Source organism: Prinia subflava, chromosome 2 (genome assembly GCF_021018805.1).
Source record: "Prinia subflava isolate CZ2003 ecotype Zambia chromosome 2, Cam_Psub_1.2, whole genome shotgun sequence".
Lineage (NCBI taxonomy): Eukaryota > Metazoa > Chordata > Aves > Passeriformes > Cisticolidae > Prinia > Prinia subflava.
In genome coordinates this window covers 74,046,367-74,294,806 of record NC_086248.1, presented here as the reverse complement: position 1 = coordinate 74,294,806, position 248,440 = coordinate 74,046,367, and the positions used below count along the sequence as shown (strand labels likewise).

The window sequence follows — 248,440 nt, the reverse complement described above, 5'->3', positions numbered from 1 at the left end:
ATTGCACTCATGGGGCAGAGAGCCAAGGACACAAAATGCTGATGATTATTGTACCAGGGTCTGGTAGTCCCATTTGCTTTCCAGCAAGCTTTAATAGTAATCACATGGTGATGCAACCTTCCCATGCTGTTCTGAGCTGTGCTAACTGCTGTACATGTGCACAAAATATTGGTTCCTGCCTCAGACCAATACACAAATCCCAGCACATACTGAAACACCATAACATATAAAGGAATATAATGACCAAACAGAAAAGGGAAAAATGTGGAAAACAGGGTTAAAACGTGAGGTTTGTGGATAACATAGCAAACAGTGGTCACACCACAGCAAGTGCATTATCCATATGCTAGTACTTGACAAGCTTCACAACTGTAGTGAATTAGAAAGGTCTGAAGGAAATACCTTTGTCATTTTGACTGGGTGTCTTCTCACAATAAAGGAGTGTCATGGGATAAAGGTGAGGGAAAAAAAAAAAAAAAAGGCAATTAAAAAAAAAGCACAGCCTGGTATTAAAGGTTGATCTCACAGAGAAGAGTTGAGGCTCCATTATTTCAAAGTGTAATTATCAAGTATTCCTGCACTGGCAGATGCGGTATTGGGCACAGACACCACAGAGAGCTGTCTAGAAGGTGAGACAGAAAAGAATTTCAACTGGATAAGTTTAGCCATCTGAAAAGGACACTCTTTAAAATGCAGCTCAGGTAGCTCTATTTCTGCAATGTAAATCTACTTCCTAATATGCCCCCCATGGCTATTTCCTTCTTTACCCAGCTGGGCAGGACTGAGCTGTGACACCTGTAAATTGAAACCCAGGTCCTTCATTGAGTTAGAGACATTTGGTTTAACACAGATGGAGAGACTCATCTTCATGTTAATGAGATGACCAATACAGTTGTACCATACCTGACAGAAAAACAGCATAATTGGCTAAAGCAATGCACGGCTTGGAGGTGAAGCCTACGCCAAAATCAACAGACTAAAGCTTTGAGGAATATGTGGGATAGCAGAATTACCCTCAATGGAAGATTCATCTTCTCTGTAGCCTTCTAAAATTATAGTTTAATCCTGTCACAAGATAGATGTTAATTGCTGTCTGCATTACCTATAGAGGAGCCTATACTTACCCTCTTGTTGTAACTTCTAGATAATTTAGGTTAGCTTATATAAATCCCACTCCAGGTTTCTACACAGGACTTCCCTTGTGCTTTCTTTTACTTTTTATTTGTACATACAAACTCCACTTCTATTCAGTATTTGTTCAGGATGAAGACCTCAAAAATGCGGAAGCATTACTACGGAAAACTTGTAGAGAAGACTGAACTTTTTTTTCCCCTTTCATTTAACAGGTTTATATTAATGTTTTCACTTACAAGCTTCCCAAAGTATTTGTTTTAAGGCTGAAACTTCCCAAATGCAGAACTTGCGCGTATTATATGAGTGAAAAGAATGGCAATTGCTGGACCAAAGACATGAATATCCATTACATTTTCAGCTCACTGGATAGTTCTACATGAAAATCCTTTTGGTGCTTCTGGGCTTGTTCTAAAAAGGTGAAATAAAAACAAAAAAGCCAAGAGCATGCTGACCCAGTTTGCTCCCAAATCAAACTTTTCTAACAAGAACTGTTCAGATGTGGCCAAATGACTTCTGCTAATAAGTGAAACATACATAGGAGTTACAGTTGTCGTGTGAGTGTGAAGGAAGATTAAAATTAATGCTCTTTTAATTTTCTATACAATGCATGCTTTGAAAGGTGTTATTTTTTCAGTCAAGTAATTACAGGGTGGAGAGAATGTGAGGCCAATGGCAGGAGGTTAATTACGTGACCAAACACCCACTACATCTTTCTCAAGGAGTCCTGAAATGATTACACATTGTTGTAACTAAAAGCTTAGTCTGGACTGCTGGTTGGAGGACTACCCTCAGCTTAAAAGAAATGCCTAACTGCTACCTAAGAATCTTTTTACTATTTTAAAACATAATGCTGTATACCACAGAGAGATTAGCTAAATTTCTGGAGACAGAAGATGTCAGTTTATTTACACGGTCCACTTGAGAATTTTACATAGACTCTACTTCTTATGGCCTGCCAGTTTCTCATCTTCTTTCACAACACAGCAGTTGGCAAGAAAATACTTTAAAGTAGAGATCTGTAATTAAAACCAAAAACTATCAGAAAGCTTTTTTCATACCCGCAGAGCAGTTCTGAACTTCGTTTTAGCTGATTTCATTTTAGATTATATTGGATAAGGCCAGGAGATATCACCTTATAATCAATCTAATGTGTATACCAGTCATTAAATTTCTCCTCTATACTTCTGCTTTGAAAAAAGCACTCCCTGGATGAAAAAAGTTCTCAAGAAAAACATTCAGTATTTATCTGTAAATGAATCCAGCAGATACTGCAGTGTTAGTATAACACTGAGTGCTGACCTCTTACTGGGACTGGACTCTCTTCCCATGTGCTTCTGAGTTCCAGGAGCTGTTCACCTGAGGACAAACACACATCCTGCTGAAGTCAACCTGAATGCCCACGTGCAACAAGACAGACTCTCATCCACTTTGCTGAACATGGATCACAGCACAGTTTAGTAAAGACAGGACAAAGGCTGTTAGTGCTCTGAACTTACAAACAGAAGCATGACTGAGCACCCCATCCAGCAGAGAATTCTGCCTTGAAGCCGGATGCACAAGAAGAGTTTCCAGGCACTTTCTCTACTGCTGTATCATCACCTGGGCCATTTCAGCATCCAGATCCTCGCCTTCATGCCCAGCTATCTGTAAGTTAAGTGGTTAGCAAAGTCTGGCTCTGAAATGGATGGCTCATAGACAACTCCTGGGCATGGACTAGGAAAGAGCATGTGCCAGTGACCACTCCAGCAGGCAATGTGCATGCAGACACTAGGTTTTAGAGCTGAAACAATTTTAAACCATGGAGGTGGTCAGGCTAGGTCAGTTGGCTGTAGGGCTAGAAAAAGGTCATTACATTGCCTATTTTATTAGTACAAATATAGCTCTAGAGGTTTTGATCCAGGAAGTGTTTACTAATAAATTACTTTGAAAATATAAATAATAAAAATGAAGCATCTTCCTTAAGGGAAGTTTCTTGATGGTTTCTGTAATTCATCCAGACACAAACCAAAATGTAAGATACGTTTATTAAGATAGCTGCCATTTTATATAGTTCTATTCTTCCCCCTCCCTAAAAATAGAGCGAGGATAATTGAACTGAAAAACCTAAAGATTTCCAAAACCCAATTACATAACTTGCCACACTTCATCTGTTTTCCCCTCTTACTTGTATTTCAAAGAGGTCAAGGTTATTAAATATAGGCTTCTGCCTTAATACAATAAGAAAAGCAGGAACTAAACACATAGTAAAGGTTTTTCATGTAATGTGAATTTGCTCACGTAGCCTGTATATACTACGTTTACCAATTTGGGTACAGAATTGATACTTTGATGTACACAGTGTGTGCAATGCCTGTAGGTGAGATAATGGTGCATTAACCTTCTATTCTCTCCCTATTTTATGTGTGCTTAATCCTTATTCTGGATAATATATTTTCCTCACTGGGTGTGTCATCTACGTAGAGACTGCAGTTTGCTGACCCAGGTTTGTTAATGTTGCTCCAACATAAGGTTTTGCACTGCATTATTCAAAGTTACAGCTCTGGTACCTGTGCTCTCAAAACACATGCACACTTGGAAAGCCATGAGAAGGGTTACTTTAATAATTTCGGCCTTACATATGAATTTATAGCTTTCAGTAGTTTGCTGACTTACACAGCATGGCACTATAAATCAGATGTATGCTGCCTCAGAAAATTAATGCTGCATTCTGGCAACCATATGGGCAGCTGGCGAGCAGCCAGGAGCCCAGCAGAGCATGACCCTACCTTCATGCAAACCTTCCCCATGCAAGAGAACTGTTTGCATGGACTGCACTAACCAGGGAGCAGAAATAAAGGGATCCTGTACGTGGTTGTTGCTCATAACCACCAGGTCCCACAGGGACCGACGTGTGCCAGTGTGATTAATGAGAGGAGCTGCACAGACAGCACACAGACCCTTGTGGCAGGTAATCACATGGGCACTTGTGACTGTGATGTCCAGGGAATGAAGAGGATTGTAAAGGCTTCCTTGTATATCTGTGTTTCTTCTTTATGGTTTTCTCTTCTAGTTGGTGCTTTCACCTGTAACAAAATTTAGCTTGCAGGCTTTACAGGGAAGGGCATTTATCTTATTTGTTCTGTAAAATGCATATTATATATATTGAGTGCTGAACAAACAATCAGAATAATGGCTTACAGTAGCTTAGATATCTTTAGCACCTTGAAAAAGAACACTGTTCAGCAAGAAAAGAAATTAAAAAAAAATTACCATCACTTGCAAGGGAAGCAGTTTTTGTTTCTCAGTCTTTTGTTTCACTTACCCTATTATTTCTTATCTAGCGTGTGATCTTCTAAAGACTTAAATGCCAGCTTCAGTGGCAATATCTGTAGGAATGATAGCCTGAATTCAAAACTCCTCCAATAGGATTGTGTTCTTACTGTGGAAATGATAAAAATCTCACAAAGAATAGAGAGGTAAATTTAATTTAATGGTTTCAAGTAACTTTATGCATTACCTATGCATGGAAGATGCCTTGATGATAGTCAAACACACAATCCTGTTTATAATGCATTTTATACATATAATGCTTTCCATTCACAAATATCTCTCTAATTTTTTACAGCTGTTCACAGGAATCATGTCACTCTCCAGGCTTTACAGCAGCTGTTCTCCTTCTCATTGCAATGGCCCTATGAAAAGAAATAGGGATTGCAAGTGAAACAGCACACATTTTCCCCTGTAAACCAGCTGGTACACTGTAATTTCATGCTTTAGTTCCCTGCACACTTGCTTTTCCAAGGAAATCAGTGCTTATGTTTTATCTTCCACAGTACAGTCTCTGTATGCTGGTCCTGCTGGTTCACTCAGACATCTCAATTTTTGTCGACACTGTATTTTTCTTAAATCCCGATTCTGTACTAAAGATGCTGTTATTTGACCGTAGATGGCAACAACTTGTTCAACAGATTGGTTTCTTTCAGTGCTGCTTCAGCACTGACCAGCTCATGGCAGAATTAATCAGCAGCATAGTTGCTATTGGTATCTGACCATCAGTAGCATTTCCATTGCTCCTGCTACACAGAAATATATTGCAGTCACTTGGGATTTCTGAGAAGTGACATCTAAACACTATTAGCTTGCTCCAATTCTGCTCCGTTTGGGAGATTTGTTTGTATCCAGGCTGGAGTCTAGCCATGATTTAGAAATGCTGACTAGACACAGTTAAAATAGAAATAAATAAATTCTCAGCTGATTATATACACCGTGTTTCATTCCTAGTGCTCCCTGGCATTTGAAAACCCATGCCAACAAAGCTAAATCAACTATTTTCAGTAGCCAGTTTTCCCAGAGCAACCACCTATTTTTCACAGGAAAACCAATTCTATCTATGTAGCTTGTAACAGCAAAACGTTGATCTGTGCACACTCTGTACCTAAGTCTTCTTTCTAATGCTGAAGCAATACAGCCACTGTTTCTCACCCTGTGGATTGAACCAACCCATTTCACCAATACACAGACAGAACCAAGCATGCAAACCAGCACAACATTCTGCAAATGTCATCTGTGACAGAGCACACAGATATCTGCCTTGGTTAATGAGCTATCACATCACAGATTTTACATGGTTTCTGGCAGGCATTGCAAAACATCCAGTGTTATCTGATAGCACTAGATTTGGAAAAAGATCAGCCAATATCCCTCCTCCTTTTATGTAAGAAGAGTTATGTTTGATTTTTCCTTTTCTCTCCACTTTACATCTAAAAGGAATACAGTATAGCTTTAGTATGATGGCACTACAAGAACTTGAGGTTTTGTGTGTCCCCCCCTCACCCTGCTAAGTTCTCCAAGGGCTCTCAGACAGGCTTTCAACCTGTGACCCAAGGAACAGAATCCCTTCTGTCCTTGGAACTGAAAAGCCTGAATATGGCACAGTTACATATGTAGGGCAAAAGTATAACTGACCTTCACCTGTAAAACCAGAACTTCTGGTAGTTATACAGGTGCTGTACTACTGGATAAAAACAATAATTTAATTGCTTAATGTAGACAAGGCCTCTGAGGAATCTCCTTTAAATAACCCAGCCAAATCAAAACTTCATCAGCAAAACTCACTCCTTTAACTCCCTCAGCAAAGAGGAACTTCAAATACTTTGCCAGGTGTGCTAAAAGGAAACGGTATTTCCCCCTTTTTAACCACCCGAAGAAACCAAAATAGATACACACTGGGACAACCGAGTTCAAACAGAATTGTTCAAGTACTAAGTTTCAGAGGATGCCCAGTGCACAACAAATATGACCGCTGAACTATCAGGACGCATTACTTCTGAGGGTTAAGAAACAAAGCCAAACCCCCAGAGCTGGACTGAATGCCAACGTCCACACAATGGGCGATCCCTCTTAGGGCTAGCTGACACGTTTGGTGAGAAACCACAGAAAAATGACATGTCTAAAATCCATTAAAACGTATCTGATGCTTTAACTTCTTATCAGGTCCATCTCTGGTTGTGGAGATTTCTGTCAATACAGCCTTTTTAGACAATTCCTTTCACGCGTCGCTCCCGAAGCGCTCCATGACCATTATCACACGCAGCAGGGACCCGAGCAGCAGCGGCGCGTCGCTCCCCCGGCTGTGCCAGGAGGCGCCGCGGCACCGCGGCCACCCTGGGGCCTCAGGGCGAGGGGGCGGCCTTGACCTGGAGCCGCCCCCCGGGCCGTGCGCGCTGACCTCCGCCCGCGGGCAGGGAGGGCCGGACAGCGGCGACATTCCCGCCTTAGCGCGGGGAAAGCCGCGCCGGGATCCGCCCGCAGGCTCTTTGTTCCCGCGGCCGCGGCGGCTCTTTGTTGGTGCCACAGCCCGGCCGCGGGCCCCGCGCTAAGGCGGCACCCGAGGCTCCGCCGCTCCTCCCGCGGGGCCTCCAGCCGGCATCGCGCTCCCCGCCGGGCCGCGCTGCCCCCGCCGCCGCGCGTCCCCGGCCGCCGCGCGGGGACTCCCACCGCACCTGGCCGCGCCTCGCCCCGCCCCGGCCACCGCCGGGCCCCGGCCGCCTCCCCACGCCGGAGGGAGCGGCGGAGCGGCGGGGAAGGCGGGACGCGGAGCGCACTCTCGGGAGGCGCGCGCCGGCGGAGGCGACGGCCGCCGGGAGCGCGCGCAGGCGCGCACACGCCCGGGAAGGGGAGGAGGAGGGCGGGCGGCCGGGCGGGGGCGCGCACGGCCGGTGTGTGAGGGAGAGAGCGAGGGGAGGGCGATCCCGGGGCGGAGAAAGGCGGCGGCAGCGGCGGCTTCGCTCGGCTCGGGGCAGGCGAGCGGCCACAGGCGCTGTCGTGCCGGGAGGTACGGCGGCCGCTGCCGACTCGGGGCATCCTTCCTCTTCCTCCCCGCCCCCTGCCCGCCCTTCCCCCTTCTCTTTCTCTCCTTCCCCACTGTCCGCCGGGGCCGATCGCTGTCGGCGGCACGATCCCGGGGCGTTTCCGCGGCGCCCGAGCGGGCAGCGGCCGCGGGGAGAGCCGGTCCCTCCCCTCCCCGGCCGGGACTGAGGGACCCCCCGCTCCGTCCGGGGCTTGGCTGAGAGGGCCTGGCCCCGGCCCCGGTTCGGCTCCCCGGCGGCGGCGGCGGGCTCGGCGAGGATGTCGGGCGGCGGCGGCGGCAGCCGGGAGGAGGAGCGGCGCAAACTCGCCGACATCATCAACCACTGGAACGCGAACCGGCTGGACCTGTTCGAGATCAGCGACCCCACAGAGGTGAGCGACCCCGGCGAGGGCCTCCCGCCCGGCCGGCCCGGTGAGACGCCGCGCCCGGGCCAGGCCGCGCCCCGCGGCAGCCGGGCCCCTGCCCGCCCCCCGCCCCGGCCGGGGGCTCGGGCACGGCTCCCTGCGCCCGCCGCGGCTCCGTTTCTCGGGGGGGAGCGAGGGTCAGGCCCCTCGCCGTGACCGGGTGAAGGCAGGTTGCAGCGGCCGGGGAGAGGAAGGGAGTGAAGGGCCGGAGCCCTCCCCTCCTCCTCCTCTTCCCTCCCGCAGGCACATGCCGGCCTGACCCTGCGGGACAGGCGGCGCCGAGGCAGGGGAGAAACCCGCTGGGAGATGGAGGTGGCGAAAGGGGGCGGGCAAGGGCGAGAATACTGGAGCTGCCCCCGTCCCGAGCCCGACACTGGGTACCGCGGTGGGCTTTTTTTGTCTGTCTGTGACTTTAACAGTACCGACAGGCGGCTGGTGGGGAAGGATTGACAGTCCCGGTACTGGGCGCTGTTTTTGTTGCTAGCTTGTTTGTTTCTTTAAAGACTCGTCTTTGTGCAGAAGGCGTTTCTTACAAAGCAACCTGCCGCTTATATTCCGGCGGCTCTCCGGGCTGCTGGTGCAATCCCCGGAGTGGCTTTCCCAGGGCGTGACGGACGGAGCGCCTCGGCTCTCCGAGCCTGCAGGCTGCCAGCCCGCCGCCTAAAGTAAATACCAGGAGCAGGTTCGTAGACCCGAGTTCACATGTTGTACTGGAAAAACACAGCGGGTAATTTCTGCCTAATGAAGTGGGTGTTTCTGATGGCCGAGAGAGGCTAGGTTTTGTCCTTTCTTTAAAAAAAATTAAAATGTAGTAGCCAAACCACACCCTCCCGCTGCCCCTTGTCATGTTCCCTTTGGCTGGTTCGTGCTGCGCGTCTGGTTTGAAAGCGGCGAGGGGGGGCAGGGGGAGGGCAGGTTCCAGCCCTGTTTGTGTGTGACAGCGGGCTCCCTGCTTAGAGGGTGGAGGCTGATCATGTGCGTGTTCCCGGGGAAAAGGAGGAAATTCACACTTGCTCTTGGCCTGGCCCTGGTTGTTTATTAACAGAAGCCTCTGAGAATCACGTTGGCTTGGTCTTGGAGCTGGCTCTTGTTTCTGCACCCAGGTGCTGACTGCTAGCAGAGCCACGAAAAAGTGTTGAAAGCAATTCTTAGATTAGGAACTATGACACCTTCGGGTATTTTCAGTTCTGCTCATTGCAGACAGTTTCTTGAACACTAAGATGATGGGTTTCTGTGATTATTCCCTACATCTTGCAAGATTTATCGTAATTAGAGTTCCTTGATTGCATTGCTTAGGTTTTAATAGTATCGTTGTTGGTTGACAGTCGCTATCTCAAAAAAGTGGGCTGAAGCCAGTGTCAAGAAGCCTTCATGATAGTGTTTAAGAACATAGCACAGTCTTTTTGGAATTGCAAGCTGAGTGCTAACTGCCTGTGGCTGAATGTGTTTGTCCACTCCCAGTACGATGTAACGCCAGCCTGTCTTCTTCATGGCAGAGTGTGCTCCTGTAGTTTTGTTAGTAAGTAGTTTAACAAATCATACTTTCTTTAGGTCAGCCATGCGTATTTATTATCACAGTTAACTAGAGTTTGCACAAAAGTCACCAGCTTCATTATAGTTATTATTGAAAGAAAAAATAATTTTCCTTGCATTCACTCTGCACTTCTGCATTTAAGCCTCTGAACCTGCATAGGAGAACACTCACCACTGTCAGTGATGACATTTCAGTTGAACTATGAATGTAAAAAATGAAGTGCAGGCATAATATCCTTGAATGTGTGAGCTCTGTAGCTTACAAGTTCTAAAAGCATTTGATAAGACTGCAGGTGCGTTTACACCAAACTGGCAGCAGGTAACAATTCTATAGATAAAGTATATTTTCCTTCCAGATAATTACACTTTCCAATGTTCTCATTTATTTTCACTCTTACCTTGAGCTGACACAAATTTGGCAACATTTTCAATCAAGATGATGGTGTGATTCCCATTTGCACTGTTTATCAGCTTAAATGAAAGCCCTTTTACTAGGCTGCTTGGGAACTGACAATCCTCTGTTGTTTCCCTGTTTTTCCAGGCTGAGCTTGATCATAAGGCACATCTTGCTTTTTGCAGAGACTGCAGCAAGTGTGGCATCTGGGAAGATGCAGTAACCTGGCTGTGACTTTTGGCTGTGTGTGCCTGAGCTGGGTCAAACTGAATCATTTTAAACTGTCCAGACACAGTTGTTGGCCTGCTGGGTTAGCTTTGTATCCCAGACTGGATGCTGTCATCCAGGAGGTGCTGGTTGGATGTATCTGAAGAGTTGATGCCTTGTAGTGATTCTTCAGGCATTTCCTCAGTGAAAATAACCTGGTTTAAGTGACTTGTCTTGTAACTTTCCTAAGAGAGTAGGATTTTCCAGAGGGAAATGTAATGTAAATTGATTGGATTGGAGTTCTATCTGACATAGATTGTACAGTGACAGTGAAAGGAACTCATATGTGACTGACTGATGTACCTTGGTATTAGTTTGAAAGGTCTAATTCTTTGGTGAGATACAGTTGTTCCAACTCCATTAGGTCCTCTTCACTCTACTGCAGTGTGTAAAATGGGACTTGTTTTGAGGATTGGGCAGTGTTTTAAAAGTAGTTCAAATGTGTGGGTTTTTTACAGAGAAGTGGTTCATGAAATTAATCTGGTTGAATTCCTGTTAATATTTTATTGAGTAGACTACTTCTAAGAGATTAGAGATCTACTTGTTTACTTGCCTCTTGTCAGACTTCAGGAACAAATGGTTAAGGTGTGTAAGACGTTGAAAAGCAAAAACCTTGAATAGGGCATGTTGAGTTCTGTTACTAACTTTTTCTTAACTTCTCTTTGATTCTAATAGTTAAATAAGTCATTCAGAGCTGCTTTACCCCAGCAAAACAGAAATGAAAACTTTCTGTTGCATGCTCAAAGCTGAGTGTTCCTCTCTCTGTATGTGTTAGGAAAGCTGAAGACTTCTTGGGAGTGAGGCTTTCATATCTTCACTTGCTTTCACTGAAGTAATTTGTGGATTCATACACAGAGCAAAGTGGTAATTTTAAGTTTATTAGGTGTTTATATATTTGAACCATTTTTGCTGTTCCGAGAGATCTGTTAATTTGCATTATTTTACTCTGAAATTTTAAAATTCTTTTTATTCAGAAAGTAGCTTAGAGAAGCTCTGTGGCTTGAGAAGCTTATAAATGAACAAAACCAAAACTCTGCATTTACTAGCAGAAGTTTATATGTAATGTTGCAGGAGTGCTACTAGCTACAGACCTTTGATATTGGTCATCATTTAAACGTGATTAAGCTTACTGTGTCTACTTCAGCTTATGAGGCAGCTACTCACTTCAGCAAGTCTGAAATTAATACTGGACTTTTTGGGAGAAGGTAGGGCGAATCATGTTTTTGTTTGTAGATAAATTAACGGATTCAAAAGGGAGCAGAATGTTAACCCTTTTCTTCAATTGTTTTCCCTTGTCCCAAGTGTTACCAAGTTTTGTGGATGCTTTTTCCTTTTTTATTTTTTTTTGTTTGATCAGGCATAGAAACATAGTAAAGAGACTTAGAAAAGACTTAGACCTTTTGCAGTAGGAGATAAAATGATGGTTTGATCTTGATTTAAGTCTTGGGTGCTTACAGCACCCAAAGTTTTCAAAAAGGAGTAAGTTTGCATGAATGATTTTGTAATAAGTGGATAGAATTGTTTGGAAGCTTGTAGTTAGGGCATGATTTACATTTATACAGTTAGCTTTTTTAACCACCTCCTGTAATAAAAGTGCTAACTGGAGTTGATTGTTACGTGGATGTTTTGGGTGAGAGGAAGGCATGGAGGGGCACTATAGACCATGCATTTATCACTGTTTGAATACATCTAATAAGATGCTGTGTCTGAACTAGGTGTTACAATTATTGTTGATTATAAAACAAGGCTTCATCTATAATGTATGCTTTCATAGCTGTATATGAGAGGAAGAGAAGTGTTGTGTTTTTTCTAAACATGGTTTGTGGGCTGGAATGTGAATTGCATTTAATTCTTTTGAGACAGACACATTTTTAGAAGTGGGATTTTTTATAGCAGTTGCCCAAGGGCTGAGGGATTGTTGTCAGAAACATTGATCTGTTGTAGTTTTGTTTTCTGATGGAGAATGTTGTTCTAGACTAATATACCTCTGTGTTAGCAAAAGTAGAAAGGTCTAATCAAAAAGCTTTGAGAAATAACATGCTTTGCATTAAAGAATAACTCCTGAGAGTTTGACTTCTAAATGGCCATAATTTAAAAAAAAAAGAAGGAATTTTAAAAGTGTTCATGGCTATTTGATTATTTTTTGTCTGAAAAAACTTCTGTAGTCTTAGCAGTGAGGTATTAGAAATGACCCTTCAGAGTGTGGGTGGGGCTTTTTTTCCCATGTTGCTTTGTTTTGGTTTTTTGAATTATTGACTTCCCATATGTTGCGTTATATATGTTTGGTGTATTCAGTATGTTTTATATTTTTTTCTTTGGCTTTAAATACAAGTAAGCAATCCATTAACAGAAAATGCTGCACAGTACACTGTGTGGCAGGATATTTTAGGGCTGATGGAATTTTTGTCTTCACTTTTTGGGTTCAGACCTGGTTCATTAAGTGTCACAGGGAAGACTGGTATATGAAATAAGCTTAAAGCCTTTTAATGGTAGTTATGCAAGCTTGTTATTTAAACCTAGTTAAAGCAATAAGAAATAGGAATTTTTAGGTTTTAACCCCGCTGCTGTTTATCTGCATGGTTGCTCACTCACCCATTAGAAGATCTCACCTTTTAAAAATCTAGCTCTGAGGCTTTTTTAAGACCTGTTTTTAAAATTGGTAACCTATTGTGTTATGGATGATACTAGTGGTGGAAATGCAAGTCTGGAGCTAAGGAAACACCATCTAAATGGTAGAAATGCTTGTGCCATCTCCACTAGTTGGTTTCTACCACTTTCAGTAGTTTTAGCAAGTGCACTTCTTCTCAAGAAGCTGGCAGTATATCTGAAAATACTGTCCTTTTAAGTTTACCAAACCTATGGTATGGAAAGTAAACTCTCTTTGCAACAAATGTTTAAACTAATATTTAGTCAGTCTGGAAAGGTGATTGGAATCCTGAGGGCTGATACCTGTGCTTTTTAGTGAACAGGATATTTTTTTAATAATTGCTACCACTAAGCAGGCTCAGTTCAAGAGAAGATAAAAACACTGAGGCATTAGTTAGAGGTTTGGGATTACTGTTTGCACTTTACTGAGTCTGTTGAGCTCTAGGTCTGCATTAAAATGGTTGAAGAAAAGAAGCCAGGGATGCAGGCCTGCTCATGTGCATCAAAAGGAGTATTTGGAGACCAGTTTTCCTTTAGCTGAGTCAAAGTGAATAGTCATTATAAATGAAGTCTTAGTGCTCCCTAGAGAATCTCAATTATAAGTTTGAATTAAAATATTGACCACAGTCTACAGAAAACATAATGTAATGCAATAATTCTAGGATGAAGTTTTAGGCTTTGCTTTTAATATTCCTTATGTAAATTGTTTCTTGAGGTAATGGCTAATTAGGTCCATACAATTCAGACATACTGGCTTTAAGAATTCCCTCCTGATGTGTGAATCTGTTCCCTGCCTAAAATGCCATTGACAAGCATTACTTTTCAGCTGAAAACCCCCCTAGTCCTCTAGACTAAGAGATTTGCTTTGTTTGTGCAAGTGTGTTTTTTCTGTCAAAACCATTTCTCTTTCAGAGAGATTAAACCAAGATGAATGGAGCACACTTTTATGATTTTTGAGGGAAACCTAGCTTTATAATTAATGAAATTCTGATCTTATGTCTAGATTCTTTTGTCATCTAAAGGGGGCAACAAAAACTAAAACTTAGCTGGAAAGTGATAAAAGTTGAAATGGACTGGTGTTTGTGGTAAGGCTGTAGATGATAAGAAACCACTCTTGAGTTTATCTGTGGGTCAGTATCTGTTGGAGTAGTTGCTTTGTTATAGATAAAGGGAAATAAATAGTATCTGTGCAAAATTTAGAACATGCGTAAAGGAAATAACTCCTTGTTTTGACCAGTGGTTCTGGTGAAGGTGGAGTTGAGAATGACAGTGTGCATTAGTAAACTAAATGTGATAAACTTAAGAGAAGTCTAATTTAGCAGATATTACAGATATGTAATGGAGTGTTTCTCTGTCTTTCAAAGTGAACTTCATGCTAATGGAAGCCTCTTCTGAAGTGTATTTGAGTCAAGCACTATTTAGGTAATTTTTGATTTTTTCAAGATTTTTGCCTAGGAAGAATATATACATGTAGAATAGAAATTGAGTGATGCTCATTTCATCTTGTGAAAAGGCTGAAGCCTGTTAATTTCTGCTGTTAAGGTTGTTAGGTAGATAAACCAAAGAGGTAATTGATAGTTGTTCTGGATGCATTCATGACTTGGCTCTGAATTGTTGTTGAACTTCTTGCAGAGATTCTCACTTCCCCTCAGGTCTTTAATTGCAAGTAAAAAATACTGCTTTTCTGTAACTATCACTGTCTGGAATCTTTATAATCTAAGATGAAAACTTGAGTCAACAGAGATAAAACTCTGTAGTAGTTCAGACCTAGCAGTCAAATTATCTTCCTGGACTGTATTGTGCCTCATGAGCTTTTGTATAATGAAGATGCATAACGTTGCAATATAACTTTTTTCAGCGTTGGGATAAGTTTTCCTCGTGTTTGGTTGCCTTCAGTTATTGAATTGCAATTCTGCCTTTTGCTGCTGTCTAGTTTGGTTCTCTAGTAAGACTAAAAACATCTGCTTTGACAGAAGTCCAGTGTTCATTACTTCTTTTTCTTATTTTTCAGCAACCACCTTTTTTTCTCGTACCTCCTTATACTGTGTGACTAAAGTTTTCTCACGTTAGGTGCATGTAACTTGCTATAACCATTTTGTATAATGCTTCAGGATAATGGTCATCTCCTTCTGTTATGGGCATAGCCCTCAAGGTTATCAGCTGGTTGTTAGAGATTTAATTACATTTTCTATATCTGCCTTCTTCCATTGTGTGCTCACCTGTAAGTTAGATAGCTCCTCTTCAGATCATCTTCCAGCACAGATAGTCTGACTAGGGAGACATTCCTCTGATTCTTGTTCATTCTTGTCTCCTATGAAGATGCCTTCTGTCTAGATACTTCATTTCTCTATGCACTGTGCTCTTTATTGCCCTGGTCTGTCTTGCAGAATTTTGTTTTAGATTACTCATTACTTTGGGAAATTTCTTTAAAGTTTGAATCCTGGAAGAACTGGAAAATGTCTTGTATTAGGGTTGTTATCTAGAAGACCAGTATAGGGTGTTAGTTTTAAGTGCAAATTTGCACTTAAATGTAAATTTCACTTGGTTACATGTATTTGCAATTCGTCTTTGAATTTCATCATATTAATCGAAGAGTCTGTTAGAGTTTGATTGTACTGATGAAATTGTGTGTGCTCCTGTAAGTTTATTCATGTCACCTCTTTCAGTGAAGAGCAGAAATTACACATCATCAGCTTTGAAAGTTTTAAGCTTTTATTAAGTGGTGCTTGGTATATCTTAAGAATAATTATGAATGGATTTCTAATTTTACTTGCACATTCCAAGAGTATAAAATAGATTTAACTTTAAAAAATAGGAGTTACTATAGTGATTCTTTTCAAGGACATCAGGAAACCGGCTGGTTTGTTACGGAACTGGAAACTGAGTATGTGTTTGGCTGTGACTCCTAATGCCAGGTCAACTCTTGGGTAAATATTTTGGAATGGGTTTTATGCACTACAGTACTAGTTGCTATAGAGTGATGGCAGACTGAAACAATGGCTGCAGGGTGGGGTTTTTTATTTGGTCAGTGTTTTTCTTACTACTTTGATAATTTATGCTCTTGTAACTGGAACTCAGGAATATGAAAGAAAGCTCTCACAGAAACTCACTACCTAGTAAGAGATGGTAGTTCTTGGTGACCTGGTTTAAGGCTTCCCCTTGGTGAATTGTGTCCCAGGGCATGGCTCCATATCTGGCTCTACTGTGTAGTAAGAGTCCCTTTTACAGTGTGAAAAAGAGTGAGTTGTCTGGCAACAGTATTTATTTGGCCAACAAGGTATGTTGCTCAGAGCAGTATCTGTGAACTAAGATTTCAGTGCATAGGCTTTTCAGGGACTCCATGATGGGTTTAGTTGGGCTTTCTCTTTGTTAAATGACTTTTCAGTCCACACTCCTCTATTTTCTTAGAGGCAAGATAGACAATTTGATGTCAGTGGCATGGTTTTACATATATTTACATTTTGCTTCCACATATATTGTATTGCTTACAAAACCCAGTGGAAGATCAGAATCTCACTTCTTAATGAAAATGAGGGGCTGTTGGATAGCCTGTGGTTGGGCAAGAGTTCAAAGGACAAAGAAACCCTTCCCAGTGTCTAGAACAAGAAGAGGTCTCGTTCCCTCTGCCCTCCACAAGGTGCTCTACTTGGAGCAGTACATCAGCTTGAAATTGAAAAGGGCTCTCTAAACATTTTGTTATCATTCTCAATTTTAGTAAAACAGTTATGTCATGTTCTTAATTTAAAAAACATCAGGACAGTGCTGTCTGCGATACAGTGTCCTGGATGGAAAAATGTCCATGTGGAAGCAAACAAAACTGAACCAGGTTGTGTTTCAGAAAGGTTCTCATTGCTGAAATGGTTTTCATAATATCACTTCTTTTACTTTGAGAAATCTGGTTTGCATTCACTTTTTATGTACAGTTTGATAATTTCTGCATTCGGGTCATATCCAAGCATTGCATCCTTCTTGTAGAATGCTGCACGTTTTATTGGGAAACATGATAAGTTGTTTCCACTTGAAGGATAGCCTTGCTGAACAGGACTGCTACTTGCTTTCAATGGAGACACAGTGAAAGTTTTAGGACTTCTTTAGCACTCACTGTACGTGTTCTGGCTGTTGAAAGATTGGGATGGTTTCTTTTCATATCTGGAAAAGGAAAATAATCTGTAAATTGTGATGGAACGACAATGTTTACTAATGAAAACATTACTCAATCCTGCTAATTGATTTTGATGGATTTGCCTGTTCAGTCTAGTGTTTGCTGTATAGTGAAGAAGGTCAGAACTGGAATTACTTAAGATTGCTGCATTTTGTGATCTAATTCTTCAGCTTTTGAAGCCTTTTAAAAAAGTAAAAGGCCAAACAGCTGTTTCCTTCTTTAAGAATCAGTAAAATGCTTTAACAAGGCCTTCTTTGTTTTGTGTGAGATGCATTGTAATACTTTTGATAAAGTCTCCAGCAATACTGAAACTGTATCTAGTATTTCATGAGAATTATTCTTGTTGCCGTAGCACAGCAAGGACTATTTCAATAAATTCACTTGTTATGCCTATAGCAAACTGTTTTCATACAGATGAGGAATGATATATAGACGGAAAAAAAAAGAACTATGAAATAATTTTATGCACTGGCTGCTGGTATATTCACCAAAGTCATCTATCAGCATCCAAAGACCAAACCAGCCCAAAGTGGTGACGTTATTGCAGTTCTGGGAAGTTTTCAAAATGTGAGCTGAGTTTGCAGTTTGTCTCAGTTGTTCTAGCCATTTAGTAGGAAAAAAATAAAAGTGAATGGAGAGAGGCTTTGGCTCTCTCCTGGAAACTTTGACAGGATTTACAGTAAAACTCTAGTTTTCTATTACCTTCTGATTTCTGCCTGTCTGTAGTTTTTGACTAAAGGTCACCTGTAAAGGGAGGATTTTTGGTGAAATTAGAGTGTTTGAATTTTACAGTGTTCAAAATTCTGGTAGAATTTTCTGAAGCAGTAATCAACAGTATCTCCTAACATTCTGATACTGGCTCAGTATCTTGAGTATGAGAAGTTCTGAAGGAGTTATTAGTTCCTATTGTTGCAAGTAAATTGTTTGTGGTCTACTACAAGCTCCGGAATACTTTTGTTTCATCATTTACTTCTCACCTGTATTAAGTTTAAGCTTGAACTGGAAAGATTGGTGCATCAAATTTTTGAGAGATTAGATGAATTTGAAAACTTTGCCTTCTCAAAGTAGAAGAGTATCATACCAATATGATTTTAAGTGACAAGTGTCAAGTGGCAGCACAAGAATTGGTAGCATTGTACCAATGTGAGACAGTCATGTACTGAAGCTCAAGCGTGCAATGTTCTGATACTGTTGGTTTGTAAAAACCTTTTGAAACTCAGCACTTAGTTAAATGCCTGTCTTATCTTCAGTGTTCCACATTTGTCTCCAAGTCTTTGAACATTCTTGTGTGTTTGGATGCTCATAAATATCCATGTATATAATTATAAATGCACTGATCTGGCTCTCTCAGTAAAACTACCCGTGTTGAGACCGTGTCTCCCTTATTTCCTCCCACACGCACTCTGCACTGAGAATCTTACATCCACAACCTTAAACCAAACACTCCAATCTTCTACTTTCAGGGAAAAATGCCAATTAGAGCAGTCTTCAAATGTGTTCATCCTGCTACACTGGCTTCAGAGAGCAGCCTTACGATGATCTGAAGCTTCCCGAGAGGTTACAGATCAGCCATTAAATCCTCTACTCCTGCCATTTGGACTTTGTAGTTTGGAGTGGCCTTGCAGTTGGACCTGTTTATAACCAGCTAGTCTGTGTGCTGCTGGTGGCTGTGACACCTGGGTTTGCTTCTAAGGGAGTGCTTTTTTTGCTTGCATACTGTTACAATCACAGATATTTTTCCCTTGTTTTGTTGAGGATTCCTTTTAATAGGCATTTGGCTTGTGTCGTCTCTTCTGGGTGTCTGCTAGGTGGAGACAGACTGAGTTTCCTGGATTAACACTGTACTGAATTCCTTATCTGCTGAGAAGGAAATCTTGCGCCAAGGGGAAAAATTCCTTCCTAACCACCTCAGAGGTAATAAGGATGGTACTCAGTGCATGTAGAGCTCAATTTATCCAAATCCTGAGGATAAAACAGGGTGTTTCTTTCTGTTGCAAAAGGGTCAGGACAATTTTCTCTGATCCTTGACAGACATGTCCTTTTCCAAGTGTCAGCTATTTCCTTCTGTGGCAATATCATGATGTTATCAATAGTAGTAGAAACCTGCAAGCAGAGTGAGATACCAACATATTTCTGATACCTTTATATCCTTAATTTATGAAGTGAAATGTTGAATAGCAGTGTTCTTTGTCATGGCTGATGGATGTGTGAGTAATCTGAAGCTATTTCCACCTCAGCAACTGTAAGAGAGGATGAACTCTTTCACAGGTACACACACACACTGTTCTGCAGCCACTTCTTCACCCACCTCTCAGCACTTCTGAGGCACAGAAAGGAAGTGGGCAGTGTTGACCCTCCTCCTGCCATTTCTGCAGTCTGATTGCTGTCATGGGGTTCTGTCTTCTGCCACGCAGAACTGCCCATCTTTGACTCTCTTCCAGCTCTGTGGTGGTGATGATACTTTTACAGCAACCACAAGTACATGGTAGCAGTTAAATTTGTGTGCTGCTTTTTACTGTGGCTTTCAGGAGCTTTGGTCAGCCCTTTCTCGGCCTTATTCTCCACCCCCAATGTCTGTCTGACCTAAACATCATTAAACGCTGACAACATTTTAAAACCAGTGCTTAGTTTATTTCAAATATTGCTTTATATGTTTACATACATGCAAGTAGGTAAAATGGAAAAAAACTTCAACAAGTTTAGGTTTTGCTAAAGCTTACTGCATTTGTTTTAGGGAAAAGCTGGTTACTTGCTCTGTACAAGTGTGTGTTTTTTCTTTTAATTACTGAGCTTTCCTATTTGTACATGCCAGTACAAAATAATGTGGCAGTTTGACTTTTCCTAACATTGACTATCTATCTAAACCAGTTTTGTAGGTAGAATGTTTATGATACATTTTGTTCATGTAATGATCAATTTTGAGTCTAATTCTTGAAAGTGGCCAATGGTCATTCAAGTATGTTTGGGAACTGAGTTACTTTACTTGATTTGATTTTTTTTCCCCTTAGAGTGCTCTCCAAGTTGTTGCTATTAGCAAAATTGAGAGTTGGGACTAGATGATCTTTAAGGTCTCTTGCAACTCAAGCCATTCTGTGATTTAAGATGATATTTATTTAGATCATGCTTAGCTTGTACTTGTGAGTAGCTGTAGCATCTTCTTAAACTGTCTTGGTTTGTATAGAAGACATCTAACATTCTCATTTTGTTATAATGTTTCCAGGACAGTGGGGTAGGAAAAGTGATGCAGATACATGAAGTAATGAGTTGAAAACTGTTGTAAATGTAGTTACTACAAAGCCAGAAAGAGAAGCCAGAGTTTTATAAATGTATGCAATTCTCTAGGTTATCCTAATTTGAGATTTCACCTCATAAACATAGAGGGAAGGGAGTTAATCACACTTAGGAGTGACATCTACCAGCACCATCACACAATCTCTGGTTGAAATCTTGGGTGAGTTGTTTGGGATAGCAAAGAATGCCCCTTTTCACTCCCGGGAAGCTGCATACAGTAGGAAGAGTGTTATGTATCATCATAATAAACTTGAATAATTTTCATGTTTGAGATTTTGTTTGTTTCAGAAATACTTCTGCATCAAATGTACATGAGACTGCCTCATTTCAGTAAATAGGTAATTTAAGTTCCTAATTCGATGAATCAACCTGGACTTGGAATGGACCTTAAGGATCACCTGGTTACAACCCTGCCTCCATGGGCAGGGATACCTCCAACTAGACCAGATTGCTCAAGGGCTTATCCAGTCTTGCCTTGAATACTGACAGGGTCAGGGCAGCCACAGCCTCCCTTGGAAACTGTTCCAGTGTCCAACCACCTTCACAATAAAGAACTTCTTCCTAATATCTCATCTTTCCCCTCTTTCAGTTTGTACCTATTACTCCTTATTCCATCACTTGAGTTCCTGGCAGACTCCTTTTCCAGCTTCCTTGTAGGCCCCCTTCAGGTATTGGAAGGCTGCTTGAGATTTCCACATAACCTTCTCTTCCAGGCTGAAGAATCTAGGCTGAATAGCCCTACCTTTTTCCCCAATAATTTCCTTTTTCCACATGTGTAACTTTCTGGTATTCTAACATCTTGTAAGCTGTTAATTAAGGCAAGCATTTATGTTTTATTAAGATTTTCGAAGTGAATATTGAATAAAAAGAAATTTAAAATCCCCAAATGCTTTGCAATAATAATTTAAAAATTGAAATATTTTTGAATGTGTTACTCTAACTACCTAATCATAAGTAAAGTTTGTGTCTCACTGTGGAGAGTAATAAAAAAAGCACAGAACAAATGAAATGGTGTTAACTAGGAGTATATAAAATGTGCAGATGTTTATGTTTGAGGTTTGAGTTTTTGTTTCATTTGTTTTTATTTCCATACAAATAAATATATTTGTTGGAATAAGTTTGGAAAGTTTACTGTCCTCAGTAGTTGAGAAACATACATGGTATGTAGTCAGTGTACATACTACACTGGGAGACGTTATTGGTGTTAATTAAAAGGAAAAGAAGCTAGAGGCTCCTTAGATTTTACAATTCCGTTCCACTTCTGCATGCTGCTATCTTTGCTTCCTGACAGAATTTTTGGTTCGGGTCATCTTCTCATATTCTTGTGTCATACTTCCTCACTAATGAGAGGACAAGACCTCTTTGGTGTAACTTTTCAGCTGTGTGAATTCTGATTTGCTACAGAGATTGTTTGGCTAATACCAGCAGTTAGTTAAAGCCTAAATTGTTTCACTGTGAGTCAGAGTATACTTGAAATCTTGCACAGTAGTATCATTTATGCCTTCATTATGTTTTAATATCTGAGTAAGCCAAACCAAGTTACTGAATGCTTTTGTAATCTGAGCCTGTTTAAACGCGCAATAGTCCTGTTCACGGTTAATCATCTGCGTTAATGTTTGTATTGTACCGTGTCCTTGCTCTGTGTGCCACACAAATGACAGTCCCTTGATAAGGATGAAATTAAGGGTATTTGATAGAATTGTGGTTTAGAGCAAGAAAATGCCTGAAAGTAAGCAACCATTTAATTTTCCGATAGTTTCTTGCAATGGAGATGACAAATGAAAGGTGGGAATTTAGGTGAAGTTAACTAAACATACAGAGTATGTTTGTTTTGTTTGCAGCCAGTGGCTGCAGAACTAACTACCAGGCAGAAGTGCAGGACTTGTTGAAAGTAAGAGTTCATGCAGAGTACACCGGCAAACACATTCTTCTGGCAACTCCTGATTAACAGAGCTGTAGAGACCAGTTTTGTTAACCAGTGCTACATGATAAAACCAGTAATTTGTTCTCTTCCAGAAGAAATCTGTAAAATAGAGCTGGTAGCACTTTTAAAACACAGCTCTTTGGTAACCAAATGTACAGTTTGAAGGTGAAGTGAGCATTTTTATCAGTAGACTCCTCTGAGCAAAGTTACTTTCCTGATTCGGAAAATACTTCTCACTTTCTTATTCTATTTATATAAAAAAGTATATGGTAATATTCTATACAAATGAAAAAGGTATATTTTCATACGTCTGAGGCATATTACAAAAAACTTCAGTTGCAAGTATAAAATTTGCTTCAATATATTGAAAGAATTAGATTATATTTTTGAAATGAAAATAATTTCAAGCATTTTTTCATGAAGCTGAAGTGAATTCCAGAGGATTGGAATTTAAATAGTGAACAAATTTTATTTAAACAGACAAACAAAAAAAGGATTGCATTGCTTTAATAAAAATGCATCTGATCTGGGCTTTTTTACTGTCAAAATCTGCTCCTTGAGATGACTTTCTTCTTGGAATGAACATGAAAATTTTCAGTGCTTATTTTTATAAACCTTACTGATGATGAAGAGGGGTAGCATGTGGGACAGGGAGTAATGGCACATGTAAGTTCAGTAGTTCTTGATCATAGCTTAAAAATGAAAGGATACTGGAACCACCATTTCTGACTTTGATGTTGCAAATGAATCCACTTAAGTTTATTAGTATGGATCGATCCAAAGAGAACAGCTTACAAAATGCACACCTTTATCCTTAGAGAGAAAATTATGCTTTCTCTTTGTCATTCAGAAGAATATCTGAAAATTTTGGCTTTGGGAAAAGATGTTGTATTTACTGGCCTTGAACTGCTCCAAGGATGGGGCATCCGTTACCTTGCTGGTCAACCTCACAGTAAAGAATTTCTTCATAATAATTAAAATAGATCTACTCTCTTTCAGTTTAAACCCTTCTCCTTAGTCCTGTCCAATACATGCCCTTGTAAAAAGTCCCTCTTCACATTTCTTGTAGCCCCCTTTAGGTACTGTAAGGCTGCTATAAAAATGCTTCCCTAAGGTCTTCAGTTCTCCAGGCCTAACAATCCCAAATGTCTCAGCTGTTGTCAATGGAAAGGTGCTCCAGCCCTCTGATAATTGCTCTCTTGATCTCTCTTTTATCTTGGTCTACCCTGCTTTCCTTTCGTTCCTGCTTTCTGAATTTGTTTTCTTCTGATGTTCTGTTGCTTTCGGGTGTTCTCAAAATCAAGCTGTTTGCTGTGGTTAGCTTGTGATTATTGTTATTAATAATATTTCTACCCACTCCTGCCTTCCTGCGCCCCACATACCCTGTAGCAACCATATGATAGCAACAGATCCTTACTGATGGTAGTGAATCACTTCCCTTGTTCCACTCAGATGCTGTCTGGAGCTTCAGGACTGAACTGCTTTCAAAAGTAACATGTAGAACCTGTGGAAATCTCATTGGTTTGAGGATGTAGGGAGAGTGGGGAATATTGAATTTCTTTTTTTCAAAGCCACTTCTGAGTTTTTGCCTTAAATTTCTGTTTCTCTTGAGTTTTCTGATCTTTCATTGTTTTTGGTTATATAATCTTTCTTGAAGAATGACCTTCTATGTTAAAAGAACTATTATTTCAGGCATACAGTTCATTTTATATGTATTAAAAGTGAAATCATTATGCAGTTCACTAACTACAAAAGTGTTCTGCTAAAGAAAACTTCTTAGATGCCAGTGAATAGTCAAGTAGTGGAACGGGTTGCACAGGGAGGTTGTGCAGATTTGTCCATGGAGATTTCTAAAAGCAGGCTGGATAAAGCTGCAAAAGAGCCTGGTAAGACCTCAGAGATGACCTTTCTTTCACCGGGAGGTTGGATTGGAAAATCCTGAAGTTCCTTTCTCCCTGAATTATCCTGTAATCTTAGATGGTTCCATGGTGTATATACCCATTCCAGTTTATTTCCAATTATGATGGATGGCATTGCATTATTAATGACTCTTCTTAGGTGTAGTAGAACCACTTTATAGGCTTTACTGTCTCTAATGTCTACCAGTTGGGCTTGTAGCTGAAGAGAAATACACAAGTGTTATGCTGCCACTTAAACGATATTATTTAGCTTTTTTCATCCCTTCATTTGTCATGGCCCTTCTTAAGACACACATGTTGGGACGTCTCGTCATTGGGAGCTCTCCTGTTGGTTGGAGGTCATCTTGTCTCAATTAAAGATATCTGCTTGCCTGGCTGCTGTAACCATTAGTGTTTTCTGTAGCTGAACAGTCTTGGAAAGTTAGCCTGTCCTCCACAGATGTTTAAGTATGGTCCTAGCTTTGATACTTTGATTTGGAATAGATCTCAGGATATTTTTAGTCCAGCCTCCAGCTTAAAGCAAGATCAGTCCTGATGCCCCTGAGGGCTTTTGTCATAAGGTGTTCAAAACCCTGTAAGGACCAGTAACTCTGGGCACCTTCCTTCACTGGCTCGACTGTCCTAATGGTGAAAAAGGTTTTCTGTATAGTCAATTCAAAGGCCGCTTTTGTTGCAACTTATGTCCAGTGTTTCTTGTCCTCCCCACCATGCCCTGTTGATCACTGCTGCATTGTTGTCTTAGTCTCTTTGCAGATCCTGTGAGCTGCTTTTAGGTCTCCCCAAAGCCAGCTCTTCTCCAGGAGCAAGAAACACCCAGTTCCAGTCTTGCCTCCTGAGATGGTTTTTTAGCCTCCTGATCATTCTGTAGCTCTCTGCTGAACTTCAGCTTATGTCTGTCTTCCCAGTACTGACAGCCCAGTACAGAGTGATGGACCCAGTACAATTGTTTTACTTGACCTAAAGCTTGTATTCCTCCTATTAATGCAACTAAGCATGATGACTTTGCTGCCAGGGCATGCAGAAATCAGAAATATCTTCAGCTTGCTGTCCACCAAGATCTTCAGGTTTTCTTTAGCAGTTTCTTCCCAGGCAGTCATTTCTTAAGCCTGTGTTGTTGCAAGATGTTTTACCTTTCAGTGCTGGGACTTTCCTTTGGCCCTTGTTGAATTCTGTTGAACTGAAAAGCTGCTCAAAACCTCAAGGAAAAAGCAAAGCAAAAAAATGCTACCTAAACCCTCACCTTGAATTTCCGTTGCCAAAACATTTAGGCTTGAGAGCTTTGAATATTGAAATGCTCAGATTCTTCTTGACGTTGAGCACAGCCTTCTTCTACCCATCCTACACAATCTTGGACTGAAAATATCTTAATATTTCAGAATCACTTTATGTATCCTTTGACTTAAGCAAACTATGTTCTGTCAATGTATCCTGTGTGATAGATTGCCCAGGGGAGATAGGGCAAGGTCCTAGTGCTGCAGGACAGGAAATGTTTGTAAGTTGTGTAAATTGCACACAGGTTTGCTCCCCTTTTCTGTTCCTGTGCTTCTTCCTTCTCCAGATCACATGCCTGTATTAGTTAATGGAATAGATAGTTGGATCCTTTTTGTTGATACGTGTTTATTGAGAATAAAGATTTGCTTTCATTCCTGATTATGGTAGGTGTATAAAACTATATTTGTACAGTCTGGTGTGTTGACTAGTTCAATTATTCATACTCAAACTCATGTTCTTTGTTTTGAATTCTGCTGTCTCACAGTATCTCATATTGTGTATGAGTCTGTGTGTGATGATGAAAAATAGGCTATGCTTATAGTGTACCCTTTTTGGTAGAAGAAATGCTGAAGTGCTAGTTTGAAAGTAGACTGTAATCTCCTCTGGCCCCAGATGTTTGTAACTACTTTTTACTTCAATGGAGCATTTTTATTGTTAAAATTTAAGTTGCTATTTTGAAACTTGGATAGCATTAATCTGTTAATCCTGCAAATGTTCTCAGGTCAGTATTAATATAATTGGACTTCTAAACTGAAATAAACTAAGCAAGAAAAATCTCAGAAATTCAGCATTAAATTGTGTATGTTGATATTAAGTTTAAAGAAGCTTTAAGTCACCTTTTCTGCATGTTATGTCTGAATCTATTCTGATGCAAATTTGCTAGCCATTCTTAAGTAGTTGAACTACTACTTTAGCTGTTAATCTCTAAGTCCAGATGCTTGTTCTAGGATTTCCTTCCAAAAAAAACCATGGTTAAAAAGGTTCATTGTGCAACCTGGGAAGCCATTAGATCAGGACTGGTTTGCCCCAGAAGTTCAGAGATCAGAATTGTAGTTCCTCAAGAAAAATATCCTTCTGATAGTCTTCATAAGTGGAATCATTCCTAAGTGTTCAGCTGAAGACAGTCATAGCAGTGAGGGGGGGTGGGACTGCCTTGGTTATGGCAACACGAAGTCTTACTGCTGGGTGAACAAACTCTGGGAAGGAGCCAGTGAGTTGTATTCTGTAAGATCTGTAATCATCTGCTCTCTCAGTTTTAGGAATGAAGCTGCTGCCTAGACTAAGCAATGTAGAAATACAGAAATGGCATTGTTTATTTTTAAGTTCATTATCCCAGACTAGGGTGGATAGGAAGGGTGAGGAAGAAAGTAGTAATGTGAAGGATGCCTATGTGATGATTAAGTATTGAGCTTTTCAGTAGTCTTTCTGTTGTTCCTATCTCCTCCCAGCTCTACACACCCAGTCCTGTAACTGATGATCTGACTGACCTGCCCTCTGAAACTTCCTCACTCTTCTGTAAGCAGGGGTGGCAACCCTTTGTGAAACAAAGAGCAAGGCACACAAAATGAGGGGGCAGTATTAGCTTGTTTGCTAGATTTGTTCTGATGCTAAAATGAGAAGTGAGCAAGTGATTCTGGACTACTTCATATTTGGAGCACTGAATCAATCCCATACTTGCCTTTCAACCCCTTATCATGTCTAAAAGTGAAGCCAGATTTGTGCATTACCTTATATTGCAACAAAATGATAATTTAAGATGTCCTATGTAATTTTAAAGAAGGAATGATATATTAGTGTTTATGACTGGGAAAAGAGCTGTCTTACTACTGTTTGAGAATCGTAATTTTTCATAAAACATGAGTACTCTTGCACAGAACACTTACTCTAATGAGAGACTCAACTCCACAATATTTGAGAGGTTATGATCAACAATTATAGTAAGTCAAACTTCCTTTTTTGAATTGGGGTGTGTATATCTCGACTGTTGTTTGCAAAACTAATGGTAGTTTCTGACTGAATTCTTTCTGCCAAAAAGTCGCTGGAACTGGTCTTTATGCTACTACCACATGATACTTTTCTCTAGATTATTTCTGTTATTATGAAGAGAACTGCAAAGGAAGTGAGGAGCTTCCTATGCAATCAACTGGCCAACTGCTGTTTCCTCTATCAGGAATAGTGTTGGCAATTACTCACAGTCCCTACGTTTGCATTGTTGTCCTGAGCATGGAATAAGAGACTGTGAAGCAGTAAGAGAAAATACAATAGCCCTGGGTGAAATACTGCAGTTACAGAAGGAAAGTAGCTTTTTACTCCCATGGTTAAGCTTTTGAGTGCTTCTCTGTTTTAATGACTGGTGGCACAATGAAATGTTACCTTTAGCAGATCTAACTGAGCTTTTTAAACATGTGTAGCCCATCTTGTCTCTGGACTGACTTTGTTAATTGACTGCTTTTTCAATCTCATTGTGTTTTTATAATTTTGTTTACTCTCCTCCCTTGGCTTGTTTTGTTGGAATGGTGCTACTGTGGTCTCAGCAGGACTTAGGAGACTCTCGGGGCTGTAAAACACTGTCAGTGTTTGTGTGTGGACAGCATCTCAGACATCTGATGCAGCAGTGTTTTGTGGAAGATCTCTTGGCTGCTGAGTAATTCCTGTACCATTTGTACTGCTTGAGCTGAACCCTTGTCTTTTTATGCTCAGGACATCTAAAAAAATTTGGAGGCTAGAGTTAGAAGCTGGTGATTGGACTCTGCACTCGGTGGCTCCTGATGTTTTGGAGAAAACACTATTTACAATAGAAAATAACATCACCTTGGTATTTGATACATTTAGTCACTTCTAGTTGAAGCAGTAGAAAACCGCATTTATTTGTGTGTAGTGCTACTCATAGGTTTGAGTTGCTATGTCCTTCAGTGCTAAAACAAAAACATGACTTAAGTTCTCCTCAGTTAAATGATTTAATAATTGAATATTAGTCTGATCTTATTTTAATAGCCTTTTTTAGGTCTATCATACTGAGATTCAAATACTGTATTACTTTGATAACGTTTTGTTTGTTCATCCTTAGGCAGGTGAAATAGATGTTTAGACAGGGATGATGAAATTCCCACATTCCCACAGATAACCAGTTTATTTCCACTGTGGAAGCCAGCCTCTATCATAGAGGAGATTGGTTGGATTTCTGGATCTGCAGAAGCATTCCTTACCTTTGTAAACAACTGCTGTTGGTTTTATTTTGGGTGTCAATGGCTACCCAAGGGAAAAGTATGTGGATGAGCTTTCATATTCATAGCTTAAGGTGGTAAAATGGCTTTCTAGCTGTGGGAGAGTGCTCCCTTCAGCCCTTCTTCAGTTGAACAGGCTTTTTGGGGTTTTTTTTAATCCCTCCTTTATGCTGGCATTTGGGTTTGTGTGACTCCATGGTGAAGTTGTTAGGGAAGCTGGGAGACTAGGATTAGTTTTTGTTGGTCTTTTCTCTCTGAACTGGCTCATTAGAGTTCACCTAATGCTTGTGTTGAAGCAATTGAAATGGCACACAGCTGGAGTGGGGGTAGATAGGGAAAGCCCCTTCCAATGGAACTGTTAGTTGCCATTGGATTAGCTTAATGCCATATTTTCTCTTGCTGCCACAAACAGGACTTCTGGAGTAATTTTTCTGCTGAGATAGCCATCCAGCAATCAACAATTAGGGACTTCTTCTGGGAATTTATTTCTAGGTCTAAGTGACTGGTACATTCCGTGTTTAATAATAATAATAATAATAATAAAGTATTCAGGTATAGAGATTTTCTTGTTAGATAAACCTGTTCAGAGATAAACCTGTTTAGAGAGCAGGACCTTTCAGCCAATGAATTTGCTTCCAGTCTGGCAAAACAGACACTATTGTAGATTGGGAGCAAGTGTGGAAGCCCATTGGAGAAAAGGAAGTTGGTAATTGGAATGTAAAATGCTTCTTCAGTGAGAAGGGCGCCAGCTCAAGTACAAAACATTAAAGTATATTGTTATGTTGATAGCTACATAGTATCGTCTGTTTCAAATCTAGAAGTAAACAGAGCAGTGAGGGAATAAAATCAGAAGCAAAGTAATGTTTTGGTTGTGCAGGTGCCTTAGGAAGAAACCTTTTTATATGCTTGGGACTCTTTGAGCTAGCTTTTGCGTGAGAATGGAGGATTTTGTAGTATGAGAACAGTCAAAAGAGAACATCATAGCACAGGGAGTGCAAAACCACTGTCAGTATGAGGATACTGTCTATGGTGGTACTGCAGAGAAACCCCTTTTTTAGCTGTCAGCAGTTGTTTTTAAATGCAACTAACTGAGGCTGAATGTCATTCAGCAAGCACAGTACTTGATGAAATTGTTGCCAAAGATTATACAACAGGATTAAATAGGATTTGCAGAGAGAAGGCTATCAACAGATGAATTTTACCAAACTATTATAATTACTGTATAGATTTTTCAGAAGCTATGTGTGGCCTTGGTAGTCCAACTTTAAGATAACAAACATAAAGATAACTAATGGCATTAATAAACTGCTTTGTAAGTTTCAAGAAATTACCTGATTCCTTTAAATATAAAAATAAGTCATTCAAAATGAGACTTCTTGGAGGAGTTTTTGAGTGACTGAATTTAAAAAGCCCAACCAAACAAAAACACAACTCTTTTTGGGACATGCTCCTGTTTGGAAGTTGTAATGTCAACCGCATATTGCTTTTTAAGTGTTCAAGTTAATACTTTCTGATGTCAAAAACTGTGTGGCAGTTTCATGTGTTAATTTGACTACATGTTTGGTTGTATCCATAGTGAATGAATATCGTACTGTCTGAATGTGTGGTAAAAGTAAAACCAGAAGGATGTCTCTTAGCTTGGGTATGTGTATGTTTACACAAAGCTGCATACAAAAGCAGCGTGGTTGTGTGTCTTTGGCTGTGACAGAGATGGTCTCAATAAATTTCATTCATCAGTGCAGATTTTCAGTTTGGGTTTTTTTCCAGAACCGTTTTTGTAGGTGTTGATTATTTCATAGCGTGAAGTATGGCTGATTTTCCCTTAAAAAGGAAATGGGAAAGTAAGTATTCAGGTAGGGAAGAAAAACAGTGGTAGTTCAAAAAGAGGTCCTTTGCCCCATTTCTATAGAATTTGTTACATTAAAATTGCATTTAGTGGTGCATTTTGACCTTACATTATTACTTCAAACTTCTGCTTCACTAACCTAACTTATTTGGGAAATAACTTTTTGAGATCTAGTCAAAGGTTGTATTTAAATCAGAATATTGAGTTTTGAGGTTTGAGGGTTTTGTTGTTATTAGGGGGGTTGTTTGTGGTTTTTTGTTTTGTTTTGTTTTTTAGGGTTTTACTTTTTTTCATGTAGATTCCGGGCTTCAGTTTGTCTACTTCAGGAGAGTCAGGTGCTTGTTTTTCTATTAGGCTTGTTAGCATTCCTACTTCAAACTCCTGACTAATTAGCCTGGTTGCCAAAGCTCCTGCCTGCAGAGTATCAGATGGCACCAGCGTTTTTCTTCTTCAGTCAGTGGAGCTGGATGTCTTAACCCTGTATGGTGCTGATTCCAGCTCATCCCACAGGACTGAGGAACAGGGTAACACAATCTAGTTTATCATTACAGAGTAGAAGTTGGCTCAAACTTTACTGCTTGTGTCAGCGTAAATACATGGCATGACCCTTGTTGCATTATGTAAAAATGACTCTGTTTTTATGGTTTCCTTTGATACCCTCATCATACTAAAGCCTGATATTAAAATAATAAAAATGCAATGCTAATGATAAGAAATTAATCCAGACAGTTGTTTGTTTAAAGGCTTGTTGGTGTCACTTTTTTTTTTTTTGTCCTGTAGTGAGAGTTCATTTATTTCCAATCCAGAAGTTACACTGAAAGCAAATAAATGTGAATGTTTTGTCAAGTGAATGTCAGGTGGTTGAAGTGGGTGTGGTTTCTGAGCTGCTCTATGTATTTGCTGGTTTCAGCTTATCAATGGGTACCAGCTTGTCAAATTTGGGTTTTAATTGTCTGTTGGTTCTTTTGATTGCATCTTCAGCCTAAGGCAGGAGTGTAAAGTTGCCACTGTAAGTGATCAGAAAGAGACAAGATACCTGATCTAGTTTTTACTAAGTAGTGTATGTACTTCTGGACACTAGGGAATCCATGTGGGAGGGAGATGTTAAGACTAATTTTATTTGTGCCATCTATAATAAAACTGTGCTCAGCTTTGGGAAGACAACCACAAGAAACCAGGCTTCATGAATTTGATTGCTGGTGGAAATGCTTTTTTCAGTAATGCAGCTTTCTGCTGTAAGTAGATTGACATTTCTGTTAGAGATACTGAGTTTTCACTCAAAAAGAAGTATCTTTTCAGCTTTTAGTAGTTTCACAGATGAATTTGCAAACTACTTGTCATGTTTTATGGATTTGGGACTGTTTCTAAAGACATTCCTCTATCAGAATTTTGTTATAGAGGAAAAACTAAACTTTTTAAATTATAGAGAAATTATCATGTAACTCAGGAATCTAACAATTTGTATGCCAGTTATAGAAATAGCCTTAAGATTACAGTATTTTAAATTTTAGTCTGTGACTGTAGAAAATTAATTTATCTAAATGCCATGTGTTTGTGGGTAAGTCTTTAAAATACTTGACGGATTTGCCATTCCTGTGACAAACTGCAGTGTCCACTTAGCTCATCAGGACTGCCAGTCTCTGCTAGGTTCTGCATTTCTGCTGCCTTCTTTGGTCTGGTGCTTATCTGACCTGTGTCAAGACTTCACAGCCGAGCCAGCAGAGCCTGAGACAAAAAACAGTGAGTGCCTGCTGGCTTATCCTGCTGGACCCAGCTATGTGCTGGTGCAGAAGTGGGGATGAAGTGTCCAGCTTGGCAGAGGTTGCTGTTTGTTTCATGGTTCCTTCAAGTTCAGGCAAGGTGCCAGCAGGACATTTTCCCCTTGCTGCCAGCAGCGACAATTTCCTCCGCACTGAATGAAGGGAAATATCTTCCGAGTTAACCTGATTGATGTTGCTGTACAGCTGCAGGATGCTGGTGCCTGGCATGAGAGAGGAGGTGGGAATGAGCGTCAGTATGAGGAAGTAAGTGCTTTCTGCAGCACTAGAGTTTCTGTTGCTGACTGTGTGTCTGCACTTTTAATGTTAAAGTGAGTAAGGGCAGTCTTTTTTGTGGCCTGATTGATGCCTGAAGATGCTTTAAATACAGGCACTGCAGCTCTGCAAGTAGTAATGACAGTGAAAAATCAGACTTTTAGTGCCTGAACTTTCATTCTCCCCCTTCAATTTTCCTGTTGTATTTTGGTTTGAGGTGGATGTAATAACCTGTTTCTTTTCCTCTAAATGGACTGTTCAAAAGGACCAGTCTTTAACACAATAAATAGTATGGAGAACTCTGATTTATTTCAGTGGGTTTTTAAGATGCATCTGAAAGATGTTATAGGGGATTGTCTGTGCTTTTAACTCTTCTTCTCTAAGTTTTCTGGTGTTGCTCCCTAGCAATTGTTTTAGTTGCACAACAGTGACAGGTTGTAGATAAATAGTAGAAAGTTAAGCAATATTTTGTTGAAGCCCATTGCTATTTGTTATTTTTCCTCTTTTAAATATGCCATGATTAATACAGAGGAGGCTTTGTTTGGTTTTGACTCACTTTTTACCCAGTTTCAGGTATGACTGAACTCTGCCTGTACCTCTGTCCTGTTGGAGACCTTCAGGGTATTTTGATACACCAGATGTATATCAGTCACTTTTCCGTTTTGTTGCTGTCATATCACCACCTTCAAACTATTTTCCTAATTATAATAATAACAACTTTCTGCACAAGCTTTTGTCGGTATATTTTTTTTCAGAGTATGTGTTGACAGTTGCTGCAAGGTCCTCAGTATAAGGGTATTGGGAGAGTCTCTATGATACCAGCATCAATAGTTTATAAAGGGTGGTATGTTTTAACTTGGGGATATGATGTAATTTTCTGTAGCTTTATTTTTAAATTAATCAGTCTGATGAATGATTAAATAGTTACCAAACTGTTGGTAGTGCTTATTGTTGAAAAGATTTTTGTTTGATTTCTTCAGTTAACTGCAGGTTTCATTGTGTACAATGAACAGAGCTGCGTGTTCTGTGGTTGATTGTGTAAATGCTGTCCACTGCAGCTTAACAAAGCACACCCTGCAGGGGGCAGGCAGCAGCTGTATTGCAAAGTACTCTGCTGATTTTGCTGGTCACATGCGGTAGGTTTGAAAATCAAGAGTTGAAAAGTAAGGACTGTCATGCTTTTGAGGAGTGCCCTTGGCAGTTTTTAAAAAAATTTTTAATGGTAGCTGCTTTTCGACTCATAAATCTTATGTGAAGACACTTCATGTTTCTTTTGTAATAACACCTTTTGTAAAAGGTTATGAAAACTTTGATGTATTCAGAATGAAGTGTGTTTGATGGCTGCACACAGAACGTGGTGGCTCTGGTAAAGGACTACTCTGAAAACAACTAGTTTTGTTGTGAAGTCAATAGGAAATACCCTGCTTCATCTACCTGGTGATGGGTCTCTTTTGAAACTTAATTTTTTGATCGTGAGGTGTAAGTTAGCAGGAAAATACTGAAGATTACAGTAATGTTTGTTTCATCCCAACAGTTTCTGTGCTATTTAGTCTTACTTGAGTCCCCCTTAGTTGGGGACAGATAGGCAACAGGAAGCAGCGACAATGCATATAAAGTATACAGTAAAAAAATTACATTGTGATAATTCAAGGCTCACATGGGCATTCAAGATGCATTTATGAAAGTTAATCCTATTTTGGATTGTCGATGAGATAGTTACAGGCTTGAATTTTGGCCTCAGTTTGAGATTTTGTGTACCATTTGTCATATACTGCAGTGGGTTTTGCATTGACTTTATTGCACTACATTTATATTGTGAAAATGTTTTTAGTACCTCTTGTCTTTTGGTCTTGAGGTTTTGTTTCATACTGTAGTGGGGCTGGTTTCTAAGATGTAATTTTTCTCAGGAAAACAAAGAGGAGGTTTCTCTTAGTTATGATCTTTGTTGTGGGTTTTTGGTAATTCTCTCTGACAGAAGGGTCAGCTGTTGGTCCTGCTTCTGTGAACATCACAGTGTCTGAACTGTTGCGGCAGAATGAGTCATTCTGAAGTGGAAAGTCTTTGTTGATCCAGGTGTCAGAGGTTTGGAAGAGGAAGTAAAGCTGAAAATTATTTTTTGTAGGAGCTGTTTTTTTATCTGTATTGTTCTTTCTTTCTTCTGTTAGATTAAAAGGTAGTCTTTTATCACGAAGCTGCACTTCTTAAAGTTAACTCAAAAACTGTAACTTAACAAGAACTCGGCATTTCTTTGCTACATGGAAAACAGTTCATAGCAGTTACCAGGATTTTTTAAAAACTTCTTTGGAATTCCTTTTTAATAGTATTGTCTGTCCTCAAGTTTCAAGTTGTCATCATGGGAATTGAGTGCTAGAACTGGGAATGAGTGCTAGAAACTCACCCTCATGTAATTTCACAGTTTTTATTCTCTTACTGGTTTTTAAAATATTGTAGGAATTTTTTAAAATATTCTTGTACTCATTAAAATTCCACAGATTTGTTGCATACATATGGCTTTTGGAGAGGCAAAGGAAGCAATTCCATTTTACTGTGTAGACTGACAACAGGTCAGATAGAAAGGCGTGATATGAGTGTTTCAGAATATCCTGCAGTGATAATACTGTCGCTGTGCTGACCTGTTATATCAATATTGTGACCTGAATTCATTGGAAAGCAACTTGTATGTGCTTTAATTCTAATTCTTGCACTGTGGATTGGTTTTATTGTTATTTATATTAGCAAAACTCCTGAGCAACAAGCACATGTACCTGAATAGTAATTGCAGCTTAGTTCTGTGTAGATTTTGCCTGCAGAATTTGAATGGGGCACGATGAAAGATGTGATGTTCTTAGTGCTGGATTTTGGTATTTTCTAGATGCAGTCATGCAGAATGTACTTGCAAGGCAAACAGCGTTATCAATGCAGCTGAAAGAGATCAAAGCCTCTTGGAGGGGGTGCAGATGAGGATTTCTGAAGGGAAACTTGTATATGCTCTGCTGCTCCAGAGATTGAATAGTTTACAGCATGGGTAGTGTGTAATATTTTTAAATACTGAACTATGTAGTGCTTTGTGATGGATACAGATGGGATAGGAGTTTAAAAGCCTATGGGTGTTCTTTGCTGGCTTGTGGGAATAATTGTCTTAATCTTATTAATTGCTGTCCCCTATATATTGTGATAAATACTCTCTCATTATCTCTGACACTTTAAAGGAGGGGTTTCCTTTCTCATATGTGAACATGGCTGTAGATTATGGCTCCTGGATGTTACTGCTTTGTTTGCAGAAGCTTCTTGGATTCTTCAGGAAGTCCAGGTTTCCCTGCTGCAAATCTCATTGTGTCACATTGCAGGCTTTTTTCAAGCTTCATGTACAGTGCAGTCTTTTTATCTCTTTGTACTTGTTTTTCATATTCCTTTTTGATTATTATATTCTTGTGTAAAAAAAATGGAATGATTGGCAGAAAGAGAGGTTTGGAGATGATTTTTTTCTTGTTTCATTGTTTTGGATTGCTGAAGTATTGAACACCTTTGCCTTCCATAATTATTGACGCTTGTCATTTGTGTATATAACCACTCTTCATAATTGGCGAAGGGAGCTTGAGTTGCTCTTCTCTCCTTCTTTTACTTACTTTGCATTTCTCTGTAGCATAACTTCAAATTAGTGATCTCAGTTATTACTGATTGTTGCTTTAAGGCAGAAATCCACCTTTGACAGTAACTAGGAGCTAGATTTAAAGATCAAACTGTTTTGATAAACAGGAGTCACTTTTGTGAAACCTCATGGAAAACATTGATGATAATTGACATGGTAACTTGTACCTCAGTTTTAAAGTGTGACTTGGGTGCTCTGTGTGACTGACTTCATTATATACTAGTTTGTTTGCTTTCTGCTTTTGTAGTGCTCTTTTTCATTTACTGATGGTCTGAGGTCCTCGAGGAGAATGTCAGGAGAGTGTGATAGCACTGAGAATGCAGATGTTTTCTAAAAATGTTTGACCTAAGCTTTTCACAAAATTTTGTAGGATTTTGAAGTAATTTCACTTTGTGAAAGTATTGTTTCAGGTGTTTCATTCTGGTGTTTCATTCTGATGTTTCTTTTGTGTGTTTTTATTTTCGTTTTCTGAAGACACACTTTTGGAACATTCAACTCATTGGTTTTGAAGCAGTTCCTGCCTGTCATTGACTTTATGCAAAAAGTTATAACTAGGTATTTGAAATACTTCTATAAACTTTTTCCTTTTTGCCTAATGAAGAGGTGATGCAGCTTACTTTTGTTTGTAAAACCAAGAAACAATGGTTAATTGACAATTATTATGTAAGTTGAAACCTTTTGAGTAGGACATGCTTTTGGAAACTACCATAACTTAATTTGATAGTGATAAAAAGGAATAATTATGCTTTGTATTTGAGGAAAGCGGTCTTTATTATTTGAAAGTCCTAAAAAGCTGACTTTCACTGTAAGCTCTTTAAATTATATTTTGCAGTCCTGATGATCAGAATTAAAATTTTGTGAAAATTGACTGTACTTGTGTGGCTGAAGAGTGGTCTGTATCCTTGTGTTCCTACATGAGCCATGAACTTGCACAGCAATATCAATATCAAATAAAATATCAAGAGTTATCAGATGCTACAGCTAAAATTGCTTATGATGCATATAAATTCCTAAGAGGAATTTATGAGTGTTCGTACGCTTAAGTAATTAGTCACTCTTGAAATCCAGAAAACATTTTGATTTCTTTTTGTTAACTGATAAATGACAGTTCTTTAGAGGAGGATGGTTTCAGGAGATTTTTAAGTGTTTTGGGGAGGTTCCTTTGCTTACAAGAACATATCCAGGAATAATAGATACTTCTGTACCTACCTGGTTTAGGACAAGTGATTTTTGTTCTTCAGCCTCTTTTCTTGAAACAAGTTCATATTATAAGCTGCAGTGTTCGTGCCTAGCAGTCTTGACAAAGAAAGTAAGAAGTGAATGAGTTTGAGGATGAAACACAAAACTCTGAAAAATAAACACTTCAATGCAGAATTAGAGTGGAGAGTGGAAATTGAGGTGCAGTGCCTACCTTCTTGTCTGAGTGTGAGTGGTGGCTTCTGTCTCTGTGTAGTTGGGATTTATCTGCTAAGCATGTGGCTGGAAAGTTAAATATGGCTTGAACTGGAGCTGTACACACACACAAACAAACATGCATGTTATATATAAAAAAATGAAGACTAGAAGGCTTTTTTTTTTGTTTTTGTAGTCTCCTATTTCCTGATTTTTTTGAAATGTGAAACCAATTACTTCCATGTCATTAAATACTTTTATTTAAATCTGTAATAGTCTAGCAATGCCCCAAGGTACAGTTTGGAACATAATGGAAATGAAACATTGAAAGGAGTTTTATATGGGGAAGTGATAGAAGATTGTGATGCTGTTTTGCAGTATTTTTTTTTAACAGAATACTTTGGCAAAAGTGTGGGAGAAGGGACTGGGGCATGGTTTGCAGGGCCACAATTTGAGATGCTGCTGTAGAAGAGGTTGGGGGAAATGTACAGTCAGTGGTCAGTGCCTTCAGTTGTTTTTATATCCAGATTGTCAAATGGCAATATTAGAAAAACACATTACTTCTTTTGGAAAATGAAAACAAAACTTGCTTATACAGACTTTGCATCTTGAGACTTCGCAATGTACTTTTGCCTGGTCTGCTTTGTTAGTGCCTGGAAGTAGAAATAAATTGTAACTTACATTGTTATTATTTCTGATATTACTAATACTAACAACAACAACAAACATGGTAGTTTAGAAAGCCTCTTGGATTGTTTTACATCTTCTCTCAATGGACCTGTGTTTCATTCCCTTGCTCTTCAACCTCTGCTGTGTTGTTAAAAAATCTGCAGATTAAGAGCATGGCTAATTGCCAGTAGAACGTGTCCCCAGAAAAATAATCTCCTCTCCCCTCCCCTCTCCAAAAAAAAAAAATTGGAAAAAGCTACTGGAATCTTATCTCTGTGTAGGAACTCACACAATACATAATACATGGAAAAGATTAGCAATGTGCTCATTTTTCTCTTTTAAAATTCTTGCTTCAGCAGTACCTTGAGATGGTGGTGGGGAAAACCTTGTATAAAGGGAAATAAATGTTCTAAATGGGACACTGTACTTCATGATACTTCTGCAGAAGGCTCATGTGTTGTCTTTTGACATGATCAAACAAGTGGATTGAAACTTTAGGGTGACTATAAAAATACTGTGGTTGTTTAGTGAAGCATCATGATTAAGGAGTATTAGCAGAAGAGGCAACCATTTAAACCAAATCCGCACAGAAGTGTGTGTGGAACGTGGCTCAGATTATTATTTGTGAGAATGCTCTCCTTTCTAGAGATCATGACACACTTTGATTCCTTTTTCCTGCAAAAAGTATAGATCTTTCCAACGCACTTGGAAATGCAGCATACCCCCCTAGGAAAGCTTGGTAAAGCTAAAAGGGGCAAGTGAGCAGCCAAGTACCTCTGCCTGCTGAGAGTTAGAGATGCTGTGCGGGAGGTACAGACCAAAAGCGTGCCAGCCATCAAGGGAAGTGTGAAAGGAGGCTGGCATGACTGAACATCGGGCAAAGATAGTTACTGGAAAGCTGAAGTAGTATCCAAATGCAGAAAATTGTGGGGATATAAAATCTGATAAGTAGAATATAAATGCATGAATTAAAAAAAAAAAAACAAAGAGGAATGCTTTCAAATCAGCATTTGTTAAGAGTGAAAAAGGAAAGAAAGCAAGTTACTAGAACCAGGGAAGGTTCATCCAATAACCGTAGGAAGCAAGAGCTGAGGTGATTTTACTTAGTGGTCTGTAATGGCTCTGTTAGGCGGACACCTTCAGGCCGTTGGGTGCAAATGCAGCGTGAGGCCACTATTACAAAGGGCTCTCACTGGTGATGTAATCTCTGAGAAAAGAAATTGCATTAACCTACAGAACTCATCACACGTGGTGTCTGTTATGATAGACTGTGGAAAGGTCAACAGGATTTAGAGCAGAAGTTGTGCTTCACACCTTTTGGAGCTTACTGAAGGAGTTAGCAAGAACACGTGTAAGGAAGCTCCAATTCGCTATGGTAGGTAGGATTTCCAGAAGTCATTTGGTAGCTTCCTGCATGAGAGGGTTAAGGCCTTGTATGGATAATTAGTTAATAATTTGGTATATATAACTAAAGACAAGAAATGAAGTAGTCAGGATGCTTTTCAGAGGTGAGTAGTAGCTATTACAAACATGTCCACAGCTGAAGAATTCTGCTCACAGTTGTATAACTGCAGTTAAGTTCAGAGGGTATGCAGAGGTGGGAGTTAGCTGGAGCGAGGAATGTGGAAACTGTAACTCCTTGCAGGAAGGAACACTGGTTAGGAAGTACAATAGATGGTTCTGTGGGAACAACAGTGCAGGCTCAGAAAGATTAATTCTGTAAATTGTTAGGATAACAACAGAGAACAAAACACAATTGGCCGTTGTTGAGGGCCATGGTGCATTTCATTAGACTGCTGTATTGGTGTCGGCTTGGGAGTATCCTGGGAAGAACAGTGCTTACTTCTGCATGTATCTAGGTGACATAGATGTTTGTCTAAGTGTAGGTTATTTGACTTCTTAATTCCTTTAAAAACAGTCTTCTTTTTTCCTTTCTTTTTGCAAAGGTCTTCTGAATGATAGAGTAGCTTCACTAAATATCTTGATTCTTTGCTGTTCAAAGAAGCATAGTGATGTGTGTCCTGTGATCAGATGTAGTACTGGAAAGGACTCTACTTAGCATAAAATCTATCACTGTGCTCAACACCTAAGGATTTGCCTATTTCAAAGCCTCTGGAGAGTGAAGACAGGAGCAGTGTTTATTAAACTGTAGCCTAAACTTGGCAAAGTCAACTGGCGAGTTGAATATCTTTGATTCCCCTTGAATGCAGGGCCCCATGATTGCTGGGATTTATGCAAGGGGCAAAAGTTGGCCAGGTGGAGACCACTGGAATTAAAATTTGAATTTGGAGTTGTTGTTCAGTCCAGTAGTGGAGTAACATAAGCAGGCAATATCCTCCTGAAAGTTTGGTGTGCTGCAGTAGAGCACAGGCTCCATGGCTAAGGAAAACACATGAGGATGTGATTTTACAATAGTTTGAACAAATTGCCTTTGCAGTTGTAGTGTAGCCACCTGGTTGACAGCTGCAGTCCCTTTCTTCACCTTGTGTTAGTGCTGGAGCTTTTTTTCCTTCACAGAGTGTTTAGGGAGCTTTACTAAAGAATAACCTTTCTTAAAATAAAAAATACAAATACGTCAAATGGTTTAACTTCTTTAAAAGCCAAGGATGAACAGATGCCAGTGGTGTGCAGAAGGAGGAGGAGAACAGAGGAGTGCATGAAGGGGTGGAAAGAGGAGAGAAAAGATGGTCCTGTGACTTCTGTGACAGCAAGGTGTTCTCTTCAAGACATGCTGCTGTTCCTTGAGCTTACACTTTTACAGACTTGGGCTGCAGGGGACTGTTCTCAGTGTTCAAGATGTGTCTCCAGGTTTTAGACAAGAGGTTTTATTAATTCACCTGACAATAGTTGTAAATTTGAATACTTAAAGATTCAAGTTCAGTATTTTCAGTAATAGATAATCCTTAATTTCTTTTTGCTGGATAGCCTCTTTTTTTCAAGTTTATGATGTCCTGGGTTTTAATTCTATTGTTATGAAAATTTTGAAAACCAGTGTAATATTTGAAGGTCTGATATTTTTGTAATAAATTCGTAACAAATAATAAAAGAACTCTGAACCTTATAACTGTTAGCCAGCACTCAGATTTATGTTTTTATTTCTTTACAGGATCTCGAGTTTCATGGAGTAATGAGATTTTACTTTCAAGACAAAGCAGCTGGAAATTTTGCAACAAAATGTATCCGTGTCTCTAGTACTGCCACAACTCAAGATGTGATAGAAACTCTTGCAGAGAAGTTTCGACCGGACATGCGAATGTTGTCATCTCCTAAATACTCACTTTATGAAGTGCATGTCAGTGGAGGTTTGTATTTATTCATTAAGTCCTTCCTGCATCCACACCACCATCATATCTACTCCCAGCCAAAATATCTTCAAGTTTGCCCCCAGTTTCTGAACCTCATGAGACTTGGGATTTTATTCCCAAATATGTTGCTTCTGATTGTTTTTGGGGAGTGATTTCAAAACTTAATATGCATACCAGGCCTGCAGCTTATCTAAGATTTGATTATGATCTGTTAAATGCTGTAATCGACATCCTGTTAGTTTGTTGACATTTGTGAGAGAGTTGCTATTTTTAGGATTAGTGGGTAAAGACTAAATTTATAACGGGAGACTAGGATTATTAAATTAGAGCAGTTAAGAGTACATCTTCCGTTCTTTGAAATGGTAGCCTCATAAGTCATGTTCTTTTACAGCTAAATTGGGGGAAGTTCAGCTTAATATTGTTTGAAGCCACTCTGTTTCTTAAACAGATCCTCTAATGTTACCTGTGAAGAACTTGGATATCCAAATAGCGTTTGGTACTGCTAAAATTTACCTGTTTCAGATTAGAAGATGGTAGTGTGTGTGGTGGTAGATCTGCCTGTAGGAGAAACTATCTTTCAGTTGTGCTTTTTATTTTTGTACTTCAGAAGTTTGCACAAGTGCTTGAATGATGTTAAATTGTGCACGTGAAAGACTGAAAATAGTTTAGTTTTTTCTGCTTTAGATTTCTTTAAAAATCTGTTAACACTGTGCCTGTAGTCAAACTGAAATTGTTTTGTTTGTGGAGCAAGTTCCTGATTTTTAAAAGCTGATTGAGGCATACAAGGTGAATAGGAGTGTTTCTTACTAGATAAAAATAACCACAAAGACATCGTTGTTCTCCTAGGCATATGTATTGTCTCCTTTTCAAAGGGAAAATCAAATGGCAAAACTTGCTTAAGTTTTTTAACAACTCTGTCAGTTCTTTTTCCATATACTTAAAATAGATGTAATACAGTAAATGAAATGTTGTCTCGGATCTGCATAAGGTTGTGGGTTTTGATTTGTTTTATTGTTTAAATTTTGTAATCTTGTTTATTTTTGTGCAGTCTTTTTAGAATAGTATTTCTCAGGCTGCAACCAGACTGTAGTCTACTTTAAAGTAAGTTTAAAATAAGAAAAATTGGAAGGCCCAGGGTGTTACAAAGTTCTAAACATTTCAACTCTAGATCTAACTTCTCCTCCAGAGTGATAATGTTGTGTTCCAAGACTTAGTTCTGACAAAGGAGTTATGCAAGACCACCTCATGAGAGACCTTTAGCTTACGTAGATAGATGGAGTACACTTGGGCTCGTTGCTGGAAAGGGAACATGTAATTATTCTACACTCCCAAGCTTTCTTTCTGGCCCCATACATAACAGGAAAATATCAACTGATGTGTTTTCTTAAGCAAACCTTTTGTTTTTTTAAAAGCTTAAATAATTTCTAAATATCTGTGCTCTTGAGATACCAAGTAAGTGTTACTGCTTTTCATTTTTTTGAAGAAGAAAGAAGATTAGATGTGGATGAGAAACCTCTTGTTGTACAGTTAAACTGGAACAAAGATGATCGCGAGGGAAGGTTTGTCCTCAAGAATGAAAATGATACCGTTCCTCCAAAGGTGCGTCTTTATGCAACATGCTAGTGGTAACAGCAATTTGGAGATCTGTGGGGTTTGCTGACATAGGAAGACGTAATTTCTACTTTTTTAATTCCTGGAAACAACTGCTGCTCATGACTGTCAATATCTGGAGCAAGTATTTTTAAATACTTCATGTGCATCTTTGCAACACAGCATTTTTGCTATCTATGGCTGGTGATGTCATGATCCATGTAGCTGTCTAGTACTGGAGCATGTAATGCCTAGAGAACTTTAAGTTTGCTTTGTTCTTTTATGATGACTTGAAAATTTCCTTAAATAGTATATATGGTGCAAATACCAGGAGGTAATCTGGCCTTTTGCCAAGTTTTTAAAAGGGAATGCTGGGGGGAGTTAAAGAGCAAAAAATTATTACCTCCTTGGGTAACATTCTGTTTCTTGAAAAAAATGATGGAAGACTCTTTCCTTTTGTGCAGGGCTTTGTGGTTTGGTTTGGTTTTGTTTTTCTGGTTGTTGATTATTTTTTTCTTTTACAAATGCAAAATGAATGAGCCGCCAACATCAGCTGTACAAAACTCTGCTTTAATATTAGCCATTTAAACATTAAATTAGATTAGACTTTGACTCCTGAAGTTGTGTAATTATATATATTATATGTAGCTTGGTTGCCTATAGCTATGGAAAATATGCTATTCAATGTGGGCTATCTTAAGGCAAGTTTTTGATCTTGTGCTGAGCACTAAATTTCCTTTGCTTTTGGAATTAGAGCTTGTTAATTTTAGAAGTGCTTTTGGTATAGGTATGTGAGCTTGTACCTGGCTTCTGACTACAGGATACATCCATGTTACAGGGTGGAAGGGAAAGTTAATGATGTCTTGCACTGCATGTACCAACCCTGCTATTCCTATTAACTGAATTAAGTGATTTGCAATCTTCCTTCTCTGTGTTCTTCACTTCCTGATAGAAGTGAGAAAATATGCATCTTCTTTCTCTCATGCTCTGTAATCTTCTCTACAGAAGGCAAATGAGCCTAGGATTATAGGTATCTTGTGTATGCAAGGAGCAGGAATTGAAGAAGAGAACACTGGAATGACAACTTGGGAAAATACACCATTGGGGGAAAGTCCTCTGTAATGTTTTTCCTTCTGCAGTTTATTCTTATCTGGTGCTCTAACACAGTTGCCTTGAAAGCAGATATGGCACACTGTTGTTACAGAATATTTTTATTCAGAAGCAAAAATTTGTTATGCAACCTTCAGTTAATCTATTGAGGCCAAGTAGATAGCAGGCATTACTCAAGTAAAATTCTGCAGTTTCTTCATTTTGTTGAGTAGAATCAGTTCATACCTTCTTTGGAACATGACATGTTTGCTTCTCTGAGCACTTCCCTGTGTTTCCCTCGAGAGCATTAGTTCCATTGCTGTGTAATGGAGTGTTGGTTTTGGGTCAGTGATACTGTGTCTTATACAGATTTATCTGCAAAGTTAAAACCAATGCTAACTTTTCTTTGGACTGAAATTGATGGAAGCTTTAAGTTTTAAAGTTTTAAACTTATTTATTTCAGAAAGCTCAGAGTAATGGGCCTGAAAAACAAGAAAAAGAGGGAGTAATTCAGAATTTCAAGAGAACTCTCTCAAAAAAAGAGAAAAAAGAGAAAAAGAGGCGTGAAAAAGAGGCATTGCGACAAGCGTCAGATAGAGATGATAGACTTCTTCATGGGGATGATATGTAAGTGGTTTAAACTTATTTTTAAAAACTTAATTGGTAGTTGTTTCTAGCAATCTAAGTTATTGTTGTTTGCATTTGCAAAAGACAAAGCAAGACTTGCAAGCATATGCTAACTCAGCTTTCCCACACTTTTTAGTATCGGAAATCATAATAAAGTTAGGGGTATAGTATAGTTTCTTTAATGCCTTTCCCCCGCCCCCATGTTAAAGAGGTAGAAGACTTATTTTTTTTTTTAAACTAGCAACTAGCAATGCTTAAATTAGTTTTTTATATCAGGTGAGCATGGGTATATGAACAGCATTAAACTTAGCGAAAGTGAAGTTCGTGTAGAAACAACCTTACAATAACTTAAATGAACTCGTCTGTCTATGAATCCTACTGCTTCTTTATCTATGTGAAGTAATAAGGATATATGTATTTCAAGCTCTTAATGACTTTTTTTTTCATTTAAACTGACCTGGCAGTGAGAATTTTCGCCTTGCAGCTGAGGTTTACAAAGATATGCCTGAGACTAGCTTCACTCGCACAATATCCAACCCTGAGGTGGTTATGAAACGGCGGCGACAGCAAAAACTGGAGAAGAGAATGCAGGAATTCCGCAGTTCTGATGGCAGACCAGACTCAGGTACGTAAAGTTCTTCTGGTTAAGTTATAAATAGTAAACTTCTTGGTGGGAGACCATTCTTAAGGCCAGCAACTCCTGTAAATTTGACTTTTGCTTTCTCCAACATTTCTTGCACATGGCTAGTCTATCTGTGGTGTAACTAAACAAAGGATTTGTAAAGGTGGGGTTCCACAGGATGGTGTTCCATGATGGGTGCGGGTCAGAGCTTTCTCTGGTGGGCAGGCTGATGAGTGTATGCTCATTGAGCTTGCTAACAGTGCTAAACTGGGGAAAAAAAAAGGATGGACTTAGATTGGCAAACTGAGGGGGCTGGCTGAAATAACTGACATTCATTGTACTAAGAACAAGCTAAATGACCTGAAAGAGAAAATTCAATCAGTAGCATAAAAAAAGCATGTAAAGGACTGATTGCTCTGCATGAAGGATTCTGGTAGTTCTTGTGAATAACACTGATCAACTATGTCTCATTGATGGGGTGGGGATATAACAATGATTGTATAAACACCATTAGAAAAGAACAAGTGAAGAAGTGTTAGAACTGATAAAATCTCAAATGATGTAGTCTGTTCATGGAAGAGTAGTGAAGAAAAAGTTAGAGGTGTAGAAAACATTGTTTTCAGGGAAATCTTAAATGGGCTTGTTAAAGAGAGGGGAGGTCAGCACAAACTTCCTGTCAAAATGGGAAAGGTCTGTTCTTCAACCAGTCATTGTCACTATTTCGTTTTAATTTCCTGTAATACTGAGCATGGTGAAACACTGGGAGAAGGACTTTGAGATAAGTTACAGAAATATCACTGGAGATTTTTAACGATGGCAGAGATAAATCTATTTTGGGGATGTTATGTATGGAATTTTTCTTGTATTGGTAGAGCAGTGATATTATTTCTGAAGAGCTTTGTTCTTATTATAAATAATAAGAAATATATGAATGACTGTAGAAATATAATAAGTTACTCTAGATCTGTCTTTTTATTCTCTGGTTGCATTGTTAATTCCATTTTGCTTCCAAGGTGGGACGCTGAGAATTTATGCAGACAGTTTAAAACCAAATATACCATACAAGACAATCCTGCTATCTACTACAGATACTGCAGACTTTGCAGTTGTTGAAGCACTGGAAAAATATGGCCTGGAAAAAGAAAATCCCAAGGATTATTGTATTGCTCGTGTAAGTCACTGAAACACAGTCTCCTCATGTTTCATGTTTGGTTGGGTTTTTTTTCCTTGCAGTAGCTTCCAAGCTAAATAGAATGACTTGGTTAGTTCTGTGACTAACATTCCCCCACCTCCATCTTCAAATCTAACAGCCTCAGGAATTGTGAAGTGACATGTCAGGCTTTTTGTTTTTAGAACTTTAGTCTTCCAGTCGTACTAAATTACTGCTTATGTAGAGAAATGTTGATACTGAAAATGGCATATTTCTTCATTTGGCACTGTGGTTTTATACCATTAAGTGTGCTGGTGATTCACAGATGTATAAACCAATAGTTCATCCTGTGGGTACCTAAATTTGTGCACAAAACTATTTCCCTGAACTAAGAGTGTCCACTCTGAAGTGGAAGTGCTGAGGTGAGCTCTATTGTAAAAGCTGTTTGTTTTGTGCTCTTTCCTTAGACCTTGCAGTGGTTGCTGGCCCTCATTACAAATCAGAAAATATTTAAGTGATATTCTTTTTTTCAAATTTAATTATTTTAGGAGTTCTAGAGGAATTGCTTATTGTTTCTTAGAGGTGTAGCTTTAATCAAGTCCCATGGGTGGTACTGGTGAAAGATTACAAACTTCTGACCATGTTGTCTTCTTGGGAAGAACAGTGAGGCTTGAAAATATTGATTCTTGTTTGAGTCCAGTGTGTGATTCCATTTTGGCTATGACTTGTCTAATAAACTCGCTTTTTTTTTCTCCTTAAAATGCTGAAAAAGTGGGGAAAGTGTTTGTTTCTCACGATACTGTGTTGGTTTGAGAGAATCATGGGCTACAGCAGAGACACTGACACTGAATTTGAAAATAGTTTTAATTCATTCTGCTTAGTTCAGGCTTATTATGAGGTATTCAAAAATCTTTGAGTATTAGGGAATTTATTGGACTAATTGCACCTTTACCCAGGAAACGGTTGCAAGTTACTCTTTCATAGTGGTGGTGTTCCCCATTACCTCCTATTTTCTGATCTTGTATGGGGACATTTAATGTAGAAAATAGTCTGGAGAACGTTGTGTCGATCTTGGGAAAGGTTAATGAAGTTATTGCTGCAAAAGAAATTGTTTTATATTAGGTTTTTGGGAGGTACTTTTGGAAAATATTTTGTCTTTTCTGAGTAACACATCTTCATACAGTAAGTGTCTGAACTGATAAAAGTTGTGTACATTTGACATACATGAGTGCTCTTCACTGACTAACAGCAGATCTGTTTTTATAACTCGTAAGCGTAGCAGACCTTATTTGCTCACAGTAAGTTGTAGTTGGCTAAAATCTGCTTGGCTGTCCTCTGCTGATACAGTGCTTGGCTTTTAATATGTTAATTCTTCTTTTATTAATAAAGTTTAGTATTTTTAATCTAGGTTTTAGAATCTACTTTTTTCCAGTTGTTTTATGAAGTTGCTTTCCTTGCTTGAAACATTAAAATACACAAGAATTAGCCTGATGTGTCTTTAATCACTGTTGTCTTTTTTGGAAACTCACAAATGCACCGCTAAATTTGTCCAATGGCACTCCTTTATGCTGAAGTCTCACAGGTGTCCTCTGTCCCTGGTTTGGCTTTTGCCCCTGTTCTTCTGGCACTTTGTAGTACTCTGTGTGAGACAGGTCCTGCACATGTTCCTTTTCTTTGTATTTTGTTAAGTTCAGCTACTATTAGTGGAACATACAACTTCAGTTTCTTACTGGTTGGCATTTTGAAACATTTTGTTCTCTTTGAGGTGCAATGTCTTCTTAGAAGATTTAAGCAGTAGACATTTACTTAACTATTAAGATGAATTTTAAGTTACAGGACAAGACCATTATAAGGCTGTGTAAGTACCTGTAATAAAGATCACTCCTGAAGTTTCAGTTGAAAGATAAACATTGTAAGACATTTCGTAACACTTTCGACAACTTTTATTGTACGTGGCATTTTCCTATTGGTTGTTTGCTTTTGCACATTGGTTTGCAGTGTATCAGGCTGTACCTTTATGCCTGGTTCTGAAAAGCTTTTCTGTGTGAGCAAGTAGACACCAGTTTGTTCCAGTGTGTGTGTTTTGTTTGTTTCAGTTGCTTGGTTTGAGTTTCCCTGAGTAATACGGGGTTCACTGCACATCTCTGAAGATGTCAAATTAATTAGACAGTTTTCCAAGCTACCTGTGCATATTCACTCAGAGCATTAGGCTTCAGGCATGCAGCAAAGCAGTTAACTCTTGAAAGTAGAATTTTGATTAGACTTTTGTTTTTAGCATGCACTTACATTTTTTCTTGGGGGTAAGGCATAAATAACTTTTTGTCATGTCAAGCAAATATATGCATGTCATGGTGAGTAGTTTTATTGGGTTTTTTAAAGTTGTAGTTGTTACAAACATAGGACATTAGGAATTTTAGCAAGATCTGTTGTGGGAGGGATTGTGGGGGTTTTTGTGATGTTGTTTCTATTGTTTTCTTAGGGTTTTTTGGTTTGGGTTTTTTTGTTTATTTGGGGTTTTTTGTTTGGTTTTGTTTGTTTGTTTTAGTAGCGGCATGTGCAGAGCCTGTGTTCCCAGCTTGTAAGGAAAATTGTAGATTAATAGGTTACAATAAGCAGATATACTCAAATATGCAGTAGATATAAGGGTTTTTATTTAAAAAAAAACATAAAAATGACAGAAGATCTTATTGAAGACCTGTTGTAGCATGGGGTGTTCTCATGTGAGACTTTTATTAAGAGGTGTCTGATCTCTATTACTTATAACAGGAGGCTTAGTACTCAAATACTTACCTTCTCTTACTTGTTTATTTCAACAAATGCTTTAAAAGTCAATTCAAAGTTGCTATTGTCTTCATTTAAATTTCTTAGCTTGTATTTTCTGGATGTTTCACTGCATTTTAAATTAATAAATACAGAATGGAACGACTATGATAATTTATATATGCATGTGAATACACTCATGATGAAGCAGAGTGCATTTTTCCTTATTCTTAGTTTTGTGTTTGTTTCCATTTATAGACTTCATCCAAAGCTTGTGACATTAGGCTGGTTTGACCCGTCTCTATTTCCTGTGCTGTTGCAGAAATCAGGGAAATGTCTGTGCTTGATCTCAGCAGTTTGTATCAGTGAAAATTCACAAAAGCGTATTTATGTGCCTCTGTTTTGAAAAACTCAAGCAAATCTCTTTGCATAATCCAAACCCCAGTCATTATATAGACTTATTTCCATGCTTTTCCATTATTCTGAAATGTAGGAATTTCAGTTTTGTGGGTGGCACTGAGGCAACATTCGCCTAAACCAGAGGTATTTTCTAAAATGGCATCATAATGATTAGAAGCCTCCTGGCCCACAGGAGCTCAGATAGCTGGTGTTCTATGTCTTTCTGCAGGTTAGGTCACAGACTTTTTTAAAGTTAGGGTTGTCTGCATTATCAGTTCACGCTTCCTGAGCGAGGAGGGGAATGGCAGCTGGCTGGGAGGATGAGGGGAGCAGTGCTTTTGTGCCCCTGTTCTCTAGCTTGTCTAGTTCACCACTGCTGCCCTTAAACTCAACACCAAGCATGGATGCTTATCCAAGTTCCATGGTAGAAGTAGTATCTGATTCAACTAGCACCTGTGCATTTGTAACACATCTGTTCCTCTGGCTTCCCTGCATTTGGTTTTTCTTTGATTTCCTCCTCAGTCCAGTCTCGGTCAGGTCCTGGTATTGTGTGTATTTCGTGCTTTGTAACTAGCTACCTTCTGTCTCAAGGGCTTTGGAATTTTAAGATTGTTGCTTGTTGAGCATAGCTTGAAAGACAGTGTTACCCTAATTATCCTGTATGTGTAATTGATTTTAAAATCTGAGATGTGTAGTAGTTTGGCAAGGTAAGATTTGAGTGTAGATGTGTTTCTGTTTTCCTCTGGTTTATACATTTTAATGTTTTCCTTTTATAATATCTTGTCTATTTGAAAATCTAATTAAAGATAATTTAATTAGCTCTGTGTTTAGCCAAGTTTTGCATAGAAAATGGTTTAGGGGTTACATACTTTTGATCTTAAATGTAGTTGTTTCCTGCTTGGAAGAAGATGAAAGGACATTTGAGATGGATCTGTGAGAACTTGGTTAACACAGAAATGGGTGTGGAAAAGAAGGAACAAATGAGAATGAGGGCTGCAATGTAGTAGGGTGCTGTAGCCAATGGCTGCATCCCTTCAGAAGGTCTTACCTTGGTCACAGTTCAGAGGTGGGAATAATTTGGAGTAGTTTGTTTAAAATAGAACTGTCTGTGAATTTAAATAACATTGTTAGGATTAAAAATGTGGGAGTACAATATATTCTATTTTTTGATTCAGCTTTGAAAGATCTGTCTTCAATAACTGTAATACTGCCTGTCATTGTTCTTGTTCTTGATCACTGTGGGGAGCAGTAATGCATGAAATTACAGGCTGTATCTCCTCTAAGAGCAGATTTCAGCAATCAAGGTCTCCCTCTTCCTCTGCCTTGTAAGGATATAACTGTAAAAGGTAGGAACAGTCTGTAGTTCTGTTCCAAGAGTATACTTGGTTTTGTCTCTTCCTTAGAGCTAGCCAGCATGAAGCAGTTGTGTGAAATGCTCCAGTTGTGCCTAGTTCCTTGTGTAGACCAAGTAAATTTGGGGTAAGACTAGGATACAGCAGGTGTGACATAGTCTTTGTCAGCTTGTGTCTTTTTTAAAGATACATATATGTTAGGTTAGCAGAATGGCATTAGCAAAATGAAAGGCTGATTCCAGTGTGTGAAGTAATAATGGAAAGTTCAGTTCTGTTTCTGGACTATGATCTCCACAGATTGTTTTTTGCTTTGTCTTAGCTGATGAGAAATTGGAATAATTTTTTTTCACTGAAAGAAGATCTTGCCTACTTTAAGTGTAACTTGCGCTTTTCTTTGCTTTTTAGACTTATTTTTAGACTTATTTGGTGTTTTGGGAAGTGTGATTTAATGGTAGCAAGAGGTGAGAGAGGAGTGTTAGAAAATCTTGGAAAACAAAATACATTGCAAGTTACTGAATTCTTTGCCCTCACCTCTTCTTACAACATATGCAGAAAAAGTTATGAGAATATACTCCTGAATGTTCCGATGGTTCACTAACAGCTCTAAAAACTGATAATTCTTTTTTAGGTCATGCTGCCTCCTGGTGCTCAGCACTCTGATGATAAAGGTGCTAAAGAAACTATTCTTGATGATGATGAGTGTCCACTGCAGATATTCAGAGAGTGGCCTAGTGATAAAGGTATGTCCAAAAACCTTTAAGATATTTTTGTGCCTTGGGTTGTAAGCCATGTTGTGGAACCCCTAGACAAAGGAGGTAAAGGAAGAAATTCTAACATATATTTTAGTGTGTTTTGGTTTTGGGCAGTTAAAATACTAGGGAGTATTACAATTATTTGCTGTTTCATTATGCACTCTTTGTAGTATTACCTCATTAGGTAGTAGAAAGGCTTTGCATTTTATCCTAAAGTTTCTAATTTTTCACTATAGTGGAGTATGCTTTTAATCTGTGTGTAGTTATTTTTAAGTTAAAGCTATTCTGAAAAAGTGACAGGAACTTAGTTAGCTGAAAGTAATCCTATGGGACACTTGCAGATTAATAGATGTTGATTGTGTGCTTATTCACTGGTAGTGTGACTCAAAGGATGTATAATGCTGTGTTTTAGGAATATTGGTCTTCCAGTTGAAAAGGCGGCCTCCTGATTATGTCCCAAAGAAAACCAGGAAGATAACTGATGGAAAGCCATTAAAGGGGAAGGAAAGAGTTGACGGGTCTAGCTATGGCTCTTGCCTTCCTCCTGAGAAACTACCATACCTGGTAGAATTAAGCCCAGGTAAGAATCCTGGTTATCTAATAAACTAAATTACGTTATTATATATTTGGAGCTTTCAAAAATAAACATTCTTTGTAGGCACAAGGAACTCAGTGTAGTGGGAAGTCTGTGCCACATGAGTTGTTCTTCTGATGTCAGATTCTGAATTGGAGGTAACAATTTTAAAGGTAGAGGTGCATATTGCTGTAATATCAAAATCTTAGCAGCAAATGTTTGGAGTGAAAAAAAGGAGAAATTTTTTAGGAGAAATTATTTACTAAGCTTAAATCTGATTTGCTTTACATTCACTAGTACGCTGTAGCATACCTGGTATTTCACAGTGCCATACCACGTATTTTAACAGGAGAAGAACATGAATTTTTAGATCAAACTTACATGTTAAACATTTTTCAGCCTATATGGAACTTTCAACTCACTAGCAAGGCTGAGTCTTGGCATAATTGGAACTCGCTGGGCTTCATGGTAATTTGCAATTAATTTTATGATCTAGGAACAGTCAGGAGGGATTGATTGTGTATAGCAAAACTACTGATAAAACGTACACAACTTGTGCTCTTAATTTCTGTCATCCTCATGTATAGATTTGGATATGGACTTCCTTTTTTGGTGATTGAGGTGTACAGCTCTTTTTCCTATTGAGTGTAATTTGAGTATGCTCAGGTATTCAGTTAAATTTTACCATTTGAAGTCTGGTTGTGTACCTTTTGGGAAGCAAGGTTGGAAATTGGTGATGAAACCTTTGCTGGATCAGAACTGAAAAAAAAAAAAAAAGGTTAAATTTATAGTCAAATAGCTTGGGAGGATTTTTTGGTTTTAAATCCAGATGAAATTATCAGTACACAGAATATATGAAACATACTGTCATGTTCTATGGGTTGAGATTTGTTTTCCCTATAAATATTTTGGGTTCTTTTAATAGTACTGTTCACTTCTTGTTCTCTTACTCTTTGTGGGGTTTGGTGCTTTGTTATTAAAATGTTGTGCTCGGGCAGTGGTGAGAGACATCCATTAACAGAGAGAGTAAACCCAGGCTGAAGTGCCGCAGGTGTTGGTGCTGTGTGCTGAGCTTCCCACATTGCTTGTGGGACTGACCTGTGGGACTGACTGTTGTTCCTGTTTTTCTTCTAACAGCTTGTTGTCACTTCTCTAAACAGTAAGGATTGTTTCATTCAGTAGCTTTGCAGTACTGATGTCTTTGTATGCTACACAGTTTCTAAAATTTAAAGAGTTTAATGAACTTCATCCTTATAAATTGAATAGGTGTTGTCTGGCTACGGTTTCACCCTTTCCTGTCTTTTCTTTTCTTGCCCTCCTCCGCATGTTCTGCATGGTATCTGTCCTGCTGGTGCTGCCTTCACCTGGGTCCTCTGCATGTGTTTCTAACCCCAGGGAGAAGGAATCACTTTGCCTACTACAACTATCACGCTTACGAAGGTAACACTGTATTTGATACTGTTCTCTCATTAGTCACTAAAAACTTCTCCAGCTGTAAATCTTGTGTTTCTTTATGACAAATGGAAAGGCTGTCTTATTTATCTTTAGTGTTTTTTACCAAGAGACTGCTTCTGTGCAGAAGTTACCTGTTTTGTCAGCTGCCACTTAATTATTTGATCTGTGAACAAACATCAAGTAGATCATGAACATGCTGTTGTGCAGAGTTCAACCTTCCAGCTACTGTTAACAGCTAAGTTTTAGAGTGTAGTTTACGAGCAATGTTGTAGTAGAACTAAAAGTTCTTTGATCCATCTGCTTGTAGAATTCATAGTTAAAAGAGTTATTAGGTAAATGGCATGGGACTTAACTGTCCTTTTCAGTATTTGACTGTGAAATCTGTGATGATTTTTATGTGAAATAGTGTTTGGACCACTGGGAAAATGACCTCACTTTCTACTCAGTGGTGTTCCATGGTATTCTTTGGTATTTTTGCTGCCTGGTTTGTCTAACATTAGTGGTGTATGTCAAAGATTTAGCACTTTAGACCGTAGATACTTGTTCAGGTTTTTTTTTGTAGTGTTTGAAATTGATAGCCTAATGTACAAATCGTTATAGGTCTTTAATTATCCTTAGAGTTTAGAGTAATGTGCAGATATGTTTGACCAAATAGAGTTTGTTTGACAAATTGTGTTTGGTCAATTATTGTTTGACCATATAGAGAATACAAAGCCATTTTCTTTTCATTGTGAAATGTCTACCAAAGTATTTTTTTCTTTTATTACTTTTTTTTCCTATTTCCTCACTTTATTTTCTAGACTGCAGTAGAAGAACTAAGTGTGGTAGTCAGTGCTCCTCACCCTTTCCTTTATGGTTGTGAAGTGCAATACTGGGTTTTAAAGAACTGTATTCAAACTTGTATCCAGTGCTCAATTGAATTGAATTCAGACTTCTATTTGTTACCACTGTTATTCTAGAGAGGAGGATGCTTTCACAGAGCAGGCCAAACTAAAACACTTGACCATTATCTAGGAAGATTGAAATTTGGTTGTATGTCACTGGAAAAGAAAAAACAAACCAGACAATTTTTAAAATCTTTATCTCAGTGTGTGAAAGAGGTCCTCATACTCTAGAATCAGACTGTGTTTTTGGAAAAAAATCCACTTTGGGATATTTGTATTTATTACAGAAATAGCTCCAATAGAAATGTCCTCCTGTCAAAACAGAGGCTGTTTGTATTTTTCCAAAAGAACGCAGTAGACTCATGCCCTGTGCAATTGCACAAATTCAGTAAGTTTGCTAGTGAGGTATGTCCAGCTGCTAATGCTGCTGTTTGTACGACTGTTTCATTGACTGAAGATTAGATTCTGTATGGTAGAGGATGCTCTTCAGAAGCTTGTGGCTGTCCATGTGGCAGTCAGCAATTGCCTCTGTATCTCAGTCATGTGAATGAACCAGCAAACTGAGATGAATCTGTAGTAATAGAAATAGACAGGATAGACTAAAGTCAGCAGCACTTTGAATAGCTGATTCAGTCTATATTATTTGGGAATATGGCTTTTGGTAAATTCAGGGATATTAATAACTTCAGTTTTACAATCATAATGTTTAAAGGCTGAGAAAAAGGGCAAACGTCCATTTTTCAGATATGAGCCTCAGATCCTACAAGCCTGGAATTAAAATTACAAAGCATAAATAAAAAGGTAAACCCATAAGGCTTTTTACCTCGCTTCATCACAAAAAAGAGCAACCTTGAGCTGTAGAACAGATAGCAGTGGGCGATGGGGAGGACATGGAGGTGTAACAGCTTGGAAAGAAGAATTGCAGAACATTGGAGAGGTAGAAAGCCTTGGCCAGGGTGTTTTCCTGGCCAGCCTTCTTTCTGAGAACAGAACTGCAGTATGGCACGTGCAACACTTTTGCACATGAGTTTGAAGGAGCTTTGTTCTCTGTTACAATTGAAAGAAGTTTACTTTTGGCTCCTTCTGCTGGAAGTGCACATCTTGTCTGAAATTTAATAGTAGAATTATCTCCTGAATTCGACATGGTATTTCAGATCTGCCCAACCATCTCCTGAGCTTATTAGTGTTTAAACCCTTAGTAATTAGGAACTTGTACAGGAAATATGTTTTTCAGGTGTAGACTTAACTAGTTTTAACTCAATAGGAAAAGTCCATTGTGTGACCATTTCTGTTCAGCTTTGGGTTTACTTTTTTCCTGTGAGCTGATCTTCATCATTTGGTTTGGTCTGGTACTGAGTCAGTACTATTTCCCAGCATTATTCCGAGTACTGGACTAGTGAAATCAATTGAAGTTATAATTTTCAAAGTGGTGTAGGATTCACCTTTTAGTGATGAAGTAACACTATTATGATATATTTAAAATACATATCCATGAAGGGTGGCCTGTCTTGTTGTTTTTCTGTTGTTTGAAAATACATGTTTGCATTACAAACCAGTGACTTGATGTCCTTACAGTGGCTATTCACTTCTATTCACTACAGATTTCTTTAATAACAGTACTATTTGAAATACTGTTATTATTATTTGAAGTACAGAGTCACTGAATAGTCACTCTGAAGTGCATAAACCAAGTAATGAAATCTATTTGTAGTGCATCCTTGGCTATGATCAGCCTTTGTGGCCTGGGGAGTAGGGAGTAGGGCCTTTGCCATAGGTATAGCAGAATAGGTATCCTGGTGCAGTGAGTTGGAAGGGATACATTCCAAATACCATTTAGGTGAGGTTCCAGCTGTTGAAAACCAGGAAATACACTTTACACTGTAGTGTAATACAGTTGTCCTCCCCTCCTGTGTCCCTCTCCTAGAACAAAAAGGCCTTTCATCATTCTTAGGATTTGTAGTAATTATCTTCCAGATTAAGCTACTTTTTACTGTAGAAATTGGATTTTATTACTGATGGAGTATAAAAAATAACCCAAATAACTTTGAATAACTCCTTAAAATTTTCTCCTCTTTATGGAAGAAAAAATTGCATTTGTATCTAGTGCTGTGGTTTTAATACAAGGTGTTTTCAAGGAAAACAATAGACACTGCAGAGAAACAAAGGTCTTAACTTGCATCAGCAGAAACTTTATGATACTAATACACACTTCTTGAGTAATTGTTGCTTGAAAGTGCACACACAGCTGACAGTTTTAGCAAACTAGGATGTGGGTAGGAGGAGGAAATACTTGACATTTGGATTAATAAATAAATAAATGAACTACTTGAGTTTTGATGTGTAAGTTGTGTGGAGACATAATAAAAATTAATGGAATTCGTTCTAAGCAGCCAGATGTATTCAGTAATCTATTATGTATCTGCATTTAGTGATACTGCAGATGCAACCGTATAATTTCTGATTAGCATTGTTAAGCATTTAAAATTGCACACAATTCAAATTGCTGAAGATATTGTACTAGCATTATCTTTTCTGGGTTACCGTGACATTAAATGTGTGCCTCTCTAGACTCAAATACAGAGATTTCATAAAAGGTTTATCCCTCTGCCTGAAAGATGTTGAGAGGGATGAGTGGTCTTAGGATTAATGCTTCCTTTGTGGTGGATGACGTACTAATGTTATGATAGGGTTTCCTTGTTCAATAACTGCGTATTACTGTAGTATCAGCACTTAACTTTAGTATTTACAGTACCAGTCTATGGACTAACTGTGCCTGGTGTCTTTATGTCCCAACATCATCCCAACAGCCCCAGGAGAAGCTTATTAATAACTACCATTTTATGGTTAAGTGATTTGCATTCTGATTCTAATAAACAAATTCTGGGAGTTTAAAACTAGATTTATGGAACTTCTGTTTATATTGACTTTCACTTAAAAATTTGAAGATAACTGGTAGCCTAATTGCAGCCAGTATCAGTGTGTGTGCCATAGCTTTAATAATATTCTCTGATGCATTTTTGGAGATGACTTGAAATCATTGTTCATTTCCACAGGTAAGACATTCTTTGTCTTGCAACCTCTCTTTTTACAGCCTCGCTTTGGAGAAGAGATGAGAAAGAAGTTAGAAATGACAGTATTACTTCAGTTTCCTCTCATATTTAAAGTTATAGGATTTTCTGGGAAGTGGGGAGGATTTATATGTGTGCGAAAACCCATTTGTGTTAGCCTGTGAAGGCACCAGCTAAATTACACACAGTTTGTATGTCCAGTGGATCTTGTGAAATCTTATTCTATTTGGACAGTATGTATTTCTGAGGGAAGTAGGAAGTTGGACTTTATTTTTACTTAATTTTCTATGAGATGGAAATATTGGTTAATGGAATTACAAAGATAAGGCCAGAAGTGCTAAAGTCCTGTATATTAAGACTAAAGCTGTCATAGGGGTAAGCATTTTGTAGGTTTGTCTTTTCAGTATCTGATGAATTAGAAACAGTTTTGTATGTGGATCACTTGCCAGCAGATATTGCTGATAATGTGTACTTCAGTAAGATCAGTACACACTACTAATGTGGGGACCTGCAGGTATTTTATTTTATCTTCTAAACCCATACTGCTATACATATAGAAAATCTTAGGGATTTGTAAAAACTTGTTGCATTGCTTAAAACTACTCAGGGAATAGAAAAGATTTTTCACGGTATGTTCAGAATGGCTGTTCTTGATTACTTTATTCTTTGCATTTGTAGTAAATAGCTGCTCCAAGTAGGCTTTCTCTGCTTTCGGGGTTCTTACATTATTAGGAACAACCAAGTTCCCAACAATCTTGAAAGAATGTCACTGAGGTTTTCTTTTTATTTGAACATTGCTATTCTGAACTAATTTGCAGTAAATGTAGAAATACTGTGTGAATATTTGAACTTTATGAACTTACAAATTAATATTTGTTGCTTGCTGTACAGATGGTTCTGACTCCAGAGACAAGCCAAAGCTCTATCGTCTACAATTAAGTGTCACTGAAGTTGGAACCGAAAAATTTGATGACAATTCCATTCAGGTATGGAAAAAAGCAGACTCATATTACAGCACTGATCTGATCTCTGGTGTGTTATGTGTCATTGTGGAATCTAATAAAATATGGTGTAAATACCCTTCAAAGCTTGAAGGGTAAAATACTGCTGAAATTTTGTATTAATGGTCATTACTATCTGTTTTAATTTACTTCCACTCTTGATTTAAGAGAAGGGTTTTAAGTCAAGTTTTTATTATTTAAGGGGTTTATTATTTAAAAATGTTTGGTTTTTTTTTTCTCGTAACTGGATCAATAATGAATATCATTGTTATTGTAACTGCTTAATGGCTTTCAGGTCCTAGTCTTAATCCCGTTGAGGTAGAATTTTTTAAGAGTAAAAAACAAGCATATTTGTATGAAGTTCATGCTAGGGAATCTCTTATAGTACCCTGGGTCCATGTCAGTGCATTTAATCGATTTATAATTAATTACATTGTGAGAATTGTTATAAAACAGCAAGTGGAAGAAAACAGTATATGACCAAAACAGCGTAAAATATTTCATTAAGGGATGTCTGCTGCACATATTAGTTAAATGTGTGTTTTGTTGTTCTTGTTGCATTGAAAAATGATGTGAAACACATTGATTTTGGTACCACTCATCTCTGTAAATTCATAATCAAAGTTAAATAGGAGAAGCTACATCTTAGTCTTTGTTTTTTATTTCTGCTGCACTAAAATTTAATTAATTCTGTGTTAATTAATTTTGTTCCCAGTTATTTGGTCCAGGAATTCAGCCTCATCACTGTGACCTCACTAATATGGATGGAGTTGTTACAGTAACCCCGAGAAGCATTGATGCTGAAACCTATGTGGAAGGTCAGCGTATTTCAGAAACCACCATGCTGCAAAGTGGAATGAAGGTTCAGTTTGGGTCTTCTCATGTATTTAAGTTTGTGGATCCTACTCAGGACCATATTATTTCCAAAAGATCTACTGATGCAAGTCTTATGGTCAAAGGTCCAAGACACAAAACTGGGTGAGTAAAATTTATTTTCATCCTACTGAGGTTACAAGGGAAACCTAGGGAAAAAATACAGAATGAGAGCATTATAAATGGCCAAGCAGTAGTGTGTATGAACTCATTTAAAGTGTTAAGTATATGATTTTAATAGTTGAGCTCCACCTTGTGATTTTATGTAGGATTAGCAAGTGTCTTTTTCATTATGAAGTATTCAAACAAGTTTTCCGCATGCTCACTTCTGTGTGAAAAACACTATAGTACTTTATTTTCATGTATTTCACAGTTCATCCAAGCTCCAGGAAAAGTCAAGAAGTTGCTGAATGTTTTCAGACAGTCTGGTTTTTGGTTTTTTTCTCAGATAATAACTTTCAAAATTTCACTAGAAGGATTTGGAAGTGAAGTAATCATGAACTGAGACTGTTAAGACAGGGAACTATATGTCTCAGTATAACATCCACATTTTATAGTGTGATTATTTACCCACTGGTTTCTGTGTTGCAAGGACTGACAGTCCAGAAGTCTACCCTGTTGCTTCTCATTCATATTTTTGATAGGTGTATAATAAAAATACTGATCATAGATATTGTGACTCATAGGGCTTCAGGTGTTCAGTTCAATAGCTATAGAAATATTCAGAAGAAATAATCTTAAAATCAATTTGTATAGCAGGGGGAAAAACCAACATCCTATTTTCCATCTTCTCTGGGTCCAAACGAGGCTATAGTGTACATATTATTGTATAATATCATTTAGAAAAGTAACAAGTTGGCTTGGAGATGACTGAGAGAAAGATACCTAGGAAAAAAAGCTTATCTGCTGAGTTAGTATAGATGTATGCTTTGACCATTTTTATTTTTTCTTTACTGTGTATTCTTATGGAGGGACACTGCTTTTTGTAGGCTCTGTCTGCAGGAATATCTCTAGCCATGTGGCTGTCATGTAATATTCTTGCTTAAATCTTGAGTTCATCGTGCATTTAGCCTGCAGATCAATAAATAAGTGCTCCTGCAGATTTACAGTCAACTGGAAAGCACTGTATTACTGCAGAGCTTTATATGGACAATAAAATCCATGGCAAAGGGCCGCTTGAACAATCAAACATTTTCTTAAATCTATAGAATAAGGAGATAATAATATGCATTACTATGATTTATGAATTATTTACATTATCTTGTACATTTAATACTAAAGAGCTGAATAAAAAATTTTAACTAGGCTACTGCGGTGAATGCAATGCAGTGAACATGTTTTATGTGTATTATGTTTATGTGTATTTATACTTTCTCACTTGACTGGAAAGAAATTAAGAATCTGTTTTTGCAAATGAAATTATTTGTATAAATATTTTTAAGTTTTATTAATATGAACAACTAATACAGTATTAAAAATTAATATTAACTGGACTCATGGTATAACCCTTGAATTTTAATTTACTAATTTTAGTTGTTGTGTTCCTTGTTTGTTTAATCTTTAACAATATTTCTAAAACATACTGGAAATGTTATCTTGATTATAGAGCTGTCCAGGAAACCACATTTGATCTGGAGGGAGATATTCACAGTGGAACAGCATTACCAGCAAGCAAGGTATTGTACTATGACTAAGTAACCAATAAATAAGAGCATTTGTCAGTTAAATCAAAACTACAACATCAGTAGTATTTGGGGTAGTGTGGTGAATTTGTCAGTCTCCCCAGCTGTTTTTCCTTGCAGATAGGCTCAGATATTATACACATTATTATTTTAGATTTGAGCTTTGGGGGTTTTTTTTGGTGGTTATTTTTTTGTTGTTATTTTTGGTTTCTTTTCCCCCAAAACCCTTTTGTTTAAATTTGTATTGGCATTGGACATGCATCTCATATCAAGAATCGTAACATATTTAGTAACAGAAACTCTGCAAACCTGAAGTCATTTCTCCCCAAATTGACTTTCAGAAGGCAGATTAAATGCAGGTACAGATTCTTGCTAGAACTGCTGCATTGTTACCTCATGTGTGTAGCATATGGCTGTTGTCATTTGCGATGGGGTAAATAAATGTTTTATATAAAATGTGAAAGGGTGTTCAATTTTAATTTAACTAGGCTTTTAAAATTTAATGGATGTGACTTTAGACTTCAGTAGAGCTCCTGTACACACATTGACTAAACAAACTGTCTCTGCAGTCATAATTATAAACATTTTATGAGGTGATTATCTTTCTTGATTTCTTTCTGCACTTTCTGTTAATAGATTTTGTGTCAGAATTGCATTTTCCAAGAGCAAACAAGTAGAGTAAATGACACAGTGGTTAATGCCTTACTTGCTATGATTATATGCTCAGATGAAATGAGACAATGAATCACTTCAACAGTATGAAATGGAATAATCTCAGAACTGCATTCCCTTCTATGTTTTATTTCTACTGTTACAAAACTGAAATACTTGTAAATATTTAGTAATACTAATGCAACAATGTAGGTATTAATAACTCTGATAGCTTTTGAATGTATTTTTAGTCTTATTTGTTTTCTTGCCACAGTCTTTTGATTCAGTTTCTCTACTTTATAGAGTCGGATAGTGCTTTCTTTTATCTTATGTGTGTTCTTTACCTACTTCTGATAGGAATTTTAGTGATTTTTTAGAAGGAAGAACAGAAACTTTGTAAACTAATAGAATGTCTTAGAATAGAATTTCTCATAATAAGAGTTTCTGGCTTTATTATATAGCATACTTAATATCCTATTCACAGTCATTAGAAAAAGAATTCTAGTGGACCTAGGAATTAAAGTGAAAGTTTAATTTCTTTTTTAGTTATACTGTTTGAGATTCTGTACAACATCTTGTTAAAGCACTGATGAATCACTCATTTTCTAACATTTGCTCTCTTCTAAGTTTGCTTTTCTGTTTGGAAAAGGGGTAACAGTAAGTTTAATGAAAGTTCTCTGAGATGTGGTGGTGAAAAGTGATTTAGTTCAAAATCTTGCTTTGAGATGCACTTGTTGGCAGGCTGTCCTATGTTGAAGCAAAGTATTTAGTCCTAGAAATTTGTTATGAAATGTTGAAACACTTTCTATTTTACTGGTGTCTTGTTTTGTATTCTTTATGCTGAAAAAAATTACTATTTATGTTGCTGCTTAAAGCAGCATATTTGTCCCATTCCTGATAGAGTTTGATTGAATTAGAAATCATAAATTAAAGCCTCCTATTAAGGAGCATGAGACACCAAAGAAAACAAATTAAACAGTACATAAAAAAATAACACACTTTGAATTGCCCTTTCTTGTCTTGGAAATTTTGTACTGCCTGCTAGATCAGACTTTCCTTAAGGTCAGGATAAATTATGTTATAGGTCAGTAGTGCAAACACTTGAAAGTATTGTAGAAGCAGAGTAGGGGAGCATAACCAGTTTTAAATTTGTAAATCCATTTAAGTTTGTCATTACCTAAAGTTTTGATTCCTGACTCTTTCTTACTTTGTATCGATAGCTATGCAGCTTTTGATTCAAGATGTTTGAAAGCTGCATTATAAATTCTAGCAGTGCATTAACAAAGAGCTGCTCCTGGCTGGCTGTTGTCTGTTGAATTGGAAGCAGGCTCTTCTGTGCTTCACTGTGGTGAAAACGCCTGCTGAGCTGTCGCTCTCTGTGCCATGCTCCCTTCTTCTGTTTCCCCATCTCTTTTTGAGCCTCAGCTTCATTTCAGTGGTGCTAGGCACAGAAACTGGCCCGTGCAGTGCTCGCATGCTCAGCACCTGTCTCGCTGTTTTGAATTAGAGCACCAGCAGGCTGGACGGGGACAGGACCTCATCCGCATCCAGCACAGCCGAGCGAGGAATGGTGAAGCCGATGATCCGAATAGACCAGCAGGATTACCGCAGACAGGACAGCAGGTAGGAAAAGTGGGGTCCATTACTTCTCAGAATCGAAAAAATGGATTTGTTTTTCCAGTAGGTCAAGTGCTGCATTAAACTATTTTAAATCATCTGGTTTTCCATAAGGAGAATGAGATTTCATTTGAAATCTCTCTCCAAATAAACCCCAGGATTACCAAGCAAAGCAAAAAACTTCACATTACTTAAAAAAACCAAAAAAACTAATTCTTTTCTTCAGTATTCTGTTACTTGTGGTTCTCTTTTTGTAAAGTCAGGCTGATAATCATGTCACATCATTGTTGATTTGTGGTTAGGCATGTCATATGAAATGAAAAGTACAATTACTTAAAATTTCCTTTTGTCACAAGATGATGTGATTTACTCTGGAGAGTGAAATAACCAGGTCATTGCTATGTTTATTGGGCTATTGTCAGCAGGTGTGGAGTCTGTCCTTGAAAATACTTAAAACCTGACTGGACAGGGTAGTGAGCAACTTGCTCTTGTTGACCCTGTTTTGAGCAGGGACGTTGGATCAGATGATCTCTAAAGTCTCCTATTACACCTCAGCAAATCAGTGAGAATGTGAAAATTTTTTTTTTCTAATCCTTCAAAAATACAAGATTGTATTGCTGTCTACATAAATCGGCTTTTAAATTTAGATGAACAGCTGTGATAAATGGATGAAAGTTAAGGTAAACTGCTCCAGGGTTCAAACATGCAGTGACCCAAGTTGTAGAGCTTGCAGTATGAAGCCTTTTGTACCTTTAAATTGATATATTATTCACTAGACAGGAAATTCACTAGAATTCCAAGATGTGAGTGGTAGGAAAAAAAATACAACCAAAAAAGGGCAGAAAATTGTGCTTCCAATTGAACTTGAATGTTCAAGTGTTCTGTAGCAGGGGTATCTTACAAATAGTACCAGAGAAGTTAGACTAGAATACAACTCAGTTCTGCTCTGCACTCTCTTGTTAGAGTGCCTGGTCATCTGCAGATTCTTTTTTAGAATTTTATTATGGTTGTGAAGATTAAACTCCTTCTTGAATTACTAGTATTTTAATTGTCATGTTCCTCATGAAAGGTGTACAGAGCTTCTAAACTTTTTATAGCCTGTCAGAAGTTCTTGAGGCTTCTGCTGTTCATATTTCTTGATCTGTGTCTCTGCATGTGTATGAAGTTTATTAAATTTCTGTGAAGAGGATTATCTTGTGCTGTAGTTCTGTATTTCAGAAACACAGAGCCATCTGTGAGCTGTATCTTGGCTTCATTTTGTTGTTTTTTTTTTAACTGCCTAAATTCCTTCTAAAGAGAGTATTCGTTGCTAGTTTTTACAAAAGTTTTTTCACCATGGTTCCTATGTGCAGAAAATATTTTTAGAGGCATTTAGATTACGCTTAAATTTGTGATAACTACGACCTCAGAGATATTCATCACCAGCCCTGACATAGATATCTAATTTCTGTATGTATCTTACATGGCTATAGTATGTGTTCTGTATTACTTATCTAAATACAACACTTCTGTCATGTGCTCTTTCTCAGATACGTTCACTGATTACTGCATCAGTTCCTAGACAACTAATTTACAGAAAAAATTAACAATTTTTAAAGAATACTTTGTATTAATTTGCCTCTTCCAGCCAATTTCCAGAAGTCTGTAAGCAATCTTGCATTAATATCAGGTCTCATCATTCATGACGCATTGTCTCTCATTGGCTGGGAATCCAGTTCCTCTGTTTGTGCTGAAACTGATCAATATAATTTTATTCTAAGGAAAATAAAATAAATCATCAGCTGAAATCTGTTACTAGTTTACTAGCCAGTTTGTTAAAATATTTCTATTTCTTATTTCCATTCCTATAATGAAAGATTAAAATTTTCTCTAGAGTTGTCACTATTGTTCTGTTTTATAATGCTGTGTATAAGTAATATTTCCATGGAAGTAATTAAGTTCTCAGTGAAGATGATGCTCTTTTGACAGTGTGGAAGTAGTGACAAATTAGTTCATTTAAAACATATAGCAATAAAAAGACACAAAATGCTACAGTTTACACACTAGCTGGGTGCTTTTTGTAAAGACAGCATGCTGTCATGTTTGAAATGTAACTGAAATGGCAGAAATTCATGCACATACTGCTATGCTGTGCCTGCTATTCCTTAACTTTCAGCTCCCCAGAAGTTGGCGTTGCTTAGCACTTCTTGTAATAGGGCATTTTTCTAGGTGGCATAACATGAGTTCTCTGCTGGTGTAAGGTTTTGCAAGTTTGTAAAAAAGCAAGCAATCAAACCAGCCCCCACAGAAGATACCCCAGATTTTTGGATTCAATATGCTAAAATTTAGTTTTAGATTTTTTTTTAAATCAGCCATCAAAATTATATTGTGGATTTTTACTACAGGAGATAACTGAATAAGGGCTTTCAGTGTCATATCTCTGCCTTGTGGCATAACTTCAATAATCTTTAGGAGAATTAGGTTAATATAATTATATTACATTCCTTTCTTCATCAAAATTGTTGGGGAAAGTAGAAAGCTGCTGGTTGGGTTACATGTGGTTAAAATGATTATTGCATGCAGAAGATGTTAAGCTGTTACTTATTTCATAAAAAAAGGTGCCCAAGTGCAGAGAACAGCTCAGGTAATGCCTTTGCTTAAGGCAGTAATGATATGTTGGAAATTAGGAGAAGGTTTTTGACCCAGAGGGTGTTTGGGCACTGGAACAGCTTCCCAAGGAAGTGGTCACAGCACCACTTCAAGTTCAAGAAGCAATTGGACAATGCTCTCACGTGCATGCTCTGACTCTTGGGCTGTCATATGCAGGGCCAGAAGTTGGAGTCAATTATTCTGATGGGTCCCTTCCTACTCAGGTTATTCTGTGATTGTGTGAAATACGTGTTTAACCTTTTGCAGGTGCCAGCCAAGTCAAATCTCTGTTCAGTTTTTGCTCTCTGATTTCGCGGATGGGTTCTGGTAAGAAACCCAGCTCTGCAGTCAGTTTCAGTGAGGACAATTCTGATTGCTGTTTCTTAATGTCATGTAGCAATAGCTAGGTGGGGGTAGGGACTGGGTTTGACCTCCTTTCCCTCTTTATCAGAAAAAATGACAAATAACTTGACTAAGTCTTCATAAATTTTGAGGGCATGAAAGGCATCAAGGTATGTTTGTTGTAACCAAGCTGATGTTTCAGGCAAAGCTTCATTAAATTTCTTTCATGTGTCCATGAATAATTCGTTATTTGAATCCTGTCTATGGCAGATGGCAAACTGATCCTATCAGCCTGCTGTGCAGCACACAAGAGGGCGTTCTTTAGTATCACAGACCCAAGTCTGTATTTTTATCTGTTGTGTTGCTGGCAAGTACAGCTTGAATGATTCTGAAGGAAAGGTAAAAATAGGTCGTTCTGTGGAAGGTTGTTGTGTCAATATTTGGAACCAGTGTATTTGGAGAAATATGTAATTATACAGTAATTAATATCATCCATGTGGATCATTTGTTTCAATTTTTCTCATCTTTCTTTAGATCTCAGGATACCCATGGACCAGAACTGATACTGCCTGCCAGTATTGAATTCAGGGAAAGCTGTGAGTAAATTGTGAAATTACAATGCTAACCTGTTAATGCAGTCTTGTATACTTCAGTTTGAAAACTTGAGGGTAATTTAAGTAAAGATTGAAAGAAACTATGGCTATACAGATGCTAGACAGTCTAGTAGTATAACTTGTGTTGGCAGGGTGAACAGATACTTTAGATATTGAGGCCTGTTCATGCATGTCTTAATTCTGATTGCATTTCAACTCCTTATCTTCAGATATTCAGATTAAACATGAAAAAAAAATTAATCCCATCTCCTCAACAATACCTTGGATTCATTGTCTTCTATATAGTTCTCTATGCCTTGTGTAGTAGTTTGCATCTTGGTCAAAATCCATTTTCTATAAAATCTGATTAGGTTGACATTGTCATTTAAAGTTTAATTTTTTTCCCCAGGTTTTTAAGGGCTCAGACTTGGTAGGAAAATAACATACTAGAAATTGTCCATACTTCAGATATTTGAAACTAAATAGATTGGTGAGCAAGCAAAGACTGATTTTTATTAGTAAGAGAGCTTTGTTGGAGTAAAATGTGCAAGAGGAAATCTTGCATTTTCCTGTTCCCTTGAATTTGAAGATGCAAATTTTCAGTCGATAGGAAATAGTACAGAAATGTTTCCCCATGATCAGATTTTCTGGTTTTATATAGAAGTGCTTTGTTAGTGTGTCTAACTAACTGTAGTATATAATAGACAACTTGGAGTTCAAATTCCTGTAAGTTGCATCTCATTCCTCTCTTTCTCCCAAAGAAAATCCTTTATGCCTCAAGGTACAAAATTGGTTTTTTTAATTTTCTCTCTGTCTTTGGATTTATGACACACTGTTTCTTTTCCTCTTTGTCTACAGCTGAAGATGCCTTCTTATCTGCCATTATAAATTACACAAATAGCTCGACAGTTCATTTTAAGCTGTCACCAACATACGTTTTGTATATGACATGTCGGTATGTATTGTCCAGCCAATACAGACCCGACATCACTCCTGCTGAGCGCACTCACAAAGTCATTGCAATAGTCAACAAGATGGTGAACATGATGGAAGGAGTGATACAGGTGAGTTACTCTGCCAAAATATCAAGGGAATTGCCTACATTTTGTTGATAATCTAGCAAACCTCTTAGCCGTTTTCTTAGTCTAACCCTTAACAATAGTAGATTAAACAGTAATACCTGCATTGACTGCCCTTATGAAGGGCAATCACTGCTTTTATGTCAGTGGTAAGAAACTCTCTCCTGAGCAATGTGGGAAGTTAGGGAGTGGCTGTTGCTCTGAAGATTGTGTTCTCTGACAAGAGATGACTCTTTTCTAGAAGGTAAGATCTTTGCAAACATTTCTGTCTGTGAACCCTTCTAAAACAAGTTGGATGAGTTTATTAAACAATACTGTAAAGGTAGCATTTGTTTGCACTGATTGATACTTGAACATATTAAAAAGAATCACGACTTTCAAATTTTGACCCTGTTACTTTTGCAAGTTTAGTAACCATGAAAATGATTCGACATCGTGAACATAAAACTGGACATAAAACTTGGTCATCTTGAACCAAGCTGACACAAATGCTTTGTAGAGAGAAGTACAAGTTCTCAAATGTTCCAGGATTTTATATGTAGTCTAACACTCTTGCTACTATATGTGCAAGACTTCTTGCACATCACAGAGGGGATTCTGTTTTGTGTAGAAATGCAGGATAAGATCCACTGGGTTGTCTGTGATATTAGACGATACCTTGTATTCTGTACCTTGCATTGATGGAACAGACTGGTCATTTTCTCAAAAAGGAATGCTATTTCATGTATCCTCAGTAATTAATTAATTAAACTTCTTTGTATTTAGGTTTTTCTCAGAAGAAAAATTGAAATCTGTTTCTATATTTATTAAAACAGGTGTGTTTGTTGCAAATAGTGCTGCCAGAGTAGCAGCAAAGACCCTGCTGCACTAAGTGCTGAACAGGCATAACAAATGTGTCAGTCCTGCTGCAGAGAATTTACAATGCAAGTGTTACACAGCAGCTTGATTAAGGGAGAGTAAGAAAGTAAAGAACAGGAGTGTCATGAAACTCACAGCAAACCAAAATTGTTTTAGCTTCTGTTCTGGTATTGAAAAGATTTAGTGAAGTTTTCCACAGAGGAATGTTAGCTCTAGACACCTGTGTAATGTACAACAGGCTGCCACTTTTCACAAGAGAGATGGGGAGGAAATGCTGGTTGAGGACACTTTGCAATAAGAAAAGATGATTTGCCTTCTGTGTACATTCCAAAGTTGATCAGACTGAGCAGCAATTTGCTTCTGAAGTGAAGAGTTAGTATGTTGCTTTGAATCTTGATGTCACAGTCAGTGGATATTTGATAAAATTGAAATGGTATGAACAATTAATATTCAGGCTCTTTTATTAAAAAAAAAGAAATTAAATCTGACTGTGGAAGAGATGAGACTGTGGCTATAGGGGAGAACATGAACTGGCAAGAGCCTGCACATAAGCAATTCAGTGGCTAGAATGGAAAGTAAACAAAGGGTAGGCTTCACATATAAACTAGAAGTTACAGGTCTGAATCAAAGAAAGCCACTCAGTTTGTATAACTAATGTATACTAGTTACAATGAACCTAAAAAGACTTGTAGTGACAGACATGGGCACAGTGGGAAAGCAGAGATAAAGTTTTCTGTTCTTGCTGTTGAATGGCTATGAGGTGGCTGCTAGAAGATACTAGTGGAGTCGACTTGAACATCAGTTTGATTTGAAAACAAAGCAAGAAAATAAATTATCCTGTGCAAATGTTCATTTACCGCACCGAGAAGGGCTTCCAAAGTCACATGCAGTCTGTGGTTGTAAGCAAATATATTTTCTATAAACCTGCTAATAGTGTTACAAAACTGTTAAACCCAACTGTTTGTCTGGACTGTCCTTTGTGGAAAGGGCTTTTCTACAGCTTTGTAATGTCAGCTGCAATCTAATGTGCAAACTAAATTTTAAGGAACATAGCAACAAGGAAGCACTACTTGTGGTTTGTGAAAGATGTTGCCTAGCTGCAAGAAATAAACTGAAAGGAGTCAGAGGTTGCATAAAAATTGGGAGGAGGTTCATTCAAATGTCATGATGGAGTCAGAGGAAAGAGGAGGAAAATACACCAGGGAGAAAAGGGTAAAACTTTAGTGAATATCAAGGTTAATAGGCTAAAGGCAAAGAAATACACTGATTCAAATGACCAGTGAAGTGTCTTTAGCTTGGACCTTAGTGGAGTAGAAACAGTATAAGCTAAGCTAAGTTAAATTACTTCATCTAAGGTGTAACATAAGTGGTTATATTTATGGCTGTCACAGTCAAATTACCATATAGTAAGTTATATCACAATAACCTTTTTGTATGTCTCAAGTGTAAAGCATTCCTGCAGTGAAGGGATCTGATGGTGTGATAGAGAAAACAGATGAGAAGCAAGGGAAGAGAGGCACCCAAAACAGAAGTAGTGAGAAGATGCACAAACTCCTGTGCTGTATTGTGGGAGTAAATTAATGGCTGAGATCCTAATTTTGCCTACCCAGATCAGGAAGCTGTCAAGTGTCTTTGTGAAGTTACACAAGAAGTATTTGCTAACAAATTAAATCTATGACTTGATATGTAATATTTGTATCCAAATATTATAGATGAATTTGTATGAGAAATGTATAAAATAGGAGAGATCTATGAGAAGGCTCAGTGCTTTCAATAAAAAAGCAGGATTAGAAATTTAGTTCATATTAAAAATCCTTTTTTTTTTATCCTGTTTTATTTTTTCCCAAATCATTCTGTGGCATTTTTCATCCTTTTTAAATTTTAACATTTGTTTGTAGAAGGAGCATTTCTTTTTGTTCTGTGCCAACACATCTTCAGTCAGTTAAGAGTGCTTTGGTTGGAAAGGGGGAGGAAACAAAAAAGCACCAATTTGACGTTTTGAGCTCTAACTAAAATTAAAATAATAGCACCTCAAATATTTGCAGGTAAGCTTGCATCTAAGTGTTGCAGGTAGGGGACAGTGATCTGAACAGGAAGCAAAAAATAATTAAGAGCTCAGTTTTAAATAATCAGACACACATCTGGTGGTTTCTTTTATTTCTTTTAACTCAATGTAGCTTTATATTTACCAACATTTAAGAAACTTAGTGTGGTATTTAATTTGATACTTCTGTTGTTTCAAACAATCTTTTTGTTCTTAAATTGAAAAGTCATGTAGTAAACCTGTCCTAGGTGTTCTGTGTATTTTGTTTGCTTGTGAATGTTGTTGTTTGATTGTTGTTTGTTTTGGTTTGGTTTTTTTTTCCTTTTTGGATGAGGGGTTTCTGTTCCCTCTTTGTGTGTATTTGTTTATTGCCTCTATTGCAGCAGTGTGGGCAAATGGCTCCCAGGATTTTTTGTCTGGATGGCTAGTTACCCCATTGCCTGCAAAAATTTCTGAAAGGTTTCTCTGCCGCACTGAGCATGGAATAACCAGTCTGGGATGGCAGCTAGTTTAAGGCATTAATTCCTTGAATTAATGATGACATGTGGGCACTTCAGTTCCTAGCTGTTGTGCTACTGGTCCTGTTAAAAGAATTAATATTTTAGAAGGAGCTCAGTTACATCATAGCTACTGATTAATGCATCTGTGTATAACTGTGAACATGTGTTGTACCTTCATATTTAGTGTTTGATTTCTAAAGCTTTCATGATTGTTCACAAGTTTCTTTCTTCTATTCTGTTTGATTTCCTTCGTCCGTTTTTCTCCAGGAGGTAGACCAGGTTGATCAGGTAGGATATATTTGCTGGGAACTGATCCTAGCTATGTTGGCTTAGCTCAGTTTCTCATGCTGCTTCCATATCAAAATACAATACTCAAACAACTGGACTTGAACAGTTCATAACACTCATTCAGCAACTGGAACATGCAGTACTAAAATCCTTTTTTGACTTTGCAACTTTTACGGCATTCCATAATTTCTGCTTAACGCACTTCAATGTGGATATGAAATGACCAAAGTTCTTTTTCTTCCCTTTATTTTCTTTTTTTGTTGTCTGTGGTTCCTATTCTTTGGATTTCATCTGAGGTTGCCTGGCCTGGCATTTGTGGTCGGGAGATGGTGAGATAGATCAGTACTTGATACTGAATCACGTGGTATCCAAGCCAGTGAGCGCAGTATCAGCGTGGCAGTGGGCCATAGTGAATATGCGCTTACGAGTGCACAGATTACCAGATACTGCATCTGCTAAGCTCCTAGCACTGTGTAATTAGATGCTTACACTGTGGCTTTCATTCATATGGCTATTGGCAATTTGGTAGCATTTCATGTGTTCAGCGAACATGTTAAAATTGAACTTAGTAGTTACAGCAATTGCGGTATTACGTACAAACATTTTGCAAATATCTGGTATCTGAGAGATGTTTGGTGAAATGGGAAGAGGTACTGGTCTATCTTTTGGAGCCTTTTTAAGCTGCCATGCTTTATCAGGAAATTATTTCCCTGTATTATTTCTTGCTTCTTTCCACTTACAGAAACAAAAGAATATTGCTGGGGCCCTTGCCTTTTGGATGGCAAATGCATCTGAACTACTCAATTTCATAAAGCAAGACAGAGATCTTAGCCGAATTACTGTGGATGCACAAGATGTTTTGGCACACTTGGTTCAAATGGCATTCAAGTAAGTCTATCAAACCTCTGTTTCAATTACCATTTTCTCTGCTTCTGTGATTTATGGAAAAACATCACATTTCTGCCCAATTGTAGATATTGCAGTAATGTCCTCTGTGTTGTGTTAAATATCTGAGAGGAAAACTTAAAAGAACAGCCTAGACTTCCTTCTTGAGACAGAAGCCCTGTTTTGTGAGCATGGATAACTGAGCTGTGCACGAGTTTCATCTGTTAGATGATCTTGTGATAATTGAGTCTGTCAATGAAAATTTTAGGGGAAATTCAGTTTATGTTGATTGCTTTCTCTTAATTTAATGTGAAATTGTGAGGAAAGGTTAGTTTTGCTGTTAGCATGTAAATTCCTGGCCTTCAAAGTAATGAATCTTGTGTTCTTTAAGGGCTTTTAAATATAACCTACTTTCATAATTCTCATAAATAGCAATTTATTTTGCGTGGTTTTTTGCACAGATTTTTCTTAAAAAAGGAAGGACAGTTTTTGGCTTGGAGTAAAAATCAAGCTATACTGACAAGTATACTGACAAGTACTTGTCAGCTCAGGCTATTACAATACTGATTAAAGGAAAAATTGAATGAAACATCCAAATGGGAAGGGAAACCCTAAGAGTAAAATGTCCTTGAATAAAGATAACAATATTGACTGAGCACAGCATTAATCAAAAAGAAAGGCTTAATTTTTGTTCATATTCAGATTTTTTTTCTTCTCCCTGAGCCACTACCGAACCAAGTATTTCTCAGCAAATTTGCAAATCAGAAACTACTATTTACAGAAGTCCCAGTGTACCTGGGGTGACTTAGACCCAGCCTACTCCCACGTGTAGGATGACTATTTTAAATACAGTATTTTCATTTTTCTGTAATATGAAATACTGTATTGTGGGCTCTTTTTTTACTGTGACGGGACTGAGAGCCTAACCATGGTTGAGTGGTTTAGCTTTGAGGGGCTGTATTTCTCAGAAGAGCAATATGTGTAGTTTGTGAAACCTTGTCATTGCTTTCTGAACTTTCAAAAGGTTTCAGGGGAGCACCAGACCCCTTTGTGTGGATTCCTGCAAATTCTTTTATTTTTTCCTTTTTCTGTTGGTAAATTTTTGGCAAGTAGGGTATAGCAAGTTGTTATTTTGACAAAGTCTTTCAATTTTTATAGCATCTCTAAATCACTAGTTGTTAATGAAGCTGTGCCTTTTGCCACAGCTCAGTGTCTTGAATTGGTGTCTTAAAATAACTTCCTGCTACTTTAATTGGCCAGGGTGGTCATCAAAGACAGAATATTGCTGTGGCTAGGAGGGAATGATGCTGTATTTCTCTCTCTGCATTATGAGCAGTCTGGATGCAAAATTACTCCAGAATTTTAGCTGTGTGGATTTTCCCTAAGTATAGTGTAACATGGCAGATTCCAAGTGCATTTATTAAACTTCTGGAGACTCTTGGAATATAGACATAGGAGGCAAATAGAAAAGCAAAACTGAAGCATGAACAGAAAGAAGTCTGCTGTGAAAATGTCACTTGATGGTAACGAGCATACTCCAGGATTGGTTGAAATTGCCATGGATTTAATTTCTAGCAATCATGGGTATTTCATGGAGAATGTTTCCAGCGAAATGGAGTTTTACAAAGCCATGAAATATTTTCTTGTATACATGTGTTTACAATCTGATTCCTTTTTAGTTTCAGTTCTTAATAGATAATATATAAATGAATTAGCAAAAACAGAGTTAAAGAGAATATTTAATTATTTGAAGAGAAAAGATACTAAAACAGATTTTCATGTCAGGGTAGTTAAAGGTAATAGAAGTAAAAGAATCAAAAAATTTCTCACACAAAGCCCTAGAGCCATTTCAGGATTTGGTGTGTTGGGTCACAACATGAATTCATTTTTTTTTAAGCACTTCTCTTGATAGAATCTAAAACAAAGAAAAATCTACTTCTGTTTGGAAAAAAATATTTTTGCAAACTTATGAACCCAAGATTGGCCTGACAGCACCTCTTTGTGCAGCACATGACTATCTTACCAGTGTGGTAGCAATATTACATGTAAATGTTTGTGCATGTTCCCAGACAACCTAATTCTTTGTTCAACATTTCCAGGAAACTTATGGGAAAATTGGTCTCTCAGGCCTTTTAAAAGGTATAATTTGGTTTCCTGTAATCGTATTCATAACACAGAAATTTCAGGAATCTTGTAATTTGATAGAACTCTTTTCTTTAGAACCATTTGTAATGAACACATAGAGGATTTAAAATTCTTTTTTTCCCCATTCCCTTCCAGGTACTTGGTTCATTGTCTGCAGTCAGAACTTAATAACTACATGCCAGCATTCCTTGATGATCCAGAAGAAAATAATCCTCAGAGGCCTAAAATAGGTTAGACTACTTGATCTTTGTGTCTTCTAAACCATACATTAATTGCTAAGAAAAAATTTATTTATTACTAGTGGTACTATATTTACAAGTTACCTTAACCCCTGAGAATTATTTGGATGAACTGTGTATGGATGATTCAGCTCTCTGCTGAATTTGGTACCTTAAGTCTGTATCCTCCATGTGCTGGGGATTCTGAAAGTGGATGCTGTGTTCCAGATGCAGTCTTGCAATGCTGAATGCATAGGAAGGATTGCTTCCATCTCTCCCTCCTGCTAGCTGCACTGCTGCTAACTAAACAGTTTGCAACTGGATACCTTTCAAGCAGTGACACACTGTTCAATCACTTTAACTTGATGTTTACTAGGATCTCTCCATAATTTTCAACAGGGTTGCTTTCTGTCCAGGTGGCACCTGTACAGTGCTGTTGCACAGACTTACTCTGTCCCACATGCACGACTTGGCAGTTGCCTTTGACCTTCATGAAGTCCCTGTCAGCCCATTTCTCCAGCCTACTGAAGCCCTTCTGAAAAATACTGCTGCTCTTTAGTGTCTCACTATTTGGCCCTCTCTTGGTATCATCTGTGAACTTGCTGAGAATGTGCTCCATCATATTGCTCAGATCATTCATCAAAGTCATTAATTAAACAGTATCAGTCTCACCTCAAAACACGAGGGAAGCCACTAATCCATAGATGCCAGCTGGATATTGTATCTGCAAACCCACCAAGTCCTGTGGTCCAAAAGATTCTCTCTGTGTGTTGCTATCAGTTTATCCAGTCCTCACCTTGGCAGTTTCACTGTAGAGATGCTGTGGGAGAACCTGATCCAGAACCTCCCAGCTACTAAGGTCAGGCTGACTGGCAGTGTAGATTCCTGCCAGGGTTCCCTGCTGTGATATTTGAAACATGGTGCTTGCTTCACAGCAATAAACCTTTCTGGGCTGTTCCTGTCCACCAGAGCACTCTGGTCAGTGTTTGCTGTCACCCTGTCTGTATCACCGTGTCTGCAATCTGTGACTGTGCTCAGACTTCTAATGCCTCAACAATTGAAGGAAAAGTGATCTGCAGAGCAGTTAAATAGAGCATTCTGTTGAACTACAGAAAATTTCATAGATACTTTCTGGTACTTTTGGTATTAAGCATCCTTGCTTTTTTCTCCTGCACTGAGCCTTTAAGGAAGACTGAAGATGCACTGCTATATTTGTAGTGCCCTGCCCTAGAAGTACTGTGAGAGCACTTCTGGGGACACAAACCCAGAAAATGTAGCAAACTGACACTGGAATAAAAACAGATGCTGTTCTTACTTCATATATTTTTGAGCTGCCTTATGGATTTCTTATTACCTACAGGTATTTTTTTCAGACACAATCCTGAGTTTCAATTCTAAAAAAACTAATGGTCTCTTCAAAAGAGATTTCTGATTAAAAGTATTGCTTTAAAGCAGACCTGGAGAAATATTGCTTCCACTAGGAAGCGTATGTGGGTGTTTGCTCTTGGTAACGCTAATAGAGGTCCCTGTTGCTCATTAGGTAATACTGCAATGGAGTAATTGGAAAATGGGATTTTGAATAATGTTTTAAAAATCTGATGTATAAACAGAAGGTGCATTGTATAGTTTAAGTGCGTCATACAATGCAAATAACTTCTGCTGAAATTTCTGAGTACAATTTGATACTCAGAAGAAGCTATGGAATAAGTGCATTTGAAACAGTAACAGGTTGCCACTTGTTATAAAAATTAATAGAAAAATCAGCTTACTAAAGCGAGGATGTGATTTAAATGTCAGGTTTAGCCAGTTATTTACTTGTATGATAAATATTTTCCCCAACAATTTAATTTCATTTCGCAGGATACATTCCACCTAGCATTTTAATGTTGCTGTATCTTTAAAATCATGGAGCAGGAATTGTATATCTGAATACATTCTGTGTAACTTAAATACATGTATGTTCCACCTAGCATTCACCAGCCTGACTTTAGTGTCTCTCTGTTACTGCCTAAACCAGGTGTACTCTGCAGTCTGTGAACATGAGTGACTTTCTGTTTTATCTCTGCAGATGATGTGCTGCATACCTTGACTGGAGCCATGTCCCTGTTGCGACGATGTAGAGTGAATGCTGCTCTGACCATACAGCTCTTCTCCCAGCTATTTCATTTTATCAACATGTGGCTTTTTAACAGATTAGTTACAGCCCCAGATTCAGGGTTATGTTCACATTACTGGGGAGCTATCGTTCGCCAACAGCTCGGCCACATTGAAGCCTGGGCGGAAAAACAAGGTTTAGAATTGGCTGCTGATTGCCACCTGAGCAGAATAGTACAGGTGAGTGTATTTGTGATTACACTTCTCACATCTTCATACATTCAAAGAGAGTATTTGCCTATGCTCTGTTCATAGAAAATAGCATGTGGACAGGTATAGCTTGTGTGAATCAATCCTGGAACATTGAGGTAGCGTTGAGTTAAAGACACAAAACATGTTTTCAATAACGTTAATGTTTAAGTTAAAAGTGAAATTAATAGTGAGCGTGGCTGTTACATTTCCATTTATAAGAGTGAGTTGTAACTATATGGAACAGAGGAAGAGTAGCTGAAAAATTGATATGCTTCATTTATGACAGATTTAGTATTAGTTCATCTTTTGGTACAGGAGATGTGTTTAGTGTTTGGAGGGCTGTTTATGTTGCTTCTGTTACAAATCTGTCTTCTTGCTTTCTCTTTTCCTATCTTTTATCTAAAGAACATTTAGACACAAGGCTTAAGGTTTTATTCTGGTTTGAATTTACCATCTGGGACTTTTTTCTCCCCTCCAGGCAACCACATTGCTTACCATGGACAAATACTCACATGCAGATGTTCCAAATATTAACAGTACTTGCTTTAAGCTGAATTCTCTGCAGCTACAAGCTCTGTTGCAGAATTATCACTGTGCTCCAGATGAACCACTCATCCCAACAGTAAGTGTCTTCTATCATTCATTGTGCAGTTTTAACATACCTGAGATGAAAAAACCATGGGCTGTGAATAGCTGTCTTATCTGTGGTGAATGTACTTGACTGACTCAAGCAGGGTGTTAACAAGAATCTCATATGCTGAGTTGGAAAGGAAGGTACCGTTCCATTTTGCACATCTTCAGAGAGGTGTCACTGCATCTTACACCATTTGTCATGAAATACAGAAAGGTGCTAGGAGAACAGAGCACCCCTAAAATTTGGTTCTTTGTGTAACCAGAAGGAACAAAGTTTGATAATTTGTAGAAATCAAAGGAAAGCATCAGAAAGACTACGCTCTTTGACGTGTAAAATGTAAATATCCGGGGATCTTGAATCCCTTCATACAAGCAGTGGTCAGATTGTCCTTTGATTAACATATTAATACCTGGAATTTGTATGTATTTATATGTATAATGTTGCTTTTGGGACTGTGTTTTTATCTTGATATTTAAGACAGTTGACTATTTTAAGTTTTATCCATGGCAAAATTCAAAAGACAACTGTGTTCCTTGCAGAATTGTAAAAAACACTCTTAAGGTAAACTTTGATAGTTAATGATCTCAAAAAAACAGCAGAGGAATGCATTGTCTACACAGTCCACCTTTTATTAACTTTGGATACATTTGTTTATTACGTCAGAAGCGCTAATACAACAGTCAAAAGATGTTGGGGGAATAGCAGGAAGGACTTGTAGCTTGGAGATGTTTTTATGTATTGGCTACCAAACTACAAAGTCTTTTGCTGAGGAACATAACCTATATTACCTGTCTACACATAGGTAGTATTATATAATAATAACAATAATAATCCATAGTTGCTTGGTTTATTATTATTAATAATATTATATTCAAAACATGCACTGCAAGTTTGGAAAATACTGAAGTAAAAATAAGAGCTTCACATTTGCTAATACAATTATCTATGGGATTTCATAAAACAAAGCAATTTAGTACTGACTGTGCATAGCAGAGCCAAAGAAGTTTTATATCTGGTAATTTATTTTTCAAATTTATTTTTCTTGCAATCTTAGCATCTTCTTAATGTAAGTTTTTTTAATGCAATGAAGTTATCCCTTTTTAGTAACAATGTCTTTCTGCCTTCTGTGCAGGAATTGATAGAGAATGTAGTAACTGTTGCAGAAAATACGGCTGATGAACTTGCTCGCAGCGATGGCCGAGAAGTCCAGCTGGAAGAGGATCCTGACTTACAGCTACCCTTTCTTTTACCAGAAGATGGCTATTCCTGTGATGTTGTCAGGAATGTTCCAACTGGTTTACAAGAATTTTTAGATCCACTCTGTCAAAGAGGTTAGTTCTTTAGTTGTTTTACAATGGTCTGTGTAGCAAACACAGAATGCAGAATATATTTTAGTTAAATGTAGCCACTTTTTCTTTGTGTATGATTCAGTCTTTTTATACTGTATTCTTCAAGTGCTTGCAAGCCAATAAATAATTGCTTTTGCAAGCCAATAAAATTAAGGCTTTTTTAATCTTACCCTTCCTCCCTGCCCCTTTCTTTCAGTTTCAAGTAAGCAGTGCTGAGTTAACTAGTGACTGCTGATTGTTTTGCCTTTGCTCCAAAACTTTTGATTTTTCAAATTAATGTGAATTGAATAGTTCATATAATTTTTTTTATTCATCAGCTGCTTCCATGTAACATTAAAAACCCCATGAGCTTAAAACAGTTCTTTCACTGTTGATCAGTGTAAGAACTTATGGTTTCAGCATTTGTAGTCCAACAGAATTTCAGATGACAAGTAGATGATAGATCTTGTGGTTGCATGAAATTGACTTAAACTTGCAAAAGTAAAGCAGGGGGTCTGTCTGAGCATTTGCAGTAAATGAACACATTATCATCTTTATTTGGTGCTACTCAATTTTATTGGAATGTCTTAATTTTCTGCTTAAAAGCAGTTGTTTAAAAAACTTGTATAGTAATGTCAAGGTAAATAGGAGGCTGTAGCAAAGGAGGCAATTGAAAAAGCAGACTCACTGTATGCTACAGTGAACCTTTGCAATTGTTGCTTCCAGCTTAGTTTATAGAAAAGCTATATTCTTGCATTTAAAAGAAAAGTGGGAAACAGACTGTTTTGAAAGTCTAGTGAGTAACAGAGGATGTAGTTTTGATACTAAAGGAGTCTAGTAGAATGAATTCTTTAATTAGTAAGTATAATTCTGTTGCCATACAAATGGCTGTATATTCATTATAAGTAAGGCTTTTTTAATGCATATGTTCAAAATTTTACTCCCTTAAATTATGCTGAGGGACTTTTTGGAGTGAAACAGTGTAAACTGAATTGCTGAAAAACAGTCTTTATGAGGAGGAGAATGTCATATATTTGGATGGAGTGACTAATAATTTCTGTGATGTGTGTTCTCATTGTCCCTAATTTAGGAGCAGATGTTGGATATTTCTGAATTGCTGTGGCTTCTTTTTCAAATAACAAAAAGTAAATCAAACTAAATACCTGTTAATTGCAGTGCTGCATTTAAACCCATAATGAATGCACACAAAGCTTCTCCTCTGCTAAATCTATACTGAGACTGGTTAGCTAGACCCTCGGCAAAGTAGATTTCTGTAGCACTATTTTAATCAGAGTTCTGGTAGTTTGAATTCAAAGAGATGATTGGTGTTTCACGTCTCTTCTAAATCTGGTTGGTAAAAGTAATATTTTGCCGCCCCGGACTTTCCTGTGAGCTTATAGTGTTTTTAAATAAGTATGTGTCTCAGAAGCAACAGCTATAGAAGTATAGGATTTTGTAGGTAATAGCATAAAATTACAGCAAAGCCTATAATGGCATCTGAGATACAAGGTTTCACACATAAATGAATATAAAAAGATGAATACTATTTTATTTTAATTAACCCCTTGAGAAAATACTATGACTATATTGATGTTACTTTTTTTTTTAGGTTTTTGCAGACTAACACCTCATCCACGGTCACCAGGCACATGGACAATATACTTTGAAGGGGCAGATTATGAAAGTCACCTGTCCCATGAGAATGCTGAGCTGGTAAGTATTGATTCAGTGAATTATTATCAACTGCAGTCTTGGCAAGGCATTCAGCTCTATGTGATCAGTTTTAGTCCTTATTAGGAAGTGTAGGCTTCATTGTTAAACATGTAATTCATCAGTGAGTTGGTGCATTTAAGGAACTGTTTGGAGATGTTTTAAGCCACTGTTTTTCTAGGCTGCAGCATGATTATAATTTTCACATAAGCAAACTTCAGCATATTCCCCCAATCTGAGAATAAACAGTGAAGAAACTTCTTCTAAACACAGGCAAAAATATATATGGACATAAATCTGTAAATACCCTAAGAATGGAACTGCAGTCTGCTTTTATTTATACATCGGCAGTCACCATCCAAATTATTTTTCTGCTTGTCTGTTTGAATATCAAAGTTACAGAACAGCTTGGTTTTGGAAAGATGGTGGCTTTACGTGAAATAATTTTTAGAGCAACTAAACAAAAATAGTGTCATATTTTAAATTAGTATTTTCAGCTTAAAAACTGCTTGCATTTCTAATACTAAATCAGAAAGTACTAATATTTTTTTTAATTACGCTCCTTGGCTTATATTTTTACTTGTCATGAGTCTTGGGGAGCTTGCAGTTACATTTCAGTGTGCATACAAGCTAATGTGCTCCAATTGACATCCTTCAGCTAATGAAGAGCATGATAACTTTCTGAGTTGAGGAACTGGCAACGTTGAAAGACATTAAAAAAAACCTTACTGAATATGTTTGGGGACTCTGGCTGTATTCAAGAGTATTTGGAAGTGAAATTTTTTTGGAACTTTATTTCAAAGCTTTAACTCTGCCTTTGAAATTAATTGGCTTCTTAATAATTCTGCAAAGATAATATCATCTTCTAGAAGCAGCACTAAAAATTGAGCTCTCTGTGTAGATCACCCTCACCTTTGTAATAGGAGCCTGTAGAGTCTCAACTTCAGTTTTTGTTGAAAGTTACTACAATTTCATAGACCTGTTACATTTTGATTTGTGGTTCATTAGTAATCTCTTCACTGAATTAAAGGAGAAACAATGAGTTTCAAAGTTTCAGCAGTGTAGTATAACACAGCTGTAGGACTTAATATAAATCCATATTAATTAAATGTTAGATATTCCACCTGTAGAATAGATACCAGATATATTATTTAGGATGTGAGACCTGCTGCTCTAACAAAGTAGTTTTGTTTGTAATGAAGTATTTTGCTTAGTTACTTTCCTAGCCTGGCAGTGAATATGAACTTCTGAATTTTTTCTTCTTTCCTCTTTGCTGTTTGATAGGCTCAGCCTTTGAGAAAAGAACCTGAAATTATCACTGTAACACTAAAAAAACAAAATGGAATGGGACTGAGCATTGTTGCTGCCAAGGTATGGAAGTCAGTTTGTTTAAGGCTTACTGAAAAAAAGCTTCTGTTTTTATCAGCCTTCTGTGGAAAATGATAATGGAAAAAGTCTATTTCCCTTGAGTTGGTTGTGCACATTCTGTTGATCAAGCTGTTGTTCTCATTGAAGAATGTTTCTGTAAAATACACAGATGTGGACAATGCAAATGCATAATATGCATGTAGTTATTATGACATTTCAATTCAAACCTCTGCTACAGATCTATTAAGTTTTTTCAGAGCCAAAAATTAGCAGTGTTATTAAACAGAATTAATAAACGGGTGTATTTGGCACTTCTGCTGAAAGTAAAGAAGACAAAGAATCTGTGTGTGGGTTAATTGATGAATAAACAAAACAAATGTATATGTTAAAGTTTGAATACTTTCTGCCATGAAGACACCACCTTGTCTTTTGCACAGTGTAGAGGTGCAAGAATGGCTTCAGTTTTGTTTCTTTACAGTAAAGACTTACAGCGTAATACCCAAAATTGAGTGTACGCTGTAGCTAGTAGCACTACGTAGTAATGTATAGAATGCACATACAGCTCCAGCCACCAGATGGAAGACTCCACTAGTTGGTTGGTTTTGCTTTATTAACTGAATCAAGTAGCAGACATAATCCTTTGAGTTTAAAACTTGTGTAGAAATTATGCAACAGTGATACTCAAAAGTCTGTGTTGTGATTGTGTGGTGTACTATGGATGGAACAAGTCTTTCCCAACGTCCCTTCACTGTGTAGTACGTGAAACTTCAGAATACTGTGATACTCCTTGGCACTCAGTGCATGAGCTGAAAACATGATTAAGTTACCTCACATAGTTAATTGCTTCTAAACAGCACTGTTTGGGTTTTTTTGGGTTTTTTTTACAATCTTCCCTCATTTCTTAGTCTGTTCTTGAAATGGTAATCTTGCGTGGTATCAGCTTTTAAGATTTCTGACCTCTATAAAGGAATACCTGATGTCAGGTGTATAGTGCTAAACAATCAGCAATTACTGAGGAAACAGTTCAGTATCTGAAAAATGTAACTCAATATTCTGCTCTGATTTTAGTGGAGTGGATTAATAATTTGAGAAGCAAATAATTGATTTTGATACTGGATTAAATATGTATCAGATTTGTGATTGCCATCTGCATTTCTGTTGAATGTTTCAAAATATGCCATGGAAGTAATTTTTTTTTCACTTTACTCTGTGCAATCTAATTTTTCATCTATAGTGAAGCAGCATATTACAGGGGGAAAAGTTTCCTTTTTCTTTGGAGCTGGCTGGCTTCTAGATGTTGATTTAACAACTGACATTTAGCTTCCATTAGCAGTATGTAACAGTGCTACTGGTCAGTGCATAAACTTGATATGAAAGGTTTTTACAAGTTATTTAATACATTCCATGATCAGTCATGGAAGGAACAGTTTTCATCTGCACAGTTGCAGAAACACTGGTTCAGACAGTCATATTTCAACTTACTGCTGTGTGCTGCCCTAATATCGGAATCCTGATATAAAAACAGTTGTGGTTTAAATCTTGGTCTGAAATAATCAAGAAACAGATTGTTTTAGTTTTGGTTTATGTGCAATAGAAACTTCTACTTAATTTGAAGTCATCAGAATGTTCATTGGATAGAAATTATAGTATTCATTGTTTGAAACAAGTTGCTGTAGTAGTTAAGTAGGATTATTTTCAAGAGGTTCAAAATTGCTTACTGTGAGTAATTATCAGCATGGTTTTCCTGTAGCAGGCTTCATTAAAAAAGAGAGTAAAGAAGAATACAAAGAATACAAAAGTGTTAATTTTCTCAATCTGGTGAGAGCAGAACAGCTTAGAGAATTGAGTGAGTGTGACTGAAAAGGTAGTAAGGGTTGGTGTATTTTTATTTTGTATTCTTTATATTGTTGATATTTACTAGCATTTTTTTCTACAGTGTCTCAAGTAGTATATCTTCTAGCAGCATAAAAGTTAAAATTCCTATTTTTAACTTTGAAAATGCAGGAAGAAATCCAATAGACTATTTTTTTACAATTTTCTAAACATGAACTAGATGGAATACCTGAAATGAGAGGGAGAGGCAAGTATGAGAATAGATTCAGATTTTTCTAAACTCTCTGATAGTAAAAGGGTGGCTGTTAAGTGCTCAGAAATTTGAAGAAATGAAAGCTCATACTTTCAGAAATTCCCAGTTGCTGCTGTCCTCTACAGCAGCCCAGTTTGATGGCTGACTCCGTTGTGTTTATTGAACTGTTGGTTTCTACAGTGCTTTGAAAGGGCTGTAGCAGTAGAAGATGCAGCTGGTCAACAGGCCCTGCTCTAACCAGTGAAGGACAACTCTGAATCTGTTTAGCTTTTGTTAGGAAAACAGTTCTTTTCCTGTGAGGTCACAAAATACTTGTTTTCAGTAACGTGTTGAGAGGATACTTTTGCATGTCAGGGCTGATCTGCCTTTCTTGTTACGAGGCTTCTCAAACTTGTCACAGGCTTTGGATGAAGTTTGTTGATGTGCAGCTTGATGATATTGTAGAAGTGGACAAAATGGGCAGATTCTCAGGAGATCATAAAGAAAAACAATACCAATGGACTGCTTTTCTTCCTTCTACCCATTGCAAAAAAATGTGTGCTTTCCTTGTAAATCTGTGCTCATCTCTGAGGAAACATCTAATAAACTTGTAATCTAATAATTCTTTGAATTTTTATTAGTTTTGTGGCTTTATTAGCTTAAAGTCTGTGCCAGTTTAGGGTTTCTAATGATGAAATCAGAAATCATACCTTATATAATACCTTTACACCAAATGCTCCTTATTATCAAGTGATTGTTACACATTCTTTTCTGCAATCAAAAACAGGGATTGAAGCAAAGGTTGTACAAGCAGAGAAGAGATGCAACTTGCATTGAAATGCTGTGGACTTGATTATTCTTATGATAGAAGTATCACCTTAGGATACTAGGTGATTGCAAACATCTGTACATTAATGTAATTAAAACCAAAACAAAACCTGAAGAAGTGAGTCAAGGAGTGCATTAAGGTATTAGGTCCCTGAGGAATCTGTATTGGATCCTCTTCCCACCTAGAGATAGGTAAAATGTTCAAGTGCATTACTTCTTTCACTTTCTAATCACAGCTACTCATATTTTATTTAATTAGAAGTTTTAAAGGCCTGCCAGGAGTGCCAGAGAGAGCAGAAATTCAGTGCATCACCTAAGTCACCTCACTTGGGTGTCCAGTGAGGCAGGACAGCCCCTCTGAGCAAACATGTACTAAGTGCATATGCTATATGCAAACATAGCAGAGAAAACAAGTTTACTTATGAAGCAGCTGTTAGCTTCCAGAGCAGTGTAAACAGTGTTGTGCTTGTTTGGGTTTTGTTTTGTTTTTTTATAAAATGGGAAAATACCTAACAGCAATTCTTAAACTGAATGCTTTAAACCAATTTTTATTTTTAGTTAAAATTAAACTGTATAGCTTCATATGTGATCCAGAAGAATAACTTCTTGTTCTGCCCTTTGGTAGATATTGCATGTTTTCTTACAGTAATACTCGGCAGCTTTATTAGCAATAGCTTTTGTAATAGGTGTATGGAAATTTAGTTGGTAGGAGTGGTCGGGCATAGGGAACGGGGAACAGCGTTGCTTTTTGAGGTTGTGTGCAGATTTTGGTTGCTCTAACCCTGAAAGATGTTTTGATGTTAAAAGCTGCCAGACTCCCAACCACATTGTGGTTAAGTTTTTATGAAATCCAGATGATTTGGAAGCTGCGTGTGCATGCGGTTTACTTTAAAAATATATCACTTTTTTGGGGGCTTTCGCATGTGACTTTTTAGCCATCTGTGGGCCAGCACATTACTTCCTGTTTAATTTGGAGGTTTTTTGTCTTTAGTACAAAAGGGCTCCCTTTCTGTTTTTTCTAGCAGTTTTCAGAGTTTAATAAAGCCTCTAAAGTAAATGGAAGTCAGAACAGCATAACTGATTACGTAAGAGTCTGAATATTGTATTGGTTATAGCTGGTGTTGATAAATGCTACACTGTGTCATAGCATCGAGCTCCCAGTTATCTTGATGGGTATCTTGGAAAATCCAGCAGACTAGAGCTGGTGGTTGCTGTTGAGGGCTGGAAGAGAAGTGGAGAATTGTTTTTTTTCTTTCAAGGATCTGTAGTCCCGGAGATCAAAATGTGGTTTTCTGTTGTTGGAAGAACAGAATCCATGGTAAGTCCGTTCAGGTTTCTGTTGGGACTGTTTTTCTCTGAAGTTTTACTATCCCTGTACTTTTTCCTGCTCTCTTGCCTGTTTAAACCTGCCAGTAGTTATTTGTTCGTGTAGCAACTATGTAATACAGCATGCAGTTAAATATAGTCAGATGTTAGTGGCTAACTTTCTAAAATCTAGAAAGAAAAAACTAATTTTTTTAGCTTGTTCTTCATATGTACTTCTGAAATTTGTGGAAGTGACTATTAATATTTAAAGTTTCAGGTGTGATAACTACTGTTTTACTGTGCCAGAGCATGAATAGCATGACCTGTGATCTGTTTACTTGTCATATTAGTTGGCTTTAATCCAGGTTCCTCTAAAAGTCTGTTTTCCTCTTATAAAATCTCAGTAGAATAATGGAAATTGATGTCCCAAACAGTGTAAGATTTTTAATACTCTAGAGCCTTCTGAAAAGACCAGAACATGCAAATTTGTTGCAGTTAGGGTGTCTTATGATTCAACTCGTTCACAGAGGAGAGGCATTTAAATTCTGTTTAAGTTACTACTGCACGAAAGAAAGGGTTCCCATGTTCTGCAGGAACAATAGATCAAGTTTTGTTGTTAAATCTTTGCATGCTGGTTATACTCATTAGTGTATTGTGATTTGGTTCTGAAAAGTATGGCACACTTCAACTTCTTGTGCAGTCACCTATTAGTAGTATAAACAGTAAAAGTTACTTTAAAATATGTATAAGGACCTTAAAATACATATGTTTATGGCCCCACTGGCACATAAAACAGTGTATTTTCTGGCATTTTTAACAGGTAGTCAGACTAAGTAGTGCTTACTGAAATAGTATGAGAGGTGATAAGGTGTTTCTTTTTTTAATAGAAGCATTTTAAACATGAGTATGACAGTTCAGCAGTAAAATACTCTAGGGAACAGGCTTACTGTTCTGAAAATAAATAAAATAAAATAAATAACATCTTTCCCATAAATAATTCGCATTATTTGGCAACCTTGTTTGTTCTTAAGGATAAGTTAAATGATTCTAAGTTTCATTCATTTCTAAACCATTTTTTGTCATTTTATATTTAGCAGTCGGTTCGAGATGTTAAATTTAAGGAGGGTTTGAGACTACAGCAATGTCAATTTTCATGTAAAATTTTTCTGAAGGTTTTTTTCTGCAAATATCTTGTAGGAGATCATGTAGAAGGAGCAGGTTTAAACATTCATTTAATTATTTTTCCCAAAATCTAAAATTATGCTTTTAGTTAATTATACTGACAGCAGTATACAAATGTGGATCTCTGTAACCTGTGTTTGCAAGTATAGACAGTTGACAGGATTTTTTTTTCTTTGTTAGCTTTTTACATGTGTTCTAGTCTTAAGATTTCAGATACCTCAGTATTTGAAGTCTTCTGTTGACTGTGTTTTCTAAATATTTAAGGAAATTTTCTGGCAGCATGAAATTTTCTGGCAGCATTCATGCTTTCCTCCCAGCATGAATTAATTGAAATGTTTCAGTAATAAGATTTAAAAATGTTTTGTGGAGGAGTTTTTTGTTGATTTCAGGGTTTTTTGGTTTTGTTTTTTTTTAGTGTTCGATACTAATTCACCTCAATGGTCTAAACTGCTGGTGTTGCCTTAAACAGGCTTCTTAGGGAAAATACAGGATGTAATTCTCATTTCCAGAACAGATTTCTCAGTCTCACATAAATAAAATAGTATATAGGTTACCAGTTTAGTCTTCATCATGAGCAGATAAGTAGCTGTGTGTTAGCAATTTGCCTGGTTTTTGTTGATTCCTAACTTCCAGCAGAGTTTTTGCTTAAATTTTGGTGCCCTGTAGATGTATAAAATTTTGTTAATACTTTTATGTGCTGTGTAAAATGTGAAGGTTACACCATCACAGTGTGATTATTCTTCTCAGTAGCTGTGAGATCTCAGCTCTGCTCAAGAGGAGTGGGTTTTGTCTTAACTATTCGCACGTATTTAGATTGATACTGCAAATAGGTGACCCAGACATGATCACCTTAGGCCTTCTGAAAGAAACTGAGTTTTAAAATTCATGTACCATTTCCTCATTGCACTAATACCCTGTATATGCAGGCACCTCTTAGCATGCTTGCTAAAATTGTGGTGCACATACTCTGTAGATAGAATACCTGTACCAGACTTCGTTAAATTCTGGCATTCTAGTAAGTTGGAAAATTCTGTTTAGATACATGTTAAGACAGCAAAATTATTACTATTATTATTGTTGTTGTTGTTATTATTATTATTATTATTATACTTCTATTAATGACAAAGCTTTTTGGAACTTAATAAATTCTGTGTTGACTTTTTACCATATGAGTAACAGTTCGAATAGAAATTTAGGTACTCAATAGTATGTTTTAGTGTACACACTGATCCTGCATTACGTTGTATCCATCTGAAATTGCAGAGCCTGCAGTATGTGGAAGTTAATGCTTCGGATTTTGGGGTTGTAATTTATCCTTAGCTGTAGAAGCAAGTGCCGTTTTTTGAAAAAGTGCAGAGATACAGGGTGGGGTTTTTTTCCAAAATAAATTGTCCAGCATGGCTTGCCTGTGAAGCTCAATGCAGCCATAATTAAGCTGAAACATAAGATCAGAATTAACTTACCAAGGAAGAGCATCACAGAACCTGCAGTAGAACTTGTAGGTTTGTACGTAACTCTGAGTAACCCTTGGTGTGTCAGTGCTCATGGAGTATTTGTAGCAAATGCACGTTAAAAGTTAACCCCTGTCTGGTGAAATAGACCTCAAACAATGTATTTTCCTTGAGCTCAGTGAGTAAGACACTTTTCATCTATTTTTCACCTACATTATTTTTACTTTTAACCCAATAACTGATCACCCAAGGTCCACAATGCAGACCTTTTCAGCCAATTAGAAAAAAACACCCAAAACCAAGAAGGTGAGGAAGAAGGACTTAGCCAATGCCTTAAATCCTCCATCTTGCCCCAGATATATTGCTGTATACTAAAACCTTAAATCCTAAGTTTTTCACCCTGTGAGATCACACATTTCTATTCAAACTACACATTCACAATCCCAGTGCTATCACTCAACTTTGGAAGCCCGTTCCAGGGCCTCAGGTCAAATGTAGTGCTCTCTTGGGGGTCAGTGCCTTTCGGCAGAGAAAGCCTAAAATTCTCAGCAGCCAGAGTTCCAACAGCAGAGTATGTGAAAGGGGAAAGCAGAAGTATGTTGTATATAGAGCATGGGTCAGTTTTAAAATTCTTTTTAAGTTAGGGTACAACATGACTCAGTGCAGCTGTAGCCACAGCTAAAAGATCAGTTTTTGATACAGTAGGCTGGTTCACCTCATTTATATTTGAAAAGTATTATCTCTAATGATGACGGATTTCCAAAGTGTCTGCATTGGACTTGAGGCAACATAAGCCTTGGCTTTCTCTGACAAGAGTGGGCTTTTTCTATTTTCAGGTCCAGAAATTTTGCCCTTGCTAGAGGCAGGACCAGTAGCTACAGAGTTGGCCTTTCTCCTGCCTCTGGGCCCACAGCAAATAGTTCAGTGAGTCTTAGACTTAGTAGGTTTGGTACCTAAAGTAGATAAAATTTATACTTATCCATACACAACCTAAAGAACGCATGCAGCTTTATGGATGTGTGTTTTGGATGGTCAAAAACCTTTGCTTTTGCCTCCTAGAGAGTGAATTTGTAAACTTGCTGCATAGTTTAGTAAACTATTATTTTTAAAAATGCTTACAAGATTGGGTTATTTAATTGCTTCTAGACTAATTACTTGCCAGGGCAGTCAGACTGAGACTTGATTCTGTTCCATAAACTTGATTTTGAGGGTGTTAATTACAACTTGCAGAGATCTTGTGTGTAAGCTTAGGAATCTGGAATCAGGAATTAGCCTTGATAAAAATCAGTCAAATCTACTCTGGGTGTAGGCAGATAAAAGATTTCAGGCTGGTATCAGGCTTGATAAGCTACATTTCTATGCTATTTTCTTTACACGTTTTATTTGCAGTTGATTCATTCTGTATTAAACTGTTTAATTTTTATAAAATACCACGGAAGCTTAACTGACTTGGGAAAACTGTCAGCTGTAAAGCATTATGAGACAGCCAAGATACCTTTATTAAGGTGTATTTGTGTATGTGTGCACACATATATGTAATACCTACATTATTAAAATAAAATCTTATTTAATAGTTGCATAAATATGAAAAATCCAAGAAAATCTTGAAAATTACTTATTTTAAAAGATCTGTGATTATGTGAACTACTGGAGTGTCTTGACATGTAGTCTTGGTATTTGAAGCTACTTAAATTGGAGTATTACTTGAAAAGGCTGGTGACTGTATGACACTTTTGTAGATTCAAAGTATAATTGGAGAGTGAGGATACTTTCAATTCAGAACTACTTTTTTGTTTTACTGTTTATGTGAAATGTGAAACCATTTGCACATATATATACTTAAGACACAAATGTACATTTCTATATTGAAAGATCATTAGGAAGACACTCTGACATTCCATGGAAATGAAAGCTGGCTTTTAATACATCTAACATTTAAAAAAAAATGTTATTGAAGGGTATGTTTTTAGTCAGGCGTGATTTTGGCAGTCTTCATTGGAAGCCGTTCATTGCTCCAGTTTTATAGGAGTGATAAACAAAGTAGATAAAGCTCAACGGGTGTGGGCAAAAGAGGCTTCGGAGCAAGTAATGACAAGACCTTCTTGTTAATTGTCTGGAGCAGCACCGGTTTGGTTAGCTGCAGATCTGCTCTGCAGATGCATAGTTGTTCCTTAATTACATCATACAATTCCACTGTTATTTTTAACAACTGGAAAAGTGTTTTATAATAGTTTTTGTAGTTCTAGTTCTCATTATAGCTATTGAAATCCAGGTCATTTCACAGGTCTCCTAAAACTGCAGGAATATTTCTAACCTCACAGAAAGTACAGCTGCTTTGGGATCCGCCTGTGCTGGGTGGGGCACGATGCGTGGGGATGGGAGTAGTTTCAATTGTTAGGAGATCAACACCTGGTCAACCAACCAACAGATGGACCTTCACTCCCTCTCGTTCTTTAGACTGGAATACTGGTGGAGCTGTGTGGTGTCTCAGCACCTCCAAGCCATCATTCTGAAGGTGGCAGGTTCCCATGAGCATGTCACAGGATGGGTGGCTCACCTGGGAATGAAGCTGCACGGTTACTCTCACAAGAAGGAGCTGGCTGTTGTTTTCACCATGCCTTTACGGCTGCTTGTCCTGGCAAATACCAAATGGGAAGGAGGAGCAAGCAGAATTTCTTCTGCCTGCTTTTAGTGCTTCTGTGGTGACTCACCAGCTGTGGTGCTGCCTTTAAGAAGTCTGTCAGATATTCCTGTTATTCAAACTGTGACTTTTCTATACAGTTGCACTATGTGGTGTGTTCTGATTTTATGGCCGGTGAAATGTATGTGAGCCAGAGTTTCCTGTATCTGTTACTGACAAGGAAGTTTTATAAAACTCATCTGGTGACACAGCAACAGTAGCAATAAAATCTGTTCTCTTTAACTACTCTCATTAAATCTGTCATGTTTATTAATTTGTTACTGTGGTACTTTTGTACATACTCAGTTTTACATCCTCCTGATGTAGGACTAGCAGTTTCTTTTTGTAGATCACTGTAGTTTATCTTGTTCTTTTCTTCATTGGTCTGAATACCCTATAGAAGTAACTGTCATGGCGTGTTTTGGCTGGGTGTTTTTTAATGCTGCCTCTTTTATTTCTACAGTTTTCATAGTGGTATTTTTAAGCAAATGCAATATTTTGGGCAATGTTAATGCTTTTAGAGCAAGGAGGAGCTTGCAAAATAATGCTAATTATGCAAACAGTTATGGGCTACTGTACTGATATGTTGTAAGTGGATGTGATGGAAAAGGACTTATTAGACTATCTCAAAAACTGAGGTTAGACTACGTTATCCAGCTTGGTCCTTTGGCTTCTTCAATGTGAGAGGATTTTTGTAGTTAAGGAGCAAATTGTACCAGGCTTGAAAGGGGCAAATACCCTTTTGGACAACAGGTATGAAATCTTTGTGTAGTGTTGTCTCAGCTGAGCTTTTTTTTTTTTTATGCATTCAATCAACTTGGCTCTGTTGTATCAAATTAGTTTTCCTTCCATTTGTAGGAATTTTTTTTTTGAGATTGAAGTTTGTATGACTTGAAGAATGAAAATCCTATGAACAAACATAATATTGGAAGGAGGTTGTGTATTTTCTTCACCTCTCAGGTTCTGTTTTAGTGAGGTACTGGGTGGTTAGTTGTTTGTTCCCCTGCCCTGTGTCAGTGCCATCTTAAATACAATGTATCAGCATTCTAGAGGCTGAAGTTGTGCCAACCAGAGGTGCCAAAATTTGCTCTTTAGCTGCTGTGAATTGCAATCATTGCGTGAGTTCTCAGAACTCTTCCAATCTTTCAGGCCCCACAGAAAAGCAATTCAGTTAATTTATTTGTTTGTTTATTCAATAAATTCTTTACTGAATTCCTTTATGAAAGGTGATATGTCCTGGGATCTACTTCAGGTTTCTCAGTTGTGCTACTGTTATCTAGAAGACAATTATAAGTGAAAGTTTACAGAGTCTTTGTTACGTCGTAATTTTCCAAATATGAGTACTTAACAAGCACTTTTCCTGAATTAGTTGAGAAGAATATATGTATGTCCATGTATAAGAGCACATTTGTCAGTATATACCAATGTTATTTATAAGTGTTAAAAAAAAAGTTATCTTTCAGATGAGATTTTAATGTTGGCTTTAATTGTTGGATTTTACTGGATTTTTAGCTCCAGTCTGTCTGAATTCATTAATCTCCAAGAGAAATAGTAATTCTTTAAAAAAAAGGAATGGAAGCTCTTGGTGCAATTCCAGCTGGTTAGCTGTTCTCTACTCCACAGTCTTTGGTTGTATTTTCAGGTGAAGTTAGGTGTGTGTGGGCTCAGCAACTCATGGCCTATGAACAGTACTGATGGGAAACTCAACAATCATCATCATCATCATCCCCTAAATGCCTGATAAACCCTCTTGGTGTTTTATTTCCTTGCTTTTTATTTTCCTTTGTTTGTTGGTTTTTTTGGGCTTTTGGGTTTTTTTTGGTTTTTTTTAATAGCCTTAGGTTGTAATTTTAGACTCCATCTTGTAAGATTTTTCTAAACGTGTTTTTGTTCTGCGATAAGAACTATTTCAAACTAGCCTGCCTCATAACAAATAAAGCTACTCCTCTTTTCTAAAAGCTTCCCTGTCTTCCTTCAGTCCCACTTTAAATATTGTCAAACCCTGTATGGGACCACACAGGTGAAATAAAGGTAGATCTAAGAAAAATAGAACTCCTGGTGAGTTTTAATCTCTGGATTTGTTGGTAGTGTTTTGTAACTCAGTTTTTCATTTATCCTCTTGACTTGTAGCTCCTTTTATTCTAGCTCTCAGTAAGGGAGGACTCCTTGTTTATTTAGTTTTTACAGGTTGTTGGGTCATTTAAACATTTTCCCATACATCCTTTTCTTCATTTAGATTTAGCATAAAGACCCAAGTTACCACTTTTGTATGCAGAAGTGTCCTGTGTTTATTTTTACCTCCCTAGGACTAGAAAATATTTTAAAATTCCAGTTATTTAGATTCCAGTTAAATGGAAAAGTTGTCCTTTGTCATAGAATTCCAACCTGTAAAACACAGTAAATTAAGGATTAATTATTCTCATACTCTAAACTCCGAGTGCACGACAAACTTGCAAATGCAGTGTGTTAACATCTTTCAACTTGTGCTGCTTTAAAACATTTAATTACTTCTTAAGATAAGTGTGAGATGATTAAAAAAAATTTATACAGGTATTGCATCTCATGCAAATGTGTGGCTTCATCTTGGTTACTGGATCTAATAGCTTGCCTCAGTTTCCCCCTTGTGTTGGCTTTGTGCCATCTTAAAGATGAATAAGCCCAATCATGGAGAAGATTATTTTCAAGAATCTTCTCATGTTTTGCCTCAGAGACCTAATAAAGCTTTCTGCAATAAAACAGGGGAGGAACATGACATTTTTATCCCATTGTGCAATTACGTGAGTAAAAGTGCATTGTGATTTTTAGCCGGATGCATTTTCACCAGTTCTACGTGAGTCATTCATCTCCATGGCTAAAGTTAGGATTTTTTTTTTTTTTTTTTTTGCATTTAGAGGGGGAATGGGTGTGACCTGGCAAAATTGGGAAGTGTCTTTTCAGTGTGTTTGTCATGCAGGCATTCAAAAGATTAAAATGAAGACATTTTCCACTGTGTAGTTTACTTCTCTGTGTGGGAACCTGCATGTACGTGGGTGTTTGTTTTGTAATTGTTTTGGGGCTCAGCTCCCACTAGAATACAGTTGTTTTGCAAACACTGCATAGAGCTGCTTGAAAAGTCAATAGGTGAGCTATAGTAGGATTCAGGAATTTCAGATGGTTTAAGTTGTTAGGTTGAAAATAACATTCACCAAATAATGCAATCAAACCTCCCTTAATGATCTAGGCCCCTCCTAGCAACCTCCTTTCCTGCACTGTTTGAACAGTCATGACATGCTATAAACAATTTAGGGAAGCTGATTAGGTTGAAAACAAAGCTTGTATTTGGGAGGAGGGGAGCTGGAGACGGGGATCAGCTGAGCCTCCAGCCAGGTCTGTCATGGGACCTGCCACAACACAGTAGTGCCTGCACAGCTCCAAGTGTGAGACAACATGGGAGCAGACCGGTGGGTTTCTTCCTGACACTCTGTGTAAGTGCACTACTACTGTCACTGTAATTAATTTATTAATATAGGATTTTAAAAATCCTGAAATGTGTGAATAATGCTTCACTGCTGGCCTCCAAACTAGTTCTGCTTTGTGCACTTTATTTGTGCATAATGGTTTTTGTGTACTGATTATTTAACTGAATTGTAAAAGTACAGAATGGAGATGTTTCTCATATTGAAGCTTAGGTCTGAGGTACTTCAGGTATCGGCATTTTTAAATACCTTGTTGCCTTCTTCAGTCCCCAGTTCACTATTTGTTGAATTCTGTTCAGCTAATACCTTCCTTATAGAACTTTTTTCCCCTAGGGTTCTGTTTTGGCTATGCATTGTAAAAGTAGATATCATTTACAGGTCTTCAGAGTAGTGTTATAGTCAGTTCAGGAATATTGTCACCCAGGTGAACTGAAGTAGCAGTAGTAGTTTAGTGGGGTTTTTTCCTTAAATTATTACTTAAAAGGGGAGGATTTTCCAAATTTTTCCTCCGAAATGTATCTTTTACTTTCTGCAAAGATTGCGGAAAAAAGTTGCATCGAGTGTGGAAGAAAATGGGTAGATTGATAGCCCTAGAGAGAATGGTACAGTGGATGAGGCTTTTTAAAATACAGAATATCTTAGATTTTTTTTTAAAAATACTTTAAAAGGTTTTTGAGATTTTGTATTTGGTTATGTATATTTGAGGAAATATGCTGTAGGTTTCAGTATGTTGATCTCAGGGAAGGGGAATAAGCCATCCCTTTTGCTTACTGCATTCTTGTTTTCCACAGTCATCTGACTCCTTTACAGTTGTGTTCTTCTGTTTGGACTAAAAGCCATATGGATACACATGCTTCTGATATTAAGGATTGGAGAAAATTAAGTGAAGTGAAAAGAAGATTTATCATATTTTTGTTACTGATACACACATGCTATTGCTCTGTTTTATTTGTGGGAGAATAGTTTTAATTATGTTGACCTTCACATTCCTGTGAAAGAAAAACAGTTTAGTAAGTAGTTCACAAAGAAATCTGTTTTATTTTAAAGTCAGTAAATAAAAACAGGAAAACCCATGTGTCATGTATAAGAATTTTATTCACTTTGGAACTGAGTATGGGTGGTTACATATTAAGAACCTTTTTGTGTTCTAATAATTGTATATTTCCTTCTAATGCAGGCTGTTGGAAGGTAGAACCACAGCAAAATCAAGTCTGTTTCAACAGACAGAAATTAGGAATTTGGATTCAAGTTACTGTGAAACTTAGGGTAAAAGTTGAAGGGAAGGTGATGTGTTGATTTTAAGGGTATTCAGTGAGAAGTCTTCCCAAGCTTGTGAAAGCACATGTATATCATTAGAAATATGTTAAATGACATGTGAATTAGAGGAGAAGCTCACTGGTCTTAATAAGACATGAATAGATGTGGTAACTGATAAAGATTTTTTTAATGTAATCTGAATAGAGGTTTATTTTTAAATAATTTTTATGCTTTCAAAATGCATTAGTTTTGTATTTAAGTGAGATGGCTTAGAGCTAAGACATCTGCTCATAACTTCGTTTCAAAGAGCAGGAAAGAAATTGACAAAATGTAATCATAAAAAACATTGGGAGAAAAGCAATGAGGAGAAAAATGTCAGCTCCTTTGAATCATAATGAAGAATTACTGTCAGGGTTAGAGTATAGGGGCAGTTAGAGCAAAAATCCATCTGATACAGAATCTTCCAGCTGTGGTGCCTTTAGCCAAAGAAAGTAACAAAAACAAGTGTAAGATTGCTCTCTCCTGTGAGAAAAGACTGGGAGAATTGGGATTGTTCAGCCAGAAGAGAAAGCCCCAGAGTAACCCAGTTGTGGCCTTCCAGCACTTCAAGTGGCCAAGCCAGACAACTGCGGAGGGACTTGTTAGAAGGGCAAGACAAGGGGGAATGGCTTTAAACTGAAAAAGAATAAGTTTAGATTAGTCAAAAGAATGGTCTAATGACCATCATTAGATGGTCAGAAAAAATTCTTTACTGTGAAGGTGGTGAGGGATTGGAACCTGTCACTCAGCTAAGTGGTGAATGCCCCATCCCTGGAAGTGTTCAAGGCCAGGCTGAACAGGGCTCTGAGCAACCCGATCTAATGGAAGGTGTCTCTGTCTGTGCAAAGGGAATTGGAGCCAGATGGTCTTTAAGGTTCTTTTCAACCCAAACTATTCTATGGTTCATCCTGGTTTCTAGCTTTCTGTAATTTCAGAGTGCATTGTATCTGTTTGGGGAGGTTATGTTGTTTGTTTAGAGAAAAACCTCAAAGAACCCTACCGAGAATCTCGGATTCTGTTTACACTTTGGCATCTTTCAGCAATCTTGTTCCTGGCTGTTTCCCAATTTAATTATGAAATCCTATGGAAAATGTTTTGCAGGGCGGAGGTTTGTTGCCTTTTGTTTGTGTTTTACTATTTAAAACATGCTAGATGTGGTAGGAGAAATAAGAATATGTTTTCTACTGGCTGATTAGAGAGATAATAAATAATTCTATCAACACAACTCATAATCCCATTAGCCTTCTCAGTTCCTTGATTGTTGCTGAGCTGAGGAGCCAATGTCTGCTTAGTTGGTTCTCTCAAGAAAGGCATTCCATGTTTCTGGTGATTCTTGTTATCCCCTGAACCTTATGGTTCTGTTAGTGTCATTTTGTAAGGGAATAATCAGAATTCTAAACAACTTTTTTAAACGTGACCCTCTTAGATTTTTAGTGACCATGTTGGTTTCTGCTTTGTTCTTATCTGTTCTTCTGGCTTCCAGATTTCTGAGCTGATACAAGATGGCTCTAAAAACGGTGACTAAACTTTAGGAGTTAAATTCAGTTTAGAAACTACTCTTATGGGTACTTGAACAATTAATAATGTTTATTTCATCTTTATCTGCAATATACCAGATATCATGGGCTTATACAGAAGGTTACAACTTCATTTAATGTGCAATAAGAGTCATAATCAAGCATGAGAAAGGTGATGTATATGGGTGAATATAGGGTACCAAAGTTACACGATTAATGTGTGTGCTGTTTCAAGTGGCAGTACTCTTCCAAAGGTTTGCTTGTTTTTACCTAATCTTTGAATAAGACAGATCTTTGTCTGAATTTCTGGACCTAAGGGAGAGATTCCTGCTAGCATCTTTTGAAGTTAGGACTGAATAAAAATGTTGTCAGTTCCAGGTGGCTTCAAAGGAATCTGGTTATCCTTGGTCAGTGTGGCCACCAAGAAAAGCTGTTTGTTTCCTGCAGAGACAGATATGATGCATGAGGTTATAACTGCAAGGGTGGGTGGGTGAGTTGCTGTTGATTCTTTTGCCCTTTCGAATTCAAGGAGCTTGCCTTCAGTATACTCAGTGGTTGGAGGCAGAGGAAGGGACATAAAAACACTATCATTTAATTTTCAGTTCCCAGCAAGGGAAAGTGGTAACTGGTTCTGCCAACAGTGCCCTGACGGGAACCAGCACCTTAGAAGGTTGAAACATTACTTCATGTTTGAACCAGTGAAGTACATCTTCACCCCATTACTGCTCCGGTGTTCAGCATCGTGTGATCCATCTCCAACTCTTGGTTTTGACTTACTTGACAAATCTTCTATTTGGTACATTCAGTTACATTATTGTTTGCCTTCTTTTGGAACGTGTATGAGCATGGTGAACAACACATTCATTTAGGGCTCCTCTGCAAACTTCCATTCCTTGTGAAATTTTTGATCCATTATTGAACCCAATATGAATACAAAAGGACAAGTTCTTTCTTACTGCATGTCACCTTGAAGTCTTGAAGAACTCCTGCTGAAAGATCTTGTGATGTCCGTCTTGGAAGTCTAGGTATTCAGCTAGATCATCCTTCCTCATGTACATCTTGGTTGCTTGGGGGAAAGAGAGAGATTTGTGAAGCATGATTTCATTTTCTATTACATTTATCTAGCTATCATCTAACTTGTGTTTCTCATAAATTTAGCCATTTTTTCTGGTATAAAGTTAAAATTATTCTGCAGTTACAGCAGTGTTTCTTTAGAGCTCTTTAAAATACCAAAAAGGAACTAAATTCTTCTAATTGTCTTTGTATTCTTTCTAGACAAAGAAAGTATCCATATTTCAGTTATTCTTGCACTTTTTTCCTTTTTATCCATAAGTATAGATTACGCAATTATTATGAAAAATTTGGACACAATGTTAATCTGGAATCATAAGACGATGGAATTCTTTTTCTGCGGCTTTTGTGTAAACATTTGGGATTAACCAAAGACTTAATGAAAATAGGTCTTTCACTTCTGTAGAAAACCATGTCTGTGTAACACTAGCTTTGAATAATCTTCACCTTGATTCTTATTTTACTTCATTATAACAGTGGGAGCAATGCATGCTTTTGCTGCCAAAAGAAAAGAGTTGACAAGGAAGAGGGGGAAAAAAAGGAGGAAGCTATGTGTTCAATATCAGAGCAACCTGGGAGGTTATATTAGAAAAATGATGTTACAATTAAGTCTGTGCTCTGTTGAAAACATACTTAGCACTCTAAGTGACTTGCAGAGTAAAATGGCACCGTTTGCTGTAGTAGATAAATGACAAGTAATAGTCTTACATTATGAGAGATAATTTAAAGGTATGTGATACTAACATTTGGGCTGATTTGTGTGATGTCTTGTACATTGGAGCATGTGGATGACACAACAGCATGGCTTGAATAGATGCTTTCATTCTTGTATCTTGGTATGTGTTGGTATCTGTCTTGCAATAAGTTCATTGTTAACAGTCCTTTTAAAATGTAGCAGAACACTTTCGAGAAAGATGTTTTATGAACAAAATTGCATGGTTTTGCAGTAGACTTAAATATTGGCTCTGTCAATTCTAAAATACTATGTCTGCTTTACTTGTTTATGTAAAGCTAGAGGCACTCTTCATTCCTTTACACTGGCTCCTTTACAGTCCTAATGAATGTAAAAAACATTTCTATTCCTTTTTCATGTAATCTGCAATTTACCTTGTTTCACTGGGGTACAGTGCTCTGTTCAAAAACATAATACAAAGAGGTATAAACAACAACATGTGTGTAAAAGTGCAAAGAAGTATTTCTTATTAGAAGGGGACTAGAGCAAACTTCTAAAGTTTAAGTTTTAATGTATTTTTTCTGATTCAAACTTGCATTAAGACCAAATATTCTTTGCTTCTAACAAAGCTTGCAGTTTTAATAGGCTTAATATTAAATTTTTCATATGACTTTAATTGTATGTAACTCTTCTCTGTATAATTGTTTTTTCTCCTGTTTGGAAATTTATAAAAGTAATGAGAAAATAGAGGTTTACTTAGCCATGTAAAATTTTGATTAAAGTTTGTGGTGCTTAAGAGATCAAATATAAATTAACTAAATTAATGCCTCTTTCTCTATAGGGTGCTGGTCAAGACAAACTTGGAATATATGTCAAGTCTGTTGTGAAAGGAGGTGCTGCAGATGTGGTTAGTAATATTCTTAATCATCAATTTCAAAAGTAGAAAGTCTTTGGAAATGCTTTAAAATCCTTTGCTTACTAGTTTGTATGAATGATTGATTGTTTTAATGGAGCTCACGTTAGCACTGGTGTATGAATTTCTTCTCTTGCATACGTATTCAGGATGGTCGTCTGGCCGCAGGGGATCAGTTGCTAAGTGTGGATGGTCGAAGTTTGGTGGGCCTGTCCCAGGAGAGGTACGGAATGCTTTCCTTGGTTGTTTTTATGTGAAGAAAGTCTCAGCTTAATAACGTACCAAAATGAGCAGAAGCTCATTTTCTTCACACTTTAGGCCTCATCTTGACGTTTGACAACTCCTTGTGGATAACCTTAGCAACAAGTTCAACTGTTTGTGTACTATTTTTCCCTTCTTTTCATACGGGATGGCTTATCTATATAGAAGAGATTGTATTATAAATTTGGATTTTCGTTTTGAACAATCTTTATTTAACTCTAATTTTAAATACTTTGGCTTCCGACCTTTAAAGCAGAAACTGGAAATAAGTAGTACTTGCCAGTAGGTATTGTCTGTGTGCATAAGCCTGTCTTCTTGTCATTATCCTGTAATTTTTTTCAAAGTGATTTTAAGTATTAATCTGAGAAAGAGCGCTTTGTCAAGCAAAAGATTACTGATAATAAGGGTAACTAAGTAATACAGAGTCTAATTTAATTTTGGTTTATTTGCTCTGCCTTTTTTTGCAGGGCAGCAGAACTTATGACTCGGACAGGTTCTGTAGTAACATTAGAAGTAGCAAAACAAGGAGCAATTTACCATGGTCTGGCAACCCTGCTTAATCAGCCATCTCCAATGATGCAAAGAGGTAAGGATACTTACATTGATGTAAATAACAGCTTTGTAAGTATGCTTTCTGCATTTATAAGAATGCAGAAAATATAATAATTTACAGTCTCTTACAAAGCATTACTATAGTATTAAATCAGAAAAGAAACATAATTGCACAAAAAAATTCTTATCAGAAATTCATCTAGTTTTAAATACTGCTTGAAATTTTCCTAGTCTAGTAATTAATAAATCCTTTGTACATGTACCTTTCAAAATTTAATTATGCATTTAAATACAATTCTGATTTGAATTAATTTTTATTTTAACAAATGGAATATAATGAATATAAAGGGCATTAAACCTAATGGCATTTTTTGTCCCTTTCATAAGAGCTACCTCCTCTCAGAATATGCCTTCCTTGTAACCAGAGAATGCAGTGTAATTAGTAGGAGAGAAATAAATGTAAATAGAAGCCCTTGAATGTATTTTGCCATTGAATTTTAATTTTTCTTTTTAACTAGAAATGTTGAAACATATCTCCATAAGTTTCAGTGTCTGATCATAAGAAGTTCTTGGATGCTTCTTCAATGTTTAATTTTATCATCCTACTTCAGGGTACTAACAAAAGACATATTGATGTCCAATATAAAATAATATTGTAAAAGAAATAATTTTGTCAATGAAGACATTTTCTACATACGGGGTAGTACCACAGTATAGGAAAGAATGGGTTAAAAGAACAAATCCTTATTATCACAGTTCACAACACCATCCCAGATGCCATATGCCTCAGTCATCCAGAGACCTTACAGTATAACATTCAGTTATTTCCAGTTGTTGTGGTACCTTGTCAGAAGTTCTTTTGTAGAATACAGATTGAAGGAATTCTCTGTATTTGATACAAGATTAGGATTGCATATTTGAAGAAATAAAGATTTTTAAATCTAGCATCTGCTTTACTGGGAGCTTAGTTTTTAGATATAGGCTCAAGGTAGCTCTGGTTTGAAAAAAAATAGGCTAGGCAGTAGTAAAGTGAAAAGGAGAACCTACATATCCAACTGTTACAGTTTCTGACCGCCGTGGCTCAGGTAAACCCCGACCAAAGAGTGAAGGTTTTGAGCTGTATAACAACTCCACGCAAAATGGATCACCTGAGAGTCCTCAGCTGCCGTGGACAGAGTACAGTGAACCAAAGAAGCTGCCAGGGGATGACAGATTGATGAAGAACAGAGCTGATCATCGTTCCAGTCCCAACGTAGCAAGTAAGAAAATTTACCCTTCTTTTGGGGATAGAAGCCTCCTCCATTTGTTTTAGAGGCTCTTGTATTCAAAAGGGGGTGATTGTTTTTACAAATGGATTAAGTTTAAAATACCAGTGTAGTGGTAACATTTGGAGTAAGCCTCTTGCTTAGAACTGCTTAAAGACAAAATCACAGTTATTTTGTGAATACTGTTACTTTATTAAGTCTTTATTAAGTTCTGTAAATTATTATTAACAGTCATGTAAATGCTTCCTTTAACTTTCCAACAGATCAGCCTCCAAGCCCTGGGGGAAAGAATGCTTATGCATCTGGAACTACCACCAAAATAACCTCAGTCTCTACTGGAAATCTTTGTACAGAGGTCAGAAGTGGCAAGCAAAATGCTGGCTATTAAACTTTCTTTATCTGTCAGTAGTGTCAGTGTGTTTGAGTCAAACCAGTGTCTTAGTGAACTATTTGACCAAGTGCCCGCACTTGCGACTGGGTGGGGTTTTGCTTCTTACAGCTAATGAAAGGTTGAGAGAGTTTGCAATGATTTCATTAAATTTTGTTCATGAAGTTGTCCTTGTGATTTCTTAGGTTTGTACAATATTGCATACTTGCTTTGAGACCATAAAAACATGAGTCATAGCCACAGTTATATTTGATACTAGGCAGCCTATTTATCTCCTGTCCCAGATGAGTAATGCTCTGAGGAGCCAAAAGAAAATATTTGGAAAATGCATGTTTAGAACAATCTTTCATACAGATCTATGTGATTAGAGAATTCTACCTTACTTTTTTTCCTCCCTTTTTCAGGAACAGATTCTGCCACCACGACCTGAAGCTTATCCCATCCCAACACAGACCTATACTAGAGAATATTTCACATTCCCAGCTTCAAAGTCCCAGGATCGAATGGGTCCAGCTCAGAGTCAGTGGCCAAATTATGAAGAAAAGCCACAGCTCCAGGCAGAAAGTAATCATTCTATCAATTCTACCATGCAGGTGAGAAGTAATTTTTTTCAGTATAAGGAAACAAACCAGAAAGAAACTGCTTGCTTTCCATTCCTGGACTGCTAGAGACTTTTTTCAAAGTAATCAGCTCTCTAATACCATAAGACAGGAACAACTATACTTTTGCCAAAATGGGCTTGGGTTCAGGAACCCTTGGGTTCAGGGTTTTGGGGTTTTTTTTTTCCCTTCTCATTTTGCCTTTTTTCCTCCCTTCCATTCACAGAATTTGTTACCATGTTCTCCAGACCTGTTATCTGGGGTATTTTAATGCCATTAGAGGTAATAGGGTGTAAGTGGTAGTAGGGTTCATCTTCTAAAATGTTTGTGGATTTCTGAAAAGCAAACTAAATCTTCATTCTTCCAAGAAGGTTGATGTGGAAAAATGTTTGCCTGAAGGGTGTGTTATTTGAGTGATAAAGTATTAAAATTGAAATAAAACCGTACTTTGAGACCTATTCAAGGTGTTCACTGAAACACATTCCCTGCTCCTAGTTCAAAAAAAACCTATATAATTTCAAATTGTATCTATTATCAAAGTGTAGATGCATCTTGACATGGGATGAATTTACACTCATACTTGTAGAAATTCAAACACAGTGTTGTTCTCGTGTTAGTGAGAACTTCACTGAAATCCATACAGGAAATTAAACCTAGATCTACTGAATCTAGTTACTGGATAATCTTCTTTCTCTAATCTACCAGACTTAAAAATATAGAGAGTTTTTTTTTTTCTCTTTCCTATTTCTTATTGAATAGTAAAAGCAGAGCCTGACACCAGGCTTATCTTTTACTTTTGAAAAAGGATTGTGTAAATTATCTTGAGATTCTAAGTAAGCAAAGAAAAAATTGTTTATTGGTTATGCACACATGTATGGGCAAGTGAGTTCAGTAAAAAGTCACTTTTTTTAGTGTTTTTTTAGTGTTACAGAGATTAAATTCTCCTTATTTGGTCTGTTAAAAAATAGATGTTTTGCACAAAGTAGGATGGTAATTTTGAAAGGGAATGCTGCAAGTTGAATGACTGTGGCAAATAGATATGGAAAGATTTTACTGAATTTCCATGTTTAACTCTTCCACATTTTATGATTTTATCTCACTTAATCTTAGCTGCATAGTTAACATCTACGTGCTCTGTGTCAGTGATGGGAGAAGGGGAGGCGGGTGTCTCCAGAAAATGGTTCCTACCCATTTCTCTTAACTGAATTCTGTGATAATTGCTGCCTGGACATGCATCTCTCCCCTGCTTAAAACAAGCTTGGGTAGCTTAGATAAAGTGGTTGAAACTGGTGAAGATGAAGCCCATCTATTAAAGTTGTTGACAGAAGACACTGAATTTGAGCTATAGCCTTAAGGCTGAAGGCAGGGCAGAAAAGGATTTTGCTAAAGCAAAATAGAAGCTTTAATTCCTTACAAGCACCGAAAGTATTCATAGATTTTTCCCTGCCAGACAATAGTTCTTTTAAGTTGAAAATTAGAAGAAAACAGAAGAAAAATTCTTATAAAAATAAAAAAATCGACTTTAATCTTTGCAGAGAGAACTAGGCTTGTAAAAAAGGCTGCTAAATGCTTGTTTTCTGTTCTGAAGGCATTAGCAAACTTTGGCTAGGTGCATCTTTACAGCAAATCTAACACAAATAACTGTGTGTTCAGCTCTGCTGGACTAATAGAGCATAAAAAATACACTTGTTCCTCTCAAAGAAGGCATTCTTTAGAGGTCATGGTTAAGGTCATGGATGGAGGAAAATAAAAGGAGTTTGCTTTGTTAGTCTTCTCTCAGTTGCTGATAATTGGTGCATTATGTGTTCAGTGCTTAGCAGTTCCTAACATCTGAAGTATGAATATTTGCTTCAAGGAAATCATTAACAGATTTAATAATCCTGGTTTATAGCCCAGTATTCCTTTTCAGGTGGTTGTTCAGTGCAATGGGACCCAGAGGTTCTATAGAAAAAGACTTGGTGTTTGATGCACTAAAGTGACAAAAATCTCAGACCATTCTACTCATGTTCCAGGAGCAGGTAGAATTAAGCTGCCTGCCTGGATTCTGTACCCTGAATTGTGTTAGTAATGGGAGCTTCCTGCAGGGCATCTCGCCTGATCATGGAGGAGGGTGGGCAGAGACGCGCTCCTCTCTCTCTCCGCAGCCTTTCTGTTTGCCTTCCCAATAGGAAAGATGTTCAGTGAAGCCCACTGAAGCCTGAATGGCAGAGCTGGTATGACTGAGCCACTGCTCAGAGCTACCAGGACTCTCATACTCACATGTGGGGGAGGGGGCATCACGGATAGTCCTGAGAAACTGTGCGAGCTGGGAAGGTTTTCAGCTTAAACTCCATTTTGCATTCATCCTTCCTCACAGTCCAATTACCAGGCAGTTCCCAGGAGCTTGCTAAGTCTTCCATTGCTTGAATGAGTTAAGAAGACTGAGAGGAATATTTTATTCTGCTTTTGAGAAACCTTCCGGACATGGAAATGCTGAAATTCGTTAAAAGTAATTACCTTCAGTAATCAGAATGTGTTTTGTAAGCCATTTTAAAATATGTTTTAATGTGGATGAACTGTGATACATGTGCCTTGTTTAATGTTTTTCAGCGTGTGGCTCGTTCCCAGGAGGAGCTCAGAGACAAAGTTTTCCAGCCAGAGAGGAATCGTTTGGAAGTTGTTATACGGAAGGATGTGGAGTACATTGATCGGAAGTCAGACAGCGATCAGTGGATGAATTCATCTGTGGATTCTAGCACATCTAGCCAGGAACACCTGAACCATTCCTCCAAACCAGTGTCGCCTGGTTCTTGTTTAGCTAAAAGTGGACCTGGCCGTTGGAAAACTCCAGCCGCTAGCCAGACGACTCCAGTGGCCATTTCCCAGCCCATCAGAACAGATCTTCCCCCTCCACCACCACCTCCTCCAGTGCATTATGCTGCCGAATTTGATGAACTACAAATGGATTTGCCTCTGCCTCCCCCTCCTCCTCCAAATCAGATAGGAGCACAAGCATCCTCCCAGGTAGCTGCTGCTGAGCGTAAAAAAAGAGAAGAGCACCAGAGGTGGTATGAAAAGGAAAAGGCACGTTTGGAAGAAGAACGAGAAAGGAAACGTCGTGAGCAGGAGAGAAAACTGGGCCAAATGCGTTCTCAGCCACTGATTCCTGCTCAGCCTGGGGTTCCTCCCGTCTCCCTTCAACAAGTGAAAGCAGAAAAACCCTCGACTTTGCAGAGGTCTCAAGAAACAGTTATTCGAGAGCTGCAGCCCCAACAGCAGCCGCGGACTATTGAGCGGAGAGATCTGCAGTACATTACTATCAGCAAGGAAGAGCTGTCCTCTGGTGATAGCCTCTCTCCAGACCCGTGGAAACGGGATGCGAAGGAGAAACTGGAGAAGCAGCAACAGATGCACATTGTGGACATGCTGAGTAAAGAGATTCAGGAACTTCAGAACAAGCCTGATCGTACAGCAGAAGAAAACGATCGCCTCCGCAAACTCATGCTTGAGTGGCAGTTCCAGAAGCGACTGCAAGAGTCAAAGCAAAAGGATGAAGATGATGATGAAGAGGAGGATGATGAAGTGGATACTATGCTTATCATGCAACGACTGGAGGCAGAAAGAAGAGCAAGGGTAAAAGGGGATAATCCTTTCTAGAAAAAAATACTGTCAATTTCTGGCTTGGTGGGTTTACATGCTTTGAGTATTTTGATGTTCTTTGAGGGTAAAGGGGGATGACACTTTCTTAAATGGCTTGAATTTTAAAATCAGTAACTTAAGAGTGGTTTCATCAGTTAAGTAATGTGTTGCAAAAGTATCAAAGCTACCTTTTATAGAATTCAATTTAGCAATTGAATTTACTTTTCTGATTTTGGGGAGAGAAAAGTTCCCTTTGGGTAAAGGGGTTTTGCCATGTACCTAGAGTATGGTTAGAAGGTATAATATGGCAGAAATTTGCTTGCAGAAAGGTAAGCAAAAAAGTTTGAAATTATTAAAGTTTGCAGGAGAATCAGGAATCAAAATAGTGTGATTTCTCCCTCTCCTCCCCAGTGTATTTACCTCTAAAAGTTTTTATTTATAGTCTTGGGACATGAACACAAACACTGAATGCATGCTGTGTCCAGGGAATAGTGAGCTGAACAGACATTCCGTCTTGCTGGTCTGATCCAGCTCCTACCTCTCCCTTTACCACCCCTCAGTGCTGACCTCAGCAGTGGAGGGAGCACTGCTTGAGCCGTGTGGTTTGGGGTGGTGTAATGGCTAATACACCCTGTCTAGAGCTCCAACTCCTGCAGGCCTGGATTCTTCATGGTGTCCAGTTTAATTGGCCTCTGGGATTTGCTTACCTTAACTTCAGTTCTGTGAAAGCTCATAGTATATATAATAATACAACTGAATAATATGGTGAAATTCTTAACCACTCTTGCTGGTGGCTGTTGTCTCCCAAGACTCTGCTAAATCGACTGTTATTGAGAAAATGTTTCTGTAGGAAAATCTGTTCTTTTCTGAATAACAGTGTGGATTCCCAAGTTACATACCAACAGCTATGCTTTTGCAGGCTTAAAAGCTAGCTCTGTAATATGTTCAGTGTCTTCTGTGTGTTTGTCTTGAAAAGTTGACTTAATTCTGTGATAAGCAATGTTTAATTCCTGAGAAATGTTTGGACATGCTTGTTTTGACATTCACAAATAGCTAGTGGCTTGAGTAGGATTTGAGTTCAGGATTGTTTTGGCAGCTTCCTTTCCTAACCTTGCTCTTCTCATATTTGCTGCAGTCTGCATTGCTTTCCTGTTTTTTTCTTGTGCCTAACTTATTATTGTGTAAAACAATAGATACCTCAAACTTGGAAACTGAAGGAAAGAAAAGCTAAATATGTATTTGGCCAATGGGTTGTCCTGAAGTCCAGCATTGCTAACAGGCAATTTGTGGCACATAGACAGTTACCTATGGGCATAAAAAAAATCATGTAGAACTGCCATTTTAACAGTGTCTTAAAAATCTTACTGTGGCAAGGCTAAGAAAGCCACGTATCATTAGCAAAAAAAAAAAGCCAGTTGTATTGCATAACAATATTAGTCTTCTCTGCGAGTGCTGGCTTTAAAACACTATTTGTGCATGAAGTTCTTCCAGCTTTTTGGAACATTTTGAAACTAAAGAATAACAGTTGTCTTGAACTGAATTCATGTTTGCATTTTGGTTACATTTCACTTTTAGAGATGCAGTTAAGTAGCATCTCTGCAGAACTACTGAGGTGTTGCATGAGTCAATACTGATAAAAATTTTGGATTATTCATTTTCATTTCTGTATTTCACATTTATGTCCATTCAGTTGCTCATTCTAAAGCAGCCAACTAAACATGTAAAAGAAAATGCTTTTGAAGTAGCATAAATCTAACCTATCTTTATTTACACTGTGCATCTTTCTTTTTTTTCCCTTTCTTACTACCTGCAGCAGACTGCTGTGCCAGCAATCTCTGTTCTAGATTTGGTATGTTTGTTTCTTTCTCTTCAATATCTCTTTCCATTTCAATTCCTTATTAATAACAACCCTATGTGCTTTGGATGATGATTTGGCATCTTTGGGTGTTCAAAGATCATTATGATAGAGTAAGCAGTAAGTGAACTGCAAGCATGCATTTGAATGTTTTCAGATACGGTGATTTCTTTCCCTGTGTTTCCTTCCTCTTTGGTGTTGTGTTCTGCTTGCAGACTTGATATGTTTATTGCAGCAGTGGTCTAACATAAAACTGTATCTGCTGTTTTGTGCAATTTTGTTTATAAAATCTTACTAATAACTTTGAATGAACAGGCTGTGAGGTAAGATTGCTTCCTTTCCCACCCATACAGGTTTTAGAAGAGCTCTAAGAACACTTCCTTTCCAGTTTGAAGGGAAATTGTACTGAGAGCCTTATAATACAGCATACTCTTTCAGCACATGCTGACACCCTGTTGTTTGCAGGTGTTACAGGTGTTAGATTTTGGCATTAACATAAAAAAGGGGTTGTAAACTCAGAAATTACTTCTGAACTGATATTTCCAAGTTGGTTGCATAAGCATGCAATCCTTAAGTTAAAATATAATTTCAGTTTCAACTGATTAATACTATTCTCTTGCATCTAAAACATGACGGGCTTTCAAACTGGAGTAGTAATTGCTATGACTCCAGCTAATTCTGTGTTTTATTCCACTCAGTAGACATGGAAAAGAAGTTTTGTACTCTTCCAGAGCAGAAATACATCCCCTTCAAAGTCAATTCCTGTATAATCAGTGTACCAGTTTGAAAGAAAGGTGATGCTTGCAAGTCCTGTTAGAAAAATTTGTGCTGCTTGAAAAAACTGTAAATGTGTCAGTTCAAAATATGGATTTGGATATTCAGCACTGCCTTATAAAGGAAAACCACCTTTTAAAATGCATACTTCAAGTAACTTATCAAATCTAAGGTGTTCAGTTTTGTGTCTGTGTGTTATGTGAGTGTTACACAGTTTACAGCAGTGGAACAGGTGCAGCATTTCACCTTTCTGAACTAATGGACAAGCCCAGGAGTCATGGATTTTTCAGACTTAGTATCTTATCAGTATTTTCTTACTACTACACACATAATTCTTTGCTCAAACCTTGATTCCTGAAACTAGATAGATAAAGTGCTTTTTCAAGCAGACTGCAAACATCTGGATCTTTCAGCAACAGGAGGTTGGCGAAGGCAGACGGTATCATCAGCTTGAGAAACGGATTAGACAAATGCATGGACATCACGCCTGCAAACAGCTACTCAGAGGATTACACAGGGCTGTACCAGCTGACATCTCCAGCAGTGTGCTAAGTGCTGGGGGAATGCTAGAAGAAAAGGCCAGGCTCATGTGCAGCTCTTCCTGCCATGGTCAGAGACAGCAGAATACTGGGCTAGATAGATGCATGGCCCGAATTAGTCAATGATTTATGATGTTCATAAATATAGCTTTAAAAAAGGCAGCAAGCTAATTCTGAAACGGTTGAACTACTCCCAGCAAATATCACTTTTTCATAATTTTGTGATTTTTTATCCCATTCATGTGACTTTCAAGACATAAACGCATCTAAACAATGCCACTTTGTATACTCAAGTGATTGCTACTTTGTTTATTTAAAAACAACAAAACTTTCTCATGTTTGATGCTCTTTTTGTATGTCTAGGGTAAGCATTGTTGATGGCTGTTCTGCTAATTACAAGGCTGAAGGCAGGTGAGGGACAGTTAATACAAGAATTGTCAGCTTAGATAGTATTTGTTTTTTAAAGTACCCAGGCCACTATGAAATCTGACCCAACTTTTTACCTGTCATTAAATAAATAGATATAAATTTAAAGTTCTCCTGGAACATTTTAGAGTTCTAAGCAGTGCTTGGAGAAATGAACATTGTCTGAAGTTTGAGACTTCCTGGATTTCAGAATGGCCTGCCAGTCCTGTGAATATCTTAATTCCTGATAGGATCAGCCCATTGACATTGTCCTTTACAAGGAGCAATAGCTGAGAAGAAAGGTGGACTCCTCTGCTCTCCTAGGAATAGTGCTGTGCGTGTACGCTGGCGATAGGGAGACAAAGTTGTGTGGCTGAGCGAACGGCTGGCACTTTGCAGTAGAGATGGCTCAGAGCAGGGGAAAAGAATTGGTGCTTTGTGCTCAGCTGCTTTGCTCAGTTACAGCTGGGAGAATGCTCTTCTCCATCACTCTGGCTGTATGAATTAGCTGTTCATCCCTGTTAAAATGTAAACACGTGGCTTTGGAGAAGATGTGGAAGTACAGTAAGTCAGGTGAAAATGTGACTTTTAAACAAGAGAAGAACTGATTGGGATAGAAAAGCACCCAATCAAAATACTCAACCTACAAATCTTACAGCCCTCTCACTAGAAGTGGGATACAAAGCTGATTTTCCTTTGCATCTTGAAAATCTGGGGTGAGGTTAGAACTGGGTACTGTTGTACTCACAGAATTACAAATGCCTGCATGTGCTCTGGCATACTTCATCATCCCACTGCTCCCTGCCTTGGTCTGGGAATGCTCCAAAGTTACTAGTTGCTGATCAGAAGGAAATGAAATGTCATCTCTTAAATGTTGCTATATTCTCACTTCTGCCTTCCATATAATTTTTAGCCATTTTCCTATAGATATTATGCTTAGATTAGTCTCTGACCTGGATACAGTTGTTTTCACAATTCTTGTGATTCAGATGTTAACAACAGTTCCAGGTGGGCAGCTTGGTCACTTTTGCCTACTTTCTTTATTTATGGTCAGAAGACAATTAAATAAACCGGTCTTACTTTCTCTTTAATTTAGTTGGAAATTCTCTCTTGTTTAAGAGCTTTTGAATAGGAATATTTACTGCTAAGCAGTAAAGCATCCATGCCATAACCTGGTATCAGGAACTACCATGATCACAGTGCTTCCTAAATGTAGTTGGGACAGGAATTTTCCTGTATTTTCTCGCCATGAAGTTTTTGCTTGCCTTTTTTTTTTTTTTTTTATTTAGAGGAAATTACTTCTTCTGTATAAACTTGTGAATTACTAGCTGTCTTTCCTTTTGACAGCAATATTATCTCCTTTGCTAAAATAATCTTTCTGGTAACTAAGACACGAAGTCTTAATCCAAGCAGGGAGTTGGTTAACTACTCTGTTCCCTGCTCTACAGTGCAAACTGAACTTGATCTTTATCTTTGTCATTTTCAGTTAGGAATGACAAATTTTTAGCCCTAAATAAGGGGAATTTACTTGGTGGTAGCATCTTCTAGAATACATTCACCAAATAAGTGCCTAAATGAAATTAATTCATTTTGTTCTTTAGCTTTCATGCTCAAAAATGAACAGAGGGGTAAGAAAATTAGCCAAACTGTTCAGGCTTTTTTCTAGTAATTAATTTATTGGAGAGGAAGTTACTTAATATGAAGGTCCTCACAAAGTCTATTAAGGTTTAATTTCTCTTTCTCTTTTGTACTGCTTTATGTCTTAAGGGTCTTTCTCTGTAAGTGAAATTGGATTGTAAAATAAAATCCAGGAGTGGAAAGGTATCCCTGTTACATGCAGTTTATAGCAAGATCAAATCATTTGTTGATTTATACTTTTTTTTAATAAGGATTAGAAAAAAATGGAGGATAAAAATTACTTTAAAACATATGCTACAGTAAGAAATAACACAGCATTTAGTCCAGTTAATTTCTACTTGTATTATTGTGCCAGTGAATATTCCTGTCCATCAAGGGCTTATATACTGTTAGCTTTAAAGGATCGTGCAAAGTTTGGATTGTGCAATTTTCCTATCTGTACAGCATCATACGCATATATAAACCAGTATTGTCTGTTGGACAGGAGTTGTTCTTGTAAGCTGTTTAATCCCACTAGTCAAAAGTTTTCTTTCCTTCCCTCTGCTTTTTCCAAAACACATCTGCTGCAGATAGAGTGGGAGACTTTATTTATCTCCTGAGACTATTTGCAGACTTGCAGAATGAGCCTGTTACTTTAAATGGATTGACCCTTTGACTAATGAGTCATGATTTTCCGGTGCTTAAATTCTAATCCAGAATGTAAAATACATAGACTGCTGGAGCCTGTGGACTGTTGATTCCAAGTATTTAATTTCTCTTTACTGTACCTATGAGATTATGGTTGTTGAAGCTCTTTGGAACATGAGTCACCTAAGTCTTCTACTGGGGGTTCATACATGACTGCTAAAAATGTCTCCCTGTTGCTTTGTGCTTTTCTGTGTGTAGTTCAGTGCGCCTCTGGTTTGCTTTTTGGGGGTTTTTTTCTTAAAGATTTTAGGCAAGCCAGTGTAACAAAGCATACTCCTAATGGCTGGGAATTATATTGATGGATCTGTAGCACAGCATTTTCTGCTGAATGAGTTATTTTTAGATGCCAGTATTTGGTTACATTTTTTTGACCCATCTTGCCCGTGTGAGTGACCAATTAAAATTGTCTCTGTTAGTTACAGGATGAAGAACGCAGACGGCAGCAACAATTGGAAGAAATGAGGAAACGAGAAGCAGAAGACAGGGCCAGGCAGGAAGAAGAGCGCCGACAGCAAGAGGAGGAGCGGACCAGGAGAGAGGCTGAAGAAAAGGTTGTGGTCTTCTGAGTGCCACAGGGGCTCTTTGCTCTTTCACAGAGGCCTTTCCTCTTCAGCCTGGCCAGTACCAGCTCAGTGTTGGGTCAGCAGGGTTTAAGCACAGTAGCCCTGGTCATAAGGGTCATGGCCCAAGGCTTCAGTTTGTCCAATCCAAACCAAAAAGTAATTAAACAAACAGCCCATTCCTGCTGGCTGGAGTTGACTGGTATTGCAGAAATAGTACTGCGGGCTTAGTACCTGAAGGATTTTGGCAGTGGCAAGGCTCTTACCTTCAGACTCTTTCTGAAAATTATGGAAGAGATCAGGTACTCCCTGTTTCCCTTCAGCTCCCAACATAAATTGCATACCTTCTTTATTATCATGGCTCAATTCGTGCTGCTGGGTGTTCCTGTGTCCCAGAGACGGCACTTAGGTACTTCTCTAGTATTTTTTAATCTAGATACAGAGAAGTATGAAATACAGTGGAGTAGTGATGAATATTCCATATTGTTTTTTATGTTTGGACTGTGGGAGGGAAGTGGTTTCTAGAAAGCAAGTAAATAATTTCAGCAGATAAGTATGCAATCAAATTACAAAAATTCAGGGTTATAGGTTCCTTTGAAACATTATACATGAATATGAGAAGCTTAACATATAAAACTAAAAGACAAAGCAACTTATTTGACTCAGCATGTTTCTTAAGACCTTTTTCTTTCTGAAGAAAGCAGTTACTTCTGCTCAATTTGCCTGTTACTAACACTGACTTTCAGAAAGAAGAAAGAAGGCTGGCTTTTAAAGTTGTTTATCTTGGAAGATTGAGCTAATACATTTAAAAAGCCCCCAAACCTTCAATATATTAACTATATTCAGTTATTTTTCAAGCTTTGTTAAATTGTTTCCCATAAACGGCATGGGTTGATGAGTGGAAGAGGTGGTAATAAGAGACGTGAGGAAGGTGTATCTGGAGTGATGAAAGTATTTAAAAGTATACTGTGGGGAGCTTAAAAAAATGCAACCAAGAGAAAACAACTATGGCTTTCTTAACTTCTGACAATGGTGCAGCCAAATGACAGCTGGATCACACTTGAAAGAGTTTTCACTGACAGATGTTGACTGATACTTCTACCAACTCAGAACTCAATACCATCAGTAAAATGGTTTTAGTGAGTGGAACAGAGATGAGTTTCACGTCTATGTTGTAGGTGAACAAGATCAGCTCTATTAAGTATGTTTTCAGGATAACTGACTCAGTGTTGGACAGATAAGCAGATAAGGTGGATTTTTTTAAACATGTGCATTAACACCAGAAACTATGGCTATTCCAAATGTCATGTATCCTCAGCAGAAGTTCTGCTGTGCTTATACCCAAAGGGTTTTGTAATGTTCACAGTTAACAGTTTGTAACAGTTCCCAAATGCACCACATTTGTTCTCAAACTACTGAATAAACCCTTGTATTAATTTACAATGTGTTTGAGACAAGAGCTGAACAGAATTAAATGCTATTTAGTTTAAAAACAGAACAGTCTTTTAAAGAGGAAGAATACATACAAGATATTTAATGACCTTTTAAATGTTGGGTAACCTCATATAAATATCATTAGCATAGTTTCTGTTTTAAATGCTTTTTAATAGCATTTATTTGATACCTGTTTTGGAAAAGTTCTTTGTAATCGATTTTTGTGTGAAAGTAGTTTTCCTGGTATTTATACAGGAAACTTTGTTAGGAGTCATCTATTCCAAGGCTCTGTTGACTAATTTACATTGTATAAGCATGAAACAAAATTACAAAGTTCCTTTTTAAGATGGTAGTTAATTTTAGTTATTTTCCTCTCCAACAGATTCTCTACAGCTTTAGTAAATCTGCACCTTATTAACTGCAGTTACAGTTTGAATAATAAATGTTGGAAAGCCCTTAGTGTACACAGGCAGTAACCTGCCTTAGTGACCACAGGAGTGGTAAATTTGTTAATAACAGCTACACTGTGTTACTGGATGGCTGCTGGTTTTTTGCAAATGTGACGCTTTGACCACTGGCCAAGCACCAGTGCACCCACAAAAATCATTCACTCTTAGTAGTAAATATTCTTTGTATGAGTCCATATAGATGCCCTGCTTATTGCTAGAAAAGGAGACAAGAAAGATTAGTTGAAGATGTTTGTAGGTCAGTGATGGAAAGTTGACATCTCGTGGACTGAAGTGTCTGACCACTGTGTTTGTGTTTCCTGTGGGCTTTCAGAGGCGCCAGGAAGAGGAGTATTACAGTCGCTTAGAGGCTGAAAGGCGCAGGCAGCACGATGAAGCTGAACGAAGATTGCTGGAACCTGACGAGCCTGGTCTGTACAGACCTCCGCTTCCACGGGAATATGAACTCCCATCCCCAACCCCTTCATCTAACGCTCCTCCTCCCCCACCTCAGCGAAACACCTCTTACCTCAAAACACAGGTCCTCTCCCCTGACACGATTTATACTGCCAAGTTTGTTGCATACAATGATGATGATGATGAGGAGGAGGATTCCAATCTAGCAGGTCAGGATAAGTACTCCAGCACAAGAAAATCTTATGGTGACTTTCCTCCTGCCACCCTTAAGCCACAGCAGCCCTCCCGCCAGCCTCGCCCAGTTTCAGATGGCATCTTTCTTTCCAACTCATTCCAGTCATCTCCTGTCAATGCCAACAGTACTACTGTCAAAAAAAGCCAGCCCCTGCCCCCATCAAACAAACCAAGTTTCATCCATGCCAGCAGCTCTAAAGGTAGACACAATGAAATAAGTCATCTCTACAAAACTATCCTCGTATTTTCAACTCCAGTGCTCTAGATTGAATCACTTATTTTGTGATTTCCCCCTCCCTTAATCACTGTTTTCACTCTGGTGATCTAACTTAGATCCTGATATTAATGTGAATCCTTCCATTTTTAATTATTTTGATCTCTCAAATTTTCTTGCTCTTTACCCAAACTTTTCAAAAGCAAAAATTCCATCTTTCATGTATGAATCAGAAATGATTTTAACTGCTACTCAATCAATCAAAGTACTGTTGGTTTTGGCTTTCACTCTGTATCTCTAAGTGATTTGTTTTGTATGACTGACTGCTGTTTACTCAGGGCATCTGGAAGTGCACCTTTCTTGAACACAGGAAACCTCTCCTAATGGGTTCATGGACAGACAGAACTTATCTTCTGCTTTGTTATTGGTACCAGGGTTCTCTCTCTTCTAATACTGTGTGCAAATGGCTTTAAAAATTACATTTGTAGATGTAGTTCTTAAATACACAAGCACCAAGAAGAAATACAGATCTTGCAGTTAGTTTCATGTACTAGGCACCATTCCTGAATTCTGGTTTGAACAGTGCAGTTTCTTTGCAGAGAGACAAAAATCTAAATTTCATCTTAGGACTGTTTGCTTTACTCTTTCCCTTCCACACCTCTGTGTTTCTTTGAGTCCTCATCTTGTTGTTGTATAACTCCAAGCCATAATGAAGTTTAGTTTCACTTAGAGCTCTAGCTGCCAGTAACTTCAGTACCATATTTAACCTGCAGAGTATTAGGTGAACCACTCCTGAATTCAAAGCTAATTCAATCCAAAGTTTTGGGTTTTTTTTAAAAACTGCTGCTGTATAGGAGAAATCTTGTATACTTGACTCTTTGAATATGTCTCACTCTGATAAGATTGCACTTTATTGAAATAATACTTTGTCTGTAAACAGCAGCATCTGCTAGTACTTCTACAATTGTTTTCTTCTGTATTCTTTTGAAGGTGGTGGCCATGACATTCACCTAGTTTATTCTTTTTACTTATGCTGGGGGTTAACAAGTGCCTGACAACCAACTCTAGGTGATCAATTCATCCTTCTAAAATGAAAAGGGTAGCAAGTCACCTGAGATCCCAAGGGAAGGTGTTTATGCTGGCTGCTAGCTGAATGGTCAGCTTGTTTGCTGAATTCAAGTCTCAGTGGCGCAAATGAAACCTTTAATATGTTATATCCCTCTTCACTTTTTTGGCCACCTAACAAATTAGGAAAATTGCTCACTTGCTTTATTCAGCAGTGTGCCCTGGGCATAGGGAGGATATGAGTCTCTAAATAGGTTCCATCTATTAGAAGCACTTCTAATCCAGCTGCAATGGTATGTGAATCTGATTTAGGATATGTACGATACCACTGAGCTGCTTGTCCACATCCTTTTCAGTTGAGGCTCAAGCCATCATTTTCCAGCAAGGAAAATTAGCATCCTTTCCTTTGCAGGGCAAATTAGCTTCTGCTGCACTTGAACTGCTTCCAGTGCTGAAGAGAAGCTCTGCGCAGTATTGCGTAATTTTAAATTTTGCTGAAGGGACAGTTTAGCTCAGTTACAATTATTGCCCCACTGGTGCAGTTGATCATTAGTAGTTCCACTGTTTGTGGTCAGCACAGACACCCAAGCTGCATAAAAAAACTATCCACAGTGATTCTCCTGTACAGGCAGGGGAAGCCTGGTCATTTATGTTGGTGTTGCCTGTGAGATCTCAGGATGCAGTAGTCTCTGTGGTAATAGCCTCTCTTGTGCAAGCCCATCTGTCACTCCTGTCTGGCTCTCTAAGAGGTTCTGAATCTTGAAGGAAGGTGAGGGAAGGTTTTAGCTATTCAAGGTGTTTTCATTAGACTGGAGTATATGTAGACATTCTGGATGCTACCTGCTGTGTACTACCATAATGCCTAACCACCACACATGTGAAGCTGCTGATAAACCCACAGCCAATTTTGTACCAGAATGACTTCAGCTTTTGAACACCAGATATCACAAAGAATTAAGAATGTTCTAAAATGGCAGGCTTCTGACATGAAACTTTATTGCTGTATGTCTGTACAGAACTTTTTTCTTTCAAAGGACTTTTCTTTTTGTAGAAATTCTTATTTGAAACGCACTGTAATAAAGAGTAAAATGTACCTTCCATCAAAGCACGCAGGCTTGTAAAAGCCCTTGCTTGCTTCCCTTCCCTATTAGGCACTTTGAAGGCTGTACATGTAATGAATTAAGCAACCCTAGAGCTATCAGTCATTATTTGTCACCATCACTCTCCGTGCCTCCCATCATCCACAAGCCAGAATGCCATTTAGTATATAATTCCATTTCTAATCCTGCTTTCTGGTAATATTAATTGAAAAATGAATCTCAGGAAAGTGAAATTCAGTGGTACTGTGTGTGCACATTTGTTTTTCCTGGAAAACAATCAAAAGGACAATTTACAAAGATTTGGTTAAGGTTTTGGTAACAATTAAGGAATATTGTAGTATGATGCTTCGCCTTTAATAGCCTAATTCATAAACCATACAACTAATTCTGAATACTCTTATTTCATAATTTTTAAAATAGCCATGAGAACAGGTTAACTTCACTTGATTGCTCAAGCTTCTATGAAGACTGCCTGCGTAACGTACAAAGCCGTTTGCACAAAATGCAGAATTCACTGTGCAGTTTGACCATCTCCCATCTTGCTGACTCTGTTACATTCCTGTCCTTTACAGCTCTTTCCTGTTCTGAGTGTTAACTCTAGTAAACCATGCTTCTGCAAATTTTGCTCTCGTGCCTTCTTCCACTGGGTCTCTAAAGACCATTTGGTCTGTCAGCTCACCCAGGAAAACATCAACACCCAAATGAAAACCACTATCCTAATGTAAATGACACTGTGAACCACAGCTTGTGGGTCCAGCCACAAGCTTTTCAGAGTAGAGAATGCAGTACCTACAGGAATGTAAGACTCACAACTGAGGAAAAAATCTTGATATGCCTGGCATACCTAGTATGATTTGGTTTGCTGCAAATTTTTGGTGGAAAAAATTTGGCCTACAACACATTAGCTAAATTGGCTTGTGTGTTCTAGCCTCATTCAGAATTACTGAATATTTCTGAGAAATTAGATGTACCAGTGGAAGAAGCAAACATCTCCTTTTGTACTAAAGAAGGTTCACAAGACATAACATGTATGGTATTGAGACCAGAACTGTCTGAAGACGAATCTGTGTAGTATGCTGACACTTCTTTTTACTCTTTTCCTGACAGTTACTAAGAGAATATGGTATTAAATATAAATTAAATTATTAAACTTCTGATTGGAAATAAAAGGTTTTGTCTTGTGGCCTTTGCAAAGAATTAATATAATGTGTAAAACCTGTGTGTTATATCAACTTAAAGGTGCAGTGCTGCAAGAGTTACTTGAAATTTAAATTCAGGGGAGGGAAGAAGGGGCCATCTTCTGAGTGATAGAGTTTGCATACTCAGGCTTAACAGAGGCTAAAATTCTGATTCTGCTGAATTGCAAAGATGGCATATACTAATCTTTTAGTACTTACTTTTAGCCTCAGAAAGAGAGGAGCTACAGCTAATTTACTTCCTGTGGAGTCCATTGCAGGATAATGAAGAGCGTTGCTCTTTCTGTTATCTCCTTGAACAGCTTCTAGTGTCTGTTTTACAGTAAGCCATAATAAGATAAAGATTATGATTTGGCATGTGCTGGATATTCTAAACAAAATGGGTTTTGACTCAAAATTAGGAATAAAAAAACTAGGCCATTTTAAGAGGGTTGGAATTTAATAGTACTGGGATTAAATATTCTAGAGGTCAAATGACCTCTGATTATTTATGATTTTCATTTGAGATTGTTTCTTGAAAGAAGCACTGCACCTTTTTGAAGGAATACAATATAAAACTTCTGTGTTGTAGCTGCAGTCCTTAAACTTACTTCTTTCTTTTGCATAAGGAATAAATTCATACACTGGATCTACAGGAGCAGCTGCTGGGGAAGTTTATCGGGATCCAAGAGACAAAAGATCTAAAAGGTGATATAGAGGAGTCCATTAACTTTTATACAACTGACTTGGATAACTTCTGCAGTATTTTCTGTTGTCGTCATTGTATCTCTGGGGGCTACTCAAGAGTTCTGCTCTTGGCTCTGTTATGGGTCACTATAAAACACAACTAAGTTCTCTCTACAAGTCCTTAGATAATCTGAAGCACTGCTGAACAGCAACGAGTTTTGACACTACAGCTAAGTAAACACAGTGATCAATATAAATGAGCAACTCCAGCTGGTTTAGGTGTATTTATAAATCTGAACAGTACCTCTCCAGTGGGATTCTTACCAAACTTTTTTTTAATAAGCATAAATAACATAAGCTGTGTATATATCTCATACAGGCTTTACCATGTAGCATACTGAAGATGGGACAATGAAAGCTTTGTCTTCCAGTGCTTTTACTTAGAAATGTGCCACCACAGAAAAGCTTGCTAGTTTAGCCAAAGCAGTAATGCTGTGCTTATACAGGCACAGCCTTAGTTTATACCTGCCATTCGTGTTGAAAATTGGCAAGCATTTCCATTTATTTTGACAGTCATAAATTTCTCTGAAGTGATGGCACAATGTCAGAGTTAAAGTTATGTGTGAGGAACAAAACCTTTTAGAACAGAGACTCTTTTGCTGTAGTCAAAGAAGCTGTCATTACATGTCATCAAGAATGATTATGTTTAAAGATCTTGTAGATAAGAATTATAAAAAATACTTTTTTTTTCCTTTCCAGTCAAGATGCAGATTTACCTGGAGCACCAGAAAACTTGACGTTCAGGGAACGCCAGCGACTTTTTTCACAGGGTCAGGATGTATCCAATAAAGTAAAAGCTTCTAGGAAACTAATGGAACTGGAAAATGAGTTGAACACAAAATAAGATTAAAGCACCTTACCAGATGCAACGGATGATCTCCAAATTGAGGGATTGAGATTGGGGGCACACTACTAAGTATGAACAGAAAATGAATGTTTTCTGAAAGGAGTGACTTTGATTCCTCTATATCTAAGACTGTTAATTAAGACTTAGAGATGTTGCAATAGCAAGAAAACTGATTACTTTGCCAGGAGCTTGTGGTTTATACAATGAAAGCACTGTAAATTTTTAAAGATATGAATCACGTGAAGGTAACTTTTTTTCTGTTTTGGGGGTTAAGTTCTTTTGCACCAGACCAAGTAGCACTTGTCAAAGATAAGTTCTGTTTCCTGGTGTTTTACAGACACATTTTTGTTTTAGCTGCTGAGCAGAGAGAGTGAGAATAGCTTGAACTGCCTAAACTAAACTGTGCACTAGAAATCAGTATTTTAGGTTGTTTGACAAGAAGCCAATGTCTGGGCCACCTTAAATAGGGTTTCATATGCAAGTTTGACATACTGTATGGTGTTCACAGAAGGATCAACATATCAGTAGAGATCTTACCATTACATAGTACTGGCATAACACACATTCTCTAGGTAGAATTTTGGAAAAAAATGTGTTTCTATTCCTGTGTATTTGTTGGGTCTAAAATGGATGCCTGAGATCTTATCTGTAGTTATGGAAAAGTCTGCGTTGATGCATCCCCACTATATGTGCTTCGGACTTCGAAAAATGTGAAGATAACCTTTGGATAACTGTTTCATTAAAAATTACATAAGCAATAGATTGTAGGCTACACTTAGTGGCCCTTCATCAGCTAGGACCAAAATGTTAGTAGTGTGTTAAAGGCAAGGATTCCTGTTAGAAGGTGAGCAGAACACATGGTTATGTGTTCTGAGAAATTCAGATTAGAAGTTACTGGCCAAGGTATTGGGCCTGGAACAGTATCGATAAGTCTGTTATTATCAGTTCAGCAATAGATTTTTTTTTTTTCTATGAAGATGTGAACTGGCATATTAGAGAAGAAGACTGAATTGTAAAGCATCAAATACAATACTGCAGTCTGGAAGTGGGAGCGTTGGTAAGGTCATTAACAGAGCTGCTGTGCAAGCAAGGAACCATCCCTCCTCACACTGAGGAAGCAGTGCTGGTGAGCTCCTCTTCTGTCTAGCTGGTTTTACTGACATCCTATTACTGTCGTACTGAAAGCCTTTTTGGCAGTTCAAGCTATTTTTTCACACTGTTATAGCCTTATTTAATTTTAAATTGTTAATCTTTTTCCTCCCACTATTTCCTCAGCTATGCTTATGTGGCTGATGATGTTGGGAATAAGGACCTCATCGGAGTCTTTCTCATTGTGTGATGTTAAGACAATATATATTGTGATTCCAAACAAATTTTCTATTTGACAAAGCCCTTTACTGGCTTTAGATGATTTTTTTTCCTGTATCATATTGTTCTCTTATAAATATATATTTAGGGATTTGTGCACACTTCCAAATACAAAGGGGTAGACTTTCACTGCCTTAGGAAAGAAATCACTTTTAATAAGAGTTGTATGATAAATAAATGCAAGTTAATGAAAATTGGAGTGTAAATATTTTTTACGTATTTCAGGTTTCTTATTTGAAAGTGTGCTTTTACCGTTTCACCTGTTAAATATGAAGTAGAAGATTAAACTGGTTCAAAGTGTTAATGAAGGATCTGCATGCTTGCTATGTCTGTTCATCAGCAAAAGCAAGCCTCTCCCAATTTATCTTGAGAACACTAGCAGCCTTACAGTGACAAATTTTTCTTGAGGAAAAAAACTTATGCTGTGGCTGAATTACTGTTGCTGCTAGACTCTGAAAAAGGCTTAGCAAAAAATACCTATAACCTTCAGTTGAGTGGATTTGGCCGCTATTGGGCATTCGGGTCAAGTGTGAATATGTGTAAAAGTGCTTTTCATATTTGTCTGTGCATTATTTGAAAAAAAACATCAAAACTGCTGTAGTTTCCCATTTCTACTGTATTTCACTTGCAACCTATTTTTAATAAAGTTTGTATTGTATTTAACTTTGCATTAAATGTTTTTTGTATTCTTATTTAATTCTGCATTCCTAACAACATTATCATAAACCAGGGGGGCTCTTAATATCTTTTGCTTTGCCTGTCCTCTTAAAATTTATTTACAAGCAAAGTCAGTGTATCTCATATGAAAACTTCAAATTAATTTTACATGGAGAATCAACAGAGGCTGACCTTCACTAATCAGAGAGGAGAATTTCTTAGTCTAATGTTTGATACCTGTAGTGCTGACTTGAAAGAAGTGATTTTTACAGCTTAACCACCAATTTACAAAGTAGTAAATCCCAGTGGTGTCAGTCCTACAGACTAGTCACACTGTATATGTATCTTCCTCAAGTGCAAAGTTGTTTTTCTAACAGCAATGAGGAACCTAGAACATGGCATCCTTTGGAAAAGTAAACAGAGTCTGCAGAGTCTCCGCTGGGATTGCTGTGGTTAATGGGAGTCAGCTGATCAAATTGTGCCCGGAGAGGGAGCCACGCCCCAGTGAAGTGCTGTAGATGCCTTCTGCTGTAGCTATACATCTGCTGAAGAAGGGATTGAGAGCCACCCGTAACCTCAAAAGATCTCAGCTTTTAATTTTGAATGTAGAATGTCTAGACTAGAAGAAAATGGAAACAATCCTTCCGTATGCGAGTCCCTTAGTCTCTAAACAAAAGAGCCAGTACAAGCAAGAAGTGTATTTGAGTCTGTAGTTACTGCAGCTGCGAACCTTGTCAGAGAAACTTATTTCAAGACCAGACTGTTCCAGGGGTTATGAGAGAGGACCTGTGTGTGATGTGCAGCAGTAGCAATGCATTTTCAATGGGAAAAAGGGTTTTGGGCTATGCTTTCAGGTCAGGTTTGCTCAGTGAGCACACTGGTGTGATGCTGTTGGGCAGTGCAGCACCTGCCTTGCTTTAGGGACGTGAACTATCAGCCTTGGCAGCACAGCTCTTGGTTTTACTGCCAGTGGCCCTTACAGTGATAATTGTGTGAAGTTATGTTTGCATATGTAGTCAGCTCTGCAAAAGTAATCATTTTAAATCTGTTTTAAATTCTCCCTTCTGCACCTATCATCCATACACACTGTTTTCCAACTCCTTTAGGTAGTCAGTACTATAGTCTTGCTGGGGGTTGAGGAAAAGGCAGGGAAATGAAGATGTTGACAAAGTCCATAACATGCATCCTGTTCCCTGAAATAATAAGCAATATACTCGATCACAGAGATTGCTGTTTGTACATCAAGCAATGAGTACACAAGTAGCAGAATAAAGCAGACTGTTACCTCCTAATTCAATTAGATAACACAAACCTGTGCTGGTAAAAAATGAGCTTCAGTAATAACAGTCTTAAAACACGTGACTCATGTATGTGATGATAAGAATTGGCCCTTCCTTCTGCTTCATCACATGATACTGCTGTCTCAGGGTCAGTTGCTGGCTGTGTGGCCCAGAAGGCAAAGCCTCACAGGTTAAAAATTTGGAGTTGGCTGACTTCTTTCGTAGATGTAATGGCAGGTAAGCTCACTGAGACCACAGTGCAATACACCTGCCCAGAGAATCTGTTTAACTGATGAGTGCTCAGAACTTAACTACAGTTACCAAAAAAATGTGCAATGAAATATTTACAGCTTCACCAAATAATGTTTAGAGGCTGTGTGCAGTACAGCAGACTAAAGATACCATCTGCTGAGTGTGGAGAATGTCACCTCACAGAGGCAGTAGAAGACACGGGGACATAGAGCAGAATCTCTCCGTGTTTGGCAGAAGAGGGATAGCAGCCTTCTCTCCTGGGCTATTTCCCAAATGCTCTTCTACCATTGTGTTTTTTGTTACTGCATTTAGGAATGTTGCAACGGACAACTCATCAGAATTCTGTTTTTGGAGCTGGGAATTCTTAGATCTTGTTGGTTCTACTGCTGGGGTTAAAGTGAAATGCATCAGAAGTATTCAAGGCAATGCTTACTTAATAGCATCCTAAAATCTGTAATCCACTGAAGGATTTTATAATCCATGTATGGTATTTCACTAATGCTAAAACTAATAGAGTTAAATGTAGATTTAGACAGTTCCATTAAATTTCCGGCCCTGAAGTTCCACAGAAGAACCTGTAATATGGCAAGGCCTTCCATTTGCAGGGGGAATATGAGATCCAGATGGTAAAAGTTTGGGGCAAAAAGATTCTTCAAAGCAGAGAATCAGTGTAGAAGGGTGTGCTGCAGCACACTCTGGCAGTATTTCTAGAAGGTAGCTGGATTTTATAATTGTTTCTTGCCCAGGTCTCACCAACAGGCAGTTTTGTTCCCTACCCATCAAGCAACCTCTCTTAAGCTTTGGAAACAGAAGGAAGATCCCTAAGGAGATTTACTGCTGTTACGGTGAGTCACACATCAAACTGTGATTTTTTGTTTTTCTACTGATGGGACTATTTTCAGTACTATTTGACCTTCAGAGGTGCACAGAGAAATGATTAAATAGGAGTAGTGTATGCTCAGTTTTAGGTTACTACTTCAAAGAATGATAGTAAATTAAATATTGTCTGTTGCAGCCTACAGAAACAAGATCCTTAATCTCATTAATAGTGGGTAAAATCTACAGTAAGGGAAAGATTAACCATAACACGTCAGAGGTGCTCCTTGTGGGATGAAGCTGAGTTTTGCTGGAAAATAACATTGTTCTGACTTGATTGCTGCTGCAGGATAAGCATTACATATAAAATCACAGCTCATTGTCAAGAACTGTGAGTCACACCCTGCAAGCAACTCAGTCTTCCTCCTCAAAATAGCTGATGTTGATTAAAATCCTGTCTGCCTTACTCAGTGCCAACATCTTGTACCATCCACAACATTTCAGCACTTTTGAACTGTTTTTTAGCCTGTATCCATTTGTCAGTTCCCATTTTTCCATCAAAGCAGAACTAGTTTTAAGGAGGAACTGCTGAGTTACACTTCTGTGTGCTAAACCTAGCTGCAACCAGCCAGATGGGTATGTGTGTGTATATATATATATATATATATATATATATATATATATATGTATGTATTTAACAGAGGTTGTAGATTGTAGCAACTTGTTGAAGATGCAGAATCCCAGAAGATGGTGGATAAAGCTGCACAGGGGTGTTTGGTTTGGTCTGTGGTAGATGGGCTGTATCTGGGTTACTCAGTAAAGGAGCACTATCCCTTTTGTAACCAAACTTGGAGGGATTCACTGCTCTGTCTTTGGATTTTCTACTGCCTGCATGAGAGCATATTTGCCATGATCAGTAGAGAGTAACTCGAGACTGCTATTTTGCAGAACTGGATTCCTCTGTAATTATCATGTTGGTTTTGGTTTAAATGAAAAGAAAAAGAAAAAAAAATTATAGTGCAAAAATAGTTCTATTTCCCACTTCCAAGAAGCTGGCATGTCTGTATCTGGTATACTTGTATATTTTATAGCCAAATAGTAAAATGGCTGCTTTCAAGACCATGTAAATCTTTTAGTGCAATACAGTAGAGTACCAAGTAATATTGCTAATGCATGTGACACTGTCACCTTGGAAACTCTAGTGTGAGACCCCCAGCCATAGCCTGGATGAATAGCTCCTGCTCTGGGCAGTTTCTCAGGAGCCCCACGCACCTGAACCCACAGGCCTTGTGCTTGTGCCAAGACCGGCCCTAATGCCGGCCGTGTTCGCAGTTACTAAACAGACTGTGGTGCATCACCCAGCTCAGCGTCACAGCAAGGTCAGCCACAGAGGCTTGCCCAGGGCTCGGCCTAAGTGGGGCTTGAGTAGCTCCAAGGGTGGGGACTCCATCACCTCTGCGGGCAGCCTGTGCCAGTGTTTGACTATCCCCACATTGTCCTTAGACTCCTGCCTTTTGTCCTGGCCCCTGGGCACCGCAGAGCACAGTCTGTGCTGCTCATGCTCTCCCATCAGGAATTTGCACATTTCCCTTCCTCCAGGCTGCGCTTCCCCCAGCACGCTCCGTGTAACAGATGTTCCTATCCCTTAATCTGCTTTGTGGCCTGACAGCCTTAGCCCAAAGCACTGATCCCCAGCTGCTTGGGGAGGAAGTCCTGTAGCCAATATCAGAGCTCTCGACTCTGTCCTTCTCGTCCTGGCCCTTTGCGCTGGTGCGAGGTTTGCGCCCCCGGGCCCAGGAACCGGGCAGCCTTGCACCAGCCTTGGGAGCGCCAGGCTTTCCTCCTGTTCCTGCACTCCCTGGTCTCTGAGATCGGGACGCTGCAGGCGGAGGAATCCCCGACCCCTCTGGATAATGGGTATGGACCTCGGAGGTCACTGGTCCCACGGGACCCTGCAGTCGGAGGGGCCCCCGCCCCACGGACAACCCGCCCGTTCCCTGCTCGGCCTCCCTGCTGGGGGCGCTCTCCGCCACAGCGCCCGCCATGGCCCCGCCCCGCCCCGGCTCCCTGCTCGCTGATTGGCTGGCCGCCCTGCCACTCAGGGATGAGGCACGGCTGGCGGGGCACTGGGCGGGGAGGGGGCGGGCCCGTCGCCATGGCAGCCGCGCTACCGCCCCGGACGCGTCACGGGTTAAATCCCCGCCGGAGCCGGAGCCGCGGGAGTTCTCGCTCCGCCTCGGCGCGGTCCCGGGGACGATGATGTGGCCGCGCCGCGGGCTCGACCCGAGCTCCGTGTGGGCGCAGCGCCTGCGGCAGCTGGAGCAGCGGTTGCGCGTGAGCGGGCGAGGGGCGGGCCGGGGCGGGGCCTGCGGGCGGGCACGTGCCGGGGCCGCGCCTCGGCCGCCGAGCGGGAGGGCCCGGGGAGCGCTGCTAACGCGGCTCGTTCCTGGGCGGGGTCCCCAATCCCGTGTGGGGGCTTGCTCGGTCCCCAGGCGTGAGAGGAGCCTGCTGCAGCTGGGGCTGGGCTAGAAGAAGAGTGTCCGAGCAGTGAGCAGCTCTCCTTCCCTCCGGCCGCACCGCCCCTCGCCAGGCGCCCTGTGCTAAGGGAGCGGCTGACACCGTCTAAGACCTCTAATAGTGCTGCCTTGGTAGTGGAGAAAGTATGTGCTTATGTATAAATAAATAAAATAGTGCCTTTCTAAGGACCACGGATCTGGAAGATGCCAGGAGGAGGTGGTTTCGCAAAGCCAGAAGTGCTTTGAATTGTGTACCTATACATTCCCACACAAGCAAACACCATAACAGAAAAGATAGAAATAAAGGAATATTAAAGAGTTTGTCCAAATTTTTGCATGCTCATATACAAATATTGTTGTGATTAGGAGATGGGCGTAGGTAGTCCATTGATCGCAGAAGTCTGAGAAATAGTGGAATACAGTAGTAAAACTATATTAATCAGACTCATATTTTTTTAATTTTCATTTTTGTGTATTTGGGTGGGTTTTCTTCCTTAGACCAAAGAAGAAAGAATAGTTGTCCTGGAAACTGAAAACGCTGCTCTTCATCTAAAACTTGCCGAGGTGACTGTTTATTTTTTTCAAAAAGATTTTCTTTGTGGAAATAAGAAAAAAAAGACACTGAAATCTGTGGATTCTCTTTTCAGGGTTTTGCCCACTTTACCAGTTGGGAAAATCTATGAAGGGATTAAAGCTCAGTATCTCTTCTCAGGATCATGAATAGTAGCAGTAATGATAGGCTGATTAAGTAACTAGAAGTCAGCTTGAATTGAAATATTTACTATTCTTTTAAATCTAGAAAGCTGAACTGAGGGGATGACTCTGGAAGCATTAAATATAGAATATTTCTTCTTACAGGGAACATGTTTGTCTAAACGACAATGGCAGATTTTTCAGGAATACTTTTAGACACAATTGGGATAGTGCTTTGAAAGAACTGTTCACAGAGTGCAGGAGAGACATTTCATTAGGAGCACACTTAGCAGGGCTGCCCTGCTGGGTGTGATTTTAGTGCTGCTGTTGTGGCTCATGTGCCTTGCCACACAGCATTCAGCAACAGCCAAATGGCCTCAGTGCCTTATGTCCTTCTGCAGAACCATCAGTTATTCCTAGATCCTCACTGAAATAAGGAGCAGCCCGTGATAATATTTGGGGCCTTCAAAGGGGGGATTTCAAGAGATTTGAAGAGTTTTGAATATAGATCTAGGCTGCTAGGTCAGAGCCAGCTGTGAGTATTAGTGGCGATACAAACTCTTGGCCAAGAGTTTCTAATCTGGGCTGAAACATTAACTGGTTGGGTGACCTCAGGGAAGCCATTTGCCCTCTCTGTGGGTTTGCTAACACCCGTGGATAAAAGTGGGTTTAACATTTTTCGAAGTCTAACTGGAAACAGGTGGTATATCTGAAATGAGTTTTTCTAGGTATACAGAAGAACACTAATATATTCTGAGGAAATGTTTATATTGTCTGTTCTGCTTTACAGTATTCATTGAAAGCCTTAAGTATTTCAGCCGATTATTTTTTGTCCTCACAAGCATAAGAAAGAAATTATTCTAGTCAGTAAGGTATATCAGAGGTAGGAAGGAGTTGCCTGTGTAATAGAGAATGAAGCCTCTATTTTCAAATAGAGCACTGGTTTATTTTATTGAAAAATGTACTGGAAGAAATGGGGACCTGCAGACACATGACGAGTGTGGGCAGTGCTACCACCATCAGTCAGAAACAATGTCAAATGAAATCCTTTGCCATTAACCCTGCAGTGATGGTTCTTGCACTGATTCAGGCAGTTATTTAAATACGCTTTAAAAATTTGCCTCTTCCTGGTTAATTTGCCCCAGCAATCTGAAAATATGAGCTGAACTGACATCTATGAAATAGTTTTACCTTAATTGAAGACTCTCTAATAAAAAACAATCATAATTGAAATTAGTATTATGTAAGGTGGTGCAATATTGCACCATATGTCCTAATATTCTACCGGCTGTGCTGGTGAGAAGAGCTACTGCCCTTGGCTGTCTATCCCTGACCCTTCAGGTCTGCTGGTGGAGTTGCCTGAGTGATTGAGCTGTAACAAGTTCAGCCACAGGGACCAGGGTTAACAGAGGTCTCATTCTTAACTTGTAAAGCTAATTGGATTCATTTTGGCTGGAGTGAGCTGGGAAGCTTTGGAGACAAACTTATGAGGATTGCCATAAATAAGGGTTTGCAGTCTAAATGTTTGTCTGTAGGTTGCATCAGTCTTACTGAAATGTTGTCTCCTGCTATAGACCTTCCCTTCCATCCTTGTGACAGTGATGGATTTCAGCACTTCTGTCTTCTGCAGCCTGGTACATTGTTATCCCAGCAGCATACTGGAGGGGTTGTTACTGAACATAGGAAGTCAGATTCTTTCTTCCTCCTTTTGCCCTGCTTTTTCCTGTTTGGAAGTCTCTTTACCTGCATAGCCCTTGCTTTTATTACCAGTCTTTGAGATCCTGACCCTGCAGCCTTCTTTACATAAAGCTATGTCTACCAGAATAGATCTGATTGCAAAACTGAGATTTCACTTTGGAGAACACTATTGTGTAGTTCAGTTTCACTTCTGCTTATAAGAAAGCTGACTATAAAAATGTTTTAGTTCATTTTTTGCTTCTGTGCTCAAACACAGCTTTGCAAGTGCTGGCCTGTGAACAGCTCTGGTGAATGTTTATTTTAGTGCAGAAAACCTCAAAATCAAGACAATATTTGTAATAAAGATTAACTTGACAGTGGAAGTGGTGCAATGACAATAGCATCGACCTTTCCGCTTTTATCTTAGTGTTGAGAAATGTGGAGGGTCAAGGGGAATCTGTGCAGATGGTGCAGATTAGGTGCTAAAAGGAGGTTTTAACTATCCTAAGCTTACTTAACAACAAGGCTCGAGTACTGCAATTGCTTATATACATATGCTCAACTTTTCACGTGTGATTAGAGATACTAATTCTGGTGCACTTCTCGTGTGCGTTTTTGTGAAGCTGTTTGTAAAAATTGCATCTGAATGACGTGAGTGGTGAAAATCCTAAGATTTTTCAGAGTATCTAAACACTGTATAGAATCAGTCTCAATATCTGGGAGCTTAATGCCTGTAACAATAAAAAAAAAACCCAAACTCTTCCTGCTATTTCTTGTAAGAACTTTTTCTATTAGTGCTAAGGTGGTGCATTGTACAGAGCTTCCACTTGCATGTGAAAACAGAAGATTCATGCTTTGTGGAGGTGAAAAAGCCACATGAAAATATTGCTTTCGATAAGTGAAGTACTTTTTTTTTGAAAATACAATCTTTCTTTAGCCTAACAGCTAGAGGATGTTGTATTGTTTTTGCCAACATTGCCTGTACTTTGCAACATTGCACTTAAATGTTTGCTTTTTACCTATTGATATTAGATGATTGGAATTGAATCAAATCCATTGTGTGAGTAGTAGATCTAGCTCTTTCATGTCTTTTGTTGTACTCTTCTATACTTTTGCTAATTTAAATAGGAGGGGATTGCAGTCACAGAGTATGTGGTGGGAATAAAGTAGGAAATAAGTCTGTGCAAAAGCCAAGTGCATTTCAAAAATAGAGGAAAAGGCAATTGGTACTGATTAAGAAATGATAGATGTCGACAGGTGGCAGAGGAAAATAGATGAAGCAGCTCATTTTAAGCACCAGCACTCTCAGAAATTCACAAAAATGCATTTCTTAGTGTAATACAGATTCTTCCATGTTGCTGGATTTCACAGGAAGTCTCTACCAAGATGACTCTTTTTGCATTCTTCCCTGTAAATATTTAAAGTTGCATTATTTCCACTTTTCTTTTGATTTCAACATCTCAAAAATTTCCCAAGTTGTCCATAAAAATTTCCTTTGCATAATAGGTAATAGACTCCTAGAAAGCATTCTTCTTCATAAACTTAAAAAAATTTCTTTGGTTGCTGTGTTCTCTGAAGACCCAGAGTAGGGCTTTGTTGGCCCAGCTTGGCACCATTGCAACCCTATGGATTGTAGTGGAGTTGGTGTTGTCAGGGGGCACAAAGTTGGGGGCTGTGTATTATTAACCACTTCAGGACTACAGTAAACACCTGTGTGTTTGTCTTTGTTCTGTTTCATGTCCTTCCACAGAACTTTCTGCATTAAATCTAGTTTCCAGAGACACTTAATCCAGCTGTGTAACCAGCCCTTTTCCCTAAGTAAAGGCACACTTTTAGCTCTTTAGATCCAGCTCAAGCATAAGTAAGAGGTTTAGGTACTGCAAAAGCATTTTAGTAATCTGGTGGTCAGGTTTACAACCCTAAGAAAGTAGAATTTTGTGATGTTGGCCTGTTACCATGAGGTGATTCTTCACATGACTCAGAAAAATGTAAAAGCAAAGAAATTAAGTATTGGCAACATCCTGTGTAATCAGATATTGAATTACAAATATTTACAGAGAAAAAGGGGACAGAATGCAATAGGAAACATGAGTGTTTTAAGTGATTTTTTGTGATTTTTTTTTTAATAGTATCAAGGGTTTGCTGGAAGAAGCACTAATGAAATATTGCAGCTCTATGCTGCTCATGACCAACAGATGAAACTGCAGAGGAGTTCTGTTGTAACCCAGCTGCATGGAGCAATAAAGGTAAGGGCATTTAGTAATAATGTAGACACAATCAATGTCTTAAGCATTTATGTGCTTATCAAATATAGTAAACCCCAGAAAATGGTGTGATATGAACCTGATCTGTGGCTTTCTTGTATTCACAAGAGACCTTACACTGAGGTGTAACAATGATTGCAGAGTGGTTGCTGTAATAGGCTGCAAAGCCACCTGAGAGGCTGGTAAAAGCTCCTGAGCTCCAGGATGTTACATATAGGATACTATGAATACCTGAGAAATATATTTTTATATTCAAAACTTTACAATTTCCCATTTGGCTGTCATACAGACCTCCCTAAAAACAGTAATATTGATATACTTTTACTTTATACTTTATACTTTAACAAGGTGGGCAAATCCTTTAAGAAAAGCATTTGAGAGCTCTACTGATTACTAAGAGTTTTCTGGCAGATCTCACAAGAAAAGTAGTTTGCTGTATGCTCACTCAGGTTTTAATTTTGCATCAGAAAGACTGAAACTGTTGTCCTAGTGCCAGTACCATTATATTTGCCTTTGTTGAAGTACTTATTTATGGAGTTACTCCATAGAGTAGTGAGTTCCTTTTAGGGACGCTACCAAATATCAGCTTTTCTCAGGGCAGCACTGAATGCTGCATAAAATGACTGACAAGTATCTCAGGAAAAAATGTGATTCTTATCACACAGAAGGATACAGCTTAACTGCAGCATTGTTGGACTAGATGATTGCTGTAGGTCACTTCCAATGGAACTGTACTGTTTTATTCCAATTACAGTGGTTCTGCTTTGTAAATTTTGTGGTGGTATTTTACATTTTTGGTTAGCTAGAATGGCAGAACAGCTTGTGATGCAATACCAGTGGGTTGAGGTAGTAAACTATCAGATGTCAGTGAATACTAGGAGGGAGCAAAGCTCTCTAAATAAAAGTCTAGATGAACAGTCATCCTATACCCATAATAATAATAAAAAAATACTCCTTCCCATTTACATTGTGTGGCTTTTGAGAGTGCAATATGCAATGATTTTTGTCCCTTTAGTTTAGATTACCTTTTTATCACTGAAAGTAATTAATTAATTCAAGGTCAGTACCACAGCTGGAAAAATAAAATGCCACAGAATACATAACTCTTTGTAACACAGGCTGACCATGAAATATCACAGTGTTTCTGTGACATGAGGTATTGTTAAGTTCACCTTAGAGATGGCTTTATGTGGCCATTTCAGGACATGGATGTCAAGAAGTTCACTAATCCTAAAATCAGGTCATTTTGTTTTTATTTAGGTGTACTTGTAAGTGAATATAGGCTGATCTTACAAACATTTAAAAGTCTCATTGTGTATATTATGCTGAGTTACATCCATGATACAAATACTTTTCTGAGCAACATCAGTTTCTGATCTTTTCAAAATACATCTCTTCTCAGAGGAAGACATAGACCTAGTCTATACAAGAAATGCCTTGAGTGAATTCCAGCAAATTCCTTCTGATCAAAGTGATGAAAATGAAAGTAGTAAGGGATAGATGAATCACAATTTTTCATTGCTAATTCTGGATATGACATAAAAGTGGACAGAGCCCACACATGTTCACACACTCTTATTTTTGTCCGATGAAATAACAAAGACTCTTGGTTATATCTGAAGCTGTGTTACGGTCAAAATAGGTATGAAAAAATGATAAGGATCCATAAAGTCTTGCTGAAACTTTTAGGAAATTACATTGCTAAATGTTTTGCAGGATCCTTCTCAAAACATACTGAAAGATACATTCCTGAAGACTTCCTTCCATCAAATAGAAAGTTCTTCCTGCCTGTGATATCTTATCATCATAATTTAGGTTGCATATTGATTCTTCTTTACTGCTGGTTCTGTGTCTTTATAACATATTTTTCTTCTTGCTGAGAAGAGGCTTAAGCAAGACCTGAAGAGCCTTCATTCATTTGTTCTTGAGCTTTCAAAAGACTTTCAACGTCAAAGCAAGACTTGTCTTTACCAAGTTCTGGCAGCAGTCCAGGGGATACAGCTGCAGAATGAAGCAATGCAAAGTAAGGCTCATTGCACTTAGATTCCAAACATGTAACATCAACAATGTAATTGTTCAATGTTACTAACATTAAAAGGTTGAGTTTGATTTTTGAGAAACGTGTCACTGAAATTGTATCACTTGTTTCTTGTTTGACATTAAATCATCAAGGAGTTCTGAAGCATTAGAAGAACTACAAATAACTCTACAGAGGTTATGACTGATAATTTGGATTTGTCTTTTGTGTGGATTACAGCTGCTATTAGACTGCTGCTGAGTTGGCTCAGATGTAATATTTTTAAACTGAAGTTCTCAGGCTTGTTGGCTATTTCAGAAGAGCCAAATAAAGAATGCTTTGCTTTATAAAGCTGAAATTTGTCTGCTTTTAACTGTACCAGGAAAGGACTTGGCTGATTTCAGAGTTTCTGAAAATACTGTCTGAAATAAGGATAGACTTGATTTTTAGTATTTTTGTATATTTGTCAAAAAAAAAAATTACTTCAAAATCAAAACCCACTTACATCTGCTGGGCTGTAGGTACTAACAACACATGGATTGCTGTTTTGGAATTCAGGTACTTGCTTGTTCATGTATCCATAGGAAAGAGAGCCAATGCACTGGTGCACTCTGCCCTCATCACTGAGGGTTAAGTGCGTTGGTCCTACCTCTGGATCCCATGGTGTGGATTTCTGTACCTGCTTTCAGTATCCTTTGATTCTGGTGAAGCTGCTACCAGGCCTGAGAATCCCATGAAACATGCAATGCTGAAGCTGTTTGACACACACCAGTCAATGTGTAATAAGTTGTTTCATTGAATGAATAATGAATAAATGAATTATTTCATTTTGGGACTGATTTGATTCCAATGGGACTCCTCATGTCAATAGCAACAAACAGATCTCTTGGTGATGGGTGTTTACAGAACTTATTCCTGTATGTTAAGTACTAAGTTATAATTTATTTGATTACTGTATTATTCTTGTAGAGAAAATGCTCCATCAAGGAAAAAACCCCAAAGTTGAAAATTAACTTTATCTAAAAAGCGAACTTTTCTATTATTGAAGCAGGGGGCTAAATGAACAAATAGGAGATTGAATTTGGCACTTGAGCCATGTAATGTAAATAAATAATAAATATTCCTTTGGAGGCCTGGCAAAACTGCATTGACTGTTCTCAATTTGCACTTCCTGGTGCATTGTTCTTTGAAATCATAATCAGGAGAAGCTTCCCTAAGTATAATAAAATAGTATGTTGGTACTTTGGTGGATGACTTTTGTTTTGAATTTGCTGGTTTTCAGTTCTCTGTCAAGTGTTTTAGATGGAGATTCTATTGTTAAGGTTAAATATGACCATTGGAATTGCCATCCTTAAATTACATGTAATCTTTTGTAGACAGAAAGCCCTAAGTATATATTCTGGAGACAGTATATATTACCAGTTTAATCTTAAAATAGAAATTGAAAACAAGGGAGAAAATTACAGAAGGAGCATTTGAGTAGGTAAATTTCAAGGTTGTAGTTGACATGCAAACAAACTATAAAACTTTCTTGTAATAACTGAGTAGTCCTTTGCTTAGAAATATTTATTCACAATCTGAAAACCAGGCTACTTTCACCTTTCCCACTGGAATTTAAGCAGTGGCAATTCATAAGACAGAGAAGTGCCCATTATTCTGTTGTTATATGCCTGTTTTCCTCATGGATAAAGCTGCTATCATTTTTGCTAAAAATATTGGCCACCAAACTGCAAATGATACTACTGAGACAGATGCAGTAATTCAGCAGATTTTTGGAAAGGTAGGAATTCATAAAAATTCAAGATTAGTTTTTAGATTGCTTCACCATGCAGATATCATCAGAAAGAGGAAAATGTGGTGACTTATAAGTCTAATGACTCACATATGCTTTGCAATTTTGGGACACTTTCTGGGCTGGAGAAGATTAAAAAAGGAGCTTCCTCATTTTGTCTAGGTGCTAGCACCTATGTGATTTGCTTTTGTTGGAGAAAGTGAGCTCTGCACTATGCTAATGACTTGTATTGGTGGAATGTGAACCACCATCATCTTTTATCCTCAACTTCACAAGTGATTTCCACCAGCTCAGCTGCCTTTTGAGAGCATTTCCCTTAGTGTGGAGTAGGGAAGTAGTAGAGGGACCTCGGATCCAGCAACAGAAATATTGTAGCAGCCCAAAGAATAATCCATAGAATGGTTTGGAAGAGATCTTTAAAGGTCATCTATTTTCATTCCCCCTTCAGTGAGTAGGGACATCTTCAACTAGATCAGGTCCTCAGAGTCCCATCCAACCTGACTTTGAGTGTTTCTAGGGATGGGGAATCCACCACCTCTCTGCACAACATGTTCCAGTGTTTCACCACCCACATTGTAAAAACTGCCTTTCTTACATCTGATGTAAATCGACTCTCAGTTTAAAACCTTTGACCTATTACAACAGGCCATGCTAAAAATAATGTTACAGTACAGAATATAAAATACAGCTGAGTTCAAAAGAAGTTTGGTATCAAGTCTATTGTATCATAGCTGCAGTATGTCCTAGAAGGCGTGATCAGATTGATCTCATTTTTAAAATGGACTCTAGACTGGCAAGAAACATTAGGATCCCCAGGGAGCTATGGGGACAACCGCACATCCATATCCCAGATGTGCTATGGCTGTGCTAGGCCATATGCTGCTCCTGTTTTTCATGTCCCTGTTATGGACCTTTCTGTTATGTTTGGGTAACTCTTTGTGAAACCATACACAAAACAGATCAGGGAGCTAATCCAGGACAGAATTTGCTCAGAAGGAAGGATTACTTTTAGACCTTTATGTGGCTGAGGAAACAATTGTGTGAGCGCAGCAAAACATCTGGTGCAGCATTGAAGGGGGTGGAATAAAAAGCTCTGGGACTGTCAGTTAAAGGAAAGGGACTGTAAAGATTACAGTCCCATGCATCTGCTTGCAAGACATCACAACTGTTAGACTGATCTTACTGTGATGGATAACACTAAAACAGTAAAATTGCTGGCATTCCCAGCTCCCAGAAAAATTCCATATAGATCAAAGGAATGGGAAAGGATGGGGAAAAGGGATGTTTGTAATGGCTGCATTCGTGTGGTGACTCCTTCTCTTGCCTAATGAAGGGTGTGTTATTACTGCTTTATAACAGATGTACCCAATGTCTACCACCAGGTTAAGGATGAAAATGTAACTCCTGTATAGCTTGCATCTGATGCCAAGCAGAAAACTAGGGAAATGTTGAATGAGTGTTTATATTTGTAACTGCATAACTCTACTTTAAGAAAAAAATAATTTATGTATTAGGAAACTTTTTTCCTTTCAAGACTGGAATAATGGAAGAGTACCCTCAGCATCTATTGCTTTACTGCTTATTTAAGAGACTTAGGGAACTCAAAGTGTGTGTACGCAAATACATAAAGGAAGATAATTACTTTGGAGGTTACTGAAATAATCAATGGAAACTAACCTTGTGTTTTAAAAATTATGATATGATTAGGGGTCAGTGACTGTAAGCAGCCCTTTTGAAAATTTATGGTAACATATTTGCATGGGATTCTCCAAACCAAAGCATGCTAGTAGTACTCCACATGCTGGATGCAAGAGAAGGATTTTTCATAGTGAAACTCCTAGACATTGATTCCCCATCTATTAATGTCATGCTTCCCCTGCTTGAGTGCACTTGTGGAGGAACACTGTGAGCTGGAGGTGAATGGCATGGGTATTATTAAAAAAAGATCTGAGAAATCTCTAGTGTACACAAATGTCCCTTTAAATTATTTCATTTTTAGTCTATACCAGAGAGATTAAACTGTATGTGTGACCATGCTGAGATACTAAGTCTGTTGCTTGCTCTGCAAGGTTGCACACACTGAGGCTGGTGGCCATCTTGCTCGTTCAGCTCCCAGACTCTGGTTTTTACTGCTTGATACTCTGCATCTCCAAACTTCTCACTAGTTGCTGGGGATATTGATTTCCCACTGGGGCTCCTCAAGGCTTGCTTTTTACACAAGCTTACAGTCATATAATGTGTTTTCTGGGCTGTATGTTTGTTTGAGGCCTGCTCAGTGTTTATGTAATTGGGCTGAAATAAAACCATTTGTGGAGTTAGAAGGCTTTTATAATGACCTGTACAAGTCCTCTCAGTTTGGTGAGAGACTCCCCAGGGTTCAAATGATCTATTTTTCCTATGAATTCCTCATGGAGTGATGGAGCTGTCTTAAAGAGGAACCTTACAACGGTTGTAAAGGATTAGTAGCACTGTAAGTGAGGCTGAGGATAACTGACAGGTTAACTTCTTGTAGTTACCCCACATGAGTCTAATAAGTGCAGATGTGCTATGAGCCATGCAAGTGACAGCCCCATCTAGCAGCAAGCTGCTTCAAATGTAGGTTTCAGGTTCCACTGGCAGGTAACAGCACTCCAAACTGACACAACTGAACTGCCTTTAAATATCTTACATTATTGATTGCTTTTCAAGACTTCACATGTGTACTTGTGGTAATCATTTGTAGCTTCACATAGCAAAAACTATGATGGGATTTTTCATAACTGTCTAGTAAATCAGAAACTAACCCTCCTAATTGAAATTTGGTAGAAGTTGAGAAGGTTTGTGCTTGTATTTCATGAGGTGCTACTGGACAATTCCTTTTGTAAAGTCATGGAGTTTATAGCTCTGAAACTGCTTTCTTCTAGTGTTTCAGATAAAAGCTTTTGATCTTGAGCAGTCTCTACAAGAGGTGACAGAGAGATATGAGAAAGAAAAGCAGAAGAGGAAGGCTCTACATAACAGCTTAATTGTAAGTATGTTTAATAACAGAACATTGGCTTATTTGGTTGAAATTAGTCCCGTAATTTCCTCACCAATATAAGTATATTCTTTACTTATATATCACTTGCTCCAGCTGTCTATATATGATGTGTTTATTTGCTGAGGCACATTTGTCTTATAATAAACCCCACTCCTTTCTTTTTACACAAGATCTTCCAAATGCACTCATGTCACCTATTGCCCTAAGGAGTATCATCCATTTTGAAAATAGTGGACAAAAGTTGAGTTTCTTCATTCTCTTCTCTCTAAATTTGCAGCTTCCAAAATTGTTTTAAAATTCTTAAAATTATTGACTTGATATTGCAAAGTAGTCATCTTTTATTTTTCCAAATATCTCTAGCTGTATCCTGCTTAACCATTAGTGATGCTTCATTTGGGATTAATTTTTTCCTGTTTGTACTTTAAATTTACTCTTCCTCCCATCTGCACAAATTACTAGTTTTGAGTTTCCTGATTCAGGACCTGATTTTTAGAAACAGAAGCCTCCTTCAAACAAATATTTTAAAGTCTTTCTACCTGGGACAATGAATCTCTTTGTTAAAAAGTACTTACCTTCTAAATTTTGCCTTCTGTTGCAGTTTACTGAGGGATATTCCCCAGAGCAAAGGGGCATTAATATCAGTGGTCAATAGTCCTCACAGGCAAGCTATATTCAGTCATACATATGAGAACTGATCACCAACAAAATGGAAGAGATAAACAGGTCTAAAATGGACTAGAGTGAAAAATCAGCTACTGGCTTTTTAATCATGTAGGAACACAGTGGAGAGGAAAATACACAACATATTTTGTATTCCACATCTTCCTCAGGACTGGTGGAAGAGAAATGGAGTGTGTAATGTTGTCTATTGAGTTATTAGAGGTGTCTGAAAAAGATCAGGTAAGGAGGTTGGAGGAAAAGGAAGGGAAAAATGGCTCAGATGTTCATTTTTTTTTTTTGTCCATATGAGCTGGAGAGGGCTACACAATTCCAGTGCTATGAAGAGCTCATACTTCCTCAAGTACTTTCTCCTCCCTTATTAAGAAAAATTATATTGATTCTATTTTTCTCCCCACAGAGTCTAGGGCTATGATGTGGTAAACACTGGCTTAAACATGTTCATGTCTGTTTGACAAATTTCAGTGTGTTTATCCTCTCCAGCCACACGTGTTAAATACAGCTTAATATTCTTATCCCAGGAACTGAGAGGAAATATCAGAGTCCACTGCAGGATTCGACCCTTGCTACCTTTTGATGATGCTGCTGGACATTCAGTATCACAAGACAGGTAATTGGTTTTGGTTGTGTTAGAACCTACCTGACTCATAATTCAAATACAGAAAAAACAATATTTATGTTTGTATGAGAACAACTGTGTCCTTGATTTTTCTGGTTTTATGTGTGTGGGGAGACAATTATGGTATCATAAAAATGAATTGCTGCTTTCTTTCTCCTGCTAAATTTGCTCTAGCCAATCTCATCCCCCAGACTAAAAGTATGTCTATCTCAATAGAAAGCCATAGTTGTTCTGCCAAGCCAGGATTATCCTTGGCTTGGCAAAAGTAACACAGCTGCAATCAGTTTAGAGTGTATTCACTATCCTATACAAATTCTGGGATGCAGTAATGTGAGAGCTGCCAAAAGTCGTGGGTAGAGAAACACACTCAGCATTACAATTGTTTTGTAATGCTATAGAACACATTGGCTGTCACCACAAACACTGGTAATTCTATTTCAGTCTAGTTTGGCTCTGCATCCCTAATTTATAAAACGTTTACTGTAGCTGATGTGTCAAAACATTCCAAGATCCAAAAGGAAAAGAGGGATTAGATGCAAGTATCTGCTTAACAGGCTGCATTCTCAATAGATGACTAACATGAAAGAAAGTAGGGATTGAGTGCATACAAAGAAAGAAAGACGGGGAAAACTAGGTGGGTGGCTAGAAACCAGTAAAATTATCATTTGCTTTATCAGTAAATAGCTGATTTGGGGCTTTCTTTTCCTTTTACTGCCTAGTAATCCTAAAAGAGCACATTCATAGTTTTAAAATTTATTAATTTTTGACAAATCTTACCAAAAAAGAGATTGTTTTAATTAAAACAATGTCCAAAATAACAGACAAGTTATTTCAAGAAGCCTGGATTGAAACTTCCATTAACCTGTGCTTGGTATAACTGGGAAGGAACCCACTCACTTTTTTTTTGTTGCAGTATGAAATAGTGCAGTCAGGTATTGACTTACAGTATAAAACAGGATGGACTGGGCCAAACAAACAAATGTCAAGAGTAACTTTTCTTAATGTATCAAAAAGTAATTTAAATAAAACTCATCTGTAAAACTATGGACTGATTCTCCAAAAACTAGCACACATAAATAGATTTATACACCTCAGTAATCCCAGTCAGTGTTTGGACTAATCATGGATTCAAGATCAGGGACAAACACCTGAAAAGAGGGTGTTTTTCACTATAATTTTCTAAAGTGAAAGCCTCTTGTTACAAGCTCATGCAACAATATCAAAATAATAGAATGGCTTGCATGTGCATTCATCTTCATTTGGTTTGTTCTAAATGTCTTTTCTAAAGCAGATTATTTTGCTTGATTGCACTTTAGTTTGTTCTTTATTCAAAATTAACTGTGGTGTTAGTATGTGCCTAGGGTACAATAATAGTGGCTGTTCTGAAAGGTACTCTTCAGACAGTGTGTAGTGCACAGACACTTCAAATATTTTTTTTCCTCAGCTAAGTGGAACACTTATGGTTTGAAAGGTACCTCTTTTCCCCTTATTGATGCTTTTTTCTTCCCTTACAGGCGAAGAAACTTTTCAGAAAAAGCAGCATATGCAGCTGATGATGTGAGTATTTGATAGTGGAATTCAACAGCAGATTCATAGATACTAAAAGAAGAAACAAGAGGGGCATTAGAAACATGAGTTTAAAAAAACCAAAACAACAAGGTCAGGTGGTGCTCAAATTTGATTACCCATGAGTGCAATAGCAGGTGGTTTGTGCTATTTTCATCCTCTTTGTAGTGGTCATAGCTTGGAGCTTCTGCTGGGGCAGCCATCCTTTAACTGGAGGTTGAATGTTTGCAACAGTCAAACTGCTGCTGACTTCCTGCTGTCAGTCCCTTTGAGCCACTTGTATGTGCTGTAGCTATTTCTAAAATTATGTCAGACTTTTTTCAAATTTTACTATTGCAGCACAGCTAATGCATTGGGACAGAAATCTGATACCTCATGAACCACAGCAGCCTATGTGGTGCTGCAGTCAAGCATGTTAAAGTATCCTGGCTTAGATCCATTGGAGAAAGAATGGTCATTGAGGCTGCAAATCCAGATGACATTCCAGCATTAATTGAGGCCATTACCAAGATATAAAATTTAAAAAGGCACAGTAGTGTGAGCTAAGGTCAAAATATTAACTTGGGTTTTAATTTTCATAGCTGCCATAGTTCTTAGTTGGCTGCTTAGTTGGCTGTTACTTACATGGTGATGAGCCAAATTTTCTTTTATAGTGTAGTGCTTAAAATATTGCTGAAGTGACCTACAGTATGTTATGCATTTAAATCTCCCAAATTATAGTTTCATTAGGCAGCTCCCACTTGCATACTATGGATAATTATATATATCCACATCTATATCTATATGTGTGCAATTAGGTAACTAATGGAACTCATAAAGAGATGAAGAAAGAATAAATATGTCAGGAGAGAAAAAACAGGGATCTGTAATGGTAGACATAGTATTCTGGATATCCTGACACATTTATTGTACTATAAAACACTGCAATCATTTCTGACCTGTTATATTTTATTGCATGAAGATGAAATTAGGCAATATTAAGATTTTGGATTATTTCATATAGATATCTGATGTATTACAGTATTGATATGTTTATAGGCAAGACAATGTCTTCTTACGTAGTTTTAGTTTGTGTGAAAGAGTGACCTTCAATATGCTAATCGTATTAAATATTTCAGGAATAGAAATATAAGCACGAGTTTGATTGAGAAATGAAATTTGCAAAATACTAACTTCCTGGGTTTGGAAAACACAACATAGACTTCAAATGTTTTATTGGTTTGCCTTGACATTTATTTAGTTAAAATACTTTGCAGTTTTGATCAAACACCTGAAGTCTTTATGTTATTTTCGTAATGTGAATTTTTCTTTAAGAAAAAAAAATTGTTGGAAGAATCTTTCTTACAAAAAGCGGTTCATTTAGACTAATCTTACAAAAGTAATGAACAACAATGTTTATTGCCTGTTTACTTTGCTGTTAGCAACTGAAGCTGTTATGCTTGTGGCTAGGATAAATGTGCAATTTTCAGATTAAAATATGGGGCTTGACTTGTTGTTGCGACAAAGTCAAAGATTATATTTCTGGAAACAAGTTAACCAATTCCCAGACAATGATTTAAAGGAAATTTTAGATCAAGATGAAGGAAGACTCTTTGTGGTAGAGATGCTGAGTTTATTAGTTTTCTTTTTAGATCATGACTATCTCTCCAGGTTTTTTTTTCCTGAAAATACTTTGCGTGTAACATAACTAGGCAGCTATTAGCCATGATTGTGTTAGAAAGCAGAACCACATTTGAAGCCATATCCATGGAGACTACATGACTTCCATTTAGTCTCTGAGTGGGTTTTTTTGTTTGTTTGTTTAGAAATTCATATCATTCTTAAAGACACATGATCTTTTCTAACATATTGTTCATCTTGTCTAGGGAAACATTGTTCTAATTTTAAGTCTAAAAAAGGCTTAAGGTTTTACTAGATGTACAGAAGAGTATCGCATTTTAGGTTTTGAGTTACTTGAAGATTTTGGAAGTTTTCTTTTTGCTGTCCTGTGTATGCTCAGCTCCTCAACATAACATCAACAACTGTCTGAGCCTTTCTTCTGAAGCTTGTTGTGCAATAACCATGGAGAGTGAGTACAAACCACACATCAGGTTGAACCTCTCCACACAGATTAGGACACTGAACAGTGCTGGTATTGTCACTACCTGGGAAAATGAGCAGATGAGGAGGTGCTGAATGCAGACTCTTTCTGGTGGTGAGAGGCCAAGGGGGAATGAGTGCAACCTGAAATACAGAAAATTCAGCCTAAACCCGCGAAGAAGCTGTGAGAGTATAGAAGAAGCTGTGGGCATAGGTTGCCCACAGAGGGTTTGGATCTCCATCTTTAGAGGTACCCAAAACCTGACTGGATGTGGTCATTACACATGAAAACTTGCCTATTAACAGTCAATTCCTTTGTTTCTATGTTATGCAAATAGAGTTTTTTTCCTCTTATTTCTCAGCTTAGAGAAAGCTGGTCTGCAAGTAAATTTGATATCTCAATCAGAAATGTATTCCATCATTCTATATATTTTTCTTTTATTTTTTTTTTTCCTTTTTCCTTCCCCCAGAGCCTGTTGGTTACTGATCCTATTAGAATTTTTATGTCAGGCCATTTTGTAGCAGTGTTGTACTGACATCTGTACTCAGCTAAATTTGTCACTACTGGGGTGGGTAACAGCTCATTCTGTAGAGTAAGTGCTTTGTCATCATTAGGTCAATAATTATACATTTCTTTTCCCCAAAGAGGTAGAACAACTCATAAACTCAAAGGAAGAAATGTGGTGTTTATTATCCTTTTGCATACTGGACATACTGTCACATGATTGTTATTTGCTCAGCTTTTTATAACTTCAGTCTGGCAATACTTATTTGAAGGTCACTAGTTCAGCACTCCAACCTACTTGTCTGAAGCACATTGGGAATTTCAGCAGTCCCATCAAATGCAGTAATGTAACCACAGGTTAGTAAGATAGAAAATCTCCTTGAATGGGATTAATTCTTTTGTGTGCTGGAGAGCTTCCACCCAAGTTGTTGTAAGCCCCCACATCTTTTTTCTTTGCTTTTCTCAGCAATTAAACAACATTTGCCATGAGGAGCAGAAGAGCACAGAATTTGCTAGCTAAGCCACATCAGACTACTGTGATTGTACTCTGGTAAGAGTTTAAAGAGCTGCTTGCATATTTGTCAGACTTACAAAGTTACTGTATAACTCATCTGGATTCCACTAAAAACTCATGGAATTCTACAGATTGTTGTAGTGCAGCTCTTTCTCTTAGTTATGGACTAGCATGTTTTTTAATGAAATGTGCATCTTCTGCTTAGTTCTAGATAGAGCTGTCTATGAAATCAATCTGAAAAGATACTGTGAAAATTTGCCCAACAACAAAAAAAAGAATTCTTTTTTGCAATTTTTTGTGCCTGTAGTGGCAGCTGGGGAACTTGCATATACTGGGCTTTCTGACTTGCATTACTGACTTTCTAGGTCCAATAGAAAGTTCAGGTAAGGGTTTGGATCTTTCTCTTGAACTTAAGTGCATGTTTTGTTTTTGTTATTTAATAAGCTGAATGGGTATTGAGAGCCTTTCTTACGGTTTTGTAAGTTCACTGCCTTATACATGCTCTGAAGCTTCATGAATTGGTGACTGCTGGAGAAGGGTCTTGGACTTCCTGATCCTTAAAGCTGTCACCTGATACATTAGGATTAATGCATATTTGGTTTTGTGTGTGTGCCTGTGATATTAACTGTAGATAATTTGCTTTTTTCTCTCAGGAAACTGTCCTTGTCAAGTGTAGCCGTCCTGGTCATGTCTCAGTAAACAAGACTTTTCAGTTTGAGAGGTGAGTAGTCCTGTGTAGCAGTCTGGAAATCTGAATTGCTGGAAGATTTGTGTAGTGAAGACTAATTTTTTTAGTAGGCACTGGCTAGAGTCTAATGTTCTTTTTGGTTGGGTTTTTTGAGCAGGAGAGGCAGGAGGAAAATTCTTGGGGTTTTTTTTAATGTGATAATTATGTTCTTCCCAGGACAGAATAATGCATTTCAGGGAACAGAAAAAGTCTTCCCTCTCAGTAAAGACTATTGATACAGCTAAGTTTGAAACCTGTATAGAGACTTACTTGACTTTTTTCACAATCTGAGTAGCTGTCCTGATCCTTTCAACTGCTGCAAGGTTAAAGGTAAGGAGGTGTTGTTTGCCTTTGAGTACCTAAAGGGAGCTCATAAGAAAATGGGGCTAAACTTTATAGTAGGGCCTGTTGTAATAGGAACAGGAGTAATGTTTTAAACTAAAAGAGGGTCAATTGAGATAAGCTAGATATAAGGAAGAATATTTTCACAATGAATGTGGTGAATTGCTGGAATAGCTTGCCCAGAGAGGGACTAGATATCAGATTCCTGGAAACATCTGAGGCCAGGTTATATGGGACTCTGAGCAACCTGATCTAGTTGATGTCCCTGCTCATTGCAGGGGGATTGGACTAGGTGACCTTTAAATGTTCCTTAAAACCCCGACAATTCAATGGTTCTCTGAACTGAGGTGGATTGCAAGATTTCAGCATTAGACGTAGAGCATGACTTGGGCAGAAACTGGACTGAGCACTTGTATGAGTTGATGTTCAAACAGCCTGAGCAGAGGCAGCAGGGCAGAGCAGTGGCATGGGAATCAGTGCTCCCCGAGGGAAAGGCTACAGTGGGACTACTTTCTGCATTAGATGCTCCAAAATCCACAGAGATGAATCAGATTTTGAATGGATCATTTGTGCTAAGGGCTTTAATGGGACACCAGAGTCACTGCCAGTCTCTGTCAGTGACACAGAAATCTGCTGGGAATCAGGCTGAAGGGTGCCTTCTGTTCTCTCAAAATGGTGCTGACCTGGACCTCTGAAAACAGGAATGAAGAGTTAAATAATACAATGAGAACTCTGTAAATTAAAAAATACAAAATTTTATCCAAATCCCTCTTTCTAAAGCAAACTTTGCATCTATATATTGAAATGACTCAGGAGGCTGTCTACCCTGAACCATGATGCAAACCCCTTTGGAAACAGAGTACAGGAGGATAATTTCATGCTTCCTTGCTTGAAGGCAAAACTTGATTTAAAGTCAGATGTACCCAGCATGAAATATCTGTCCTGGTTTAAACTTAATGTCTGAGCCTGCTCAGCCAAAATTCCTGTAGCTTTGCTAAATATTGTTAGTCATTGACCCTTTCCTCAAGACATTCTTCTAAAGTGCTGCAGTTTTCTACTCACAGGAGAATGGGGACTGCTGTCATACAGGCCACCAAGCACCTGAAAAATGCTGAGATAATGCAGATCTTGGGGAAGCTTTACTGATCCCACAGGTTATACAACTTCTTTGATTCAAGGCATATGAGATCTCTTAGGGTACATGGCCCCCTCACATGTTGCTAACTTACTCAAAGTAATTCCTTTCGCTCGTTACCTGTACCTAACCCAGCCATACCAGTTAAAGTAAACACAGAATAATGCTGGAATTCAATTCTTTAGTGCAGCACAGTCAATGGTATTGACACAGGACTCCAGAGGTGCTGTGATTCTGCAAATGTTGCATAGATCCTGGTATCCAGGAAAAGGGTTAAAAAAATGTAAATCCTCCAAAGAATGCAGTTCTCCAGGAATGTTTTTTTAGTGTCCCAGTACAGCTATATTTTTCTAAACAGAAAAGCATATGTTTCTTATGAACTCTAAAATGTTTATTTTTTTAGCAATGTTTTATGGAACTAATAAATGTCAAAATATTTGATTTCAGCTCAGGAAGAAAATTCCAGCTTTCAGCATGTTATGCTTTTATAATTTTATTGGCAAATCAGTTAGCAAAATAAAAAGGAAGCTCAGAATTTTCAATGTGAAATTCACATTAATCAGTACACTGGGACAAGTCTATCATTCTGGTAAAAATACATGGCATTTTAGAAAGAGATTCTTTGGATTTGCAGCATCTTTCATGGGTTCAGACAGCTAATGAAGTGGCGTCCATGCTTCAGCCAAGGCTGTGGTTACAGTGTAGCATAAACTAGTTCAAGACTACTTTAAACTACTTTATTTCACTGTGGATAGCATTTGAACCACAGCAGCTAAGTAGTGGCAGTAAAACCCCTTTAGGAAGTTGAGTAAATATTTGAGTAGTTTCTGTAACATGGAATCACATGGCTCTCTTCAGATCAGCTACTGGAGCCTGACCCTGACACAGCTGTACTGACCCCAGCTGTGGCTGTTCTTAGGTGTGTGTCCAGCCTGTGTTCAGGTTGGACATCAGGAAGATTTTCTTCACAGGAAGGGTGCTTTAGCACTAGAACAGGCTGCCCAGGGAGGTGGTGGAGTCGCCATCCCTGGAAATGTTGAAGAAATGACTGGATGTGACACCTACTGCTATGGGTTAGTTGGCAAGGTGGTGTTCAGTCAAAGGTTGGACTTGATGGCCTTGGAAGTGTTTCCCAAGCTAACTGATTCTGTGATTCTGTTTTGCTGTGCAAATGAACTGCTAAGACTGATTGATTCTAGCCTGGGTTGTGGCCAGTAGCAATGTGCTTGCTTTCTTAGGCAACAAAAGTCATCAACTGTGAATGTTTTAATCATTAAAATGCCTTTTTTTTTTTTTTAATGTAGTATGTAGTAGCTCTGAGATGTTTTGATGTGTGAAGAAAAAATATTTCAACACATACTGAGTTAGAAACCTGGTTGGTTAAGATGGAGAACTGAGTGCTAATGAATATTTCATCAATTGCAGATGATAGATGAAGTGGAGAAAAGTGTTTGGAAGTGCTTTTACTCTTTTATAGTGACCTTGCAGATTGGATGTGCAAAGTTTACTGAAGCACATGCTCATGTGCATGCAAAGCAGGGACAGAGTATTCAGTGCCTGTGTCCTCCTGGTCTAAACTGTGCCACATCTCTGCATATTTGTTGGTTTCTCAGTGCATTATGATGGCACATCAGTGGAATGGCAATACAAGCAGTATTTGTCCACCAAGCCAGACAAGTGCTCCTCTCCTGATTAAAGAGAGTACATTTTCATGCAGCTTACAATTAGTCTGTGGAACACGTTGCCACAGGATGTTGCTCTGTGCCAAGAATTTAGCAAGATGCAGAAAGAAACTGAATGCAAATTCTAATAATATTTTTTTTGAAACAGAGATTCAACTCAAATTTCAGTTTTGAGGCCAGTATACAGCTTTTAAGGATTAGGATGAGGCACAGAGATGAATTATTGTGTCTCTGGCCACCATATTGTTTCTTGCTCCTTCCTCTGGCTGTTGTCAGGAAAAATGCTGAGTTCAGCATTGGCTCCAATTCTGTGTCTGTTTATCAGTGATCCCTCTGCATAATCTTATTTATGGAGAGCATGAATACAAGAATTCTATTTGTGCAGTCTATACTCTACCAGACAGATCATGGTCAGATATACAAAGAGGCTTGAGTAAATGCTAAAGAGCACACGTTGTCTTTATCCCGTTAACCTTGTAGTATCCTACAATCTGTGGGATACTGTTCAGTGTACTGGTATACTGTATACACAGAGAAGTGACTACGCTTTGTAATGTTTGCTGCTACCAAAATTCCTGTTTCTAGCCATTTTGGTGTGAGCTATAAAGAACATGTATCACCTATTGGAAAACAGAGCTAGACAAACCCCCCTCTGCCCCAAAAAAAACCCTGAAGAAAATGCCACCACAGAAAGGCATCAGAAAAGGAAACTTTTTCAAAAGATAAACATTCATACCTCAAATATTTAACTGTGGGTAATGACATTCATATTTTAGATTCTGTGCATCTTGTATAAACAGTGGGTGCTGAAGGCTGTAATCTTAGGGAGAATACATTTTTGGTGTGCTGCTGAAGAAATGAATGCGTTAAGATATCCACGTTTTATGATCAGAATTTTCTCTCTGTGATGATTTCCTATTTTCAGGTCTTGATTTTTTGTTGTACAAACCTGAAAGAGTTGAAGGAAAGATTTCTTTGAAGATAACTGTTGGGGCTTTTTTTCTCCTAGCGTTCAAAAAACATACGGAGTTTTTTCAGACATCATTGTATTGGCTCAAGTATTGAATTGTTGTTGCTGTTTTCTAAGAGATGGAATAACTCATGCAGTTTAATTGTCTTCCATTCTTTTAAAAATAGGTTTAAAAATAGGTCTGCACTCCACATCATTATGTAAAATAAAATCTTCCATTGAATGAGAAGTGTTGATTTCAGAGTAGGTAGTTTATCAGGGCTGGGGATGGAAATACTTTAGGCTGATGTTGCCCACAAAGATAGTGCACCCTTAAACATGACCTTCAGGAGCATTCTGATTTCTGCTATGCCACTGAGTCTTCTGAGACAAGTCCTCAGCAAGTTTGCAGTCTGTACCTCTTTTTTTTTCCCCCAAACTTTACCCACATCTAAAGGGGCAATACAACCTGACCACTGTCTTCCATAATGTGATACATAGGAAGCCCAGGGATCAGGGCTGTTTACATTCTAGTAAGTGGGAAAAACTTACAGGGATCCAGTGCAGCCAAAAAAAAAGACTGTGTGCCAGAGGGGCAGGCAGGAGGTTTAGGATGAGCTCAGAAATCCACAAGGGTACACCTATGTGTTGTTCTTCCCAAAACACTCAACAGCTGCTCCCAAAATGTGAGCAAGAACTTTGGAGTTCTAATTTTCAGTTTTCTGACATGGAAATGTCAGCAGGTCCCAGATTTTATGTCATTGGCCTACAGTTTCTATGGTCTGTGTTCTTGTGGCAACATAACATTTATATTTTTAATTTGGTTAATCATTGCACTTTGTTCCTCAGAGTTTACAATGATTTGGAGTCTCAAGATGCAGTATTTGCAGATGTGGCCCCTTTGCTTACATCTCTCCTTGATGGGTAAGTTTAAAAGTTGCAGTAAGAAAGCAAAAGCACAATAATCTACTGAAATCTATCAATTAAAAAAAACAACTTAATAATGGTGATCTAGTTAAGTTTTATGGATTTGCAGTTCCATTTTCCTGTTTTCTTTCTACTCAGCACCAAGTGAATATTGTTTCCCTGTAAAAACAGTGAAAATACAGTTTACAAAATTTAGCAGAGCAGACAAATTTGTAAAAATAAAAAAACACCAGGTTTTCCCTCTGATCTGCTTCTGTCAAACTGATGCTTCTAATGGAAGATGTCTTTTTCATTTGTGTTCTTTAGGTTATGTTTTCTAACTTTTCCAGCTGCAGACATAGTATGGTACATCTTTTCATGTGTTCACTGTGAATGTTGTGTTGAATGCCAGAGGCCTGCCAGGTCACTCTTGTTGCCATGAATTTTCCTGGGTTGCTGAGCGTTCATATTAAAGGAGAAACGTGCAGTTTCTCACGCTGGTGAATTGTAAACACAGGACCATGTTTTGTAAATATTGGCAATGTTATGAATACTTTCTCCAAGACAAGGGGAGGTTGAATGACAGCCTCCTGGACCAATGTGACAGGAGAGGTGGCGATACCCTTCTCCAATCCATGGTCACCTTGCCACAGATATATAATGGAAAAATAAACTAAGGGCAGGTTTTCTGCCCTGCTGCTGTTGTTGCACCCAGACCTGTGTCCCCAGTCTGTTTTCCTGGTTGGGCCTCCACGGTGATACACTCTCTGTTCTGGTTTTGTGTCCAGCACAGGCCATAGGAGGTGCTGCGGTCGATTCCTGGTTGAACCAGAACTGAGCATTCTCAGTCATTCTACTGCTCCTTCAGGCACTGGGGCAAAAGAGAATTCTGGCTTGAATACAAAACTGATCAGTAGCAAGCACTAACAAATGCATGAAATTACTTCTAGCTACTGAAGCTCATAAAGTGTGATTTTTCTTAAGTACTGAGCCAACTTAAGCTACTCTTGCAAAGAAGCTTTGATGTGCATATTGTTATATTCCTTGAGGTTTGAACTGAGTTTTATACATAACTTCCTTTCTGCTCCTTTTTTATCCCCATTCCAATACCACTTAATTATACGGTAGGGCTGTCATGGACCTTTCACTCCCTGCAGGGGAAAAGATAGTCCCTTTCCATTACAGTGGCATAGTTGAACAGTGGCAATCCTTGTTCCCAGCAGCCTGCACACTGAAGTTTCCAAGGTTCCTTCTCTTAAAAGCATCCTAGAAGAGGCATCTAAAGATACTGTGAATATTGGGAATTCCATATGCCTCAGAGAGGCCCCCAAGGGCTCCCTGGATGAGGGAAGTCATAGATTGCATTACTCTTGTTTACCAGTGATGAGTAACCACAGTTTCTTTAGCTGACCAGCCTAGGACCACTAGGTTGCAGGAGTTTAAAGAAGTCTTACAACTGCTGCTTTCTCTCCCTACTTTTCCTTTTGCAACGGTCATAATTTGCCTTGGTTCAACACATCCCTTAAGTGTTCAGACATATCTGATCTTACCTTGATCTGCTGTACTTCCCACCTACTAATTTTTACATAGGGAGAATCCTGTCCTAGAAGCTAATATTTTTTTATTCAGTTAGGAAATGTTCTGTTATTGAAACAAAAGACCTGTCTTGTTCTTCCAGAAGTGCTGTTTAAACAGAAGCAGATTCTCAGGAAAGGCGAGTCTGTGCAAATGAGCACAGCAGCTCTCCCACTGTAAATGGGAAACAGACATACTAAGTCTGAACCTTGAACCTCTTTGCTTCTCCTGATTGTTTTAGTCTGGGTTCTAAAGTGGTCTGTAACAACTCTTAGCTTGAGTAGAAGGGAGTGTTCTCTCCTTTTCCTATTTTTTTTCTATGTTTTTCTTAATGGATTGTTTCATTTTTCAGTACAAATATACAGGAAGAAAAGATTGTTTCATATGTAAACCAGACAAAGTGTAGCAGGCTTCAAAGTTGACCATGAGCCATACAGGGCCAACAAGGGAGTAAGAGAACTTTTCTTTTCTTTACAGTGTTGAAGAATCCAAGTTGTTTATTTTAAAGAAATAATTTCTCCTCCTTTCATTTCCTTTAACAGTGTTCTCTCCTAAGGATAACTTGGCTGGAGTGAACACTCACACTCTTTTCAGGAGAGAAATGTTACAAAAGTATTGGTATTTTAGCTTGACAATAAGAACTTCTCTAAATAGAAATATAACTGTTAAATGTAATGATAAAGTGGAGAAGGAAAAATATCAGGGCACGTAGGTGAATCATAGTCAAAAATCTTCAGACTTCTCCATTTGAAAGCTTTGTGCTGGAGCCAGAACACCAATGAAGTAAACTATAATAAGTATCTATTATTATATAGATAAATGTATAAAGTAATCTGCTGCTTGTCCTCTTGTTGAATCCCCCACCAATTCATTATCTCCTATACCTGCTTAGATATGATACTGCTTTGGCCAGTCTCAGCTCATTTAGGCTGACTGATACACTGTTTTGGCTTTGGCAGAGAAGTTGCCACTGATTGATACCCAACCTGCACTTCTGTCTTCAATGTTACAATCCCCTGCCCACTTAACTTCTAATCATATCATTTGTATCTTGTCAGAATTGTTTTGTCCTTGATGCTTACTGTCTTATAACTAGCAGCAATTAAGGAAAATTTAAATAGCTGAACTATAGGAAAGTCCTTTAGGAGAGACTTTTAAGGAGACTAATTCTATTTTTCCTAAGGAAAAACATCTGGCTCCCCTTTTTACTTCCAAAGATCTGTTTAATTTTGAAATGGGGATAGAAGTCTCAATAAGGTACAGACTGGCCAGGCAGTGTGTATGAGGGGTAGAACTGTGAAAATTACTCATTGTTAGTCTAGCTAAAAACTACCAAAATTAGTGGGAGCTTTTCAACTGAGTTATGCCAGCAGTGAATACTTCAAGAAATCCCTCATATCAGATTTACAGCCCTAATTGCTATCACATTTAATTTTACTGTAGTGCTCTTTGTTTTCAATTACAGTTATCTCCTTTACTTCATTAAATCTATGACTAGACTCCTATTTTACACTTTGCAGTGCATGCTAAAATCTGGAGGGACCTTACTATAGATTCATTGACTGCAACTTTGACTTCACATTTCCAGAAAGAGTACCCAGGTATTCTCTGGGTGGCTTATCAGCCCACATTTTTTTCTAAAAAGTGAAAGCTTTCAAAATAATCCTCCTGAAATAATTGCTTCTAGGCATGTTTAATATGAATTTAAGTCTTTCATTACTTGAAACCATACATTTAAAACCATTAGATGAGGGGTGTTCATTGAAATAAGCTGGCATGTGCTTGAAACTACCTTTTTGATATGAGGAAAAGCATCAGATAATCAAAAGCAGCTGTTTCAGGTCTGCCCTCAGAGGAGGTGGCTTAGGCAGTGAAACTTTATTCCCTGGCAGAACAGAAGCAAGCTCATTCTTGCAGCTCTCTAGTAGAAGAGAAGTTTCTGCAAACCGTGAAGCACTTCTTGTGTATGAAGGTTCTGCTAATGTTGTATCTCTAAACAAACAAGGTATTCCAGGGAGAGAGCAGTCCTGTCGGCATAACTGCATGTCTTCCAAGGGTTTGGCTGGCACAGTGCTGTGGTCAGCATCGAGTTGCTGGCAGGGGCAGCAGAGCAGGCACAGCCAAGGAGGGGCAAAACCTCAGCTGCACAGCACAGCATTGGTCCTCCCTACAAAGCAGTACTGTGGCTGGATGCATCACTTACTTTGCTTAAGATGTTGACTTTGATCTGACTGTGTTAGTAACACACTTTCTAGATAGGATTCATACATCTCAGCTCAGATCCCTGTGGCACAGACTCCACAACAGTGCTCACAGCTGTGAACAATTCTTCTTCTATTATTATTTTCAGTGCAGCCAAGAGGCCTTTTCAGAGTTCTGCTCATTAGACATATTTACATGTCTGCTTCAGAAGATGATGTTTCATAGATGCCTGTTCCTCTGCACTGACACTGTACCTTTTCATTTTCTACTTGTCCCCATCAGAGCAGTTTCTGTCACCTTTGTTCCAGAGTAGTCATTGTGTGCATGCTCATTCTCTACTGGTGCTCTTGGTTTAAAATTATGCCTCCTGTTCTCAGGGCTGTCTTCTTTGAGGGCTGTGACTGATAAGCCTGTCTGAAAAAGGCTATGAGAGATGAAGGGTTCCCAGCTGTTAGGATACAAGTGCAGTGGTTTGCAGCACAGCACTGTAACACAAATGAAGCTCAAAAATGGTTTACTTTAAAATGCTGTACTGTAAACTGCAGTGGTTCGGGAGCTGATTAAAAAGCAGTTCAGTAGTGCAAAAGCTGAAAGTTGGGCAGGCAAGGAGGTCTAACAGCATCAATCATTCCAAGCTAAGGATCCTTTAAACTTCTACTTAAAAGCATCCCTTTGACTCTGCTTAAATAATAAAATCTGTTTAGGTGATGTTATGAACAGTAGTTACGGTCAGACTTTGAGATCTGCAGAAAGAAATCGGGGCAGTGTTTTTATTTTCCTGTTTAGCTTTGTGTTCCCACATTGTTTAGAGTTTAATTTGCCACCTAACAGACACATTCGGTAACAGTAAAATAAATTACAGCACTTCTATTTTTCAGGTACAATGTGTGTATCATGGCTTATGGGCAAACTGGAAGTGGGAAGACATACACCATGTTGGGACCACAGTTAGAGGGGAACTTAGCATTCTCCATAGAAGAGGAATCAGAACTCGGAATTATTCCTCGAGCTACCCAAGAAGTGTTCAGGTAAAAACCAAGTAAAGGCTTGCTGTCAGTGGCAGTCACTTTAAATTGTATAGAAAGGATGAAATAATGAATGTAATGTATTTATCATTACAGATTTCAGCTTCACAGTGGTTAATATTTATAGCTTCTCTGATCACCATTTGATATTTGAGGTTTTATATAGATTTCTAGTCTCCCTCCTGCTTAATCCAATTTTCTAAAACAGTAAGATTATGCTTATAAGATTATAAGTTTTACTGTGTGTTATCTGTCCATCTAATTAAACTTTGGAAAATGTTTCAACCATAGTTGTGGGAGTCCAAAAGATAATTAAGTTCCAGGAAGTTCTGTGAAAATTGACCACAGGAATACATGAAGAGGATTCAGATTAGAACCCAGTCCCAAGGAAGATGGACAGTAGAATTTTAACTATAATCTGTTCTTGTTTTAAGGGTTTTTAGAATTTTTTAGTTGAACCTAATACAGGATTGAACTAATATGCTGTTATGTTATAGTAGAAGAGGCATTCGAAGTCTTTCCAGCTAAGCCTGTTTGTTTTGGAGAAGGGTACAAGCTAAATCAAACAACCAATTTTGTGTGAGAATAACTGTCTAACTGTAAATACTCTCCTGAATAGAGAATCCCTTAATTTATGGATTTTTCTGAGGCTGTGGACAGATAACTTCTTGCAGATATAGTTTCCCATCTCTGTTCATTGCTTGCACTCTGCCAGATTTTATACTCTGAGCTCTGAGTGCAGTAACTACCAGCAGAGAAATGGTATAAAAAATCCTGAGGTGGGAGGCTAGTGGAAAAAACAAGCTGGCACAGCTGTTTGAAAAATTAATTTCTATTTACTTCTTCAAGTATAAATAAACTGTATATTCTGATCCTTCAAGTTAACATTAGAATATGGGTGGGGCAATTCCATGCCTGCAGATACTTAGTAAATGCTTTTATCAGATTGTAATTATATAACAATTAAAGAATAGATCTCTATCTACAGATTGTTCATTTGGGGTTTGACTTTAACATTTTTGGGCTTTTTTCTTGAATTTTTTTCTTTTTTTTTTAATTTGCCAGGCTTATTTCAGAAAAGCCACCAGGAAGTTACTGGGTTGAGGTTTCTGTTGTAGAAGTGTATAATAATGAAATTTTTGATCTTCTGGCCAAAGACGGTTGTGGAAAAGTGTTTGGCATCAAACGTGACGTTGTCACAACCAGAGAAGGCAGGAGCGATGTGCCACTGCTGACGCACGAGTGAGTACACGGCTTGTTCCCACCGTCCAAACACAATCTGGTCTTAACGCCCTGTGGAGCTGTCACCAAACTGCATTACAGGCACCAGATTGCTTCTAACCATGAGTCCTTACCATATGCAAAAGAGCAGTTCTGTTTCTGTTAGCTCAGTCTATTGGACCGCAGTTGGCTGCAAATGTCAAATTACATCCAGAAGTAACTGTACAATTACTTTGAGTTATATGCTGGTGTAAGTGCCTTCCACTCAGAAAGCCCGAAGATTGCTGCATGCTTTGTTGTTGCTGGATCTATGGCATCTTGTCAGCTGTAGAAAAAGAAGGGATAATCTAGTCACAAAGAACTTTCCATTCAGTCTTGCTAAATTATAAAATTTACAGATTATAATAGAAATTTATGTACCAGTTGCAAATAGTTAAGCAGCTGTAGGGTGTTAGCTTTCCCTTTATGCAGTTACAAAAAATTAGAATAAGATTTTAAGTGATCTTTTAATACAAATACCCATGTTAATATTGCTTAATGTTCTGTTTTCATGACTGGAGGTGTTAAAGCTGGAATTGTTATCTTGGCATTTGAACTTGTTTTGAAAATCGAGGTTCTTCAAACTAAAAGCTGAGAAGCAGCAAAGCTTCTCACCATTCACTTTTAAGATGTACCTTCCCAGCACTGGTGTGTGCCAGGTTTGATCCTTATTTACACAACTTGACAGGGTAGGGAGAGCTAGGGTATTTAAGGCTACAGCTATACTTACTTTAATGCCTTCTTTTACTTACTAAGCATTAGGAAGATTTGTTCTAGTACTCATGGGAATGATTCTTGGCTTTACATAAGTGTGGCATACAAAGCAAATGTACTGTGCTTTCTTGTTATATTTTAAAACTTGCCTTGGGTAATTAGATGTTAAAAATCATGTGTTCATAAAATTTCATCCATTAACAAGAAGGAAACTGTTTCAGATGCTTCATTTCAGTAATGACTGTGTTGTTTATCATAGAATGTCCTGAGTGGGAAGGAGCCCACAAGATCATCAAGTCCAACTCCTGGCCCTGCATAGGACAGCCCCAAGAATCCCATTCTAGTACCTGGCCACCCTGTGGGTGAAGAACCTTTTCCTAATATCTAATGTAAACCTCCCCTGACACAACTTCTGGCCTTTCCCTCAGGTCACCAGGCAGAAGAGGTTGGTTTCTGCCCCTCCTCTTCCCCTCACAAGGAAGTTGTAATTGCAATGAGGTCTCCCCTCAGTCTCCTCTTAAGGCTGAAAAAACCACAAGTGACTTCAGCTTTTGCTTATGTAGCTTCCCCTCTAGGCCTTTCACCATTTTTGTGGCCTTTCTTTGGGCCTTATGCTATTAGTATCAACATTAGATAGAGAAAAAAAATGGGATAAGCAGTACTAGAGGCACCAGAGAGGTGATGGTACCCAGTGGAATTAAACTGGACATCTCTCTGTGAGCACCCAGCACAAGAACAGATTCCAGAAGGGAGCATGTGCATTATCAAGATGTCACAGAAAGAAGTGTCCTGCTGCTTGAATAAATAATGTTTGTGAAAAGAAACATCTTGCTCTATTGAAATGTTTAGAACAGCATTAGTGTTTTCTATGTTTCTGAGGAAACGTGATGTTTTTCTTTGCTTCTCTATAATAATTCTTGTCATGTTCTAATCTCTACTTTTCCAAGGGGAATAAGCAGTCAGATATGCAATGCGTCCCATGCCAATTAAATAAAATGCATCTTTAGTGGATATAATTTTGTCCTGTGAAACTTAGTCACATAAGCAGACTAGTAGTTTGTTTATGTGGATTTAACCCAGCAGGCCTTGATAAAAATACAAGAATGTACTGGAGGATTGTGCAAACCTACTTTTAATCTACCTAATGATACATATTTATTGATTTGTACTTTCTAGCAATTTAACTGCTCATAGAAAAGTGGGAGCCCAGAGAAATTGTCAAGTAGTTTTCTTCACTGTGGGAGCTATAGGACTCTCCTTTCTTTCTATGAAATAATAAGCACTGCAATATTCTCAGAAGGATTAATATTTATATCTGGGGTTTGCCTGCTCTTTGGTCTTGAGGTTAAATACAATTTCCATAGAAATTCTGCAAGCTTGATTGCACTCTCCATTGCATGCTCCATAAGAACATGGAATGAATGAAAAGTGACTGGAGCTTAAAGTGATGAATCCTTTTGCCCTTTCTGTCTGTATTATGCTGACTAGTGGGTTTCTCTCTGTCTCTATTCTTCTATTCCCCAATTGTGACTCTACTCCCAACTTTTACTCCAACTAGTTAAGACTCTGCTGTCAAGGGAATGAAAAACTCCAGAAGAGACTGGGAACTTAACCCATGTGTGCTGAATCTTTCTTGGAGTAGCTCATCTTTTTCCTTTGACTAGACAGGAAAGAAGCTATAAGACTTACAAAGTGGAGGCGGGTGCATGTAGTGTAGGCACGCTGGGAGTTGAACTTTCCCTGTTTTATCAAAACCTCCAAGTAGTTTTTAATTATGGTATTCAGTAACTAAGATGCTGGCCTGGGATAATGTTATTTCTGAAAAATGCCTGTTCCACATACCAAGGGAGTTTTCATAGTTAGTGGGTGACCCATCTCTTTTCATAGGTTTTAGGAAAGGGAGAGGTGGGAAGCAGTGGGACTTGGGCCACAGAGACAAAAAAAAGAAGCTGCAATAAGGATTCGTTTGACCTTCTATTAATAAAATGGCTGTTTGTTTATTTCTTCAAATTTTCATTTATGGCAAGGGAGCCTGGCGCCTTGAACTAAAACTCTTAAAAGCCACTTATCTCAATCAGTTAATACTAAATTCTAATGCAAACATAAACAAAAATATGGACTTGTGTCTCAATTACAATGCAAGCAGTGAAAAAAGTCCAATTCATAAACAGGTTATATTAATAATTACATAGAAAGGTTAATAAGAAAAAACAAACCCAAACAAAGTAAAAGAACCATTGAATGAGGCCACCCAGCTCCTGAAATCTAAAGTAAACAGCTCGTGCTTTGAATAAAAACACATCCTCATTTATGATAATATTTGATCTAGAATATACTGGCCTGCTGGGTCTCATTGGCTTCTCCATATATCCACTAAAGTACAGTAGTCTCTTTCCTGCTAACATGTTCATCTTACTGAATCACAAAAACCTTGGTCTCTTTCTTCTTTTATAGCTTGGTTGACTTTGGAGAACTTTCAGCATCAAATTTTTAACGCAACCACAACAGGGCTTCTCTTTGTAGAATCTGGTCCTGGAACGTGCGGCACATAAAGCACGATGAAGTCGTACAGATTATACTAAAATATTATTTCTGTCAGTCCTGTGGAGGAGCTACTTTGCCAAGCTCACCACAGTGGGCTGGGGATGTTGCTTGCCTTCAAAACCAGCTGCAGCTTCCCAGCCATAGGTGACCAGCACTGACAGCACACCCTGAGCCCTGTCTTCCTTGGCAAATGCAGGGATGGGGCAGCAGCTTGGAGCATGGACCCTTTGCCAGCTCACAGCAGCAGCTTGCAGAAGCCAACAGCCTGGTGCTGCATCCTATCCAAGGCTGCTTCCCTGTCAGGCCTTCCTGTCCTGGCTGACTAGCCACTGGAAGATGCAGTTCAAGGCTTGGGAAGGCAGGATGTGTGTCTCCTTGGATGTTCACCCCAGTGTCAGGCTCTGACTGCAGGAACTAGAGCTGCTGGTTCTCTGCTGGCACCAGGTCAAACAAGCAGGAGACGTCTCTGGAGGGTGCCCAGAGGTGGAGGTGTCACAGTGGAGGCTGGCACGTGTGGCTCAGGACTGACAGGGGAAGTCTAGAGTGATTGTTTACCTCATGCAGCCCTGGATACAAAGGGAACTGCACTCGGATGGCTGCTTCTCCTAAGTGCCTACAGATATGGTGTGGCCAAATGTTTTCTGTGCTTCAGATGTCTTGTTTTTCCAGGAAATTATTTTAGTTTAGTGTAGTTTGTTATCTTTTGTTCTTCTGTCTCTAAACTCTTCAAGTATGGTTCTTAGCATAAAATAAGTTTGTGCCCAGTGTGACTTTTACTGAAATCAGCCAGATCTAAGTCATACATTACCTTTTATCACATGCTTGCTTTTGCTGACTGCTGCATTGTGGAACCAAATCTGTGGCCTGTCATGAGAGTTATTAATGATTGTGCTGTTACAGAGCATTCAGTGACCAGGCTATGATACACAGTGATAATTTCCATCCCCATCTAAAAACAATTGTTTAGATTTTCTACCTTCAATGATTATTGAAGGCAGCAACACAGTGAAAGAAAAGGGTAGGCACTCTTATCTCATTTGTTTTACCCATCGCAAACCTAAGGAAAATCATAATGAGTTTTTTCTTTACCTAACCAGTTTATTTCATTTTCTGTGTTTATTTCACTGTGTGTGCTAGGTCTTTGCCCTTGGATTGATCATATTTGCAGTACTTCCTTAAACAGGAAAAGAAAACAGATATGAGATAAATGGTCTATAGAAAATTATGTCTATTTATTCTGATGTTGTTCTCATTGAACTGTGGAACTGGACTATTTTCCAGGGATTCTGGATTTAATTCCAAATGTGAAATATGACTTCCAGAGGCCTGGAGAAATTTTGGAGAGTTTTGCCTAATTTTGTGCCTAAAAAAATGAGCTACCTCAGCCTAAACTGGACAAATCTACTTCTGTAAGACCAGAGATTCCAGCAATGTCTAAACCTGAGTCTTTTCTTCCAAAGTGTGGAGATATAGAAATGTCTGTTGCTTCAAGAGTTGAGCTACAGTACCTCTGGACCTGCAAGGCTGGCAGGCCACTTCTGCAGCACTTTCAGGACTACATCACAGCTTTTGGCTTGAATTTTCTTTATCCCACCTGAAAAAGTCTAATACAGTTGTTGTTGTAGATCAAAACTGAGAGTAGTATAAGGAGAAGAGCAGGGAAGGGGAAATGCTGAGGTTCTCATTCAAGTTATTAGCTTTCTTGTGATTTTTCCTGTGAGTCAGTTAAATATCCTGTTTCTTTCCTTCTTAGGACTGTGGAAAATGCATCTGAATTTTTGCATCTAGTCAACAAAGGCCTACAGCTGAGAGTCACGCACCCAACACTGGTGCATGCTCATTCCTCTCGTTCTCATCTGGTAGTGACATTGACCATAACCACAGTTGTCTTTGGAGATAACTTTGGTAAGTAGGATGTTACTAAAATACATCTAGAGCCAGTTGTTTTTAGAAAAACAGTCTGTGGACTGGGAGGTTTTCATATTGCTTTTTCTTCCTTTTTCCAATGTTTGATACATTCCCTCAGTTCTTTTCCATTTTTTGAACTTCTACGTTACTTCTTAAATAACAGACCATTTTCATGTTTGAATGCTGTTGGAACTTTCAGTTTCATAAAATCTTAGCACTTTTCTTTACATGCCTTGACTTACAGAGTTGTGGAAGTTTTATTGCGTGAGGCAACTATGAAAAAGTGTTCTCAGAAAGTCATAAGATGAGGTATAAGATAGTAAAGATCTTGATGAGATAGATACTCAAAGTAGTTAAATCACTTAGAATGAATAATTACATGTCATACACAGTTTGTGGTTAAGCTAACCCTAAATTTTTGGGATCATCATATGCTTTTGGTTGAGAAAGAATTACATTTACTTACTCTCTGCCTTGCAAAAAATGTCCTTTAAATTCAGAATCTTTTGAACTGTTAATAATAGGCCACTGTATGAAAAGACAAAATACTTGTCCTATTTACTATGGCAACATTTCTACTTTTCACTACCACACCAAGACTTACCAGTTTATTGGTTGAGGAACAACTTTCTTTTGCAGCTCTTGGGGGAACTTTGTTTTCTTTTGCTCATGTTCTAGTTAGGCTCTCTGCTTTCAGTGCTGTGGTCCATCTCCTTCATACTCTGCAACAACAATATGATTTTAGAAAGTGGGAAATATTTAACATTTTTTCCCTTAGATGGCTATCAGAAATTAAACCAACAGTATCAACAAAGCAGAACAAACAGTGCCCTCCCTTACCTACGGGCCTTGCCAAAAGACACAGCTACTTCAAAGCTGCAGCTCCAGCATTCCCGATGTTAGCTCCAGCCAGCTGCAGATTCTTGTCAGTTAGACTGATGGTACTTTTCTAAACTCTCTGCTTGCACCAGTAGCACAGCAGCCATCTTGTCTAGTCCAGAATTCCTTTTGCCACTTCTAATTGCAGCCACCCCACCGTGCCATGTTGCCTGGCAGCAAAGCTCTGTAGAAATGTGTAATTGTTGTTGAATGCAGACTCTGGCTTTTGACTCACAGCACATGGGTGAAGATGTGAACTGTAAGGAAACAGAGCAGCACTGCAAGTGGGACCTCACTGCAGCAGTGTGTGACAGCACAGCCTGTCTCCTGTTTAAAAGGAAAGGATCCTAATTTAAAAGCCAGGTGTCATTGCCAAATATCTCAATGCCAGGTACCTTAATCACTAAATAAAAAGTTGTAAATTCTGTTATGAGTCCTGCACCTAAAGCCAGGGTTGACAGGCCAGCACGTTTTCAGATTTGATTATGGTATTTTAGCATTTTGATCAGTATTTTCTGTTGTTTGAGGAGAGCTGTTTCTTAATTTCATTGTCTAAAACTGAAGAGGACTGAGAATACTTAGTTTGACACTGTATGGCCTGAAGCCATTTATTCTGTGTAAACCAACACAGTTGCTCTGCCTACACTGTGAAGAGCTGGCTCAGGGTTTAGCAGCAGCCACTTGGAGAAGTACAGAGCTCTGTAATGCAGGTCAGTCTGCTCCTAAGTCAAGTTTTGCAGTTGGAAACTTTCTACTGTTCCAACTAGAACTCTGTAAGCACCCAAGGAGGCTTGTTGTCTATATGACCTCTAGCAGAATATGTGCCTTTTATTCTTTTGTTCTTTGGGAGAGAAAGAAAGACACAGATGGAAACCAAAACACTAAGAAAAAATAAACAAAACAAACCTGCTTTGGAAATCCATTTTGCAAATATTCCTGCTAAGCTAATGCAAAAGCAGCTTTCCCAAAGAATCTATGTCCTCCTTCCCAGCAAAGAGAGAAAGCCAGATGCTTTTGCTGAGGAATGATAGTAGTAGGTAACCAACCTGAACAAGTGGGAATAACAATATTGAGGATAATAGCTCATCATGTGGAGATCTTGCGGTGGGATATGAGGGCTGAAGGAAGTGTAGGGGAACAGCAGCAAAGGACAAAAATAGAAGAGGCAGGATAAGGATTTTTTTTCCCAGAGCACCAGCAGGTGATGTTTCAAATACAAAGATCCAGTTTTCAGAGCCTACTGATCCCAAGCCTCCAAAACAGCACTTTGGTTGCAATCAGTCTAAAACTTTTTAAAAAGCCTCTTTAAAGTCCTTACTGGACTCCCAATTCTTGTTTGCCACACAGATGTGTGAGCAATGGGGATATTGGATACAACAAAATCTACACCAAAGCTTGTTACCAACTGGTATGATCAGTTTAATGAGCAAAACTTTAAATAAGATAGAAAAAGTCATTCAGCCTGCCTGTGTCATGGATTCTGGCTTGTACATTGCTTCTGTTAGAATAGCCTGAAGCTGCAGATACTGTACATCCCCTATTGATGCCCCATTTTTTCCCCATCTCAATTTTCAATGTCAGTGAGAAGCTCTTTTGTTTTTTCCATTAACCAGGTACTTTAGGGGAAGATGACCAAACCAGTCAGAGACTAAATAAAGAGGCTTCCTGCACCTTTCCACAAAAAATAAGAGACAATAAATCCACCTCTCCTTCCAGAGCCTCTTCACCAGTGCAACTTGAAGCAACTGAGAAAATGAAGCAAGTCAAAACGAGACTGCAGCTGGTAGACCTGGCTGGGAGCGAGTGTGTTGGTAAGTGAACATGTCTGTTTGTGGGCACGGATCCTCATGGATCTGGGTTACAATAAATGCCTTAGTTCTTTATTCAGGGATACATAGTCCCCTGCTCTCACACAGGGGTGGTTTGAACCCACAGATCCTGGCATAAACAAAATTTTGAGGGCTGATTGATCCGGTTTTACACTGGTATAGTTTAACTCAAAGTATGGCTGTATAAGCTTGAAATAAGCCCAGGACGGTTCCCGTATCATAGATATGCTATTTCTTCAGACTGCTTGTATTAGGCCTGTTTTTCTACCCTGAAAATTAGCATATCTTTGGTACAGAGATGTTTAAAGGGCATAAATTATGTAAATATTACAACTATCTGTAATAATTGATATCACCATGTGTGGATTTTTTTAATGTGGAAAAAGTCTTAGAGGAAATTAGTGTTGAAAAGATAATATTGTTTTCACTGTTTCTTCAAAGCATTTTCCTCCTGCCTCCTCTATACACACAATAATTTTCAAAACTTGATTATTTCCTAAAGGACAAGCTTTCTTACCAAGAAAAACCACGCAGCCAAATGTATCATTCCAGAAATAATGTTTTGAAAAGTGAACCAGTATTATGAAAGAGTCTTTTACTTTACTGCCAAGAATTCGTGCTGTTGCTCACTGTTAAACTTTTGTTCTACAGAGAAACTTAATATAATACATTATTTTTTCATTTGCTCTAAATGCTGAAAACATGTAATTGAGCAACAGGGCGTGTGTTTGTTCTCTCAGTTAAACCAGGACAAACATTTCCTTGGTTTGGGGCTCGGCAGGCCAGATCCTCCAGTGAAGCCAGAAGAGCTGTGCTCACATCAGTGTTAGATGTGGCCCAGCACATGCAGCAGACTGACCTCTGCCATCAGCTGTGCTGAGGCACATACTCTGCTGAAAGTGAGGGCAGTGCTAACTTGTAATTGTTGTAAAATGTGGGCAAATCTAACTGAGCTTCTCACACACATCGGCACTCAGCCCTGCTGGCTCTACAGCCGGGCTGGTCATTTGCAGCATTTAAAAGCCAATTGGTCCCTTTATAGCAAACTGTGTTTGCAAACTCAACCAAATGCTTTGTCAAAATTCATCTAACCAAATGCAGATAATCATCAGTTTAAACATGTACCCCCTCTCCTATATGCAGTTTTCTCCTTTAGGGGGATAACTGTTATCCCAGGAGTCCACTTTTCTGTGATATACAAGAAGCCTGGGGATAGCTGTATATATAATGACCCCAGTAAAGTTACCCTGAGATTCATCCTATCTTGGATTGTTATCCACCCTTTGGCATGGCCTTCCAAACTATTTTGCTCTCTCTCTCTCTGACAACTGGAGACTCCACCACTCCAACCTCATCCTCTCCCACAGTCACAGTTCTACAGCCCTCCCTGTCCAGACTCCTGGGTTTTTGCTATTACTGTACCTTTTCGCATTTCCCTCTTGAACTCCTCCTTTGCTAGAAAATGCTGGCCTAAGGGGAAAACAAGGTCTCTAGCCACTCCCTGTATCTGTCTAGAGATAGGAGAGTAGGCAGGAGAGGAAGCTGTTGGCCCCATCTGATCATCCCACTGCCATCAGCTCTGCCTGACATGGATCATGTGCTCTGGGTAAGGAGAAGTGACTGCAGGTGCACCTGTACCTCATCCACTATCCTCAAGAAAGCTTGAATTTGAATAATATGATGCTAAATACTAATAGCAAGTTTCTCTTCCCCAAATGGCAAAGGTAAGGACAGCAGGAATTAATTACTCTTAACTGCACCCTCATCCAGACTGAACAAAGAGTTGAGCTTGCAGCACCTCTTTGAACTGGTGCACTGTGTTGCATAGACAAAACCTTTACAGCGTTGCTCAGGGGCAGCATAACTACATACAGCCATGTTGGGTGTGTGGTAGAAGGGCATAATTTTCCTTTATCTGTTTCCTTACAGCAAACCATGCCATAAAACACCACTCCACAGGCTTTGGTGAAGACAAATACTTCACACTTGTGGCTGTTGTACAGTTTTCTCTCTGCAGCTTGTGCCATCAGTGCCTCTCCTCTTTTTCCAAAGGAATACAGATGGGGCAGCTAACTATTAAAAAAAATGGTGGAACAAAACAGGTTTCTCTTTGGGGTCATTGTGGACTCCTGTTTTCAAAAGCAGTGTTGACTTGTCTGATCTTAAGGTGTTCCTGCTTTCTTGGTTCCTTGTTCTGAATACATATGGAGCCAAAAATGCCAAATTGTACATCTGCAGAGATCAACTTTAATATGAGATGCTTTGGACCATCTGTAGACATTGAATCTTCTTTAACCTTTCCTCCACATTACAGTTTTGAAGTAGCTTTGCTTAGTGTTACCAGTGCCTTTTTCTGCACTGTACCAGGCATGTCTGGAGTGACGGGGGCAGCACTGAGAGAGACCTCCTTCATTAACCGCAGCCTGTCCGCCCTGGCCGATGTTCTGGGAGCCATAGCAGAGCAGCGAGCTCACGTCCCGTATCGGAACAGCAAACTCACACATCTGCTTCAGGACTCCGTAGGTGAGGCATTACTCTGACTCTTGGTCAACAATATAGATTTCTTTGCCTGATTTTTCCTCTCCTTTGCTCTGTAAAACTAGAAGATGATCTTATACTCCTTGCTTGAATGTGGCCTTTACTTCAAAGACTCTGGCTCGGGAGAGTGTGAGTACACAGTGACAGTTTTGAACTCCTGAATTTGGCTAAACCTTGCTGTTTCCAAAGCTCAGTTGAAGAACATCTCAGTAGGATCACGTAAAGGGTAAAAATTGCATTTCACTGGTGTTTCATGTCAGGTACAGTTTAAAAGTTAAACTTCAATCTTCATAACTACAGGGTATAATCACCTACTTGCACATTCCTTAACATTGTGCCCTGTAGCAGCAAGGTAAAGGAGGAAGACAGGACATGGCACAGTGCTACAACTTCCTTTTGTGTTGGGGTCACTTCCTCTTTAGCTCCTTATCTACAAAAGCAGTTTTAAAGCAAATGTTATTCCTGCAGTAATGTCAGATTTGTTTCTGTGTGTGCAGTACATTAGTCCATTTTTCTTCAGCCAGAAAATATTAGCTCTTATGCTCTTAATCTCTAAGGCATTGACAGTGAATGAGGTAACAATTCTTCAGTGTTTCTTTAATACTACGAATTTTTTGCTTAAGCTTTGATTTTCACTTAGTACTGGAGTCCCTACTGTGAAAAGAGAAAGCCAGAAAGAGAAGTGAGAGCAATGTTGTATGGGCACTGAGCCTGATTTTAACCAACTCTGTTGTATGACTTTGGTGAAGTGCTGAAAATGGCCATTTCCTCCTTTGTTTAATCATTGTCTGTCAACTTCAAGTCTGTTTTGTTTTATTGTCACACAAACCATTTTGCCATTACCCCAAATTTACAAATATTTGACAAAACTTAAATAAGTGTCCAGACCCATAACATACATGCTGATTAACTGATGAAGCTAATAGGGGAAAAAATCTACATTGCAAATTATGAAATGCTCGGGGGCAAATATCATATAGTTAGATATAGACTCCCTATGAAGGAGCTGTCTGTTTGAACAGCTCTCTTCAGGAGCAGTCTTCTGCCTCATGAAAGCAATGGTAACCTGTGCTCACTTTTGTGTAGATCAGTATGGCAACAGTGTGTAACTTACTGAAAACAATGAGGTAAATAAGTATGTTTTGTCTTTTCCCTGCTTTTAGGAGGTGATGCTAAACTGCTGGTGATGCTATGCATCTCTCCTGGACAAAAGTACTTAACAGAATCAATGCAGTCTCTGGGATTTGGAACTCGTGCTCGGCAAGTTCAGAGAGGACAAGTCAAGAAAAAAATTTCCCAGTGCCGAGTAAAGGAAAATAAAACCTAAGACTCCTGTGGATTAAAGTATCATTAATGAGTTCCTCAGACCAAAATATATATTGTTGTCCTTAAGCCATTCTTTTAGGTATCAACTGCCAGATAAAATAAACAATCCTCAACATGGCCTTAGTAAGCAGTAAACCTGCTAATGATGTTCTTGCTCCAAAGACAATAGCAAGTATTGACAACAGCTAGCCACCATGGTGGAATGGTAGAGAAATAAACTGGGCTTTAAAACGTGGCTTTCGTGATTGTTTCCTTAGTTCTACTTGCCCTAAGTCAACAGGGCCCTGATTTAGGATGGTTTGCTTCTGAAAGGCCAAGGATGCATTCTGTCTTCTCAGCAGAAGTCAGGAGTCTAAATTCCAGGGCTTCAAAGCAGCAAATACTTCCTCCCATCTTGGATTAAAATGAGACATGTCATTTTTTTGATTGCTCTTCTATCTAGCATGGATGGGGTCATTCCTAATGCACTAGCAGCAGTGTAAAGGAATCCTTCAGCTGTACTGAATGGAGTTTTGTTCTCTGGTTTTAGGTAGGAAATAATGGCATTAGTGAGATGGAGAAAAATGAGTAAGGCTGTATTTGTTATCCCTCTGGAATGTAGCTTAGAAAGCAAATGAGGGATCACACAACTTTTTGAAAATACACCTAAGTTAAATGATTGGAATGAATCCTGGCTCTGCTGAGTTCATTAAATGCACAGGTTTGCCTGTTTTGGGGGTATTTTTGTTCCATGAATGCTGAGAGGCCCTGAACTACAGATCCTAATGGGACCCAACTTGTACAACTGCTGTAGTAGTTTGGCCTATGGCTTGACTCACATTTCTGAAGCAAGTTAAACTCATCACAACCTTAAAGCTGTGCTTGCAGATTAAAAAAGGATAACCACACGAATAAACACCAAACAGCAGCTTGTGATATGCTGTTTGTCACCTGCAAGAGGCTTTCACCCTTTTGCTCACTAGCGGTGAGACAACATCATGCAGGGTTTGTGAAGTGACACTGGGAGAAGTTTCAAGAAAGTTTAAGCAGTGTTAGAGGTGAGAAGTAAATTCAAGAGGAACAACTGAGTTCAAGCAACATCTGATGTGTTCTGTGCACTAAATTATTGCTCGGCAGAGGCCTCAAGAGCCAATCTTAATTTCTTTTCCACCAGCAGTTACTCTGCCCCTAGACTGGGAGAGAGGTCATTGTTAGGTCACAGCAAGGAGGCTTAAATTGCAGTGGCCTGCCCCAAAAGCTGGAGTTTATAGTACTCCAGGTCACTTAACCTTCACAAGCACAAATATTTATTGAGAGATTATGTAGCATACTATTATTGGAATTTCACCCTTGAACATATAACAGCTGCTGTATTGCTTGCAGTGCTCTGGTGCTCAGAACACAAGTATCCAACCAGAGAGCTGTAATAACATTCGCTTTCCTAAATAATGTAAAAAATGCCTTAACTTTACCTGATTCCAGCAATAACAGAGGGGTAAAAAACAAATCTGGCCATGGGAATTTAGGAAGCTGAGCAATCAGTAAAGCAATCTCAGGTGAGAAAGTGTCAGAGTGAAGAATGTCAGCCTGGTAAATGAAATGCAGAAGCTTCAAGCTCACCTCAGTGTCTGCACAGCTGGGCTACTAAAGCAGCCTGGATTACAGCTCAAAGAGAGGTTAAGTAACAAGGGCTGATTCCTTACTTATAAGTAAGTTCAAGTATTTTAGGGATTTGACATTTTTAAGTGTTACACAGAAATGCAACTTGCCATAAGCTGTTCTTTCTTTTCTTTTTCTGCAAAATTGCCCTTCAAAATTTTGGATTTATTTATAATCTTTGTTGTAGGAGAAAAGCAGCAATACTTATTATTGAAGCAGAGAAATAAACCCCTCAAATATGAGCAAAAAGGTTAAGTTTCTGCACTAACATTAACTCTGCCAAAGACTATGCAGCATTCCCTACTCCTGTTTTCTCTGTCAGCATAGCATATCGTTCACTGTTTGACCTGCACAACACAGTGTACAGGATATGCAGGGCAGCAGGGTTAACATTTTGTTCTAACAACACTCAGGTTTGGAATTTCCTCGGTTATAGAGATGTGATTGCTCAATCCCAGTGTCAGAAGGGAAGAAATGTAAAAGTTGTAAGGGTAAAATGGCTTTACTCCCATTGTCTAAGTTGAATTGTCTTCTATCCCAAGAGTCACTCAGGCCTGCCAAAGGAGGATATTCAGAAATGTAACTGATGTCTTGGGGAGCAAGCAAAACAGCATGTGCAAGGCCCTATACTTCTTTGCTATCATTTTTAATTTTTTAGATCTTTCATGCTTTGAAATGACATCTATTTTAGAAAAGCAGATGTGACAGATACTCACAGAGCTGACCTCAAGGTTTCCTCCGTTGACTAAAGCCTATCCTGATAAACCAGTCCTCACTATCTTGGCACTCTAAAGCTGAAACACACATACCAACACTGGGGAGGGAGGGAGGGAAAAGGTGTTTGCTCTTAAGAGTGCCCATGCAGTCTATATGATAAAACAGCTTTGCTCTCTGTGAGGGCGGGGGCACAACCAAATGAGAGTAAAAACAACATAAATGAGAAGATTCTCTCAGTGAAGTCCATGAGTGCATAATGCAGCCTCCAGCTGGTGCCTTGGGGCACTGAAGCTGGAACCCTCTCAACCCTGCTTCAGACAAGTCACTGGGTCACTGTCTCAGAGTGCTGCTCAGTATAGAGGGGTGCTGTTTCCCATCCATGATCCACATGCCTTGGTGGCAGCCAACAGGATAACCTTCCACTGCTGGGCTCTCATTCTCCTCCCCTGAGCCCTGACTTTCTCCTGTGACATTTCAGTCAGTGCTCACCTCTGTCACCCTTCGCACTGTCCCCTGGCTGGCCCTAGGAAGTAGGCACACATCCACATGATGCTGCAAGGCACCACAAGCCCCAGCTGCCCGTGGGACTGGCCTTCAGGAGCTCCTCTTGAATTTATGCTGCTGCCCTGTAGAGGGGCTGAACAAATAATTTCAGCAACAGTATCCAGAAACCTCCAACTCTTCCTTAAAGAGCCTGCCCACTGCAAGAAACGACAGCAAACAGAGATTATGCTCTTGTGAAGACTTTTAGTACTCAGCCAAAACCATTCTGGTTTAGTGTCCAGCTGGCCAAGGAGCCAACGGTGTGAAGCCCAACCAACACAGCACCTGCCTGGGAGGCCCAGGATCTCACGGTCATGCAGATGTACTCCAGAGCACCTTACTAAAAATGGAAGCAGCTTCCACACTCCTAACCCATAGGCCAAACATCGTCCCAGAAAGCAGAAACTTTGGATCCAGTTCAAAGACATGTTTGAGCCTGTCTCTTCTAGTAGGTGTGAATGCTGTGACTTGAAGGTCATTCAGCAGATCTGGAGATGGGGCAAGGAAAATGGGACTCTGCCAGACCAATCCCCAAGACCTAATAGCAGCAAGTGCTTGTCTGAGGTAATATACAGAGAAATGTGTACATGTAAACCTACACAAAGTTAGCAGAAATCTAGACTTATCTAGAATCACACAATGACCTTTAAAGTACAAGTCCAAAATTTGGCCCAAAAGCACAGTTTGGTGCCCACATTTCTCTGTGGATTTATCATTACAGACAGATTTATCAGCTGTGGTTGGTGGTCTGCCTTGCAGCCAAAGAAAAGGGATTAAGAGGATAGATCCATTTTCAGCAATAACTCTGAAGACTCCCTAGTCTAGCAAGGGAGTCCAGGCAAAGTGTTTAGAGCGCCAACTCTCAGTTTGCCACAGCCAGAGAAACTGATTGCTCAAGGACCTTGTACTGAAGAACACACAACTGCTGTGGAGGGTTTTGACATATTTTTCAGCCTTGAACCCTACTGTGCCTGCCCAGCTCTGCAGGTCCAACATGTGTCTTTCAGCCTTTGCAAACCTGTCCCCTGTTCCCTTGCAGCAGTCAGCTTTCTGAACAGGCAGCAACAGGGAAAGGCAGCACAAAATGAGGCAGAGCAGCTCAGGTGTTGCAGGAGCAGGTCTCCATCAGTTCCCTCAGAAGATGTTTTACTTGGCACCTGCAAGATACCTCTTTGGGCAGGGCAGTTTACTATTCTTTAGCTTTGAGTGCTAAACCCACGCTGCAGTTCACAGCACTCTGCACCCCCTCCAGACAAGCCCTTAATCTTACTCATCACCTAGGAACACCCTTCTCAGCAGAGCCCAAGAAAGCACTGTGATCCAGCATTGCTTAAGAGAGCTACATATCATCATGGGGTTAAAACAAACCAGTAATGAAACCAGCCAGTGCCTTTTGCCCACTCTTAAACAAAACTTTGACCTATGCTGACGTTTGAAAATTATATATTTAATTTCCATTTGTGGCTTCATGATTTGGCAGCAGCCACACCACAAAGAGAACCTGCTTTTAGCCAGGCTAGAGAAACCATAATCAGCACTGGAAGGTTCACAAAAATGTTTAATTTGTTATTAAATTGCTGATTCCATTTTATGAAGCACTTTTCCAAACCCTTGCAAAATGGAAGGAACAGGCAGAATGAAGCGGTTACTGGAAAAGGCTTTTGGCTCTTGCTTCTTCTTGTGAAGAAGCAGTCACAAGCTGAGGAGCTTGCAAGTCCCTTCCAGCCAGAAGCAGCACCAGCATCTGCTCATGGAGGAGCAAACAGGCCCAGAGTGCAGGCATGCCACAGGTTCTGCAGCCTTTCACAAAACCAACTTGGCATTTGAACAAGGACATTAACCACAGCCCCAGCCAGATCAAAATGCCACATATCATATAATGGAGGGCACAGGGGGATCTAACTGAAGGGCACAAGAAAGAGGAAACACTGCCTACAACTATTTTTGTCTTCTTTTACACCCAGTTTTATGAAACCAGGTTTTAGTTTGCAATGTCTCCCTCTTTTTGTTTATTTTTTTAAAAATTAAGATTAAATTTGAACCTTCTTGAATTCATGCAAAAATCTCATGAGATTAGCACATCTTATCCTCAGATTTGCAGGCCTAAAGTAGCACCTCGGCTGATTTCCCTGGAGAACCTCAGTTAAGTCAAGTTATCACCCTCTTCTTCTCCCAGCTGCCCTGGCTTCATGTTTGCAAGTATCTCCTCCAACACGTATCCCCTCTTACTCTTTTGTTACATGAAATTGCTATCCTGGCTGGGATGAGTCAGTGCCCAGCAGTTCACTTAAAGGCAGCACCAAGAGTGGTTTTCCTTTTCATTTTCCTCTGGGCTTTTCTAATTACTCATGTCCCTCTTCTACATAAAACAAGACAAAACAAATAAACCAAAGGCACCACCAACAAAAAAGCCCTACCCCACTGCTATAAAAAGTTTTGGAAGCCACACCAGAAGCTTTGAAGTTCCAAGAGAAAGAAGATGATAGCTCCTCCCACACTTCAGATGTCTGGGTTTTTTTGTAGCATCAGCCTCCTCCACCTCCTTCTGAGCATGCACATATACACAGAGACTTGGCCCACCACATTCTCTGAGCTGTCGTTTTAAACTATACAAGCTCCAGGGAAAACACACAACTCAATTCAGAAATGGGAACATTTTGCAGAGCAGCCAATACACTAGTGAGCATTACTTCTTTAGGCTTTAGTCCTGGGCCTCCAATAATTCCAGCCTTTTGGCCAAGCAGCACCAGTGTTCCTGTCACAATGTGCATTACACATGCTCTGCTAGGTTCTGTTTGCATTTCAGATCCAGGTGTCTGCAGTCCTTTTCTCCTGCCCCATGTCCCACACCCTCCCCAGGGGAGGTGGCTGGGTGGGGGTGGATGCACACAGTGATCCATGTGCTACCTAGAAATGAGGTCGATGAGGAACCCATGCTGCTCTGATGGGCTCTGCTGCCAAGGCTGAATCCATGGAAAATGGTTAGCAGGCATTTACCACACCAATGTTCAGTGTCTCCTAATGCAACCAGCTTAGGCAGTCAGATGTGACAAGTTATTTCACAGTGTCTGACTTGTGGGAAGCACTTCCCAAGACAGATAGACGAAGTTCACAGGAGGCACTTCACTACTGCAGTATCCAAACAGGGACACCTCATGGAGGTGGCACAGGGCTCAGCCCACAGGGACAACAGCCCAGGCGCTGGGAAGGTGCCAGGCAATGCAGCAGGCCCTGCCTGGGCTGTCTCCAGCCAAGACAAGGGGCAATAAAGGGAATTGTGCCTCTGGACAGCACCCACTGATGCTGCCTTATGGAGAGGTGTGCCCAGTACACTGGCCTCCAAGTCTCCACCCAGAAGAAAGGCTGACTTCTGCTTCCTTACCAGAATTTGCTTTACCTGCTAGATTTGGCATAACACTTGCAACAGAGGGGGCAGGATGCGACAGTGATGCCTGAATAAAAGAAGCTGTATCTACACATTCAGCAGCATCAGCTCTTTTGTTCACCTACATGAACAAGGAGAGAGGTTTCTGATGGACACATTGATGTGGGCACCACCTGGCTGTAAGAAGCTCACAACAGTCACTTTCAGGACATGGGATGCAAGCAATAGGCCTACAGTTTTCCAGCACAAGTAGGCCCATGTTAAACCCTCCATAGAACCTCCCATAAACCCAGACACATCAAAATGTCACAACCTTTGCAGTCCCCAGCTGCATGTCGTGAGTTAACCTCCTGGGGCATACAGACAAAAGGCAGAAGAATTGGTGGATAACAAAAATGTTAAAATGTGCAGTTGCATGGGGACATGGAGCAGAGAACAATAAACAAGCTGCCTGCATAGTCCCAGGAAAGGTCCTGAAGTACTGGTAAAGAAACCTTCCCTGGTCAAGTTACACAGCAGGGAAACATAACACCTGGGGAAGCTGGGCACACAGGTACTGCTCCTGATCCTCACACCACCAGGACTGCACCCAGTCTGGTTGTGGACCTTGTATGAGCTTAGAAGCAGCTACAGGTATTACCTCAGGCCACATTCAGGCCAAGAGAGAGCTGTCCTCTCCACTCGTATTTCTCCATACACCTCCTCTTACTGGAGGTGAGTACCCCTGCTTGCTCCTGCTGTGCCTCTCCTGCAGTGAGCCCTGCACTTCCATGGCATGCTGAGGTGGTCCCTCTGCAGAACATCCCTGCCAAGCCAGGGAAGGGGCAGGGCCACTGAGGACACCTCTGCCTCTTTGCAGGCAAGTCTGGTGCTGCACAAGGCAGGAACAACTGCTTTGGCCCAGGACACCTTTTGGGAGAGACCAGCCAAGCACAGAGGATCCCAACATCCCCAAATGCTCTGGGAGAGCCAGAGAATGTCACACACTACAAGGCCAGGCATGGACGGCACACAGGGGTCCTGCAGCCACGTGTGCTCTGGGCTAGACACAATGTCACAGTTACAGGGAGGTGTGGTGATGGGAAGCTTGAAGGCAAAACAACTTTGCCACAGACACAAGAAAGCAAAAGTATCCAGCCTCAAAAAAAGCCAGGGACTTTTGGACACCATCTACTTCCCAAAAGGAGTGGAAATGGAAAAATGGAAAAGGACACAGAATCTTGAGGAAGCTCTGATAAAGTAATGGCAAGCACGAGATAGTGGAGATGTCATGAAACTGACTCATAAAAAGGCTGACTCACCTGAAGTCCTGAAAACAACCCTGGCAGATCAGATTTCATTAGCACCAGGCAGCTGAGGTCTCATCCTCTTTGCTGAGAGTTTGCCAGATCCTGGCCAAAGTCTCAGCTTAGGTACCTGCTTTTGACAGAGCAGGTCTGAGATGCCCCTAAAGAAGGATGCCAGTGTCTCCCATCCACTCTCACCACGTGGCACTGCCACCAGGTCAGTCCCTGCAGGTGTCCCACTGCTACATCCTGCTGTCCCCTTCACCCAGCTGCTCACACTGCCAGGCATTTGCGGCCCACATCCAGGCAAGGCTGCTCCCAGTTTGGATTCAGCAATCACAGCACATGTGCCCTAGGAGAGGCCACTGTTGGACAATTGACATGTTTGAGGCCAAGGTCCTCTGCAGCTCAAAAGACCAGGACTGCAGAGCTGTTCTCCCACAAGAATCCCAAGCTCCAAGCAGCACAAGAGCCACAGATGTGATCAAATAAGGGCAATCAGGAGTAAAATAAGGCCTGGCCTAATAATGCAGCGTGTACAGAATATTTATCAAGGTCCTGCCGAATTACTGCTGCCCTCTCCCATGCCATTGCTGCCTGTAGTCCTTGCAATTTATTCCTTGCACCAGCACATCCCAGGAAAGACAGCAGTTTCACCATTAAGACATACCAGATAGGAGGAAGGTAGAAACAGTTTGCAGCACACAAACCAACAACTGCTCTTAGAGTGAGCAACATTTGGAAAAGACTAAGAAGCAAACAAGCCCTACCCCATTACGCCAGCAAGGCTCTCCTTCTCTCCTGGGTAGTTCATCCCCAGGACCACGACACTGGAGCCTTCTGGTCATTTCTCCCAGAGCTTCTGCTGAGCCCTTCTCTCTTACTTGGCTCTGCCTCAGAAAGACAGCTGATTTCCTGTGCCTTGATTGCCTTCCTCTGGAGCAACCTCCTCCTGGACCTGCTACTAGCTGCAGCAAGTTAAACACCTGAGCCACCAGGAACACTTTTTGGTCCCTGCTGTCAGGTGGAGAAGAGTGGCTTGAAGACAACAGAAACCATATCATGCTCCTCCACACCTGGGATGTCACCACTTCACTGTCCCTGCTGTCATCGTGCCTTATGGGAATCTCTGTTTAAAGCATTCATCCTGAAGTGGGAAGAAATTGTACTTGGAGCTTTGTGGGCATCTGCCTGGAGTTAGAGAGGCAGCTCTGAGCTAAGGACAGCCTCCATGAAGGAGAGCCAGAGTGGTGGCAGTAGCAGTCTGAGGCAGCAGCTTTGAGAAGTCTTTAAAGTTTGTTAACCTTAAAGATACTGGGTTGCCTGAAAGCTCAGCTGATGCTTTGGCAGCATCCTTGGGAAAAAGAAGCTTCTAAGAGCTCCTATCTGCCTCTGTTTATCCTGAAAACAGGATAAAATTGACATTAGGGCTGTGAAGCTCTCCCTAAGTTTGCCTAAGCTGCCCTATGTTTTTCAGTAGCAATGTTGAAATTTTTGGAGCTCAAATGGGCTTGTGCTGAAGCAGATTGGAAAGCAATGGTTTGGACCCTCTCTACTATTTGCAGAGCACATGTTAAGCGAAGTCATACCCAGATGCTCCCACAGCAAACGCTGCTGCTCATCCCACTGCAGGATGTGGCTGCAGCTGAATGCCAGTGCTGCCAGCCAGGTGGGCAGGGACAGGGTGGGGACACAGCCACTCCGGGGGAGCTGTCCACACTCCCAGCCTCGAGGCATTGTGTAAGTGCAGGCTTGGATCTAGATATTCCAAAACACACCTGTACTTGAGGTGCTCTATTGCCCTTCTGCCATGGGCCCCTTAAGCACTCCTGTTGCAAACTTTCCCTTCAACCAGGTGTGCTGGGAAGCATTCCTTGTTTTCCTTCTTGCAACCTGTGAGCCCTAAGCAAAAGCATGATTCAGGGGGCTGGGTTTCCAAAGAAAACCTAGAGCACTGAGACACCTGCGCACATGTGTGGACAAAGCTGGCAGTACCAACACTGTCCCCTCCCCCAGGTGCCTCGCTGGCCTTAATGCACCCACTCTGGTGACTGGCATGTCCTTCCTGACCATCCCAACAGGAGCTCCCAAAAATGAATCACATAATCCAATAGCACTTTAGCATAGGAATTATGGGAGCCCTCTCGTTACGGCTGACTAGAAAGACCATAGGCAGAAAGTTTGCTTTAGCCACAGAAAGATCACGTGGGCAGAAAGCCCTTCCTGACTGCAGTAGTGGTGCACTGTGTGGGCCAGAGGAGACAAGTGGGACACTGCTGGTGTCACTGGTCCTGCAAACACAGAGGGTTTAAGGATCCATTTCAGGGGACAATACAGGTAAAATCCAGGCTGGCTTCCCATGCCTCTTCCATACATCCAGAGAGCCATTTAACCCTAGGAATACGAGTGCAGCTCATAAACCAGACAGGGAAGATTTCAATACCACTGTCAGGAACAACAATAAACTGCATCACAGACCTTACTGCCAGCAGTGGGTATCTCAGAACAGGGCAAAAACCTCCTCCCTTTCATCCCTGGAAGTTACACATGGAAGAGACAAAAGTACCTGGCTTCCTGCAGTGCAAGATTTTGCTCAGGAATCTCCACTCCAACAGCCAGAGCTCTTCTGAGTGCACTTGAGTTTGAGAGGGTGCAGAGGGGAGGGAGAGGTTCCCCAAAGCCTGCACTGAGCAGGAGAGCAGGGAGGGGAGTTGCCTTGATGCAATTCTTCCTCTGAAAGCCCTTGACCTGACAGAGACCCATAGCCAAGGCTTTCTTTTTGACAAGGGTGGAGAACATGGACGTGGGATTTGGCCTCCATTGCCACGACTGTCAGACAGCTCAGGCTGTTTGCCATCTGCTTGTAGCAAAGGGGCTGAATGCTTTCCGTGGCTAATGCAAGATATTTTTTCCTACACTGAATGCTCTGCTGTTACTAAAGTGGTATTTTCCATGTAGTGGCTTGAGATGTAAGGCTGCAGATTGGAAAGCGGCAAATGCCATACTCAATTATCTCATTGCATACAAGAACAGCATGGATTGGAGAAAGAAAAACAAAGATTGGTATAAATGTATTTATGAGATTTAAAATAAAAATTGATGTTTATATTTCCAGGAGTAAAAACAAAGCAGAATTTTAAAATACCACAGCTATGCTCTTCAATAACCCATACTAAGCTGCCCCTGCAGTCTGCCAGAAAGGATAAATACGATTTTTCATCATTACATCTCTGCAATAGAACAACAGACTTCCCATGCAAGGCTTGCTAACTGGATCGTACTGTAGGAACTACAATCTCCTGCTTGTAGAGACAAACTCAGAGTTCAGAAGGACAGATACAGGCAGTACCTGGCTGACTGGCAGCATGAAAATAACAGCATGGCCATGGGCTGGAGTGTAGCCCCAAAATATGATGCCAGCAAAGGAAGGACTACTTAGAGCAAAGGGAACTACTTAGAGCTGGGTTTACTTTATAAAACGCTGTTTGGATGAGAGAAGTGAAACAAGGTCCTTTCTGTACATTACTCCATCATCTCCTACCCCTGCTGACCAAAGACATTCCTGCTGACACCTAACTCGCCTTCTCCTGTGCTCCACTCCTGCTGAAGCCCTGCACCAGTCAGGGCTACTGCAGAGTGTGCCATGCCAGGAGGGTGTTGTGCAAGAGCCACCTGTGCACTGTCTCACCAAGCTGTGGGCTCAGCCACGGTGCCAGCTGCTCCTGCTCCAAATGGGCTGAAGGCAAGGGCCCAGCTGTGTGAACAGACAGCAGCACAACCCTAATATTCAGCAACCCAAGGGGCCATGGAGCTGGAGTTGGATGGGCAAGTGATTGCAATGGCACTCAGATGTCATTAAAAAATAAGTATGGAATTAAAAATTCAGTACGTCTGATTTCCCCGGTGCGCCTAAGGGAAATACCCAGTGGTGCTGCTCTGACACTGCAGAGGTTCTGCAGAAAGGAAGCTCGCTCCAAGTCGGAGAGAAAAGCCGCTTCACTGAGTGGTGTTTGGGGCTGTCTCCAAATGTCCTGTCTCCAGCCACGGCCCGTGCATGACACAAGGCACAGAGCTGGCTCAGCACACACATCCCTCCGTGCTGTCCCAGCTACAGCACCTCAGGGTGCAGCTGCCGGGGTCCCGGGGACTTCTCATCCCGTTAAACGCGTCTGCCTTTCCTAAACCAAATTGTGGAAGAGAGGGAAGGTTCTGAATTTGCATCAGCGTTTCACGGCTAAATTATCTCATGCCAAGGGTGACATGGGGCTAAAGGGCATCGGCTTTCTCCCCAGTGGAGTTTGGGTACACATCCCTCCTTGCAGGAGCTGGACCCCCGAGACCTGAACCACTCCCGCACGCTTTTTGTGCGGCACTCAGTGAGGACCCGACGGCTTTGGGCTCTGCTCAGCGAGTACGGATCACCTTTTGTTGCCCCGTTCCAGGGAGGACGGTCAGCCTAGACCCCGCAGGGTGCTGACAGAAGCTGCCCGAGGTGAATTGGCTCCACTTGGCCGGCCGGCTGCCGGTCCCGGCCCGCCCGCAGCCCCCGGCCCGGCCCCGGCCCGCACCGCCCGTGAGGCCGCAGCGGCCGCCGCGCTCCTCGGGCGCCCCCGCGCGGCCCCGCCGCACAGCCCGGCCCGGCCCGGCCCTGCCGCACAGCCCGGCCCTGCCCTGCCCTGCCCTGCCCGGCCCTGCCCTGCCCTGCCCGGCCCCGCCGCACAGCCCGGCCCGGCCCCGCCGCACAGCCCGGCCCTGCCCTGCCCTGCCCGGCCCCGCCGCACAGCCCGGCCCTGCCCTGCCCTGCCCTGCCTGGCCCCGCCGCACAGCCCGGCCCGGCCCTGCCCTGCCCTGCCCTGCCCGGCCCTGCCCGGCCCTGCCCTGCCCGGCCCTGCCCTGCCCGGCCCCGCCGCACAGCCCGGCCCGGCCCCGCCGTCCAGCCCGGCCCGGCCCCGCCGTCCAGCCCGGCCCTGCCCTGCCCTGCCCGGCCCCGCCGCACTGCCCGGCCTTGCCCTGCCGGCGGCACCCGCGCCGCGCCCTTAGTGCCCCACTAAGGGACCGGGCAGCACCAGCAGGGGTGAGTCCCTTCCTCCTCCCCATGCCCCAACTGGTGGGCGTCCAGGAGAGACAGGAGCCTGAAGGCCTTGGGCACCACGAGCCCAGGAAGACCCTACAAGAAGGGGGAGGCGTCATAGCAGGGGCACCGAGGTAGAGGCAGAACAGATGAGGGCAGGGATCAGGGAACAGCTGCCCGAGGGAGAAGCCTGGTCAAAGTAACCAGGAGCCACCCGACCCGGATAGAGGAACCACCTTGCTGAGGGCCAAGGAGCTACAGCTTTTCAGTGAGAGGCTTTAGGACCAGTTCTTGCTCAAAAATGTTCACTTTTAAAACAGTGTATCAGCCTCCAGTGTCTCAGACTTTGCTGCCAAGAAATCCATTGAAGAACTGCTCTCACCTCACCCGAAACACCTGGGTTGTTTTACCCATCAGCTTTAGCACACACCTTCAGGCCTTACCTCCATGCAGCTCCCATGCCTCAAAAAAATTGTAGTAACCACAGTGTCCCCATCCCACCCTGCAGCACTTGACTGAACCCACACAGGATTTGCTGGTACCACGAGAAGCCCCATCTTCTGTGACAGACTCATTCTATACATTTTGGTCAGCAGCAGTCCACCCTAGAGGGCAAGAAAGTGCTATTACTTGCCAAGCGAAGAGAAGTGACCAAGTCCTTCAAATTTGGGAGACTAAACATTGATCTGTTATTGAGTTTTATCTCCATACAAAGCACCATATGTAATCAAATCAGCCCCTTCCAGAATCCCTAAGCCAAATTTGGATGTTTCCAAAGTCCTTGAAAATTTGTGTACTGGAAACACAGCAGGTACTGGACAAAAATATGAAGTACAAAAAAGGAAATCCGAAGAATAGAGGCAACACTACAATATCAAAGTACATAAAAAGTAAATTTCTTCCCAAGAAGAGGACAAAACACATTTACAAGAGGCTCCCAGTGAGCAAGCTTCTTCAAGAAGAGATCCGGATTGTCATCCTGCAGCACTCCTTCACAGATTTATGACACAAGAAAACTTACTTTATCCATGCCAGACTGCAGGCCAGCAGGTTAGGTGACTTTGGTGGAGTGCTCTCCCGTGGGCTGGCAGCTGTCCTTGGATGCAGCCCCCAGGAGGATGCTCACAGGATGTGTCTACATCCTTGGGAGTTAACCTGCTTGGTTTTCTTGACTAACCACCATGAGCCGCTTGTCTCTTCAGTCAGATTCAGCCCCCTTTAGTGTCCCGCTGAGTCCAGCCTGCTCGGTTGTGTTCTTAACTCTGACAAAGGCCCTTTGGCATTGTGCTACTGAGAATAGCAAGGAGGAACAGGAGTTGTTCCAGTGACTACAGTGCCTCTAGGTTTATCACAAGCTGAGCTCATATGGACTAGTCTGGCAGCAAATTAATTTCTACAACCCATCTCAAATGGAAGACACAGTCCTCCCTGGACACAAAAAAAGCTGGACAATTAACTTTTTTCTATCCATACTTTATTGCAGGTGTACATATAATTATTTATATTTTATTTTAAACAAGAAAATCCTTTCATGGAAAGGAAAAACTTTTACCATTAAAATAGAGTGATTATAACATGAGTATTTTACAAATATGTACAAATATTGGCAGCTAGTTTCTAACATCAGCTGATAAATGCTTACACACTAATGTCTACCAACTATCAAACCCAAAAATAAGAGACTTTCTAAATCCAAACAAAAAATAAATGTATTACTAGCAGAAACCTGTGTTTTTGTTTTGTTTGGTTTTTTTTTTAATATGAGTACAAAAGTTGCATAATAGATATTCACAGTGCTCGTAAGATATTCATTCTCAGTCTATACACAAAAGTGTCTGGTCCCCCTTCATATGCATATGTCACTTACAGTAGTGGAGGGAGCTGCACAGACCACGGAGAGAAGACAGTCAGACCTGTAGAGTTTGCCTTCCCTACCAGTCATGAATAAATACAGGAATCCCCCAGGAATGTACAAGGCAGTGGCTGCTCATGCAAGAGTCAGTTATGCTGTTTTCAGGCATTGGTGCATTTTTTAAGCGGTGGCAGCAGGACTACAGCGCTTCACCAAACCCTTTGGATGCCTGCTAATGCCAGACCAGAGGAGTGAGCTGCCTGGTGGCAATAAACACTTCCGTGATGTGGTTAGGCTGAAGCAGATATGGATGTGATTGTCTTTGAGAGAAGTGTGCACATGGTGCACATGCATTTTATGACACTTTTCCAAACAACTGTACCCACTGAATTCTGATCTTTTTTCTTCTTAACAACTATTCCCAGAACCACAAGTAACTCTACACCTGCATGGGTGGGAGAGCAACAGGTTAGCGGGGCCCTGACTGCAGACCTCCTCCTCACCTCTTTCATGGACAGGCACTGCTGCAGTAAGAGCCGTCCCTCCAGCTCCAGGGTGGCTGCAAGAGCACGGCTCCTGCATTGCTGCAAGGCTGCTCCCTGCAGTACAGCCACTGGCCTCCAGGATCCTGGCCATGCCCATCTGCCATGGCTTGCAGCCAAACAGGACCCAGGTAACAGGCAGCGACTGACTGTGGGAGGCTTGATTACCTATTTAGATCCATTTAGAAAAATTTATTTTGGATGCAGTAAACATACCTCAAGTACTTTGCAAAGGCATTTTGGCTTTGTTTGGAACCCTTTTGTTGGGAAAGAGGCTACAGTGAACACACAGCTCCTAACTGTTCATTACAAAAAGAAGGAACAGTGTGATCAAAGAGGGCACAGTGAATTAAGTCATGGCTACAGTGTGTGCAGCTTGGGTTTGGTGCTGGATTCATGTCAGAGGATGTAGAGCAGCTGGTCCCACTTCAGTAAATGCAGATACACCTGCCTGGCCTGTCTCTACATCACACTCACACAGACATAGCAAGATGATGGACTTCATGTATTTGCTACTTTAATGACTTACGGGAATGCAATTTTCTAGACAACTACTGAGCTTGCAAGCCCGCCATCAAAACAGCAGCTCAAACCTTCCTTGTCATAGTCTGGCTTCCTTCCTTTCCTGAAATTAGGCTATCTTCAGCTTTTGATGACCAACACCGCACAACACACACTTCCCCAACCAGTAGAACAGTATTTCTCTGCTTCTAGAGTCTGCCAGAACACACCTAGATGGCTGTCAAAAGCTGGGCACAAAGCTGGGCCTTCAAGAACAAGCTTCTCAATGCCGGGAATTGATGAGGGGAGGAAATCAAACATGTATTTATTTGGATGTAACAAGGTAGCAGGATGTTTTCCACACCAAATACTTGAATCAAACAGCATAATTATGATTATTTCCCTAGTGAGAGCCAGCCCAGCCAGATCCACCACTCTCAAGATCACCAAACGAGTATTCTTGGTTTGGCACGCAAACACCCTACACTTCCACCATCATCAGCCCTGCAGCACCGCACACACATATTTGCATGATCTATCCATAACTAAGTAGGGCACAGTCACTCTGTCTGTCCTTGCAAAGTGACTTTCTCCAGTCCTTACCTGCCTCCTAAACAGAGGGAAAAAAATCTAAGGAACAGATCTATTAAAAACAAAGAAAAGAATATTAAAGTATGAATCGAAGTAAGGGGTGATCATGCCTGGACAAATTCTCCAGTCACACTCCTCCCTTTAAAAGCCAGTCAATTAATGCTCTTGCTGTCTGTACTCTCAGAAGCAGCCAAGTCATTTGCTTTATCTCCTCCCTATCTCCCCAAGGATATAATGCCAATCTGCATCACAGCAGTAGTAGACAGCTGATAGTCAGTTCCATTTGTTGCAATAAAAAAAAAAAAACAACAAAAAAGACCACACATGGTATTTGGCTAGATGCTTACAACAAAATAGCAACAACAAAAGAAGGTGGCAGGTCTTGCTCCCAATGCAGCGAATAAGCAACTTGTCTTCATTACAACTGAAGGAGGCCAGACACTTGCATACACAGCCCTCCAAATGTGCTGAGAGTATATCCTGGCCTGACAGCTGTTGGCAATATTGCAGCAGCACAAACTGAAGACAACCAAACTATCTGTACACTAAAATTAAGAGACATGGACCACAAGAGAAAGGCAGGAACATGACATAGACTTTAAATTTCTGATTAATCCGTTTAGACACAGTGTGCTTTACTAGCTCAGTGTCAGTTTTGGTCCACTGTTTTTTGGTTTTTATGTTGGTTGTGTCACTGCCAAGGGTGCAGGCCACTTCCATTTTCTGCTCCGACAGACACTACCAATGCCAGTGTTAAGTGCTACACTCCAGCTGATTTGCCCTGTATCCAGGTCTGCAGCAGTGATGCCTCTTACCAACACGGAGCTGAATAACAAAGCTGCTCACCATCTCCTGCAAGAACCAGAGTGACATCACACGTGTTAATGAGGTATATATTTCCATGATGAGCTGTTTCCTGGTATGGAAGAGCTCCAATCTCATTACACCACAAACTCCTCTGGGAGCTGGTCCTCTCCCAGGAGATCCAAGGAGAGGCAGTTCATGGATCGCTTCCCGTAAAGGGCAGACTTGGTTTTGCAGTCCGCTGTGGAATACACGCAGCCGTACACAGACAGCTTATCCTCGAGGCTGCAGCCGAAGGTGTAGCTGTGGGACGTGTCTGAGGACAGCGTGGCACTGAGTGACGGGTGCCGGCGCTTGTACAGGCGGATGTCATCCAAACTCTGGCTGTGCTGGTCCATGCAGCTCCGGCTTTTGGGCGATCTGACCTGCCAGTTCAGCAAGACACACACAAATGAAAACAAGGCACTCAGACACAGCCTAAGGATGCTGGCTATGCATGCTAAAGGTTTCTCAAAATTGTTCTTCCCCTCTTTCAAAAGAGCCCCACCAGCCTTCTGAAGGATGGTTGGCTTAAAGAAGGAGCTGTGAACAATTCAGAAATTACAAGTGCATTCAGCTGCCTTGCCTGCCACGTTGAGCAGAATCCTGATCTGTCTGCCCTGTGTTCTCAGTGCTCAGTACAAAGGATGAAACACTTGACAGATACTGACACCTGAATGACCTCACACTTCTTGGCAGATCCACGCAGTTGTCCTCAAATGGGCAAAGTGCACTTAACAAAAAACTACCCTAAGTGCTTGAACACACTGAATTAAGTCTAATGAGCTGAAAGGAAGGTTCAGAAGGCAACCATGCAAACTAATGGGTTACAGTGTCCAGTAATTGCAACAAACAGTTTCACCTACATAATACTGTTCCATAAAGAACAGCAACAAATCAGCAGTAATTACCAGAGGGCCAACCTGCTACACAAGTCTCTATGAAGGAATCATTGACCATTTGAGAGTATTTTCAGCTTCAACATTTGTATTTTTTTCTTGCTCTGCCTCTTTAATAATCACCTCTTAAATGCTATTATTAAGGCTAATTTCAAGAACATACTTTAGAAACCAAGACAGTTCTGTTGGCACTACAGAAAACTTCCTCCCAGTATCACTTCTCTCACTGCCATGGGAGAGGAATTAAAAATCTACCCTGAGGAATCCTGTGCTGGCTCAGCTGTACTCCTAGAAACAGGAATATGTTGCACTCTCTGGTCAACGCTACGGAAACCCTGCAGCATTTAATTACATGGCCTTGTAAGGAAGATTTGGATAGTTTTCTAAGAAGGCACCAAGTATGTGACACACAAAAGTGGCAGCCAGGTCTTTGCAAACACATAGACAGTCCTGTGTTGAGCAGAACCATTTTTATAAAACAGATACTTCATGATCATTTAACATCAGAAGCGTAACAGCAGTAACTTAAAAACAGCTTTAAGCAAGATCCCCACTTCCAGCCATGAGCTCTGAAGTCTTCCACTCAAATAGAGGAATAAATTCGTTACGATTTGCACTGTTATGGTCTTTAGCTTTGGAAAAAATAACCAAGATTTTATTCAAATCTCCTACAGCACTTTATGGACTTTTATTGCTGATAAATGAAAATTTCTTATCATTTTTAACTGGGTCCAGAAAGAAACATGAAAATTAAAAAAAAAAAAAAAGGTCCTAAGAAGTGATTGAAATCCTTGTTAAGAGTTTTAGCATTCTCTCAGCAGATAAGGCAAATTTGGATTAAGAGAGGGAAGAAAGGTTAGAGGTGCTTTTTTGTGGTTTTTGTTTTGTTTGGTCGGTTTTTTTTCAAGAAAGCACAACATTTTTACCCCAGTGGGTACAGCTATACTTTGAAAAGAAGTCTTAAAAAGACATTTTCATAAGCTTCTTCCAAATATAACTTCTTCTGTGACGTACTTTCCCATATATAGTTTCCCTTTCTCAAGAGTTTGATGAAAAGAAGACCTTGACAACAAAGACTTCAGTACACACAGACTATAATCACACAAATGATATAACAACTAGAGCTTGAGCATCTGGTTTTGCTCTGATGTAAGCTACTTCTGGCTTCAAGATGATCAAGTTTGCAACTCACATCCAAACTGCATAGCTGGTCTTTGCTCTGTATTGCACTAAAAATCTGGAAGTGGTTGATTTTCCACGTCCCATCCAGAAGACTAAGGTAGATAATAACTGGCTTGCAAGATCTCCCTGCTGATTGCTCCAAACCTTTTGATACTATTCTGAGCCCAAATGCTGCTCTTATCCTAGAGAGCAGTAGCTGGCCAACAGCTGGTTTTGATTACACCATGTAGAAATTGGTCAGATCCAAACTAATCCAGGTGTCCTGATTTATAGCTGTCTCCATTACCCTAGACCTCAGTTCAATGCCCACACACAGACCCTCCTGCTGAGCAACCTCTTCTTTACCTGGTGAAGGGATTCCACACTTTGGCCTCTCATTTTGATGAGTGTGACTTGCACCACAGACAGAGATTCCTGATTTACAGCTGCAAAGGAGAAGCATGAAGTGAAATGCATTGCAAGTTTGAGGTTTTGTGGGTTGCAGAAAAGGGAAGTTCTCACAGGCCACATTCAAACAGTGCTATCCTCTTAAGATAAATATACATCATTAAGCACCCTTGTGCTCCAGGAGTTCTGCTCACAAGTACTCATTTTTTGCCCTAAAGATCAATTTTGAAAACTTTCAAGAAAACAGTTTCTTGCTAACTTGTCCCATTTTCACCTTTCTTGCTTTGCTATAAAGGCTGTACATATAAAGGCAGACAGCTCCTGCACAACCCTGTTGCCTGGAATTCCCTGTATCACAAGCCACAAACCTTTACGTAAGAATTCCTGTGACCATCCATTATTCTGTGGTTGAGCCCCTTGGCTGTTTTGTGGCATACAAGATATTAAAGCATATTCCTTCCCTTCAAAAGGTTTACCTCAATTATCTTTTTTGTCATTTACTGAATATAAGGTTGGCACATTTCGAGAAGGGAGACTTTGAGGAGCACAGAGGAGAGCAGCAGTGTACAATACAGAATGCTGGCCTGTAACCTCTTGATGAGCTGCCTGCAAATTGTGTTGCAGTAGGGCAGTAAACAGCACTGGCAGCTGTTTGGAAGGAGGTGTTTTCATAAATCCCTTGGATTATGCCTGTTGCTAGAGCCTTAAAGAACAGCACTGAGCAGCAGCAGCAGAAAGCCATCTCACCTTGGCAGCTAGCAGCATCTAGAGGCAGGGATTCAACAGATTCTCCCACAGTGGCCTCCTCTAACTGGTCTCCCTCTAAAGGCTCATCTACAGGCATCTCCTCTGGCTCATCTACTGCCAGCTCAAGCTCTAGGAGGAAGAGAGCAGCAGGAGAATGGTTAGCATTACACTTGTGCTCCAAGCTGCTGTACAGTCTCTTCCTCCCTGCCCTCCTGCAGGAGAAGACAAAAGTCGGCGTAGAAGTTGCTCCACACATCCAAATTCTTACCATCATCCTGCGCATCATCTTCAGCCCGCTCTTTGCTGCCACTGTCAATGCCAGAGCTACCGTAGCTGATGGTTGAGCTGCAGGACTTCTCCTTCCTGTGCACGCGGTCAATGCCGAAGGGCTCATCCACCGACATTTCCACGGACACGCGGTGCCTGGAGTCGGCCTCGATGCCCGAGGTGTGGGAGCTGCCGTGGCTGCCCGTGGAGTGGCGCGAGAGGCGGTTATCCCTGTGGCTGCCCCCGCTGCTCCCGCTGCCTCGCGAGTTCTTGTCGCACGGGTCCAGGTCCATGTCCAGAGTGTCACTGATATAGGACTCCCGGTAGCGCTTCTTCTCTGAGGAAGAAAGAAGGGAGAAACCTGTGAGAACTTTAAGGAAGGGTAACAAAACATATTCAGGAAGTTTTGTTGGCACTAAGAAACAACTGCTGCAGCTATTGAACGAGTACAGGGGAAGCTTTGTATTTTGTTTGCTCAACAGATGGATGCTCAGGTGGTTGTAAAAGAATTAGTCATACTCGCAGTATACCCAGCATCTCCTAAATTAGAACAGGCAGGTAGAGGCAGTTATGATACAGAAAACAGTAGGTTTCAGAGTGAAGGTCAATAACAACAAAGCAAAACAAAAGCAAACAAAAAAAGGGAATTACTTAGTGAACTTCAGTGCTCAGTCTTTAAAATCAGATGCACTGATTGCATCTTGAAATACCCACCACTGTATGAAGTCAGCTAAGAATAAGATTTCTGGTATTTACTATTGATTTATTATTTCTCCCATGGCTTGTATGTGCTGAAGGTGTTTGAGAAATTCATGAGACACTAACAGACACAACAGAACTGAGGGCTTTTTGTCGACAGGCACTTGATCAGCGAGTCTTTCTACAGGTGATTGGCACATGCCACTGGCTGCACCCACACAGCTCAAGGCCACTGCTGTAACCCCACTGAAGGGAAAGACAGAAACCACTTGAAAGGGGATATTACCCCTCTGCTGCTCTCACACAAGCACACTTTCTGATCACAGCCTACAATGTGGGAGCCATAAATACTTCTGAGGAATGCACTTGAAACGTACCTAACACTTCTATCACCGGCTCCTTGCTAAGGCAGAAACACCATTAATTAGATGAGAGTAGGCACCATGAAACAACAGGCGATACTAACACACTGCATCCTTCTTACCAAACTCCCTTAGGTTTTCCCTAACATACCTTCAGCCTCTTCCAGTTTTTGGATCTGCTTCAAAACTGGCTGAATATTCAGAAAGAGCCGGTGGCTATTGCTGAGAAGCTGCAGCAAATGGCGTGACCTGAACGGGCAACCCGTGTAGTAAACCAGTTTCCGTGCAGAGGGCAAACCATCTGGCTGGATTTCAAATTTTTTCCCCTGCACAAAGAGGAAAGATGCCAAGGAAATGAGCAAGAGCACATTTTCAGCCACACAGTTACCAGAGATAGCTGTGGTCTTGTGCGTGCAAGTGACAGGACCTGACGCAGCAGCACAGGCAGGCCGACAGCTTTGCCACATCCCAGGCTGGCAGCCCCTGGCAGATGGCCTCCATTCCATCATACTCACCAGAAAGGCCAGCTTCCCGATGTGTGACCAGGGAAAGTCGTAGAGGAGCTGGCGGACGTGATTCACCTCCTGCAACACATCAAACTCAAGGGTGACACAGGGACTGGCAGGTACAGGGTGGAGTCAGTGATGTGCAAAGAATTTGCAAACAACCAAGAATTTGAGATATGTGGAGCCTGGTGTTGGCAGGGGAGGCAGAGGAGCCGTGGTGAGGGGGGAGGACAGGGAACTGGGCAGAGTTAATGCTACACCAGAAGGCTTTCACAGCAGTCTGTTACCTGATAGATGTGCATTCCTCTCAGGGTCAGGCCCAGGATAACCGTCGGTCGATCCTCCTTCTTATCCTAAAAGAACAGAAGAGTCAAAGGTTAATCTACAAAGACCACGCTCTTGTTCTGGCACCTACTGCAGGAGAGGTAGCAGGACTCCTCATCGTGCAGATGCCATCAGCTCATTTGGTTTTTATTATGTTTGTAAAGTGCACCTTGCCTTGTTGACCCCTGAAATACCTACACCTAAAACCCCTTCACGCTGGGAGGCTCAGGCATTTCACCAGCACATGTCCTAGCTGCCCTGGACAGGAATCATGCAGCTTTAGTGATTTGAGAGTATGGACAATTGTGTCTGACTTCTAACTCAGGCTGCATCTTGGGATGACATACTTGGTCTCTAATCAGATTCTTTTGCTTGAAGACCAAAAAATATCCTAAACTAATTCTTTCTGCCCCTCCTAACACAGCAGAGTTAGGGAGGGGAACACATACATCTATTTGTTAGGAGAAAAAGCAGAAAGAAAATTTTGAGGTAAAAATGTATGGGCTCACAGAGCTCAAACTTTACGTCACAATTTCTCTCCTCATCTGGCTTACAAGATGTAAGCCTTGTGCCATCACATTATCTCACTCTTTGCCCCTGACACCATCCATGTCTTCAGTTCAAAGTCACTAAGAAGTATTTTCTGCCTCCTAAGGACAAAGAGCTTCGTAAATCAGCATTGGTCTGAGTGAGAGATATGGGGTGTGCTGTGTTTTCTTTTGCAATTCCCAACCTCAGCAGAAGCCATGAGGAGGGTGTTAAGACAAAAGTGACTGCTTTTGAAATCTCAGGGCAGCCAGCACACCAACACCTTCACCTGGCGTCCCTCTGCGCTTGATCAGGTGATCTGTGACTCAAGCATCATCTAAGAGGAGCACCTCTCATCACAAAATGTGATAACTGTGCCACATGGAAGGAATAAGACATATTAAGGATCAAACAACACATGGAAGAGTACATGATGCCTAAGTTCAAGTCAGACAGGAATTTAAATATTATGAGCAACCAATTTCACAGCCTTGGTGTTTCTGGATATAAAATGTATCATGTCCTGGCAGCTGGATTTCTTATGGCATTCAAGTGTAACTCTCTCATGAGTGCATCATTAACAACATTAAGAATCAAAACAGAGAGCACAAGAGAGGTAGGTGAGCATCTATGGTTTGCAAGCAACTAAGCCTGGACTACTGACCAAAAACTTATTTTTGCTAGAAAATGAATGTTTCTTCAATGACTAGAGCTATTAGATATGTTCAAAGGACATGGACACTTCCCAGACATAATTCGCACTGAGCACAAAAACCCAAAAAGTTTCTATCAGCCTGACAGAGTATCTCCATTTGGAAAAAAGGCCCAAGCCATTCCTAATTGCACAGGCAGGTTTCACTCAACTAAGTGGAACATAAAACTTCTCATTAGTCCTATTTCTAGATCTAAACACTCAGCATGTGAAAATGAATCACCTTCTGTTTAAGCAGGTTTTGGTAAGGAGTGTAACAAGCAACAGTGTAGGAATCCAAAACTGCCGAGAAAAGCATACAGCTGAAAAAACACCAACCCCTCTGGCAGGGCTGGAGGATGAATGGGATACGAGAGTTGGAATGACTCGGTGTCACCTTCAGTTATTACACAACATTTGTGTGAAAGCTGGCCGACCTCATGTCATTATTTCAATGAACTACAACAAGGGAAAAAAGAGGCTTCATTGATTTACCTGGTGCAATTCTACTGACAGGCAGGGACAAATATGAAGTTTTGCCATTCCTGTGGCCAGTTTCTTGGCCAAGGAACAAAACTAAATTCCAGCTATATCTATATATTGGCAACAGACTGGTTTGTGGGGACAGGCGTCATTGGCTGAGCATTTTAGATTTGTTTGGCCTCTCTGAATCAGAGGCAACCGTTCCTCAAACAAATAGAAAAAGCCATGGTGCACTCAATTAATAATGGGAGAGAAGCTCAAAATAAGAAGCTCTTTGTTTAACCTTCTGCAGCCTGTAGAAGTGGACGGGCACATCTTCCAGCAGGCAGGACTCCTTAATGAACTTCAGCACTGCTTCCTTAGCGCTCAGCCCTTGCTGCTCTCGGTGCATCTCTGGGGCATGTTTCAAGATGTAGTCGCTCCCCCTCTTTGCAATTATCTAAACCGCAAAGAAAACAAACAGGTCAGCAACTCTTCAGCAATCCCCATGAGAGGCAGCTGTGATCAACAGCAAAGCAGTGGCTGGAGGAGGTTCATATTCCCTCAAGATGTTAGTCCTTGTTCGCCTCTACCTCCCTGGAGGATAAGCATTTAAAGCAGCCCAGACGACACCAATGTCTCCAAACAGATCCTAGTGGCAAAACTGTAACAGACCAAGACTACAGAGGTCGTGTCAGCTCTTTTCTCTTTTAAGTATGGGAATTAGTTTTCCTAACTCTTGGCATCTGTAAATGTTTATGGGCAGATAACAAATACTCCTCTGCATGCCAACACAATCAGCAGCAACATCTCCAAAGAGGCAGAATTACTAGGTTTGCCTTTTACGACCAGAAACTACACGTTAGGCTTATTTAGCATTTCCATTCTCAAAAGGGTGGATAACACTATCTCAAGGTATTTTTTAATCTATTAGGAGTGGTTGGCAGGCACGTGGCTTCACTGTGGAGTGGAAAAACCTGCACTGGGCCTTTTGCTCCTGCCCTGCAAGTGCCCAGTTCTCATGTTTGCCCACACAACCTCTCTGTACAAGGCTACTGGACAGCTCAGCCTTCTCCCATGCCCAACTGGTTCCTTTCAGGATGTGAGCGGCAGCAAGAGGGGAGAGGGACGATTGGCTGAATTCACTTCCCAACATTCCCCACCACCAGTGGCATTTGAAACTGGATTGCACCAGGTACCTGAGAACATCCTGCCAGAAACAACCTGTCCTAGCTGAAACCAACCAGACCCCATCAGTACCCACTTCCCACTTCCATTTTACATTAAACCCCTTGTTTACTCTGTTTGCTAACACCTCTGCATGCCCTGCCAGATTAGTTGTCCTCCCACAAGGAAGGCTGGCCCTGGTGGAGGACAATATCGATGCCATCAGCTGTGCAGTGTCAGCAGAGAGAGATGTGCCAGCTCCACAGTTCAGAGCTGGGTGGGTAAGCCCAGGGCAGCACTGCCTCTCCTCATGGCACGAGACTTGGGGCAGCTCTTGGCCAAAAGATACGAAGCACGTGTTGAAGGAAGTGATTGCGTTGGAGGAGGAGATTGCTCACTATCTCCCCAAGAGCCCAGGGGCAGGGAGAGAAGCGTCCCCATGCCTGCCAGATTTTACTGTTTGTAATGATGTAATAAATCACCCACATACTTGCTTGGGGTTGTGGCTCAGCACAGGTGAGCAACAGTCTGTGATAAGCCCTTTAACTGCCTCAGAAACAGCACACAAGACCCACCTTCTCCAGCCCTTTGTTAGCTACCTCCTGACAGGCACCCCATAACAAGGAATGGCATGGGAAGAGGGCCTGCTGTCTGGGAGAAGGACACACTACTGCACAGCAAGGCAGGCAGGCTAGGATTTGTGCTTAGAAAAGTATCAGTCTTCAAGACAAGTCCTGTCACTGATCTGAACCCTGTCCCCAAAGCAGGGGACAGTGCCATCTTACAGGGGAGATGGAATTTACCTGGGACAAGCAGCCAACTGAGTTTAGCTAATTTACCTTCATTTGACAACTAAATCAATTCTTGGTTCGAAGTCTGGAAGGGCACAAGTCACATGCACATGCTTATAAACAAACATGCAAACACTTTCTCTTTCCACTTACTGCACTTGAGGCAGAGATTAATGACAAAGCAAACACCAGAGGCACTGCACAGCAGTATTACCCCATAGGGTTTGGATCTATCCACCCCTGAGGCAAGCATTACAGAGATGGAACAAAGGGAAATGGACTTGGCTTTGCAGCTCTTAGGCTTTCTGGAGAGCTTGGGTTGTGCCGATCTTGCTGATGTACCACTGGAAACACAGAACCCTTTAAGCAATGTAAGAATTAAACAGAGACATCTGCAGTGTCAGAATTGTTCATGTGATACCAACACTTTCCATCACCAAGGAAGGATGCGCCACCCAACTCACTGATGAGTGAGCCCAGGAACATGCACGTATATCCAGTGGAAAGACTAGAGATATCTCCTGAGGGACCTTCAGGGTGATATTCTACACATCTGCCTGACCATTGCAGTGGGAGATGGGGAGGTTGCAAGGCTGCAGTTAGGTACCACCTTGGCATAGCTCCTGCTGCATGCATAATCTACTGACAGAAAGGTTCCCCCCAAACTTACCCATTGTGGGAAGTAAGCCTGAGGTTCAAAATATTTGCCATCATGGACCTTCTCTCTGTAGTTGCCCAAGTCTGCCTGTAAGCTGTAGGCAGCCAGCAAGAAGTAGATTTCTTCTTTGTGGTTGCAATGAGACATAAGTACTTGCTCTTTGAGGTGGCAGTAGTAGAGCTGCCGTGCCACCTTATCGCTGCAAGACAAAGGCAAATTTACTTCAAGAACAAAGTTCAGATAAGGCCCCTCAAAAGCATCATCCTGCTGAGAAGAGGGATTAAACTTTGACATGTCTGATGTGTGCCAATGCCACCCTGATACAGTTGTGCATATAAGGAGCACCAAACCAAGATCAAGGTCTTCTCCCACTAAGTGTTGTACAAACATGAGAAATGGTAGCTTCCACCTTGAGGATCATGAGATCTAAGAAGTTAGGGCAGAAGGTAGATGAAAGAAAAATCACATCACACCTGTTTTGGAGACTGACTACAATCAAGCATTTCTGTTTCCCTGGAAAGCCTCTAGCAGCCAGGAGCATCAACTCCCTTGGCCTCCCTGTCCTGTTTCTTGCACACCTATCCTCCTTTACCCTCCAAACCTGGCACTGCTTTTTTGTTTCACCTTGCCTTAGGCTCATGATACTTTTCAACAGCTAATTCCCTGCAAGGTAGATCAAAAGACATGGGAGCCCTGGGCTTGTTTTTGTCTTCTTCCTCAAGCTGCTAAACAGGGATTGTCTGATAAGGAATAACTGTGGCATAGCCTTGATAACCCACACAGCCCCTGCCCTCAGAGATCATGGGAAGCAGGCTGCTGCCATGTACATGTAGATGAGGTGCTGGACACTACAGTCTGCTTGTAAAAGTGTGCAAGTATAGTTGAAGGGACCAGATAACTATCTCTGTCTGCATGGCTCTACAAACCTCTCCAATTAAACTATCAGCGCAAGAGTAATATGCCTGTGATGGTGAAGGATACATAACTCGGGAGTGGAAGAATGATATGTAATCCGTCTTTGTACAAAAAAGGCAAAATGAAACAAAGAACACTTATCAGTCAAGCAAACTCCATAAGAGTCCCCTGTATCCAAAAATGAAAGACTATGGAGAGAGAAACATAGAAAACCACCAGCTTTTTAAGACAAGAACAAATGCCAAAAAAATTAGGTAAAGATTTTAGTCCGCCAAAATGATCCCAGCTCTTGGCTTCCCCCAGGGACAGAGCCACACCAGAAGTGCTGATGTAAATTAACTCTGTCAGTTGCTCATTTTTAACTACCTCATCCTTTGTTCTGTACCATGGGTGAGGGTGGTGCTGTTTTGAGTGCAGCACGTATTCCATGTGAATGGACTACAAATGAAAAACTCTAACTTATGAAGTCATTTCTTTTGTCCATGTATGAAAGTCTGTTTCCAGGAGTAGATTGCACAGAGCACTGCTCAAATACAAAAAACACATCCAAAGCATGTGCTTTGGAGTATAACTACTTTTGGTATATTCATCCGGTGCCTTTCATACAACCAAAAGACACAAGCAAAAGAGTGCTAATCGTGTTTTGATAATGTCGTCATTCAACCTGCTCTTTCAACACAGATGGAAAAACAGTCACAATTTTTCCAAGGGATATGGAGTATGATTCAGGCAGAAAACATTCATAGCTGAGCGAGGAAGTCTGCGAAGGTCTTAAAAAAAAATTCAAGCAGATTTTTAAAACTTATTTGAATGAGCTCACAGAGATGAGCTTAACAGAGAAACATTATTTTTCTTTCATTTTAAGAATACACTGAATAATTCAAAACACAGTTATTACCACAGAAGAGAACTTACCCTATTACTCTTCCATTTTCTACATAGTATTGTACTCTAAAGAACGCAACAAATGGAGGGCTGAATTTCTCTGTCCCCTAGAGCAAAGACAGAAGATGAGTTAAATTATGATCAGCATCCAAAATTCCTATCTGGTAATGTTCTCTCCTCTGAAATTCACTCCCCACACTGCTTTTCATTTTCTACTCTTAGCTCTTGGCAAGTTTTAAGGGGGAGTCTGACTGCCTTGGAGGCCCATGACAATGAGGCATCACAAAACATTCAGACAGGTTGAACGACAAAATATCCTAAGAAGAGCAGAAGATTTTTGGATAGGAGGGATGAGCTGGTGTAAGAGTCCCAGCATAGCCCGGGGACACCCAGGCTGGCCCAGAACTACCTAGCTCAGCACCTGGCAGCACCACAAACACATTCGTGCTGAACGCAGCAGTTCAGCGCAGCCTCCCTCACAGGGCCAGGCGCGGCGGCAGGGCAGCGCGCCCCACTGGCACGGCCGAGGCGCTCCCCGGGCGCTCCCGGGCGCAGCCGCCCGTCCCTGCTCCGCTCCGCTCGGCGCAGCACACGCGCTCCACGCTCAGCGGGCACCAGCCTGGCAGCAGCCCCGTGCCTCTGGCTTGGCAGGGCTCGCGGCTGCTCATCCACACGCTCCTGCAGCCACAGACCAAAAGGCAGAGCTGGGGTCTGCTTCACACTGAGGAGTGCTGCCAGAGGAAAGCCAGCGGGAGGCCTGTCATTTAACTACAGCCTATCTTTCCAGCTTACAGCCTTGTCTGAACAGGAGGAAAAAAAAAAGAAAAAAGGGAAAAAGAAGAAAGGAACATCTTAGTAGCTCATTCTCTCATCTTTCCTACTTTGCCACTTTAATGTTCACACGGGTAACTTTGTTCCCACAGGCAGTTCCAAAGCTTTGCTGGTCAGACCCACCTCACTGGGACAAGGCAGAGGGCATGCCCTCCACATCCGATGCAGACAGCTAGCTTCTTGATCATGCAAACATCTCCATTTTATTTCTGGAATTTGTTCATAGTCACCCTGTTTTATCAGCTGGACTGGGCTTTCCACCTGAAGCCTCTTCATAGGAATTAGATCCTTGTCAACTAACCCAGTCCAATAAGCTAACTCATCTCAGACTGCAGTATTGCCAATGGCAACTCACTCAGTCTTTTATGATTCACATCACACTAGAGGTTCAACACTCATCCTGACCAGAAAAGCGTAGCAAGAATTCAATCACAGAACAATCTCAAAGTGTACCCCATCCTGAGGAGACCAGAAACACCTGCTTTGGGAAGCTCTCACTGGCTGGACAGACAGCCCTCTGCATGACTGCAGCTGTCTTTGAAGTAACTCTCACTTGTTTGGGAAAAGCAGAGCACGTGCTTGGGGATAAGAGGGATCCCCAAACCTCACTAATTATGTACAAACTTCTCTAAGCAGCAGAAATGGCAAGTGTGCCTACTCTGCAAAAGAAAACCCTTAAGCAAGGTGGAAAAAGTCCTTTACAACTTTTACAACGACCTAGTTAAGATATCTGAATGCAATTCCATGCAATACTTTGTTCTAGACTATGGCTCCTCTATTAATGACACAGATAAACAGGCATTATCATGTCTGAATGAACAGTATTAAACAATTACACAGACTTCTATTTATTTCATGTAGCTTTTCTCTCCCTTTTCAGGGCTAGCTAGCCTTAAGGAACTAGGACTCGTCTCAAACAAAATATCCTTCCTCTCCCTCCATCATCCCTTTGCACATACTCTGAGAAGAGCCACAGCTCCAGTCATTTCCCTTGTATCAGATTCAAGTCACTAAAGGTTATTTTAGGCTATTTTGCTTAAGGATAAAATCTCCAGACTAAGATCCAGACTAAATTCAAATGGAGAACTGACCAACTGACTGTCTCCACTTCTGCAGTGGCCAAGCAGCAACCATGTGGTTACCATTGGTCAGGAGAAGTTGTATAAGGGGCTGGTTTAGCTCTTTTAATTAATTGTACAACTATGCAAAAGTCAACGCATCTTGCTACTGAAAAGTATTCTGCAGCCCATCTTCAAGAAATGCTTTATGGACCTTAGTTTAAGAGTTTTCATTTCACTGTGCAGTCCAACAAAAAAGTAGCATCCTCCAAAATTAAACACCTCTCTTACTTTGGTGTTCTCTTTCTTCCATTCCTTTGAAAAGTATTTGCTAAGCTTCTGTTCCAGGTCCATAAAAACATATTCATTATCTGAAAGATAAAAAAAAATTTCAATGTAAAATAATTGGAAATTTTTAGTCATTAAACATTTAGATGACTCTACAAGTTATTTCCAAGCAATACATTTGCTGACCAGGAAATAGACAGGGCAGGAAAAAAAGAAAAAAAGTACTCTTAAGTACATGTGCTACTCCAGACAGCACGGAAGGAAGATCATTCATGGCTTCAAGAGATTCTGAGCTAAAGGTTCCCAAACACCTTAGCCAGAAATGAAGTTCTTGCTTTATAATCAAGAAGCCATTTACAAAAAAGAGAAACATCATCTTACCCAGCTAATTGTACTGTCAGCTTACCAGAGTCAGTTTTTTATTATTATTAAATAAGCAAGCCCTACCCAAGCTTGTTTTCTGCCATCATGTAGCACCATGGTACAACATGGCAAAAATACGTAAACAGAGCTGGATATTTGTCAGGTTTCATCTTCTGCATGTGATCCTCTGAAAGGGTGAGAAACAAGAGGACCAAACACAAACACAGCCTTCCTCAGAAGGTCTGGTGTGTCCTGCTCACACCCAACTTCTTTCATATGAGAAAAGATGAATGAAAAGAAGGAAAACCTGGCCTGCCTCAAAAGACTAAAGGACCAAGACTTGCTCTCCACCCTGGTGAGAGTGAACAAGACACAGCCTGAGTAGCACATTATCTTGAAAGAGGCTTTGTGTTGCTTTCAAAGCTGATGTTTCATAACACTGCTTACCAATTATCAAATACAAACAACTCAGCCAGTGAAAGATTTTTTCCTGAGTTTTCAAGTGTCTTAAGAAAAAAAAAAAAAAAAAAAAAAAAAAAAAAAAAAGACCTGGCAGGTGTTTCAGGCTGCAGCAGCAATGCCAGCTGAGCACATTCACCTGACCAGTCCCGCTACTCTTTGATCTTGCTTAGGACAGTGTTTTGACAGGTGACACAAGTGCCAAGATGAAGAGCTTGCTCCTTACACATGAAAGGAGCAGGAGTAAAAAGGGGAGGGGAAAAAAAAAGAAAAAAGAACCCTTCACAAAACAAACTTCTGCCCCTTAAGACCAGCCCAGACTTCCAAATGAGAGCCTGCTCATGTCTCTATTATGGCAGATGCAGGGCTGGCATGGCCAGTGTTACAGTAAGTGTTGAAGGGGGCTCTGAGCTACCTCACAGCCACCCTTCCAAAGCATTCCAGATCCTTACAGGGACAGATACAAATTCTTTGCTAGCTTGCAAAAAACAAGCAAGCAAAACAACCTCCTATTGCTACTTCCTCCAGCTCCCACCTCAAGTTAAAGAAACCACATCTGGTGCTATCCAGAACACATCACCCTACTAGGAAACCTTCTGTAAAACAGCAGTAACACTGGATACAAAAAAGGACAATGCCCAGAAAAATCCTGTTTCTGTCTCCATGCTCTTTCCTGCATTGTACTGCATGCAGCTGTACTTTTAATATACTTCTGTTTGTCACATTACTTGACATATCACATACAGAAACAAATCAGTATTTAACAGCACCATCGAAGCGGCTGTAGGGAATTTCTGAAAGTGTCTGAGGTGCAAATATAAGTGCTGTAGCACACAAGACGATTTTTTAATAGTTTTTTATTTTTGCTGTTTTGACAAGGAGAGGAAGAGTTTTTATCTCACAGAGATTGCATCTTGTACCTGCCTCTTCACTTCTGTCTGTAAGATAGGGTGGCTGGGGGCTACATGGCCCCAGCCCTTCCTTCTCTAGGAAGGTCCATTACGATCAGATAATACTGCCTGAAAGAGACTGATAGAAGTCCTGGTCAGTGTGAGAGAGATGGGTTTGTTCATGTTAGGCTTGTCTCTGTCCCTTGTCAGCTGCCAAGCTAGTAAGCATCACTCCAGAAAGCTTTTATTAAAAAGTAGGTAAAAGCTCATTTAGGGACTCAATTGCACAGCAAGCAACAGGAGTGGGATAACATGAGCATGCCACCCAGTCCCTCCCTGGGCTTTAGCAGTCCTAGAGCAGGGCAAACCCTCCACTATGGGGTTCCCACACAGCACAGGGCTGGTCCTGATGGCACAGCAGTGCTGGGTAAAGCCTGTATTGGCTCTGCCAGCACCGTGGTCTTTAGCTGACACCTTGTTGTGAGGCTATAACAAGTTGAAGGGCCAGTTTTCCTTTCTAGTTCAAGAATGATCCCATGCCCAGAGGCATTCAGAGAAACACATTAATTATTCCACAATCAGGAGGGAAAAATTACAACAGCAAGCACAGTGACATATCCTGAGCCATCCCATCACACCTGAATATTAGGTCAGAAAGGGAAAAGTGTGACAGAACAATTACACTACAGTAAAGCCATTTGTTACCCACACCTCACAGCCCCTCTTTATCTGTCATGTTAATTAGGTTAGAGATGATTTTGTGAAGGCACAGATGTCATACCTGAGGATTCCAGGTTATCATCAGGCCTACTGGGAGATACACATAAACCACAAGAATAAGCCAGGCTACATGAGGACACCCCAATGTATCACCTCTTCTTGGGGGTACCACTCCTCCCCAGCCCCGTTCAGCATCATCCCTCCTGTGCAAGAATGCAGCACTGCATTCCTGCCTTAATGAAATTAATATTGCTGGAATGTCAGCCTGCACTGTAAGCCTTCATCTACAAAAACAAAGAGGTATTTCCCTCCAAAGCCCTACTACTTTGTGGATGGCTTTGGGTTTGTTTTTTTTTCCTGGCACTGGATTAGTGATGAAACCCTAAGAGACCTTTTGCCAGATGCTGAAACTGTCTGCTTTGAAAATAAACATCTCTTAACAGATATGAGGGCACCAAACTGCAGCACCTCTGAGCAGTGATGTAAAGGACAATATAGAAATGCACAGATGGCCCCCTTTCCAGGGAAGAATAAATTTGATCAGTGGATCCAAACAGGGCTGGATACTCAGCAGGTACAAACTGTCATTGCTTCACTGGCATCATCTGAAGGACAGGTGAAAGGTACTAAGAAGCTGACTGAGAGGCATGCACACATAAAAATACACTCTCATCTGCCTGCTGCTACTGACATGGAGTTCATCTCATCTCAGCATTGTAGGTGATCATACAAATACATCAGTTTCTCATGAAAGGTTCCCCCATATATGTATGTACAGATACCAGACCTGGCACAACTCACCAGTGCACTACACTGCAATCCCCAGAAATGCATTTGGACAGCCAGCTCCTTTGCACTGAAGCAATTTACACATTTCTCCCAATTTCACCTTTAAGAATTCTCAAATGAGATTGAAAGTTTATGCTGTAAAAATCACATCTCAAAATAAGCAGTTAGCAGAAATGAAAAACACTTCTCTGCAAAATTAGCTTAGCACATTTTATGTATTTGAAAAATATAGGACATGCATTGTTGCAAAAAAAATAATGTGCCAGGTCCCCAGTTAGAAAAAAGTGACACAGTTCCAGTGAGTGATGCAGACTTACAATAGGCATTATTTACACTGCAGGAAAAATGGGAATAGAAAATTATGGCTGTAATACAGGGTCAGATCAGTTCCAAGTTCATTGTTTGCCTAAAGGCCATCAGTTTGCATTAGCCAGTTCCTCCTCATCTCATTTTTCATGAAAAGTAAGTTCTCTGCATAAAAGCTAAGTAATGGCGAAGGCCGAAAACCTGTTCTCCTCCTGTGCCCATTGTGGGCTAGGAGCACCAAGAAATTCCACAAAGGTTCCACTCCTACCAAGAGCCAGGGCTGAGGCCCCATTAGCAGCCAGGAAGATCCCATTAACAAATTTGGCTGAGTCATGTATATTTTAGCAATGCAACTATACAGTCCAGAAGAATAGGGTTCAAATAAAATATGAATTAGCGTGAAGCCAAATTTCCACACAGCAAGCATTTTCTGCCTAAAAGAGAAGGGAAAAAATTATCCATGGCTATTGCACTTAACTTTTCCCAGATGCTTCAAGAAGCTTTGTGGCAACACCACTATGTCCCCTGAGATGCAACAGGAAAGAGAGCAGGAGTAGGAGGACAGAGGGACGGTCAGGTTAGGGGAGAGCTGAAGCTTAAAGAAACCAAAAAACCCCACACTAAAAAATACCTCACAACACATGCTGTAGACCTCACATAACCTGAACACCAGCAAGGATTTGTTTGTTTGTTTATTGAAGAAGAGCAGGCTACACACTCCTTTTGCATGTGGATTTCCCCAAGCTTCAAAGCGTGAGTGATTTGGGAAAAGCATCACCCACATGGCACCTGCCCCCACCACCTCTGCTTCTCAGTGCTCCTGGTGTTACCTTTCAAGCCAATAGAAAGGAATGTTGTCCACTTTCTGATACGTGGTTGATTAGTTTGCTAAAGGGTCTCAAAGAACTTGGTTCAGGATAACCTTGTGGGGTTTTTTAACTATAGGTAGAAAGTACACATATCCCAAATGAAAAGAAGAATTACAACAGAGGCTGGGAGTTAAGCAAGGGAGGTCCTGGCTGAGGTCACTTTAGCTGGGATGGGCACATGGCATAAGGAGGGGAGCATGAAAGGAGACAAGATATCAAGAAGCCTGAGATCATGTGGTGTTAGGAACTGTTGAGGTCTGAACACTGACCTAAAGGCTATGGAGAGGTACTGCAAGAATTCCATGTTGGCATCTTATATTTAGCAACAAGGCATGCCCAGGCAAAGATCTTCAGACATCAGCAGTGTCACGGGGGATTCTTCTGCACAAGAAGAGCTGCAGAACCATTTCCAGCACTGCTCATCCAGGGGCAAACAAACCCTTTGCAATTCTCAGGCAGGAGAGCACTTGGCTGCGTGTTGTACTGATACCAAAGGAGATATGATTGACAGCAGGTACAGGAAAAAGCTGCCTTATAGGAAGAGATCATGTAAGTTCTTTCAAGGAGTACTTTGTACTCCCTGGACATCTGAACCCCTGCAGTTCCCTCTAGGTGGTACATTTCTGCTTGTGTTTTTCTTAAATTGCATTTAACTTGTCTGAGGTACCAAAGTCACTGTAATAGAGTTGTACCTTAAGTTAGAATACAGGCGAATTTCATAAAGGAAATTCAACTATGCAAGCAGATTTAAGAGAGGACAAGAAGCATGGATCAGTGAGGAAGGACTGGTGTGTAGAAATCATCATAAGGTATTTCAGAGAACTTTTGTTATTTGTCTCCTAGAAGACCCTTTGTTATAAGAGATACTCATGTAATATAAAGATAACCTGGTAGCACATTCAGTCCATGAACTTCAGTACTGGAGGATATACAGATGTAAAAGAGGTAATTGGAGGCAGAGTGGTTTTGGCAGAGTAAACCACGGAGATCCTTGGTAAGCATGTGCTGGGAAGCACAGGCCTGGCAAGGTGAATAGCCATAGCTCTAAAAAACAAACTATCATCCTTGAGGCAGAGGAGCTGAAGCAAAGAGATTTGGTTTCCTAAGAAAGCCAGCCTGACAAACTCATAAGAAGACATAGAGACAGTGGCAGGGTGTAGGAGCTGCAGTCTTGCTTCCCAATTGAAGGCTTCCATCTGCTTATGTCAAGCTAGCTGTGGTCCTAGAAAGGCATCGCCCAAAACTCAGGATCGAAGGGATCTGACTTATAACAACAAAGGAAGCCTGGCTGTTCTTTGTCTGCTGACAATCAGTTTTGGTTTAGAAGACTGAATGCATTGCTGCACACACTTCCTGATAACAAGAGGGAAACCTCCCGCAGGGCACTAGATAAGGCTGACCCTGCAGGAGGATTTGCCATATAAGACCCAGCTGCTGCAGGCTGTGGAACCAGACTGAACCTGGAAGGGTCGCAGGATCTTTCACTGAGCAAACTACTAGTTAAAAAAAAAAAAAAAGCTATAGCCTGCCTGATGATCCATGACAAAACTAGAAGAGCAACATGTCCTAAGGTTTGTAGGACCTCCCATTAATACACATTCCTCAATGTGATTTTTGAAGTGATCAACTTCTTATAGACACAGGTTTTCCTCTTGAGAATTAAAAAACAGTTCAAGAGCAGAAGAGATGAAAAATTCTATCCTGACACTTTTACTGTTACCCTTAATCCTAAAGCTTGCCCTCAGCATCTTCAACAGCCAGAAAAGAAGGCAACATATTTAGGCATCAAATGCTGGGAAACTCGCTCCAAGACCTACAACTTGGATCTTACAGCATTCATGGTTTGCAGCTTGCATGGTGCTTTATGGTGCCATTTCCCTTTTAGCCACACTTAGGAGTTAAACTTCTGTTTATGATTAAGGACCCCAACCTCTCCCCCTCACACACATACCTACTATGCGACCAACTGAGCATTAGTGTATCTGCACAACGTCTGCAGGTCAAATGGGCTCCTAATCCAGATAATCCATGCAGTGTGATTGGCTACAGTTCAGTGGAAATCCTTTAATTTTCATTCTCTTGCTACTGCTGACAGTCAGGGTTTTGTTGACAAATTAGCAGCAAAGTAATGGATGCAGGTGGATTAGAATACCTTGTTTTGCATGTGGCAGTATCAGACCACCAAAAATAAATACACATTAAGAAACCAGGAAAGATTTCATCATTAAAACAGAGTGGCTGTTTTTTAAAAAATGTCTTCTTGAAGCTGCAGCACAGAGGTGAAAGCACGGTGAAAGAGAGGATTACCTTGGTCAAAAATGTAGATGCTTCCTCTCCATTTTTTTGGATAGCTAGCTCAGCCTTTCCTGACAGCCTCCCCTCCACAGCCTCTGTGATGTACACCGACTTGCAACTCAGCCAAGGCAGTCAACTTAAGCACCCACAAGGCAGCCCTGGGAATGCAAAACTCACCCAGCCCCCCCACCTGACCTGAGAGCTTCCCTTCTTTGAGATGATAGCTTACTGTGAAGTCAAAACACCCTGACAAGCAGGCAATGCCTTAAAGGCTATTTCCAGACTCAGAGTGCTGCATTTGCTGTAGAAGCAAGATCTCTGCTACCACAGGCAGCGAGTGGGATGATCACCAGTCAAAACAAGGCAGAGACAAACCAAGTTGTAGAACAGAAAAAGTATTTCCTTTCAGGAAAGCAAATAACCAACCCCTGAAACAAACAAAAACATGTTAATTCAGGCTACTGGACTCTTAACTCTTTTCCTTGACTTCTTCAGTGCTTTCTGAAAGAATTAGCTGCTATAAAAGGGAAGAATACTTTAATGAAGTGAGAAGACTGTTTCCCCTTAAAGCTGTGGACAATATACTCTAAAGTTTAGTCAGAACAGCTTTATTATGCTCTTTGGGATGCAGTGGTTACAAGGCATTTGCAACAGGTTGAAAGGCATCTGCCACAACAGGGTGTTTTGGGATCAGAACCCCTGTGCTTGACAGGGTGAAGGAAACTGCTTCACAGAGAAGGTGTAAGGGAAGGAAAAAGCAGGGTATGGAAAATATGAAACAAAAAACGTGTGAAAGGGGGGAAAAAGTGAAAGAAACATGGGAAGAACAGGAGGAGAAGTCAAAGAAAATAGGAATGAAATTGCCCTGTCTTACAGGAGAGGAGAGGGGTTCCAGTTTCAGCCATATGTCCTGCAAGTGGAATAGGCAAAACCAGGTGTTAAAAAATGTCGCAAAGGGGAGGACTCAGAAACACAGATGATTTGTGAAAAAAGTTAAGAGCATTCAGGTCTCCTCACATTACAAAATACCTGCAGTGGTTTAAAGCATAGGTATATTAGGTTTAAGGAATCTCTTGGAGACTCTACAAACCTTATGGAGATAAAAAGCTTATGTTCCTCTCAGTTTGAATGCTGCACTCAAAAAAGCAGTTCTTAAAGAATGAGAGTATAAAGGAAATGAGACAAACTTAGAAAAAACCCTTTTTTAATCCCACATATTTATAGAGAGGCAAAAGAAACCTTATTTAGAAGGACTTATAAAAGACTAATGTAATTTCAGTGAAATATCTAGAATTGCAGTAGTAAATAACACACTTGAGAAAAGTTTTTGGAGAAGAGACAAGTCTTTCAGTGGTTTTGGAAATGTGGGGAGGCAAGATAAACAAGACAACAGATCCATTTCTAATTACTAAGAGTTGAGGTGTGGGAGGGAATGCCAATGCTTACACCATACCAGAAATGTGATCTCTCATCTCAATTTGCTTCTTTAAGGCATCATCTTAACACCATTTTCTGGCCAATACTAAGCCATAGGATGAAGCAAACTGGACTTTAATTCATGGAATAAGAAGTTTTGTATTTCTCATATGATATTTCAAAATCCAACATGACCCACAATGCATCCAGTCTCTTAAAATCATTTGAGTTTCCTCCCCAGTGCCACATTCTTTGCATGTGACTTCAGAAGATAAGTAACACTTTCAGCCCCAAAGTCCTTTTAAAATCCACCTCCTGTTCAATACCATAGTTTTGAATATAGTAACAAATTTGTTGACTAGCAACTCCCACTACAGGAGAGAAAGAAAGCCCCACAAAGAGGTGGCATCTAAGAACAAAGGTGGAGAACAAAGCCCCCCCTTTACTCAATTTGTCTGTCCACATACCAAAGATCAAAAGAGCTCTGGGAAGGCTCTGCATAATCTACATACTTTGTGACCTTATTACAATCAAATTCCCCCCGCAGGCACAGCCACTGTGTATATATGCACTCACTGTAAATATACAAGCGGCTCTGTGGATGTTTGCCAAGTCACTTGCTCGTGCATTGAGTTTGCTTACTTTTAACAATGCTGAGGCCAAAGAAGTGAGGCTCTTTAATCTTCACTACATCACAGACTTGCTGAAAGAGCTCCTGTCCAGTGGCTTTGACCTGAAAGACACAACCAATCAAACATTACAGATGGCTCATGCACCTTGATGGAGCAACTCTTGCAGGCCAATACATTTTTTGGGTACCAAAATACCCAAACACAACCACACCAGAGAACATGCATTGTTTTCAGTATTATTGCTATCATCATAGAATAATAATCATTAATATTTACAGAAATGAAAATGCTGCTCTCTTGCAGATTTTTTTTAATAAAAACAAACAAACAAACCCAAACCCAGAAGTTTTCATTCAGGAGAACCAGGAACAAAAGTACCCAAACACAAGACTCTAAGTAGCTCGTAGGTTAGAGAGGTGGTTGCTCTGTACCCTACACAGACAAGCTTGTCCTGTCTCCTGATGACTTCTAGTCACACAGCCATTAATATCTTCAGCCCTTGCCTGTTTCCCTGCACACTGAGATCCTCCCATGCCCCTGCCTCCTGTAATGCACAGACTCCCCCAGAAGGAGCATGGTTCTGGTTAACTGCACGTGCAGACCTGGATGTGTACTATGACTGGAAGATTCCCCCACTAAACGTCCCCCCATCTGTAGCCTCATTTCCCCCTGTCCCACTGCACCATCTCAGGAATACTGACAGACAAACCACAGGCACACACAGAATCCCCCCAGCCCACAGAGGCACGGGGGAAGGAGTTCAGAGAAAGAGCAGGTGGAGAGAACAGAACAGCACTGACACAGACAGCCTCAGCTCAGGCCATGGTACAGCCAGCTGCAGCTGCAAAATGGGCCAGGACCTTGGAATTTCATTGCCCCACTGCTGGACGATGCAGATCAGCAGTGCCAGGGCAGCTGTCTGCAGGGGTAGAGTGCAGTGCTACCTACCGAGCAACAAAGATGACAGGGCAGAAGTCAACTGCTTAACTCTCCTAGGAACCAATCACCATCCTCATTTTTCAAGCTCTTTTAGTATAGGTATGCCACACACCCCAGAAACTGGCTTGCACTTGCCTCCCTGCCCCAGGATGTACCATGTCACTAGACATGGACAATGGGAAACAGGAGGTCATTTAAGTACTCATTTTCTTTCACTTGACAAGGCATCAGTAGCCAGACACTCGCTACTGTTTTATCAGCAGCCTTGAAGCCTGCACTACACCAATGCAAACATGTGTAAGCTTTGAGCAGGGAGGAGGTAGTGCACAGTTCAGATAAGACCCAAAACCACATCTGGGTTTTATTGTGAGTCTCCATGTGAGACTGCAGCCTTTCAGTCTCACACCTAGATGCAGTGTTTGGTCAGACACCCAGAACACATTTGGAAGGTAAAGCTGGGCACAGAGCAGTCTCCTCTGCCAAAGAAGCAAGCTCTGAGCATGTTCTCCTACCTGGGAAGGATTTGCTAAAAAAGATGTGACCTACCTCTAGCCAGAATGGCTATGAGCATACCAGACTCACTGGCAGCACAGAACTCTCTGTAAATGCTATGCAACAAGATGAGTTTTCTAAGTGGCAAGTTTTCATACCAAAGGGAAGAAAATCCTGCTTTAAGATGCTTAATTCTAGGGAACTGAGCACTTCAAGTGATAGTTTTGTGGCACTCAGCTCTAAACACTGATTTAGGCACCTTTCTTGCACAGCAGGTATGTTACTACCACCTTGACCATTCCCCTCTTGCACTTCCTTTCTGTATCGAGTTCTACTCCCAGCCTTAAAGGCTATGCAATACAAATTACATTTGCAATTGCTGTTCCCTCCTCCAACTTTCCCCTCTGCTCAAAGCAACCAATACTTCCCTTTGCATTTTTCATCTGGGTGCTCCACTTTGGACTTTCCTCCCTATGCATGTGGTTCCTGTGCCAACACTGATCTCAGAAATGCTATGACTCATTCCTTCCACTGATACTCAGCTTTGCCCCATGTCAGGCTCAGGGCTTCTTTACATGTGAAATTTAGTCCGAAGTGAAATCAAGTGCAAGTTTACAGAAAGTGACTACTGCTGCCTCCAAGGTCATTCTGTGTACAGATATTCATATCCTTTAGTTAGCTATATCTATTTTTCTTGGTACATACACTTTGAAACATCAGCTCTCCTGTTCACAGAACAACTGAAAGACTTCAGGCCTATGCTTGCCATTCACCAACACACAGGACCTCACCAGACTTCCTCCACTCCAAAAATTTCTCCCACTTAGCCTTGCCCTCCTCAGGGCAGCTGGTGAGCTGCAGCACCCACTAGTCCCCCTCACTGCTCTGCTTCTCCTCATGTTCACAGCTGGTCCCAAGCAGGCAGTTTCACTCCTCACCATCCCCCCAGATTCACTGTACATTCAGAAATGTAGACATCGAAGCTAATTAAGAGATACTTGATTGTGGGGGAAGAGAATTTAAAACGGCTCCTGCTCTTCCCTCTTCAACAGCGCTATCTGTGAATGGTGTAAGACAAATCCATTTTAAAGGGCAAGCTTCAATCTATATGTGACCACATAAAACACATATAGGTAAACTCTTATCTGGAAGGGTGGAATTTATATGGGAGGAGGGAGAGAGGACTTACCTGCATAAACATTGTGCTTATCATGGGAAGGATCTATAATTTATTCTGCTGGAAAGATAACCATTCCTACCTACCTCACTGAGCTGCAACCTTGTTTAGTATTTGCATTCCACACTGAAGAGGTTAAAAGGCTTTGGAAATCTTTAGTAGTGGCATTATTATTCTAATAAATGCACAAAGTATCATCTGTGGTTGTGCTAATTACATTTGGGTTCTACCAACATCACTAGAAAATTGCCTTGATGTTTCTTTAAAAAGAAAGATCTCTCCAGCTGTGAAATCTTAATTTTTGTTGCTGCTTTGAATTATTATTGTGGTAAAGTCAGAAGCCAAATGAAAAGCTGTTTCTGGTGACTTGCCCAGCTGTAACAGGTCATGTTTCACTCTCTATGCAATTAGGACACAACTGTGTGTTGAGGTCTCATGTTTTGGCCCAGACAGATATTCCCTTTCACACGCAGGCATCTCCAAGTACATACTTTCCCAATTTCCCAGACATGAAAGAAAGGGGCATCAGAAATGACAAGGGCAAATGTCTTTAAAAGGAATACAAAGGGGTGCTGCAGAGGATTCCTCTGCAGGACAAAGTGGTGGTGATGCACAAGGCACCCCAACTTTTTGGAGGGGCAGCACGTTGGGACAGGACAGGGGAACAGGAGGGGACACAGCACTTTCCCTCTGTCCCTGTCAGTGCTCAATGCAAAAGATCATTTCTTACACTTATGAAATCTTCTGCAGGTATAAAAAGGACATGCAAACATAGCATTTAGGAACCTGGTTTAGCGGTGGATGTGGCAGTGTCAGGTTTATGGCTGGACTCGATCTTAAGAGTCCTTCTCACCCCAAATTCACTTTATGATAAACTGCAGGTTTTGGTGATTTACCAGAGCATGACGCCGTGGTGAAGGAACAGCTGTGTGCTCCGTTCAGGCACAGGCACAGCCAGGAGCAGTGACAGTGCCAGCCCTGCTGGCACACTGCTCTCCTGCACGCCAGCCTGCACCTTCCCCACGGCCAGCTGGCTCTGCTATCTCCCATCTTCAGCCTCCCTGATAAGAGCTGTAAGAAGGTGAGATTTAGGGTCAGCTGCAACAGACCATTACCCCGGCCTGTACACCTGCTGCCAAGAACTTAATTAAATCATCGTTTTCTGCCTTGCACAAAAGCCAGCAGATTGCAGAAGCCTTCTGGGGCAGTGGATGGGCTGGGTTTGAACCAGTAACCTAGAAGCAGAGCGTCCCAGATTTTTCTCTTAAAGCTTTATTCCATCCAGCCCTTGAGGCTGCTTCAGTTAAGGATGCTACACTTGCACACAGCAGGCAGGAAAATTCCGACATGGATTTTGAAGATTAGCACACATCATTTCAAAGGCCACCATTTCAATCAAGTACTCAAAATAACAGTTCACCTCAACTATCTTCTCCCCCTCCTCATCCCAAAGCGGGGAAAAAACCTACCCAAAACAAAGCCAGCTCTCCCCAGCCCACACACGAGTGCACGCACACGCTCACAAGAGAGCACTTATCGTTGAGACTCGCTTGTCCTCTGAGCGCCAAGTGCCTCTTGTCAGCTCAGTTTCTCACAAGTTCAAGGAGCAGCCGGCGTTGCACAAAGAGGCACCGTGCTGTGCAGACACCGTGCCACCCTGGGCTGCCAGCTGAGCTGGCCCTGCTGTCACTCACGCACACTTCGAGACATTCGAGGCAGCAATCAAAGAAATGAAGCGACTTACCTCGATTTTTTTGAGTGTATGAGTACTCAAGAGAAGGGAATAACCACCCTCAATGGCTGTTTGCCTTAGACTCTTTGAAGGGATCTGCAGGCTATCAAAACAAGGGATAGCTGGACTCTTTACAAGAGTAAACACTCATATGTTGGGTACACTTGCTAAGTAATCATGTATTTCAGGTACAAATTTTTAAAAACTGATGAATTATTACAAGCAGCAAAACCATTCAGAAATAATAAAAAGGTAAATAACAAGAGAGAAAAAGCAGAGGAGACCCCCCCACCCTGCAACACAGCCATGACTTTTACCAAACTCTGTGAATGAGTTGAAGCTGCCCCATTAGGAAATGGGGCACCAATTACCCTAAGCTGGCTAATAGCCTTTCGGTCAGCAGACCAGCACCAGGCTTTTGGGAGAACAATGGGAGCTAACAAAACTGAGCTGTGGCCGCTGCAGCGACCTCCCGGCCACTCACCCCGACGGCCAGGCTGAGCTGCTCGCGGGTGGGCAGGAAGACGCAGACACTCCGGATCTCTGGCTGCATCCTGCCTGCCAGCAGCGTCCTGCTCATGGTGGGCAGCTCCACGGGGGCTGGGTCTCCTCTCCAGACACGTGTCAGGCTCCCTTCATCCCATGTACCTGTTGAAAAGGCGAGAGCATCAGTGCCGTGCTTCTGTTGGCACTGGGAGCAGCTCACAGCATGCAGGTGACGAGATGTTTAAAACAAAAACACTCCCAACAGTCATCCATTTTCCAGGGCCAGTCAGTGTTTCCACCAGCATCACAGACAAACCAGGCAGCGTCAACCTTTTAAACAGCTTGAAAGTCCCAGGACAGGGCCATAAAGCAATGAGGTCTTCCTGGAATAACAAAGCAGACTCAAGGTTTCCAGACTTGCATAAAGTGATAAGGCAGGTGGCACCTTGGGCCATTGCCTGAAAACACCCGTGACACAGGGGAGCGCCCCATCCTTCAGCCAGGCACCTCGCTCACTCCCAGAGCAGAGATTTCAATGGGCTGTCAACAGCCACATGCCAGTGCAGAGGACTTCATCTGTGCTGCCCTCCCCCTCCCTCCATCCACGCTCCCTGGGAAACCACTGCTTGAAATCCTCTACATTTCAACTCAAAGGGGGAGGTGGAACACAAACTCAAAAGGCTGAGCCACTGTATAACACCTTTTGTAAGGTAAGCACTGCCCTCCTCTCAAGGACTGAGCCCAGCCTGCACAAGCATCTTACAGCTGAAGTTCAGATATTAACAGAAATAACAGATGGAAGTTTTCTTTGCAGCCAAATGCAGAGTAGCCAACATCATCTTGACTTTAGAGCTGGCTTAGACAGTTTCCTCAGTAACTTGCACCATTTTGTGTATAGCCCTGTCCTCTCCAATGCTCTCAGCATTCCTCCCAGGAAGTATCCAGCGAGACCTGATGAATCCCTCAGTAAGGGGAGAGGCTCCTAGAGGGAGGGTTAGGAATCGATGCCAGCAGAGACCTAAACCAGCAAGATACCAACCACAGGCTCCACTCCATCCTCATACAAGATTTGACGTAAGTCAACCCCCAGCTGCCCTAACAAAGGGATTGACTCCCTTCCACCAGCAACACCTGGGCACTCACCAGCAGCACAGCAACAGAGGTGCTGCAGGCTGATGCCTGACCCCAAAGTCCCCACACACCTGGGGACAGGTGCAGACCCCAGCGAGGGCAGCACAATGCACGGGTTCTGGCAGTGCCACCCTCTCCCAGCACCCACAGCCCAGCCCACCTTCAGGGGACAGGCTGTGAAGGGAGCCATGGGCCTTTCCCTCCCCCTCCACAACACATAAAAGATGGGGATCACAAGCAGCAGGGAAGCAGGCCATGTTATGCTAACACACAACACACATACATGCATGTACACATGTGCGTGTGCACTACATGTAAGTTTAAAAAGCATTTTGTGTTCAAAACCATGTTTGTCCTGGTTCAGGAGAAAATTATGGCAGAATCAAATTCTTGTGTGGGAGATGGAAAAAGCAAACAATAATGTAGAGCACCGCAAACAGAACTTGGATTTATCCCTCTCCTTTCAACTCTGTACTCAAACATCATTTTTCTTTAAATTATGTTTTTAAGCAAATACAAGATAGATCCAGGAGTGTGCTTTTGTAAATATAGAAGCTGTTCCATGTACCTCCTTCCCTGAGCCAGCATATACAATGCTTCTCAATAAAGTAAATTTTGATTCAAGTTACATAGAACATTCCTTATAAGACAGAAGTTCACAAAAATGCAGACAAGGGGGTTATCGAAGTATTTTTTCAGAACAAGTATTTAGTTTAACAAGACCTAGGCATTTCAAAAAGATTGCTCTAAACTAAAAGCAAGTGAGAAAAAGATATTTGACTTTATGGGACACATGAAAGCTGCTATTAACTGAAATATTAAGAAAAAAATTCTGATTTATCGTCTCTTACTGAAATAATTATACTGACATGCTCTCTTAGGCTCTGGACTACACACTATTAGCAGCTGTATATAAATTACAGATGTCTACAGAATGACTTGAGGGCAACAGGTCACCACTGTTATTGCCAGCTGATGTAATTCGTGCCATAAACTCTATCAACAGCATAAAGACCTCGGAGTATGAACTTTTCAACATGAGGAGGTTTATCTTAATTGTCAAACGGCTGCACTGGCCAGCACACGTTCCCTCTCACAAGGGGATATCGCAGCCAGCCAAGACATTCACGGGGCTCACAGCAGAACTGAAAACAGGACAAGAAAGTGACCATAAAAAAACAAACACATGCACACAGATTCCTTTGGACAGCTGAAGAAACTGACTCCCACTTCCCCATAGCCTCTCCAATAAAAAGTTTCTGGAAAGTTTTTTCCCACACCTGCTTTTTCCATTTGAATTTTTAAGAGAACAGCTGTGGACTCTCAGAGCAGGGAAGTAAGAAAGGCAGAAGAGAAAGTGTTTTTCTTCTTATGATTTAAAACAAATGAGCTTGTGGACCCTCCCATGACAGGTAAGGGGTTAAAGAAAAAATGTCCTTAATCTGAAGGGGGAGGTCAAACACAAGTCCAGCTCAACCTTCGTTTCTTTAGAGGTATGTTAGGATGTGATAAAACACAATGAATCATTAACTTGCCAGCAATGCATGTTTACACCTTTCCTTTTTTTAAAAAAAGTTGTGAGTCCGGATAAGTGCTGAATGAAAACAAGTGACCAGAAGGAATGCTCTTACTTAAACATACACAATTTCAGACTGCCCATATGCCATTCCTTTGTTTACCACAGATTCCAACCTCTTAACCTCAATTAAACCATAAAAGCTCCAGCAAGTGCACTGCAGATGAATTAATAAAACCTGAAGTCAATCATCAGCCTCTGGGACACCCTACAGGTTGTTTATTTTTGTTTTGTTCCTTTTTTTTAACTAACACCACTTCGTTTTAGCTCCTGCAGAAGTGCATTTTGAGATGTAATTGCTTGGTCAAAGGCATAGCAAGTCTATCAATTAAAACAGTCAAAGGCACTATTTATTTGTATTCTTCTGGTATCAGACAGGAGGGTTATTAGTGGCCAGAGTGGTGGCACAGCTTATTTAGCAGTGTTTATTTTACCTAAATACACATGCAGAGGATCTTTGGAAAACACGCTTGTCATTAACTTCAAGCCTTCTCTCACTAAGCAGCTCAAACTTGGCCATAAAAACTCAATTAAATCTTCCCCTCCTCTCTCCAGAGACCCTCAAGTTGCCTCCCAGCAACTTGAACAGGGCCAGAATCTCAGCACCCACTGGGTCAAAGCAGGATGAGGTTTGCCCCAGCAAGGCGGATAAGAGCAGCAGGGCCCTCCACGAGAGGAAGAGGAGTTGAAAGAGAAGGAAGGAGCTGCTTGCTTCAGGCACAGCAGGATGGCTCACTGAAACACCTCAAACCCCACCACATACCCAGCAACACAAGGATGTCCTGCCACCACTAGATTTGGGGCCATGCCACCACCTGCCTGTCTGGAATCAGGTCTCATCCAGACAGCACATGGGTTCTTATAATGAATGCCACTGTATTTTACACACTAGTTCTTAACACCACAGCAGATTGGGTCCTAATTCTCACTTCAGCCTCTAGGTACAGCCATGACCATATCTCAAGGGATAAAAGGAACAGATGAATGAGCCAGAACTTACTAACTCAGAGTAGCAAAGCAGAACAAAGTTCCTATCTATCAAGGAAAAAGCACAGGTAATTCTGTGCTTCTCTCACAAACACCTGGAAACATGGTCCTTAGGATTTATTACAGTAAAACATCTGCTTTTGCTAGAGCTGATAGAGAATGAGGACTGAGCATCTTCCTGATGAAACCTTACCACAGTGGCCCTACGGCTTCTCATCAAAAATTGTCCAGAAACATTAAGACTCTTCTTAATATTTTCCAGACATCATCCAGAGATGTCTTAGGCTTCTAAGAACACTAGACTCTTAGGCTGCAGTTTCACAAACAGCTTAAGCAGCTTTAATCAAGGCGGTCCTGCAGCAAGACAGACAGACAACCGCCTGGAAACAAATCTGCCTTTGGCAGCAACCCACACTTGGGCTGCCTTGTACTCATGATGAAACACAGTCATAAAACTGGACCCCCCCTCACCTTCCAGGTATTTCATCCCCTCAGATGCACACTGTAGGGCACCAGTACTATCTGCAAAGGAGAGTAATAAAGAGCCTGAGCAAGTAAAAGATGTCATGATGGCATGTATAAGCCTTTCTCAGCAATTTTAAAAATCTCCACCCACCTCCTTTGAATAACCCCTGCAAAGATGAAAATTTCTCTGAGAAGATGCATCAGCCAGGAAGGAGCGGAAACAAAGTTGCTTGTCAGGGCAGAAAACAAGATTGAAGCTAAATAGCTTTATGTCATGGCAGTAAAATGATGTGAAAAGTGCCACCTGTGACCAGCAGTCAGGACAACTAGGTCACATCCTGCAGCAAATTCCCAGAAGCACACTGACTTTTCAAATGTGTCTACCTCAGCATCATTCCGGGACTAGCACAACACATCCAAGGGCAAAGATGCCACAGGGAGGTAAGGTACTAAATTTGGTATCCACACACTGCATCTGGGGTAAAATACACATCTGTCTTCAAACACTGCACACTAGGAAACCCCTATTCAAAGCCATTGAACAAGGAATACCAAGACACCTCCCAGTCACCCAGATGCTCTGAAGAACTGGATTCCAGAACCGGTGCAGCTTGGCTGTGGACAGGTGCAACACTGACAGCAGAGACAACCAGCATCAGCACACGGAAGTGGGAGATGCAACTACAGCGGGCTCTTTGCACCTGGCCAGGTGTGACCACAGTCCTCTCACAGGGCAGGGATGTGGGCCTGGCTCCTACCTTTCCTTTAGGATATTTTCTAAAGAGGTGTAATGTGAGATGCCTTCAAAAACCCCAGGGCTGTCAACCCAAGCAGATGTGACAGATGGGAAAATCGCTGAGCATTGGTCTTAGATACAAGCCAATATCCTTTTTTCCTTTCTTCCTGTACAAGCAGCACTCCTTGGTGGCACTGAGCTTTAACAACAGCAAGGAAAATGCTTTCTTGCTATCTTCATTGCAGGATTAGATGCAGCTCTTAGTTAGGCACAATTGCTCAGGCTCCCCACCTTTATGCTATAAAGTCTTCCTGCCCCACATCAAGCAGCACAAGTGAATCCTAGAACAGAAAAAGTGCTCTAGTGCTTGTAACTCTTCTGCTCTGCACCCTTGCACAATGTGCTTAGGAAGTGGAGATCTCCCAAAATTCTGTGGACACCCCTTCCTAACCTGGGATCATGCTGCTATGATACTCTGCAGGCTGCCCTAGTCCTTAAGCTCAAAGATAGGGACAACTCTCCTAATCCATTCCCTTGCAGCCACATAAAAGTGACTCACGTTTTTGGGTGCACTAACTAGTCCTCAAGAAGAGGAAAAAATGCTTAACAAAGAGCAGAGCACCAAAGGAGGTGCTCCTGCAGTGCATGGAAGCACAAGGGCAGGGCAGCAATGGCAGGACCATGCCAGGGAGCTGCCACGCTTCCATCCCCCTCTCCCATGGGATGAATAAAGTTCCTCAGCAGTTTGCTCGCTTTGAGGACAGCACAACATGAATCACTTTATGAACTTAATATTTAGCTGAAACAAAACTGAGAGTTCAGGAGCTCTTTGAAAGAAATAGACAATGAGTATTAAAGGCTTCAGGCAAAAAGGGACGAATTAGGATCTCACAGGGATTATGTTCTTCCATTGCTTTTAAGTGATAGAAAGTGGCTTTGAATTTTTGTACACAAAAACAGGCAGCCTTTTAAAATACATTATTTTATCAGTACTACATGCAAAATTTAGTAATGTATGCATTTTAAAGAACACCCAAACAGTAAAGTCTGCACCTAGAGCATGCAATTCCTTTCCAGCATGCTTTTTTACCTGGGAAGACAGGCAATCTTCTTGTGGCAAGATCAGCAGAACAACTGATCTTCCTTTTCACTGCCTGGTAAAAGTAGTAGTATGTACCCTATTGCATGTGACTACCAAGACGCAGCTTCTCATTGCAATGAATTTCATTACTGCTGCATAATCTACTAATAGACTTGTTTATTGAATACCAATCACTTGTAAGTCTTCCTCATACTTCATAAATTAAGCACATTAATTAAAGTTTAAGAGTAAGTGGCAATTTAAGGTATCAATTGGCCTAGGCAACTGCAGAAGCACAAGAAAGAACCAGCAAAACATGGCATTGGGCATGAGCCAGCCTCAGTATCCATTACACCTCACACAGAGCAGCTGCAAAGGAAGCCTGGTCAGAAATGCCAAGCTCCATTTTCTCAGCTGGATCCCCAACACACATCACATGAGATCCTGCAAAAGTTACGAGAAGTGAATTGCTGGGACAGCCATTCATTCACAGCAACCTTGTCACCCCTCAAACACACCACAGTCTCTTTTGAGACAGAGCCTTAGGGAAATCTCATTTATGGGCATACGTATGCACAGCTGGGAGTGCAGTAAAGACAATGCAGGTCCAGAACCTCTGTGTAAGAACAAAACCAGAGATACTTCAATACTTCAATTCAGCACTCCAATGCTTGGCAATTCTGCCTTGTAAATCGCAGATCTCTACTAAAGACCATTCATCTCTTCTGTCCATGGGAAACAGGAGAGGCAAAGTGTAGGCAGCAAATTCTTTACAACTAGGGAAAGTCAGGCTTCCTTCACGGGCACTGCAACTGTCGGGAAACCTAGGAAGAGCTGGAGAGCAGCAAGACCTGGCCTCTCTGCTGGCAGCTCAGAAGAGAAGCACCTTCCTATACCATGCAAATTGCAAATGCATGACACCTCCTGACCCAAAAGCCTATCAGTTAATTCTCCGACTGGAAACATATTCCATTTTTAGTCTATCAAGGCTATAAACAGGATTTCTCCCAAGGGGATCCATTATACTCTTGCCTCAAGCACAACAGATGGAAGATACTCTTCTACAGGCCTGTCTTTGCACAAGCTATTTTACAGGGATAGTTTTTTCTCACTTGAGCTAGACTGGACTGATTTGGAATGTATCCCTAAGACTCCAGAAGTTCAAATATTTCTTCATTTCTATTCTCACCAAGATCTTTTAACAGTTTTAGCAGCAGCAGACTACAAAGCCTTTATTAAATAAATAAATAAATAAATAGCAAAGAATAATTATAATTTCACAAGCAATACCTTGAGTTGCAGGACAAATAAAGAGAGATATGCTTTAATAATGTAACAAATTCTTCTGAGTAGGAATAGCTTTGCTACCAGTAATAACCATGTAAAAAAAATTGGCTTGCTTCCCCTAAGGAAGGGGAAAGTCCACTGCTGATCTCATTGCATTTGAATCACTATCTAAATATCCAGACCAACCAGGCAGCTTCTGCATCAGTTTGCTTCTAACTTTTCCCCCCTCAAGTGTACAGCTAGTCTTGAAAATATTCAGAGCAGAGAGGACACTGATTTATGTGGACAAAAAGAATAAATAAAACTCTTCCTGGAACACAGCTTGCCTCTGTTACAAGTGGGAAAATGCCAATCTGCCAATACCTTGATAAAATTAACACAAACAGCAGGGTCTTTATGATTAGATGCAGTTTCAGAGATTGCACACAGCACTGCCAGACATCAGCTTCAGCAAAGCATGGGAAAGACACAGACAAAAAAAGAAACAGAAAAAAAACCAACCCAGTCTTACAGAGTGCTGCATTTCTGAGGCGATGCTGAGTGGTGCAAAAAGAGGAAATAGAGGAAAAAAAAAAAAAGAAACTGCAAACATAAGAAATGGTTAAACAAGAAGCAAATTATCTCCTGCGATTCTCCAGGGAGCAGCTCCTCCTGGTCAGAGGATCTTGTTTGGGCCAAGCCCAGCGTTTGTCTGTGCACAGTTCCTAACCACACTCTGCCAATTAAGGTACCACTGCTTAACACCACCAGGATAACCGAGCAGCAGCGCAGTGACAGGGGACTTCCTGCAAGAAAAGAAGTGTCACCCTGGAGCACAGTAAGCATGCAAGTCATTTTCATTGTCTCACTTCGGAGGAACAGTAGGGCAACGACTTTACTACAAAAGCCAACTGATACAGAGCTAATCACTGGATTCATGTGTTTTTACCTGCAGTAGGGAAAAGTGCTGTAGCTTTAAAGTACTATCAGCTTCGATTAAAAAACAAACAAACAAATAAAAAAAACCCAAAAAATCCCAAACAAACAAACAAAAAACACAACAAAAAAAACCCAAAACAAACAAACAAAAAAACCCCACCTAAAATATAACAACAACAAGAAAATAACCCCAAACAAAACTCACAAAAATTCACCCATAAAAAACCTAAATTATATGGCCCCCACCTGGGTCTAAAAACTTCTGTCAAAAAAAGACTTAGATGAGAAAACCACCTGTAAATCCAAATGGTTTTGGAGTTATTGGTATTTATCCCATTTTGTCAAGTTCATATAAAAAATCTAGTTAACAACAACAAAAATTCCGAGGGAAAAACAACTGTCCAAAAAGCATAGACAGTATTTTTTGGTAGACCACTGCAAAGAATCATTACAACTCATGTTCTTTAACAGCATTGTGTAGACTTATTTTTGTCTTATTCTTTTTTGTTTCCTCCTCTCTTTTCTTCCTTAAGGTGATCTGTACAAGAAACACAGCCCTCACCCCCCTCTTAGATTCCATTTTTTTCTGATTTGGCATTTCATATCTGAAGCCAAAACACAGGATACTACACAGACTCGCATCACCACCAGTGCTGAAAACAGAACACTTTGATTAAGAGTGTTTAATTGTACAATTACATGGGAGGAACAAACAACAGTGAGGCCAAGGCATTCTGTTGTCATCCCAAATTTTCCATGAACAAAATAAAAATTAAAAAAAAGCTAAACAAATTAATGGGTCAGCAGTGTTCAAACAGTTGTGGTTTGTTGGTTTGGGTTTTTAAAAACATTTTTGAAGTATCTATTGTCAGGGCCCGGGCATCACAGCGGTACTCTGAAGAAGGGACAAGGTTCAGGCAGCGTGCTAGTTTTCTGGTGTGGTGGAAAAACACAGATGTGCATTTTAAATGCCACAGGGGAGTTAACCTGAGAGCCTGTCACTGCTGAACAGCAAGAGAAACATCTCTCCATGCAGACGATGACGACTGGAAACCCAAAGCCTTTCCCTGTAAATCGTTACCAAAAAAAGAACTCCAAGAGGTGGAGAAACAACGAGGTTTGGAGACTTTTGCCTTTCTGACGCCCACCCCTTCTCCCGCGAACACACACACCTGCAGGGACGCTCTCCTCCTTCCCCGACCAGCCCCGTCCGGGTGCAGCCAGGTCCCTCACGGCTGCCAGACCACCCGGAGCAGCCCCCCGAGAGGCCTCCAGCCCCTCGCCCCCGAGGCTGCCCCACGGAAGGAGGCGGCCCCGCTGATGCACCACGGCGGGGCCGTGTCCCTGTCACTGCCCTCGGCACCTGCGAGGCAGGTGGCAGCCAACCCGGCAGCAGCTGGGACGCGTCCCACACTCGTGCCAGCGTCCAGCCCCACGGGAGCTCCCTGGGACACCGCCAGCCGCCTCGGGTGTCTCCCGGCGCGCAGCCGGTGCGCTGCTGATCCCGCCCCAGCATCACCCCAGCAGCAGCGAGACCCACCGGCACGACACCGAAGCACGGATAAGTCACCCCAGGCTCCTCCTGAGCCCCACTCCCGGCTGTCCCCACCCTGTGCCTGCCCGCCCCCGCCAGCAGCAGCCACGAGCGCGCAGGGACACCCACGGCGGCGGCTCCGACGGGAAAACCCCCTGATAAAGTGACACAGCCGGAGATCGCTCCGGCCCCGGCTCGCACCGCCCATCCAGCCACGAAGTTGTAAATACACTTTCGCGGCCGCTGCACCGACCGCTGCACGGAGCCTCCGCGGGCAGCGCAGACCCGTTCCAGCGCCCTGGCGCCCAGCATTCCTCGTCCCCCACCGTGCCCTGGCGCCCACCGTGTTCTGGCCGCGGGCGCAGCCGGGCGCCCCGAGGGTCTCTCCGCTCGTAGCCGCACCGCTCCCAGCCGGGACCCATGCCCCTCGCCTTTGTCCCCCGGCAGCTCACCGGGACCGCGCCCGCCTGCCCTCCCCGCCGCGGGGGCCCCGGGGAAACGCGGGAGCCCTGGGACAGCCCCGGACTCACCGCGGGACAGCCCCCAGCGCGGAGCTCCTCCGGCCTCCCCGGCGCAGCATCCAGCGGGCAGCGGCGGGCACGCCGGAGCCCCGGGGCAGGAGCGGCGGCGGGGCGGGGCCGGGAGGGGCGGACACGGGGAGGGGACGGACGGAGGGAGGGAGCGGAGGCTGCGGGGGCGGGACGGGACGGACGGGCGGGCGGTGTGCGCAGGGGAGCTGCGGGGACAGGAGCCCTGCGTGCGGTGATGGGGGGGTTGTAGCCGGGGCTGCGAGGCGATTTTGCTTTTGGTGGGCTCTCAGTCCACCGTACTGGCAGCAGCGAAGTTTGTGTAGGGGAAATTGCAATTAAGAGTGGCCACAGCGAGTCACTGGGACTCGGTCCGGGTGGCTGTGCCGCAGCCGGGTTAGCGGGGCGGTGCTGGCGGGGGGAGATGGCACAAAGCGTAAAGAGCAGCGGTGTGAGAGTCGGGATCGGGTCTGGGAACTGCGCGCCGGAGTTTCGGGAGTCACAGTGCTGGAGAGGGAGGTGCTGGGCTGCACGCATGGCACAAATCCTCTAATTTCCCTCTTCTGTGCTATAATTTGCTTTTTAATGTAGTAATTTTCTGAAAGAAGGCGGGCATCATCTCAAGTTCTGTTGAGCTGCTCCCTCGCGAGTAGGTTGTAGTCCGATTTCCCATCATATCCAGTTGCATGTGAGGATGCAGCCGGCGTGGGAGCGGAGCTGGCAGCAGACTGTAAGGGGAGCAGGTGGGAAGGCTTTTCCACAGTGTTACAGTGTTGCACAACTCCGTAGCGGGGGGGGGGGTGATAATTAAATAAATAAATAAATAGATAGATAGATATTTGCCCAGGAGGAACCACAAGAGTGAGCCTGACTTGCTGGTCTGACATGACCATAGGGTGATGTGAGCAGGGCACTAGGTCACCTGTACTTACCCCCAGGTTTTAATATTGCATTTAAGGATGGATAGGAGACTGGCTAAAATCTTAGCCTTGCTGGCATAGATAATAAAAAGGACAGCTTACTTTTGCCTCTTCCCAGCTTAACTGTAACAGTGAGGCTGCTCCATGAGCAGAGGGAACATCTCATCCCACAACAATCTTCTGAGAGAGAATATTGGTGTCTTACTCATTATCTGAGCAAATGGTCAGGCACCTCATTTCGGGAATGGTTCCAGGGCTGTGGGTCCTAACTGAATAGAGGCAGCTCCCAGCGGCCAGGCTGAAGTCTTTCTTGGCTTGTCCTTTTGTTAAGCCAAGACTCATCTATGCAGTTGCCCTCTCGGCACACTGGCTGTTTCTAATGCTATTCTGAGGTGCCTAATGTGTGGTTTCATGGGCAGCTGACTTGCCATGACATCGTCCTTCTGTCCACAGAAACATGTCACACTGTCCATTTTTATTCTTTGCCATCTTCTGTATCCTTCACTCCCTTTGCTCATGGCTGTAGCACCTTCCTTAAGCCAGCACTGGAGCACTTCAGGTTGCTAAGTTGGTCGATCTCACTAAATGGACAGAAAATCCCAGCACCTTTTTTTTTTTTCTTTCCCTGTAAGAATGGTCTGCTGTGTTGGTGGATTAGATTGTCTCACGGAGAGGTCCAGCCAGTGCTGAAGTCAGCATCTTGTAATATTACCTACTCTTCCTCACTTATTTTCCAGCATGAATTTGCAGGATTGAGTACAAGGGCACAGAATCTAGTGCCCAAGTGTAGGCTGTTGTTGAACTTGTTCTTATTTAACCCGTACCATGCATAAAGCCTGCAGCAGAGCCAGCACAGCAGTCTGGTCACAGTAGGACTTTCTGTCATGCTCTGACAGCTAGTGGAGAACTTGAAATGTTAGCAAACGGCTCTGAACAGTTTCTGCGTTCTTCTGGGTTTTGATCATTTGAAAAAGAAAATGTCACAGTAGCTTACAAACTCATGGCTCCAGTTTTTGTGACAAGGTGCTTTAGCTATCACAGGAGGGATGCACCATGTCTGGGCTGTTGAGACAGGGGATGCTCCTTGGCACACCACCTTAACCTGCTCTCCTCATCATTCACACTAGAATCCTTAGGGCTATTACCTTCACACAGAACCTGAGTGGGAGAGTAAGAAAAGTGTGGGTCATGTGCAGGTGGTGTTCCCAATGTAGCCATGATTGTAGTGGAATATAGTACAGAATGTCAGGTACCATTACCTTAACTGGAAGTATAGTAATTATCACACATAGCTGGTCTTCTAAGATTGTGTGTCATCCTAGAGAAAACAAGCTGCATTTTGAGAAACATCAGGACTACAGGAAAATTGAGATAGTGTCAGCCTGTTTGTTTTTGAAGGAGACATCAAAGTGTTGGAGTCTGGAGATATCTGTGTTCCAAGGAAATACCACTGCAAGTTTTCAAAGCATCAACTCCAGCTCTCCTTCTTGCACTGCTGATAAGCAGTTTCATCCAGCTTGCTCTGTAGAGTGGAAGCTGGAGAGGGGGATTTGTGGATTGGTTTTAAAAGCTGGTGTCTTCAGAAAAAAAGAGCGGCTTTTGTAAGCCAATGTCTCATGCAGAGTCATGCTGGAGTCAGAGGGACCCCATGCAGAAATAAAAGTTTGCATAAGCGAATGTCTTTACTCATGGTCTTGTCTGCATTGCGTGTAGACAAAGAGATCTTCTAGTGCAAAAGGGAAAGCTGTGGCTTGCCTTCTCTGTCTCGGAAAAAGTATCCCTTTCCTTTTCTTACAATAATTATCGTGGTGCACGTAGGAGATAATTTTGTTGCTACTATTTATCATCTAATTCACAAGCAGTACCTCAGCTTGGAGAGAAACGGGTTGCTTGTAGAGTTTAAAAACAAAAGGAGTTTTCACTAATGATGTCGGGGAGCTGAAGCTGGCTTCAAGCTGTTCAAGTCATGAGAGGATGACTCAGAAGTCAGAAATTTGAGGCATTCCTATGTCTAGCGTTTAATCAACAGGCAAAGCGTTGGGAGGTAAGCGGAGGAAATCAATGGCAAATCAAAGAAGAATAGGTCAGCTATTCATTAGGGAAAGGATTGATCTCAGGGATATTAGCGGAAAGGAGGGCATGAAATGAATCCTAAAGAAAAGTTTGAACTAACTGTGTCTGCAGCAAGATGGCAGTCAGGGAGCCTTAAAAAAATTGCTTGAATGAAAGGCTATTTGCAGAACTGCATTCTCAGAGTCACATTTAATCAGCTGCATACAGAGAGTTTCCAGCCATAATGCAGCTCTTGCAGGAATAATAATTATTTGTGTATTTTTCATCATCTGTATACTCATCGTAGGTATTACACATGAAATTACAATAATTTGCTTTCTTTTAGCATGCATGCTGAAGCAAAATCATATTTGGTGATGTTCTCAGTGCATGTTACAGCTTGATTTTGCTGGCTCTTGCCTTATTCCTGTAAAATGATCAATAGCTTCAGTGGAACTATTCATCATGCTATAGCTTTCATTATTAACATGCTGCAAAATCAGGTTTAATTTTGAACTCTGGGGTTTTTGAGCTCAGGGTAATTTTGAGCTCAGGATGTTTTTTGATTTTTTATTTTACTTGTGAAATATCAAATTTATCTAAAATAGCATGTAAACAGTAAAAATAAGGTTGCAGTGTGGCTTATCTGCTCATACAGTATTGGTTGCATTGTTGATAATAATTAGTCATTATACCAAACACTATATACAAGGTATAGATATAATTGGTGAGGTTTAAGACACCAGTTTACATTAAATAAAAGTCAAATGCTGTTGTGCTGATCATTGATCACATTACTCTGCAAGTGAGGCCAAGGTACAGGTCTGGAGCCATAAACTGCTTGTGGACATTTGAAGGATGGTTCCTGTGCCAGGGGTGTGCCACATGACTGGAGAGGACATGGGAGATTTTACTTTATACCCTATTGTCTCTGGTGCCATATATGTCACTGTGTACTGTATCTTTCATCCCAGAAGATCCCAATGTACTTCTTCAATAAGTTTTTCATTTGACATTTCAACAGAGACACCTTCAGGTAGTAAGGGAACGGCTGCATAATGTTGCTCTGTCAGCAAGCTTTGAAAATCAGGTGGGTAATCTGGGTAGGGAGAGTGGGTTCATAAATCAAATTTGGCCCTTGAGCACAGAGGTTGTAACTCTTACCCTTGCCAGAGTCTCTGTGGGATTGTATTTACTAAAATGGTCACGAGCCACATTTTATTCTGAAGAGAAACAGAATCTTTCAGTAGCACGGAATCATTTAACACCATTATAGGCTTATGATTTTATTCTAACTCTGACCATATTCCCAGGGCCCTAGGTATCAAGATTTCCTAACGCAAGCTCTAATCAAGCCCAAACCTGTGTTCATAACACAGCCTCCTGAGATCCCAGCTGGTGGTGGCACAACCACTGGCCATGAGTTTGTCAAGTTCTCTCTGACAGAACCCATTTGATGTTTCTTTGCCTATACAGGTGCTTTGGCGAGTTGGTATCTGCAGCTAAATACACACAAAAAGTGCATGAGCTGCTGGTACAAATTCCTCTCTGAGGACAGGAGTTGTCTACTGATTTCTTTCAGTTTCTACTGAAACTCAAACTGTGAAGTTTTGGTTACTTTTGACGGCTTTGAAACCCTGCCAGAGCTGTCAAATCCCTGCCCAGGGTTTCGCAGTCCTTATCATGTCTCTGCTAGGCTTCCATCACAATGCTAAAATAATTTCATGTCCTCAGCGTGGCAAATATATACACACATTGTCATTCACTGCTTAATAAAGAATTCTTTCCGGCTGTCTGTTCCCTGCAAGTTCTCCTCTCTCGGCCTGTAAAGACAACAATCCTGCCAAAGCATACCTTGCAAAGGAGTAAATGGCTTCTGCCTTCTCTGAACGTGGGTTTCACAAAGGCTTTTACTTCATTTTACTTCCTTTCATCTACGTGTTTTTATTTTGGTTTTGATGAGAGTTACTGTCTGTAATATTGTTTTCCTATTTTTAACTTTTTCTCTCTAGATGACATCTATATTCTTTCTCCAAAAGGAAGAATGGCACCACTAGATGGTGGGGAATAGTGGATTTTTTTTTACACAAACTAATCAACTTTGAAAATATTTGGAAGAATATTCCATGATTAAGCTTTTTTCTAAAATTAAATGGAGAATTTTTTTATCTGCATTTCTCTGTTCTTCTCTAGGTCTAATAATAGAAGTGTCTGCAATTATAAAGTGTTACAGTATTAATAAAAAAACAGTAGAGTCAGGAAAGATCCATCTACAAAGGCAGTAGAGCCAGGAAAGAGTTTTCCACAAAACTGCAGATTTTTTCATGCCCAAAGCACCGGCCTTTCCTCTTTTTTGAAAGTCCTGTATGTTCCCTCTGATCCCCATCCCCCAGCAAGCGGGGATGTGGCAGCAATGTAATCTTGCAGTCTGCTGGGTCCAGCCTGCAGCCCCCTGCGCGGGGAGCACCTTGTGCCGGCACACAAAGGAGAGCCGGTGTTCCTGGAGGGGGAATGGGGAGGGGGCTGCAGGGCCCGGCCAGGGAAACGTGCCTGCGAGCAGCTCCACCAGCTCCCAAATCCTACGTGCAGGAAACAATCGGCTGCACAGAGGCCACCGCTTGCAAATGCCCCGGCGGCCCTTTCTCCACCTTCTGCTCCCAGGCAGCGCTGCGGATTTCCCTGCCTTGGGAAAACTTGTGCCTGGATAAGAAAATGCTGGGGGGGAATGGAAAGAAAGCAAAAAATAAGCATACGATCCTGCAAGTTTAAGGGAGGCAAAGGGATACCTTTGTGTGCTGTGTCATCCTAGTTCTTAAATACGAAATAAGGGATGCAAGGAGAAAAGAATAGGGGCACATTTAGGCTGAAAATTTCCATGAAGTAATGGCACTGAGATGATTTGAATTGCCCACAGGATGAATTTAGCCTGACGTGTAAAATCCATTTCGGCCATTATCACTGCTAACCTAAGCCTATTCACAGATAATTACAGTCAAGTGCTTGCCGTGCTCTTGCTCATCTGTTTTTCCCTCCTGCCCATTTAGTAAATGCATCAGTTATGTATTAACACTGGTATGCTGTGTCAAAGCAGCAAGAGCTTTGAAATTAAGCAGCAGAAGCAGAATATAATATGACAGGAAAGAACTAGTGAAATTTGTAAACAAAGGGTTGTAAAAATGATCATTAGTAGTCAGTTATGTTCTAGCAAATTAAGATCTTAGAATGAAATAATTTGAATTTACAACAATGTCAAGGCAAATGGAAGTCAAATGTGGTAAATTTGGCTAAAATGCAAAAAAAAAAAATCCATTTTTTGCATTACTTGGGGCAAAACAGATCCAAACATGAATAAAAGTAATTGCCTGTACCTGACTTAAAATGCTGTTGAAATTCAGGATAAGTTATCTTCTGCTGTACAGTGTGAATCTCTTGCACAGACACATTCCATAAATACTCTTCTCTCCCCCATGTTCTGGATAAAGTTACTAGTGTGTGTGTCCTGTCAGCTTTCTTCCTCATCACATTACCTGGCACTGAGTAAGGGGTTTGAATGAATTCCCAGCTCCTGTGCAAAGCCAAGGGCTGGCCGGGAAGAGTGCTATGATATCTGTCCATACAGGAGGTGACATTAGGAAAAGTGCCTGAAGTGTGGGATTTATTCCACTCGGAGAGGACATTTTTAAGTATATTAGAAAAAGAGGCATCTATCTCTCCCCTTATTCCCGATAAATTCCTTCTGAGTGGCTGGATGGGTACCCAAGGGTGGAGTTGGTCAGGATTTGCTCTCACCTCAGAAAGTGGGGCTCAGGTTTCAAGGTGCTCCTCAACCTCCACACAGCCCTCCTTTTTCTTACAGACAGGGCTCTGCCCCTACCCTTCACAGCAGCACCACTCTGGGCAGAAGCTTGCTTACCTCTCATAAGAGCTCTTGCCTGTTTTAGTATTTTTCTTGTCTCTGCAGGGGGTGGTGGGTCTTCTAGTGCCAGAACAAAACGATTTCCCTGAAACTGAGTGTTTTGGCCTGTCATTCTTCAAGAAGAAAAAATATCTTCTTCCTGAAAATAAGCAGAGCTGATATGAATGCTTATATCAAGAAATAATAATCACATTTCACCAAACTTCAGTAGTTCTAGAGGCTGCCTGGAAGTGTTAAAATGTCAGCTGCAACTCATCTCATTGAAGCATTTCTGTATTGAAAGCTATTTCATCACATTATAAACATTTCATGAAGTTATAAAAAACAACTTAGGTATCTTATAAGTATAAAAAGTCTTGAGCACTGAAACCCCCTTGTAAATAAAGAATGTGGCTGTGAAATATAATCCCTGGTGGGATTAGTTTCTGTCCTTTAGAAAGGACATTACTTTGAGACAGGCAAAGACAAAGTAAAAGCTGGAGATGATGGCTGGTAAATGGAGAAAAGGCAAAAGTAATAAAAAATGTACACACAGGGGTTGCTAATCTGCAATGACGTTAAGCATGTCTCACTGACTTCAGTTCTGAATAAATCATGCTATCTATACCAAGGTTATCTCCTTTTGTCATCATATATCAAGTAAAGATGAGAAACACAAGTCACCCTGGTTCACTTAAAGTTACTTCCAAAATGCATTCAACATCTGTAAAAGGTAGGAAGTGTTCTCTAATTTTTTGTCCCATAAAAATTCTTACCATCATTGATTTTTAAAATCTTTTAATTCAAGGTTGAGGATTGAGTTTTGGGGGTTTGTATGACTGTTTGTTTTTTCCATGGGGAAGATGTCCACAGCCTCCTGGAAATTATCCCATAAAGGAGTCCCACTTTTTAAAAATAGCTGTTTCTCTTCCTTCCATTAAAATGACAGAAGAAATACTCGTCTCAGTAACATTAAAAGCAACCTTTAGAGTTTGCCATCTCCAGTGGTAAAGCGGGGCTCTAGCAGAGGGAAGTCCTGCTGGCACAGAAGTCCCTTGGGGGTGGGTCTCATTCTCAGGGGGTGCAGGGGGCTCTGGATGCTGCCCCAAACACAGCACTTGGTCATGTAGATATGAGCAAGCTGCCGAGAGAGGGCTTTTCTGAAGAGGCCAAAACACTTCAACCAGGCATCCTTGATGCCTAGAGAGGCTACCTAGAACAGAGGCTAGACTGTGTTAAAGGCACAAAGTAGGTATTTATTAAAAAACCTTCAAAGGATGCACCTTGGGCAGTACAAGACCCTGGCCGAGGCTACACCCAAGATGGACCACAGATCACACGTTTTCACTCTTTTATAAGTTTTGGTACATTTACATTTTGGGGTTAATTGTCCAATGACATATTCAGGTTATGAAGTCCCATCCTCCCAGATTGCTTTCCTCCATTCCCTGTTGTTTATACCTTTTGGGCCTGAAGCTGCACTGGTGTCCTTGGTTCTGGGGCTGGAAAAGGATTGTTTTGTCTAACTGAACTGTGAAGAGAACTTGCAAGCACTTTATGTGAAGTTCACAGTTATATAATAATGCAGTACAGAATCTGGAGATTATGAAAGCCAAAACTTAAAGCATCATCCTACGCTGTAGTATCTTCCTTTTCAGGCTACTGAGAAATTTCATATTAAGGTACGTAGCACTTTATAATGTCCATCTCATATTTCTTTCATTTCTTTGGCATCCTTTCAGGTGAAAAACACATTTTTTGTTCAGTTTTTGTGTTGAAAAGAATTGTAAGGAAATTAGAAAAAGGTAGTAATTTCCAATCACCATGCATGTGCCAGTCATATGGCCATCTATGTTCATCAGTTTTTTGGTTTTTTACTTACTCTACTGTGGCCCTGCAGGGGTGAAAATAATGAGAGTAAGTACTTTTAAGTAACTAGAGACTCCTTTGTCATGCTTTCAGGCACATGTCAGGTGTAGAAAGCCAGTCCAGCGTCCCTGGACTGACAGGTATAAGGTCATTTCAGATACCTACAGAATGTTTGCTCTCTAGCTGCTCTCTCCCCTGCAAGCTCTCCTCTCTGAAACAGAAAATAGTATTCCCAAAAGTATTTGAACTTGATCACTTCATCCATAAATATCCATGTCTGTGCATCCAGGCCTCTCCTCCATTTCAGAGGAGGGGAGCATCATTGGCACTGACGCACTGAGAATGCCCAGGATAAAGATTGCTCTGTGTGCCCACAGAGGAACTGAAAGCAGGGATATAATGACCTGCTGAGGAGGCAAACAGGGCATGGCTCATGGCTGACTGTGTCCCTGTATTTTGGTCTAAGCTCCTGGGTGGCACAGGGCAAATTCCTGCTCTCTGTGTTTAAGGCACCTAATTAATGATACAGTTTCAGGTTACAGCTAAACTGGTCCAGCCAAAATGTTCTGCTCCTCTCTCTCTCTCTGCCTTCTTCTGCTGCTTCTTTGGAGTGCATCCAAGTGATGGTACAGCTGCAGGGTGAATTGGTCCATTTGGCCTGCCCTAGAAAAAATGATCTATTTTTCTAACTCTGTGCTGAATTGAAGAACTTTGCTCCAACAAGATACAGAGAGGGATGGCAGGGACTGCAGATGGAGTTGCTGCAGTGGCAAACGATCTTTTCAGCAGAAACTCACTGCTTAATAGGGTTTACTGAAATTCCAATTGGCACCTAACTCACAGAAAGAAAAGGACTAAATCTTAAAAGTCCATGCTTTCTAGATCTGATGAGAGGCAGAGGAATGGCAGTGGATGGCTGGGGTAGCTGCAACTGGGAGATAGTCTATCCATGTTTCTAAAAGAGAAGCTACTTAGCAGAGGGATTTCTCCAGCTTTTCATACCATGCCTCTTCTCTCCTGGAAGAGTTTTGGGCCTTCATATGAACCTGCCTTTCCCAGTGTACATTCTCTTCTCCTCTTCCCTGGATGTGGCACAGCAATCAGTTTAATAAAGAAACAAAACCACCTATCTCTGACTGGCCATGGGGGACCCCTTTCTCTTCTAGTACTGCACAGATTGCCTCACCTAAAATTGGGCATCATAAATAGCTCTCAATAGTCTGGGTCTGCATTGACCTGACATCAATGATTTGAATGAATTTGGGCATGTGAATAAGACCACAGTTGTCTGGACCTTAAGTACTTGATTGCACTGCTAGCAAAGAAAATTTGGAATTTCTTGGTTAATTTTAGGTGGCATGAGAGAAGTTTGGCTATGAAACACTGTTGGTGACACCTTCAATTTTTGATGACTAGAAGCTTGCCCAAGTGCAAGAAGATATGATGATCCATGTATACATTTGGGTAAGATTTGGGTCTGTAAATAACACTTGCAGATGTTTGCAAGGACTTGACCTACAGAATCTCCCCTGACTGAGACACAAGTCTTCATGAGGACAGGTATATTCCCTTACTGAAATTGTCAGTGACTGATTGTTCATGCTAATTTACTAAAGGCAAATACTGTACTGTCACTGCAGACGCTCAAGCAAAGTGCAACCTCTTCTTTGTTAGGACATAAACTAAGTAACATCATCCATCCTGTATTAATTTACCTTAGCCTCACATGAGATAAACTAGTGAATGAAGCCAAATACAATGAGATAGTGAACAAAAAACAATGTCAAAATTATTTGAGTTTAGTCAGTAGCCCAGGAATGAGAGCTGTGGTGGTTGTGGTGATGAGCCAGAGGAATGCTGCTGGTATTAAGAGCTCTTTGCTGTGTCACACATTCCTGTATTTTGCAGGATCTGAAGGAATTAGCCTCAGGAAAGCTCAGAGTTTATTTCAGGTGGGTAAACTCTGTTTTCTGGCCCTTTGGTCAGTGGTGGGAAACATTCATAGAAGGAAAGATCAACCGGCTAGATAAGAATTTGTTATCTTCCAGATGGCAGGTTATGAAAGCAGAGAAGAGGGCTGCGTCTGTCAGGTGTAGGCTAGGAATGACAAAGAAATTTAACTTCATTCCAAAAATGTTTACCATATTGTTCACGCTCAGCAGCGAGGGGGCCTGTGGCTGCTGTGAGATTAACCTTGTGACCCCGGCAAGAGCTTAGACCAGCCTGTCAAAAGCATTATGCTTGGAGGCAGTAATCATTCTTTATTAGAAGAACAGTTACTTTGCCTGGTTTCTACTGCCCACCTATGAATTGCATTTTGGCTGCAGCACCACCTTTAGGAAATGGTGTGTAGTTTAATTATTAACAGCAGCAGATTCCTAAAGGCTTTGGACAGCCTCTTCAGTGTGTTTTAATTTGCCCTTAAAAAACAGCTCGATGTAAAAATGTACTTATCTGGTATAACAGTGATTTTCCACGGGGCTGTTATGGGGCTGAGAGTAGACTGTAAATTATTTCAGCGCATGTAAATATTTTTATAAAAGGAAATTGGGAAAATTTGTTCTTGTTATTTTCAAGCAGACTTAACAGCTAAGTTTTTAGAATGGCTGTGCCTATTTATGGCCATCAATTTCAGATCATCCTGTGAAAGGCACCTGTTTGAAGAGCTGCAGCACTGAAACCATTGCAGCCTCGGTGGTCCAGAGAAAGGCTATTACTTGGCATTAAGAGCTCATACAGCTGTAAAAAGTGAGAGAGCTTTTGGGCCCAGAGGCTCTTCAGCAAGTTTGCAGAGAGTCAGCTGCTGCTGAGTGCTCAGCTTCCATGACTTCGTGGGGCTGTGGCTGCTCTGCCAAGTCCTCAACAAAAATTACAGTTGTAATAGTTTCTCATAGTTGTGGAATTTTTTCACATTCTCTGTTGACAAGTTCTTTCAAGGATAAAGTGTGAAGTAATTTAGTATTCTGTTCAGTAGGCTGATTCACTGAGTTTTACTCTAGTGGTTCAGGAGTTTTGTCACAACTGTATTACAGCACGTGCTTGTAATAAATATGCACTGAACAAGAAAATAACTAATTTAGGCCACAGAATATATTCATTGTGGTCATAAAAAACCAGTTTCAAAATGCATGAAAAGTTTTTTTTAAGGAAGAAATACTCCTTTAATAATATAATTTTATATAGAAACTGCTGCACAAACCTTATAGCCACACCAGACCACTTACAGTTTTCTGCAAACATCTGGATCCCTATTGCACCCCCTTGACTAACTTTCCATCTTTCTGACCCCTCGGGCTCTGTGGGTGCTGAGAGATACATTTGGCAACATTTTAACTGAACACAGCTCCTGCTTCTTTATAACATAAAGGAGATAGACCTAGGATGTCATTTCTACTTTTCAGGACCACTGTGGCTGTTGATTCTGGTAAAGCAGTCTGCAAGTACAAACTCCTACTGCTGCAGACACTTATACCCTAGAAGATGCTAAAACAGCAGTATTCCTCTAAATTCTCCTTTCCCATTTCCATGCTGTCCACTTTGAGTTGTTTGATTCATCCTTGTGTTTATTTTGATGGGGATACTGTCACCTGCTTTTTGTGACCAATAGATGCTGCCAGTGTGATTGTGCTAGGGCACATTCAGCTGCAATCTCCCTTGGGACTAGGAGTATCTCTCTCCTCGCCTCTCAGGACAAAAAGCTGCAGCAAAGCCATTCATCTCAGGGTACAGGCATTACACCACAGGGGGAGATGCAGAGTTTTTAATGCATGAAGTCACTGCCATTCACACTGAACTGTCTTTAGCTGTGTTTAAAATCCCTTGGATGCCTGTGTGTGTGTGTGTGCACTGAGAAACAGATAATTGATACTGTGGGGTCTTTGATACCTTTTTCAATGAAGCTAATTGTCTCTGCATAATTTTTGGACAAGCCTGCAATAGTGATGTTTGGTTGCTGCCCAGGATTAGCATGTTTAGCAATAGGAGAAGGAGAAATAGAGAGAGATGGCATCCAGTACCTAGGTGATGGGCCCGGCTCAGTGACATGCATCTGAATAAGACATGCCTATTTAACCCTGGAATCATTTTTCTAGCTAATCATGGAATGTGCATGACATTTGTTATTACTGACATTATAATGCATCCATTCACTCTACTAGAACTGCTAAGCTGTTCCCACTGAAAGTAATGGAAGCTTTGTATAAACTGAAGAGAAGCAGAATTGAGTCCCACTAGAGCAGGTCAGGAAGTTTCTCTACTCAGCTTTATTTTTAGGGAGCTGGATAACTGACATGGAAGCCCTCCTGCTGCAGTTTTGGTAGGAACACATTGGACAGTTATATGCTTTATGATAATCTTTATTTCCACATTATAAGTTTGCTCTAAGAGTATCTTTCAATTTCTTGGCTTTCAAGAATGTAGTTTTATTTGATTTTATCTTTATTAGATTGTAATTCAGTTTTCATTCCCATCAGAAGCACTGTGTGATCATGAAATCACCTCAATGCATGGCAGGTGAGCTAGAAAGCAGAGGGAGCAACGTTGCCTGCCCCCCCATCCTGGGATCAAGAGGATTTCTTGTCCGTTTTGTCACTGACAGTGACCAAAGTGCTAGCCATTTTGCTTGCTGATTTTGCACTAGGTAAAAAAATCCTTGGTGCACTTGACTTGCCTGCCTCTCTCACCAGCACTGCAGAAATGTCTGTGAATTTGACAAAGTCACAGTAGTGAAAGACACAAATAGGAAGACACATGGTCCAAAACATTAGACACTTAACTCACTGATGCGTATGTGCATGTTCTGGCACCCTATGTATATTTGAAAAACTGGGCCAAACTGTACTAGGACAAGATGTCAGTATTAAAGCACTCTGCAGTCTGCAAATAGGTGTGGAACTGGGATGCCTTTGGTTCCCAGGCAGTATTCTCAGTCCTAGTTGTAGTTACATATTGGTTTGCTGTTGCACAACCAAAGAATACCATAAAGATTATTTTGACCACTGCATATTTTCCACTTGCAGGTGTTTTTTAATATCCTTTGAAATACCTCCTCTATTTTCTTGTTGAGAACAGAAACTAGGCTCACAGAAAAGGCAGATTTCTGTTGTTTCTCAATCAATCTGGCAAGCAAGTGGTCTAATGCCAACATTTTCAATAAACTCAAGGTGGTGTTAAGGAATTGATTTGTCCCTTTAATGCCCTGATGTGTTCTGTTTCTGCACGTAATTTAGACAGCTATCTAATGAAAGGGTTTTAAATGTAACAATAACATTGCTCTCTCTCTTTGTATCTGGTGACAGACCTCCAATTCTTCTCTCAATATTCATTACCTGTAGAATGCAGCAAAACTTTGGGGACAAGGATAATGTTCCTTAACATTTACACAGCATTAGATATACATCAAGTCACTGCTCTCTGGAGCCTGAGCCTCTAATCAATATGAAGCTGTATTTCTTAAGGATACAAAGTAGTAGAATGAGTTGAATTATTGAAGGCAGTGGGTAAGAATTCAGCTGTGTCCATAGCTGGAATACGGATCTGAGAGGACAAGTCTTCTTTCTTACTGTGCACCACTCTTTTCAGTCCCATACTGAAGGGGACTCCAGCATCAAGAAATGAAAATATTCTTAAAAAAGCCTTCTGACTGTGTGCTAGAGGTCCATGTGGGGAGACATGGGTGAGCAAGTTGGGCTGACAAACTGATAGAAACACCTGTCCACTGCAGAGCTCCTGCCACACTTCCAATAGGGCTATTGTGGAACAGAATATTTTAGGTTGGAAAGGTTTACAGCACATCTAGTCCAACAACCCTGCAATGAGCAGGGACATCTTCAACTACATCAGGTTGCACAGAACCGCATCCAGTCTGACTTTGGATGTTTCCAGGGATGGTGCATCTGCCACCTCTCTGGACAACCTGTTCCAGTGTTTTACCACCTGCTTTGTAAAGAAAAGGTCTTTCTTAGGTCTTATCTAACATACTTTCTTTCAGGTTAAATCCATTCCCCTCTGGCCTGTCATTACATGCCCTTGTAAAAAGTCCCTCTCCAGAATCCATGTACCCTTAAGGTACTGGAAGGCTGCTATAAGGTGTCTCCAGAGCCTTCCCTTCTCCATGCTGAGCAACTCCATCTCTCTGAGCCTGTCTTCACAGGAGAGATGCTCCAGCCCTGTGATCAACTAAGCGGCCCAATGTGCTGGTTTCAGCTGGGGTAGAGGTAATTTTCTTCAGAGTGGCTAGTACAGCTTGTTGCTGCAGGGATTAAACCATGACCGTCCTTCTCTGGGCTCACTCCAAGAGGTCCATGTCCTTCTTATGTTTGGGGGCCCCAAGGGTGGATGCAGTACTCCAGGTAGGCTCTCACCAGAGTGGAGTAGACACCACTCCCTCAGCCTGTTGGTGACACTTCTTTTCATAGAATCATTAAGGGTGGAAAAGACATCCAAGCTCATCAAGCCCAACCTTCAACCAAACACCACTGTGCCCACTAAACCATTCCAAAGGTTTGTACCCATGATGCAGCCCAGGATACTGCCACTGTGGCAGCAGCAGCAGGGCAGCAGGGGAGGTGAAATTCAGCAGCGGAGCTGCAGGCCCGAGTGAGGCAGCCTTCCCGGGGGCCAGGCAGCCCTCCCTTTGAAGTCCTGGAACAGTTTCCAAGTGCCATTTGTGCCCCTGGCTTGGTTTGCATACACACGGCATTACCTCACCCAACAAAGCCGCGTCAGCCAAGGCTGCACAATGGCGGGGGCTGGCTGTGCCCCATGGGGGGCTCCCAGTTGCCCTGGGAACGCCGCATTCCAGCATCAGCTGCTAATGTGCAAAGCATGCTGCTGGGGGCTGGCCCGGCAGAGCATGGGAACATTCTTGCATACTTTATGAGACAGAAACAAACCGACTTTCAACAGAACAACAGCCAGGCATAATCCCCCCCACCCCTCGCCCCACAGCCTTCACCCACCCCTCTGAAACCAAAGCTCTCTGGACCTTTGTGTGAGAACTAGGAGGTTCATTTCCAGGGTATTTTGCCAATAAAATGAACCAAGGGTATGTTCTGATCCAGGAGTGAATTTTCCACGTCTTGGGAGAAGAATGGCCTTAGTGTTGAATGCCTGTAGTGTAATTTCCTGCAGTCTCTTAGGCCAGGGCACCCAGGCATCCTTGGCCAGGCCCTCCTGAGGAAGGTTAACACCTGAGACTGGCCGTGATCTGCCTTTCTCAAGCCTCCTTTTTGTTTTTCCTGCACAGATTACCACCTGCAATAAGAGCACCAAAACACAGCTCAGCTGCCCCCAGAGCCCCTGTCCACAGTGAAGCAGCCTGATTATTTACCACAGGGTAGTAGCTCTGGATATCACCACACCGCTTTTGTAGGGGACAAAAAAGAGTGAGACCAAGGAAGGCAAAATGGCACTGAGGACGATTTCCTACTTCAGGATTCGCTAAGTGAGAGTGCATCAATATGGCACTGTGCAGAGTTCTCACCTTAGCCGCCACTTATGGGCAAAGCTGGCTTCAGCAAAGGCAAACCTGACTCATCTTTGTTTAAAAAGAAGCAGAACAGTAACTTTAGTGAGTAATTCAAGGCACAGCCTCCCTGTCTCTGTAGCATGTTGGTGTAACAGAAGGAATAGTGATGCGGAGATACACTTAGCAGGATGCAGTAGTGAGCCCAGTTTTTACGCTGTTCATGGACCTTTAATGATTAAAGGTGCCCATGTACAGCAATTATTTGTGGATTTTTTTCATCTACAGGCATAAAAACCTGCAACATCCCCTGTGTAAAGCAAGCTGCAGTTGCACAAGGCAGCTCTCGTCCTTTTGCACTGAAGTATTCCAAATCCCCTCTGTGGTTGGTTCAAAAATGACCTTTAGGAGAAGTGATGGGCAGGGTTTGTGTAGCTGGTTTGCAGTTGATGGTGTTGGGGATGCAGGTTCAGTCTCCCACTGGCAGTGGTTCTCAGATCCTGCAACTCAGTGCCCATTGATGCGACTACTGGAAATGAATTTGGTGACAGGCCTTTGCTTGCTGGTAATCCAGTAAATAGTGTCTGTTCCTAAACCAGGATTTTAAGAGACAGCTAATGCTGCAGCACCACATGGCAAGCTCTTTAAAGAGACATCAGTTTCAAATCTCTCTGTCTCATCTGTGCTGCGCTGGTGCTAATAGCTGCATGCTGTACACAAGGCTCTTTTAACTAAAGATTAGAGAGAAGGTTTGCTTTTGTCTTCCCTGTTTGTTTACTTTGTAAACATGATGTTATGCACTGTCAGTTCAGCTATTTCTGCCCTCCCCCGCAGTCTTCTGGAGATTCTTTATATCTTGCTTTCACATGGTATCTCAGGGGAGAAATCACTGTGCCATATGTCTGTAAAACTGTTACACTTAATAAGTAGGCTGGATACTAGATACAGTGCTTACTTCTACTTCACCCCTTTTTTGAAAGAACGTTTTTGGCATGAAGATGCAGCATTTTTTACCTAATCAGAGCATTAAAGCTGTATTTACAACATCATCAGCTATGGTTTGCATTCTTCTTGGGGCCCTGAAGAATCTGGGGACACATCTGCAGCAAATCCCTTACATCTCTACTTCAGTGCTTTCAAACCATTTTGATCATGACTGAATACTGCTATTGTTCCTCGCCTTCTGACACATCTCTTCATCCAGTTGATCCTCAGCTGAGTGGTTGCATATCTTTGCAGGCTGCCTTCCCCATGATGGAAAGATTCCTGAGCAGTGAGAGACCAAGCCTGGCTGTGTGCAGCAGCACACAAATGTCCTACAACAAGTCTGGAAGCAGCCCAGCGATATTTACACCGTACTGAATTTGAGTTAACAGTTTCAGATGTCCCCATATCGTGTTCCCCACTGTGTCTGATTTTGTTCCCACGGGTGAAGGCAGATACAAAGAGTATCTTGCAGTGTTCATGGCACTCTCCAAAGCAAAAGGACAAATAGCAGGGAAGTGGAGCCAGACCTCAGATTGTCTGCCCCCGGTCACCTTCACCCTCAAGAATTTATCCTGTTCAAAGTGCAGGCAGAGACCAAAGTGTCCATCTGCCAGTCCCACACCATGTCTCTATAGGGATGTCTCCATAGGGATGTCTCCATGCCACTACTTAAGCCACAATCAGCAAAAATGTGGTGTCTTTCAAAGAACCAGCACATATTTGCATTAAGGAAAAGGAATGCCTGGAGACATCTGCCTGAGTGTTACCATCAGGAAAGATCTAATCCTAGGCCAAAGGAGAGGCAAACATACTGAAGAGCACATTTCCTACACGAAGTTCCTTTCTGATAAGCTATCTTCCCCAGTGACTGGGAATACACACCAGGGTTTTCAGCTCGAGGCCCTTCTGCTCACCATGGCCTTTTTGCCTATGCATTGCTGCAAAAGCAGCTACTACTGTTCAGAGCTGATCCAACTATGCAGCCCACCACAGAGTGGGAGCTGCTGGCTGCTGCAGCTGTTGCATTTCCGAAGTCCAGCTTTGACTGCAGTGCTGCAGGGAGTAGGGACAGCCTGGAGAAAGCCCATCAAAATTTAGAAACAAAATCTGATGCAAAATTTAGAATCTGCTTTGCTTAACTGTATGCGTAAATGTCCCAGCATTTCTCTGCACGGAGAGGTTGAGCTAGGCCATAGCTGAGCTGTTTGCTTTATGGCCAAGTTGTTACTAAGGGATTCGGCACTGGGCTGAAGGGCTGAGTAAAGGAGGCAATCCCACCGGTTCTGGGAAAAGCACTACTCCATGGGTGAGGGTAAATGCACTGTTGCTGAGAATGTTGCACAAGCACATCCCCTCTTGGCAAATAAAAGTCCATCTTTATCACACTCTCTGGAATTTTGTAGTATTTAAATATCCAGTTCATGTAGCAGGGTCTCTGATATTCCTGAGCTGCTGACTAAAGTAAATCCAAAACAGATTTTGTTTGGCTTTCCCATGGCTCAGTAGTCCCCAAAAGGTGTTTTTATTATTTTAAGTATTAGGCATGTGCATGGGAAAGAATTTTGTTAGTTTAGCTCGACCACTCCCTAGGAGTTTTCTTGTCTCTCTCAGCGTCTCCTTACCCTCAGGCTTCTCATATCTTTCAACAGATCTCACTACTGGGCTCAGCAACTCTACTCCTTGTTCCCTGCCTTTCCATGCAGATCCCAGCAGGGCTGGGCACCCACCACCCTCACCAGGCAGGGGGAACTCGTGGCCTTTCACAAGGAAGGGGTCACTCTTTTCAAGGGCAGAGGCTGTAAGAGTAAAACTCATGGTCTAGTGCAAAAGCCAGCACAAAGCTGCCTGGATCCCAAACAGATTTCCAACTCTTTTTCAGCCAGCATGTAATTAATATATAAGACTTGTGCTGGCCTTCTGCGTATTGGTGAAATCCATTGCTTGTCCTTTATTCCAATCCAGTGCTTCTTGCTTGTTCTGTTTCTTGTCGGAATAACAACAGTGCAGTGCAGTGCTTTTCTCTAAAAAACTGGCTAAACAGCAAGGAGACAATGCTGCATTTTACACCATGTGAGTTTTTTCCCAGTTTCTGAACAGTGTTAGGTGAGCCGCAATGGAAGATGCAGGCAGATAAATTCAAATGGGAAATGAAGAACATTTGAACATTAAAGCACCTTTGGTGTAAAGCTATCAAATATTTCTGGAGCAGAAGGGTCAAAATTGTTCAGGAGTTTCTTAGTTTCTTAAGGTCAGCACGAGTCTAATATACTGAAATTGCTTGTGAAAAATGTAAGAAGAGATGCCATAGGCAGAGTATTGCACACCATTTCTTTCCTATTTGTACTTAATACTGTTTGTATTACTTGAATGTTAGACCTCAGTTCAGAAGAAAGCATCATGCTGATTTTCTCCTGGGCTCCAATAGCTTGTCTGTCATCACACAGGAAGCCACGAGCGGCCCTCAGTTCCAAACTGTCCTTTGTTGGAGCTGGCCGGGTTCACAACACGGGCACAGAGACGACAAAGCTGCCCTCTTTTGTTGAGCATGTCCAGGTGCTCTTTGCTCACCAGACTCCTGCTGTGACTTTGTCTTTTGTTAGCTGGAAGCCCAGGCTTTCATAAGGCTGAGCTGATCAGGCCAGGCAGAACAAGGACTAAATATGGGTGAAGTGATAAGATGCAAGAGAGGGTGAAAAAGAGGTGGATTTGTGAAAAATCTGGTCCTCTGGTGTCACCAGGGCAGTGTGTGCAAGATTATTTGCAAAAGGTGAAAGAGGCAAAGGAGGAAAATGCTGAGTGTCTGGTGTTACTGGCAAAACAGGCTCAACTCGAAATTTTTACCTACTTTAGTTTATTGCCAATTAACAGAAGCTTCTAATCACTGATTTGGGTATTGAGAAAAAGAAACCATGAACAACTAAGCCAACACTTGGGTAAGCACTTTCTTGACTCTTCTTCCCCAGGTACTATTCAGCAAAACACCTTTCCTTCCCTTCTCCCTAGTCTCAGTTCCCCCTGTTTTTGGTGTGGGTTACAATGAATAATCCCAGAGGCTGGGGCCATATACACAATAGGCTTAGTCTGCTGCCTTTCCACTATCCTTACTGGTATTCCTTTGGCCATCTGTCCTTCTTGCTGTGTTTTCTCTGTCCTTCACATCTCTTACAATTTTGCCTGTTGGCCACAGTGTTGATCACCCATTGCCACAGTCCCACAGGGTTGTCCCTGCCCACCCTGGGTTGCCTATAAGCCACAGGCTGCCTCCTTTTAACATGGAGCTCTTCCCTCCAAGAGTGTGTCCGTGTCTCCACAGTTATCTCTGTCCTCATTTGACTCCCTAAAAGTGTTCTCTGTGTATCTCCTGCTTGCAATGGCTACTAGTCTTCCTGAAATATGACTGAGCTGGGATGCTGTGGGACCCTCTGCCTGCCTGGCCGCAGCTCTGGTGTGTGGTGGTCGCCCAAACTGGTTTCAGAAATGGCTGGACCCAGCTGTGACTGGCACGTAAGTCCCCACCACACAGGTCCCTATCACAGCCCTGCTGCTGAAATCCAGCCATGCATGGGGAATCATATCTTAAGTGAGACTGAGAGATAAAGAAATTAATTTTTTTCCAGGGAATGGCCAGACAGTGGAAAAAGAATGCAGCACAAAAGGAAGGCATGCGATGAATGAAGCTTTAGCTGAAATTCCTCTCTCCTTGCACAGATAAGCATTTACTCCTCCTTGTATGATATAAGAATACTCAGTAAAATAGCCAAGTAACACTTGAAAAGATTACTCCAGAATGTCTACTATACAGGAAAAAGCTTATGTGGTATCTGAGAGCAGTAAAGAGCAGGAAAGAGATCTCCTTCTGCTAGTGATGGACTCTCCTTCTCTTGCCAATTTTTATTTTCAGTGAATTTGATATACTGATTCAAACACCAAAGACTGCAAATTATTCTTCTGTCAAAATTATTGTACTGTCATATCCCATTTATGTTTACCTCTTGTAAGGGATGAAGAGGCAAAGAACACCTTGGCCCACTGCAGGAATTCCAGGCATCCCTTCCCCTGTACCCAGCTTTTGTGAGGAGATTGCCAAGGGTTCTCATGGCCCTGAGCAGAAGAAGAGTGGGGATCCATCACAGGCCTGTCTCAGACTATTAGTTCCTCACCTGAGTGAACAAGCTTGACCTGTCCTCTTAGCAAATGTCCCACATGAATGTTAGATTTTGTGACTATTGCCAAAGTCCTTATTCTGCAGTCCAGAATTTCTCTCTAGGACTTCAAGGCCTGTAGGGTTTGTTGGCACAGGATGATTGCCCCCCTGGAGTAGGAACATCTGACCAGATTCCTCAACATAGCTCTAGAAAGTAAATTTTGTTCACATCCTCATCCATGCATGAGAGGCCATCATCACCAAAGCCAGAATATTGACAATATAGTGGCTACAGCAATCCCAGCTGATGTGGCAGCGAGCTCTTGCAATAAGACTTGCAGTGATCTCTGTCCTGCTTCTTTCATTTCACTCCTTTCATACCAGCCTGTGATGAAATGCCTGTGCCAGCTTAAAAGCCTTTCCTACATCATGGAATTGCTTTTCCAATTTTTTTTTAATGATTAATGTAAGAAGTTGTCTATGATTGCCATAAAAAATGACATAATGAGAGAAAGCTCTTGTTACCTTGGCTGTAAATCATCCCAGCGATCCTGATGTAATCACCTACCTCTCAGACTTCCCTTCCAGGGTTTGTGATACAATCTGGACTTGCTCAACCCCACATGGTACAACCTAGATATGCCTGCTAGTGATTTGGTTGGTCCACCACTGTCGTCAAACAGATTTATCTTCGCAATTTTGCTTTTTTTATGCCTCAGAGAGTTTTAATCTGTCCCTCTTTATAGGGAGTCTCTGCTTCTTCCTTCAGGTAGGAAAATATGTGATCAGGGATAAGATCTACTTAGCTTTTGTCCTCTAAAAGTTAAGCACTTGGTCCGTGCTACCTGTTTGTCTTTTTAACCAATGAAGATAAAAACCTCTTCCAGAGGGCAACTGATCCTGTTAAAACACATGTCTAGCATATACGGGAAGAGCTGTCCTTTTGAGGTGCTTTTAATGTTGTCACCACTGACTGTCGTTGAAACTCATATAACTAGATTAACACCACAGTTTTAGATGGCTAAAGAACTGTTGATGCCTAGAGGATGGATAAAGTTGCTTTCTTTTTTACTGACTGAGAAAGCAAAAAGACTGTCCTTCAGACATTTTCTACATGACACTTTCCTGGGCTTTTGTGAGGATGATAAATTCAAGGATGGAAGGGAATGGAAGGGAAGTTACAGAGGAGGTGGAAGGCTTTCCAGGAGCCTGACCAGTACCACAGTCAGTGCTGGGCATTTTCAGGCTCAGTCAGTGGCTAGGTCTCTCATGACACAGAGATGGTATAGTAGGAGTAGTCCATCATATATCACACTGGAGGGGTGAATGAATAGGAAAAAGGAGGTGCAAGAGGATGGCCATCAGCCTGCAGCTGGCCCTGCTCCACGAAATCAGACCAGGGATGCTGCTGTGCTGTATTCCAGGAAGGAAATGCATGGAGGATAGGATGTGTGGAGCAATAGTTACTGGCCTGGAGCTGAAGGATACTTGGGGATATGGTAGCACTTTAAACCAAGGATTTCACCTTATATAAAATATTTCTTTTGTGTTTGGTGTTTTTGAAAACTTTATCAAGTTATGTTTTAAAATTATTATGAAGTTTTAAAAGCTTAAGTCACTCAGTTGCTTTTTAAAGATTTTGGTATAAAGTTTAGATTCTGCAGAGGGGAATAAGTTTTCTTTTCATAGTCACAAACCTCAAAACCAGCAAGGTAAATATTTTGTGCTGCTTCATTGTGATTCATACTTTATCAGTGAAGCTGAAGAGACTCACAAGTGTTTTTGGCTGTGCTGGAGAGAATATCTGTTTTGCTGAGCCCAGGCTATGGTCTGCGTATTATTCATGTAGTCACATACTTAAGCAGAGTTGTAAGTTAGCTGTAATGAATTAAAGAAATACCTGTGGTTTGACCACTGGGAACATGGCAAACCCCTGTAAACAACACTCCTATCCCAAACCCTCTTTGCATTAAACACAGAACCCCTTCTTGCCTCACACCAAAAGATTAGTCTTAAGCTATGGATTCTATTTGATGGAGAAGTTTCAAGGTTTTCTGTTCTCCTTTCGTTTGTTCTTCAAAGCCTAAGATGAAAGCCTCCTGTGCGAGGTGCCTGCTGTGCACAGCCCCGGTACCTGTTTGGTGAGGTCAGGGCTAGGGGCGGTCGGGAGCAGTGCCCTTGGCACTGATATCCTGCCAGCAGAAAACAGATGCATCCCTAGGGAGCCGTGTGTGAGAGCCCTTGGCACAACTGGGATATCCTCTGGGTGAAATCCTGCCTTGCTCAGCCTGTGGAAAATCTCGCTGATGGCAGACACGCCAATGAAGGCTCGAGGGCTATAGCTTTTCTTGCAAATTAGGGATGCTCAGGGCTGTTCTCTGCCCTGGAACAGACTGGCACAGTCTGGAGATATCCAGCTGCTCATCTCCATGCATGCTGGGCTCAAAATTGCCTGGGAGAGTGCTCATAGGCTCACTGTGCAGGCAGCTGAGCTGAAGCTCTGCACCAGTGTTGATGTAGCGCAGCTGAAGCTGCAATTTCGTAACAAAGCAGACAAAATGACATGTAAGAAAAAGATCCCAAAACATTTCCAATTTTCCTTAGGGATGATTAAATAGCAGACAAGATAATTAATTTGTCATACTGAAACTTTGGTTCCCTTTGCCTAGAGTTGAACTCTTGTTATCTGTGATGCTTCCAAAGAGCCTTCCCAGACCTATACAGTTTGGTTCCAGGGCTGGTGCACCTCATGCTGTGAATCCATCATTAGAGGTGGTGCAGATGCTCAGTCGGGAGCAAGAGGAAGGTGAGAGCAGAATCTGAATGTGCTTGTCAAGAGGAGCCAAATGAGGTGTGAAACTCGGCTTTGAGTTTTAACTGTCCTGTTGTATCTAGGGATGTCTGAGGTCCATGGCCAGACAGGGCAGGGCTGCAGGGAACCGCAGACCAGTCCTACTGCAGAGGCTATCAGGGACTGAAATGAGGTCCTGTGCCACGGGCAGAGGGGGAAGGGCTGGGGAGGCTGAAATGAGATCTGACTGGGAGAGGGAC

At 40.5% G+C, this 248,440-nt stretch overlaps 3 protein-coding genes and 1 long non-coding RNA gene across 25 annotated transcripts; 2 read left to right on the top strand and 2 right to left on the bottom strand.

Moving 5' to 3' along the window:
- Nucleotides 1-7,604: 7,604 nt before the first annotated feature.
- On the top strand, nucleotides 7,605-123,812 carry AFDN (afadin, adherens junction formation factor). Of its 19 annotated transcripts, none has more exons than XM_063390587.1 (34): nucleotides 7,605-7,854; nucleotides 41,215-41,410; nucleotides 42,900-43,012; nucleotides 44,556-44,719; nucleotides 45,184-45,344; nucleotides 46,355-46,512; nucleotides 51,631-51,742; nucleotides 52,167-52,334; nucleotides 53,724-53,768; nucleotides 58,627-58,721; nucleotides 59,452-59,714; nucleotides 61,216-61,285; nucleotides 63,450-63,565; nucleotides 67,064-67,125; nucleotides 67,981-68,186; nucleotides 71,871-71,891; nucleotides 72,634-72,779; nucleotides 75,057-75,151; nucleotides 77,208-77,473; nucleotides 77,964-78,107; nucleotides 79,252-79,450; nucleotides 81,057-81,160; nucleotides 82,442-82,528; nucleotides 100,890-100,955; nucleotides 101,111-101,184; nucleotides 101,690-101,808; nucleotides 102,839-103,033; nucleotides 103,303-103,394; nucleotides 103,832-104,020; nucleotides 106,616-107,638; nucleotides 113,959-114,093; nucleotides 116,317-116,608; nucleotides 120,817-120,895; nucleotides 121,634-123,812. In XM_063390587.1, the coding sequence occupies exons 1-34, from the start codon at nucleotides 7,741-7,743 to the stop codon at nucleotides 121,776-121,778; spliced, it is 5,514 nt and encodes a 1,837-aa protein (XP_063246657.1). In that variant the 5' UTR covers nucleotides 7,605-7,740; the 3' UTR covers nucleotides 121,779-123,812. The 19 variants fall into 19 exon arrangements, with proteins under 19 accessions (XP_063246657.1, XP_063246647.1, XP_063246650.1 ...); XM_063390577.1 differs by having other exon boundaries at nucleotides 116,317-116,833; XM_063390580.1 differs by having other exon boundaries at nucleotides 42,897-43,012; nucleotides 102,860-103,033; nucleotides 116,317-116,833.
- Nucleotides 123,813-128,322: 4,510 nt separating this feature from the next.
- On the top strand, nucleotides 128,323-169,888 carry KIF25 (kinesin family member 25). The gene is made up of 15 exons (XM_063390575.1): nucleotides 128,323-128,488; nucleotides 129,169-129,234; nucleotides 133,170-133,286; nucleotides 135,189-135,327; nucleotides 140,017-140,120; nucleotides 141,332-141,420; nucleotides 142,944-142,986; nucleotides 146,747-146,814; nucleotides 151,778-151,852; nucleotides 156,490-156,639; nucleotides 157,702-157,878; nucleotides 162,908-163,059; nucleotides 165,555-165,752; nucleotides 168,138-168,293; nucleotides 169,472-169,888. Exons 1-15 carry the CDS (start codon nucleotides 128,411-128,413, stop codon nucleotides 169,633-169,635), a joined length of 1,776 nt encoding a protein of 591 aa, XP_063246645.1. The 5' UTR covers nucleotides 128,323-128,410; the 3' UTR covers nucleotides 169,636-169,888.
- On the bottom strand, nucleotides 135,174-164,102 carry LOC134547067 (uncharacterized). 2 transcript variants are annotated; one of them, XR_010079354.1, is made up of 7 exons: nucleotides 163,903-164,102; nucleotides 163,667-163,784; nucleotides 157,992-158,182; nucleotides 150,716-150,928; nucleotides 145,140-145,218; nucleotides 142,905-143,028; nucleotides 135,174-135,305 (listed from the first exon to the last, which is right to left on the bottom strand). It is a non-coding gene; the product is annotated as an uncharacterized LOC134547067 (long non-coding RNA). The 2 variants fall into 2 exon arrangements; XR_010079355.1 differs by lacking the exons at nucleotides 135,174-135,305; nucleotides 142,905-143,028; nucleotides 145,140-145,218 and adding an exon at nucleotides 146,825-147,853 and having other exon boundaries at nucleotides 163,903-164,098.
- Nucleotides 169,889-183,731: 13,843 nt separating the features above from the next.
- On the bottom strand, nucleotides 183,732-224,167 carry FRMD1 (FERM domain containing 1). Of its 3 annotated transcripts, none has more exons than XM_063390574.1 (14): nucleotides 224,061-224,167; nucleotides 213,814-213,977; nucleotides 209,000-209,090; nucleotides 200,254-200,333; nucleotides 198,104-198,180; nucleotides 196,286-196,472; nucleotides 193,962-194,117; nucleotides 191,940-192,005; nucleotides 191,662-191,730; nucleotides 191,298-191,472; nucleotides 190,087-190,422; nucleotides 189,819-189,947; nucleotides 189,030-189,109; nucleotides 183,732-186,989 (listed from the first exon to the last, which is right to left on the bottom strand). In XM_063390574.1, exons 2-14 carry the CDS (start codon nucleotides 213,907-213,909, stop codon nucleotides 186,702-186,704), a joined length of 1,830 nt encoding a protein of 609 aa, XP_063246644.1. In that variant the 5' UTR covers nucleotides 213,910-213,977; nucleotides 224,061-224,167; the 3' UTR covers nucleotides 183,732-186,701. The 3 variants fall into 3 exon arrangements, with proteins under 3 accessions (XP_063246644.1, XP_063246641.1, XP_063246642.1); XM_063390571.1 differs by lacking the exon at nucleotides 224,061-224,167 and adding an exon at nucleotides 223,874-224,019; XM_063390572.1 differs by lacking the exons at nucleotides 189,819-189,947; nucleotides 224,061-224,167 and adding an exon at nucleotides 223,874-224,020.
- Nucleotides 224,168-248,440: the final 24,273 nt, after the last annotated feature.

Coding starts and splice junctions, on each gene's coding strand:
- AFDN (XM_063390576.1), top strand. CDS start 7,741: ATGTCGGGCGGCGGCGGCGGCAGCCGGGAGGAGGAGCGGCGCAAACTC. Junction 79,451..81,056: donor AGATCCACTCTGTCAAAGAG/GTTAGTTCTTTA, acceptor TTTTTTTTTTAG/GTTTTTGCAGACTAACACCT. Junction 114,094..116,316: donor GGAGAGAGGCTGAAGAAAAG/GTTGTGGTCTTC, acceptor GTGGGCTTTCAG/AGGCGCCAGGAAGAGGAGTA.
- KIF25 (XM_063390575.1), top strand. CDS start 128,411: ATGATGTGGCCGCGCCGCGGGCTCGACCCGAGCTCCGTGTGGGCGCAG. Junction 140,121..141,331: donor CTCTACATAACAGCTTAATT/GTAAGTATGTTT, acceptor TTCTTATCCCAG/GAACTGAGAGGAAATATCAG. Junction 165,753..168,137: donor GGCTGGGAGCGAGTGTGTTG/GTAAGTGAACAT, acceptor GCACTGTACCAG/GCATGTCTGGAGTGACGGGG.
- FRMD1 (XM_063390571.1), bottom strand. CDS start 223,952: ATGGGTCCCGGCTGGGAGCGGTGCGGCTACGAGCGGAGAGACCCTCGG. Junction 190,423..191,297: donor AAAACTGGAAGAGGCTGAAG/GTATGTTAGGGA, acceptor TTTCTTCCTCAG/AGAAGAAGCGCTACCGGGAG. Junction 189,948..190,086: donor AGATGATGCGCAGGATGATG/GTAAGAATTTGG, acceptor TCTTCCTCCTAG/AGCTTGAGCTGGCAGTAGAT.